This window comes from Cyprinus carpio, chromosome B19 (genome assembly GCF_018340385.1).
Source record: "Cyprinus carpio isolate SPL01 chromosome B19, ASM1834038v1, whole genome shotgun sequence".
Classification (NCBI taxonomy): Eukaryota; Metazoa; Chordata; class Actinopteri; order Cypriniformes; family Cyprinidae; genus Cyprinus; species Cyprinus carpio.
The window spans coordinates 14,937,717-15,207,840 of NC_056615.1; the positions used below are offsets into that span (position 1 = coordinate 14,937,717).

The 270,124-nt window shown below is 37.4% G+C and overlaps 10 protein-coding genes and 1 long non-coding RNA gene across 25 annotated transcripts; 7 read left to right on the plus strand and 4 right to left on the minus strand.

Moving 5' to 3' along the window:
* Positions 1-7,969: 7,969 nt before the first annotated feature.
* LOC109107765 (tubulointerstitial nephritis antigen-like) lies at positions 7,970-30,103 on the plus strand. Its single transcript, XM_042745968.1, has 12 exons — positions 7,970-8,120; positions 12,311-12,627; positions 15,376-15,442; positions 19,252-19,344; positions 19,449-19,563; positions 22,052-22,175; positions 22,304-22,454; positions 22,564-22,750; positions 23,417-23,462; positions 24,448-24,571; positions 27,863-27,908; positions 27,994-30,103. Exons 2-12 carry the CDS (start codon positions 12,318-12,320, stop codon positions 28,147-28,149), a joined length of 1,419 nt encoding a protein of 472 aa, XP_042601902.1. The 5' UTR covers positions 7,970-8,120; positions 12,311-12,317; the 3' UTR covers positions 28,150-30,103.
* A 647-nt stretch (positions 30,104-30,750) lies between these two features.
* On the minus strand, positions 30,751-126,171 carry trioa (trio Rho guanine nucleotide exchange factor a). Of its 9 annotated transcripts, none has more exons than XM_042745962.1 (59): positions 125,805-126,171; positions 103,464-103,517; positions 82,737-82,811; positions 80,516-80,630; positions 78,643-78,835; positions 72,051-72,593; positions 71,504-71,626; positions 69,989-70,180; positions 68,498-68,629; positions 68,012-68,242; positions 66,397-66,519; positions 65,123-65,314; positions 64,538-64,707; positions 61,001-61,175; positions 60,337-60,532; positions 58,642-58,808; positions 58,427-58,546; positions 56,648-56,839; positions 56,313-56,462; positions 54,526-54,640; positions 52,731-52,846; positions 52,165-52,287; positions 51,880-52,074; positions 51,125-51,240; positions 50,927-50,993; positions 50,663-50,772; positions 50,443-50,512; positions 50,263-50,352; positions 50,057-50,149; positions 49,862-49,973; positions 49,593-49,783; positions 49,406-49,507; positions 48,407-48,436; positions 48,135-48,286; positions 47,921-48,020; positions 46,795-47,038; positions 46,415-46,710; positions 46,137-46,307; positions 42,778-42,873; positions 42,541-42,689; positions 42,388-42,454; positions 42,194-42,297; positions 42,041-42,110; positions 41,861-41,950; positions 41,574-41,666; positions 41,419-41,469; positions 40,945-41,022; positions 40,662-40,853; positions 40,367-40,547; positions 39,336-40,087; positions 36,480-36,727; positions 36,206-36,332; positions 36,066-36,093; positions 35,805-35,967; positions 35,406-35,527; positions 35,251-35,329; positions 34,955-35,155; positions 34,697-34,835; positions 30,751-33,272 (listed from the first exon to the last, which is right to left on the minus strand). In XM_042745962.1, exons 1-59 carry the CDS (start codon positions 125,872-125,874, stop codon positions 32,727-32,729), a joined length of 9,282 nt encoding a protein of 3,093 aa, XP_042601896.1. In that variant the 5' UTR covers positions 125,875-126,171; the 3' UTR covers positions 30,751-32,726. The 9 variants fall into 9 exon arrangements, with proteins under 9 accessions (XP_042601896.1, XP_042601894.1, XP_042601895.1 ...); XM_042745960.1 differs by having other exon boundaries at positions 36,194-36,332; XM_042745961.1 differs by having other exon boundaries at positions 36,206-36,335.
* A 1,384-nt stretch (positions 126,172-127,555) lies between these two features.
* On the plus strand, positions 127,556-136,459 carry si:ch211-13c6.2 (uncharacterized protein LOC100000125 homolog). Of its 3 annotated transcripts, none has more exons than XM_019123938.2 (14): positions 127,556-127,791; positions 127,951-128,019; positions 128,148-128,216; positions 130,244-130,268; positions 132,424-132,510; positions 132,697-132,845; positions 132,932-133,048; positions 133,157-133,199; positions 133,299-134,019; positions 134,151-134,214; positions 134,772-134,849; positions 134,938-135,039; positions 135,125-135,692; positions 135,848-136,459. In XM_019123938.2, the coding sequence occupies exons 2-14, from the start codon at positions 127,960-127,962 to the stop codon at positions 136,072-136,074; spliced, it is 2,310 nt and encodes a 769-aa protein (XP_018979483.1). In that variant the 5' UTR covers positions 127,556-127,791; positions 127,951-127,959; the 3' UTR covers positions 136,075-136,459. The 3 variants fall into 3 exon arrangements, with proteins under 3 accessions (XP_018979483.1, XP_042600981.1, XP_042600982.1); XM_042745047.1 differs by having other exon boundaries at positions 133,302-134,019; XM_042745048.1 differs by lacking the exons at positions 127,556-127,791; positions 130,244-130,268 and having other exon boundaries at positions 127,950-128,019.
* A 305-nt stretch (positions 136,460-136,764) lies between these two features.
* On the plus strand, positions 136,765-164,571 carry nfyc (nuclear transcription factor Y, gamma). Of its 5 annotated transcripts, none has more exons than XM_042745049.1 (11): positions 136,765-136,911; positions 145,854-145,963; positions 146,171-146,239; positions 152,430-152,543; positions 155,252-155,347; positions 156,728-156,904; positions 160,591-160,662; positions 162,094-162,255; positions 162,441-162,548; positions 162,749-162,808; positions 163,548-164,571. In XM_042745049.1, exons 2-11 carry the CDS (start codon positions 145,865-145,867, stop codon positions 163,668-163,670), a joined length of 1,080 nt encoding a protein of 359 aa, XP_042600983.1. In that variant the 5' UTR covers positions 136,765-136,911; positions 145,854-145,864; the 3' UTR covers positions 163,671-164,571. The 5 variants fall into 5 exon arrangements, with proteins under 5 accessions (XP_042600983.1, XP_042600986.1, XP_042600987.1 ...); XM_042745052.1 differs by having other exon boundaries at positions 145,857-145,963; XM_042745051.1 differs by lacking the exon at positions 136,765-136,911 and adding an exon at positions 139,785-139,959.
* Positions 164,572-172,428: 7,857 nt separating this feature from the next.
* On the plus strand, positions 172,429-213,984 carry LOC109111207 (potassium voltage-gated channel subfamily KQT member 4). The gene is made up of 14 exons (XM_042745375.1): positions 172,429-174,182; positions 196,731-196,821; positions 199,068-199,194; positions 199,958-200,133; positions 200,325-200,450; positions 201,276-201,386; positions 201,475-201,570; positions 201,695-201,783; positions 202,807-202,932; positions 207,369-207,595; positions 207,741-207,840; positions 211,530-211,661; positions 211,788-211,926; positions 212,743-213,984. Exons 1-14 carry the CDS (start codon positions 173,881-173,883, stop codon positions 212,944-212,946), a joined length of 2,046 nt encoding a protein of 681 aa, XP_042601309.1. The 5' UTR covers positions 172,429-173,880; the 3' UTR covers positions 212,947-213,984.
* Positions 213,985-217,463: 3,479 nt separating this feature from the next.
* Positions 217,464-223,204, plus strand: jtb (jumping translocation breakpoint). The gene is made up of 6 exons (XM_042745500.1): positions 217,464-217,696; positions 218,444-218,633; positions 218,765-218,805; positions 218,889-218,980; positions 221,162-221,167; positions 221,581-223,204. The coding sequence occupies exons 2-6, from the start codon at positions 218,530-218,532 to the stop codon at positions 221,740-221,742; spliced, it is 405 nt and encodes a 134-aa protein (XP_042601434.1). The 5' UTR covers positions 217,464-217,696; positions 218,444-218,529; the 3' UTR covers positions 221,743-223,204.
* Positions 223,003-224,617, minus strand: si:ch211-191i18.4 (uncharacterized protein LOC799350 homolog). Its single transcript, XM_042745202.1, has 3 exons — positions 224,301-224,617; positions 224,097-224,219; positions 223,003-223,387 (listed from the first exon to the last, which is right to left on the minus strand). The coding sequence occupies exons 1-3, from the start codon at positions 224,430-224,432 to the stop codon at positions 223,280-223,282; spliced, it is 363 nt and encodes a 120-aa protein (XP_042601136.1). The 5' UTR covers positions 224,433-224,617; the 3' UTR covers positions 223,003-223,279.
* Positions 224,618-225,558: 941 nt separating this feature from the next.
* Positions 225,559-226,694, minus strand: cart4 (cocaine- and amphetamine-regulated transcript 4). Its single transcript, XM_042745236.1, has 3 exons — positions 226,413-226,694; positions 226,053-226,133; positions 225,559-225,950 (listed from the first exon to the last, which is right to left on the minus strand). The coding sequence occupies exons 1-3, from the start codon at positions 226,536-226,538 to the stop codon at positions 225,843-225,845; spliced, it is 315 nt and encodes a 104-aa protein (XP_042601170.1). The 5' UTR covers positions 226,539-226,694; the 3' UTR covers positions 225,559-225,842.
* A 9,520-nt stretch (positions 226,695-236,214) lies between these two features.
* Positions 236,215-245,193, minus strand: si:ch211-191i18.2 (uncharacterized protein LOC564095 homolog). The gene is made up of 5 exons (XM_042745352.1): positions 245,034-245,193; positions 239,793-239,882; positions 238,909-239,045; positions 237,255-237,374; positions 236,215-236,307 (listed from the first exon to the last, which is right to left on the minus strand). The coding sequence occupies exons 1-4, from the start codon at positions 245,110-245,112 to the stop codon at positions 237,300-237,302; spliced, it is 381 nt and encodes a 126-aa protein (XP_042601286.1). The 5' UTR covers positions 245,113-245,193; the 3' UTR covers positions 236,215-236,307; positions 237,255-237,299.
* On the plus strand, positions 238,129-238,911 carry LOC122140701. The gene is made up of 3 exons (XR_006157291.1): positions 238,129-238,199; positions 238,546-238,559; positions 238,652-238,911. It is a non-coding gene; the product is annotated as an uncharacterized LOC122140701 (long non-coding RNA).
* A 10,116-nt stretch (positions 245,194-255,309) lies between the features above and the next one.
* On the plus strand, positions 255,310-260,953 carry anp32e (acidic (leucine-rich) nuclear phosphoprotein 32 family, member E). The gene is made up of 7 exons (XM_042744696.1): positions 255,310-255,490; positions 257,802-257,951; positions 258,226-258,348; positions 258,503-258,665; positions 258,848-258,972; positions 259,060-259,114; positions 259,199-260,953. The coding sequence occupies exons 1-7, from the start codon at positions 255,437-255,439 to the stop codon at positions 259,279-259,281; spliced, it is 753 nt and encodes a 250-aa protein (XP_042600630.1). The 5' UTR covers positions 255,310-255,436; the 3' UTR covers positions 259,282-260,953.
* Positions 260,954-270,124: the final 9,171 nt, after the last annotated feature.

The following is a 270,124-nucleotide window of genomic DNA, read 5'->3' on the forward strand; positions in this document are numbered from 1 at the left end:
GTTGTCCTGCATCCTCAATAAACAAGCTACAGGTAGTCCAAAATTCAGCGGCTAGAGTCCTCACCAGGTCAAGAAAATATGATCATATTACTCCAATTTTACAGTCTCTGCACTGGCTACCTAAGTTCCGTATCAGTTACAAAATATTATATTAGCCTTCCTGATAACGTTTGGGGTTCAGACACACTCTTTCTGTTTAAATCTAGATTAAAAACACATCTCTTTGGCCATGCATTCAAATAATGCATCTCATAATCTTGTACTGCAGTTATATCTGATCAAATGCGCATTATTATTCTTTAGCTTGTGTTGAACAAATAATTTTTGCTTGGTTGGAACAGCAGCTACGCTAATTATGTCTCTATTTGTTTCTCTGTTTCTGCCACAGGATTGACATTCCGTGGTAACTAGGAATTACACAAGCTTGAGTCTGGATCCAGCCCTTACCAGGACCTGAGATGACCGAACACCTGAGAAGAGATGATGCCAACCCTGAAACAACATAAACTACTAAACCTTGCTACAAATTTTAATTGCAACATATAATCATTTTTCATCGTCTGTTTGAATATGTCATTAACTGAATTTTACCGTACATTTCTGCCATATGTACATCAATTTGACATAGTCACCACTGATAAGCTACTACTAAACATTTTGTAGAAACAAAATTTTCTGTAAAGCTGCTTTGCAATGATTTGTATCATGAAAAGTGCTATACAAATAAACTTGAATTGAATTGAAATGATAGCTCACTTTTACCATCTGAGTCTGAGAAAGTCTTTTTCAGCAATGAAAACAAGAAAACGCTCTTTTTCCCTTTCCAGGGTGGTAAAACACCAACATAGCAACATATACCCATGAAATATTTTTAATTTGGGTCTGTACAGTTGCCGTGAAATAAAAGAAAAAAGTGGGTCAAATTGACCCGCGAACATCAAATCATCAGAAAAATATTTGTGTGCACTTCAAAACACATCAGTGTATCCTCACTTTGCATGCATGTTCATGGCCCTAAATGAGAAAAAGTCACAAAATATCAAGAATAAAATCACAGATTAACTGGTATTTCCGACAGCTCGAAAATCGTAATGGGTCAAATTGACCCGGAACATAATACAAGGCTTAAATTTGTTATAATGTTGCCACAGCAAAGTCCTATATTCAGGACTGGCTTTATAATTTAACATCTGCTTTCATTTTTTCCAGGATTATTCAAAGGCTCTTTTGTGTGGTGAAGCTCTCAGGAGGTATCCAGGATTTATCAAAGTAAGTTGTTGCCTCCCACCTTGCAACTCTGACATTGTTGTGTCTTTGTCTTGGCTCTCTTCTCTCTATTGTTTTCCCCCATTGCTTTATTTTTCATTGAGCATGGTGATAACACTTCTGAGGAATTCTGAAGGTTTGGGCTGGGAAGGTCATGTCAAAACTTGTCTTGGTGGGTCTGCTGCTGTGGAAGGAGAATACTGATCATTGGTCATACTGACTAAATTTAAACTCATTTCAATGTATTATTTCAGAATTTATTTATGATTCGCAGAAGCTGCATCCCAAATATACATTATATGGTGTGTAAATGTATATAATACGCAGTAGATGCAGCAATAAAGCAGCAAGAACATGTCTAAGCTGCAATAGTACTGAAGTAAAGGGTCAGAGGTTAGAAGTGAAGGGTTATGGTCATTGTAGAATGGACTGTCATCAGCAGAGAAGAAACCATTTCTGAGTGTACTGTTTATATACTCTTACACTTTCAGCATATAAGGGAAGAAATGGTATTTGACGTGGATTTGATGCCTGATGATTTAAAGAGCTTCATGTCAGCGGAAATTCTGACTTCCTGCTGGAGTGGAGCTGTCATGCAGTAGGTCAAGATTAAACTGACCAGACGCTCCATTTACTTTTTTTTTTTTTTCTTGAGATGGACTAGTATTTGAGACTCTTTTACGTGTTCCTACTTATTTGTACTTTATAACAGTACTCATTCTTTTTTTATTGTAGGTATTTAGATAATTACAGTTATTTCAAGCACATTTTCATCTGTCAGGTATAAAACACACGCAGTCATTCTTCACTCTTTTCTCTTGACATTAATCTGCTCAGTGAAATTACATAATCGCACAAGTTAGAAAATTAAGTTTCTCTTCAAAATGTATAGAGTTATCCTAAGTATTTGATGTAGTATATCATCTCATTTATGTTATAGAACTGCTTTACAAATCTATATGCCTACTCTTTACCCTAAATAGTGTCATTGAGTTCATGTCTGAAGACTTAAAAACCACTGTTTATAAATTAGGCCTTATTAAAAACACATACTTTTTAATTTATGTAGTTTATTAATATTTAACAAAATCAGTAAAAATATAAATAGTATATATTATTAAATTATATTATATATAATGTGATAAAATGTATGTAAACTATCCTTCAAAAGGTGAGTAAGATTAATAAGTCTCTTATTTTTACCAAGACTGCTGTTATTTGATACAGTAATAGTGTGAAATATTATTACAATTTAAAATAGTGGCTTTTATATGTATTTTAAATGTAATTAATTCTTGCGATGGCAAAGCTGAATTTTCTGCAGCCATTATTCCAGTCTTCAGTGTTATATGATTCAGAAATCATTCTAACTTTTTGATTACAGTAGGTGCTCAAGACACATTTCGTATTATTACTGTTGATAACAGCTGTGCAGCTTAATATTTTTTCTCAGGATTCTTTGATGAATAGAAAGTTCAAAAGAACAGCATTTACCTGAAATAAAATGTACTTGGAAATAAAAATAGTTGAAATACCTGAAATAAAAACAGTTTGTAACTTTATAAATGTCTTTACTCAGACTTTTAATCAGGAATCAGGAATTGGATTTATAAAAACAAACAAACAAAAAATCCTTTCTTGACTTGGCGGAGGTTAATTTAGTTGGTGTGATTCTGTAACTTGTTCCTACTAAATAGGAAGTTTCTCTCTGGAACTTTTCATTCCATCTCCACAGTGACTGTAAACAGGGAACATTGATGCTGTTTATTCCACAGGAGAATGCAGTCCCAGATATAACTAGGCCTAACTGACAATTCCCTCTCTGTGATGGATCTGGCTCTGAGACAAAAACTGAATGAGCCGCCCACCAAGTCCAGAACACAGGGGTCTTTGCATCACTTCCTGTCATTCACCAATATCAAAGTATTCCCTGCTGTGTACAGACACAAACACAACAAAACAGCAAAAAGAACACATACATAAATGTGCTGATATGAGGCCAGAGAGATCATAGCTTTATAGAACTGTGCTTGTGATGCAACCTTTATCTCCTCTTTCTTTTCAGTGTCTGTAAACTGCTGTTGATATATATAGAATGATTCCTTATAGTCACCATCCCCTATAACAAGAGGGGTTAACGTTTAAGAAGTGAGGACTGTTCCATCTGTCCCCACAGGTTTTCTTCTTGGCCTTGTAAAAGTGCTTTGTTTTTGTTATTTTGATTCCTCTTGGTATTCTCACTACTAAAACATTTCACTGAATGTCCAAAAGCAGTTTTAGAAAATATAGAAAAACCATATGAACAAAAAGCATGACTTAACTGGAAATTTCAACAAAACAAGCAATTCGTTCAGCTTAATGGAATATTAGATGTAAGAAAATATTAAAATCTATTAAAGATATTAAAAATGTACTCACCCTCAAATTTTCTTCACCTTACGGTTTTTGATTTTTGTTTGTAAAGAAAACTAAGGACTAGGTAATGTTATTTTTTGTGAACACTGCAGCACAAATGCTGTCAGTTGAGCTTATCTTGAATTAAACCTGGAATATTTCTTCAGCAAAGTCCTCTAGGCCAGCATACTTTCTCTGATATTGTCTCATTTATCTAGTGTTTGCACTTCTGAGCACATGAATTAGTCATCAGGTACAGTAAGACCGTCTGAACAATTTATATGGCTGAGGGAAGGGTGGTGTGCTGAGGTGACAGACATTGATCACACACTGATGGACAGCAGGAGATGGGACAGTCCCTGTGGGTCCGTCTGACCACCTGAGACCCCAACTCTCCAAACTTGCTAATATGACTGAATTGTAAAAGCAGCAGCATTGAGGGAGATGTGGGATTTGTTTGGGGGGGCCTGCGCTTTGCTTGCTTTGGCAGAAAAGTGGAGGATTTGTTTTTGTGGTCAATAAGATTCTGCTTTTGTCTCCTCAGGAGACATTTGGCCCTCTGAGAAAGATCTGCGTTTCAGATTTCATCCAGATTCCAGTTGACTCTAAGGGACCTACAGAACATTCAAGTTTTGAGATTTGTATTTGGACCAGCTGCAGTGAGAGAATGTTCACAATTAGATTTCCCATCATGAGGATGTCTGGTGGTTTTCTATAGTTTTTTATAAAACAACCTGTTTAAACCAGCCTAAGCTACTTAGTTGATCCTAGCTGGTCTCCTAACCTAAGCTGAGCTGGTATTAAGTTGGTTTAGATGAGCATTTGACTGCTGATCAGCTGAAAACCGCCAAAACTCCCTTTAAAACTAACCAGTTTACCGACTAAGAGACTAACTAAGACCAGCAAACCAGCTTTGGCTGTTTTAAGATGTCTTTTTTTATTCACAAATTGGGTGAGTAAACAAGGACAGAATTCTTAACTATCACTTTAAATGAGAATGAGAAATAGAGGATGTTAACTTGGTAGAACTAACAAGAACGAGCAAGAGTTCCCACACATTACGGTCAACATTAGAAATGGCAGCATGTCTCGGCATGTGTTAATTACAGTCACCATTATACTTTGATCATCAACCTTGTTGAAGGATTGCAGAAAAATGAAAACAACTTGTTTTCATGTTGTGAAACACAAGATGCTTAAGGTATGCTTGAATGTTCAGTAATCATCAACAAAGATGAAGAATGAGTTTAGGTAAAGCTCAAGAGTGCAGAGCCACTGCAAACTGAAGAAACTGAAGAAAACAAGGGGTGTGAGAGCAGATCCAGGCCTGTTGAAAGTGTCAAGAAATAATCATACAGTTAAACTCAAAGTGAAACCATAGAAGTCCAGTTGAGAGAAAGAGCTTAAGTTTAACTAAGTCGGACAATTATGGAAAGAGTTCGCAGACCAACCTGCTGAAAGATGGGCTAAAATTAAATTACACAGAATATGTCATGCAATGCTTTTTTCCACTGAAATAATACAGATATTCCTGTAAATCATCTGCACTTTGTCAGCTCTTCAATAAAAAGATTTCTTAATCACGTTTGAATCATAGAATACTCGTTTGTGGAGTTCAAGCCTAAATTCACATTGTATATAAAAGGAATGTTAAAGGAACATCTTTCATTAATTGGAACCATTCCAAATGGGATCAAACAAGATAACTCAATAATAACTAAAAAATATTCATTCATTCATCAAATTATTCAATACAATTTTATTAGATTATAAAATGGTCCTTGTATGATCCCATTACTATCAGTTTCAAATAATTTTTAATATTGGGTATATTTTTGGAGGGATTTTTTAAACATCTTTTACGGTGTTCAGGACCCGGTTGTATAAATGTCAAAAACCTTGAATAGTAGTTAGGCAAAGGGAAACTGAGAGTCAAACGTAATCTCTTATCTCAGCCTTGACTCTGAAGTAATAAAAGCCTCACATCATGACTAGGCCACAAATGTGATGTCTTTCTGAACAAAGGACGCTCTGAGATAGGTGTGCACTTTGTGGAGAATAGCTGTTTTTCTGTGGGGAAAAAAGCAGTCATAGCTGTGACAGCAACACTTGATATAATGCATATTCTGATCATTTTGTTATAATTAAAAGAGAAGTCTTTAACATTTGTGTCGCCAAACAGAATTGGCATTAATGACTGTTTTCATACAGGTTTCCCCAATAAGTGGACAGGCAAATGGATAGTCTGCCTCTAGACTTATGTCTTTGGTTGAGCCAATGTTGTAATTTTGTGTTTTTTCGGGATGACAAACAGAGAGATGTTTTGATAGTGTTTACACTTTCCAAAAGAAAGCAAACTATAAATGGTTTGCTTTTATTTATTTTTTAAAAATGTATTTCAACTTAGAACAACAGCATATTTTGTTTTCTCTGTTCTATTTAAATTTAGAACATGAAGATCTACAAATTATGGGGGTGGTATTCCTGGGGATACATGAACTGAAGCCAAATTCTTTGGGATATTTCCATTAGAAAGGTTCAGGACACATTGTCCTTTTGACTAGCACATCTGAATTTGTCGTTAAAACTGCTCCATTCTGGCTCATTTGCAGCTCTCATAGGCTACTGAACACTTAAACATGCCAACAAACTTGTACACGAGCAGTTGTTAAAGGGGAGTATTGAGAGCCTGTTGTCATGCTGACACGTTGCATCTGTTCTGAGGGTCTTTTGTGGGTTTCTACTGCTCAAGGAGACAGAGCCAGATTGTTCCAGAATGACTTTACGATGGACCACATGTCAGACCTATTACCAGCTTTTTTTGACACATGCACTATCAGCATTGTTTTTGGGAACTGATTTTTCATTCTTGATGGAACAATGGACATTAATATTGTGAATCTGCTCATTTCTGACTCACGTGTCTTGTATAGCCACACTCCCTTGTGAAATCTTTATCATGTGCGTAATGTGAATCATTGTGCGTAGTCTCTGATTCATACATGCGTGTACAGTAACTCATAGCAAAGGCTAATGAATAAGGTTGAGTAGGGTAGGGACTCTCAGGGTTATCTCAGCCCATTTGTTGCATACTCCTATGCTCACATCTGTGGCTAAACGTAAATATGTGGTGGGCTCCCAATCTGACTCATTCACTCAAGCAGCTTTAATGTAATGTTACTGATATATGTAGGAGGTTACTGTACATGACTCACATGAACAATTCAAACCAATGTAGGTGAATGCGAGTAGTCACAAGAGGAAGCATGCATGCAAATCTGTGGTTAGGAGGCTTTTCTTTTCAACACCATATGGCACTTTCAATCAATAGGGTTAACAGTTTTTTTCTGCCATGTTCAGTAAAAGGGGGTGCTTAACCTTTAGAAAAATTTGGTTGTCAACCTCTAAATCTGTTTTTATTTTCAATTCATATTCTGATATTCCCTACACCTAAACCTAACCTTAAACATGAGTAATCCCTAAAATCAGAGGAAATGACAGATAAATGACACTGATGTATAAGCACCAAACACTGATTGTAAGCCTACATTTCACAAAAACTATGGTTCTTCAAATCTGATTGGTTATACACAAAGATGTTGATCCAGGAACATGTTGCACTTGGTAAAATCAGGTTCTACAAACACATTGTGAGAACAGTCAGCTGGAAAAAAAGTTATCTGAAAGCAGAACAGCTGATTATAAAGCAAAACCAGCACTATAAAGTATTCTATGTGTCAAAGCTTGTAAAGGGCATGTCAGCTCGTGTTGTAAAATGAATTGCAACATATGCAGAAATGAGTGTCCAATTGTGTAATTAAGATCAGTTTCTGGATATTTCTGCATGTATGCACCTCAATGCAGAGAGCATTACAAACACCAATTTATTTATTTTTTCACTTTATTTTTCTTTATTTCTTCTGGAAACTTCATTGGTGGTAATTCAACAGTTAATGTGATGTCACATGAAGTGTAAATGTAGTTGTCCGGCTGACCAGCAGGTGGTGAGGGAAGAACCTACCTCTGAAATGATCTTTGTGTACACAAAAACAAGAACGAGAAGCACAGTGGTGTGAGACAGATAACATAATGATCCATAATGAATTAACCAACAGGAAAAGTGTGGCATGGAAAGATAAAGTGCCCCAAAACTGATACAAGCAGTCAAAACCCTCAAGGAAAGAGGTTTAACCTAAAGTAGCTCCTGTCTGTGTGTAAATGAGTGGTGTCAGGATGTGTGGGAGGGAGAAAGTAAAGAGAAGGAGGGCAAAACAGGAGGGGTGGGTCGGAGGGCTTGTCCTGACTCTATATAAAGAGGGAAAATCCAAGTGTGACTAGAGGCCAGACAGGAGGCTGAAGACAGTACTCTGTTCAGTACTTTGACCTGTAGCTGAAACAGACCAGCTCACGTTTTGTTCACTGGATATAACCAGAGGAAGAATTTGATTTCACGAAACAAGGTGGGGGATTTTTTTTTTTTCTCGAGCTATTTAAATCCTGTGCTTCCTGTGTAACCTCCTCCCTCCCTCCCTATTTCAATGCAAGTGTGTCAAACAGGTGCGTAGTTAAGAGCAGCAGACCAGCAGCACTACAGCCTACAACAAACATTATCCTCTTTACATGTATCAAGAATGGCATTTCATGAAGTAAAAGTAGTTTAAGTTATGAAATTTAAAGCATTATTACTTCAGCTGTCATTGAATCTAGAATATTCTATACCAGTCTTCAACCTTTTTTAAGTGTTGCATCTAATGCCAGGCCTATAAATACCATTTTATTCTTTAGTCTTTGTTGTGTTTAGTACCATATTAATGAAATTATATGCTAATTATCATTATTTGTGTACAAGGCCGTACACTTGTGTGGCCTTAGCTGAACTTTGCGTTAGGTTGGATTAATTTGATGTTGTATTTTTAATGCATAATTTGTTTGAAATCAAATATTAATTGGAGTTTGCTGCTTTACATTTAGTTTGAATTTTAGTTAGTGTTTGTTTAGTAATATGATGAAAGTTATAGTTATTTGTCAGAAAAGTGTACTTCATTAAATCTATTACATAACTGAAAGATACCACATTCAGATCAATTACATATAAAATGAATATGAAATATATAATAATACAGGGTTAGTGGATGTAAATGCAGATGTGTCCTACATGAAGAGTTAAAGACTCATCTAAGTAATTGAAGGAAAATTATGTGATATCAAATATCACTCAGGTCATCACTTTCAATATTACAATACATGTAAATGAGAAATAGGTGGTGTCTGCGCTATACTCCTTTGACAGCTCAAGAAGCTGTGTCATAACTGATACGCATGGAATCTGCTAGAAAGTCTCCTCAGTCCGCTATCTGTCTGTTATTTGATACTGATATACAGTAGAAGCTTCTAGACCTGCTCTCAAAGTCCATGAAGTGTCATTCTACAATCACAAAGGTATATGTTAAACATCAACCTTAAAGGTAGCATTTTTTCAGAGACTTGTTCAAATGAACCTTAATATTTGTTAGTGAAATTAAAATACTAATGGTGAAGTTAAAGTATGAATATCCAGAAGACAAGACCTCCTGTATTTTTTAGCCTGTTATGATTGTGGCGTTTGTGTCAGTATGTTGTGTTGAACCACCTGTACACATGTAACTAAGATTGGAGATATGACTATAATACTGTATTTTCTTTATCAGCTCATTAGTTAAGTTTTGTGTGATCAAAAGCGCTGATGTAAGTCTTGATGAAAGCGAGTGCTGTATCATTTGTCAGACAGCAGATTATAAATCAGTGATATGTGCAGGAGCAGCAGTTTTACTGTCTGCTGCACATCAAGCATCATACGGGAAGTTTGTGATGTAAAAGTCAACACGTCTCTACATGCTACAGTCCCGTCGAGAGCAAACAGACGAGCCTTCAAAAGCTAAAATATCCACATTACTGTAGTGACATCATTACTGATGTTTACCGGAGTGATCGTCATGATAACGGGGTCAAACGAGCATCTCTTTTACTGATGTGACACTGCTGCCATATGTTTCAGTGTATGTCAGGCTGAGCTCTGGTCAACTAAAGGCACAGTCATGCAGAAAATTGCACAGCAATGGACTTTGTTTCCGGGCGGTTCTTTTGTCTGTATGGGGGACATTGAGCCTGGTGGGCTGATTGGGTAATTAGTGATGCTATTTCTGTAATTTGCTCGCCGGCCTCTTGTCTTTGTCAAGTCTCTTTTCTTTTTAACCCGAGACCACAACAGGCAGCATGAGTGCAATTATGTGTGATCTTAAGACATTGTTCTCAGGGAGGAGGATCACATTTACATTTACATTTATGCATTTAGCAGACACATTTATCCAAAGCGACTTACAGTGCATTCAGATTATATATATAATTTATTTTTTTATCAGTATGTGTGTTCCCTGGGAATTGAACCCACAACCTTTTGCACTGCTGACGCAATGCTCTACCACTGAGCCACAGGAACATAAAAGTGGATCCGTGAAAGTGAGGAGCAGTAATTTGATCAATTAAATGAGGAGAAAGTGGAGGAAGGCTGCCCCAAACAGTGACCTTTAAAAGGCTATTTAACTTTAAAGCCATATGTTATTTCAGAAGACAACAAATATATATAAATCTTAAATAAAAAAAAATATAGAAATGAGTTTAATATGTAATTGTATAATGTTAAAAAATATTTTTATTTAAAATAAATGCTGTTCAGTAACTTTCTATTCATCAAATAATCCTGAAAAATCCCATTGTATTGTATTAAAAAAAGTTAATACAATTAACTTATTTTGTAATAAGAAATTTTGTATAACAGTATACACTACTGTTGAAAAGTAGATGTTTTCTTTCTTTCTTTCTTTCTTTCTTTTAAGAAATTAATACTTTTATTCATGAAGGATGTGTAAAATGGATAAAAAGTGATGGTAAATTTCTATTTTGAATAAATGCTGTTCTTATTAACTGTTTATTCATCAAAGGATCAAAGAAAAAAGTATCAGGTATCAGGTTCCAAAAAATAATAAGCAGCACAACAGTTTCAACACTGAAAATAAATCAGCATGTTCAAATTTTTTCTGAAAGATCATGCGACACTGCAGACTGGAGTAATGGCTGATGAAAATTCAGTGCTGCATCACAGAAATAAATATTAATTCAAAATATATTAAAACAGGAAACCAATATTAGAAATTGCAATATGATTTCACAATATTACTGTTTTTCTGTATTTTTGATCAAATAAATACAGCCTTGATGAGCATAAGAGACTCCATTAAAAACATGCCAAACTTTTGAACGGCTGTGTACATATACAATCTAAAAATAATGATTTATATTTAACATATATAATGCTAGTGAAGCCCATTTTGTGTATAAACCTATATGAAAATGTGTTATTTTGTTATCAAAGATGGACAGTCTTTATAAGACAGTCTTACATTGTTTGTGCGCCTGCCTTGTTTTTAACTGCAGGAAGTAGCTGTTTCCGTAACAATGATAAGTTTCGGCTCCATTAGTTTGATACTGACATTATTTCCACCATGTCATCTACTGTGTCCTTTCTTGGAATATGAAGATAAACAGGTCCATTTTCCCATTTAAACCAAACATTTTAAAGGGGCATTCATCTTATCTTGACATTTTACATACAAACACAATTTTTAAGTGAACAAGAAATCAAAAAAATAGTATTTACCATTGAGTTTTATAGTTTAAATTCTCCAAAATGATTCCAAGAGAGCCAGGTAACTAAATGCATTAGCAGCACAAATGCAAAACATGAATTATCCTTGCACAATAATTAAGCAATTACATACAGCACATTTCTTGAATTCTGTGTAAATGTAAACACCCCATGTGGATTATGTAATGTTTTACTTAGTTTATGGGTTTAAGTTTCCACAGAAATTTTTTCTGTATTGCTCTGGTATGTGATCCATGATGGTGCCAAGTATGTTGACATGATAACTGTACTGCGAATATCTGTTTGCTCATAGCTCAAATATTATAAATGAGACACAATGTCTCAAGAGAGATCAAATATAGACATTGCAGTCAGTGGGCAATGGCCGTCTATTATGACCTTTGTGCTTTCTCTTAAAAGGAAGAGCCTAGTGTTGTAAGAGAATGTTTACATAGACGTAGTCACTGCTGTGAGTCTTTCCTGGAAGTTTAGCAAGTACATAAAAGTGGTGGACGTCTACAGTAACTTGAGGCATGAGTCACATGACCCCACCTTTTCTATACGACACACCTCAATGTATGGACCGTCCCACAGAAACCCAAGCACACTGATAATAGTAGTTTCCATCATGGACAAAAGTCAAGAGAAAACTGTGCTTTGTGCTGTTATTGTGTTTGCAGGATGAGTGCATTATTAAAATAAGAACAAGTTGAACGTCTGTTTATCAGTGATGTTTATATTGCAGATTGTTGGCTCATAGCCTCGAGCTCAGTCTGCTTCAGGAAAGTGCAAAATAAACCATCAGCCTTTGGAATTGCATTGCTCTGCCTAACACTCCAAGTTCTGTTTCTGTTTCTGTTTTCGCTCAAATGTTAAAATGTTATTACTGCTGTATGCATTAGATTCAATTCTGATTTGAAAGTTTACCCTGATGGCTGATGTTTTGCTATAATTGTTTCTTTATGACAGATAAGCAATGTTGAAGCTCTTGATGCTGGCCGCCATCACAGCGCTCCTCCTGCTGGCGGAAGGGGGAATGTCGGCGAGGACTCAGTCCCGCACTAAGAGAGAACTGGCCAGCCCGCTGCACCTCAGGGGGATCCGGGACGCCTATGGCTCCTACTGTCAGAGGAGAGGAGGCTGCTGTCCCGGGCGAAATGACCAGTGCACTGTACCTTACCTGGACACCATCTGTTACTGCGACCTGTTCTGCAACCGCACTGTGTCCGACTGTTGTCCTGACTTCTGGAGCCACTGCCTGGGAACAACTCCTCCATATCCTCCCAGTAAGTTGAATGACAAAGTGAATTCTGAAGACATGCTGAGTCTGTGAGTGCTGGTCACTCTTTTCCATGCATTTGCCTGCACAATGAATAGGGACTTAGACTTTCAAACTTCAAAAATGATCCACAAAAGCACTGTAAATTTAACATAAAAATGATCCATATGACTAGGGCACTATATTATGAGTCTTCTGAAGCCAAACAACAGCTTCATCTGATTAACAGACCAAAGTTTAAGTCATTATTCACTGATAATCTAATTGCTGGACTGACCTGAAATAAATGCTTTTTAATGCTATTTCAGCATAAGAAACAGCATTTATGAGACAGTTTAACTATGTCAGATTTTAAAGGGATAGTTCACTTACAATCATTTACACTCATGTCTTTCCAAACCTGTATGAGTTTCTTTCTTATGCTGAACATAAAAGAAGATATTTTGAAGAATGCTGGTAATCAAAGAGTTGATGGTCCTCATTGACCCTACTATGGAAGTCAATGGGGACCAACAACTGTTTGGTTCTTCAGAATTCTTCAAAATGTCTTTGTGTATAACATAAGAAAGAAACTGGTTTTGGAATGGCATGAGGGTGAGTAAATTATATTTATTTTTGGGGTGAATTATCCCTTTAATACCCATTTGAAATATGTTAATTTTGAGTTTGGCCAGCAGTTTGTGAGATTTAAGTATTTTCTCTCTCAAACAGATAGGAGTTGGTCTTGCATGCCCAAAATAGCTGTTGGCATTGCAAATATGGCCAAAAATAGGGAACTTGAGAATCTATAATTTGTGAGCAAAACATTCAGAACACTTTTGTGAATCAATTGATAAATCAATTGTTTAAAAAGATTTGACCTTAAAATAATACATTTTTCTCAAATCAGACTTTGCTAGTCCTCTCATGAGCATATCTACGGCTAATATCAATATTTTGATGCAACAACATAATTTTCAGTAAAACAGAACTATTGTATGACTTCAGAAAACTTCAGATATGGTGCATTAGTCATATGGACTACTTCTATGATAATTTCTAGTGTTTTTTTTAATAATTTTTTAGGGTGTTTTTTGTTTTTTTGTCTGGATCCCCAGATGGCAGAGGTTCAGGTTTAGTCCTGTTTTAGCTTCCTTCATGACAAGAAACATAAAATCTTGTTCTCATATAGAAAAGATCTATAGTTTGGGATTAGTCATTTTTAATCAAGATGGGAAGCCAATCATTGGTATGCTTAGGGAACAGTTTTGGCCCACAGCCAATGTTTGAAGTCTACACCATTACATAATGGAAAACCAAGTCCAAATTCATCCCTGTTAATGTTTTCCTGCCATTCTTGCTTCATGGACCTCACTGTGGTTGTGTAGTGCCATTCTCAAGAAAAGAGCAGAACAGAGCAGCAATGAATGGAGGTCAGCTGAAAGAATGCCTGTAATGCACAAGGAGGGAAGGGGGTGGAAAGTGTGACTGTGGGCAGGAAGGGATCACAACAGGTATGTGCGCAATGTGTGTTTGCTAAAGGAGGGACAATTATGTCTATAGGGCAGGTATGCCTTCAAGGATCACAGCTCAGCATTACTCAGACTAAATCTCAGTAAATGTTTTCTATGGAAAACTTTTTGATGTTTAAACTTGAAACTTGCCTATAAAAAAATTTAGTTTAATAAAAAGATGAACAAAATAAATTCAAGTAAAATTTTACTACTGAACAATGAAGTGTGCAAAAGGCAACACAAGTCAGGCAAAAATTTAGCAAAAATTATAAAAAAAAAAAAATTGAACATGCTACAAACACAGACGCAAATTCTTCCATAGTGTCTTTCCCAAACTTTTCCTGAATGTAAAAGGCTGCAAACAGGAGAAAATGTCATGTCACACTTTTGAGAACCCTTCAAAAAAAAAAAAAAAAAAAAAAAAAAAAAACTGGCCACTGTTAAAACATCTGCTACAATATAATATATGATTCTTTATTCGTATGTCACTTGAAAAAATTAAATACATAAATAAAACACAAATTAAGAGTTTGTTCCCATGATTTATTTAATTAGGGTGGTGTTTTAATCATTTGTTCACTCATTTTAATTTAATTGTGACCACATATGAAACACTGCATGCGAGAGAAAAAAAAATAGATATCATGGCCACAAATTAAGAATATCTTTTAATTTGTCAGTAATGGAGAAAACCCCATTTTGGTCCCAGATGGTGAAGTTACAACATCTACCAGCAGCGGCCAACTGAATCATGCTAACCAGCCAAACAGTGACCCCTGTTTCAAAACAAGTTTGAAACATTCCTCTTCTCCCATTTTCCAGCATTCGGTCGAGCCAGTGTTGTTATGTAATTCTATTCGGTGCCACTAATGGTGCACACATTATGCACTTTGACTTTAAAATGATTTTTATTTACATGATTTTATGTATATGTCTGTTATAGTGTCTTACGTAGACATCCTACATATGCATCCACTTCTTTTAAGTTTATTCTTACTGTAGTTTGTACTTAGTATATTAGGAGGAGAGGAAAGATGGCCTGCCCATTTCCAGCCAGGCAATGTGGCAATCTCTGATTAAGCTCGTCAAGGCATGACGACAGCAGAGTCTCTGGGAAAGCAATGGAAAGCCAAGAAAACATTCCACTGCGGGCACCACAGACTACATCAGACAAACTTCTAATCCAAGTGTTTAGTATGTGTGTGTGGTTCTTACTCAAATCTCCTGCAGATTAATTCATAATTGTTGTTTGCTGATTTCAGGTTCTTGTGAAAGGAACGGCCAGAGGTTTCACTCAGGAGCAACATACAAAGAGAACTGTAATTTATGGTGAGTGTGAAATCTAGTCAAAGCTATATAGAAATCCTCCTCCTTCGTTCCATTTCGTTTCCCAATCTTTGAATCCAAGGCCATTGTTTGGCTACATCAACACTCATGTCGGCAGGATTTATCGGCAGACCGAGAGTCTTAACTGGGCTGCTTCAGTGGGCAGGACAGTGGGACCCCTCGCACATTCCTGAGTTCCCATACATATGCTTCACCTTCAGCGCCCTTGTGATCCTGACAACGTGAACAGTACAAACACACTGCAGGATAATGTACAGCACATATACATCCATAATATTTACCGCATGTCTCTCTCCCTCTACACAAAACCCCTTGCTAATAGGATTAGCTCTCCTCATAGAATCTAATCCGTTGCACCAGCCATGGTTGAAGCACATTCCCTTTCACTGTTTGAGGAGTCAGTGGACACATAAACCTCCTTAGTTAATGACCACCACATGAGAATATATCATTTTTTATGCTGAAACTGAATTTACGGTGGTGTATAGAATATAAATCAGTAAATAACTGCTTTGGCTGTAAAATGACCCTTCTGTTTATTGGTGATGGATTGTTGTATTTTTGTTTTGCATGAAGAGGTAGTTATTTGCACTAGCTGACTGAGCACTTCATGTGCGCTACATGACCTCCAGCTGAGATTTGCTGTGAAAATTGTGGGTAATTGGTGAAAGATTCCACACATCTCTCCAGTTTAAGTCACTCAACAAACTTTCAATTTAAATTTGCTTTAAAAATGTACATTTGCTGTCGCCACCAATAACCTCAAGATTACTGTGCTGACATAAAGCGCACAGCCACCAGAATTCGATCCCGGTCTAAAGGTCCTTTGCTGATCCCACTTCCCTCTTTTCACCCAATGCCTGTTCTCTACTATCCTGACTCAATAAAGGCATAAAAAGGCCCATAAAATGCCTTAACAAAATAAAATAAAATAAAATAAAATAAAATAAAATAAAATAAAATAAAATAAAATAAAATAAATAAATTAAATTAAATTAAATTAAATTAAATTAAATTTGAAGGCATATTGTGACTAAAAGTTGCAATAATAAAAAAATAAAATTAAAATTTTAAGAAATGAAATCTAAAAATGCGGAGTTTAATACAACCCAGCGCTGGGTAAAATATGGACAAACTCAGCGATTGGGATGCTTTGACCCAGCGGCTGGGTTACTGCCCAGAAGGCTGGGTTAAACATTTAGCCCAACTGTTGATTAAAAACAAACCCAATCGCTGGGTTTCTCCATATTTTACTCAGTGCTGGGTTGTATTTAACTCAGCATTTTGTAGAGTGTGATTCTGAGATTTTATTTTCCATTTTTTGTTGGCTTACATACTGTCTTGTCATCCAATTTGGATGGTATAATGTTTGTTGGTGTAAAAGCATCTGATAGTGCTTTCTCACTGTATTTGTATCTCACTGTAACAAAGGTTTTTTACACAGCAGTGATATGGGTATTGTCTCTGGGAATACAGTGTGGTGTCGTCTCCAGTATTGTTTGTTTTTGGTGTAGTGTGTGCACATGGTCACATTTATGACAGTGTGAATTTTACTTGTTTTTGAACACATTAAGACATACAGTACGTAAATATGAGAGCCGTCAATACTTGCAATGCCCTAGTGCTGGTTTTGAGAGTCTCATAAGGAGATAAGCAGTTCTACAAGCTAGTACAAATGATCAGGATGATAAAACATAATCTCTGTGAATTTAGATATATTTGACTTGAAAACTTAATCTTTGAAGGCATTTCAATCATGTAAAAGTAGCCAGAAATGCTCATGTTGTATGTTTCGTCTGCAGATGTGTTTTTGTTTGTATGTCTGACTCATTCTGTTGTTGATGTGATATGATTTTATCTGTTAGTTAGGCATGATGGCGTTTCTGTGATACACTAACCACAAGATTGGCACCTCCTGGAATTGCCCTGTTATCTCCCCTCTCTTTAGTTCTCGTTTTATCAGGATCTGTTTTTTTTTTTTTTTTACGTTCTGCATATAGTGATCTGCTTCCTGTGGTGGCAGAGATTGATGAAATACTGGCTGCTGTCCAAGTAGAGTTGTTGTTTCCTCTGGTTCATATTCACCTCTGTAATCCTGAGATTTCCTGAGTTCAAGCCTCATGTAGCAGCCGCAGACCCACCGGTTTCTGCAGGATCTGATCATCAGTCAGTGATGTAATGAGCGCTACTGGTGTCTCAATATAACTATATCTTTCTTACTCTTTCTCTTTTACATACACTTGGCTATAATGTCAGAAATTATTACAGTCTTTGTGCTAGAGTTATGAGAAGAATGTAAAATCTTCAAAACAAAACACAATACTGATAAAGGAAATGACATTTCGGAGACAGTTTTATCAATCTAAATCTATTTTGGCCATTGCATTTCTATAGGCCCTTCACAGGCTCTATATGAATCCCTGCCGGAGCCCATGCATTCAACCCGATGTAATCTTTTTGAGATTACTATGAAATGTAAATACAGAGAAAGCACATAAATATGTCTGCTCTGAATCAGGGGGCATGTCAAAGGCTTGTATCAGGATGCTGATTTGAGCATTACAGTGAAGCGTGACAATGAGAAACTCAGCTTCCTGCTGACAAAAGGTCACTTGACACCTTTGCACTCTAAAGGCCTTTTGTAACATTCAACCAGCAAGTGTGCGCTGGTGTGTGAATTTATGTCTCAGTCTGAACTACTGTGTGAAGGTTGAACACTAGGACTTTGAATGTGTGTCATCTGACAGAAAGAAGAGGTGACAAGATCTGCTATGTGCAACTAGATTTTTACAGAGAAAAATGTGAGTGCAAAACCCATAGCTACGTTGGTTTCCAGGTTGTAGCATACTGGTCCAAATAAAAAACAACAGCACACAAAATAATACCCAACCTCTCCTTGCCATGCCATTTGAGGCATCATTCATGTGCGTAGTACAAATGGGCTGGATAGGTAACATGCTGTTTAATTCTTCTCTTTGTGAATCATCTCGCTGCTCTCTAGTAATGTCTCAGCAGCAGTGCACCTCTGCTCTTCCTCTTTTAATCCACGTTCCTCTCAAACGTCAGGCCTGAACCTCCTCCCTCAGCACAGACTGACTAAAAATGGATATTTCTTCAAGAGCTGCAGCCTTAAAAGGCTCATAGGCCTCTCTCTCTATTTTGGGTTCTCTTTCTTGCTTGTTTTGTGTCTCAAATGTATAATATGTCTGAAATGCACGATTGTTTTTCTCTATGGCTTGGTCTGAAGTCTATCTACATTTTCTTTCTCTGTTTTAAAACACTTATATAAACACACTGTTGTTTATCATTCTAAAAGTTAATCTTCAGTTTACTTCAGTCCTCAGAAAGAACAACAAGGGGTTTTAAAGTCACTTTGCTTTCTACAAATCCAGTCCCATGACTTCCCTAACATAAAATTAACCATGATTAAATGTTTTAAATCATTTTAAAGGCACAAAAATGTTTTTCCCCCCACACTTAAAATGGTAACCTCTTAAGAGGTCTTGACCTACTTGACTGTAATTAACTGATAAACCCCTACATTTTACTATAATCTTTCGTATTAAGTGCACACATCAGGGCAAAAACAGCAGACCTCATATCAAATGACCAGAAAATTTATATAATATTTACCTTTTTATCCTGAGGTCGACAAGCAATATTTGTGAAGATGGCTTCCTTACACTGACTATTTTTTCATGTATTTGTTCAGGCCTTATTTTGTACTTTATTTGTATAGATTGTAAATTTTCTGGATGTGTTCAATAACAGTTTTTATTTGTCTCCCGCAGCACATGTGGTCAAAATGGGCGCTGGGAATGTGAGCATTATGCCTGTCTGATAGAGGACGACATGATCCATGAAATCAACAGGAGAGGTTATGGGTAAGCATCAGAAATCTCATCTAGTTTGCTGTTACTAGTATTAAATACATATAAACAAGTGCACAAATAAAAGTGTATTCCTCTTTCTCTTTTTACCCATACAGTTGGAGGGCCTCAAACTACAGTCAGTTCTGGGGTATGACGCTGGACGAGGGTCTGCGGTATCGTCTGGGCACACAACGCCCCTCACGGACCATTATGAACATGAATGAGATCCAGGTAAGAGTCTTCTGCAGCTAGTCAGATGTTATTAATGCAGGACCCAGATGCAAAGCAGAACATCACATTATCCTCAAAGGGTTTACTTGGTCTTGTTTTTCACTAAAAATATACAATCATCACTTTTCACGTGGGTTTACTTCTGTATACATACTGACATTTTGTGATTAGTTTTGTTATCCAATGATGTTAGTCTCTATAGCTCTATTTATTTGATCAAAAATACAGTAAAATACAGAATATGAGTTTTATAAGTACGAATAAACAGCCAATATGTTAATAATAGGCATGCTAATAAGCAACTAGTTAATAGTGAGAACTAGTCCACAATGGGATCTCTGTAATCAAGTCTTCTTATTTTATACAAAAAGGAAATTTGCCATTTTTTAAGGATACCTAGATATTTTTACTGGAAAGCAAGATTTAAAAAAGTACTGATTAAGAAAACAATTTGCTGTGTTTAATGTCTGTTTATTTCACAGACATTTACTAAATAAATAAATGAACATACAACATTGATTTGACTTGAATGTAAGAATAAAGAGATCATGTGCTAGAGACATAAATCTTTCCCAGAATGCCACGACTGACCAGTCAGAATCAAGTTATTCATCTCATTTTTATGCCCATTGACGGCTCTTTGATTATCTGCTGTCACGCTCTGTGCAATGCAGTATGCCGTTAGAAATCATCAAAGCAAGAATAAAAGGCCAGATTCGGAAATCAGACAGTTGTTTGATCTTTGCTATTCATCAGCTGGTTGCAGTGCTGTGCAATGAATGCATCCTAGATGTGTCTGTCTGGAGGTGTGCTATTTGATGTGGCTCACTGAGGCATTCAGTGTCTCTCTGCAAAAAGCTGCCCGTGATCCACACCAACACATTACATAAGAGCTGATTCGGCAATTTGAGAAGGCTGGAAATGGTTTGATGTTGTTGATTGGTGCAATTCATTTATAGTTTCAAAAAGTACCCTCACTAGATAGGAACCCATACCCGTATCTTGCTCCTCTTCCTCTTTTCTCCTTCCTCTCCAACCCACATCCTCCAACACGTCTCCACCTGTCTCTGGAGTCGTTTATGAAGCCTCTATCTGTCTAAAACCTACTCAGCACACACTCTCACACACTCTTTACTTTCTCATTGGAGTGTTCTCTTTGCTCAGCGTGAGTGCTCACTTTCCCTGTTGGGTCAAGTGTTGCTGCGAGCCATGGCCCTTCAGGGGCCCTTTAACCACCACAATTCACCACTGCAGTGCCAGACGCTTGACAAGCACCTCCATTCCACAGGATCATATCTGGTAGTTGTCAGGGAGAATCATGACAATATCACAGACCGGAATGTAGGAGGATGACAACCAGCAGCTGTGCATTACCAAAGAGGGAGAGGCACACAGGAGCCTTTATGAGAGAAAGTGCTAAAACATTCCTTATTCAGGACTTATGAAACTTTGGGGTGTGAAATATGACTGAAAGTGGTCTGAGGAGAGTTATAGATTTGGGAGGTGTAGACCATGCATGAATGTGACCCTGTTAAGGTTAGGTTTAAGGTTATATGTTCATACCTGGTATTAACATCAATTTTGGATATTCCAATCATGAGTGGAAGGCTAATTACGGGTGTAAACAGGACCCTCAATTCAATGAAATATGATCATAAGTAGTCATCGGGATCATAACTGGTCAAAAGTTTGGGTTCAGTAAGTTCTTTTTAATGAATGGATATTTTTATACACTAAGGATGCATTAAATAGATCAAAAGTTAACAGTAAAGATAGTGTTACAAAAAATGTCTGTTTAACTACAAATAAATTCTGTTTAGATACAAAAAGGTTGCTGTTATTATTAACATTCTATTCATCAAAGAATAAAAAAATTACAGTTTCCACAAAAATATTATACACTATTATCAACTATTAACACTGATAATAATAATAAATGTGTTATTGCGCACAAAATCTTCATATTAGAATTATTTCTCAATGATCATGTGACACTAAAGACTGGAGATGAAAAAAAAAAGAAATATTAATACCAGATGTAAAGTGGACCATTGAACTGATAAATGCCATTATTTTGATGTTTGGATTTTACTTCGACTTTTTTTTTTTTTTTTTTTTTTTGTAATATTGATGGAACAGGTAAAAGGTTGGAAACTCAAGATTTCTGGATTTTCCCCTGGAATACATCTGAAAACCCACAAGATTAACAAATCACCATTATATAACCACACTAAGGCTTTATACAGTGTTTTGGACTTTGAAGACCTAAACTGAATCTCATTCATCCACTGGTCCTGTGAAAAATAATACGCATGGAAATGATTATATTATGCCACCAAAATCACTCATAATCACACCATGGATGCATTTATGGAAATCTTTATTCTGTGTTATTCATGTCTTCAATGCCAAACACCACCATTAAGCCATAAAAGTCACTTCCTTTGAAGAAAAAAAACCCCATTCAATCTTGCTTTATGTTCTGCAGATGAATATGAATGGAAACGATCATCTGCCAAGTTACTTTAACGCAGCAGACAAATGGCCAGGGAAAATCCACGAGCCCTTGGACCAGGGGAACTGCAATGCATCCTGGGCTTTCTCAACTGCAGGTGAGTCAGAAAAGACACAACACAGACCACAGCAGAAGAACACTGCAGAATACAGCACTCTCTGTATGTTATATAATGCAGATCCTCTGTCCTGTCGCTCAAATGTGAACCCTGTGACTCACTTCTAGCTGTTGCATCAGACCGGATCTCTATTCAGTCAATGGGTCACATGACCCCTCAGCTCTCACCTCAGAATCTGATTTCCTGTGACACACGCAATCAGGCTGGCTGCTCCGGTGGGCGTATTGATGGGGCCTGGTGGTACCTAAGAAGAAGAGGGTAATTCACTTATGTTTTACACACAACATCAAAGATGTGAAGATCTTTAAATGGTACACATCTGATAAAAAATACAGTCTTTTTATTTAAATATGTCTTTTTCTCTCAGGGTCGTGACAGAGGAGTGTTACCCTTTCTTTCCGCCCCAGCAAAGTCCTGCTGAAGTGGCTCGCTGTATGATGCAAAGTCGAGCGGTGGGCCGGGGAAAGAGGCAGGCCACAGCGCACTGTCCCAACAGCCACAGCTACCACAATGATATCTACCAGTCAACCCCACCATACAGATTGTCAACCAATGTAAGTCAGCTGACCCCTCGAATCAAGCAGAATATCAGTTTCTTTTAGGAATTGACAAGAAGTCTTATTACCTTACATTAAGTAACTTTATCTCGTTTAAAAGGTGTTTTAGTGGAAAGCAAGATTCATGTATAATCAGGCTTCCTGTATGTTCTGACACGTTAGAATTACATTCACTGTAAAACATGCAGACCTCTGCCTGCATAATACCAATGATTAAAGGGTCAAAACCCTTCAACTCAAAGCCAAAGGGAGGAATAACTCTCAACTGCCTGGAGAGGCATTACATTAGTAGTCATGTCATGGTTGAACGTATTTCCTCCCTGAGCCATATCTTACCACCCATTTGTATTGTTTAATGTATAGTCTAGGTCATATATATGTCTCTAGGCATGTTTTAGATCATATATCATTCACAGATGTGAATAAGGATGAACAATTAAACAATTCAGTGTAGGAATACTGTAAGACTGTTTATTACGTGTACAAAAATGTGTTTACCCATGCAGCTTAAGACTGCTCATACTGTATATAAAACAATTATTACTTCAGTAATTTCATTCTAAATGCTTTTTTTCATGCTGTAATAAATATTTGCAATGTAAAAATAGCATTAGGCTGGAGTATGCTGTTAACTGAACTCACTTGTTGCTTTTCCACTCACAGGAGAATGAGATTATGAAAGAGATTATGGATAATGGCCCCGTGCAAGGTATGGATTTCTCCAGTTGGTGTGTGTGTGTGTGTGTTTGCACAATACTGTGAGCCAGAGGATAAGAATAGTAAAAAGCACTTGCCAAATGACTGTTAATGCAGTCAGCAACGATCAGTCTATGTCGTATTAGTCACCACGGAGGTTGTAGATGCCCATACGGCATTTAGTTCGGACAAAAAGCCTAAAGTCATCATATATGCACAGTGAATTCTTGAGAAAAGTCCCCTGCAGTAATATGATGAGGGTGTGTGTTTGTGCGTGGTTCAGAGCAGCTCCGTGATCCTGTGCCAGTGTTCTGTTGTATTGTTCCAGACAGGAGGGAGCACTGGATTTACGCCAGATTTCACTTCTAATCTTTGCAAAAATTCTGCCTAACCTCTGGCTTATACTGAGAAACAGGAGATGAAAAGTAATGTTCATGTGCAGGAGTGTGTGTGTTCATTAGACTCTGTTTACTGCTTAGGATCTTCTAGTAATGTCTGGAAAAACCCAAAGTGTGTGAGAGGGTGCAGGTAATTCCTTTAATGCAGTGTTTACCAGAATGTTGAACCCGACTGACTTTTCTTCACATGCTACCATGGCTGTCCTCGGGAGGGTTGCTGCGGGAACCCACCCACAAAAGTTTTGTCCTGTGAATTTAAGCAATGGGTCTTTATGCAATGTTGATTTGAGATAAAATTAGTAGCGGTCACTTTGATCTCACTTTAATTTGCAAGGGAACAAGATGTTTGTGGGATATTACGTAATTTGGCTTTTAAAGCAGCCATAGTATTTCCTTTAGTATGACTGTGAGTGATAAGAATGTAGGATCAGCTTTTAATTCAATGATGTCTGAAGGTCAAAGATCAACTTGATTAAATCATGGAGATCACGTATTTTCAGACTTCTATATTAAATTGCTGTACTACTGTAATTTGTATTATATTTAAAATGGTGTACTTAAAAATACATAATGAATGTTATATTTGTTTTTCCCTTTTAGCCATCATAGAGGTCCATGAGGATTTCTTTGTGTACAAGAGTGGAATTTACCGGCATACAGATGTCAATTACCACAAACCGTCACAGTATCGCAAACATGCAACGCACTCTGTCAGGATAACAGGGTAAGCTCTAGCGTTGCGTAACCTTTTATATCCAATGGTGGAAGCAAGAGGAAATGAGTAATTGGCAGTGTTTCAGAGAAAGTTCTTAAACAACAAAAGATCTCTTTTTCTTTTTACCATTTGTCATTTTTGATACTGATGTATCCTATAGATAGATAGATAGATAGATAGATAGATAGATAGATAGATAGATAGATAGATAGATAGATAGATAGATATTTTGTAAAATATTCAATTATTTTTAGACAGTTTATTTAGAATTTTCTTAGACTATTTTTATTAATTTACCTCACTAAATATACTAAATGAGATACATGGGTCAAAAGAATGGGCCAAAATCACACCTGGTTCTCCATACAGGAGGCGTCTTGAAGCTGTCGTTAACAACAAAGGCTTTTATACAAAGTAATAAATGAATTTCAGTAAGCGTGTTCAATACTTTTTCCCTGGGTCATTCAATTTTATTACACAGAACTTCATTTCTAAATTCATTTGTTTTGTTTTCTTTGTATGTATGGATTACTTGGGTTGTTATCGACCTCTGGTGAAAATTGCATGTCAACAGCACCTTTAGAAATATACACTCTTAACAATAAAGGTGCTTCACGATGCCATAGAAGAACCTTTTTGTCTAACTGGTTCCATAAAGAACCTTTAACATCTGAAGAACCTTTCTATATCAAAAAAGGAAAGAAATGGCGAAAGAAGGTTCTTCAGATCATAACAATGTAAGAAAGGGATTCTTTAAAGAACCTTTGACTGAATGGTTCTTTATGGAACCAAAAATGGTTCTACTATGGCATCGATTGAAGTACATTTTGAAGCACCTTTTTTTTTTTAAGAGTGTATTTAAAAATGGTGACGTGTTCAATACTTATCTTACCAGCTGTAAAACAATTTACTATATGGCCAAGAAAAATACATTTTATAAACAAATTGTACAATAATATATAAAAAGTTAAAATATAGTTTTTACTCGTAAATTAATCCTGTTTTAAGTATGTTCTTTTTAAGGATGTGACTTTCTTCTGGTCTAAGTGAAGATCTGAAGATTTGAAATGTAATACAGACAAAGAATTTGAGTGATTTAGGTCTTTCCCATTTAAGCAGATAGGAGCTGTGTTTGCATGACTGGGGCCGTCACCATGATGGCTGAGAAGTGAACTAACTTGCCTTGAAGGGAATTAATAAAATAAGACATAAGACAAACTCCTTAATGGCCCCACTTGTCTGCTGTGCAGACATGTTTTTGTTGTTGCTAGCAGACAAAACACCTGGATGACTGGCCTTCTATTCCCACCCCCAGACACACACCCCTCAAAGCCTTTGTCTGGTTTAGCTATACTCACTCAAACATAACACACCTTAATAGCACTGCATCACTACGTGACACTACATAGTAAGGATTAACTTTACTTTGTCATAAAAAAATATAACTCAGACCACTATTTTATTTTATTTTTAAAACAGTCTCTCCAAAAATGGAGCTTTTTTTTTTAACAAATGTGCCTCAGAGATTCCTGCTGTGCATAAATGTGGATCTTGAGCTGCACAGAAGCACTATAGCACTACAATGATTGTTTAGTGAGACATTCAGAGGCATGGTCGGGTCAGGTCACGTTCCCCAGGTATGTCTCCGGTAACCTTGCCTGACCTGCCGCTAGTGTCTGTGAGTGTGACATGCTTCAGTGGTGACGGTGATATGAGCGCGAGTCTGTCTGAACCCCGGCTTTTCTCCTGGCCTCCTGTCACTCGCTGACGCTGCGCTTCTCGCGCTGCTCTAGACGTTCAGAGGACACTGTATAGCCCAATGAAGTTGGCATATGGGGTGGGGGGCAGTGGCAGTGTTTTTACAAGGAAAATCCCACCGTGGTGCATTGGGCTAAGCCCAGGGCCTGGGAAAGTTTGTGAAAAGCTCATTGATGTCCAGTGTAATGGAAATGGCATTGTTCAGAGCAGACAGAGAGGCCTAAACCCAGCGCAGGTCAGGGGATGGTTGGATGTGGTGGTATGTCTATCATTGTCCTAAAGCCAAGGACAGAAAACATGGTGAGATAAGAGCATAGCAGAACTCTGAGCTGCACAGCCACCGGTTTTGACCCTCCAACTCTCCCATGTATTTTATATGGAGGCGCATTGCTTTTTTAGGTGAATTTGTTTGTTATTTTTCTGAGTGTACTGAATACCAACTTCCCCCCCTGTGGGGATGGAAGGAAGATTAGTATTATTTGGGAACAGAATGATATGATCCCGAGTCTGATGGAAAACTTTCCTAAGAATAGACGTGGACTAAACTATATTTATTTCCAGACATATATAAATAAATAGGCCCTTGACGCATGTAGTGATTGACAAGCTGAATGTTCTGAACTCAGATAAAAAGACATTGGAGGTCAATGGCTTCCTCTTATTACTCAAATAACCAGGACGGGTGGAGAAGCATAAGGAAGTTCTTGGCATGGTAAAGGTTCCACCCATCGGTTTGTTGTTGACTTGAGGAGATGTAAGGGGGCGGGTGTGTGCTGCTTCCTAATGATCACGTCCTTCCTCTGCACCATTTCAAATTTTTACTCAGATTTGTTCTTAGTTTTGAGTTCAAGCTCTCAGGTGTAAATATTCCTCAGTTTTTTTTTTGTCTTTTTTCCCCCAATAACAACATAAAATAAAAATAAATAAATGCACATAAAGTTTATATTATATTATATTATATTATATTATATTATATTATATTATATTATTTAAAAAAAAGACCAAAATGTGTAATTAAATTAGACTTTTTGACTGAAAGTGTGAATATTCCTCACTGTTTAATGAATAAATTAACCTTGTCTAGAAGTAAAATATAAAGATATTATATTACAGTATATTACATTATATTATTTTTCTTAATGTAACTAAGCATAAATCTAAATGAACCAAAAAAATTACAACTATTTTCAATAAATAAATAAATATATTATATTATATAAATAAACAAAGATTATATTATATTATATTGTATTGTATTGTATTGTATTGTATTGTATTATATTATATTGTATTGTATTTTATTGTATTGTATTAAATATTTTTTTTAAATGTCCTGCATCTATAGGCCTACTCAACTTGAGTTGGATGTGTACACCTGTTCTTTTCCAATATTTAAATAAATTTTTCATTTTTTTTTTTTTTTTTACCTAAAATCTGATCAATGATGGCATTGATTTTAAAGCCTATTCTTAGAGAGCTTCTTTGAATACTAATGTCTGGTGAATGCACAATAGCATATTGATTTTTGTTGCACTTTTCCAGATGGGGAGAGGAAAGAGATTACAATGGCAGAACACACAAATACTGGGTGAGAAATGATATCCAAATGATGAAATGATTCTCTTCAACAGGAGCTTTTACACATTTTAAACAATCTCTCCTCCACTCCACAGATTGCAGCTAACTCATGGGGGAAGAACTGGGGTGAGGATGGTTACTTCCGAATTGCTCGTGGTGTAAATGAGTGCGAGATCGAGGCGTTTGTGATCGCCGTGTGGGGCAGAGTCACCATGGAAGACATGCACAACCATCACGGACACCACAAGTAGAGATCTGGAGTGTACGCCTCACTGTATGATTTAAAAGTCAATCAGTTCTTTTGCAGGTTTGTGAGAGTCTGATTTCCACCAAACCCCAGTGCCTTCTGAATATCTCTTCACGCCATATGAATAAAAAGTGGTGTCCACTGCCCCCCTCTGTCCAAATACACGTCTCCACTGGAGTTTTGGTTTGGACGAATGTAAAACTCCAGTTTGTGTATACGGCCTATATCGTCTTATTGGTGGAAACCAGCTTGTTACACTCTCTGACTGGACCTCAAATAACAGCCACAGCCACAGGACTCAGACGCACTCAGGACTCAGTACTCCAAAGACACACTTCACAGGCACACATGCGCTCAGCATCACAACGTAATTGTCTCAAATGTCTAATATAGTGACATATTAGGATGTGTCTTTTGTTTTGTATTTTTTCCTGTTTGAGAATCGTTGCACACCAAGGCAGACAGTCAGACAGCACTCCATACGTTCTGCTAAAAGGATTGAGGGATTGAGGAACACCAGGATGGCGGAAGAAGGTTTTAGGACCAATAATTTATTCCAAAAATAGCCTAGATTAGATTTATGACAGTTCTGCATTCCATTGAGGTTAAGGTTGTGTATAATTGCTTTAAAGCACTTTAACCCACTCCAGTCATTGTTTTAAAGTCGGATTCAGTTAGGTTGGCTGTTAAACAAATTTAAAGGATGACTGTACAGATACAGACACTGCTATTCCCTCTCATTTTAGAATATAACAGGAATCAACCCAAAATGTTTTTCATGCTATGAGACCAAAAAAATGGACATCAGTTACTGCAATTTTAAATAACCCTTTAAAATCTGTAAGAATTTAAAGGTTGGAAGTGGTTTGGTCAACCTGGAGCTTAAATAATGACCTTAAGGGCTATACAGAGGCAAAGACAACTGTTTATCATCAGAACCTTTGGTTGAAACTGTTGTAATGTGTTGGGTATATTGCGCTGGAGTATATACATATAAACACCACAGATTCCACGTAAGAACAAAATCTGCTCAAGTCTTAAGCTATTGTACTCTGTGAACTAATAAGATTGTGATTGTAAAAAATTGATTACTATTACCATTAGTATTTAAAAAAAAATTGTTTGTTATTCATTTGCATAAAAAATAAAAAAAATCTTAATGTGAGATTTTGGAAGTGGGGCAAAAGTGCACATGGGTTTGGGTTCTGTGCTGAATTAGTACTGTCTTGCTATATAAATCATGCAAAACCTCAATATTACAAGACACCATAGGGCATGTTTGCTTCTCAAATATCCATCTACACATATATGGAGATTATTGTGCGTTAATAAGCATGAGACAGCTATTGCTGCATGGGCATAAAACATCGCAAACTATAATATTGTGCATGCACCAGAGCTCCAAGCAATCCCATCTGCTGACTTTGATAATGATAATGTCCTTATTATGGTGACATGACCAATTCATTTTTTTTTTTTTTTTTGATTCAGCAATACACACTCACAGACAGGAAGACATGGGGTCTTTCAGTATAAATTCAGCAACAGATGCTATATTCTGCTCACCAGTCCATTAGCATTCAGTGAAATGTCTTCTCTATTAGTCATGCAAGAAGTTTCTATTGAGATAAAGCAGTTACTGTATATGCAGCCAGATGAGTCTAGCATATGGGCTTATGTCATGAATATTCAGTGTCTTAATATTGCTAGATTTTACATTACGGTTCATGTTATACACTGATTTGAGCCCAAGCTGGATCGTTCTCATTTAGACATTCTTCAGTTCTGTCTTCCAGTTATTAATTAATACTGTTATTTAAGAACAAAGTCTGTTTGTAAATCACTGGTTACTACTGTGCAATGTTACCATGTTGTTCCTTGTATTGTCTGTACACAATGCAAACCACTGTAGTGTTCACCTGTGTGATGCAATAAAAGTCCTACAGCCCACTTCTTTATACTCGCAGTCGCACCTGGTTTTTTCCACTGCACATTAATGTTTTGTATTATAAAAGCTTTCACCTCGACTTTAAATCCGCTTTCACCTTCAGTGAAACACAAGTCTCTGGTTTCATTTTCTGCATAATAGCATAAATTGTTCTTACAAGTTAGACATGGCATCATGTGAAGAGATTTCAATTTCTCAATGATTCAGGCTTTATAAGCAATTCTTTTGGAGAAAGAGTTATTTGGGGGAAAAATACACTTTCACAGCTCTCAGCAATATTACAAATGATCATGCATAAAATTTAAAACTATTTTTTACAAAATGTGTGTTTATACAGGTTGTTGTGACTGATTTCTAGTATTTTATATTCACTAAAAATAACTGGAAGAGTCATCTGTTCGAGCATCAGATGACAGTATCATGAGAAATCGGACTCTCCCTCAAAATCTGGTCTGCATTCACTTTAAGAAACAATAATGGAACGGAAAGTTCCAGTAATTATTTTTTATTTTTTTTGATGAAAGCAATAATAAATGAAAACAGTTCTTGGTGCCCAACCCAAATCTTCAAAAAGTGTTAACAAATCTGCATTGTTTTCAATCAGCAAGTCCCTCACATCTTACAATTTGAAACCGAATAAAGCACTGAAGCCATGAGAATGTTCCATTATGTTTAATTTCAAAATAACTGATGACAAAACTGAAAATATTTACAGCACATATCGCGTAAACACTTATGGTTTCTGTACAAAGAAATATACACATGCAAAAAGTATAAAATAATTCAAATAAAACAAGTCTAAAATGATAATACATACATTAAAATACAATGAGATCAGAACTAAAATTAGACATTCAATGAAACACTTTAAAAAAGTATCCAGTCCAAGTTCCCACGCTGTAAAGGCATCTGTACAACTTTACAATGACAAATAAATTAGAGGAAATGATATGGGTCTATACAGATGAATTAACAATGTTCCTTCCTACCGGGAAAGAGTCACTGTCCACCACGCTTCAAAATCTCAAATACAACAGTTGACTGATGTATGACGCGAAGATCACTGGAAATCAACATACTGAGAGCAACAGGCCAACGCAAACCATTCCTTCCAGTGACAATTTAAACTGTTGAGAGCTTCTTATACTAAACTGTCACCAAAAACTATCTGAGGCCTTAAAACTTAAAGGACCTACATTTGCATTAAAACTATCTATATGAGAAGATAAATATCATAATTTAAAGGCTTCACATTTTTTTGTCCATGATATCTTGCTATGACGAAATTATTCTCATGTCAAGGACTGCCTTGTCTAAATGGGATGTGCGTTTCAGAAATACTCCAATAATGCACAAAAAAATAAAACGTTTTATCTGTGAAATGTCTATAACATGGACACCGAGGAAAATAAACAAAGAAAAACAAATCTTCCCAAATGTAAAGCTATGAATAACTCATGTAAACAACCAGTCATAGCTATCTAAGGTGTAAAATGTTTGTCATGGAAAAAAAAGAAAAACGAATTCTCATAAAGTATGGAGAGCTTTGGCATACCAATACGTATATCAACAGAAAAGTGACTAGCGTAAGTGCCATGTAGACAACAACCCTGTAGAATGACAGCGCTTTAATACTTAACGATAAAGACCGGATTAAATAAACAACAGCAGAACTGCAGTACCGAGTACGTGCTATTCTACGTTTTTATTAAAGGTATAACGGATGTCTTCATAAATAGTTGCATAAACCATTGAAGCTGCAACATTGCACGTGATAAGAACTGGAAACAACGTGAGTGCATTAACAGTATTCAGTCATTCTTCAAAGCTGATGAGCTCAGACGTCTGGTCTCCCACTGGAGAGCTGCTCTCCACCCTTGTGACATTGCATTTTAAAAAGAAAGAAACGGCAGACACATAGTATAGAATAAGGCGTATACATCTGTAGATTGCACAACACAATTTGTTCTAGTCGTAGTAAATTAAAAAAGACTTGCAGCCGTTAAAAATTCCGCAGCTAAATGTGGCGTAATCAGCAACTAATTACACTAGGAGACCAAAACAAGCTTTCACTTAAAACGCTTCAACTACTCATTTGCTCACGATTTGTGTTGCGTTCATTCAGACTTGAGTTGATGTAACTGATTTTATTGAAAGATGTACCTGAAAATGTCATTGTTATTATGCGCTGTTCATTTTTCTCTAAAGGTTCATTAAGAAACGCTGTAAAAGCACAAAAACAGCCGCTTGCTCTCTGACTCAGGCAAAACAGAAAGGGAAAAAAACGTTCTCCTCGCTAAATTGCATTTGCCTCTGCCACGTTTGTGCAGGTATATTTTGTTCTACACAAAATATTCGTCCATTTATGTAGATTTGTTGATCATTCAGCAAATCAGAGAAATATTATATATATATTTATATTTATATTCCATTGTTTTAATCTCTGCGTAAAAGTCTTCATGAAATTGGAAACAAGGCAGCAGCAAACTGGGAAAGGACTAACGATCTAAAATCTCGTCTGCCGATGAAGGCTCTGATTGGCAGATATGGTTGTCAGCACACATTTTGATAGGCTCAGGACTGAAGTCTTGTTAATTGGCATCAGAAAGAGGATGAGATTATGTTTCTCGGGGTCAGATCCTGGGCTGTAGCCTGCTTTGCAGGAAGGGTCTTATGCCTCCGAGAGGCCGCAGGTCGTTCTGGTGTTTGCGCCGATCTATGAAAGAGATGAGTCTAGAGGTATCGATGCATTCGGCTGAGCGACGGCCACCTCTGGGTCTCAGCCAGGGATCCTGCAGGCAGGTGGCAGCTGGGGGCCGCTTGGAAGGTTCGGTCCTGAGAAGCAGGCACACGAAATCCCGTGCCGCCTGGCTCACACCCTGGAAGTAGTCGTCAGGGAAACTGAAGTCTAGGCGGCAGATGTTGAGGCACGTCTCCTCCACGCTCTCATCTAAGAACGGAGATGCCCCGCTCAGCATCACGTACGTCACCACACCTAGACTCCATAAGTCAGAGGAGAGAGAGACAGGATCCCCAAGAACCAGCTCGGGGGCCGCAAACTCTGGGCTGCCCAGCAGAAGGTGAACGTAGGGAGTCGAGTTCAGCTGCACTGCATCACCGAAGTCCGTCAGTTTCACCATCGGCTGGGAGGGGCTCTGCTCCACCACAAGGTTTTCAGGCTGATCAGAAAGTGGGAAATTAGCATCACTTTGTAAGTAGGATTGTGCAAATGAAAGTTTTTTTCAGATAAACTCGTCTGTAGGTTGTCTGAATGACCAGTTCTATAACTCTTGTAGAGAAGCCTTGAATGAATACGCTGATTTTCGGTCCACCGGATCTCGCATGTTTCTTAAAGGGTTAGTTCACCCAAAAACAATTTTGTCATTAATTGCTCACCCTCATGTTGTTCCTTTTTTCATCTTCGGAACACAAATTAAGATATTTTTGATGAAATCTGAGAGCTCCCTGACCCTGCATAGACAGCAATTCAACTGCAATGTTCCTAGTGCCAGAAACATAGCAAGGACATCGATAAAACAGTCCATGTGACATCAGTCGCTCAACTTCAATTTTGCAAAGCCACAAGAATACTTTTTGTGTGCAAAGAAAACAAAAATAACAATTTATTCAACCATTCTTCTCCCTGAGTTACTATCTTCCACCATTTTGGAGAGTAGACGCATGTGCTTGCTTTCCCCAGAACATAATCAACTTAATCAGCGGTGTGTACATTCAGCATGCACGCATTTTCACCTTAACGTAAACAGCGCTGATTATGTTGCACATATGCATCATGGTACTCCCCAAAAAACTGGAAGACGGTAACTTAGGGAGAAGAATTATTAAATAAATTATGTTATTTTCATTTTCTTACCGCACAAAAAGTATTCTGGTAGCCTCGCAAAATTGGAGTTGAGCATCTGATGTCACATGGACTGTTTTATTGATGTACTTGCTACGTTTCCGGAACTGGGAGCAGTTGTGTTGTGGTCTATGCAGGATTAGAGAGCTCTCAGATACTAAAAATATCTTAATTTGTGTTCCGAAATTGAACAAAGGTCTTACAGGTTTGGAACGAAGGTGAGTGGTTAATGACAATTTTCATTTTGGGGTGAACTATCCCTTTAAGAAGTGCCCAAACAGAATGACATCCTTTTGTTCAAAAACATCTATCTAAAGGTATATTGCTGCAGCAGTGCTTTAAAAATGAATTAAAATAAACAAAATCTAAAACATAAAACACAATTTAATTTATTTGTTTATTTGAGGCAAGGCAAGTTTATTTATATAGCAAATTCAATAGACAATGATAATTCAAAGTGCTTTACATAAAAATAAAAAATATAGTAATCATGCAAGCGTTCAAAAGAAAAAAGAAAACAGCATTCAATTTATTATAAAAATGTTTTATTAGCTTACATTTATTGTTTAATTATAGTTATTAATGTTTTATATTTTATTTATTAATTATTTATTATTTGATTACATGTATTTATTGATACTTTATATTTTATATATTAATACATTCAAAGGGACAATTTTATAAGTATTTTTTATAAAGTGATACATAATATTTGGTATATATTAGGTATGTAACACTGACCTTTAAATCCAGATGAACTATTCTGCAGTTGTGCAGGTATTGCAAAGCTTCTAAAATGTCCCGGAGGTAAAAAGCCACTTTTTCCTCAGTGAGGTTCCCCCAGCTCACAATGTAGTCCAGTAGACGGCCCTGATCAGACCTGAGCAATCACACAGTACACATGGTCACAAACATATCTGAGTGTGACACAGTCCATACTGATATTAAAGTGTGTGTGTGTGTGTGTGTGTGTGTGTGTGTGTGTTTCTGAGCTCTCACATCTCAAGGACCAGTGCATAGCTGCTGGAGGTCTCAAAGGTGTCCAGTAGTCTGACTAGGTGAGGGTGCTGGAGTTTCTGTAGGACGCTGAACTCGTGGGTGACCTGGTCTCGCTTCATGAGCTTCTTATTCACAAACTTGACCGCTACTGTGCGCTTTGATCCCCTCTGGTCACAGCGTTTTACTACAGAGAACCTTCCCCTAAGAAAGAGCAAAACAACATTAACACAATTGCAATGTTGCCCTGGTTTTTATAGAGGAATCCATATGAGTGTATAAATTCCCATGTGTCTCACCTGCCCAGCTCTGCTACCTCAGTGTAGAAGGACTCAAAGTTGTCTTTCCACATCACCCGGATTCCATCGCTAGTAGTTTCTGTGAAAGGCAGTCCGGTTAAGTTCATAGCCTTGCACAAATACATTTTTAAAACACCAGGTGGACACATTCTTACCCAACACTCTGAGACTGGCTGATGATGTCACACTGCCTATGTCATTCGTTGCGATGCAGGTGTACATGCCATCATCCTCTGAGGTCACACCTACGATACGCAGAGTGGCCTCGCCAGTCTCACTGTGATGCAGCGGAAAGTAATAAGGATTTATGCAGAAAACAAAACCATTATATTAGCAAAAAATTAGTTTAATAACTATAGAAAGATAAATCTTAATCAGTATTTTGTTCGTGCGTGCAGAATAAAAATCTAATATTTAATCAAAGAACTAGGTATCTTATTACATAAATTAACAAAAACATACTGAGGTCCTTAAAATAAAGCAGTTAATAAATGTGTGTTAACAAAATAATAACATTATATACTGTACGGATATACATTTCTTTTTTCTCTCACCTGTAGGCTATGCTATAGTGGCCATTGTTGGCGAGTGTTTTCTGATCGGGTCCCTTCCATGTGACTGTGGCTTTGGGGCGGCCACACACTTTCCACCTCAGAGTGACACACTCCCCTTTATCACAGGTCACATCACTCAGCGGGACGAGGATCTCCGGGGGAACTGGAGGAAAAAGATCTACGTCAACCCCTTATTAGGTTTATGACTTTTTTTTATAATTCTAAACAAATAGAATGATGCACTTAATATTTTGAACTTACCATCATAGATATAACCGGGATTTAGAAGCTGCAAAATGGAAAAAGTTTTGAGCATACATACTTCCCTGAGGTATTCTTCTAGAAAACAACATTAGAGAAAGATTTGTTTGTGTTTTCATTAGTGTTACCTTTACAGAGACCTTGTTGGTTAGTCCCTCTCTGGATTTCCTGTATCCATTTTCAAGCTTGGGCTCCTTTTTATTTTCCTTCTCTCTTTTCTCTGACTTTTTACGGATACGGAGGGATGTATGCCATGATGATGACTTCCTGCTGGAAAGTAACCCATTATGTTATAAATAATGATTACAACATGTTAAATATCCGACAGATGATAACCACTAAAGGCCTGTAGCAAAAAAAGGTTTGATTTTATTGCAGAATGTGTTATGTAAATGATTAGAGGTGAGCTCTTACTTAATGGTCCCCTCTGGTACATCAGGGATAATGGCGGAAGTGTGGCCCAGCACGTATCCAGGGATCCAGCCCTCGGCGGCTGGACAATGGTCGGTAGCGGCGCGAAACACCAAGAACATGTTCTGCTGATTGGAGGCCAAGATCTGCACCACCTCCCCTTGACCTACATTTATCTCATCCTCTTTCAAAGCCACATAGTCCTGAGTCACCAACATGGTGGAGATATTACTGCTGCTGCTGCTTTCACTCTGTGGACAAACAGACACACAGACAGGTCTTACAGACACCTTATACCTTTAACACAAATACCTGTAGTGTGCAACACTGTAGGTTTTCTGGGGGGTTTACTTATTAACCCTTATGTTCCGTGTTTTAAAAAAGTTAGAAAATTGCTTCTTTTGCTTCTTAAAAGTTCTTGTAATATGTTTCGGTGACCTACCTAAACCCAGTATATTTAAGTGTTATTGATGTAAGTATTATTATTATTATTTTTTTAAATAAACGTCTTTTTTTTTTTTTGGTAACAATGTTGTTTCTGTTTAAGGTTCATTTGACCATAAAAAAATAATAATTTACTGTAAAAGTAAACAATCAGAAAATGATTATGTGGAAATTCTTATTTGTATCTTTAAGTAATTGTTTAATAAATGTTTATATGTTTTTGGGTCTCTCCCATAGAAATATTGCAATATTTGTTATGGAGGACATTTGAAGTATTTTATCAAGTTGAAATCAGTCTTCATTATATTAGGAAACATTTGAGCTTGATGTTTCAGTTGAGGTCTCTCAGACCCCAAACAGAACATGAGGGTTAGTATATTCATAATAAATGTGTGTTCTGGATTTAATTTTTGGTATTAGATGACAAAACATTCCATAATAACTCCCATGCTCAATAATATTTACAACAGCTTTTGATTAACCCCGCAAGTGCACTGCATTGAAAACATGCATTATTAACAAGAATAGTCAAAGAAAAGATAAGAATCAGAAAAGAAAGTGAGACAAGAACCCATGTTAGTCACAGTAGCCTGTTAAAAAGATCTAAAATTCGGAAGCAAGTCACATGATAGGCAGAATCAAAACATCCACAGATGTTTCCTGCATTAGGTTTGTAAGGTTTGTAATGTTAAGATGCAGTCACATTAGCAAAATTTTGTGGACAAAAAAAAAAGCCAGTGTCTATTGTCAATAGTGTAGTGTAGCTTTCTGTGGTCAATGTAGCAAATCCAAGTGACTAATCTGAACCATTAAAGGGATAGTTGAAAATTCTTTAATTAATTGCTCACCCTCATGTCTTTCCAAACCCGCAAGACCTTCGTTCATCTTCAGAACACATATTAAGATATTTATGATGAAATCCGAGAGCTTTCTGACCCTCCATTGTTTAAGGCCCAGAAAGGTAGAAAGGACATTGTTAAAATAGTCCATGTGACATCAATGGGCTATTAACCTTAATTTTATGACGCTAAGAGAATACTATTTGTGCACAAAGAAACAAACAAAAAATAGCCAGAGAACAAAAAATAGTGACTTCATTCAACAAATTCTTCTCTTCCAAGTCAGTCTTCGACATGCGTTCTGACGTAGAACCCCAGATGTGCTGCGCATGTGTCGTGGTACTCTTATGAATGTGCATCAAAAAAGAGAAGAGAAGAATTGTTGAATAACATAATTATTTTTGTTTACTTTGCACACAGAAGTATTCTCGTAGCTTCATAAAATTACAGTTGAAGCACTGATGTCACAGACTATTTTAACGATGTCCTTACTACCTTTCTGAGCCTTGAATGTGGTAGTTGCATTGCTGTCTATGGAGGGTCAGAAAACTCGGATTTCATCAAATATCTTAATTCAGCGGTTCTCAATTCCAGTCCTGGCCCCCCCCTGCTCTGCACATTTTGCATGTCTCTCTTTGTTAACACACCTGATTCAGATAATCAGCTCGTTAGAAGTGAACTCCGTGCAAGAACTGTGTTCCCATTGACATGGTCCCTACACAGTGTTTATTGCTCCTTACTCCCTGAGCAGGGGAAATCTGTTGAAGTTTACTTCATTTTGGAACATTCATTTACGGTTTTGTGCTGTGCACACATACAAGTGTGACATCATATACCTCTGTAAATAAATACAATTTAAATTCACGTCTCGCACACTTCAATGCACTTTGAATGGAAAATATAGGTTTGCTTTGAACTGGAATCATGGCGGAATATTCTGTGATGTACACTTCGCAGGGCACTTACGTTCGAATAGAACAAACGTCTGAACCCATAAGAGAAACACACAAAATGTGCAGAGCAGGAGGGGGCGCAAGGACTGGAATTGAGAACCACTGGCTTAATTTGTGTTCCGAAGATGAACAAAGGTCTTACAGGTTTGGAACGACATGATGGTGAGTACTATTCCTTTAAGCAATCTGTGATCAGAAATCTTTCACCCTGATGCAAGATTCCCACTCGTGGTGATTCCTATTGAAATTATTGTATTTCACCCACAACTATTCAGAAAACAACAGTAAACGTGACCATAATTTTAGTCTTTAGGAAAAGCTGATTGTCTTGTACACACCACAAAGAAAGCTTGAAGTTAAGAGCTTCTTTTTAAGGAAGGGAAAACCTGGTTCTTGTTTTACAACTCCATAAACAGTTAGTATCTGGCCAGAAGCAGAACTGTGTTAGAATTCTGAGATGCAGAGCAAAAGATCTGTTGGAAGTCCACAGAGTAGAAACCAGGTTAAGAGAGGCAGAAATCAGACAGAATCCAGGTGGGTTAGAGAGTCATTCATGAGGGAAGACAAGGAGCAGAGTTGAGCTGAAGCGCTGCGGTCGACCGGGGCAGGAGTGTGTCTCTTACCCCGTTGCTCTGAGTGGACTGGACAGATTGCTCACTGGCAGAAGAGCAGGTACTCATTCGGTCTGCGTCCTTACTGTGGGTGGAATGCCGGTGACTTTGGTTCTGGTTTTGCCGTCCCAGTGTGTCACATGCTTCCCCGGGGAAAGTAAAGGAACCAGGCCTGCTGGCTGGGGAGGCTGGAACGGAGCTCCAGAACGAGGTGGAGCTGCCACCTGTCTTTGGCCCAGGACTGCAGGGTGGGATGGAGTCTTTGAAAGCAGGTGTGGCTAATGGGGAGGCCATGGGCGAGACCGTTCCAGGTCTGGGTTTGACCAGTGCTAGCGGGGCCACAGTGGCCCGAGGGATCTGGGCTGTGCCGACTCCATCCCTGCTCTCTTTGGAAGCGCTTTCTGTAGAGTCCGTCTGTTTGGGGTGAGGGCTCGCAGGAACCTTCACCTTTGGATCAGGCTCTGTGGTGCAAGAGGGTGAGGGACCCCTGGAGAGAGGTCTCGGGGACATACCTGATATTTTGTCGGGGCCGTCAGGCTCATGGGCTCCGGGCCCCATGGCAGGAGAGTGATGACGGAGTGGCTGAGGCAAGCGTGAGGGCTGGGGGATACGGGAGGGGCGGGAGCGGGAACCCGACCCAGCCGGGGCCCCTCCGCCTCCTCCAGGGACCATGACCTGACCCCCGCTACCTCCAGCCTGTATGCTGCCTGAGACACCAGGCCCCTCGACATGGTTCCTCTGGTAGTCTATAGGAGATGTAAGCGCTACAGGAGGAAAGACATCTAGTGAGGACAATGAATTTGCACATAAGCATGACAGCTCTGTTTTTAGGAGGGTGTAACAGGCAAGAAAAGCTTTGCAAAACCAACCTAAAGATATTCTAAGCGAAAACTTTACAATGAGGATCAATTCATTAGCATTAGCTAATGCATTAGACTTCATGAACTTGACATGTACATAACACTTTATTATTTTAATTTCAAGATGATTTCTAGATGATTTAAAGACTTTTATACACTTAAAAGAATTGATGGTTGCTGTACCATTGAGGAAATTGCGTTGGCTCTCCAGGATTTGGCTGATCTGCAGCATCCAGACTTGTCGGACTCCAGGGTGGCTTGAGTGCAGAATAAAGGCCTCTTTGCTGCCATTGGACGTTCTGGAGGTCAGTGCGAATTTACATGGGTCTCCATCCACACTATCCTCAAGCCCCAGACAGCTCACCTACACACATACAAACAGAATGTTTTGATCTTCTTTATACAATTTTATATTTATTACCGAAACTGGCAGAATAAAATTAGAAACCAAGAAACTGTTAGACGAGGATGCCTGTACCTTGATGCTGTATTTGTACAAGTAACCAGGCATCAAGAAGCCCCTCTTTTTATCTAAAGGTTCACTGAAGATGACAATCTGCTCAAAGAGGAAGACTCTTCTCTCCTTCATTCTGTTCAGCAGGCCACCATCCGGTTCAGCCACCATGAAGGTGTCCTGCAGGAGGAGACGCCCCTGAGCAATGATCTTTCCCTGTGAAGGACAAAGAGACCGATTCACATGTAAAACACTACAATTATTCTTGACAATAATCTACTGATGAAAAAGGTCACAGCAGTCTTACATCAAATCCCTGGAGTCGACCAACATTCATCATGTCGTTGCATCTTTTTGGTACAATGCACATGACCTCAAGCGCTCTCTACAACACATCAATACAAATACATACGACAACCAATCAATATATAAATATACATATATATATATTGCTTATACATATATAAACACACAATTTGGGTCAATAAGTTGTTTTTTATATTTGACAAGGACACATTAACGATCTAAAGTGACAGTAAAGATATGTGATATGTTACAAAAGAAAGATTTCTACTTTTAAACTTTCTATTCATCAAAGAAAAAAAACATGAAGCTGTTATTAAAACTACTACAACTGTGTTCAACATTGATAATAAGATATATTTCTTGAGCTTTCTATTTCTTGAGCTTTTTTGAGCAAATTGCAATAGGACAAAACATTTAAAACACCTTATTGATCCCAAACTTTTGAATTGTAGTATATAGCATAAAAAAACCTAACCTCCAATTCTACTGAATCAGCTCCAACTTTTTTGGAAAATTTGAGGAAATCCTGGAAAGAAATAAACCAAAACAGAAACATCAGAATCATGATTAGACTAACAACTCTGTCAATAGGGCTAAAACAATGAGATGCACTGGACCAGATGGACAAACCTTAAGCAGCAGCTGGTACTTCATGATTCTCTGCACGGGTTTAATGAGCAGATCAGTGATCTGAAGCCTGTGACCCAGACGCTGCTTCAGATCCTGCAAGAAAGGGTCAAAAACAGATCTTGATGCTTCTATATAATGAATTTATTCAATATCACATTATAAATCTTTCATTACGTTCTATGTGATTTCTATCTGGTGGTATACTGACATAAATGCAAAATATATTTCATAAGGAAATGCAAGCTCTATAATGGGCAGAAATTATTTCAAAGACTTCAGTTACGCACCTCAAAATAGGTGTCAATATACTCCGAGACAATGTGCTCAGATTTAGGTTTGTTCTGGCAGTAAACAATGTACATGTGCAGTCTCCGCTCCTGAAAGGCATGATGAGTTCATGAGTATGTACACTATCATATTACAGAAAAAAGTCTGTTTGGTTGCCTAAAAAAGTAAAAAAATTGTACATGTTTGACGAAGAGAGGGCCCAGCCGGTCAGGATCCTCAAGGCACTTCTCAAGCTCTCCCAGGAAGAAACTGGAACATCAAGGATTAAAAAAAATCTCTTCAAAATCTGTAATAAATTTGAAAATATAATACTTCACAGACTAGATACTTACTCTTTGTGCCAGTCGTATATCTGCTGAATGTTTCCAAAAACTATTTTGTCTTTTCCTTTCATATCATCTGGAACTCCATCCTCCCTCATCCTGGTCATGTAGCCCTACCAGACACACAACACAAGTGTGCACTTCAGATCTAGTCACATGATCACTCCCTGTATCTCAGCATCCCGTTAACAGTATTCAATTACCTCCACGACCAAACTGAGATCTCTCACATAGTCCCTCTCGGTCTCGATGAGTTCCAGCAGTACAAAACTAAAAAGAGGAAAGGGGACACCTGTTATAGACTCTGACAATGAATGAGGACAATAACAGAGAGAGAGAAGAATGTGATGACATACTGCCGTCTCTTGAGGAAGCCAGTCTTGCGTTCCTCAATCTCATCGATCGGAGAGGAGGAAGAGAGGAGGGAATTATCAGATGGGTTGAAAGAGGGGCTGCTGCTGTCCCCTTGCTCTACAGACAAAGAGCTGGGTCTGTCCTCCAGAGCCTGTGTGGACATGAGAAATCAGTCCAGCCAAATAATATGACAGGTATATTGTAGCATTATATTATATATCTATCTGTGCACTTCTTACCATTTTGCTTTTGACCAGCTCCTCAATGGCACTGACTAACTCTGCAGCGCTGGGGGTCTCAGAACTGGAGGGTCGGACGGAGTGACGGGAAGAGGTCTGCAGAAATAAAGAGAGTGAAAGAGGGAAGAAAGCCAGACTGAATGACAGAGGAAATACGAACCATGTGGAGCTAAACTGTAATCGGGATTCATTCAGGCATGGATTTAGGATCTAGTTTATTGTCTTTGCCCTGAAGGATATTTATGCCATTTTTTGTTTGTTAAAGAAGTTACAATAGCTTATCAGCCTTATGTTGAAAGCATCTGTAACTAACGGTAATATTATGATCATGATGATGTGTCTGGAATCACACCATTGTGAACATAAAAAATCTGCATTTGCAAACAGGAGATATTTTGATTTCAACCAAAGCTGTACCAATTATTCATAAAAGCCCCCCTGAAATCAAAATGGCTTTTAAATGGCAAAAAAAATTCTCTTTACCTTGATTACCTTGAAAAATTGTCTTTATCTTGCAACCAAACAGACCAAAATAGGAAAGAAACCTGCTGCATTTCATGGGGTCTTAAATTCATATGGATGATCACACTTGATGTTAAACAATTAAATGACAGACTTTAGGTTCACAAAAGCTTGATGCTCGACACCTGAGATAAGCAGTGGCTTTCTTTACTTTAGGTCCGTAAACTGGCAATCAAAAACATTCATCAAATAGAAATAGAGGGAAATCCAGCAGAAAGTCTCACCCTTGCTGTGCCTTCCAGACTTTCCAATTTGTGTCTGGGTGTGGCCTCAGGTCTGCTTAGCTTACAGGCCAATCAGACAGCAAAGTGAATAATGAGGGGATAACCACAGAAGGAAGGGGGGAGGGGTGTGAATGGGCGGTGTTTGGAGGGTTGGTTAAAGGGGTAAAGAGTGAGGGTGGTCTCTGAGATTCAGAGACATTGTAAGGCACATGACCCTCTTTCTACAGAATCGCAGCCCCGTGATGTTCACATTTGCATAGACCTGAACACGTACTTCTAACACAACATGTGCCCTTATACTCTGCATTAGAAAGTGTTTGAGGAACCCAGTCATAAACCAGCTCGTTAGAAGGACAATCAATTAAAGGTGGGACTAAATCATATATTATATATATATATATATATATATATATATATATATATATATATATATATATATATATATATATATATATATATATATACACAACAACATAAAATAAGTTAAAAAAAAATAGAAGATAGAAAAAATGAAAAGGATGAATAAGGGCATTTTGAGGTTCTAAGTTTAAATCAGAAAGATTTAAACTACAGAAAGAGTCTTGTCTAGATGAAAGTGCAATAATGGAATCAAACCAAAATGAGGAATCCGCTTCTAAAAGAACACTACTTCAAAGTGGAATTCTCAGAAAGTGGTCTGCTTCTAAATCTCTAGCAAAAAAACAAGAAACAAAAAAGACAGCAAATAAAAGTAGAAATAAGGGGGTTCTTGGATCTTTTGATAAGCCGGGGGTTATGGGAAAAGAAAGCAATGCAAAGTGATATGAAAGGAGGGAGGCCAGAAAGGGAGGAGTCAGATGGAGAGGTATGGGAACTGAGATAAAACAAAGACAGGACACAAATCAACATAATGCTATGGCAAACAATACAGCCCAAACAAAACAAAAGAGAAAAACAAATTAGTGTCACAAGCTGTTCTTGAGCAGCAATGAGACCAGCTATAGCTCGAGCATTTCATCCTACTGTAGCCATTTTAAAAGAGATTATGGGATGAAGATTTCAAAGGAAAAAAAAACTCTCTCTCTATCTCTAAGTCTGGCATTAACATGCATTTCATGTTCGGATTGTATGTAGACCAGTGGTTTTCAACCTTGTTGACTCGAAGGCCTCGCAATTTATTATTGCGATTTTTTATTATTTAAATAAAAAAAAAATAGTAGTGTTGACATATTACACTAGCGAACCACAATTCATTGTATTTTGTTGATCTTCATTTTAATTTAGTGTTAGATTATTTCAATATATTAATAACAATTTATTAATTTCAATACTTTTAAGGCCCCAACCACCAGATCGCGACCCACTACCGGGCCGTGGAAGAATTGATACTGGGCAGCAAGAACGTTCTGGGAAAAATGTATATAGATATGACACTCTTATTTATTGTGTGTTAATGATTGTTCGTATTATTCAGTATTTTCATTGTATGTGAATAATATGGAGTAGCAATTTGATGATTTCATGTTAATAAGTAAATGAAAGATTGTTCTGATCCGTCACATAGTAGGGGTTAAACGGATCACAGTTGATCCGTGATACGTACAGACGAGACCCTATAGGCCTACTGTTCAGCACTCACGTGATTCGCAGATTCATTTGCCAATTTACACATTCAAACAGTTTTAAACCACAAGAATAAGAAACGTAAGAGAGCTCAATTCGATATTCACACGTTGTTCTCGCACACAATCAAAGTGCGCACAAGCATACAGAGATGCGTTTCAGACATTGCGGAAATACAGAGTTGCGTATATGTACACATTGTGCTTTAAATATTTTTTTCTTGCTTATCCAAAACCACAATATAATGCGTTGACCCAAAAAAAAAAAAAAAAAAATACATAAATAAATAAATAAATAAATATAAATAAATAAATATATATATATATATATATATATATATATATATATATATATATATATATATATATATATATATATATATATATATAGCTATAGATAGATAGATAGATATATATATATATATATATATATATATATATATATATATATATATATATATATATATATTACTTTCAACCACGATTCAATTGCAGTTTCTTTAACTGCAAACCCCTCAGTAATGTTGAGGAAAAAACAAAAAAAAAAAAACTTACTTTGGGAGAGAAATGAGAAAAACAAGAATCATTCAATAAAAAATATGAAATTGTTGATTGATTGCGAAGAAACACATTTCCAGCTTAATGTGACGCATGTTAATGCCAGGTGTGATGGGGGTCAATATGACACAAAATTCCCATTTTCTGTTTTATATATGATTCTAAATTATTAGAAAAACAGTTTTACAATGCTTGCATTGTAGTCACACATGATTTGGAACTGAGCTAGAACTGAAAAACTGAAACTGAAAGTAAAAACTGAATATCTCAGGAGGAGATATTATTTAAAGCGGGGGCACACAGAACTGATTTGAGGATCTCTAACAGGATTGAGGTTTAACGGTTGGCAGGGTAAAAAAAAAAAAGAAGGAAATAAAGAAGAAAAAAAGAAATAAATCTAAACTAGTGGCTCTCTCTCATACCAACCCGCCTCCTCTGTCATGTGCTGGCTCACCTTGTCATCCTGTGCGTCTGGCTGGAGGAGGCTGTGCTGCTGGATGGCCATGGGTGGAGGAAGTGGCACAGTATCAGCTCCTTCCTCTCCCTCTTCCTCTCCACAGCTCTGCATTCCTGACGACGATGATTTGGAGAGAGTCCCACTGCTCAGACCCTCGTTCCGCACCCTCTGTGGAGGTTCAGGGACAAAACCATATATTAGAATATATATTCAGAAAGCCAGTTATACCAGCTTTGAAAAAAGTATGAATAATAGTATATGAACAATATTCAAACCTCTTCCAGAGTCTCATCCTGTGGTGTGGCTGCGCTGTCGTCAGAGTCTTTCTGCGAGCCTGCGTCTGCGCTCTTCCTGACGTCACGGCTCTTCTTGTGTTTGTGTGCCAGCTTCTTCACGTGGCCGTCGGCTTTACCACTGCTGAGTCTCCTTACAGGGCTGGTCAGCCATTTCCTTAATGTGTTGCCAGTGCGTTTGGGCCCAGGGGAACTCTGGGAGCCCATCACATGACCTGGCTGCAGGGTGGCAGAGGAGCCTGGCAGGATGGCATCGTTGCTGCACACAGATAGCGCGTCTGGAAAAATACAGAAAAGCTTGTGATTATTATCTGACACAGGTCTGTGTGGATTATTAGGAAGCGTTTTGGACATTTGCCTACCTTTGTGGTTAAAGATGCCCTCCATCTCAATGCTGCTGCGGGAGTGGGCGATACAGAGCATGGCACAGGGAACCAGGCCTTCCAGGGCAGGGGAACGGTCAGTGGTCCGCACCAAGCACCAGTCTGGCTTATCGTGGAGCCTCTCTAGTACCTCTACTGTCTGTCCCCTTCGCACTGTCAGTTCATTACTGTTACCGGCCATGAAGTCATGGATGACCACTGTGAGCTCACAACCACCTGACAACTGAAGAAAGAAATAAAAGAGGCAAGCAAACAGCCATGTTTTTAGTTATAGTTATTGTCTTAAGACCAAAATGTCCTTTAAATTTTGTGAATTTTTTGCCATGTCATATTCATTAATTTTAGTCGATTTTACTATGCCTGAAATGTCATACAATATCAGAAAAAAAATAATAATAATTGTAATATGAAAAGCATTTTTTTTTAAAAAGTGCCAAAATGCTCCAGATCAAACCATTTTAAAAAATTTATAAACATTCATTTAAATGTATAAACCTGCCTAGAACAGGAGTAATAGATTAAGTAAGCTTAGTTGTTTAGAACTTACTGTGTTGTGGAAATTGAATTATCAACACAATGTGTCTTTGTCTTGTCCTTGATATTGTTAAAAAAATTTTTTGGTCAACATTTTTTTGGTGTTACTGTTAACTAAAATGACTAAAAATTGTTACTATTAATTGAAAAAGCTTAAAAAAAATTATATATATTAAAAGTTAATTTTTTTCCAAACTTATTTTATTTCATCAAGTTGCCATGGCAACATTTCAACATTTCATTTCATGAATAAATGAAGGCTGAATTAATGATGAGCAAATTTTTATTTATGGGTGATCTATTGTTTTAAGCTGAAGTACTAAAATGATAACTATAACTATAATTATTAAAAATAGAAATATTAAATAAAAACTAATTAAATGACAAAGCACATAAAATTAAAATAAAAACTAAACTAAAATTAAAATAAAAACTTAAAACAAACAATTTCAAAATAATATAAATACTGTAACAGTATGTACATAATGCTAAAATAACGCTGCAAACAGGTCAGCATTAGAAGCTCTGAAAGGTTTAAGTGTCATTCCCACAGACAGAAGGTGTATCTCACCTTATCGCTGTCTAGTGTGTTCTGTGAGGTCCTGGAGGCCAGTGAGATGGTGTCTGGCTGACTGCTGCCGTCACCCTGACTGTCCAGATCCTCTCCATCCCTGCACACATAAACACACAGGAAATTAACTCCTAGTCCTAGTATGGTTCCACATACTAAGAAAACTAAAATATTCTTTCTAATATTTAAGTAAGGAAAGAGATGTTTCACTCGCCTGGGGGTGTACCTGCGACCCTTGTGTTTGGCTGTGGAAGGTTTGGGGATGTGGATGGGCTCCTTCAGCGCCCCCTTCAGATGCACAGTGCGCTCCTGAATCACTTCACGGATGTGCTTGATCCAGTCCTGTTTGTTCTCAATATTGGACGCCTGTGTTTATGTGTGTGGAGAAAGAAAACACAGAGAAATACAAAAAGTTGAGTAAGAGTACACAATGATTTTCTGTTCTATGGTGAACTAAGGGTGAGTTATCTGTGTGGCTGTACTCACCATGGATCCATGTTTGCATCCCTGACTTAGCTTCATTCGAAATATAGAAATATACAAGATTTTACTGCTTTATAAAATGCCATATATCATACTGCATGAGACAGTGGCTGGTAAGACATAGGGACAACATTAATAAACATATTTTGTGATAATTTAGAGCCAATTTTGCCAACGTGTTTTGATATATGGTTTATACATTAGTCACTGCCATTTGAAAATGTAAATAGTGATTAATAAGTAGAATTTTAAACTATTTGTCCAACAAAAAGAATATAAGCTACTGCCTTTATATACATTCATATTATATAGTTTAATATATTTTCTTTTCTTTTTGTGAAAAAAGGTATAATAGATATAAGCGATAAGATATGCGATAAGATATTTATATTTTTTATATGAAATACATGACACTGAATGATTTAAGCAGAGAATTTTTCTTCAGCTTACATGATGTAAACCACATATAAATGGATAGTAAATAACTGCAATTTTGTCACATATCACTAAAGAAAGTTTTGAGCACAGTAGCCTTAGTTTTAAAGCAGCATGCGGGCAGTTAACAGTTACTCTGAGACAGAAGCCACCTGCAATGCACATAAGCCACCACCACTAGAGCCTATTCTTGGTTTTTGTTTCCTTGCACTTTATTAACATTCAGTCAGAACCAAATATGCAAGTGCTCAGATCTTCCCATATCACCACTGTCATAGTTTGATACAAATTCTCTTTAGGTGTTCTGGTTTTAAGTAATATTTCATGTCAAATCATATCAAGAGCACCTGAGGCATGCTGTCAATTACTACAGAAAATAATTGACATTCCCTTCCCCAGTTAGTAAAAACAAGTCTTCATGCTGAATATTAGGATTTTACAACTATTCAACCTTTTACTTGTTAAAGTGCAAAAGAGACAAGCAATACAGAGATGCGACATAGAAAGCTGAATCAAAACAGTGCCATGCTTGTCAACAGAGCAAGAGAAAGTCAAAAAATGGGTTACCTTGAGGACAATCTTGTTGTCTGAAGTTGGGGTCCGTCCGACCCATAGGGCAAATTTACACGGATCTCCTTCTACATGCTCAGTAACACCCAGTTCAGAGGTCTGCAGCCAAAACAAAGCATTTCAAACAATCAGATCCTCCACATAAAAACATGGTTCAGTGCTTTCATCTTGATGTGAAACTTACAAAAAGCTTGCTCTTGTAGATGTACTTGCTCCTGCCATTGGAGTCTTTAACCTCCTTGCTGAAAATCAGTGACATTTCGAAGAGGAACAGGTGACGTTCCCGCCCCTTACGGATCAGGGTCTTGGGATCCCACACCTGGAAGGCCTCCTGCAGGATCAGTTCTCCCTGGGACTCAATGTTCTCGTCAAACCCTGGAGACATTCACTCCCATCAGAAACCGTTTGATCTGCCCCAGATGTGTCTTTGTGTGTCTGTGTGCGTCCGCTCACCTTCCAGCATGCTCAAGTGCATGGCGTCATTGGCTCTCTTGGGAACACTGAGCATAACCTCCAGGCCATCTTTGATTTCACCTTTGCCTTCCTCGCAACACGTCAGCAGCTCCTACAAACGCAAACCCAATTACAAATAAGTGATTGCAAGCAAACCATTCCCTAAGTTTGGGGATGAATTCAAGATGTTTTTACCTTGAGGAGCAGCTGGTACTTGGTTATTCTCTGAACAGGTTTGATGAGGTATGATGAGATGGAGTTGGCTAGGCGATGCCTCTGTTGGATTTCCTGTAACAAGAATTATAATACACTGACTTTCACAATTGGCCACCGACAGGAAGAAATGATGAATAGTCAAAATTAATAAAATTCATTAATCATAACAGAAACATTTAACTCACATCGAAATAACCTCCAGCATGCTCAAGAATAAGTTGAGTGGAGTCTGGTTTGTTCTTGCAGTAGTTCACGTACATCTGGAACTTATCGGCCTGATGAAAGATGAAAGAGGCATTTCAATTACCTTAATCTGAAAGAAGCAGATACAATATTAGCATTCAAACACAATTAACTCTACTCACCCAAGTCACAAAACAGTGGCCCACATCTTCAGGAAGCTGCTCGTACTTTTCCAGCTCTTTGAGGAATATACTGGCGACAAAAAGAAGAAGAAGATAAAAAAGAGTGATATATAAGAGCCACTTACAGAGGACGGGAAACTAATTCATTGGATTTTGGACGGGAGAATGAATGTTATTCTTAAAGAAATGCTTAAAGCATTTGCATTATAAATGAACTCACTTGTGATGGAACTCGTAGAGGTCCTGCATGTTACCAAAAATGATATGCTCTTTATTAACGATCCCTGGTGGGATCTCCTCCACGCCACTGGTCATCTCCCACAGATATGTCTGGATGAGAGGAAAAGGTTAAAATTGACAGATTTATTTACATCATAGTCTGAAATAAGGATTTTTTTTAATCGGGATTTGCTTCATCGATTTTCCATCATTCAGGACAAAAGATCCAAATAAAATTTTTAATAATATACAATAAAATACTCACATCCATACACTCTCTTAAGTCTCGCACATAAGCCTTTTCTGTCTGAATGAGCTCAGCCATGATGAAGCTATTCAAATGGACAAAAGAAACATAATCATTACATCAAATAAATTACATCTTTCTCAATCTAAAGTACAAGAATTAATTTGAATATTTCAGTGACCTTTCGGTCAATGAATAACAGGAAATAAGACATACTCCTTCCTGCGGGCAGACTTGCGCTTCTCTTCGTTAAGCTCGTGGGCAGCATCTCTGAGTTTGACCTCTGACCCTGGAGCACTGGCTGGGATGATGTCCAACTGCAGGTCTTTACTCTGGAAATGAAAAACAACTTGTTTTAGTTCCACTCTCTTCTGACTGCATATCTTTTTCAGGACTATTCCCACTGATTATGTTTACATGCACAAAAATACTCTGATAAATATTAGATGTGAACCTTAAACTGAAATAAAAGAAGTTGAAGTACTAAAATGACAGACAATCTAAAACTAGCACATAAAATTACTAATACTTAAACTTAAATTTAAACAGTAAATATAAAAACAAACCCTAATTCAAACCATGAATAAATACTTTAACAGTATGCAATTTATTGCATTTTTATGGACATGAGTGTGAATTGTTTATTAATTTATTGTGTACAGCTACAATTAAAACAAGTGTTTCTAGAAAAGAATATCAGGAAATATAAGATTCAATGTATTCTGAATGTTTATTAATGTAAATCTTGTATAAAAAATTTGAAAAGACGACCAGAATACAGATCTTAAGAAGATGACGTACATGAAAAATGATGAGTATGTAAAATGATTGATGAAAATACAGCCTGATGGTAAAAACACAAACCAGATTATGGCCCCAAACCATGCGAACTCACTCAAATGCTAGCATGTGATATGTCAAGACTCATAACAATCAGATATCACACTACTCTGAGAAAAAAAAACACATACTGCTTTGTTTGAGTCTGATGATATGCCGAGGGCTTTCTCTAGAGACGTGCGATACTTGTCCATGCGAAGGGAGAAGTCTCGATAACGCTTGTCCACGGCTGTGACCCATTTCTTTATCTCAGCAGCGTGGGAGTGACCCTTATCACAGAAACCATCAGCTAACTGTATCAGCAGCTTGACCCGCTCTTTGGTTTGCTGGGAACACAGGAAGAGAATAAGCTTTAGCTAACTGCGGAGTTAAAAGGTGCAGCCCAGGTGTTTGTCATCGCTGTGGTGCAGTCGTACCTTGGCTGTGATGTGGAAGTCTTCATGCTCCTTCAGAAGCTCCTGTGTGTGGTGGATGCTGGAGCCTGTGGAGGTGTGTGTGGACAGATAGAACTCACCGGTGTCATGGATCCACTCCAGAGCCTGGACAGCGAGAAAGAAACTTTAAAATAGTGATTCATAGCAAGACAGTGAGATAAAGCAATGCTAAATGCAAAAACAAAACACAAATAAACATAAATATGCATGGCTACAAATAGGTCTTTTCCATGTATTTATTATTACTGGCATTCCTCAAGCAAAAGCTATGGCCCTAATCTGGGTTCAAGTTCATTTTCATGACTAAACCAGGAATGAACTGAGAAGACGTGCTATGGCATATGCATACACGCACATCCCAATACACACACATACAAACAGAGGATGAAAAAGGTAGATGTCTTAATTATAATGTCTCTGTGCAGTTTAATCAGAGCCATGGCAGTGAGTCATGAGTCTGTCAGTCTCAGCCTTGGGCCAAGAAAAAGTGAATAATCAGACTGATCAGACATCAAAGGAACAGATGGAGGAAGAGGGAGACATCAAACCTGTTTGGCACTGCGTTCAAACACCACATACTGCTGACACTGGTCCAGCCTTCTCTTCCTCATGGTCCAGAAGTGCAGGACCCGATTCTCCCTTTGCAGTAACTCATTCAGGATATCTACAAAATCACACATAATCATTCTTAACCATGATATATAATGCAGTTCTGAAGCACAACACTTTGAACACCAGCACAGATCTTTAACTGCCAGGGCAAGCCACTGAAATCATGCTAATCATTATATTCAATACATGTATTTTAACTAGTGCTCTTAATCAATAGAAATTAGTAGATACAAGATGTACAGATTATTTAATCAAATTAATCTTTTTCTGAGAACGCCCTCACATTAAGATAATTTGAGATAATAAGTAAATCACTGAACAGACACTACAAAGAGTTGCTTAAGAAGTTAACATTTTGTTTATTTCTTGAATTTTTTTGTTTATTGCTTGAAATGCACTGATGGTAGGAAAATAATAAAACTATTGTTATTTATTTTTATTATGCTTGTTATTATTATTGTTAGCCAACCAGCAGTGCCTTTCAAGCATATTGACTTTTTATTATTATAAAAAAGAAAAAATTTAATTATTATATTAAATTAAATTTGAGCCATTATTAATTATTATTATTTTATTTTTTACATAAAACCATTTAGTTATAAAATTTAAAGTTAAATGGGTAATTAAATCTTGAATGGTTATTGCTTTAACTGATGTAGGAAAATTACAACAATAATAATAAATGTATCTATTATGTATAGTAATGTATCTATTACTATTATTTGATAAAATTAATGCATAACTAAAACATTTTAAATTAATTCATTTTATTAATTAACTATTGTAAATTAAAGGGGTAATGTTTGAATTTCTCTAATATAGGAAAATCAATTATTATTATTAATTATTTTTAAACACCTTTTTAATATTTGATCAAAACACATTTACATAATTAAACAATTTATTTGACTAATTAAATTTTAAACTGAGAGCATTAAAGACAACATTGCTACACAAGCAGATGCACTTTACAATGTTGTGTGTGTGTGTGAAGCATGAATGTAAAGTGACTATCCCCAGTGGAGTAATGCTGTCACCATTCTGCAGGAAGCTGCCCTATCTGTGCGGCGGAGGCCTGACCCATTTACAGTCATTGTAAGCACACTCTGAACAGAACAGGGCCGCATTCACAATGCACACATTCTTAACTGGGCTAAAGTGGGCCAAAGTGGGCCAGCTGCTAAAAACTCAAGTGAGGGGTCAGCGCACTGCTCGGCCACTAGATGGCACACCACAGCTATTTTAGAACGTAAAATCAACATGTACTGGATCTAAACCCCTAAGGGAAAGGCAGACTGTGTTTTGTCATATCTCCAGAGAGGCAGCAGAGGGAAGACTGGTAAATAAGAGGAAAACATGCAGAGAGGCAGCATCTGTAGCCTTGTGGTTTGAAGAGTGGAACAGGATTTGAAATAGGACAGGGACATAAGAGGGGCTCCATGTGTTTATTATACGTCTCTCTGGAATGCTTGATTGGTCAGTTGTGGTACTCTACAGTTTATATATTTTTGCATAAAGTCCGCTAAACTGTATGATTGAATGCTAACCCAGTCATGTCCAAAGCCTCCTACTTCTCACAAAACCAGCTCGTTAACACTAAAATTTATATTTCCTGTCCATTTCTTAATATATTTATTACATAGCTGTTTCATTAGCAGCATAATACACAGTCTGTATATCATCCTTTAACAATCAGGACCGTTTTGACGTCAAGCTGTGGCCAGAACTCACTTTTGACCTGCTGCTCTGGTGCTTTGACGTGACTCAGCATCCCCGGCATGCTGACACTGTTTCTGTGCATGTATTTCAGAAACACGTCAGCATTCCGTCTGGCCAACGTGCATGCCTGCAACAGAGATAGCAACGAAGAAATTACACAAACACTGTCAAAATGGTTGTTGCAAAATCAACGCCAAAAATTCAGTAAATGCTAATGTTAAAAATTCAAGTTTTATTTCTGCTAGAGTATGTCTGCTATTTGTGTAACTATTACACACTTATGTAAGACTTGAGATTCTTTAGACCAAACTAGCAGAAACAACAACAGTACAAGTCTTACACATTTTAAACATGATTTTAAACAAAATAACAGTTGAATGTCCATCTACTGCTAGGGATGTAACAATGCACCGTGAGCCGTTTGATACAAATACGTGACGATTAAAATCGGCTGACATGCTAAACAAATCACAATACAATCGGGAGTAGGAGTTTATGTGAATGTATCTCTGAGGGGAACTGACTGTCTTTTGAAAAGTTTAGATGCTATTTTCTTTTCATCTTGCCTCTGTATGATGCATATTGAAGTAGTGTTCATAAGAGCAGCGCTGCTTTGTTTACAGCAGTAACCAAGGAAAGGCTATATTACTGCTGTTCCATAAGCGCCACCTGCTGGCAGAGAGTGAAGTTGTGTTTTCCTTCAGAACATCTGCTGTTTTTGTTTCATGCAGATGTGTTGTATATATAGTTTCACAAAGCTCAAGCTCAAGTTATTTGACATATGTGACCCTGGACCTCAAAACCAGTCTTAAGTCACTGGGGTATATTTGTAGCAATAGCCAAAAATACACTGTATGGGTCAAAATTATAAATTTTTCTTTAATGCCAAAAATAATTAGGATATTATGTAAAGATCATGTTCCATGAAGATATTTTGCAAATGTCCTACCATAATTATATCAAAACTTAATTTTTGATTAGTAATATGCATTGCTAAGAACTTCATTTTGACAACTATAAAGGCGATTTTCTCAATATTTAGATTTTTTTTGCACCCTCAGATTCCAGATTTTTTAAATAGTTGTATCTCAGCCAAATATTGTCCTATCCTAACAAACCATAGCTTATTTATTCAGCTTTCAGATGATGTATAAATCTCAATAAAAAAAAAATTACCCTTATGACTGGTTTTGTGGTCCATAGTCACATATTTAATTTCACAAAGAAACATGCAGCATTTTATCCAAGCTATTGCTATTATTATTTATTATAAAAGGACACCTTTTCATTTATACTTTGTCTTAAATCTCATTTTGTAAAAAGAAAAAAAATGTGAGAAAATCTAAACTAAAAATCAACATACCTAATTCTATCACAACTTGACCAGATTGAATCGTTACATCCCTATCTTCCGCATGTTCATCTTGTCTCTGTATAATGCGTATTAAAGTAGTGTTCATAAGCACAGTGCTGCTTTGTTTACAGTGGTAACCAAGGAAAGGCTATATTGCCGCTATTCTATGCCGCTTACATAGAAAAACACATGAAGAAACATTTTTTGTCTGTATGGCTGCTTATTCAAATGACACAGTTGTAGGTGAATCTTCTCAAAGTTACCTCTCAAAAAGTAGATTTCTGTTTGCAGGTGAATATTTACTTCAACTAACGCTGTTTGTACTCTGTGTTAAGTATCTAGATACCACCTGATTGTTTTACTCACTGCCTGACTTGATGATTCCGTAAGAGATCGATTCAGACGGTTCTGAAACATCAAAGCCCTCTGGCTTTGGACACGTTACCTTAAGGAAGGCCTCTTTCTGCTCCAGATGCTTGCTGATCATGGGGGTGACGTGGTCGGTTTCACAGTTGGGCCCGAGTTTGTCCGCTCCTCCACACCAGTCCTCCTCCCGCTTGTACTCCTGCTCTAGACTCTCCAACACACTGCACACCTACAGCATGGACAGGAAGATGAGCCTTCAACTGCCTGTTGGCCTTTTAATCTTATTACAGTATGAATTAAAAAGACCTGGATGTGAGTGGTCAATGAATATTGTTCAAGCTACGCTTAAATGCATGGCTATGACGTGACAACAACTTGTGACACAACATCAGTCACACAAACCCTACTACAGACCTGTTCGGAGGTCTTATAGAAGGCCACAGATGCGTTGACCAGCTTGAGCCGGTCTTCCATCTTCAGCATGAGCTGTTGCCAGTGGGAAGCCACGTTCTCAGCACAGTCTCGGATCATGTCCATGTCGTAGTGATTAGCCTGCAGCAGGACCTCTGCTTTCTGCTGGACCTGTAGGGCACTTTGATGGGTTTTCTATTGAGAGGAAGAGAAAACGTGTCAGATAAGACACACAAAGACAAGGAATAAAACAGTAGGCCTGAATGGACAATGATTAAAAAAAGATAGAGGGACAGGAGTCAGATGGCTGAAGACAACAGAGGATGAGATACGACTGATAGTTCATTATTCGTCCACAAAGTGTGGTTTACAGATTCTATCTTGAAAAACAGAGCATCCCTCAGTATTCAGTACAGAAACGGCAAGAACAGGAGTCTGAAGGTAGGAGGAAATGAGAAGGCTCTTTTGAGAGGCTGTCTTTGTGCGTTCAGGTTCCCAATTGTGATACAGTGACAGCGGATCTGATGTTATCCTGGTTCTTCATTAAAGGAGGGGAAGCGGAGAGCAAACAGACTGTCTAAGCAGGAGCACATAAGACAGAGGCCTTGTCAGGATCATCTATGAGCTACAGCTGCAGATAAATGGCCAACTAAAGCATCAATCAATATGTTCAGACATTATAAGGTTTAATATTGCTGTTTGCATGTTTCTTCAACGACATGTTTAGGTTTAAGTGGTTGATTTTTTATTAAATAAGATTTTAACTTGTATATTAAGGTCACATTAAAACTTACACCATGCCTTCAGTTATTTTTGATATTTTTCAAATACACTTTACTGCATATAAAAATATGGGGTCTCACCAAGGCACTTATTTGATCAAAAATACAGTAATTTAAGGTAATTTAATTCTGTGATGGCAAAAGTGACTTTTCCAGTCTTCAGTGTCACACGTTCATTCAGAAATCATTCTAATATGCTGATTTGATGCTCAAGAAACATTTCTTTTTATTAACATTGTTATGCTGCTTAATATAGAAACTATGATTTATATATATTTATTTCAGGATTCTTTAATAAATAGGAAGTTCAAAAGAACAGCTTTTATTTGAAACAGAAATCCTTTGTAATATTATAAAGGTATTTACAGTCACTTGAGATCATTTTAGTGTGCACTGTTGAATGGTATAGATTTTAATTTACTATTATTACTTGTTCCAGAACAACAGTGTGAGTGAGCTTGAGAAATATGAAATATGGGATTTAAAAAAAAAAAAAAAACAAAGAAAAGGGGTCACTTTAAATATCACAGAATCTCCTTATGTGTCATTTCCAAACAAGCCATTAATTGTTAAAAAAAAAAAAAAAGATTTAATAAGTTCTAGGTATAAAATAATACTTAGCAAGACAAAGGAGACAGCTCTTTTATTTCAGACATGTATCAAATATTATTTGCACCAAAGAATGTTGGTACATAAATTGACATGGTGGAAATTATATTGTTGGTTCAGAAAAAAAGGCAAAAAGACTTCACTGTTGGTCATTATTAGTGTGCAAATTAAAAAGTAATTAGAGTGAAAACTGAGTTTATGTTTGCAGCCCACAGGTAAAATTGCCCTTATTTGAAAAAACATCTATGTGCATATGTGGGGGTACGCTAGCGCTAATACATGTTGACAATAATTATGGTTTGAGCTATTATAATTACAGTAATGAGTCTATTGTGAGAAAAAGGCAAGGAAATGTTGAAAAGATCTGAACCAAAATATGAGGAGCACTGACCTCGATAGCATGCTGGAACTGCTCATGCTCTCTCTGCAGCTGCTCAGCTTCTTGAAGTGAACTGGCCGTAATCAGACCTGCATTCAGCATTGACTCGCCATTACGGATCCAACCCAGAACCTGCATCAAGTGAAGAGATTAACAAACACAAATTGCTATTTACCGTGAATAAAGTATATATAGAGCAGTATGTAGTAATGTAGCCTGTGCATTACTTGTTTGACTTCAGCCTGTAGGTGGCGCAGTTGCACACACTGCTCCAGGTGTCTGCGGTGCTGCTCTGCGGCCACGTCCAGCTCTTGTTGCTTCTCATGGAGAAACTCCAGCAGATCCTGTACACGGGTGGCCATATCCACGTCACGGTCACACAGCAACTCGACACCTGGAAAACATGAAGAAATGCCAAATTCTCAGCTCTCATGTTATTCACAAACAACAATCGTGAAACTGCTGGACTGCAAAATCTTGTTTCAGGACTGAAGTGCTACAGATGATGTCGTCATTTCCTATGACAGTGAGAGCAAGATAACAATCCAACATCTACATCTCCAATCTGCCCCAGAGACCACCCCAAACACCCACTCAGTCCTCATGTCTGTGGAGAGACCGAATTCAGTGAACAAGCTCAGTCGGAAATATAATCTAACATAACCTAATATATATGCATACTGCACTAAAGCTCTGTGAACTATAGCATCATTTATGTGAGATGTCTCCTTTATGCCAGTCTGAGCTCCAAGATCTGAGCACTAGCTGAGGATGTAGGTGTACTGGTCTAAACTGTAAGACTTCTATATAAATATATATGTGAACCGGGAACACAAAACCAGTCTTAAGTCACTGGGGTACATTTGTAGCAATAGCCAACAATACATTGTATGGGTCAAAATTATCAAATTTTCTTTTATGCCAAAAATCATTCGGATGTTCCGTAAAGATCATGTTCCATGAAGATATTTTGTAAATTTCCTACTGTAAATATATCAAAACTTAATTTTTGATTAGTGATATGCATTGCTAAGGACTTCATTTGGACAACTTTAAAAGTGATTTTCATAATATTTAGATTTTTTTGCCCCCTCAGATTCCAGATTTTCATATAGTTGTATCTCAGCCAAATATTGTTCTATCCTAACAAACCATACATCAACGGAAAGCTTATTTATTGAGCTCTCATGATGTATAAATCTCAATTTATCTTAAATTATGGTTTTGTGGTCCAGGGTCACATATTTATTATTTTGGTACATATTAGTTCAGTTTTCTCTATTTGTACCTCAACACAATGCTTTGATTTGGACTTCTCAATACTTATCTGCTTCATAGACTGAGAGTAGGTTCAAAACGATGAACAAAAACAACACTGTTAATTGAGAATGTAAGCTGTTCACCAAGTCTGGATTTATCAGATGAAAATAAACAGTAAAAAAAAAAAGAAATATTGCAAAATAAGATTACAAAATAAAAGAACAGATTTTAATGTTAAAATATTTTAAAAATTATTCATGTGACGGTAAAGCTGATTTTTTAGCAGTAATTACTCCAGTCCTCAGTGTCACATGATCCTTCAGAAATCATTCTATTATGCAGATTTGGTGCACAAGTAACATTTCTTAGTAAGATCAATGTTAAAAACAGTTGTGCTGCTTAATATTTTGAGGGAAAACATGATTTTTTTTTCCAGGATTCTTTATTGAATATAAAGTGTGAAAGAACAGCATTTATATGAAATGAAAATATTTTGTAACATTACAAATGTCACTTTCAATAAATGTTATCCATCCTTGTTGAATTAAAGTATTAATTTCATACCAAAAAAAATAAATAAATAAATACTAACCCCAAACTCGAAGTGAAAGTAGCTATTATGAATATATAATCAAAAGCCCATATTGGCACATTTGACTCACCAGACGCCTGCACCTCGTTGACGTACTGCAGCAGTTCCTGGCCCTGGTGGATGACGTGGAAGGCGAGGTTGTTCATGGTCAGGGCTTTATCAGCGTGGTGCTGCAGTCTCTGCTCGGCCAGCGTCAGGTCCTCTGTGTCGAAGTCATTCATCTGCTGTGACAGCTCCTCATTCCACGAGTCCAGATCTGAGATAATCTGAAAAATATGAGAGAACACATGAGCGCAGTCTGAGAGTCACCGATGCCATTACTAATGCGAGATCACCCCGGACAAGAAACAAAGCGCCCTGCCCTGACTTGCTCTTATATGTTTAGGGCAATGTGTGTGTAACTTCCTCCATCACTTTATAAACTCTCTCTGAGTGTGTGCTTCTGTAAAGCGTGCAAACTGGAGAAAGAGAGTAATTACTTTTGGGTGCAGATCATCCTTGAAGACTGCTGCTTATTAATTGCTAGTAAATCATATTTGACATCAGGGAGACGTAAACTGTGTGCTGATGGGAATATTGCCCTAGTTTAAGGAACAGCCCACTCAAAATGAAGATTCTGTCATTATTTACTCTCGTTATTTCCAAACCTGTAAGACGACGACTTCTGTGGAACAGAAAAGAACAGGCCGCTATTTCCCCCCACAGACACTTGATCAAGCATACAGTGAACTCACATCAATGGCATCCCTCTCAAAGATCCTGAGCTGAAGGAAAAGCTCCAGTTTGATCTTCCTCTCCTGGAAGAGCTCCTCCATCTGAGCCTGAGCCTCATCCAGCTGCTGCAGGACGCTCTCGATGTGGTTGATGGAGCTGTTGTGAGGGGTCTTATTGCTGGAGATGGCCGAGTCTCTGCAGGAAGACGTTACAACAAATGTACATTTGTTTGGTGTGTGCAAGGGATACAGGAAGAAACACATTTACTTCTTACAATAATGTCCTTTGGGAAAGTCAAAGCTGTAATAAATGTTAGGAATGTTAGGAATTTTCAAAAATAAAGTGCAGCAGAACACTTCTGCATTGCTGGTGGAAAAGGGACTAATGGGCTCTAATCTCCGTGGGATATAAGTAAATGATCAGCAGAATATTGAACCTAAAACTAACGAAAACTGGCAAATATTAAGGCGCGAAAGAGGATGTGACTTCGGGCTTGAAATTTAAATGTAATAAAACAAAAAGCCAGCACTAATGAGATTAAAAATTCATTCAAAAATTGAAATTATACGGTCCTAAAAGCGTTATCTGCGAATGGGAGAGAGGATTACAAGCCCATTGGAAAGATAATATGTAAAATATGCAACATTATCCTCTTTTCATTAAAAAGGTTAATTATCAGGGACAGCTTTAGTAATATTTGTACAAGAGGGTTGGGTGGGGGGGGGTACAAGGAAGCAACAGTTTCAAATTAGTCTGTAAGGGATAGAAAAAGACGGAAGAGTTCTTTCATCCCGTCTGAAAGGATACAAGTGGATTAAAAACAAATGGCGTAATAAAGTAAAATCAGTTTCCGGGGTAATAAAGGCCCTCGCTTTACTTGATGCTTCAATGCTGGATCGCTGCGGAAAGTCTGTTCCCATGGTGATGTGCTTTTATCATACTGCAAGGCTTGCGTGACTGAGTGGACTTCATACGGAATAACAGAATAATTAACACTTTCATAACAGATTCACAACGGCAACACAAGCAGGGGTTTGAGATCAGATTAGACACAAATACTATGATGACAGTCTTACGTCTGTAATGTGAGTAACCGAGTGTGATGCTGAGATCCGGATATCTCTTGTGTGTGAGTTGGAGAGCTTGTGTAAGTGTGTAATGTCTCTGCGGTGAAGGCATTCTGTGTGTTGGTGTGTGCTGGGGACCTTTCTGTTTGTACCTCTGGGCTCTTGGGGTTTAAGTATTACCTCTGCATACTTAACTGGGCGGTTATGAAAGCAGGATTATGTAAGACACTAGAGGAAGAGAGAATAGCAGAGCGAGAGAGAGACAGTGCACATGGAGGGATAGCCATCCTCAAAATCACATGTATAGAGAGAGCAATTTGCAAGCGGAGGAGGAGGAGAATTAAGCCACATGTCTTCATCTGCTTTACTTTATAAAAAAAAAACTTAAACTACAAGAAATGCAGTGTGACTGTTAAACTAACAAGTCAAACTGCATTAGTTATTATACAAAAAGAAGTTGAAAAGTTGAATATATGAAATAAATGTTATAATATAATTTCATATATAAAACAAAAAACAAACATTATATACAATTAATTTCAATTAGCCAGTTAATCAACATTTACAGGTTTATATTAAATGTTAAACATCATATTTTATATATATTCCTACATTATTTTCTACATAACGTTAAATGTATAATTCATGTAAACTATGATTATTACTAAATATTATATTACATATAATAAAAAAAACATAATATGTATTAATATAATTAAGTATAATTAATAATAAATAAATAAATAAATTATATTTTTTTAAATGCTAAATTAATAACAGGTGCATGTGGCTCAACTAATGAAACTAAATCTAATTAAGCGATATGCTGATAAGTTGAATGAATTTCAATTAATCATTCATACAAATATCTAAAACTAAACTGTTAATTTATCAGCATATGACTTAACTATATTTAATTTCTTTACGATTAATTGGACAAGTTAAAATAAAATTTACTATTTCATATAATTTCTTATATAACAAAACAGAATATTTAATCAAATGTATATTTTATTTAATACTATATATATAATAAAATCCATCTTTAATGTCAATTTTTTCTTTTCTTTTCTTTTAGGCAGAAATATCTTTCCTCTTTTGTGTTTTGTGGTTAAACCACTCTTTTCTGGCTCATGTCAATCAAACTCCAAATATACTGCATATTCAAAACATGCAAATATGTTTCCTCAAAACTCTAAACCCATTATCATAAAATTACATTATGTAATGAAAATAAGTCATTTGAGACGCATGAAACCATTCCTCGAGCCCTGAATATCTTGTTATTTTGCAGTATTGTGCAGCCCACTGCAGTAGTGCTGGTAGTCAGGGATTCAGAGTTGTACTGATGAAATGTGGCAGAGCTGAACACGTGAGGGCGGCTGGAAGCAGAGCAGTGAGTTTGCCCTGAGGGGGCTGAGAGACTCCACTCCAAACAGCCTCTGGTGCTCTCTCCTTCTCCTGCTTAACTTTCTGTTGAAGCATCCAGCTTTACTGAATCTCAGCCTTCACGTTCCTCTTCTGCTGCAGCCCTTCCCACATGCAGATTATACTCGTGACTGACCGCCAGCGCTAGCACTGGGCATCAAGTCTCAGCCAAATGATGCAACTTTACAGCTGTAAAGTCACTCACCAAGTTACAGAGAAGTAAAGAGAGCACAGTATACCAAATGCAAAGTGGATGATGGCAGATGGGGCCAAATAAGAGCTTGAACCATCCAAAGGTTTGGTCAAGTGAGGTTGACTAATGGTTTGCTCAAGTACAAACACAATGCTGAACAGAATTTCGATTCCACTTGAGGATTCCATTAAAGGGGACATCAGATACAAAATTCACTTTTACATGGTGTTTAAACAAATGTGTTGGCAGTGTGTGTACACAACCACCCTACAACGATAATCCACCCAGTGCTTTTTTTAAAGTCCTCATCAAGCCGTTCGTCCAGGACTGTAGAAGAGAGGGGTGGGGTGAGTAGAGCTCATTAGCATGCACTGAAACGGGTCACTGTGAACAGGGCTGTTTTAGACAAAGTAAAAAGGGTGTTGTTTTACACTACCACTGAGAAATTTTAAACAAAGTATGTTACAGACTTTTGATTAAGACCCCTCACAGAGAAGAATTACTTTGAACAATGCAATAAATGAGTTGTTAGACTGAAACGAACATGCGCTCAGCATATATCTAAGCATCTTGGACTGATTCACTAAAAAGAATTAGTTCATAAGAGTTATTTGTTAGTAAGAAGCACTACACTGGTTCTGTTGTTTGTAAGGAACCGCTGAAGATAAGTCTGTGTATTATTTGGTGGAAGGACTAGGCTTCAGACTGCAAACTTAAAACCCCCTAATTGGCTCCTTGGTGTGTGTAAGATTTCAAAAGATGGCTTTTACACTATTGTAACAAACCACACTTCAATGGACTCAAACTTGAGGTACACACCAAAACATTAAAGGATTTGTTGCAGGAGGAGACATGAAAGGGAAGGACACCTGAGTTGTTGAATGAGATCTTCTCCCTCTTTGATGACATTAACAGTGAATTGCAGTGTGGTCTGCTGCTGCTGCCCGAAACGCTTGATCAGGTCCTGAACGGCCTCCACCGACTCGGCATACACATCATCCAACAATTCCTTCTGCAACTCCTCCAGCCACGTCCACAGCTATGCACACAAGACACATGCATTAATCATTTTTTACTTTGCTCAGAGAGCTCTATTTTATTACTTCAATTGCACATTAATTTAGCATATTTTGCACATTCATCTCATATTTAATTTAGTTTCTAATTTCTTTAATGTATCTGGTTCTGGTGCAAATGTGTAATAACTACATGCTTTCATAACTGGGTTGAATGACTAAAACTAAATTTTTTTTTTACTTGACATTCTCATGGTCAAGATAATAAATAAATAAACAAGCATGCTAAATATCTACATCATTTTGAGGCACAAAAATCACAGTAGTTGCAAAAAAACCCTCCACATTATGCATAAAACCAGGAACATTGCTCAGTTACTTGCTCAGTTACTATTTTGTAAATTTAGATGAAACTGCTCAACCATTCCTAGTTCTTACCTCCTTAACATGGGTGTGGAAAGCCACTGACATGTCCAGCAAGACTTTTCGCTGCTCCACACGCCTGACAAAGTCCTGGATCCGGTCCTCCAGCTGATGGGCGGCCTGATAGATCTCCTCCGGGTCACACTCGCCTGTCTGGGCCAGCTGCTCCGCAGCTTCAAGCAGCTTATCAGCATTTGTGTATGTATTCTGATAAAGAGAAGACATATGTGGACTATGATTATGATGCTCATGCCAACCGGTAAGAATATTTTGCTTCAATGCATTTTGGCCCTGATTAGTCCAGTATCTCTGTCACTAGTCGACATGACTGTGTAGAACAAATAAAATCATTTACATAAAGTAAAAAAAAAACCCATGGACTAGTCTACTAGCAGTGATCAGTTATAACTAACTTCATGTTAAATGAATTACATAAAGGGATAGTTTACCCAAAAATAAACATTTTATCATTAACTACTCATCTACCCTCATGTCATTCCAAACCTGTATGATTTTCTTTTTTCTGTTGGACATAAAAGAAGATATTTTGAAGAATGCTGGTAATCAAACAGTTGTTGGTCCCCATTGACTTCTACAGTATTTCTTTCCCTTCTATAGAAGTCAATGAGGACCAACAACTGTTTGGTTCTTTCAAAATATCTTCTTTTGTGTTCAACATAAGAAAGAAACTTACTGGAAGTTTATATTTTAATCATTTATTTTCCCAGTTCTCTGATGTTGGTTAATGGTCACACTGACATGCAGGTACACAAACAAAAGTAGTTTAGTTTAGTGTTCAAATATTGTTTTTTATATTGAAAGGACTTAGTTTTTTTATGATGCACTTTTTATAATTTAACTGAACTATTTTCAACTATTCACAAAACCCTGCAGTTCCTTCACAAACCCCATGTTTAATGCACTCTATGTTGCACTTGCACTCTACTATTTTCCTTCTCTTTGTATTTTTGTAATCAATAAAATATTCCTATTCAAAACTGTGATAAACGAGTAATAAAACAGTAATCTAAGTAGTCAGAATGCATTACCTAAAATGAGTCATCTAATAGATTACATGACTAACTAAAATTTTCATCATGTAATTTGTAATCAATAACATGCTATAATTTGTAAGTAATCTACCCAGCACTGTTAAAAATGGATAGTTGGGAAAGACCTTGTTATGCATGTTATTTTATGTTTAGTGACTCATTATTAGCTGTGCTTTTGACTTAATTGAAAGACTAAAGAGAATCTTGAAGGGAAGGGGAGATTTTAGAGTGGCGAACCTGAGCAACTTCCTCAAAGTCTTCATGGCGCTTCTGCAGGGCTCGAGCGCGATGTAGAGATTTCCCCACTCCTGTGTGTTTGCTGAGAAACGCCTCACCGTGGTTCTCAATCCAGTCAAGAACCTACTCACACACAATGCACACAAGAGGAAAAAAATGAAATTAATATGCGAGACAGCAGCAGAGCTTTCCAGTCCTTCTCTAGGTGAGAATGTGTCCTGTCAGATAATGGGAGTCAAATCAAGGTACCATGACAGGTGATACTGCAGGTTCCAAGACAGAAAAAATTATGCATATAGGTGTCGTTCACAGTGTAGCTCCCCCTCTCTGCAGTTCATCGCATCCCCAGCACCCGAATAGTGGTTTCCATGGCAACACTTTCCCTCAGCCACATAATCAGCCATTCTGCATTCTCTCGGTCGAACACCTCGCTGCAGAAAACCACAATCTCTGCACCAATAAACTGGCCCTGAACCTCTGAACACAGTGTACAATAGAGAGATGCCTAGTATAACGCTATGACAGAGGCTTATCCTTGACTTTAAATTATGTGTGACTATTTCTGTTTGTGTGTAAACAAATATAATCCCAGAAAAGTTAAGCCAAGATGTTGCGGTGGTGTTTTCTCTCCTGTATTAAAGAGGCAGTGGTAACAGTAATTACATGCTGAACTAAAGCCTGCCCAGAAGTATGAATGTGAAAATCTCCAAAAAAGAAAACAAAAAAATGTCTGCACTTTTCAGTACACTGAGAGGTTTAAAAAGTACTGGTACTTTAGTACCAAGTCTACGCTGAAATAAAAAGTAACTATACCAGTCTTCCTTTACTATCAATAGTTAACACTTTACAAAGGACACAAATTGTCAAATTATGTGCCATTTTACATCATTAATATTAATCAAACAGAAAAAAAAAAAAATAATAATAATAATATTTATATATATATATATATATATATATATATATATATATATATATAAAATATTTAAAATATTATTATTTAGAATTTTTAAATCAATTATATTATAATTATAATCATAATTTCTTTATATTATTATATTAGTAAAAAAAATATATAAACATTTTTATATTATTTTATATTGAATTTTTTTTTATTATTATTATTTGTGATTTTAATTAATATTCAAATTCATTAAATAATGGAACATGGAAAATCTTAATTTTTTTAATTTGAAAGCTATGTGCAATAGTATATCTTTTTTTTTAATAAAATAATAAAAATACTTTGACAAAAAAAAAAAATTGTGTGTGTGTGTGTGTGTATCAAAATTAGTATAGAAAATCAGGATATCTCACTGATACTGACAACTAAAATTTTATGTAAGGGACAACAAAAATTATAACAGTTACTTTGGTAACTCGGCTCAGTTGCCTATGGAGTCCTTTCAGCTATTTATGTAGACTCTACTTCCTTTCCTTTGTATGTCCCTCTCACATCCTTCCATCCCATTGTATCATCTTGATGCTTTTTAAATCATCCCCCAAGGGTATTATGAAATGCCAGGTGTAGTTCTCAGTACCACACTTGGACCCACGTGGATCTAGTGGGGTATTTTCAGGTGAATTAATATGTGTGTGTGTGTGTGTGTTTTACCTGCTGAACGTCTTGCTGGAATACACACAGCTGCAGACGTTGGTGCAGCCGGACCTTACGGTGCTGCCAGATGTTCTCCAGCTGCCTCTGGTGATGCAGAACCTCATGGATAATGTCCAAAACATGGTGCACCGCTTTGGAGTAATTGGCAGAAGCCGTCAGTGAATCAGCGCTGCCAGGGGTCAAGGGGCGCTGAAGTTTGTCCAATAAGGCTTTTCCATCTTGGCTCACCTGGGAAAGAGTGGGACAATGATGAGAAAACAATTGCACAACCCTAATAGACTAAATGAAGTTGTATTGTCACATGCATTGTAACTCTTCACAGCACTGAGTTTTATAATAAATATAATTAGCTACAATTGCCACTTTAGATGTGCCTGTAATTGCTATAATGTGCAAGTACCATTTACTTTGGGATCAGTACCCTTAAATGGTTTTTCAAACGTGCCTGGCAATTTAGTGATTTCGAGACACACGGCTCAGTACCTCAGAGTAGGCAGCGGTGATCTGCTCATACAGGCCTTGGTGATGGTGGATGGCATCTTCTAGGTCCTGTAGCTCAGAGGGCAGATCCACCTCCCCGCATGCTTTACACCAAGAGTCCACATTGCTCATGTACTGCAGAGAGACACAAATACACACACACTTACAACAACACAATAACAATAATATCAAGCCCCTTATAATAAAAGAAACAGTAATGAACAGCAATAAGGTAATGGACTAGATCTGTTAGTGCCAAGAACTAGATCAAACCAACTTATTTGGTTTAATCTTCAAAGCTTTGCAATGTAACCATTCTACACTAACTTTGAAGAAGTTCTGAACAGTTTGTTTTTCCATCTAAAGTGCACTTAGACATACAAAGTGATTTCAGAACATGATTTTATCCAAGATCTTCATTAAAATTCATTCAAAGACCTTAAAACAGAATGTACTTTAAAAATTCACTTTAAAATAAAAGCAAGTTCTAAATTGAACATCTCATAACTCTCATCACAATGTTGCACATTAGGTGCATATATGATTGTATATTCCAGTAAATTATGTCCATACAGACCTCTGACATCAAAAGAAATCGAATGAAATAAAACTAATAAGGGCAAATGCAGGAGACATGGTTCATATGCCGCACTCCGAATATCAATTCAAATCAAATCGTCTTTCATCTCATCTCACGCTTCCTCAGAGATGAAGAGCAGGACAGGGCTGAGAGTCTGGTTCAGCTCAAACAGAATCTCATGCATGAGGACAGCCGAAACCAGACAGCCTTGTGATTGGCAGCTGTGGTGATGCCTTTTTCACACTTTTTTCACTTTTTTTTAAAGAAAAAGAAAAAGAAATCTCTGGAAGGGAGCTTGTTGTCGATAAAGCCCCTCTATGAAAACACTGCATGTGTGAGAGGAATATTTTATTAGGAAAAGCAAGCTTACCGGTCCTTTCTACAGCAGTCTCTCAAATATGCTTTTCCCACATTTTGAAATGAGTGTTCACTTTCAGAAAGGACTAGTGAATATTGACAATCCAGATAAAGGGCTTAGTAAAGAAATAAACTTGATTATTAAAAAAAAAAACTATAAAACTGCTCAGAATAATTGTTTTTCACTCAATATTTGTGCATTTTAAGCTTATATGAGTATTGTGATGTTAGCTTAGCAACATGCTGCCATCAAACTCCTATAAAATCAGTTGTAAGTTTGCGTATCAAGCTGTCATCTATTAAAAGCCTTATGAGAGGTTTCAAGACCTTAGAAGGCAGCTGCCTATGTAGGTGGTAGGCAGTTCACGAGGTCTTAAGACCGATCTTGCATTCTCTTTTCTGAAATGATCTTGTCTTTGGATTTCTTGCTGATGATTCATTGGTTATTCTAAATGAATCAAAGCCTAGGTCTGATTATCACTCACTTTTAACAGCATGTGGAATCCATTGAAATCCACTCTCACACATACAAAGATGTTGCAAGCGTTCTCTCTAACCTGGTCGCATTTCTGGTGGAAAGTGGCAGACATCTCCAGCAGGGCGCTCCTCTCGTCCAGCGCAGCAGCAAAGGCTTTCCACTCCTGCTCCAGCTGACCTGAGATCTGTTTGATCTGCTGGGACGCATAGTGGCCCGCCTCCAGCAGACGGTTGCCCACCGACATGATGCGGTTTATGTTTACGTAAACATTCTGCGGGAGACAGAAAAACATTTATTGTTTATTGGCTATAACATAAAACTTCATAGTATCAACCAGAGTTTTATCATCAGTGCAACACTGATTCAAACTGATGTTCTTTCACAATATCACATTTTGAAAACTGAATGGATTGTTCACAAACCACAACACTACACATCCCAGCAGATTCTTGTCTGTTTAATATGCAAGTCAACCATCAGGAGAAGATCAGTAGTGTGCAAGTCTAAATACTTCCTGATCAATAACAAAGCACAACGTAAGTCTGAACATGAATATCAAAATTCAAAAACTACTTATTGAAAATGAACTTGCCTTTGTTTCCTTGTCTCTGTTTTCTCTTAAGTAACCCTTATTATCAATAAAGTGACACTGGGACGTTACAGATAACTCTACCAGTTAAAAGTTTGATTTTTTTAAATAAAGTTTTACTTCAATTCAGCCATTGACAGTAAAGGCAAAAGTGGCATAAACATGACGGTTTCCACCAAAAAACTAAGCAGCACAACTGTTTTCAACATTGATAATAATAAGAAATGTTTCTTGAGCATCAAATCAGCATATTAGAGTGATTTCTGAAGGATCATGTGACACTGAAGAGTGGACTGTAGAAATTTCAGCTTTATTATTACAGGAATAAACTGCATTTTAAAAACAGGTGTTTAAAATTGTAATAATATTTCACAATATTATAATTTAACTGTTCTTTTAATAAAATAAATGCAACCTTGGAGAGCATTAGAGGCTCCTTTTAAAGAAACAAATATCCTACAGACCTCAAACTTTTGAAAGGTACTGATATGAGGAGGAAAAAAAAAATCAGTGATGAAACATTAACCAAAAGGTTCTTATCATACCTTATAATGGCTTATAAGATAAAAAGTAAATTAATGCTATCATTAAACTTTCAAATCAACATCTGAAGACTTGTCAGAGCTCAATATGCCTACATCCTCTTTCTGCCTCTTTAAACAGGAAGTGATCAATACTTCTCTCTACAGTAATGGGGCTTTTTAAAGGATGCCCCTAACAGGGCCCACAGCTGGTGGGCAGCCATCCAAACAGGAAGCACTTAGGTGGATCATGCTCTATGCTCCATCTCTGATTATACGATGATTTACCATCATTGAATAAAGAATTGGTGCTTACATTGTACAAACTAAAACCAGTATGCCATTACACAGCTTAAATGAGAGAAAAATCCAAGTTTGGTCGGTTAGTAAAAGAAATGCTGTGGGGGCATTACAGGATACAGGATGCATGTAGTGATGCAGTGACATTTCTGATCTTTTGTGAAAATTCTAGTTGAAATCTTACCATGCAGTTCATGGCGAAGTGGTTGTGCTGGGTCTGCAGCTCCATGGCGTGAGGATGGTTGTTGCCGATCTCAGTGTATCCAGCCAGAAACAGCCCTTTGTTGTGCATGATCCAGTCAAACATCTGCAGAGACACAGCAATCACACACACATCCGGCACACGTTTGACTGGAAGCAGGTTAAGTGTATGTATGTGTGTAATGCAAGATATCCCGCTGGGTGAATGTTTTAGCACGTGCACCGTTGTGTTCATACAGCTGAAATTAGTAAAAATAGAAAATCATAAAAATGACCCGTTTCTCAGGAGCAGAGAATAGCTGCTGGTTTCCTAGCAACATGCAAATCTTCCACCCACTATGAGAAACATTGAGACGAATTAGTGAGAACTTGTAAATATGTGCGCAGATCCAGACAGAATGAGAAAACAGGGTTTGCTTCAATTTAGAGCAAAGGTTCTCAACCAGGGGGCCGGGGCCTCAACAAACTTAAAATGTAAAAAGGATAACTCAAGTTTTGTGTCTATACAGGTATGCATGTGTGGATCTCACCTTTTCAGCATCCTGCTCGAAAAGCCTGAGTTGGAAGCACTGGTCCAACTGCAGCTTGCGGACGTGCCAGGCCTGATGCAGGTTCTGTCTGGTGCTGTGGAGTTTTTCCAGTAGGGATGAAATACGGGGCACCAGGCCCTGGGTGTCTGCGTTGGGTTGTCCCTGCCCTTCCCTCTGCCCTGGCGGGACTGGCAGAGTTCGGTTAGCGTAGCTCTCGCTGCTTTGAATCCTTTGCAGCAGCCTCTGGCCCTCACTGTCCACCTCCTCCACAGGAGCCTTCATCACCCTCTTCTTCAGGGCTGCATGCTCCTCTATCATGCGCCGGGCTCCCTCTAAGTCCTGCGGGAAGTCTTTTCGTGTGACCGTTTCTTGCATCTCCTCCAAACGGGCGAGCAGGTGCCGAGCGTTGCCTGTGAAGTCTTCGAAGGCAACACGGATCTCAATCCACTCTTCGTGGTTGTAGTCCAGGCTGCCCTCGAAGTCGGGCGTCAACTGGGATGGGTCCACCACCTTAGATAAGCCCTCCAGGGAAACCATGGTGGTCTGTGGGTGTGATGGAGGAATGGAAGGAACCAGAACAGGACAGGTTAGAGAGAAAGGATGTGGGTGGAATATGAAAATTAATCAATATGCACAGTACTAGAATGCACAATATGACTCTGAATGCCCTAAATCCTATGTCAATTCCAGGCTCAGTTAATGACCAGCAAGGTGGGACTGCTATTTTTAACTGGGGGCATAAATCTAATTTCATACAGGCACTCAGGGACCGCCTGAGGTCCAAACTACCTAGAGACAGACAGACTCCCAGCATGAAGCCTGAGGGCGTCAGAAAGGGCGATATCATCACCACCAGCACCACAGTAACACATACCAGCTCTGAACTACCTGAAGCAGGAAAGAGCCTCGGGTAATCTGTATACAACTGTAAATGTATGCATACCAAATTGGTAAAATCGTTAAAATAATCAACTCTGGCTTTCGCTATGCTCCAAGCATGCGTCAAGTGTATAGCGACAAATTCATGCTAAAAGTGAAACTTACAGTATTAGCATTGATTAATGAAAAATATTTTATAATATGACTGCCCTGTTTACATTTTTACACATTTAAACAACTATTACACATTTTAGTATCTTTGTTTCTTTTAAAACAGCAGTTTATCAAGTGCCTCAAGTCTATAAATGACAGTTTCATTACTACATTCAGTTGTGTGATAGATATTAGTTAATTATTTTAGCTTTTTGATATATAGGCCTACGTTAAAAGAGACATTTTTCATGAAAATAGATGCATGGATTTGATCATTAGACAGAAATTACACAGAATGAGTTAAACCATAACATTTACTCCCATGATGTTCATTCGTGGCTCACGACTGGTTAGTAAAAAAACTGGAATAAACATGGAAGAGGTAGCTTTTATGGCATGTCACTTTTTCACTTCATACCTGGTTGGGAAAACTGGCACAGAAATAGGCTTGAGAAACTTAGTGAATGTTATTTTTGTATTTTGTAAAGCTATCATTTATTAATATTTTAGCTTTTACGGTTTTAATTTTAGTTTAAGTTCGAGTCATTTTCCATGTGCTTTTGTCATTTTATTTGTTTTTTCTTTATTTTAGTAATATTAGTACTTCAATTTAAACATTCTATTTTGGCAATATTTTCAGATCCGATTTGATTGAAACTTTAGTTAACAATACTGATATGAGCAGTAATTGAAAAAAAAAAACTGAAATGAGCTTTAAGTGCGTTTCTTTAAGTGTGTTTCAAAATGTCCACTCTTCCATTCATTTCTTTCTTGATCACATTTTGTTTGTGTGCTCCAAGAGAACTAAAAAATAGTGTGTTGTTCTTTCTACAAATGAATAGATGGGAGGACAGAAAAAAGAAAACAAATGTGCACGAGTGGGCTTCATCAAAGCCGTGAAAGAGGAGAGAGTGGAGGTGTGCGCCTCTTTTGTGAATTCAAGGTAAATGCAGTCTAAACCTATTAATCGATTCAAGTCCCGCTGTCATACAGGCATCTGCAGCCTTTCACAGACACACATCAACATGAGCACGCTGCCCATTAGTCCATTAACTGCAATGAGAAGAATGTGATTTATGGACTGCATTTGCTTTTTTTGCCTTCTGCTCATATTTTGTTGTTCAGTAATTATGAGAAATGTGGCATGTCATGAGCAGTGGGCGAGATGAGAGCTTGCAGCCGTTCCTATGACAAATTCCTTGACCCTGCCCACCAGAAACATTTCATCATGTGTTGTGCTCAACACTTGTTTGGACTTAAATGGACCACCAGATGGTAGGGAGTGCTTCTGATCCTCCCATTGCAATTCATGCACAATATCACAGTATTGTGAGGGAAGAAAAGTGGCCAAATAGGGCAAACTGAAGAATACAGTATACAGTATGTGACTGACAAGAGCATGCTGACCTGTGATTGGCCAAAGTAAATCTCACTTCCTCTGAGCCTTTCTGATACAATGTTATTTAACCCCTTAACTGTCACCGTCCCACCTGTGGGACGCTTGGCACTCTTTTTTTTGTTGTCCTTTTTCTCTATAAAATCTTTTAGTAATCATCATAAATTATATATCATTCGAAAGCTTAGAAGCCCAAGATTCATCCTGTGAAAAACCATTTTGAAATCGGACATTGCCTTACCATGGAAATGGTACTTTAAAATCTTATGGCGGTCTCCTCCCCCTTAGTGGGCAGTGTCTAGTGTCATATTACAAAATGCATTACGGTCTTTTAGAATCAAAACTTTTTATAATCTTGGCAACAAACATATCATTGGAAAGGTCTGAGTCTCAGGATTCCATATTTGGTGGTTATTTTGAGCATTGAAGTAAAATTGACAGAGAAATCTAGGGAAAAAATCATTAAACAAAATTCAAAGGAGTTTTGATGGCTCCCAGTGGCTATTTGTGGTATGACGCCCTAAATAAAATCTCACAGGAACCTCAATTTTTTTCATATCAGCTTCAAATTTGGAACATAACTTATTTAGACACAAGGCATTAATTTTATACCAATTTTAGAGTAAAACCTGTTATGTAAAATATTTATAATAAATAAAATAAAATAAAATTAATATAGCGCTTTTTATTTACAGTACATTTAAACTTCTATAACTTTTTGATACTTTCATTTTTTGAAAAAATTCCACTTTTGCCAAAATCTGCTAATTTTCTTCTTTAAAAAGAGATACATAGGTCTATATTCCAAAGTGTTCATAAAATACAACAATTTAAGTTTGGATAGTGCACTTTAATGCCTATTTTAAAAAAAGGGGGGTGACAGTTAAGGGGTTAATATTATCGATTATATTAATTATTAAATTATATTAATTTATACTATAGTATTTATTAATATGTTTAATAAATTAAGATTTTAAGTTTACACTTCCGTTTTGTTAAATGATGTCTTGTCAATTAATCTTAAGCTTATTTTATTTCGGTTCGTTGCAGAGGCAACATGATATATTGCATCTTATATTTATATATTTAACTTAATGATTTTAATAGGTTTAGCTTTAGTTAATTACAACAACACTTTACTAAACTTTTATTATTTAAGGCATTTTAGACTGAAGTCTGAAAATTTCCACTGACTTTACAAGGAGTTCACACAGGCAGTGATAAAGTACCTGGAAATTATTCATTTTCAATGAGAGTTAATGATTTTTATGGACAACAATCGCTATTGATGCTGGTGAGTCACTTACTCAACAACTCAACAAAGCTGAGAAACGCTGACCTTTATGCAAATGAGCAATAAAGTGATGCGGCAACTACCAATAGGAGGCAAAATATTTTAACCTTATATAACTAGAAAAAGTGAGGGCATTTTTTTTCGGAAACTCTCTTATGCTCACCAAGGCTACATTAATTTATTAAAAATACATTAAACTGTAATATTGTGAAATATTGTCAATTTAAATGATCTATTTGAATGTTTAAACATATAGGCTACTGAATTCCTGTGATCAAAGGAAATCTAACGGCAGGTGCAGAGACATGATGACTTTACCGATTAGTGATTGGCTCTTTCATTCAGAAGGCGGGGCTTCCTGTGATTGAGCGTTGCATTTTTTCCCATTCAAAACTATATGAGTGACATGTCTTGGGTATTCTATAGTCATTTTACTATAGGTGGTAATCAAATTACAGTTACATCCGAAAAGTATTTTAGATTGTCAAAGTGATTACTCTGAATTTTAATGGAATCATTCAGGAAATAAACGTTTATAAAGTCAAACGATAGCTTTGTGTGCTTAACAGATGAACTTGAAGTCTTTATTCATTCGAAATGTTCAAGAATAGATTATCTTTGGTGCGGTAATGTAAGTTCATGATCCGATTCGTGAACAGATGATTCTTTTGATTAAATTACATTGAACTATAACGACATTAAGTTACTTGCGTCCGCAGTCCCTTTGGAAACGAGCCACATCAATTTAGAATCAACGATTCTTTTGTGCCGATCGCTCCTCCATAGAGAGGATTATCAGCGAAGTAATCACTTAAAGTTTGGTCCATTCATTAAACAAATCTATTGATAACTTGGAGAACTGTGCCAGTTGTTTTGGCTACTTTTATGATATGTTTGGTGTGTTACTAAACCTAAGTAATCTAACGAAATACATTGCTGATTACTTTTTAAAGCTTGTATTTGTAATCTGTAGTGAAATACATTTTAAAAGGAACCTTCCCAGCCCTGCTGTTGACTGTACACCAGGGGTACGCAAATTGGGTCCTGGAGTGCTGCTGTCCTGCAGAGTTTAGCTCTAACCCTAATCAAACACACCTGAACAAGCTAATCAAGGTCTTCAGGATTACTAAGTCTACAGACAAGTGAGGTTTTTTTTTTTCAGGGTTGGAGCTAAACTCTGCAGGCCACAGCACTACAGGACCGACGTTGCCTACCCCTGCTGTACACTATCCCTCAGTTTGTGAACCACTGAAGTAGGTGATTTGTGCTCTATTAATTTGGTCTGTTACGATGCTCTGTGTGTTTGATTACTAATGCCTGTGTTGTACACCATTGCACACAGAAGACAAAAACATTCAGCTTCGACTCTGTATCATAATGAGTGTTAAAATTTGCAAAGCATACCAAATTGAACAAAACTATAAAAATGCAAAATTTAAATTCATGAATATATAACGGTATCCACAGTATAGCAAAATCTATATCACTAAACAACATAATTCCGGTAGTCACTTTCATTCCGGTATAGCGCCCACCCCTAGCAGCCAATTAATACCAACAGGCGATCTAGCAACATGAACTGGAATAAATCATTGTCAGAGTGAATCATTTTTTTTAAATTCATATTACATAAAAAAAAAATCTAATTCCTTGTACTGGAAAGCTTCGATTTTTCCCATTTGACTCTCGTGTTGTCCTAAATGGCAGCAGCTTCATTAGTTAAAGGTAGTTTCTTTGTTTCTTCATATTTCTGTTTTATATACTGTTACAAACACTATTACCTGGTGCCCTTTTTTTCTTCTTCAATATTTCACATGAGAAAATAGAGCAGAACTGATGTAGTGAAGAATTTACTGTCATTTACATCACAGCCGCACATTGATCTTTTTGGTGCTATGAACATTGCCATAGAAACAAGTCCGAGGATGTGACGTGAAGCTCCGAGCAGAATCTCAGAGGTTTTTTTTTTTTTTTTTAATTACGGTGATTCCGACATGACGCGTAACTGTCAGTGACGATGTCACTGTAACATACCAGTTCCCGATTGGTCTTTATCACATATTTGCGTAATCATGTTTTATTCATAGTGGCTAGAGAAACTAATTATCATTTGATCTAAAACATTATTCTCCTCCACTGGAAATTTCTGCAGCTGTGACATGAGCGACATTTTTTTTTTCCACATGTGCTCTTTCACTGTCAAATTGAATGCATGCACACACAAAAGCCTCTCCTCCAATAAAAACAAACACCGCTGCACTCAAATAAAAACAAGCATGATAAAAAAAAAAGCTTTCCACTCACTCACAAAAAAAGTTGCACCAACACCTTGCAATCGGGACAGCTCAATATATAACAAATGCAGAAAATATACCGAAAAAGCATTTCTACTGCATCCACATTTACATTCATCTAGTCAACCCACACACACACACACAGACAGAACATCAACACCCACACACTCCCACACAACCAGAGCTGCCTTCACATGCTCACACCAACACAGATCAGATGTCACAGACAAACCCGCAGATTATTAATTAATAAGACGAAAAAATGCAGCAGAGAAAGCATTTCACATGACATTTCTGAGGATTGCAGGAATAATCTAAAATATTAGTAATCTACAAACACTGAAATGCCTTTAATTATTTCCAAATTAATATCATAATGACAACCAAAAGCATTTATTTTAACACTGCTAAAACTCATCAACCGGGTTAACAGAACTATCTAATTATAGCATGCAATAATCAAAACATTAAGAAAAAAAAGTGAATATGCAGTGATGGACAGAAAAGCTCTAACGACGTCAACATCTGCCTCCAGCAACACAACCCTACAAGTAAGAGATTGAAAGGTGACCGTACCTCAAACTCAAACTTGGAGCTGCCGAAGTTGGTCCTCTGTTTTTGCCAGAAGTTGTCTGGTTTGATGATGAGGGCGACGTGGATGCAGCAGGGAAACGATTCCTGCAGGATCTTCAGCAGAGGCTTGATGGAATCCCATTTGGAGCCACGCATGTCCACGATGACCGTGAAGCCATGTTTGCACACATCCTCGCTGGATGACAGAAAAAAAAAGAGAGAGAGATAGAGCACAAAATATGAGCTTTAACCCTTTTTGCATTACATAATCTATGGAGCATCCTCCTAGCTAAGAAACAAAAGCAACCGCTGCACGAATGCAACTGGAGGAACTAAAAATAAAGGGGAAAAAATTATTTCCCTTATCAAAAAAGAAAAAAAAAATCAATGCACATACAGCAGAGAGCAAAGGGAGAGATGCATGGCAGAGCTTACCCATTGAGAACAGCTGCAAATTTCTATCAAATGAACTGCTTTCAGAGAGCTGAAGGCCTTCAATATCCAATCTGTCAGCGTTCTACCTGTCTTAAAAGACATAAGCTGCGCTGCTGACCGACTGCATCAGTCCGTTACTCTGAAATCCAGAGCGCGTCTCACACAGCTGTCAGTCAAACATCTGCCTGTCCGATTTTACCTCAGAAAGTGTCTGATCGAGGAGCTGTCGGTAATGACGAGCTGTAGACGAACTCACAGCCTTGTGCGACTGCGACACCGTTTTCATTTTCCTCTCTCTCTCTCTCTCTCTCTTTCTGTCTTGCTCACTGGTTCACTCGCCCTCCCATTTTTTTCCTGCACACTCTCCTGCTCTCCATCTCTAAAGATGACTGCTCCTGCTCTCCCTCTCTTTATCATGATACATCTCTTCCCATCTTTCTGTGTGTTTCTCTTTTTTTATCTCTAGGGGATTTGCTTTGTAACAGTAGATCTCTCTCTTTCTCTGGTGTGACTGTGTGGGTGCAGGGGACAGAGTTTATGAGTGAGGATGATGAGGAGGAGGAAGAGCTGTTGGCAGTGGCTGAACTGTGGCAGGTTCTTGATCGTGCCCACGCTGCCTTTCCCACCAACCACTCTTCCCATCGCGCCCCCTTTTGTGTTTCTCTCATATCTAAATCTCTCGCTTTCTATTCCCCTCCCTCCTGTTAAAAGTATAAAGGAATATGTTTTATTAAATATGACAAATATGATGATAAACCATCCAGTCATGCTGCTCTCAGATATAAAATCCATTCTGAGAAGAGAAAGGGGTAAAACGGAAGCAAAATGCTATATGGGTGTTTCCTTAACAACTTTATTATCTGCCTGCTAATATCACATGCTTGTCATTTTTGTTAATCGTTATGTCACTTTCATCATTCGTTTTGTGGTGGAAATTACATTTTGAACATTTTTGGATTCTTATATCTTGCCATGTATAATTTCATAGCTAGCATTTTATTCTAAAGGCTCCGTAAACAAACATGTTTATAGAGCACGACTGCTCTGCAGAGCTGTTAAGAGGAATAGAGCTGAAGTGCAGGCTTGGCTTGCCTCATTCGATTTTTATAAGCACAACTAAAGATCACATATGAAGAGACACAGTATCCCTAGTTCACAGGTCAATTACAGATCAATGCGCCCAACTATGAGGAAAAGAAAACAACACTGCGGTAAGCAGCAGGACAGTTGGCATCCATCATCCACTGCTCAATTTGCCAGATTCAATCCAGTTGCTTTGTTCTTTTTAAAGGAATGAGTCTGAACAGATAGTGAAAGAAAAGCAGTCAACAATGCCCAGCAGGTGCATCCTGGGTTGTTTTTTAAAACATACTGAAGGAGTTCATGTGCTCCTGGTGGGCAGAGCTCGTTCTAGCTGAGAAGCGAGTGAGTGTGTCAGTACCTAGGGATGCCGGCGAGGTAGGCGATGAGTCTGCGGAGATCCTCGTGTCGTATTCGGTCATGGTTGGTTCGTGATGGGAATGTTAAAACTGGACCGCCGCGCTTGTCCCTGCCCCCTGGAGAAATAACAATGCAGGAGTGATGAAGAGGGTCAACAGAAAGGGAAAGATATTTAATCAGCTAATAAAAACTGAAATAGGCTTTAAAATGCCTCTTATATCCCATAATCCCAACTTCAAATACTGTGTATTTTGGTGCACATTTACCTGTCACTTGGGTAATTTGGTATTTAATGTCTTTATCAGGCTATACTCAGAGTTGGCGGCATACAAAACAGCATATGGCACAAACTAATCGAAAAGGGCAGGATGTACAGTCCATTCAATATGTTGTCCAGCCTTGTTTTCATGCCAAATTACTTCTACTCTGACTAAAGCCTATAGTCTACAAAAAAACAACAAAAAAAGGATTATGAATGAAAAACACTGGAGCTCTAAAAAGCAGCACATTGCTGGACTGAAGAGTCTGATTCAAAACCTGTTGTTGACGGTATCAGGCAGTCAGTCATTATTGAAATAATCTTGTTACCGTTAAATCGAGTCAATGTTTTTCAGCGCAGTGTCTTTCTTTAGAGAATACTGAATGACAGCACAGACTGCACAGTAACTGTGAGATAATTCAAGATGAGACCCTGTTACATGATTTGATATCATGACTGTAAATCTCTCTGAATGACTCAGCTGCTGTTCACTTTTCAAGTGGTTAGACACTTGAAATAAGTGTCTCTGAAAGAACTTTTTAGTGTCAGGGGAAAACGGTCAGTTTATAAGTGCGCTAAGGAAAATGGACTGAATAAATCTAAATTTAAGTTTAGAAATCTGTACATTTATGTACAATTTAGTTTTATCCAAACGAGTCAAGATCAGTTGGGCAGGGTGGTCAAGTAGTCACCCAACAACCAACTAGCTGACTAGCTTCCCTAGATTTGTTTTTCTAATAAATTTAATTTCTATTAAATACTGTCATCATTTAACTCATGCTCGCATCATTTATTTTTTTTCTTCTGTGAAAATAGTTTTTGACCATATAATGAAAGTCAATGAGTTCCAAAACAACATTGGACTTTCGATCACATGGAAATTATTATTTCACCCCAAATTTAAATTTTTAGGTGAAATATGTCTTTAAAAATACAACAACTGTGGACCAACAGTGAAGATAATGTAGACCTGCACAAATACATCACAATTCAACTTGAACCAATAGCAATTTCTTTAATCAGCTAGGTCATAGTCATAAACCAAAGCCCAGTTCATTAGCATTGAGAAATAAGTAATCAATGTGTTGCTCCCACTGATCCTCCCCTCAAGGCTCCAGTTCATACAGGTTGTGTTACTAAGCCCAAAGGCCTCAACTCCAGCACAACAAACTCACTGAGCAGCTGGGATATCCATGAGGATTTTCTCCAGCGAATGTGCTGAATCTCACTAATAGAGTGTATTTGTAATAGGATAATCCATCTTATCCTCTGACGTTAAGAAATATAAATAAATAAAAAGCATATAATTGCATGCTTATGCAGAAATCGCTGGGTGTTCACATTTGGGTCTGCAGATTCAGTTCCTCTGCCCGGTTCTTTATATTTTAAGCACACTCTCATGCCTGTTGATTGTGCTTGTTGTTGTATCACGGGGCATGTGTGTGACAGTTACTCATCCCTATGGAGACGTAGCCTTTGTTTCTGAGTCATTTTAGTGCTAGTCTATTAGTCGTACGACTAAAAGAGCCAAACAGAAGCTCAGATGGCAAGAGAGAAGGAGAGCTTTTTACAGTCTAAATCAAATTATGGCCTCTGTCAGGCCACAATGACACACCAACTAAAAATATTTAGGGAAGTTACAGTAATATTCAGTAAAAGTTATTTTGGGTCAAAAACACACGTGGTCCTGTGATTGTGATCAAGGGTTGTTATAACTGACATAAACCTGCAACAACTAAAAACTTAAATATAATTTAGAAATGTTGTTTTGGCAATTAACTGAAATAAAATAAGTATTTAAATTTAAGCACTAAAACTGCTAAAACTAAAATAGTTATAAATCGAAGCATAGAAATATTTAAAACAAAAACTAATACAAATGACAAAAGCACATAACAAAATATGACCACTAGACACATAAAAGACATAGTTTTAGCAACAATAGCATTAAAAATCAACACACCTGACAAGAAGGCCACTTTTTCCTTTAGAATGGGCAAAACTTCCATTGCCTTCATTTCTTCATTCCTACGAAATCCTGAAAAACAAAACGACAGAACAGAATTTAGAATCCATGCAAGCATATCATCATTAGAGCCTTGGTCTAGCGGTTAGCATACTGTGCTATAGTGCTCAAATGGGAAATTTGAGTTTGCATCTGGTGCATTTAAGGCCCATGAATATCAATTTCACATTCTCAATCCAGAAACATCATCGTTTGTTCTTCTTTGTGAGCAGATACTGCCTCGAGCGCTGGATCTCGTTCAAGCACTTTGCATGAGATCAGCAGCAACCTGGATGAAGCATCACTTCTGTTCATTTGTTTTTATGATTCACAGGTTTGAGTTGACTAGGTTTTGCGAGTTTGTGCCAAAGTTGAGTTAGTCATGCATAGCCAGCAGACTGACTTTGGTCTCTCATAGCGCCTAGACTCATAATCACGAAAACATAACCTTGCTCGGATTACATAATTTACCTTTTTCCTCTCATTTCTTGCCTGCATTAGCTGAAAGAAATCATGTAAATAACTTAAGAAATAATACAGTATTAGTTCATAATCGACAAGTATCTATTTCAGAGCAGGACAAATGCTGGAAGAATCATGTATGGCACAATATTGATAGTAAAGCATTACAGACATTAGGGTTGGGCCGATGGACGCTGACAGACATCACGATGTTACGCTCAGGATCGGCAAATCATTCGCCATCATCCTATCAGACATTTCTCCATACTCTGTGTATGTGGTAAGTGAACTTTCATGTACTGTAATGCAACAGGCTACCGCTAGCAAGCAACCAACTTTTAGTGGCTCTTTAGAACGCGTTATTTGTTTCACGCTTCAAGCACACCCCTAACTCTAATCTATCATATGGCTTCAAAAGTAATAAAACACAAAGCATGAGTCATGTGGACCACTTTAGTGATGCATTTAAGTCCCTAGTCCCAATAAACTTTCATTGTATGGAATACAGCAGCTCAGACGCTCTGCTAAACCTCTTCATTTGCACTCTGCGAGAGTCATACAGGATTATATATAGTTATAGTTGTAATATTATATATTACAATATAACATGATATTAAATTATTTTCTATAAAAACATTAAGTAATTTATTATTTATAATTTACATATAAATAAGTTAACATATGTATCAATACATAACATAGAAAATAACAATTGTTTAAATAATGTTTAAGACAGGACAAGGCAATTTTAAGCTGTGTTCTCCAGGAGTGAACAGTTAGGATAAACTGAACAGAATTGTCAGTTATAGTTCAACGTGGAGGCTGGGAGAATTACACACAGTGCTGTCGGACAGAAGGGTAACAGTACGGTTTTCTCTAAACCCTGCTGAGCACCTGAGAAGGCCAGGGTTTAGGTTCTCTTCCGTATCTCGGTATCTGTTTGCATGCATGAGTGTGTGAGGAAGAGAGCCCACACTCTTCCCTCAGGGTCTGAGAGTCGGTAGGGCAAATGAGGTTCTCACTTCTGCAGCTGGATGATGTAATGGCGTGTGTGTGTGTGTGTGTGTGTGTGTGTGTGTGTGTGTGTGTGTGTGTGTGTGTGTGTGTGTGTGTGTGTGTGTGTGTGTCTAAGTGAGCTCCACTGCAGTCGAACAGGAGAGGGTGAAGCGCATTTAATAACGGTTCACAATATGACTCCAGTGACTGGAGCAACAGTCATCTGAACGCAGATGCGCTTCTCTTGTATTCCATAGAAACAAAAATACACACACACACACACAAGCTAAACAAAAACATTTTATACTTGTATCATATATTCATATTATAACCCACATTCTAAAATCCTAAAATCTTTTGTACCAAAGAATAAATTGAATATGAAATTTAATAATAGTAACAATAATAATAATAATAATAATAATACATTAATTAATATTATTTTAAGGATAAAAATAATTTTGAACTATAATAATAATAATAATAATAATAATAATAAAATATTATTATAATAAGCTTATTTTAGTGAATTAAATTATTACTGTTTTTTTTTTTTTTTTTTAAAATGAAAACACTCCTGAATGTCTGTCAGATTTAAACAGCTTCTAGATTCAACTACAGCTAACACACACAAGGTTACAACCTGTGTAAAACTAATCAATCTAGGTTTTAATTGGGGTTTCCATAGGGCTAACAATTTCATTTATCGTATAGATTTGACATTAATTACTCATCTCCTCACCAATGACAGAAGACAAAGAAATGACTGAAGTGCCTCATGCAGGAGATGACCGTTCCCAACATATTATCTCACCAAAATGAATCCCATTTCACAGCTGTGCCGCTGTCCTTCAAGCTATACATGCAGGGTAACTGGATATTTCACTAACGTCTTAAATCCATCATTTCAGCATCCAAACCACAGAAATATAACAAACCACTTCAACAAATAGAGACATTACGCTTGGAGAAAATCAGACAGCTATTCTTTTCCCAGAGCTGGAAGAGCGCTAAATGTGGTTGGGAATTCACAGTCTGTGGAAAAAGAACTAAGGAATCTGGGGAAAAAATAACATGAGTAGTTTTTCAGAAGAGAAACTTCAAAAGGACACTGTGGTACCAACAAACTCTTCTTTAGTGACAGGAAGGTGAATCGTGGGTGAGTTTTAAGGTCACTCAAAACAAATGACTTAAAAAGAAGGAAGACTGCACACAGCCATGGAATCAATCTGTATCAGGTCATCAGTAGGTTCCTCCAAACCCAACCTTTCTCTCTCTCACAGATGATTAGGGCTTATCATGGCTTATTAGGTATCAGAAGGGAAAAGACAACAAAACACATCTGAAAATATAGCCTCACTATTTCCAGGAAATTGGTTCCTGATCTTCCAAATATTGAAGTAGTAATGACCCGAGATAACAATAGTTACTTCAGACAATATGAAACCGGCATCGCTTCACGTACACCGGCAACAGTCTTCTCTACATCTAAACAGCAGAGCACAGGATTTTGGGTAGATGGCAGCAGAGTGGCCACACGGATCTACACTACAGTGACGAGATGATGCAGAGAAGAAGTGAACAAGAGAGACAATGAGCACGTTTACATAACTCACAAATATCAGCTTATTAAAATAACCAGGTTTCCCCATTTACATGCACATCAGTAACCTGACAATGCAAGTAAGCTGCGTTTACATGACTATTAATAAATAAGGTTATTTCCCTTTAGTGACGTCAAAATGTAATAATTTGCATATCTGACTCAGATTATTCCATTTGTTTGTCAGTTGTGATGTTTAATAAAGCTTGCAACATGTTGAACTTGCAGCTCATAATATCCTCTCATGCAGTTATAAATACAGCGTTTTGACTGAAACACTTCAGCTGCACGAGATTAAATAAATTTCTGAGTCATGAAAGAGTCTGCTTTTAGAATATATTTCCTTCTTTCTTTACTGCAAAATGGTTGCTCTGTCTAGACACACTTAAATCTGCACTAACGATGGGTTCCAGTCACGTATCACACATGCGCACTTCAATTAGCCGACAGAAAGTGGGTTATTGCGTTTACATGCCGCACGAAATCGTTGTCAACCGGTTTATGCTTATGCCACTTATGACCTTACTCTGATAAAAGAAAACGGGTTCCCGCTTTTACATGACCACTTGTGTAATCATCTTATGAACATGCATGTAAACGTGCTCACTGTAATGGATGTAAATAGCAGACAGGAAACAGAGTTATTAAATAGGAAGAGATTTTTGAACAAGAGAGAGAAAGAAAGAAAGATCAGGGCTCCAGACTGCGACCATTTTTTCTGCTGGCACGACCACTGCATTGTCCAACTCATAAGCTCTGCCATTCCTGTTGCATATGAGAAACGTCTAATGGCAAACGAAACTGAAAGCATAATGAAACCGCGCTACTAGTTTGAACTGCCAGCGCTAAAAGTGTAGAGCCTGGTTTATACTCGCTGTGTCAGCACGAGCGCAAAGGTGCACGTAGGAAAAATGACGCAAATTATGCCGAGAACCGTTCATCCAATCGAATTCACGCATGGCGGGTGTGTTGCTGCGGACCCAAGGGAGTACAGATCAGTATGGGCGGGGCTTATATGCTCCGAGAACGGACACTGTGACTGCACTAGTAATACAAAACACACAGGTCTGTTAAGAGCAATACTTTTAATATAGACAAATTATTATTATGCTGGGCTACTTTACGTTTTTTTATGGCTGCCATATTCGCTAGTATTTTCCAAGCAAATTAACTGCACGTTTTTATCATGAGTAAAATGACTGATTAACATGGCGGATAAAAGCAGATCTTTTTTTTTTTAACACCATCAATATACTAAAGGCATACTACTTATAGAAATGAGGTGATTTTTCAAACTTGATGTGCTGTTGTGGTAGGCCAGTTTCAAATCGCATATTTTGCACACTGCCTTTGTCTTGTCCTCACTCAATTTAAAGTGCTCCCACACAGCTGAGGTCTTTGGCATGTTTGTCTTCTCTTCCAGATTAAATGAATCATGACGTTCATGAAGTTCACACATGGGCGATTAATATTCAAGCGAATAAGAAACATTGCACGCGGGATGCCAGGGGTTCGAGAAAAAAAGAAAAGAAAATTCAAATCTCAGAATTGAAAATCGAATGCCAACCCGCTGAATTAATATTCAAATAATCGAATATTCTGGTCCATCCCGACAGTTTTTATTGAATTTTTGACCAAAAACATAAAATTGACCCCAAAGAGTAAAGCATGAATTTATATACAATAATTATAAACTAATGATAATCTTCTAATGTTTATTATGACAATTTGTGTCAAATATGCCTGATTGCATAAAAATGTCAAAATGCTAAATTACCCAAATAATAGCTTTATTTTAAAACGCAATTTCTTACAACTCTTACAATTACTTATTTTAACTCTGGAGTGAAATGTGGACATGTTTGTGAAATTCACACAAATATCGGTTAAATATGACGTCAAGATTTATATGCATTACTCATTAACAATACACACAAATGTGCTATTGTACATTCATAAACATAAATTAAATTATGAACAAATACATGAATAAATCCAAGCATACGAGGCTGCAGATTGCCCTTTAATTTCCCCTCCCCCATCACACTTTCTCACTGTGGGTCAGAACCAAAGCAAACAAGGGTCAAAGGTTCAACGAGTATGTGCCTGTGTGTGTAGCAGCCGCTAATAGCATCACTCGTTCTGCCGGCCACATTACGGAGCACATTAATGAACCCCCGTCCCACACCAGCCTCACACGACTACTCACACGTCCACTCATTGGTTCATTTCTGACAGGTCCTGCTGAATGAACAGAAGACAAATGAATCCTGAACAATTCAGCGGCTGTAATGGACTGAGTTGACATTAAACGGCCTGCTACAGATTCAATTCCTATTTTGCTTCTGTTCATTGGGGAATAATACATTTGAGCCTGTTGCAGTGCATAACATCCATCACAGAACAAATTTTAAGAATCAATACTGGATTAAAATGAGATTGCTTTTAAATCATTAAATAGTCTAGCTTGATGCTAACCTTAAACCACAAACTATATGAACTGTACTCATGTTTAAAGCAGACAGATATAGGCACCCAAGATCGTTTTAAATTTCCACCCTGTAGCTTGTAATCTCACAGTCGGGTCAGATCAAATCACTTCAGCGCAGTCGACCTGGCTTCTTATTGGGGTGTAGCTCGAGTCTGAATCTCAGCAATTAGCCTATTAACCTGAGATGCTCCAGAGGATTGAGATATCAAGAAGACAACCCATGTGACCTGACCCATCACCCTGTGAACAGCAGCAGAACCGGGTTAACACTTGAGCTGGTGAACATGTAACCTACAGGCCACTGGTGGAGTACTGGGAATGTAAGGGATTCAAGAAGAAGAAGGCCAACGGACACTTGCATTGACTACCGTGGAGCTTTACACCATGTCTTAACTAGCTAAATAGTTAAAAGTAAAATAAAGTAAAAATTTAATTAAATTAAATCTTTTTTTAATGTTTAGTTTATGTCTCGGTCAGAAACCATGATATACTTTTATTAGAGAGCATGTGATTTGACAATATTTTTGGACGATCAATTTTAATGTATACCTGCTAACACATTGTGTCAACTTCTAGGAGCACAAGATTATGCAGGTGGCTTTTAAGCTAATAATAAAAAAACAACAACTAAAAGCCACAAAACTCCAATTTTGATTTTATACGATCTTATACTGTATGTATCTCAAATGTACATGCATTTTGTTTTCATGTACAGCAGAGCTCACAGAGCTCAAGCTCTTCTCATTGGCCCAGTCATGTTGACACTGTTAACCTCATGAAGGTACCATGTTACCAAACAGGGTAAAATAAACTGCACAGGACTGAAGTGTACTTACAGTTGACAAACTGAATGAAAAGGTCACTTCAGCTTGCTGCATTACAGTCAACGCTGTGCGTGAAGCGTGAAGGGAGAGTCTGTTAGTGTGAACACAAAGCCTGTTTTTCCTATACTGTAATGCGATCGAGGGTGAGGAGCACTTCCAGCCTCTGTTCCCCAGGACAGTGAAGCACAGCAGACTGGTAAAAGGGAAAATGCCATGTCGCAGTATGTGGAGCACAGGACCAGCTCAAAGTTCACAACACTGACTGAGACACACGCGTTTACTCAGACTGAACTGTAGAGCATAATGACACTTGAGTACAAAAAAGGCACAAAAGTTCTTTTAGAATTTTTTTATATTTTAAAATATTAAGCCCAAAAGTATACTTAAGCTTAAGCCCAAAGTATACTTCATTCTTGTACCCTTACAAATTCAACGTGCATGTGCAACCTGCACATACAAAATTGTATCGAGTACTACAAATACTATTCTTAAGATGAAATTTGCGTCAGGCATATATATATATATATATATATATATATAAATGCACACTATACACATACAAAAAAACACACACACACATATATATATAAATTTCTTAAATTTCTAAATATGTGGTGCAAAAAAAATGTGCATGTTAACGCAGGCGAGTTAAAAACTTGGCGAAAATATGATGCGTGTCAGATCCGCGTCACATTCAGCAGTTAGCTCTTAAAGAAATAGCAGCCAAAACAACCTAATAACCAGCTGCTGTGATGTCTATTAATCAAAGAACAAAGAAAAAGAAAAAAAAGAAGAAAAAATAGAACTTTTATAGATTTAATGACTCATCTAACTCATCATTTAATTTAGAATTTAGTGTTTGATTACTTCAATTTCTGCATATTTCTGCTGAAGGGCACAGGTAAATATGATATTTATTATAATGGTTTTATGTGAAGATTGTTTTAAGTTCACTTAAATTAGAAGTTATTTTTTTTAAAGTCTAATAAATGTTAAAATTGATAGCTCTCAATTATACTGTAATGTTGAATGGCTATAGTCAATGGTTAAATATTGGAGGGGGGTAATTGGTATCTTTGATAGTGGCCTTCAGTCATAAAAAAAAGATGCCATTAAACAAATATAAAAAAATATGCTGTCTTTATGTTGTTTGCACATTAATTTGAAGACTGAATGTGAAATTATCGCAATGTAAAAGTATATTTAAAAACTTTAATGTTAAGTGGGATTAATCATGATAATTTCAGAAAAATGTGCGATTAATTAGTTCAATTTTTTTTTAATCGATCGACAGCACAAATATATATATATACACACATATATACAGTACAGACCAAAAGTTTGGAAACATTACTATTTTTAATGTTTTTGAAAGAAGTTTCTTCTGCTCATCAAGCCTGCATTTATTTGATGAAAAATACAGAAAAAAATGTAATATTGTGATATATTATTACAATTTAAAATAATTGTTTTTAAATTTATTATACTTTAAATTTTCATTTATATCTGTGATGCAAAGCTGAATTTTTAGGATCATTATCACATGATCCTTTAGAAATCATTCTAATATGATGATTCATTATCAAAGTTGGAAACAGTTCTGCTGCTTAATATTTTTTCAGAACATGTGATACTTATTTAGGATACTTTGATGAATAAAAAGTAAAAAAAAAATAAAAAAAATAAAAAAAAGAAGCTATGTTTTTAAAATATAAATATTTAGTAATAACAATATACACTACTGGTCAGTAATTTGGGGTCAGTAAATTTTTTTTCTTTCTCTTTTTTAAATAAAATCAATACTTTTATTCAGCAAGGATGTGTTAAATTGATAAAAAGTGATAGTAAAGAAAATATAATATATATTATAAGAATTTTTTTTATTATTTTTTTATTTTGAATAAATGCAGTTCTTTTTAACCTTTTATTCATCAAATATATTAGACAGCAGAACTGTTTCCAACACTCATAATAAATCAGAATATTAGAATGATTTCTAAATGATCATGTGATAGACTGGATGTTACATGTGACACTGAAGGCTGGAGTAATGATGCTGAAAATTTAGCTTTGCATCACAGGAATAAATTTTTTTTTGTAAAGTATATTCAAATAGAAAACTATTATTTTAAGTTGTAATAATATTTCACAATATTACTGTTTTTTCTGTATTTTTGATCAAATAAATGCAGGCTTGATGAGCAGAAGAAACTTTTTTCAAAAACATTAAAAATAATAATGTTTCCAAACTTTTGGTCTGTACTGTATATATACACACACACTATATGGAATATATATATATATATATATATATATGGTATATATATGGAATATATATATATATATATATAGATATATATATATATATATATATATATATATATATATATATTATATATATATATATATATATATATATATATATATATATATATACATATTCCAAACCTTTGACCACTTTAGCATTATAATTGATTGTTTCTATGTTGTCTGCTTTTGGTCTGCCTAAATTTAGTTAGGACCCCCATAGAGGTCCAATGTGGTGCCCTGCTCTCTCCACTTCAACAAAGAAACAGAAACAGAGGGGAGTCACACCCTCAAGACACAGCCTTTCTATTTCTGACCTCCCTCTCCATCAGTCTGTCTGTCTTTTCTCTCCTCTCCTTTTCCATAGACAGTCTGCACATCACACACCTTTTCAATCTCTATTTTTTCTTCTTGTGATGTATGAAGTTTCTGTTCTCTATATACAGCAAGCTGAGAATAAAAGGCAAACATTGTGTTATTTCTGCACGGTCTGTGCTATGGACATAAATAAGACCTCAAAACATAGAGCTTCCTGATTATTTTTCTGAGAAAAAACAAAAAAAAAAAAAAAAAATTATTTTTTTGATCTGATCACTGAAACCACACGCAAAGGTCATCGGAAATGCAAGTGTAGAAACACCCAAACCAGCTTCCTCCTGTCAGGAGCACAACCACAAACACTGACACATATGTGCACATCTAGGAAAAAAACATCAGACACCACTTCATTGATCCAGATAAATGTGTCTGATCAGGGACACAACCAAAATGTGGCCATGAACAGGACTGGGAACCAACGGACTAGTTGGTTGCTGGATGACTAGTTGAAAAAGGAGATGACAGCTTCTATCGCACCATACTGAGGCCAGAACAACGAAAGGGGATATTTAGATGAGAGAGAGAAAAATGAGGATAAAAATAAAGAGCCCAGCAGTTAAAATCACAGCGGGACTACAGACAATTATACTGTACAGACACATCAGGAGAGCAACCTCAATGTGGAGGAAAAAGATGCTATTATTCTTCATCAATCAGTCATTTGTCCCTAAATGCTCCCTATATAGTTTATATAATTACAAGCAAAGAGTTTCACTTTTTTTTTTCATATACCCAGCACAACAAGTCACAACCAATCTACAACTCAACAAAAACAGCTAGTCATTCTGCTAGGCTAAAACATTAGCAGTTTCAACCAAGTCACACCCCTTATTTAACCAATGAAGGGTGTTATCCACCGATGGTTGTTTGGTATCAGATGTGTCCATGAGCGTCAAAGCTTTACCTGGCAGCTGAATCAGCGTGTTGGCCGTCTGTGCGTACTGCCACCTGTGGTTGTCCAAAAGTGATGCCACATTCCCGTTCCACCAGCTGGACAGTGAATCCGTATCCTCAACAACACCGCAGTGCAGGTACATGACTAACTTCTGCCACTTCCAACTCTAAAAACTCACTGGTGTTCCTGAACGGGTCGTGTAGAAACGTTCACCTCCACGTTCCTCAAGATGTAGTTAGCGATAGTTTCGCTCTGCGTGAAGAGCTAGTGTATGTAAGCTCCGGCTAACAGTCGTCTCTCTTGGATTTAGAGGAGAATAGGCTTTGTCCAGGACTGTTGCTATTCTTAATACTCAACAAAGTGAGTTTGAACTCAGAGGGGTGGACCGTCACATTCCAATAAGATCATTTAGCATTTTTCAACCACAGCTGGCTTTCCTCCAGACTAAAAACACAAAGCATTGCTGTCTGATTCACAAACTACTCATCGCTTACAATAAAAAAAACAAGAAGAGGAAACCAAGTAAGGTCAAAACAATTCCGAAATTTATCGAGAAACGAATGAAGAAATCACAGAATCTGTTGATGGAGCAGAAACGACTGCCCACACTGGAGGATTACACAGAAGCTGCTTAGAAAGTGATTAGCTCGAGTCTCGCCTCAGGCCTCCTCCCTCAAGCCTGCCCACAATGGACAACAGAAGGCCATTAGAAATAAAGAGACCCACACTATTGGACAGTGAAAAAAGTTACAGGATTCAGGGTTAAAACAGCAACACAAATATTCTAGCCAATAACGATAATCCTGATATGGACAAGAACCGGGAAATATTAATATTATATATTCAAATGTTGTTAAAATATTTCATAATATTTACATTAAAAATGTTGTCTTAATAAATGAAAACAAAAATATGTTTTAAATGGTACAAGAGAATTCAGGCATCACAATATACTGTTAAAAAAAGGCATGACGAATGAATCATCATGTTGATACTGAATTGTAAGGGTGTTGTCTAGCTCTGAAATTAAATACAGGAAGTAGAGAAAGCAAGTCTGCGAATTCAAGAACAGCCTGTTCCTCTTTCAATATAAATGCAGAAAAAAATAAACACACAACACACACACACCTGACCAAATCTGCTAAACCAAATATTCTCAAGGTGTCTACTACAAAAAGAGTCCCAATTCTTTAAAGCCATTTAAATAAAGGAAGGAGGGAAGAAAGAAAGAAAGAAAGAAAGAAAGAAAGAAATACAATGTATGTTTGCATGACATTTTATAGGACTTGTGTTAGGAAGCTCATTGAGCCCTGCTGCTGAGCATAATAAGGCACCTGAACAGAATCATCCAGTGTGAAGTAACAAAACAGAGGAACAATACATGACTTGTATTCCATTCATGTTTCTTCTTGTTAAACAAACATATCAGGTTTTCCATGTCTACTTCTATTTAATTAAAACACCCAACAGGCTCTCGCAACACAATTAAATCTTCCAGACTTGAACGTAAAGAGCTGAGATGAATTTAGTTGGACCTCCAGAAGGGTGTGTGCCCTAGTGGTCACTGCTTTAGAACATGCTTCATCCTGACATTAGCAGTGAATTTGAGAGCACACTGCTAGCTTTAGAAGACTAAGTCCTCTTCTGCTTCACGAGATGGCCTGGAGCCGTTCAGCGCTCGCACACGTGCTGGACGTTAAAAGTAAATTAAGAGGTCAAACATCGCCTGGTGTGTGGCTGTGTTTGATCTCGGTGAAATCACTCATCCAGACCCAACACCAGCTGAACGTTTCAGAGTCACAACAACATGAGCTGCTTATATCTGCCAAATGCATCATGTTTGCACAGTGACCTATATCTATGTCCTGCCTGAGAGAAAAAATTAACTTGGACGAAAAAGGATGAGGGATAAGGGAATCTGTTTGGGAAGGAATGTATGTCAAAGCACTAATTGGACAGGATTTGTTTTCAAAACAATTAAGATGTTTAGTATTTAATTAATACAGTATTCAAGAAAGGTAAAATAAAACAGAAGTGCTGTGTTTACATTCCATAAAATGACGCAAAACCACATGCAAAGAGATAATGTACAAAGAAATGGGACGTATTTGTTGGGACATGTAAAACTGCATCTGTAAACACATATCATCACCTCGTAAAACACCTTCAGCTGTATTCTCTTCCTGTGTTTAACGCTTGCGAATAAAATAAAAGACTCCCCCATATGCTCACATGCTGTATTGCCGGCCATCCTGACCACACACACTCAAATCACTTCTGTTGCCATGGTGACAGGGCTGTACTCTACATTCCTGGGATATTTCAGGAAAAGGAAGTGTGAGAATTCTTCAGATATTCTGTGATGAATCACTTGCTCAAGGAAGGCGTTCATCCATTCACTGGGCCTACAAAATACCCTTAAGCTTAAGTTAAAGATTACGAAATCTATTGTAACCTTGTTTTTAGACTGAAATAACAGTAACTCCATCATAAAGTAACATGGGACCTCTTATAAAATAAAAATGCAATTTTTATTCATTTTATTGTTAATTTATAATTTTAATAATATTATAACCTTAAAACAACTGTTTGAATTTAATATTTTTAAAAAGTTGATGACACATGATCCTTCAGAAATCATTCTAATATGCTGATTTGTTGCTCAAGAAACATACCTTATGATCAATGCTGAAAATAGCTGTGCTACTTAATATTTTTGGTGGAAACTGATACATTTTTTAGGAGTCTTTGAATGGTTCAATTCTATACTGTAATAACTTGCTGGTTTATAACGGCCACTTTTCAAGTCCCATCCTACATTTTACATTAGACCTTGTTTCTACATTAGACCTTGTTTCAAAGGACAATTAAGGTTCAAATGAAGTTGAATGGCACTGTAGAATGGACAGGAAGAGCAAGAAAGAAACATCGGCCAGTGTGTGAACATGCATATGGACGTGTAGATCTGATGACAGTGAGTTGACAGTGATGCATGCAGTTGTCACTGCTGTCCCGTCACATTCATGACACTGAGAGACCTTCAGGCCCTGGAAACTACCTGAAATCCTTCACTCTCACTCAAATGTGTCTGTTCTTTCTCACTTCAGTGCTCTGTTTACTATTTGCTTGTCATACCTGCTTCTTCTAAATGATGAGCACTTCCCCACACGTCTCGTATATCTTGCTTTTCTCAAATTCCCTCACTCGATATGTTTGTTGTTGTTCTCTCATTTTCTCATGCTAAAGATCCTCCTTTAAATCACAAACACATTCCAACTAAATTGAAGTTGTCATTTATCCACCATTAAAGGGGTCATGACATGTTTTTTTTTTATTTTATTATTATGGTCCCCTAGGTGCAATTATAGTATTACTATAGTTAAAAAAAAAAAAAAAAAAAAAAACTTTTAAAATTTAGTGAATTATGACATTTTCCCTCCCTGTTTCTCATCCTTTGATTCAAACACAGTCTGTTTTTCGGTTGTTTCCCCTTTAAGAGTTCAGTGTTAACGCCCACTGTTATGATTGGCTAACGACAGTGCCTATGGATTAATTATTAACGCCCCCAGCCAGAACATTTGTGGATTGAGCGTAACTGTTTAGTAGCGGGTGATGCATTCGAAGCGATGGCTCTTGCAATGATAAAACCTTATATGTTTGAGCACATCCGCGTGGCATTGTAATTTTCCTGTACACAGACCCACTCGCTGTCCCTCGACTGAACACTTGTGAGGCGCGAGGCGCGACAACGATACGAAATAAGCGTAGTTGTCTTGTGCTGGAGGCGGTCATATGCAAATGGTTGTAATGTCACTTCGCACCGTGACGTCACTTCTTACCATGGATCCAGAACGAGCTGTATTTAGAGCTTGATTAAATAAATGGCTCGTTTATAATGGGGAGGACGTCTTGAGCTATGAAACTTGCAGGACGTTTTAATGGTACAAAGACCTCTTATATTCAAAAAGATCAAGGCAAATTTGGTTTCTCATTTCATGACCCCTTTAATTGGTCATTCACCAAATTTTAAAAACATTTAAGGGATAGTTCACCCAAAAATGAAAATTCTGTCATTAATTAGGCCTACTCAACCCTTAGGTAGTTCCAAACCCGTAAGACCTTTGTTTATCTTCAGAACACAAATTAAGATGTTTCTGATGAAATCCAAGAGCTTTCTGACCCTCCATAGACAGCAATGCAACTGAAACGTTCAAGGCCCAGAAAGGCAGTAAGGGCATCATTAAAATAGTCCATGTGACATCAGTGGTTCAACCATAATTTTATGAAGCTATGAAAAAAAAAACTTTATGTGCAAAGAAAACAAAAATTCAACAATTCAACAAGGACAATCTATTTTAACAATGTCCTTACTACCTTTCTGGGCCTTGACCATGGTAGTTGCATTGGTGTCAATGCAGGGTCAGAAAGCTTGCGGATTTCATCAAAAATATCTTAAATACAAAGGTCTTACAGGTTTGGAACTACATGAGGGTGGAGTAATTAATGACAGAATTTTCATTTTTGGGTGAACTATCCCTTTAACATTTTGATGGGAAAAACTATTTTGTCTATTTCTTTTTGCAACTTCAGAAACATTTCTACTTTTAAAGGAAAATAATCTGGATTAGAAGTCAAGAAAAGAGGAGAAAATTAAGTTTTAAAGCACCCCCGCAAAAACAGACAGAGAGACGTGACTGAGGATTTGGGGAGAGAAATGAGAGATTCCAATCAGTCCACCGGAATAATTCATTGGATAATGTTTATTAAATTGAGTCACCAGATTACTAAACATCTACATTGCCTTTTTCACACTGCGAGAACAGAATAAAAGATAAAGATATTTCACTGACGGATAAAATTAGAGCACGAATGAGAATTTGTAGGACAACCTTTGCTTGAGACATACAAGTGCAAAGATGTGCACGTTAATATCTGTGCATTTCAGAGGGCAAACATCTTTACATTTCATATCTATCTTTTTTCCATGTGCATTCACCCTGCCAGAGAACATTTGATGTTGCTCTCTCATCTGGCTGCTCCCCGCCAGCTTTTCTGAGGTCAGGCCCCCTAATAACAGGGTCGAGAAAAACAGAAGCTCATGCAACACACAGAAGATCTTCTGAAAGAGAGACTGAAAAAGCACAAAAACAGACTGGAAATATACAGTCATAATTAAAAACAAATGTATCTAATAATGACACTGCATGTGGGTGGGGGGAAAATAATATTAGACATCTCTTCCTCAACATCTTATGCAGCAGACATCCCTGACTGACTGACAGGTATCTGGAGATTATGCAATGGATGACTATATTCAGGGGTGCACATACATTTTTCAGCCTGGTTCTCATATGATTTAATTTTGGTCGCACATGCGGACCAGTTATGTGCACCCCTGACTATATTAGATCTTTAAAGTGATAGTTCACCCAAAAAGTAAAAGTCTGTCACAATTTACTCACCCTCAAGTTGACAGTATCCAATGTCTTCCATAGTATTTTTTTCCATACTGTGGAAGTCAATGGCTATTATCAACTGCTTGGTTACCAATGTTCTCCAAAATAGAAGAAAGAAACAAGTGCAGGGTGAGCAAGTGATGACAGAATTTTCATTTTTGGGTAAACTATCAATTTAAGATGGATTTGATTGATCATACCTTCAGGCAACCCACAGACTAATTGCTTTTTAAAACTGTGTAGTTTTATTTTGCACATCTCTAACCAACAGAACAGAAAAATATATATTATCAATTACATTAATATCAATATCAGTTATATTTATTGAAAAAGGGGATTCTTTAATTTCTAAACTTTCTTTACCCACCATAGCCACAATTTGTTAGTCATTTTTCTGGCCATCAGAGCAGCACTTTTTATTTCAGAAACTCATCAATCTCAATCAACCATTTCCCCACCTGAGCAATCTGAGGTCCTGACCTACAACACAAGCTGATCAGGGCAGCTCTTCTTCTCTAGACCACCCATTTCACACCAGCCTCTCATACTGCTCTACCACTCTGTCTTCTGAGTCACATATTCCTCCTCAAATCCTCTTTTAATTCATGTCTTCTGGCCACCTCATCGCCATACTCTACATAATAAATGCCTGTCCCTCACTCCTTCCTTCTCCCACCCAAATTCTATCTGTATCCTACTATAATCACACCCATGTGCTGTCCGACACCAAAATAACTGGAAATCATTAAAGGGATACCCACCCCAAAATCAAAATTTTGTCATTAATCATTTAACCCCATTTCGTTCCAAACCCGTAAAAGCTTTGTTCGTCTTCGGAACACAATTTAAGATATTTTGGAAGAAAACCAGGAGGCTTGAGACTGTCCCAGAGACTGCCAAGTAAAATACACTGTCAAGGTCCAGAAAAGTATGAAAAGCATCGTCAGAATAGTCCATCTGCCATCAGTGGTTCAACCGTAACGTTATGAAGCAATGAGAATACTTTTTGTATGCCTCGAGCCTCCTGGTTTTCATCCAAAATATCTTAAATTGTGTTCCGAAGACGAACAAAGCTTTTACGGGTTTGGAACGAAATGGGGTTAAATGATTAATGACAAAATTTTGATTTTGGGGTGAAGTATCCCTTTAAGCCTTACAGATCATCTTGTCTCTGTGACAATTTGAGGTCCATATAGGGCTATGAGAAGGCAATAAGAACCCAACCCCCTTTGGTTTGAAATAAAAATTTAGAAAGGGAGCATAATGAGCTAAAATGGCTGGAGCTTGGCAAACTTTTTCCAAACTAATCATAAAAATGAGTGACTTAGCATCAGACTCAGACTGACTGAGTTTTCCGTTATTGAAATTCCTGAGTCTCCGTTATGACCGTTACAACTCCAAAAAAAGAGGAGGAGACTAAACACAGTTTAAAAAGTCCAACATAAGTGCCTACACTAAACCCTAATCCACAACAGCACATACTGTAATCCAGTGAGCCAAAACACTTTTAAGTACCTTATGTTGTACTATCCCACTTCTTTTTCCCCTCTCTTTTCTTAATTTAAAAGACAGGCAACACACAACAACTTCAAATCTTATAAACTAACACAACCTTTCACTTTAAGTGTGCGTTATTATCCAATGTGTTCATTTTCATTTGAACAAACCGTCTTTGCCCAAATGTTATAAAAATTGAGGTTGTGGACATCAATATTACCTCAAATAATCCAGTTTGTGACAGGTGCACTAATACTTTTCTAAGCATCTAGATTTAGTTTTTTGTGTCTGGCAGATAATAAAGGGATTATAAAGTAAAATGTAAAATAATGTATTCTTAAAAAATATAAAATAAAGATAAAAAATAAAATAAAATACAGTATAAGAAATAAAATAAATAAAAATAAAAAAGGGACACAAGCCGCATTTAGATAGCAGAATGTCATAATGATTTAGGACAGTTAGGAATGCACTTGAAAGCTATAACACCCATGTAATCATGGTTTGGCTGGTTAGCATGATCCAGTTATCTTCTACTGGTATATCTTGCAAAAAAACATCTCTCAATTTAAAATTAGCAATGTTATATACACATATAGATTTTTTGTGCAAGCAACATTCAAATACATTCTATTTCACTGTATTACAGGAGATGTTTTCCACTTAAAAAAACAATAATAAAATAAAACAAAATAAAATATAATATAATAATTTTAATAAAAATCTTAAAAGTGATCAGCCTATTTGGTGCCTTGCATGTCACAAATCACGATAAATCACAAACTAGATTTGAAAGGGTGTTAAAATGCTAAAAACTAGCTTAATTTGTTGAATGCTGTGGAGATTTAGGTCTATATTCAGACTCACTACAGCACTGTAACGCTTCGATCCAGGCCTATCTTGTTTGGACAGTGATCTCCTGTGACTGTGATGTCAGAACAGCCTATGAGCACATGTTTGTGTATCCGTTGGTCATGTGCTGGATCATGTCATGGGTACTGAAAGGGGCAAAGAGTCTTTGATGGGGTGGGTCATGGCGTCTATTTATAGAAAGCACAGCTGCGGAACCCAAGCAACTTTTCTGTGTCAGGATGTTTGCGAGAGAATGTGTAGCCTATATTATGCGATGCCTGAACTTAAATGAGTTTGTCTAAAGTTGTATTTTGTACTATGGTAAAAGGGCTGCAAGCGGTTCAGTCTCTCAATGGAAGCCATTTTGCATTAAATATTTAGGGACAGTAGTTATTCTGTGGCACAGAGTCATTAATGCTTCCTCCTGGGGGCTCATGTTCATAAACTGGTTGACAGAGAGAGGTGAGAATGTGAGAAATTACAGCAGCTGAGTCATGCTCTTTTACCCAATAATCAAACAGACAGGTGCTCCATTAGCCTATCAGCAGCCAGCAAAGATCAACAGCAGCCAACAACAAACATGGAACCTTCAGATCATTTAAAACAAGGCTATTGATGGTCTACGGTTTGTAAGCACACGACTACAAACGACTCGCACAACAAAACACACAATTAAAACCAAACTGTAATATTAACATTTCTTCAGTAAGTGCAGCATGCCAATTTTCTGTTTCCAAGTGCAAATAACTATACCTTTGAGACAACAACTGGAAATCACTTCCAGAATGAAAAACGGAGGGTCATGTGACAACAATGTAGCATATTGACATTTTTGCCATTGCATACTGCTTCACATAACCTAGTATTCAATTCCAAACATAGCCAAAGGCAAAAACACAGCTGTTTTTCAGGAGCTATTTGCATGTTTGAGCTGAGAAACTATACACAGAGCAAATTCACATCAGACTCTTGGCTTTGTTGTTACAGCATTATCAAGATGTCACTTCAACAGTCAATATAAAAGAAACAGTTAAAAAACAATTCATTTATTTGAGCCCTTGTTATAGAGAAATATTGAGTTAAACACTGCTGTTAATCACAGAAAAAGAGTGTGTTTCTAGTTTCATTAAGTGTAAAATTAAATTTTTGCTGTTGTTAAACCAAATCAAAATCCCTCCCCCTACTACTAGAAAATGCTGTCATTCTAACCAAGATCCTCATTGTGCCATTATTAATACTTTATTTCATCTGATCTTCATATATTTAAAAAGATAAATAACTACTTTATCAAATGAGTAGCTTGACCATCTAAGCTACTTTTAAAATATGAGCAGCTTGGCAAGCTACAGTTTCACTTCCCCAACGCTGGATACTATTACTTTTATAGTAGTATGGACTGGTTATTTGAAGAAGCATACTTTAGGGTAGTAAAACCTTCCGTACAGCAAGCACAGGCCATAAAAGTGTTCATGACAGAACTGCTGGATGTCTCGCTCTGAAAACACTGGCAGATTCCTCCCTAGTGCGCACATGTGGTTCATTTTAACCCCACAAGTGTGAACTGTCAACATTTCTGCGGCTCTGGGAGCAGCGGTTTCCTGACTCAAAGTCATGTCAGAGATGTAAAGAATGTGTATCATACACAACATATGCTCCCGATCATGGCCAACGAGTCATGTCCACACTATGGACAAAGAAAAAAAGTTTATACTAATGAACGAATGCCTGATCAGAGTCAGGGTTCAAGTTGCGGATAAAATTCATTTGTTGTCTGTGTATACGCAACGTCACATACTTTCTGTTGTTTAATGTTTATCCAGCAGACATGATTATTTGCTGTGCTTTTTTTGCAAAATTAGACATCCAGTCAAAACATCAAACAGAGACAAGAACCCTGAAACACGTCTTTCCTTTCATGCTAATATACAGACAAAACAAACAAAGCCAAAACCTGCCAAGCAGAAAAACACAGGTGAAAGTAAATAGCAAAATTTGATGTTGTTTTAGGTTGTGATGAAGCTTGAGGTTTACTGGAAAAACACCCAAAACCCTCTCACACGAGATTAAAAAATACAAAATCAGACACCCCCGTCATTACTTCTTTCACAGGTGACCGTTATTTAGAGTGTACCGCCTTATTGTTTCCATGGCGACGCGTCATGCTTGTCATGTGACACACCAAAGCCAAAATAGATCTGTATGACACATGGATCGCTTTTATTTCGTTTTCCCTGTTGTTATTCAAAATATTCCACAAACATGCTCACTATATTATTGTATATCTGATATTCCGATCCTGAAATATGAGCAAGCAAATATATTTGGAATTTTAAACACTTTTATATCAACCGTGTTAGTTGATCTATACCGGGTGATGGGCGCCGCCATGTTAGTTCGCGCTGAATCCGAGCTGTGGGATTTACAGCACGCAAATTCATCCTTTCCTCCCGAAACACGTTAAAGTAGGTCTCTGCTAAACTGGGAGAAGGGCAGAGTAAACTTTATAGTTACCTACACAATCTCTATATGATATCAATAAAAACGTAGTCAGATTATATTTGTACGGGTCATTTTCCATAGACATCAGCGTGTATTTTACAAACTGCAAATGTATTTTTTTGCTAGTACTTATGTGTTTTTAAATATCTGAAACCTAAAATAAGCATTATATGGTTGAAAACACTGAATATTTGTGATAATATGTCCAGCGCTCAGCGCGTCTGATCTGGCTCTGCGCCAGCCAAAGCACGAAAGTGGATTTAAATTCAGCAGTTGATGACGTGACGCACTGAAAGTTCTAATCACACCGGTGTGATCGTACGCTTCAGGGACCAGCCAAGACTGATCACACCGGTGTGATCGTACGCGCTAAAGGGTTAAGAACACAGCATGAACTAACTATCAACAGTTTTGAAGTTCTTTACCTGTTATTTGATTGGAGACATCGGCTTTGGGCTCACATTTTGAAAGCGAACAATCTATGAAGAAAAAACAAAAAAAGACAAGTTAGACAAACTAAAGATAGTCTGTAAAATACCAGCTTCTTTATAGTTGATAGTTATGATTTTTAGTGTGTATTATTATAAGAATTTTTTTTATTAATAATAATAAAGAAATAAAATGAAAAATTAAGTAAAATTAATCAGAGTCTGCAAAATAGCAGATTCGTAGATTCAATCATAAATTTCAATGTTATGATTTTTTTTATATATAAATCAAGTTCAAGTTTAAGTTTATTTATAAAGCACATTTTAAAAACAACAACTGTTGTACCAAAGTGCTGTACAATTTATACACATAATTAAACAATATCAAAAGCAACAACAAATTAATAAAAAACTCATAAGATACAAATAAAAGCATACAAGATAAACCATTAACAACTTTATCACCCCAATATTCTCAGGCAACACCATAGGCTAAAGAGAATAAATGAGTTTTCAATCTAGATTTAAAAGTCTCCAACGTGGGAAAGGATCTCATGGCAACTGGAAGTGCATTCCACTGTTTAGCCACAACTGCAAAAGCTTGGTCATCCTTAGTCTTTAAACAGGACCGGGGAACAGAAAGAAGCAACTGGTTACAAGAGCAGAGAGATCTTGACACAGAATATGGTATAAGGAGATCAGGAATATACTGAGGTGCTAGCCCATGCAGAGCTTTATAAACAAGCAGCACAACCTTAAAATCGACTCTGTATTTAACTGGTAAATAATGCAAGGAAGTGAGAACAGGAGTAATGTGACCAACTGCAATTGATGTATAGAGGAATGAGATAAACCCATATATAGTGAATTGCAGTAATCAACCTGGGATGTAATAAGTGCAGGGTTCACTACTTCTAGGTCCTTCTTTGTGAGGAACTGTTTTTATTTCTGTTTTTAGAAACTGTTAACTGTTATACTGTTATAAACTGTTTTAAGATCTTAGTCTATATGCTGTGTTCTGTTAATGCATATTATTTTTGCACTATTGCACTACTGTGCATTTTTACTTAACCTGTTGTCTATATGATTTAACTCCTCCTATAAAATTGCATTTTACTAAAGAAAAACAGACTGGATGTGTGAAAGACATAAGACAACATTTGTAGGATGCATTGAGGAGGAGCCCAAACTACACTCAGTGGCCAAGTGATGCTTATGGTCCGTGATATTGGATTCTGGATTCTGGATTCTCTTTGTGACTGTATATTTCAAGTTGGAAAAGACATTTAGCTCCACTTTAAGTGAACCTTAGCTCCCAGGCCAGGCCATCTACAAGATGGATTAAAATGCTGATAAAGCAAAACATAAATACATGAAAGTATGATTAAAATGTTAAAAGATATATATACATACATATACATACATATACATACATATATATATATATATATACATATATATATACATACATATATATATACATTATATATATATTATATATATACACATATATATATATATATATATATATATATATATATATATATATATATATATATACACACACACACATATATAGTGTTGTGAAAAAGTGTTGGCCCCCTTTCTGATTTCTTATTTTTTTGCTTGTTTGTAACACTTTAATGTTTCAGATCGTCAAACAAATTAAAATATTAGTCAAAGATAACACAAGTAAACACAACATGCAGTTTTTAAATTAAGGTTTTTATTATTAAGGGAAAACAAAATCCAAAACTACATGGCCCTGTGTGAAGAAGTGTTTGTCAGCTGCTGTAATTTCTCACATTCTCTTAAAACTGTTGTTTATCACACCTGAGTTCAATTTCTCTAGCCACACCCAGGCCTGATTACTGCCACACCTGTTCGCAATCAAGAAGACTCTTAAATAGGACCTGCCTGACAAAGTGAAGTAGACCAAAAGATCCTCAAAAGCTAGACATCATGCCGAGATCCAAAGAAATTCAGAAACAAATGAAAAAAGAAAGTAATTGAGATCTATCAGTCTGGAAAAGGTTATAAAGCCATTTCTAAAGCTTTGGGACTCTAGCGAACCACAGTGAGAACCATTATTCACAAATGGCAAAAATATGGAACAGTGGAGAACCTTCCCAGGAGTGGCCGGCCGACCAAAATTACCCCAAGAGCACAGCAACGACTCATTAAAGAGGTCACAAAAGACCCCACAACAACATCCAAAGAACTGCAGGCCTCACTTGCCTCAGTTAAGATGAGTGTTCATGATTCCACCATAAGAAAGAGACTGGGCAAAAATGGTCTGCATGGCAGAGTTCCAAGACGAAAACTGCTGCTAAAGGCTCGTCTCAGTTTTGCCAGAAAACATCTTGATGATCCCCAAGACTTTTGGGAAAATACTCTGTGGACTGAGGAGACAAAAGTTTAACTTTTTGAAAGGTGTGTGTCCCATTACGTCTGGCGTAAAAGTAATACCGCATTTCAGAAAATCCTGAAGGAGAATGTCCGACCATCTATTCGTGACCTCAACCTGAAGCGAACTTGGGTTCTGCAGCAGGACAATGATCCAAAACACACCAGCATGTCCACCTCTCAATGGCTGAAGACAAACAAAATGAAGTCTTTGGAGTGGCCTAGTCAAAGTCCGGATCTGAATCCTATTGTGATGCTGTGGCGTGACCTTAAAAAGGCGGTTCATGCTCGAAAACCCTCCAATGTGGCTGAATTACAACAATTCTGCAAAGAAGAGTGTGTCAAAATTCCTCCACAGCGCTGTAACAGACTCACTGCAAGTTATCGCAAACGCTTGATTGCAGTTGTTGCTGCTAAGGATGGCCCAACCTGTTATTAGGTTTAGGGGGCAAACACTTCTTCACACAGGGCCATGTAGTTTTGGATTTTGTTTTCCCTTAATAATAAAAACCTTCATTTAAAAACTGCATGTTGTTCACTTTTATTATATTTTACTAATATTTAAATTAGTTTGATGATCTGAAACATTAAAGTGTGACAAACATGCAAAAAAATAAGAAATCAGGAAGGGGGCCAACAATTTTTCACACCACTGTGTGTGTGTGTGTGTGTGTGTGTGTATAAATAAAACATAATAAAAAAAATAATTGCCGCCTAAGTTTTTTTCTTATAGGAGCCAATGACTCGATTTGTTTGGTTTGTTTGTTTGGAGACCTGAATGCTGACTAAAGCCTTTTAAGATCTTCAGTGCTTGTGGTGCCTGGGGATGTTTTTTTTTAATTCTCTCACAAACAGATGAAAAGAACATTTGACTAACATCAGTTTTAACTCCATATGCTTCAGTTCTCTTTTACTCCTCTACTGGCGAATTAACTAGAGATGCACTGATTACAATTTTCTTGGCCGTTTCCGATTTTTTGTCAGCGTGATCTGCGGATACCTATTTTTGCCGATTCCGATTTTTGTTCTAAGAACTATAATTGACAGCATATACAAACAAAAATCTACTTTTCAACACAAAGTTTTATTTTCATAAAAAAACAAGTAAAAAGTAAAAAAAAAAAAAAAAATGCAAACAACAGCACAAATAAATGCATTAGAATAAGTTTTTTAGGTTAAGTAAGTTTTTATTCACGTAAGAAATACCACAGAAATTAATCAACTGTAAATTTTTTATCAAATTTAATTTCTGTAGTCTTCATTGTAAAAATTAAATACAAATTAATGCTTACCATTAAAGTTATAAAACGTATTCAGTCAAGATCAAAAAGTGATTTTCTTTGTCTTTTGTTCTTTGATTAACATGACAGACAGCAGCAGGGATATTGGACAGCGGTCCCTTTAAGAGTTTATCCACGGACCCAATATACTGTAACACAACATGCATTCTCTTTCTCAACTATTTAACGTTCCAAAACTGACTGGAGGTGCATCCCAAATCACCGTACTTATGCACTATTCTGTAGTATAAATGGTGTGAGTAGTGCGTTCACACTGAAAATTCCAAAAAGAAAACGTGTACTTTAAACACCCGGATGATGCACTTAAAAAACCGAAAAAACGAAGCGTGGAATGTTGGACACTTCTTGTACTCAACTGTCACAGCTTTAATTACGTAACGAAGGGGGAGGGACTATCAGACTCCGATTATGAATGACAAAATAACCTTATATAATTCATACACTACATGGTTGAGTACATAGTGCATAAGTACATAGTGGATGAGTGTATGGTGTATAATGTGTCATTTCGACGCAGCTTGTGTTTAACTGCATACTCACCAAGATGGCATTTTGACATAATTTTCTATGTATTTGAACGTTTTAGAGCAGTTAGCCACTCATTTTGGTATTTGAGGCTCACAAGCTGTTTGAGACTGAGCGCGGCTTATGCGCTCCACTAATATAGATCAGTTGTTGTACACGCACTTTTGGTGTAAGCACGAAACCTGTGGGAATGACTAAATGTGCAATACAAGCAATATTTAACCAGTGCGAATGAGACGTGTGTGAGAGAGAAAGGGTCGTCGGAGAGAAAAGATCGAGAATGCACGGCTGGTAACAAAATAGATCGGCTCGAAATCGGAAAGAAGTGAGACTGATCGGCCAGTCACCGATCTGGGCCAATCATGAGGAAAACTGGCTCGATTCGATTCCGATCCCTGGCCGATCAATCGGTGCATCTCTAGAATTAACACCACACCCAAGCTTTGGAAACATGAAAACTGCTGACCTGCTCCAGTGACCCTAAAACGTGTTCATGTTGGCATGGAGGTTAAGCTTTGAGTCTGGGCACCAATCACTGGACTAATCCAGCAGAGGTTCTGACCTCTATATCATGCATAAACTGCCTGACAGAGGAGCATCATGGGAGCTTCTGTTTTATAAGGACACAAAAAGCAGTGTTACTGGCACATGTTGCATGTAGTCACATGCTTACGGGCAAAATATGGAGCATGTGAGGGCAGGATGAAAGAGGAGTGTGTGCAAAAAGATTCAAAAGCAAAGGTTGAACTTTCTTCATGCCAGTTTTCTTAGCAAGACCAGCCATTTACTGCATTCACAGCTTAAACGTGAAGCCATGCATCTTGCATACGTCACAAGAACACAGTATCCTTTTCAGAAGATTAATGGCATTTTAATAAAAATTGCCAACTCAAAAGAGTAAATAAATAAAAAATAAATTAATTTATCATTGATAAATCGCTCACAATATGATAATTAAGATGCTTTTAGAAAAAATACTGAATGAAAATCCTTTTCATATTCTATAAACAAACACTATAACTGGTAAAATTAAATGCTTTTGTAGTTAGTTCACAAGCTAACCGATTAGCCCAATGGCTTTGCATACCACTAGCTGATTTGCCTGCTAGCTTAACTACCACTGCTACAAATGATAACTAAACTCAGTTTTGATTATCTAGATTGTTATAATGTGATAGATTTTGGAAAAGGCATTACTAATGGCCACCTGACAAAGAAGCAGCTACTTTAAGAGATGCAAACAGGTAAGGGGTAAAAAAGGTGAGAACATTGTGCAGATCGGGGGCATGCTCCGCACAGAATTTCTTTTAAAGACATTTGCTTTACATGCTCATTGTAGTTACTTTAAGTTTTTTTTTAATAGCTTATTACCTTGTTTGTCAAAAACTGTAATCTGTAACTGTAAATCTTGTTGCAACATTTTACATAAATCAAGATTTAATACATTTGGTCAAAATCTAATGTTTTAAAAGATGAAGTGCTATGCAGGTTATTTTTAAGGCAATATTGGCTGATTAGAAGGCAACGCTGACCTAAAATGCAAAATGTTTGCCCTCTCTCTCTTCACCGTTCCCACATCTCAGACCTCAAATACATAAAATATTACCCTTTTAGACATAGATTTTGAATTAAAGAGTAAAGAAAATACAAATCTTTTGAAAAATTGAAACAACCAGTTCATTTACCCCTGTAAGACCCCCACACCCCCCACCCCCAATCCTTGTATCATTTTAATATTTGATACTGCTGTTAGATGTCTGAAAAATAAATTTCCTTTGTGGTTCAAATACAACACCACACTCAAAGAGGGGAAGCAATCACACGACTGCAGTCAGGCCATGTCACGTGACAAGAACGACATACCATAATTTAACGCTGGCTGCAATTACATGCAACGTTAGACAGAGGACATATAACTTCCCACTACATTTCTCAACAGGTATGTTAACAACGCTCTTCCTGGAAGAGTCTTTGTGTGTTGTGTGTTGGTCTGTGCTGTAGGTGTGGTGTGTTGGGCGGTCTGGCAGGTGGGGGAGGGAAAAGCAAGAGACTTGCTGACAGAAAAGGGTCTCTCTAATCAGACACAGGATCTGAGGCGCAGTACACCCCCTCACTCTTCCTCTCAGATCCTCTTTCTATCAGACATACGCCACCACAACATCCCATCTGCATCTCTCTAGCCCCTTTCACACTGCACGTTAGTCCCGGAAAATTGCCGGATTGCCTTCTGTGTGAACGCAAACACATCCCGGGATTGATTCCAAGATCGATCCGGTGTTGGGGACCTAGTAACATTGCCGGGTTCAGTCCCGGAACGAGCTCTGTGTGAACAAAAGCCAGAACCAATGCCGTAAAGTGTGTATCGTAGTGATGATGCACGTTATGGTGTGACTCTTTTACCGGGTGTTTTGAAGGCAGATCAGCGTTCGCGATGAAAAAAATATGTGCAAACTGTAATGAAGCAGAGATCAGGTAGTTCCTCACTATCCGCACTGAAGCTGAGATCATTCACCAGCTTAAGTGAATGTTAATGTGCCTAGCGTTTTCGACTCGTGCATTACACGTCACATCCTGATATCAGGTGTCAATACGGGAACTTTATGGTGTGTTTCTCTTTGGAGTGTTACAAGCTCTTGATGCATGAAGAAGATCTGTAAAGTTGCAAAAACTAAAGTCTCAAATCCAAAAAGATATTCTTTATCAAAGTTAAGACTCTGCCACGCCCCCTAAAATGGCTCGTTCTAACACGCCCCCATATATCTACATTACTATGTGGGAATATTTGCGTAATGCCGCCTAAATGTTCACGCAAAGAAAGAAGGCGTGGTTTCAGTAACCGCCGTTAGTGTTGAAGCAGCAATGTCAGGGAGATGCTGTGTGTATCTACGTGAAAGCAAAATCACTTTATTTGGCCTTCCGAAAGTAGATGCATTTAGGAAGCTTTAAGATTACTTACAACAGAACAGCAACGCATCGTGGACAACCATTTCGTGAACCTATGTGAGGAGGTAATTCTGACTTTGCTACGACAATCTGGTGCTTCTGAATCAGCTACTGCAAGTATGTTTTGTTATTAAAGTATTTGCTATTGACTAGAGCCCGACCGATATGGATTTTTGGGGGCCGATGCCGATGCCGATATTAACTCGAAAAGAGCCGATTTATAAGCCGATATTTTGATTTTGAAAATAAACTGGATATTAGACCCATTTCCTATAAACTACACTTACACAAAATTCAATAGTAAAATATCTGCCTGTTCTATGTATGTGGGCTGTATAAACCATTTTCCAGAAGGGATTATGTTAAAAAAAGCCTTAGATTACAGTCTCAATGACTAAACAATTGCACATCAAAAGTATATATTTTTTAATGATCAAAAGAACACTGCATTAGAGGAATCTTTGCAGAAGTAGTCCCACACTTTGCTGCTACAGCGTTCACCTTTTTCAGCCATCTGTAGGGCAGAAAGAGAGACAGAGAAAGAATAAGCATGTGTATTAATAATATCACCAAGTATCATTACTCATGTCATCATTAGAATTATAATAATAATAAACAGGGATCTCCTACATAGGCAAAAATGAGAAATATAGAGAAATATATATATATATATATTTTTTATTTGTCAAGCAATAGGTATTACCTATTACCTACTTATATTTAACTATATTATTACAACATTTTCCTGTTATGTCTGTAAAGCTGCTTTGAAACAATCTGTAAAAAAAGAAGAAAAAAAAGCGCTTGTTCAGCTCACATTTATTTACATGTCCCCTCTGGTTTAATCATTTCTGACGCACCTACTGTAGTTACTGTAACTACACTATATTTGCTCTCACAGACACATTCACAACGGACCCGTATATCTTCTCCTCTCTTCTCTTCGTGCAGTCTGAATCAAAACATCGTCATGCGCTGGCGAACGTAAAGTTAGCCTACTGTTACCGGAAGATTACGGAATCAATTCGAAGTTGAATGGTTAACGTTAGTGTCATGAACACACCGCTGTCAATTTTGAGAAGAACCACCTTCAAACAAGTTAATAGCAAGATTTAAGGGGCCTGCTAAAAAGGAAACTATGTTAGTTGTTGTTTTTTCGAGGCACGCTGTACATAACTTCTAGTCATTGACTACACGCGCCCCCCTGCCACAGTTACGCGGTCATTATGTGGGAAACACTGCAGATATATTTAGAATAAGTTAAACGCTAACGTTATAGTTTGACCTCTTATTAACGTTCACGCTCTTCCACTGATAAACATGGTATTAGCTTTGTGGCTAATCTAATATAGCAATGCATTAGCGGCTGTAAGTGATGTTACAGAATATTTAGAAGTGATAATGATAGGACCGTTAGCTAGAACTACCACACTGTTTTTATATACAGTGTATGAACTAAATCTACATGACATTTCACATGACGAACAACAGACTCACCGTCAAAAGAGTACATCTCAGTGGCTCGGCTGATAGCTTTCTTCTGTAGTGGATTTCTGGCGCTGTTGTCAACTGGGGAGCTGCAGAGCTCCCTCTGGTGGGCAAACTATGCAACACTCATAACATGAGTGAAGCATGAGACTCTGTTTTTTTTATGTTTCATCGGCCCGTTATAAACGCAGATGCCGATTTAAATGCAATTAGCTCATATCGGCTGATAATATCGGCCGGCCGATATATCGGTCGGGCTCTACTATTGACTGTTCAAATGCAGAGTTTTATGCATCGTGTGCACGCATGTGTGTGTGTGTGTGTGTGTGTGTGTGTGTGTGTGTGTGTGAGTGAGAGAGAGAGAGAGAGAGAGATGGTCACATTACAGTGGTGTCAGCTGTCTTAACCGTCAGTGGCTTGTGTACTGCAAACATATACGAGCTTCATCACTGTGTCTGTCACGCCAGTCTGTTCCCCTTTCAGGCTTGAACTGATGGTAAAACTAAGGACATTATTAACTGTCTTTAAATTTATTTTGAAAGATGAAGCTCACGATTATGGAAAGGGGCATTACATTTCCAACGAGTGCTTGCAGTGTTTGGCCAATCACAATGCACCGGGTCAACTGGCCAATCAGAGCAGACTGCGCTTGTCAGAAGGAGGGACTTTGTAGAAAACGACGCGTTTGAAAGAGGCGGGGCATAGAGGACCTACAATAATGTACAATATTTGAAAAATAATGTGTTTTTTGAACATTAAAGCATGTCAACATATTCTGTTAGACCAAATACACAAAATAATGGTCTTTTAAAAAGCATCATATGACCCCTTTAAATAAGGTTTTTATTATATCAAAATTTTTGATACCATAGAAATGTCATAATTCTTGTCAGGCACCAGTGTCAATATCACAAAAAAACTAATACTATCATTAAAAAAAAAAAAAAAAAAAAAAAAACTCACTGAACACAAGTAAACAGTAAGTGATTAAACAAGAATAAGAAACTGATTACAAGTAATAGGACAAAAAAACTACAGTAGAACAAACAAATAAGACATGCTACATAAATTGTATGAAGTAATAAAATTTATAAAACCTCTGAATTTTCTTCACTGTGTAAATTAAAGGGGTCATATGATGCGATTTCAAATAAAATCATAATCCGTGAAATATTAATAACTTGAAATAACTGTTTTCTATTTAAATATATTTTAAAATGTAATTTATTCCTGTGAAGACAAAGCTAAATTTCAGGAGCCATTATTTCAGTCTTCAGTGCAGGTGCAAAAAAGACTTCTAAAGAAAACACTAGCCAATTAAGGTACTTTCTGGTGCTTTTGTTCGCAAAAGATCATAACTCCATTTTCTACAAATTCCATTTGCTATGTTTTCCTTCTGTAGGGTGGAACATCAAAGTGAGGTTGAATAGAGACCGGAGACCAAATATAAACACGTGGGACATACTTGCAACGCCAAGCGCATGCCTGACACGGTTACTCACAACTGGGACACTTAACGTGCACCGCGCTAACACATGTACTCAGACCCCACAACATAGCCTCCAGTAAATCAAAAACGCTTCTCAAAAATGTCCGTTTACGCCCCAGACATTTAACGTAAAGCAGACTAGATGAATGGGTGATTTATCATGAGGTGGTAAAGATGAATCGTTCGTTTCATTAATCCACTCACATCCGAAAACACAAAAACTTGCCAAAAATCACACAAACATGCACAGCCCAGTGCTCAAAAGCAAACCGTTGAAGGCAACCGATTACAAGATCAAGCATACTATTCCAGTCCAAATAAGGAAACACAAGCTAAGCGGACAGTGGAAAAGGCCTGGTTCAAATCCACTCCTGTAGAGAAAAATAATTTTTCCGCTTTCATTCCAAATCCCCAGCAAAGAGCCATTTACTCGCAGGAAGCAACCACAAACTATTCAGTAGCTCACAGAAGACAAAAGAGCCATTGCATGTTGCTGAGAATGATTTTAAGACTTGAATTTCAAACAACTGCATAACATATGCCAGCAAAAAAAAAAAACAATACACACAACAGGGTTGTTGTGAGGTCACTTATTTCCTTTTGGTGTGACCAGACAGGAAATGAGCTAGTGACGTAAAGTGAGGCTCACAATACAAAGATACGCACACACAAGGTCAGATGCGTGTTTGTTACATGTCTACAACTTTAACCAGACCCAAAAGCCCCTCCACTCAAAGCCAAACAAGAACAAAAGCAGAGGGTTGCTGTGATTCAAGCCCACATGTCTACAGCCCTGCCACTTTCTTACCACACAAGCCCAGTGATTGTGATTGGACCCTCCTTTTGTAGAGCAGCAGGCGGATAGTCATTGATCAGACTCATACGTGAATCATGTGTTTGAGGTAAAGGGGCCTCTTATTGCCACATGCTTGCTATCTGGCTCATTCAGGCCTAATCGGGTCTCTGCAACGAACAAATAACAAAGCTGCAGCAGAAGTCCTAAGCATGCCCCCGTTTCAGAGCTTTTACTACCCTGAGCTGTCCGGGAAGCAGTTCAGAGCCAATGCCAATCCAAGAGAGATCATTCTGATCCCTATCACACACCAAAAGACGTATTCCCCCATGGTGCAATTAGATTAAGCTCAACCGCCAAATCAAGGCTCTTTCATGTGTGGATGTCTGATATTTTGAAGGTTAGGCAGCTAGGCCTATGTTGGTTCCTTTGTTGGTGCTCAGGAGGACTGGGCGATATTGCAGAAAACAAAGTCTTGATTTTTATTTTATTTTTTTAGAAAATTTGATGCATTCAAATTGCGTTTTTGCTTTTTGTAACGTGTGAATTTAGCTGTACATATACACTAAAGGTCCCGAAATACTTCAAATGAAACCGAAGAACGAATTGATGACATAATTTCGAACAAAATCAGGCTGAAACGAAGTTCATTTTGAGTTTGTTTCGGCAGTTCGAAACAGCTGACCAAAGCGAACTTTCTGGGGGAGTTCGTTTTGGCTCCTAAACACCTTTGAGTTTCCATTGGTTCGTGGCGGTTACGCAATCGGTGGGTGTGTTCTCGGACTCCACCTTCTTTGACGTGCAATTTTTTTTCCCGGGTCGTTTCTCATTCAACGGAAGGCAGGCGTCAAGAGAACAATGTCTCCAAGTAGCAACATAAATACACTGTTTCGAATAGCTGAGCTGCAACAGATATATCCGCACCTGTACGATCACTCGTGGACAGACTTTGAAGATTCAGAGAAACCATTTAATTCATGGAAAAAAATTGCAATGAAGCTTGGTACCGACGACCGAGTTATGCAAAAAGCGACTTAGAGAAACATCAGATGCAAGTTTTCCAAAGCCATGAAAAGAATGAAAGGAGGAGTAAAGATAACAGATAGCAAGTACCAAATACATGTTTCAAATACTGCTGCTGTTGTTCTTTCAATAAGCAAATTTAAAAGTTATTCAACAAATTAAATGCCAAAGGAACACACAATAATAAACCTTTGTTTTTATCAAATCACGACATCACATAAAATATAAAAAGGTGTAATAATCTATCCAGTTTAATAAAATAAATGAATACTAATAAAATAAAGTAACAAACTGACTCCAATATTTTTTTCCACATCATGCTAAAGTTTTCAGACTATGAGCCATTCACACATAAAGGACTGATTGTGAAAATGAAAAGGTTCTTTTGTATTGCAAACTTGACTCTGAACTGCTGCTAATCATTATTCTTTTGTCTATAATCTGACCATTGGTACCCGTCTCACTCGACTAGTCAACTAAACGGTACAGCACCTACTAGTCAACACTGAAAACAATAATCGATTACACACAAAAAAAAAAAAAAAAAAAAAAAAACATGATTATTAAAAATTACCATCATTTTATATAACTATCAAATTCCCATTGTTACATTTAAAATTTTTTAAATAAGTTATAATATAACATTTGAAATATAATAAATTATTTTTAAAAGTGTTTCGGGACGTAAACTACATTTTTATCTCATGCCTCGCATGAGTTTTCTTCATGTAAGTTGTGGCGAGCTCAAAAGTGACCACGCGAAAGATGAGCAAGGTGTGGGGGTTTATTTTGAATTAGAAGAAAACTAAAAAGTGTTGTGTGAACTGTGTAATGTAAAATTGGCTTACAATAACTCTACTGGAGTGATGCATAATCATATTTATTACAGGCACGTAGCCGTCTAGCTTAGAGACAAGCCAAAGCCAACTAATGTCATTCACTACAGCCCACCGCCACTGCGATCCCGTCCGTGCCGTCTATTCCTCGAAGACCCACTTCGGTGGTGCTGCGTGATGTCCAGGCGCTTTCCGAAATTCTGTTGGCTTTCTTTTCATTCTGTCGACGTTTTTTTCAAGTGCAGGAATATGTTTCCATCACCCTGTTTTAATGCGCATTTTGAAGTATCGAATGAGAAACGAGTGATGGAAACACCAAATTTCGGATAAAAATTCTTTAATTCGCAAAAAAAATTTTATGCTCGCTTGAGGTGGTTTTTGACTTGTGCGAAAAAGGATTAATGCGAATAATGGGAGATGGAAATGCATTTTGCAAATAAATTCCTCTAAGCGCATTTAAAAAAAATTTGACTTTGCGCTATGAAGCGGAATACCTTGACTAGCAGCGGACTGCGTGATCTCGTTCCACAGCATCTGAAATGTTGTTATTGTCGTTCTGAAATGCCTGAGCAAAGTCTGTCATCTAAGTATTTCTGTATAATGTCTTACACGACTGCGTTCCCAAACAGCAGCATGCATCCGCCTCCGAAAGCAATAACATCATTTATTGTGTTTCGTCTGCTCGCTCTGAGGAGCAAGTAATTTTTTTCGAGTTCTTCGATTTCATAATCGTACGATTATATCTTCTGCGATTTTTTTGCGTAGCTTGTCAATGAACTACAGCTCTGTGTAGTAAATGCTGCTCCAACTAAAAGAAGGTGATAGAGATTTACTACTGATCACAGAACCGGCTTTACTGACATGATGTGCATGATGATCGCGTTCGATTAATCGTGTAGCCATAGTTTAGTATGCATCAAATGCGCCAGAAATGCTAATCAAGAATTGTGTGTCTTTTGTATTCGTATGTCTTGCATTCTTATACTCAGGAGCACAAGTAACAGCAATAGTTCAAATTATAACTTCTACTCAGCAATAATTTACCAAAATGGATTCAAAAAGCAAGTTAATATACAAACAAGAAGGAATTTGACCTGTCACTAGAGATCAACTCAGAGTTTTATAAACAGGATGCTTTAGTTCAGTCAGGTTAGTATGCTTTAGTTCAGTCAGGTTAGTATGCTTTAGTTCAGTCAGGTTAGTATGGCAAACAACATCACACATTCAGCTGTTGATGACTGTTGAATATTATGCACTGTATGTAACTATGTAGACCATGAAATAGATGTGAAATGTTATGTCTGGACTATCTAAACAAACAGAAGCTATTAAAAAAAAAAAATAATAATTCACAAAAATAATCAAATCAACAAGCTGTACAAAAGCTGCTCAGGTTCCCTTGAATAAGTTGTTCGTCATAGGCCTAATTCTGGGGGTCTCCATGGAGCAAGCACCCAGAAGTCTGGAGAGCTGCAGTAAATATGCTCTGCTAGGAGACAGACGGCATGACGCATTCTGACGTTCACCATCATTGTGTGCTAGTGAAAATACGAAGGCCACGAAGAGTTAAACTGCTTAAAGCTGCAGTGTGTCATTTCTGTACTACTACCAGAACCAAATGGGACTGCAAAAATATTGATAAACTAATTTTCTAAACAGGTTTCCACACCCGTTTTTCACTGTTCAGCCATACAGATAGTCCCACCCCAAACACACACCCATTGGTTAAGCCAACGTTGCGATGCGAATCTGCTCAAACAAACAGAGCTTTCATGTTGAAAGAAGTGTTTACATTTCTCAGGAAATCAACCAATGACTTACTTGTAGTTGTCTATGTACATTAACATTAATCTATATATATATATATATATATATATATATATATATATATATATATATATATATATAAATGCAAATTATCAGTAAAATGAATTCCTCAAGTGCAAAAAGTTTCTTCATTTCTTAAAATAATTATAAAAAGTGTCCCTTAAACTTCAGTTCATATTTTATTACCATATTTGATTATTGCTGTATAAATATTAAATCCAGAGGTATGAATGATATGAAAGCAACTGTAAAACAGTTTAAAGAAAAATACAACGCATACATCCGCGATCAGAAAAATAGCTCAAAAGCTGGACAACTACTGTAGTAAACAGGCCTCTGCAAAGCAGTTAAATAATACAGAAGCATTATTCTGAGCCACATCCACGTTAGACAAGTGTGAGCTGATGTGAAGTACGCTTGTGTGAGAAGAAAAAAGAGACAACAAATAAGCAGCAAAGGCCGAGCTGTTTAAAGACCAAAAACACATAGGAATCAATCAAACAAAACCAGGACACAGACAGAGAGAGCAAGAAAGAGAGTGAGTGAGAGAGAGAGAGAGAGAGAGAGATCTCCCCATTCCCCTGCTCTCATTCCCTGATCTATTTTGACAGTCTCCATTTCTTCCCTTCTCTCTCACTATTCTTCATCCTCCTGTCGTATCTATTCCTTGACCTTAACAGCAATGAAGAAGGTGATGCTTCATGACATCCGAAAAACAAACCCCTATAAAGACTGGCTCAGAAGACTTCACAAAAACCCAGATCAGAAACAGATCAGTACCTATGATAACACAAATACTCTAAAGGTGTTATGAACAACCCAGAAATCAAAAATGCACATATTTATAGTGGCCAGTGGGGCTATTAATCATTGAGACATCCCAGTGCCAAGTCATTTATGAAAATACGTAGCTTTGCACTTTCCTACTTTAAACATGAGTGTAACTGAACATACGAAAGCGCACTGCATTTAATGGCATTAGACTTCATGCTCTTAAAGACAGGAACCTCATGCCTCATGTTTAAATGATGAGTCTATGGATTTTATGAAGGCCTTCCACATGATTCATTCATGCCTCCAATCAAGCACTCACAAACGTCCCCCAAATGAGAGTTGAGCTTTGAGATCAAGTGTCTGCTGTTATATTAGAGCTCATTATAGCATCGTTTTAAAACAAGCCCCAGGAGAACAGTACCGAAAGAAGAGGGAAAACTCAATGGCATTATTATGCAGGTCAACACGTAGTCAGTCCCAACAATCTTTCCTTTTTTAGATTACAATTTATTACCATGTTTAGCTGAAGAAAAAAGGTCTAAATTCATTTTTTTTACTACAGTTCATCTATAAATAACTCACAGCTTCTCAACATGTATACACTCTTAAAAATAAAAGGTTCTTTATTGGCATCAACGGTTCTATGAAGAACGTTGAACATCCATATGGAACCTTTCAAATGCAGAAAAGGTTATTTATGGTCAAAAAAGTTTATTTTAAGAACTGTTCACTTAAAGGTTTTGGGGGGAAACAAATATGGTTCTTCTATGGCATCACAGATCCTTTACTTTTATTTTTACATTTATAATGTTACAAAATACTTCTATGTGAAATAAATACTGTTCTTTTGATCTTTTATTCAAAGAACCCTGAAAAAATCATTACGATTTCCACAAAAATATTAAGAAGCAAAATAATTTTTTCAACACTGATACCGTTACTGATCATTGTTAATAATAATAATAATCAAATTAGCCATTTATAATGTTTTTTTTATAACTGAAGACTAGCGTAATGGCTGCTGAAAACTCAGCTTTGCCATTAAATGAGTAAATTGCATTTTAAAATTAGCTATATATATTATTATTATATTATTATTACTTCAGTGAGTATAAAATGATTCTTTCAAAAGCAATTGTAAAAAATCTGAATTATCCAAACTTTGGGTCAATTTTGGCCATTTAAGTTTTTCGGCTGAAAATCCCATAAAGAAGATAGCCGATAAAGAGAAAAAAGAAGATAACCGATAAAGAATTATCGGTATCGGCCAAAATGTTAATATCGGTGCATCCCTAAGAAGAAAATGAGAGAGGTGCAGATCGTTCTGTGAAACGATACGCCAACCTAGCTGCAACAAGTGAATCTGCAGGCTGTATGGAGTAAACTGAAAACAGAGCATGGGCAGAGATGGGATGAGAGAACAACTGACCCCAAGCACTGAATCCTCAGGGTCTTGTGCTGGAGCTGATGGCTGACTGAGGAACTAGGCCAACGTGATGAAAGCAAAAGCTCATAGCAGTCTTACACAGGACTCAAAGTGATGCAGCTGTGCCTTCTCAAGTCCTCCAAGTTTTGAAGAAACACCACAATTTCCAACAAACCTACGACAATTAACATTTAGGCTGTCCTGGAATAAAAGAGGAAGAGCTAAGGCAGTTTGCGAAACAAGGATAGGATATGAATGCATGTTCTGTAAAAATCTATTTGAGGATGGATGGCATCGCCCTCCAAACATTTGATGTCTTTGATGGTTCAGGCAATGCCCCTACGTATTGCAATGAAAGAACTGGGCCACGTGTCAGGGGGCTTTTTAAACAGAAATAGGATTCAGGTGCGCCTTTTAAGGGACCCTTTAATACAAAAACATTTCTTCACCACGGTTGTTTTCAAAAAGGGAAGTTGGACTTCTGCACTATTGTATTCAAACAACAATGCTATCCTTTTGTGAATGATTCCTGATGATTACCAGGAATGATACTGTTGTATGTTTGTCAAAGGCCAAAGTGCTGTAATCAAGAGCTTAATATCACCTCATATAACCTAGTCGCATTGCTCATGTGGCTAGTAGGTTGAAGCAGATGTGTATTTTTATGGTAAAATTAACTGTTCAGGGATAATATACAATCAGCAGGTCATAAAGGCAAAATAGAGTGATCAAGACTGCGACGTAAAATACTTTTAAAGTATAAATGGACGTGAATAGAGCTTTGATCACCAGCTACCTCTGGCTATAGTTTCAGAGTTTATGCTTATTTGACTAGCTTCTTCATTAAATGAACTCTAGAATTAGAACATAAATGAACAATTGATGCAGCATCATAAAAAAATATTGATAATGCTGTATTGCCACAGCATTTGGCAATTTTGTAGACATTAAAATAATAAATTAATCAATACAAAACAATATTTAAAATAATAAATTAATCACCACCACGGACTCATACAAGAGACATGAAAGCAGCATAGCAATGTGAAAAAATATTTCCTGGAAAAATTCTAAAGTTTAGTAGGTCATTAAAAACAAAACAAAAAACATGAAACCAGAAAACCATGATTGACCATCAGAATCTATTACAGGAAAAAGAAAAAAAAAAGTCAAAGTTAACATCATACATTAAACATATTCGATTAATATCTTTTTATTCTTATTGATCACAATTATTAACTGACAGTAAATATTTTCCAGACAACTTTATTTATTTTTTAATTCAATGAGAGTACAACTTTTTTTTAATAATAATAATTTTCTCCACACAGTATTAATGGATCTTCATAAATAGTTTTATATTTAAACAGCATTATATTTTAAGACAAATCATATTTACAGGAACTTGGCAAAAAATTTGAAAACACCTGTAATAAAAGCAATTAATATTATCAGCGCTGAAGACCAAATATGCTGTCAGTACAGGTTCGGCACATAACTGTGAACGTTTTTAGAGAAATTAAAACAGGTCGCACTACAACAACTATATGCACTCTCACAAATGCTCTCAAATATACTTTGAGGTCAAACAGATACAGATTAAATTATGGGACCATATGCAACCAAAATGGTCCCAATTTTGAGCCTTGGTTCTCATCATACTGACAAGCTTCCACCAAACAGAATTAATGCCAATAACTGACTCTGTCATCAATAACACATGTTCCTGCACACACAGTTTCTCTGAGAGATGTTTTACCTCTCAACCTCATTTCAGGCCTTATTCTGTCTCTTCTGATTCTCATCTGCCCCCTCCCTCTAACTATGTCCCTCATTTTCTCTCAGGATGATCCAGCATTGGCCTCTGTGATTTACTGTCGGAAGCCGTCTTGGCGTGTCTCTCTCTGCAGTTGAATAAGTAGGATCTTCTTCTGCTGTGCCAGGAGACAGAGGGGGCAGCGAGTGCACCATTCCTAACCCAGCGAATGTAGGTCAATACGACCTTTCCCTACCACACATGGAGACAGAGAGAAGAGCCGAACCAGAAACTGGGAGAGAGAAACAAAATGACAGGGAGAAGGAGAGATAGAGAAGCCGGATAAATCAAGAGGCAATGACAAAACAGAGACATAGAAGGAGAAAAGGAGAAAGAGAGAAAGAGCCTGGGGTGAACGGGCTGAATGCAGGGACAATCCAGCTGGGGTGGTAACAGTCAACGACAGAAAATGTAACTCCTCAGTGCGAACCACATGACGTCTGAGTGTCAGAAAAATTCATCTAACGCTGCAGAGAGAAAAACGGAGCCACTGCCAGGCCTCCAAAAACTACCAGGGGGCCTATTAGCCAAGGACAAAGGCACCATCAAAATCAACAGAAGAACAATTAAGCACACAATGCAAAGTTCAAAAAGAGTTATACAGGAACGAGAATGAACATACAACTACGATTTTAATATTAAGAGTAAGTACTCAAAAAGAAATGAAAAAAAAAATTCAGATATATCCAAGGACATTTATAGTGACGTGTAATAAAGTTAAAAAACCTTCTTCAGTCCTATTTTATTATGTTGATAGTAGCACTATATAAATCATTGGGTTTCGTTCACAAAATGTGTGTGAAATCTGCGTAGCTTTGAAAGCTGCATTAAAGCGTTATTGAGCTGCAAGGTTTCTCTCTAAAACAACACAGATATATAGCTGACTAGCGAAAGATCAGTTATCTGGGTCTGTATAAAGGTGTCTATAGTGTTTGAACTGGTTTTCAGGTTGGCACATTTGTCATTGCTTGAGGTTCTGTCTTTAGAGAGTGTCATATTTGCTAAAAGTGATGAAAGGCTGTAAAAGAAAGGTTGTGTGGAGATGATTTGAGTGTGTTTAACTTCGAGCACATGCTCTCTCTTTTAGAATACTCCAAATTCATAAACATTAGAATGAGATTTAAAGCAAATTCATGTGCAACAATACGCGCTGTGAACACAATTATTTAGTGTATGGCTCAACCAATGGCACATGTTTGGGGATGGGGCGATCTGTTTTGGGCAGCTGGAAAGTGTTTGGGAAACATGTTTGAAAACTGTCATTTTTTTCCATTTCCATTTGGTGGTGCAAAAATTACACACATAGCCTTTAAAGACAGTTTTTAAAATTTCATGTCCATATTTCTTCATGACTTAAACTAGTCTAGATTGTGCTTTATGTACTCAATAAACAAGTCACAGATTAGTCCCTACACGTAAACTCCCAAGAGCTTTAAAAAGTTACTGATGAAGCCAATCAAAAGAGTAGCAGAACATTTTCAAAGTGTTAGAATTTACTACAGCTGTGAACGAATGAACTTTGAAAGAATTGTCAAGAATTGACCAGACTCACAGAATGAAGACTCACACGATCCTACAGAAATCATTAAGATTTTGTGCTCAAGAAACATTTATTATTATCAATGTTGAGAATATTGTGCTGCTTATTATTTTTGTGAAAACTGTCCCATTTGATCAACATAGTGTACCATTGCTGAATACAATAATGAAATTATTTCCAAAAATAAATAAATAAATCAAACCCACCCAAACTTTTGAACAGTAGTGTATATCATCATTGATGTATTAGACAGCAGACAAGAAGATTCATTTCTATGGCATGTAGACGGATGATAAACTCAGGGTCAAGGTGTTTAGTGAGTACAGGGGTGAGGAGGTGGGGACATGAGACAGAGACATGGTCTGTAAGCTGCTGCGTGTTCAAACATGACGGTACACCAATATGAGCAAAAACTGAATAAGACCGAACTTACTCATACAAGCAGACAGGACAAATCACACAAACATCAAGAGGCTGTCAAATGGGTAATAATATTAAACAGTAACTTAGCAGCTTTGCTGAATAAAAGCAAGATGCTTAAAACCATAAACCTCTTAAGGGTTCTGGAACAACCAAAGATTTCCGGTGTGAAAACAGAGAGATGCAGAACTTCCAATTGTGGTTTCACTACCTAAACCAAAACAAAACCACTTCGCTCGTATCTCAAGAGGGTACTGCCTTGTTTACTTTCGAGAAGGTTACCCAACAAAAAACAAGCTGTTATAACCCGATTTGCTATTTAAGGTGGTCTCCCAGCCTGGCCAAGCTGGTGTTCAGCAAGATGGTCCTCCAGAATGACAAACTGAAAGTCCCAGAATCCACGTGAAACCGGCCTGACCAGGCTGGGACATCAACAGTCCAGCTTAGGCTGGTTTAAGATGTTGTTTTCTTCAGGATAGGACTTTGTGACCTAGTCTTGGACTAAATATTTCCTTAATGCATTCTGCAGAGCATTAAAATGTGTCTGGTGAATGATTAACCAGTGCTGGTACATCCTGCTATCAGAAAACTGTAAGATGTGTGTCATTCTCTATATATATGTGTTATACAAGCCTGTATACATCATCATCATCATCAGATAGCTCTCGGTTATTTTCCTGCATATACCTCATTACATCTTCACTAACATAAAAGCAATCTAATATTTGATTAAAATGAATATAATATTCCATATGCTACTTCAAGACAAGGTAATTGTGTCATCAATCTTTCTGGAATAGCTTCGCTAACTTAGCAACCAAATGCTACACGAGTCAATCAGGCTGCAGATTAAATCTGTTTCGAAGCTAAATTAACCGAAATAACCACAATCGTGTCTGCCGATATATTTTACACGAATAATGGCCTTATAACGTTACGTGCTGTGGTATTAAATAGTCTTTCAGCACATCACACCATGCTAGCTAGTTAGCAGGGAGTCAGAGAGAGCCACGCCAGGTCATTGTTTACATTGCGGACTACCTTTGATTCTCAGAGCCGGCTGATATTTCATATAATATTGTCTGTCTGGCTGACTGATAGCCTTGTGTTTGAAAATAGCAGCATGTCATTTACCTTCGATAGGTAACAGTTGATTTTAAAGTGGCATAAAGGGGACTGAATTTACTTTATTTTTATGGCTGCCTCTAAATCAAGATACTATAGTATAGTACTAAAGATGATAATAGACTATATTCATAGGGGGGTTCTGGAAAAAAAAACTGTTTATCTGTTCGTTTTAATTTTTTTATGCATAAGGTGGCCTGCACAACCCTCCAGCTAACCTTATTTCTAGCTACAAGCTCTTTTATCAATAAGTTGCACGATTGACCCAAATATACTTAGCATAATGATCCCTATTATCCCTTACTGACTAAGCTGATCAAATCTATAAGAAGTGAAAATGATTTCTGTAAATATCTAACCAGCTTTAACCAGCGAGCACCAATGGCTCGCACGAGCTAGCGACACAACCAGCTGAAATTTCTCCAGCGAGGCTGTTATAAACCACATCTTCAACCTAATGCAAGTTGTCAGACCAGCGTAGTGGTGATTTTTGCACTTAATGCATTATATGGTACAAACTCGACTGCAAATGTGCAGGGCGACCCCGCTTCCCCACCCACCCTACAGGAGCCAGTGCACGAACAATGTCCCACAGCCCTCGCTTACCAGATTTGAAGAACGTAGCTATATCGGCCGCGTCCTTAGCCGCCTCCTCGGCCCCTTCCCCCGAGCTCATGGCTGTGGCGGAAAACACACAAAAAAACCTAATATCCAAATCCTAAAGTTGTTCTTTATTCCCCCCACGGGCAGAAGGATTTAGAAAAGATGTCCGCCCCAGTGTCTGAAGAATGATCTGACACGGACGGAAAAAGGATCACTTCTGAGGGCTGGGGAACATCACAAAACCTCCTCCATCTTGGAGAACACACATTAACAGCGCCGGCCGGCGGCTCTCCCAAGCGTAGCCGAGACCGGAGTCGGGAAAGACTGCAGGGGGCGGGAGTTCGCTTCCGAAAAAGCCTCTTTCCAAGCCTTTTCCCTTTCCCGTGACCTTAACTGGGTCCTCATGGGCCCCATAATGATTTTTTAGGTACAATATGATGGATTTTGAAACATTCTCTTAACACTTCAGAGCCTCTTTATGATCTATATTTATTATAAAGTACAAATTGATGTACCAAAGATGTCTTATTGGAATTGATTATCTCTCTCAAACCTAAGATAAAAGTTTTTATTGTAAACCCATTCCTGCTAAACATAATAATGAGGTGACTCAAGCCACAATATTTTGTTAAAATGACTGAACACTCAAATGTTACTCTCATATTTTCTTCAAGTCATTTCTGCCCCAATTTTAATAAAACATTCTTGTAGTTTTCTCTTAAAACACTACATGGCAACAATAAACACTACACTTCCTAAACACCTGTAGCAACTCAACTATATATATATATATATATATATATATATATATATATATATATATATATATATATATATATATATATATATATATATATTGGGTTAATGGATTTTCACAATTTTGAAGTACACAGTTTGTTTAATTGCAAGTGAATGAATTAATACATTGTTATAAAACATGAGATATTATGAAATGCTAAAGTTAACTGAAATTATCCAGGAAAGGGTTGTTTTTCTTTGCCTTTTTTTAAATCTTGATATACATTAAGACCTATTAAATATAGGTTATATATATAATTTCTTTAGGAATCTTTAGACCTGTATCCAATTTTTTTTGGCTTTAAATGCAGGTCAAATTTAACTAAAAAAATCTGTTTCTTAGAACAAAACAAGTTTGCTGTTATGCACACATGCTTTAAAATTCCTCTTGTCGTTTTTATTTTATAATTTTATCAATCTTTTTGAAATTAAACTGTAAAAGAGAGGTAGAGCCTAAGGTGTTTGTCTTTCTCAGTGGAATTAATGTATTGTATTTTTCTGGGAAATGTCACTTATTGCATCACACCGACATCTGGTGGGGAAAACTGTCTGTGCACCAATTGTGTAGCGTTCAGATAATCAATGTGTGCTGCATTTGAACAGAATAATGTTTCTAGCTCATCTATATAAAAATCTGTCAAAATATGAAAAATCTGTGATCTGTTTTGTCCCAAACCTGTATGAATGTCTTTAGCGGACCACAAAAGAATGAGTCTCGGTCACCATTCACTTTCAGTATATGCTTTTTATTGTGAATGGTGACTGAGGCTGTACGTCGCTTTAATTGTACATATATTTAATTTTATGTTCCAAAAAAAAAAAAAAAAGAAAAAAAAGAAAAGAAAGAAAGAAAGTCACATAGGTTGGGAACAACACAATTTGGATTTTTTGATGAGCTATTTGTTAACCATCCACTAGGTGGTACGAAGGTTTTTTTTTTTTTTTTGCAGCAAAGAGAATTGCACCACAGAAGAAGTCGAGGACTGAGGAAGTGGCCTAACGGGGGGAATTTGCGTTAGACCATTTTTGTTTCATTTACGTCGTTGTTGTTTTTTTTTTTACATTTTCAAGAAGAAACTGGAAAGAAGAATAAATACTTTTAAGAAAATAGTTTCGTGTTGAGTGCATTAAAAGCGCAGATCACTAATTCGCTAATCTTGTGCTAATTTTTGCGAGCGAGGCTTTATAACAGGTGCGTCGCAAATATGATTTATTACGTAGATGTATTTAATATGCCAAGTGTAATACGTTTACTTGATTCATATATTCTCTACTGCATTTATTTTGCATGGTTTGACCAAGATCTTACTGTAGGAATAGCACTCAATAACACAACACTGTCTTGTTTTAGTTTGGAAAGATGGCGGATTTACTGACTGTGTACGACGACGACCAGGCCAACAGCTTCATTGACTGCACGGTAAATCTGTCTTATTTTGACCCGAGGTCACTAAACAGTTATTAAAGTTTTTCCTGTTTATTAAAACCTCATGTAAATGCATTGACCTAACTCTGCGGGACTTAATATCGATAAATGTTGTTCCTCAGATCTGCGATAAAAGAATACGGGGAGACACGCATTTCAAAATCCACGTGACCACTTTACAGCATTTGAAGGTAAGGAGAGAAAATTCAGTGTTGTGACTGAAGGAATGCAAATAATAATTTATAATAACTAACCATCAAATCAGCATATTCAAATGATTTTTTTAAGAATCGTGGGACAGGCTGCTGCTAATTCAGCTCGGCCGTCACAGGAATACATTTCAATTTAAATAGAATCGATTTTTTTTTTTTTTCTTTTTTTTTTTAATTGTAGTATTTTTTTCCCCAGTGTTTTATTGTATTTATGATCAAATAAATGAACCTTGTTGAGTATATTTTTAACAACATTGAATATATTTTATTTTTCTAAACTTTTGATTGATAGTACATGCATAATTTAGTATTTTTGTGTTTTGATATTTAAGTGGTTTCAGAGTATAATACTTCAGTGTGCTGTTTTACTCACTTTTCTGCTTCATTTAACTTTAGGATTTCTAAGGAATAGACATCAACCAGTGAACAACATTTTGCCTGTTCATTTCTTGTCTTAAGACACTGTGTACACAGGTTACAACCTTGTATACAGGTTATCTCTGCATTTCTTTACCGGTCTAAAAAACTACTCTTTTTTTTTTTCTGCTTTTAAAGCTAATTAGGAGGAGTTGTGTGGACACTGGAGTGTTTTGGACTGTTTGATTACAGTTTGTTTTGTCTTTGTCTTTACCGTAAGACAGTGAGATACCAGTCCAATTACATTTCATCTTGAGGACCAAATGCACTTTATCATTTTAGAGGTTTATCTTTTTGCTTTAACAAGGGTTTCTACCCCAAAACCCTTGTTTGGATCTGTCATGGAACCCTTGTCATGGATCTTCAATCTCCAGAAGAGATGGAGCTGCTTGAAACAACATGTATACTCTTGTACACTTCCGTCTATTTGAGAAGATTCAAGAGCACTGTAACATATTCCATTGTTTGTTTGTTTTTTTTAGTCTGAGGGCATCCTCACACTACTCAAATAGTTGTCATCTGCACTAAAATGTGCTGTAGTTTGACAGCCTATAGCCAGTTTGGCTGTTGTTGGTGCAGCAAGATGATGTTCTTCTTCACAAGACTGCTAAAGGATGATTGGATGCTGCGTGCTAAAATACCAGGAGTTGTCAAAATCTACCAGTTCCAGTCTGATTGGCTGGCCACAATATTTCCAGGAGTCAGACTGCACAGTTTTTCTTTTAAAGTTTCTCAGCTGTTCCTTGTTGCTTTGGTTTTCCAAAGCTTGTGAGATTCTCCTTGAGTGACACTCCTCAAGCACAATCATATATTCAGCTTGATTTCAGATTTGTGCATTGGAAATAGTTTATACTTATGTTTGGTCAAACGGGAATTCTGACCATACAGATCTTCCCATGTTATTTCTGTTTTGTGTATTCTTTGTGGAGACTGCTGTGCCTTTAGAGCTACGGTCTGCAAAGGGCTGGACAGTAAATAATCCATATTTATTTCTATTATATCACTTAGAAACTTGGTTGTTTTATAAAATGGCACAGGATACGAAGTCCTGCTTAAATCCAGGAACACTTTTTTATCTTTGTTATTTTGAATGACTTCTATCAAGTATGCTCTGATTGGACTCTGAACTTTCTCATTCAGATTTTTTTTAGCTTTTACAGTTCCATCATGGCATGTTACTTTTGTGAAATGCCTCATCATTCATCTTAGTTCCTCTCATGAACAAGTGAAACCCAACCTTGTAGTTTTTTTTCTGGAAAATGTGGGATTCATTTTCCCATACACAATGCTTCCTTCATCATAACTGTACTTGCAGTTCTTCAAACTTGCACTTTTTGTCCAGAATGATGCACTCTATGGTTTCCACAGAGCGCCTGGGGAAAAGTGCCTTAATCAAGAGGCCAATGATAAAAGAAGGTCTCTCCTATTGGGGTTTGGACCATCTACCATCACAACACTCTTTGTTGCTTGTGTGTTATTAACCTCTGTTTACTTTATTTCAGCATTGCAAGTAGGTCCTATGAAGTGCACATAAGTAAAATGTATAATCACCTGTGACTGTTTTTCCTCCACTGTTTATCTCTTCAAAGAAAGAGGACACCCTAGCTTCACAAGGTAAGTAGTAAAAGTCACAACTTTATCCAGAATTACTTTTAATGTCTAGGCATCTCACGGCCCCTGATTCTGTTGGATTTCTTAAAATAAATGAGTTTATAGTGTTCCTGTGATTAGTCCTTATTGCGTTAAAATAAAGTGAAAATAAGTCAGATCAAATTTTGTTCAGACAGAGTTATCATCAATGTAATAAGATTATATGAAATGTCCCGGAATCAAATTAATTTATTTTTGAGAATATATTGAAATTTAATGTGCTATTTAAAAGCACATATAATGAATCATATCAGGAAATTCAACCGAAATCTCAAGGAGTTTGTAAGTATCCAGATTGTCAGGTGTTCAGAAGGGTTTCCTTAGAGAAAAATGTCCTTCTCTCATTAAAATGTTTGGACATTACATCTATAAAGCTCACAGGATTCACCACCGATGATAGGAATCATCACAAGAACTGAAGACCTAGAAGCTAGAAGACTTTTTTTTTTTTTGGTCTGTCATGGATTTGAAGACAAAGAAGAAACATAATCATGTTGGAATCACACAGACCTGGATTATTTTTATCCATTAAGTGGATTTTTCTAGTTGCAGTGAAGATTGCAGTGGAAGATTTAAAAAACTGGAATAACATTTTTTGTTATTCAAAGAATAAAACCTGTATCTGTTTCAGGATTTTAGGGAGAACATGGGTGAGTTTTTCAACTTTGTGTGTAAGGTTGGCATGCGATGGAAAATGCAACCTTCTTTTCTTTCCTATCATGCCGTGTATCTGAGTGAAACAGCTTCTTGAATGAGAAAAAAATGGGACTTGAGTTTGTTTATCAGGATTTGATTGGCCCCGCTGCGATCGTTTCATGTAGGTGACTGGTTGTGGTGGGGAAGTAATGAAACTCGTTCAGCTATTGGACAACTTTATCGTCCCGCCTTCACTTCTCTGATGTGTACATTGATGCAATCATGTCTTTGATTTAAAGATTATAAGGACATGTTTTAAAAAAAAAAATAGTAATGATGATGTGCACATATAAATCTTTATAGATCTGTAAAATTTGAACTTTCAGGACCTTATGGTTCAATTCATTGTTCGTGCCCTCCAGTATGTTTTTTTTTTTGTTCAGTGTGATGTATGATGTTCCCCAAAAACATCATACATGCTGTAAATAGCACAAAGCTTTCAGTGTGCTCAGCAGATTTATTTTATTTTTCAACTTCAAAGTGTCCCTGTATAAATTGGTGATTACTAAAGCAGCCATTGAGGACAACACAAGGAAGCATGCCATACACATTATGTGTATGGACAGTATCATAGCTGGATAAGTATAAATTTCTATAGCATCTGGTTTGGTCACAATCTTGGGGATACAGTTTTGCCATAGGAATTTGTAAATGCTAGTACAGTCGGTGTACCAGCTCATCACCTGGGCAAAACCTGTTTCTTGCACTGTGAAAGATCACTTTGCTTGATGCTGGAGGATTTTCCCAAAGCTTCTTAGATTCTAGAGATCTAAGATGCCCATATGGATTGGACAGTTTGGTCTTGTTTCAGCATTATTCCACAATTCGAGACCAGATTTTCTTTCATCAAGTGACGTCTTTCATGATGGCTAAAAATTGGAGGGACTCTCTGGATTCTGATGGAAATGTGAGGTCTCAGCACAGATATGGTGGAAATAGCCATTATATAACAGTACAAAGGATGACTCAAGAACTGCTTTGCCTGCCAAAAAGCCTCAGATCTAGATCAACACCTTTAAGCAGAAACAATGTTTGTGGAAATGAATTTTGCCTTGTCTGTTTGAAAGTAGGTCAAATAGAAGCAAACACCAACATTTTGTTTTAACACCGAAATGAATCTTCTTCAGCTAATTTGTGGAAATGTTTCTCAAAGGTTAATACACTGTGTTTAATTTGTACCAAAAAAAAACAACAACCATTACTGTGATCTGACCTGTGTGAACAGGTAGATACAGCTCATAATAACGTAATGCATGACCTTGCACCTTTTGCAACTGTGTCGGTTTATATTTTCATACATATTTCGCAGATTCTGCAACTGTAGATTTAATATAGGATTTTCAGACATAAAGAATATATGTATTTTGTATATTTGTAAACTTCTGAAATGATCATGTTTTATGAGCTGATTCTGTCCTTGTAGGAGAGATTCTGAGACCCCCTCCACTGCCGGAATGGACAGACATAATAGAATATTTGGAATACCTGAAACTTGATGAGCCCATCATTGGTAAGATGACTTCATAACCAAAACCATTCAGAGTAACATACTCTGAAAGGCAGTGGGATCCAAAATAACATTGGAATTTGAACCCCATTGACTTTTATTGTATAGCTGAGAAAAGTACTGAGACATTTTCAAAATATCTTTTTCACTTGAAATACACCACTCACTCTTCCTTCTTTTTTTTTTTAGGTCTCAACTCCCTGATACAGATTCCAGATCATGTCACTGACGATGGCAAAACTGTGTTGAAGTACAAGTGCCGAATGTGTGTCGTGGAGATGGACCTTTACAGCATGGTGGCCCATATCGTTGGACGTAAACACAGACAAAAATACTTGGTATGGTGACTTTGTTCCTCCTTATACTTTTAATCTTCTACTGTTCGGAGTGAAATAAATAGTTTACATTTGATCTGTTTTGGCAGGAGCTGAAAAGACCAGACTTGGTGACATGGCAAGACAACAACCAGAAACAGCCAGGTCTCGTTGCCAGAGCCAAAGCTGCAGTAGTCGAAAAGCAGGAGGGATGGGGAAAGCCAGTGGTATTATATTCTAAGTGGATGTGTTGCTTGTAAAATGGATTATTTTGAAGAACTTTGGATAGAACGCATAGAAATTTGAATTAATATGCATCTGTAATTTCATTTTAGGCACTCAAAAGACCTCAGGAGAAATTCAGAAATGTTTTTCAAGGTGAATATTTGACCTTTCAATCACCAGCTGGGTTTTCATAGATAAGAACTTTTTTTGTGTGTGTGAAATTTACCCTTTTTTCTCTCTCTTTGTAACAAGCAGGAAGTGATTTACGGGCTAGTGTTCATGAACAACCCTACTATGGACAAGACTCCCTTAGGAAGCCGCCTTTTCCTGAACAGGTTCAAAAACAGACATACTTAGATGAAGAACGACACGGAAGACCCTATTATACAGGAGATGAGTATGACCAGTACAGTAGACCTAATAATCCAAGTCACGCAATCCGCCAACAATACTATCCAGAAGAAGACCGACATCAGAAACCTCACGATGATGCCGACATTCGAGGAAGATACTCACAAGGTGATGATTATCCTGAAAGAGAAATGCATACTAGGCCCTATGCAGACGAAGGTGGACGGAGACTTCAAGAAGACTATGAAGGAGAACGTTTTGGCGGAGGACAGTTCTCAGGAGGCAAAATAAACCGATTCAATGACAAAGACCTCCGAATCCGCCCGGGAGCATCAGAATATCAGAAAGAGCAAATGGAAGGTAGGCAGTATGCAGCTTATGAAGAGAGAAATCCTGCCATGAATCCCATGTCAATGCATGGAAGAAATGAGGAGAAAAGGGGGACCGTCAGAGAAATGCACAGTAGGCCTTGGGACAAAGCTAATGAGGTACAAGGTTACCCCCCTATGTTTGAACCCAGAGATCCAAGAACATATTCACAAGAAGCGGTTCCAGCTAAAAAGAAAAAGAAGAGCAGATTCTCTGATGCTACCGCAGAGGAAATAGCACTCGCACATACAAGGTCATTTCATAATCATAGTTGTTGCTCAATATTATGAAATTTGATGAGTGTTTTACATAGAAATTACATAAGGCTGGTGTCTTTAATGTTTCCTCTTTTTTAAATTTTTTATTACTAAATTCTCTTTTCAGACATTCATATAAATCCACCCTAAAAGAGAAACCAAGAGGAGCACCGTTTAGAGCAAATCCTCCGGTAAAACTGCAAAGACCCTTATTTACACTCAAATCAATTGTGCATAAAATGTTCTACTTTAAGATAACATGTTTTTTTTTTTAAATATGGTGTATAGATATTCCTGTGATATACTTTGTCATGAACTGCAATTAGATGCAGTTATCATTTAAACGCTTTAGTCCATTTTTGTGAAGTCAGGCTAATAGTGCAGTAATATTGCAGACAGATTCTGGTAATTTTAGTAGGAATACAGTAGGAATTCTCTAATTCTAACCTTAACGTAAGCAGATAGTGTGATTGTAGATGTTCTTTGTTTCTAGCATGGATTGTATTCACATTAATCAAACTACAGTTGGCTTCATTGTTCACATACAAAACAGAGTGATGTGCCACATGTACTCAATGTTTCAAATGTTTAATCACACACATTGTGTCATATATACTTCAACAGTCAGATGAAGACTGTGGCTGGACTATGCATTAACCCACTGTAGCTCCATTATATTGGTGTGATACAAATGAACTTATGGTGTTTGTTTGGAATACTTATTGTTTTTTGTTGTTGTTTTTTACAGTCGTTTAATAACCAATTTGTGGATTCTGGGAGTACATCCCATCTTAATCCAAAACATGAAAATGTTCTGGACATACTTGTGAGTGCAGAACATTTGACAAACATGAAAAAGACTACTGGATAAACTGGAGTTTTCATTTGAACTGTTTATTCGGTTTAAATTACAGAATGACATCAAGATTGATAACATGGACGATGCCAGATTCCTTAAAGAAAAGCTGTGCACAGTTTTGAAAGAGTTTCAAGAAAACAAATCCAGAAGTACTGGGGTAAGCGCAGTGCTATCTGCTAAGAATGATTTTCATTTAATTCAGTCTAAATGATTGTTCTCTATTTGTCGTCCTTCATCTAAAGGGCCATACTTCACAACCTGTCAGTGATCATAGAGGGGTAAAGCAGACAAGGGATGATCCAGATGGCATGCATTTAGAAAAGAGAGGTTTCCAAGAGGCCAGACGATACGATGATGGTCCCAGAGGTTTCCAAGAATCCAGACAATATGGAGATGATCCTAGAATGTTTCGAGAGGTCCGACAAATTGGGGATGACCCCAGAAGTCTTAGAGAGACCAGACGTTATGAAGATGATTACAAAGAGTCAAAACGATATGATAGTTATCCAAGTGGTCTCCAAGAAGCAAGGCCGTACGCCAATGATCCCAGAGGATTTCAAAAGACGATGTTACAAGAGACCCCACGAGATCTTCCCCATGAGAGGAGACGTTATGATGAAGATCCTAGACAAAAGGAACAGCATTTTGAAGAATATTCAAGAACAGAAGCTCCAAGGAGTACTCAAGAGACGAGATATTATGAAGATGATTACATTGGCTTTGGAAATTTGGATCCGGAAAGAAATTGGGGACGTTCATTAGAGCGTTTTGAGAACAGAGGCCCGGCAGATGTTGAGAGGGGTTTTCAAGGTAGTCATACATCCAATTTTTTCAAATGCTTGTATGGCAAACTAGTCTTCCTGAGGACAGATGACGAGGAATAACCTTGTGATTACAGTGTTTTGGAATATAACATCTGCTATATAAACTCCCTGATTGATTCTTAATGGTTGTCTTGCTTTCAGAGAGCTTTGGCAAGCATCCTGTTCACTTCCAACCAACCTCTCTACAAGAAGAAGCAAGGATGTATGCTGGGAGAGCGCAGCAGAGGTCTCATCAGAGTGACCGTCAACCAGGCGACGAACCCTACGACCCGTTCCACCCATCATCCTCGCCACCTCCAGAAGCGTCCAGCTCCACCAGTCTTGACAAGATTGCATCAACTCTTCTTGAGCTTGTGGCTCGTAGATAAAGTTAGGCTTATCAGTCAGAAAGTTCATTGTATAAGATGGTTATAGCTTAACAATAGTCTACAGTGATTTATCGTCTTTATGTAAATTCTTACAAAATCATCCAGTAAATGGAATACCGTTTTCATCCATACATACTGCTTATCCTCTGCAGGGTCACAGAGGGCTGGTGCTTATCCCAGCATCTTGGGGCTCCCACGTGCGCACACACACACACACTTGCTCATTCATACTGTTTTCAGTTACTACCTTAATTCTCACTGCTTTTAGTTTAAGATTTGTAGCCTGCTTGCTATTGTGTTTTCAGTTTGGTTTGTGTACTATGAAACTAGTGGGTTTTGTTCAAATGTTTTAAGAAATATGATTGAAAATAAACAGTTCAACCCATTTCAGCTGTCCTTTTTGTATATATTTTGTTCTTTAATAAATTTACATCGGTTTTGATGTGTGGCATATATACAATAAATTTAAAAAATTTAAGTTTGGTTGTGTTTTTATTATTATTATTTCAAACACCTAGTGCCCAACCCTTGTAAATAAAGAAAATTGTGATGAATTACCTAGGTGAATCTTTTTATTTTTATTCAACACAGACAATAAGACGATAATAACAGTTACATTCACTGCAAATGCATGCGATGCGCTGAACAGCTCGAACTCTTTCTGAACTGAAGAACGACCGCATTCAATGGCGCTAATGGCGAATACGTCACAACGAAACGCTTCTTCCGGTTTAAAAAAAAAGTTGTCAAATCATCGGCCATCTTGGTTCCTGTACCAGCCTGAAATAAATTTAATATTGCGACGAGCCGGACTACACTACTATTTCAGCACGTAAAGTGAGTATAAAAATTATATACTTTGCTGTTTTACTGTTCGGTTGCTATCTACAGCTTGGCTTGGATGAAGCGGGTGTCGGTTTGAGCTCGTGGTCCAATAAAAGTTTTCATCCAATGGACGATTGTTTTGGAGGATGAACATAGGCGCCATTTCCCTCCTCGCTCTCTGAAGCGCTTATTGGTGGCTAGTGGAAAGGAATGGAGGCGGTCAGGAAACTGTTGGACCTAGTTCGCCATTTTGGCTCTCTGGCGTAAAGGACTTCTATTGGCTCATTGGTTCATTTTGAGCCTAAATGGTTGCAGTTTCTTAACTACCAGAACCCTTAGAAACCTTGATTGGTGGAATCTAGTCCGAGGTTTGATTGGTCTGAAGGACAGATCCAAACGTAGTCTTTATTGGTTAGACTGTCTTTACACCGCTTTACAAATATTTTAGGAAATCTCGCTTAAAGCCTTCCAAAACCATCATTTCACTTCTCCCATTTTTACGGGATTCACAGTCAATGCGGCCTGCTAACGTAGCGAGCACTGTCTCTACCTTTATGTCGCTCTTTTTATAGTCCTTATCTGTCCATACAATCTTACCGACTGACGTTTTGGGATGTAAATCATTCTCACAATAAAAAATAAATCGGACACTGGGTTTGATCTATAACAGTGTTACATAAACACACACACACATAGTGAATGTTTGCATGGTTTCGGTTAGCATGTCCCCCGGTAGCCTGCAAATGCGCTGTCGTGCATCTGTAATTTGTATCAATATATGTTTATTACGATTTATCGGAGGTTTAAGAAAAACCTGTCCGTGTGTATAATTTATTCGCGATGGAATTTATTCCCTGTATTTTCATTTTGCAAAATGTGCCGTTGTGGTGTCACCGTTTTCATTGCATAAACAAATACGCTTCTAATTCGTCACCTATGAATGAAAATCGAAAACATAATACTAACGTCATAATTATTCTATTTAGTAAAAGCTGTAATTTAAGACGTAATTAACATGGTTTTAATGTACCAGGTCAATTCGTAGCACACGGACTCACTATTGCATTTACCCACGATTCATCAGTGAGAGTTTTAAAGCAAAATCATTGCTTATTGACCTTGATTTTACAAAAATAATGATGGCATTCATAGCAACTGTTGCCATAAACTTTCAGCACTGTTGCTGTAAATAATTGACCTGCTTTCCAGATGTATTTTATCAACAACAAAGTGCAGGAAGCATTGTGCTGCAGTTGTCGTTTTGGTTTTTATCTATACTGTGTGAAGCTTAGCCCTTATTTTGATGTTCATCTCTCACATAAGCGAAAAAGTCAAGTGTCTGACCTCACTGGATGTCTCAACAAAGAGTTGGCTCTTATAAAAAAAAAATGAATTCTTAAATCTGCTGTGCATTGACTAGTTTTGGGTGGAAGGTGCGTAGGCCGGTTTGCATGTAGTGACATGAAGTTTCTGGAAATAAAGAGACTAATAAAGAATCAAGTGATGATGTATGATTCAACAGATCCACAAGTAAAGGTGTGATTGCATTAGCAAAATTTTGTGGGCAAAAAAGTCTACTGATGATAGTATGTCGATAGATTCATCTTAAGCAGAAGTGACTTCAATCAAAATAAAAGATTGCATCGATTCTTATTTGAAATTATTGGATTTCTGGTGAAAATTAAATGCGAATTAGCTTAACAGTGGTAAATGTGGCTGTACCATTTGTATGATTGTTGTATGATTAATAATAATTGAATTAAAAGTTAAAAGCATAATTTTCAGACACATGACATTGTGCTGTATGGTAACACTTATTAGAAGCTAAACCATTTAACAAGACCCTTCAGGTCAACTTTATATTCATTTAGGACACAACTAACGTTGAGCTCAAGTTTCATGTGCTGCACTGCTTGCATGTTCTTGCACTCAAATGAGACTGCAAGTCTGACCTGAGTGACTTTCCACTTTAAATCATGCGGCTACAGCATGCGGCACCCTCTATGAGACCACCCTAAGCCAATCACTTTTCATGGGCTCATTTGCATCACTGCACGGCCGGCCACTCCGCTCCTCCGAGGGGCGGGCTTAAGAGACATTTAGTTTGACATTGTAAATAAGCAAGGGACAGTTGTTTGAGAAGTCAGTTGTTCAGTCCAGCTCCTTCCAGCCACAGTAGAGAAGACGGTCTGCAGGGGACAGATTTTCAGAGGCTTGCAAACCGAGACGATCCTCCACCCTCCCTGCATCCTCTGTGCAACTTTCTGCTGCTTTTGTCTGGTTGTTTTTTTTCTCTCTCATTCTTTTCATTCCCTGACCCCTATCTTGATGCTCAAGGTAACTTAAAACAGGAAGTTGAGTGTCTGTGAAGGGGGCGGAGTAGAAAGGGTAAGCAGGGAGGAGGGGGGTGACACGTCCTAGAGACGGCTGGCTAGGCCAATAGCAGCAGAGACCGACTCGGGCTCATTTGAAGAATCCAGCGAGGGGGTGGGATCTCGGAGATAGGCGGGCCGAGAGTATCGTTTAGCAAGCTAGATTGATTACAGTCGAGTGTTAAAGGGAGAGCAGTCAGGAGATTTTTGTCCCGACTTGTTCTACTGCTCTGCATTGCTCTCACACTTTTATTTCTTTTCATCCTTCCCTTTTTCTCCACCTCTCCCTCACTTTTCTCGCCTGTTTTTCCGGTCACTCGTGCCGAGGCAGGGGTCAGCTGAAAGACAAACAGTAGGGTTGCCAGGCAGAGGCCAACTCCAGGCTCCAGGCGGCTTCAGGGGACTCAGACAGGGGAGTAATGGGAGGGGGTTGTGTGTTTAGGAAAGGGGGGAAGGGGGGTAGCTCAAGAAGATGGGCTAGTGGAAGGGGGAGGGGTTGGATCAGGGGGGCGGTAGGTGATCGGGCTCCCCTCGGCTCGGGGCTTTGAACGCAGAAGCAGATCGTCTGTCCCACACAGCCTTTTGTCTCCTCCTGGGACAGAGCCTGTGGACTAAAGACAGTTAAGGAGACTTTCGAGATGTCCTCCTGTTCTCCACCGTCCACAGCGCGGCATATGAAGGGCACGGGGTAAGTGTGACTTACAACTGCAATCAGATGGAAAAGCTCTCTCTCTCTCTCACGCTGCCGTAATGGGATGCTTCCTCTGTCCTCCGCTGCGCTTTTCTCCTCCTCCTTTCGTCCTCTACTTTTCCCCTTGCTTGAAATCTAAGTGTACTTCTTTGTGTTTCCTGTCCTGTTCATTTTGAAGTCCTTAACCCGACTACCAATGTTTGACATGATGTAAACATTAACTAGCTGGAAATTTCTCTAGTTTTGCATACGGCATTTTAACTTTCCATTGTTGATCTGCATGGCATACTCTTTGATCGCAGTTGACCTCTAAGTTCAGTTCATTGAGTTTGACTTTGGACCTCTCGATGGTCCCGTGCTGTTGTGTATCTCTGGTACATCTGTGATGCTTAACAGAGACAGATAGAGATGATGACCCTGGCTGCATAGGACCGCTTGTCTCGGTTCACCTTTCAGGGCCCAGTTTCATGGCTTGTTTACACTCTCGTGACAGTGAGGCAGAGCATAGGACAGTTTGGATGTGGGCTCTACGTGACCATCGTGGATTGAGGTTTATATGGGGACTCTTAGCCCCCTAGTTCATCATGTACAGACGGCTGTCCTCACACGATGCCTCGTCACGGAATCCAGTCAGATTAAAGTCTCTTTTTCGCTCGTGTACTAGAAAGTTTCCATTAGTGATGGTATTAAGGTCCTTTTGGGGAAAGGAGTTACTAAAAATAACTCTAGGTAGAGCCTTGACTGCTGCGTCTCAGCTTGATGTTTTCGGTTAAGATTTTAATATAATTTTAGCTCCTTACTGCACCAGTTTGCAAAGATGTATGTCCAAGGGTAAAATGTCACACCTGACTAAGGATTTTGCACATTCCCTCTTGTTCCCGGGGTTTTGCGCTTAAGGTTCTTTTGAAATGTCAGCGCAGAACCTTTAAAGTTTGGCGTTAGCTTTCTGGTGCTGGCGTTGACATGTCGTCGCACCTTGCCGTTGCTAACGGGCCCATCAGTGGATGAAGGTCACAGGAATGTGAGAGCGGCTCCTGCATTCGATCCGTCAGTAGGGAGAGTGTGAGACCAAGAGGACAGTGCATCCCTCAGGGGCGCACAGACAAGAGGGGGCCATTCACCATCATGCTTCTCTAGGGACGGCATCATTACACTCAGTAGGGTCGCCAAGTTGCTGCAGTGAAAGTTGAAAAACCTGTCTCCGTTTTCTTTCTTGTTGTGCTATAGTATATCCCTCGCTCTCATTCTCTCCCTCCCCCTAAACAGTTTTTTTCTCCCTTTCTGCTTACTACCAAATGACCTTGAGAGTTCAGGGATGGCTTCCTGGAGTTGACGCGAGGCCGAACCAAGGGCAACTTTGGAATGAACTGATCCATGAGATAAGACACAGATCAGAGTGGCGGTATTGTCCGGCCCCTATTATTATTTTTTTTTGCTCCGAACATTAGAGCAAAACAAGCACGGCTATTTGTCGGTTAATTTGTAATTGCACTATGCCGGGTGCCTGGGTCATTGATTAACCAGCAACCGCAGCAGGCTTTGTTAATTTTTTTTCTTTTTCTTTTACCAGCTGGCCTTTCTGTGTGAATGTTTGGGTAGTTAATAAGTCCAGAATGTAGAAATGTGGCCTTTCTGTATGACAGAATGATCACAGAAAACATCTTGTGTTGTCTGTGTTCTGTACTTTTAATTATTTGGGCTGGTTTTGGTTCAGGGTCTTAAGTAGCATGTTATAAAGAGTTTTATGTATGTTGTATAATAAAAAGAGTAAGTATTCTTACATTGCACAGTTATACACAGGTTTTTGCATAGTTATATATATGACATAGTTTTTGCATATTACTATATGTGAAAGTGCATAATATGCATTAAAAAGAGTTGTCAGTGTTATAAGCAGGTTGTACATGACACAATGTGTGAATGATCATTTGAAGATTTAAATTCTTATCACATAAATTGTAGTACAGTTAATGTGTATATACACAGCCTCATTACCTGAGTCTGTATGACTTTGCAAAACCCTGACTGGTTTGATTTCAGTCTGAGCAATGTGTTTAGATGACTTTTTAAGAATACACGTTGTTTTAGTCTGACTAAAATCAAACTATAAAGATTAACTAAATATATTTAAAAGTTCTGAAAGTGTCTTTCCCCTTCCATTATTTTCTTAACCTGTTCTTGAACATTTTTTTTTCTCTCTGAATGCTCTGGTGTCAGATAAAATTGAATTACCTCTATGTGCATTCATCGTTTGGTATGCATCGTTTAGTATTCCTAAACTATGTCAGAGAGGTATGCTGGAAATGAGGGGTGTGAGCAAAATGGAGATGTATGACAGGATGTAGCGATAAGTATTAAATTTTAACAGTATCTCCAGTTGAAAGCTGTTTCTTCTCAAATGGCAAGCAGTTCTGGGGTTAAGTTCAATATAGGCCTGTCAAACTAAAAAGCAGACTTTGAAATAAAGTTGATTGTTTTGTAGCTTTTTAATTCCTGGCTGTTAAAATTGGGCTCATTCTAGAGGAGGGCTTCATGTTTGAGAAGTAGCTTGGATCTCAAGTCAACAAAACAGCTGACATCCACAACCCTAGTTTTGTCTTATCAGCACAGCTGATTTGAATCTCTCCAGCATGAGGAAGAATTGTCCTAAATTTATATCTGCAGCTTAGGAAACAGCCCAAACCTTAAAATAAAAGGCAATTGTTTTACCAGTAGTTACTGTTTGTGCAGTTCTTCTGTTGTGTTTGTGTCACAGCACTTCCTCCACTTATGATGACTCCTCCTTGGAGGCCTCAGGCCACACTTTCTCTAACCATTCAGGGCCTGAATTTCATTTTGGAAAATGGGGGGGAGGGAATTCCCCCTTTAGGTGGCTCTTATGGGGGGATATTTTTAATTTGAGGGAGGGAGTTACGGTATTATTATTTTTATTTATTTTTTTACATATTTTTAAACCACAATCATCCAAACTAAATGTTTCGTCACCCAGTGTATGTGTGTTTTACAATTTATAATGTTGTTGATTCATATTTATATTGTGAGAAAAAACTTTCAAACTCTGAATTGAAGATTTAATGACAAGCAATGGCACAGACAAATACAATAACAAGATACAACTGAAATTAACTGTGCTTTAAGTTTTTCAGGTAGGTTTAACGGTAATATTCAGGTACAGAAATACCACAGAAACAGAATAATCTATTTAACTTTAAAATAACACTGGTTAGTCTTTGATGTATAAATAAACATTAATGACAGACAGCAGCAGGTTTATTTAGGTTTTTGTCTCTAAGACCTCATGCACGGATCAAACTGTTACACAAGTTTTTTTCTCAAATGTTTATATTAACTTAATAGCCTGTATACCGACTATGTTTAGTATAAATCGACTGTTTACATGAATACTCAAGACAAGCACTTTGACATATTTTTGTATGTATTTGGCCGTTTACGCGCAAAGGCGCGCGCTCTCAGATGCGTCTCTACGCGCGCTTTGGGTGTGAGGCAGCTCACACAAAAGGTCTCACAGTCACAGAGCGCGGAAGTACTGAATTGAGCACTTGGATGTTTAAAACTGTAAGACTCGAAAGCAAATGATACATTCCTTCATCTGTCGCAAGCGGCTTTCGCGTTTAAGTATTTGCGGGAATTTCCCGCGTTACAAGCGCAGAAACTGCGGGAATCAGTAGAATTATGCGCAGTCCCGCGCAGAAATTCAAGCCCTGTCATTAAATATCTGCTGCACGAACATCTTAACTCATCTCTTGTCAAGGGGGTAATTTGCGATATCTCAAGTGTTTGAGAGCTGCTCGTCCCCGATCACATTGAAACATTTGAGCGCTCCTTTGCTGCAGTCCTCCTGCACGGCGAAAGCCAGGCTGTCAGTGGTGTTCTTGCTGATTAAGCCTCTGCTAGCAGCATTGACTTTCTGAGACACAGAGCACCAGCGGTCATTGCCAGTCAAGGCAACTGAACAGGTCAGGAGAAATCCTACACCACCGTTGCGTTCTGACTTGCTGAAGGACGATCGTAACTGAGAGTTGAAGCACGTGCATGAGCATCACTTACCTTTTTGTGTCCGCCCTTAAGTCAGTGTGAATTATATTGTGATGTAGTTCCATTATGGTTGCAGTTGGGTCAATAATGACATGACACTTTTAATAATATCTACTTATTTACTGTAAATTAATATAATTAAAATTGCTTAAAATGGAATTAATTTGAATACACATCTTCTATGATGAACATGTTTTTTACTTCTGAATTAAAATATTGTGATATTTTTGGATACATAGTCAAAAATGTCAAGAAATTAGGGGGGAAAAAACGGCTAAATGCTGTATTTTGATGCAAATCATGGGCAAAAATTATGTTTTAACAGTTGCTTCACTGTATCTAGCTTGTTAATATTTGAAAGTAGCCCGTGTTAATTATTATTTTGCTTTAACACAACACAAAACATAACCTCAAAAGAACAAGGATTCTACCCACAATGCTAAACCAGAGGCCTCGCTTTTCCCATCACAGGTCGTGGGTCTCAATCTGGTTAAAGCAGTCAAAAATAGCTCCCACTCAAGCAGCTGTTCTAAGCAAGCTTTGATTTAACCTATTTATGTCTCCTTTAATGGCGTGTTATCTCATTTAATTTGCCTCACAATTTCCCAGGTCCATGACAGTAATTGCCGCTGTTATCGCCTGCTAATTATCCAGCTGGTTTTCTTAATGGTCTTACTTGAGACGTTAAATGATCATTTCTTATCAGGCCGGAGCTGGCACATTCACACTCACAGATGTACGGCAGTAGACCGTCATAAGATCTACACCTGATGCTGTTGCTTCACAGCAGCAGAGCAGCCGCCAATGACCTCCAGCGTTTTTCTTATTATAAGGCATGCGCATAATGAATTTGACTGACAGTTGACTGTTTCACTCAAGCCTGAAATGATTTAGAGCTTATCGACAGCGGAGTCACATGACCCATTGATTTGTATTGTGCTTGTCTAATGCTACTGATCATCATTATTTTGGAGGCAAATAAAGAATGTGACAGTAAACATGATTTTTACTGTCACAGGGTGTTTGTAACCATCCTAATCCTTCGATATACAGAAGAGGAGACAGAGATGAAAGCAGGTCACCGCTTTTTGCCAGTAATCACGCACGTTTCACTGTGTTGCTCCTGCGATTGACCCACATAGTGAGGCTGCTCGGCAGTCTGACTGCTCCCCCTCCATTAAGCCCTTGGCACTTTGTCTTGTTATTGGATTATGGCTGAACTGCACGAGTCCGAGTCCTTTTTTACTGCCTTCCTCCTGCTCCGGTGGCACCCCACCCTGCTATTTCTGGTCCTGTGTTTTCTTCCAGAGAAAGGTGCTTTGTAGAGTCCGTGGCGGCGCAAGCTCAGGCAGGCTGCCTGCAGAATTCCTCACATGCCATAGTAACCTGCCAGCTTTGCTCCTATTGCATTTTAGGTTTGCGTTAGTTTGTGTTTGGTTTGTCTCCATTGCGTCAGTGCCGAGCCATACTGTCAGAACAGCACATTTGGTTCTGTTCCAAATCTATTTGGGTATCCAGATGTGCACTCCAGGCTTCAGGTCACTGGCACGAAGGAGGACTTTGTTCTTCGGGTTTTTCACATATGGATTCCTGGGGTAGTTTACACATGGCTGAGTTGACCAATCGCACCATCGACAGTTGCACCAGACATTTACTGTAGTAACACACAGCTATCACACACAATTATTCAGACTTTTTCATCCCAAACTAAACAGTGTATAATGTGGTTTATTGTAGTTTATAATCTCATAGCTCAAGAAGTTTGTCAATTATGAGGCTTGTATGTGAACATTAACCCTGACTTGTCGTGTTTTCTCTCCCTCTTTATCTCCTAGCAGATCTGGAGATGTCTGCAGACTCATTTGGAGCAGGCGGCAGCGATGCCCAGCAGAACTTACAGTCCTTTTGGCCCAGAGTGATGGAAGAAATTAGGAATCTTACCGTGGTACGGGTTTCTTCTAGCTTTTTATCTGCTTTCTCACTTGAATACAGTATAAACACTGCCTTTTTCAAAACAAAACCAAAAAAGTCTTTAATAGAAAATTGTAGTCAACAATGTAGTATCTCAACAAGAGTCTACCACTGTTTATTAATGGGAATTCTTAATGTTTTTATGAGTTCTCCTCTAATGCACTCTCGCACTGTTTCAGAAGATTTCCGTGTGCAAGAGCTTCCTCTTGCTCGCATCAAGAAAATTATGAAACTGGATGAGGATGTGAAGGTAAGAGCAGCTGTGCTGAATCAACACAGTCTCTCTAAGCTTATGGCAGCGCACTTCCTCTCTTTGATTCTTGAAAAAGCAGCAACCCAGCGGTTGACGGCTGTACATCATGTGGCCAGTTGTGTCAATAATTAGTGAGGTTTGCTGTGGCAAGCTTCACTATTACTATTACTCCTACTTAAAGGGTTTTTTTTTTTTTTTTTTTTTTTTTTCAAATCCTTACCCATAAGTATTGAAGTTATGTATGTTCTACACCGTTTGTTCTATAGACATCAATCAAATCATGGCTTGAGGATAAGTATGATGCATCTTAAGTGATCTTACTCACCTGCCAAAATAAGGCAGCCAAAAAATCCCATAGATTTTGATGTAGGGCGCAGAGCCATTTCTAGGGACCATATGGGGTGGTGATTTATCAGAATTTCCACAACTAAAAGTAACAAAAATAATGTTATTGTTAGTTTCATCCAGAACAGTGAGCACATCTCTGATGATGCATTTTGAGTGTAGCTGCTTTTCCATTACCTTTCAAATTGTGCAAATTGAAATTGCAAATTGAAAATACTCCCAGTGGAAATGCATGAATTTTTCAAAAACTCCCATATATCACAAAAAAGGTTTTACGATCACATGAGCATTTACAGGTCACCTGGCATACGTACAAATCCCAAGATACTATAACTTCTAAGAAATAGCTCATACGTAGCTGCTCTCAAGTATAAGAAGTTTTCCTTGCCATTAATGCTCTCAGCGCTGCTTCGCTAAAGATACACTCCTACAGCTCCACATCCATCACCGTGACTTATCACAAGAGGAAAAAATTAAGTGTTAATAGAAATGCTGTCATTTTACAATTTGTTGTTGTTGTTGTTGTTTTGCGACATTTATAAAATATCGCAAAAGTTTTGCTGTAATCTTTAATGGAAATTCAGTTTGTGTCTGTCACGGTGTCTGTTCTGTGTCTCCCTGGGTGGCCACTAGAGGTCTCACTTCCCCTTATCGTCACCCCACTTTAGAACTGCATTTCCCATAGTCTTGTCTGTTTCATCACTGCTCATTGCACTCAGCTGTCCGTGGTTATCAATCATTGCACTCAGCCAATTCCCCGTTAGCATTGTCATTTCCCTGTGTATAAATACCCCGGTTGTTCTGTCATTGTCACGGAGTCCTTGTTGAATGTCACCCTGTGTTTTCCTGGTTCCCTGGTTTCTCGTGTTTCTGGATGTTGTCTATGTTTCTTGTTTTGGACGGATTACCTGGATTTTGACCTTTGCCTGGATGTTTTCTGATTTTGGATCACCCCAATAAACACACTGCTTTTGGATCTACCTGTCTGTGTGCGTGTCGTGACAGAAGGACTCCGTCATGCCTAGATCCAGCGGTATGTTTTTTGGGGTTTCTCTCCCCCAGCCATCGAGCGGGAGAGAAGGATGGAGTTTGAGGGAACCCGCCTGGTCATTTTTCGTGGGACCCGGGGAGGTCGCAGAGGAGTGAGTGGTCGTGAGGAGGCTCAGCATCGCTCTCAACCATGGCCCCCCTTCGATCCGGGGCTCGTGTGGGATGGATCAGAGCCACTGTCTCACCATGGCGGACGGAGAGGGGAGAAGAAGCGCAGGTCCGCCATGGTGGCGCCACTGCCCATGATGCCACTGCCAGGGCCAGCGCCACGAGGCAAGATGGACGCCAGCTCAGCGCCACAGCACAAGGTGGTCACCAGTCCCACGCCACGAGGCCAGACGGCCGCCAGCCCAGCGCCACTGTCCAAGATGGCCACGGAGACATTTTTGAATTACTTCTCCAGGTTGAACAAGATCCCAGAGGTTCCCAGGAGTGTTCACGTCACGTCTGCTGAGCCAGCGCCACAGCACAAGATGGCCGCCAGCCCAGCGCCACAGCACAAGATGGCCGCCAGCCCAGCGCCACAGCACAAGATGGCCGCCAGCCCAGCGCCACAGCACAAGATGGCCGCCAGCCCAGCGCCACAGCACAAGATGGCCGCCAGCCCAGCGCCACAGCACAGGATGGTTGACTCAACGCCTGAGTCTTCCGTCAAGGAGCCACCGGCTCGCCATCATAGAGGGCGGAGGAGGAGGAGACAGGCGTCAGCCGTTCCTCAAAGCCCGGAGGGGGGTCTCGAGCAGGCCGCTGCCGTCCAGGAGGACGTTCCAGAGCGGGCCGCTGCCGTCCAGGAGGACGTTCCCGAGCAGGCCGCTGTCGTCCAGGTGGACGTGCCCGAGGTTCCCGAGGCGGTGCCTGATGCCGATGCGGTGGCCGAGGCGGTGCCCGATGCCGAGGCGGTGCCTGATGCGGTGGCCGAGGCGGTTCCCGATGCAATGTCCGATGCCGAGGCGGTGCCCGAGGCCGAGGCGGTGCCCGTTGCCGAGGCGGTGCCCGAGGCGGTTCCCGATGCGGTTCCCGAGGCGGTCTCCGATGCAATGACCGAGGCGGTGCCCGATGCCGAGGCAGTGCCCGATGCCGAGGCGGTGCCCGATGCCGAGGCGGTGCCCGATGCCGAGGCGGTGGCCGAGGCGGTGCCTGATGCGGTGGTCGAGGCGGTTCCCGATGCAACGTCCGATGCCGAGGCGGTGCCCGATGCCGAGGCGGTGCCCGATGCCGAGGCGGTGCCCGATGCCGAGGCGGTGGCCGAGGCGGTTCCCGACGCAATGTCCGATGCCGAGGCGGTGCCCGATGCCGAGGCGGTGCCCGAGGCCGAGGCGGTGCCCGATGCGGTTCCCGAGGCGGTCCCCGATGCAATGACCGAGGCGGTGCCCAAGAAGGTGGTCGAGGCGGTTCCCGAGGCGGTGCCCGAGGCCGAGGCGGTGAGGCGGTGCCCGATGCCGTGCCAGAGACGGTGCCAGAGACGGTTCCCGATGTAATGCCCGAGACCGAGGCTGTTCCGGAGGTCGAGGCGGTGCCCGATGTTGTTCCCGATGCCGAGGCGGTGACCGATGCCGTTCCTGAGACCGTTCCCGAGGCGGTGCCCGATGCCGAGGTCGTTCCCGAGGCGGTGTCCTTGTCCGATGCCGTTCCTGAGGCGGTGCCCGATGCCGAGCCCGAGGCGGAGCCCGAGGTCGTGCCCGAGGGCGTTCCCGAGGCGGTGTCCTTGTCCAATGCCGTTCCCGAGGCCATTCCTGAGGCCGTTCCTGAGACCGTTCCCAAGGCGGTGCCCGATGCCGAGGTCGTTCCCGAGGCGGTGTCCTTGTCCGATGCCGTTCCCGAGGCCATTCCCGAGGCGGTGCCCGATGCCGAGGTCGTTCCCGAGGCGGTGTCCTTGTCCGATGCCGTTCCTGAGGCCATTCCCGAGGCGGTGCCCGATGCCGAGGTCGTTCCCGAGGCGGGGTCCTTGTCCGATGCCGTTCCTGAGACCGTTCCCGAGGCGGTGCCCGATGCCGAGGTCGTTCCCGAGGCGGTGTCCTTGTCCGATGCCATTCCCGAGGCCGTTCCTGAGACCGTTCCCGAGGCGGTGCCCGATGCCGAGGTCGTTCCCGAGGCGGTGTCCTGGTCCGATGCCGTTCCTGAGGCCATTCCCGAGGCGGTGCCCGATGCCGAGGTCATTCCCGAGGCGGTGTCCTTGTCCGATGCCGTTCCCGAGGCCATTCCCGAGGCGGTGCCCGATGCCGAGGTCGTTCCCGAGGCGGGGTCCTTGTCCAATGCCGTTCCTGAGGCCATTCCTGAGGCCGTTCCTGAGACCGTTCCCGAGGCGGTGCCCGATGCCGAGGTCGTTCCCGAGGCAGTGTCCTTGTCCGATGCCATTCCCAAGGCGGTGCCCGAGATGGTTCCGGAGGCGATACCCGTGTCCAAGGCCGTTCCCGAGGCGGTGCCCTTGTCTGAGGCCGTTCCCGATGCCGTTCCCAATGCCGTGACCGGGCCATCGCCACAGCCCGCTCCTTACTGGCTCCCCGATTGGCAGGTTCCGTTCGGGTCACTCAAATGGCGAATTCCTCCCTGGCCGTCTGCACAACGAGAATGGACTGATCCACCGTGGCCACCTGAACTGCCTGGCCCCTCGTGGTCCCCTGAACTTTCGGGTCCACCGTGGCCACCTGAACTGCCTGGTCCCTCGTGGTCCCCTGAACTTTCGGGCCCACCATGGCCACCTGATCTGACCGAGCCACCTGGGCTACCAGGGGAGCCATCGCTGCCGGTCCCAGTTCCCCTACACGGGCCTGGCCCGCCATCCCTCCCCCTGTTCTGCATCCACCAGTCCACCTCCCTCCTGGTCTCTTTGTTTTTTTTTTTGGTTATTTTTGTTCTGAGGAGCATCTGGAAGCTGCTCCTTAGAGGGGGGGTAGTGTCACGGTGTCTGTTCTGTGTCTCCCTGGGTGGCCACTAGAGGTCTCACTTCCCCTTATCGTCACCCCACTTTAGAACTGCATTTCCCATAGTCTTGTCTGTTTCATCACTGCTCATTGCACTCAGCTGTCCGTGGTTATCAATCATTGCACTCAGCCAATTCCCCGTTAGCATTGTCATTTCCCTGTGTATAAATACCCCGGTTGTTCTGTCATTGTCACGGAGTCCTTGTTGAATGTCACCCTGTGTTTTCCTGGTTCCCTGGTTTCTCGTGTTTCTGGATGTTGTCTATGTTTCTTGTTTTGGACGGATTACCTGGATTTTGACCTTTGCCTGGATGTTTTCTGATTTTGGATCACCCCAATAAACACACTGCTTTTGGATCTACCTGTCTGTGTGCGTGTCGTGACAGTGTCAGCAACGATTTTGTGCACACAAAGTTGATAAGCTACAACAGGTAAACATGTCAGCAGTCTAGACATACATCACCATGACCAAAAATTATTCTAGAGTAGCGATATGAAAAATATGAAATATTTATAGGTGACCAAAGAACTTTTTACTATGACTAATGTTAGTTTATGACCTCTGTCGTGAGGACATGACACTTTGAACAGCATACCAAGTTCAGTTGCTTTTTTACCTGAATTTAGTTACCAAAGCTTTATTTTTGGTTTTGGTTTTTGGCTAAATAAAATCTATAATTTTGGCTTCAGTGAAAAAAAAATATATATATTTTTGTGCGTCACTACTTTGGAATCCTTTTGCTTTATACCTAGAATGACCCAGAAGTCTCCTAGAAACCATCAGAGCACGCTAGCAACCATATATCGACATGCTCACAACCTTCCACTACACCCAAGCAAAGATATTTTCTTCAGCACTTACAAATTAAATAATCCAAATATGATTCACAAACTGCCATTAATGACAGCATGATTATAAAGTTTGGGTTTTCTAGTGGATTTTTAAGGCTTCAAATCAAAATTGAATGTTTTGTGGTCTTCTCCAAATGAAAAGCTAATATTTTCAGTGGCTTCAGCTGCAGTGTGGTTTGATTTTTGAACCACTACAAAAACAGTTTCTGGAACATTTTCTGAGCATTGTGAATTGAGAAACTATTAGATCCAACTGAGTCATCTGGCCATTTTCAGTGAAACAGCCTGATACTGGGTAGTGTGTAAACATTGAATAGACATTTTCCGAGAACTAAAAAGAACTTCTCTCATAACAACCTCAGTTCAGTGTATTACCAATATTTACTCTATTTGCTAGATCCTTTAACAAAGCAACATGCATATAAACAGACTTTCAAGTATAAATGAGAAAATGGCATCAGCACTGCCGAAAGAGCTAGAGGTCATTTCAAGCGTGCTGTGAGCCAAGTATTAAGTGGCAGTAACACACACTAATGCCCTTGTAGTGCAGTTTCATAGAGTGAGAGAAATAAAACGACTAGACATAAGGTTTGGTGTATTTGCTTGATGGTTTAACCCTTTATAATGAGCTGGATTAACCCTAAAGCAGACCGATATCTCCTCCTTTCTTTCGTGCTACAAAGATATTGATATGTTGTAGATGCCACAGGGCATGGTCTTCCCACACAGCCTTAGCCGCGTGGGAAGCAGGCATCAGGTCAGGGTGTTGTCCAGATGCTTAAAATAGCCTACAGCTTAGAGTGGGAAGAGAGAAAAGCCAAGGCAATTAAGAGCTCAGGAGCAGCGGCATGGGTAAGAACCTGGGTCAGGTCTTGACGTAGCCTCTTAGGCCACTCATATTATTTCCATCTGACGGCAGGCCAAAACATGATGGGCATGGGCGTAGTGAGTGTCCGGATATGATTGTATGTTGTTCTTTTATTTCCCCTGTATTCACTTGCTTTGGTAATCCTCTGTAGATGATCAGTGCCGAGGCACCGGTGCTGTTTGCCAAAGCGGCACAGATCTTCATCACAGAGCTCACTCTCAGAGCCTGGATTCACACTGAGGACAACAAGCGGCGCACACTACAGGTCAGTCATGTTCATTCCCAACTTCCCTTTGACCCCTCGCCCTAGCCAGCTGAGATGAACCAGTCTCCTCTGTGACAAAATCATCTTTTTTGTGTTTGTTCCTATTTTTTTGGACAGAGATGGTAAAGGAGACCGGAAACAATAGAGAGAAGATGGTGGGTGGGATCAGGAAATGACCCTGAGCTGGTTTTAAATAGGGGTCACCTCCACAAAAGTGCCACCCTGTATTTCAGACCACTACCCGCTAAACCATGTGTCCAGTGATCTTCATATGTATAGTAGCTCAGTCTCAATTTAATATGAGCTTTGGTTTATTTCCTTATTTCACCCACCACATGTTTCTTGACTCCACCATCTCTGTCCAAAAATAATAATTTTGCCTTATTTTCAGTGAATTTGATGGTAGAGTTACATTTGTAGATCACTTGTCAATGTTTAGTACTTTCAAACATATTTGGAGTATAATGTTAAGGTGCAGTCACATTTACTGTTGTTTGGCGAAGTTTCATAGGCGAAATCATCCCAACCAAATGTGTTTTTAGAGTTTTTAGTGAAAGTTAATTGTAAAAACCTGATATAATTTAGCTATACATTTTTCTCACCATGAGAATAGCCACAGAAGCTAGCATGGCATTAAACACAAACCAACAAATAAACGAAATAGGCAAGATCCCTTTATTTCAATAGTAATAACTACAAACTGGATTTTTACTTCGTCAACAATATTCCCATGCACTCATGTTCAAGTTGGTCATGTGAACCCACTGCGTTCACCAACAGAAATCTGCTCGATTTGAAAATCACTTCTGTGTGAGCCGTGCTTTATACATCGCTACACTATTGAAAATGGTCATTTTTTGCCTGTAAAATTTTGCTAAAATTTTGCTAACTGCAACTTTAGCCATTGTTCCTATTACCTTCTGGAGCCAGTTGCATAAACTCAACCTATGTGTTAAGACAGTTAACTAGCAATTAACCAATAAAAAGAAATCAGTCTCATTTTTGGATTTAACTTAGACTAATCTATGTTTTTTTACACTCTATGCTTTTGCTTTTTTTTTTTTTTTAAGTAACTGAATTGAAGAAAAAGAAAAAAATATGACCTTTCTTAAAGAAAAAAATAGATGACTAACTTGTAAGACCAGTCTAAACCTTTGTGGCCCCTGTTCTCCATATGAATATGTCCAACCCCAAATCATTATGCCAAAGAAGATAAAACAAAAATGGTCTCTCCTAATACTACATGTGCTGGAGTCATGACACAGCTTGTCTGTTTATGAGAAGAACCCAGCCCCCCCCCCCAGGGCTTATCTCTGTTACTGTAGCGTAGAGTCTAAAAGTACATCTCCCATGACCCACTTACTTTTTTTCCATGATTTTGCCTCTCTGGGCTGTAAAACACTGTTCTGAACCCTGAATGATACTCAAAAAGTGGTCCCTTAATGCTTGGATTGAAAATTAATAATAATGATAACAGTGTCAAGGTCCCGGAAAGTATGAAAAGCATCGTCAGAATACTCCATCTGCCATCAGTGATTCAACCGTAATGTTATGAAACGACAAGAATACTTTTTGTACACAAAGAAAACAAAAATAACGACTTTATTCAACAATTCCTCTCCTCTATGTCTCTCCAAATCCACGTTGCAACATTTTGACAAATCTGAGCAGTACGCAGACGGCTAACGCTCTTCTTCTTGATTTGGAGAGACACAGAGGAGAGGAATTATTGAATAAAGTCATTATTTTTGTTTTCTTCGTGTACAAAAAGTATTCTCATCGCTTCATAACATTACGGTTGAATAACTGATGGCAGATGGACTATTCTGACAATGCTTTTCATACTTTCCTGGACCTTGACACTGTTATTTACTTGGCAGTCTGTGGCACAGTCTCAAGCCTCCCTGTTTTCATCCAAAATATCTTTAATTGTGTTCCGAAGACGAACAAAGCTTTTACAGGTTTGGAACGACATGGGGGTAAATGATTAATAACAAAATTTTCATTTTGCAGTGGAGTAAACCTTTAAAAACATTTTTTAAATAATTAAATCTATAAATATGTAAAATATATGAACAGCTTGTATTATATATATAGCTTATGATCATATCATATCATAAAAACCTATTATATAAAAACAGTTCATTAGTCAATGTAGCAGCCCATGTCAGCATAGCCTTTTACCAACATAGTGTTCAGCAACAGGTTTGTCACTGAACAAAGCTGAAATGACTGTTAGTTTGTCTCTTTAATATGTAGATTGTATTAGCGCTCAGCGTGTGAGCTTGCAGCTGGCCCACAGTTCCATTGTGAAGGCATCACGCCAATCGGTGTCGCCACGACAACATTCGTCAATGGAACAACTGCATGGATGTGACCCTTTACCACCAGATATTAATCATGCTGCTAAAAATAGCTGCTGATCTGGAGGGGGACAATGGGTGGTCTTTGAGGCCAATATCCTGTGGAAAATACCACTAGTAGATGGTCTGTGGGGTGAGATCGTGTCACTGTACACTAAGAACATTTGATGTAGTGAGTGGGAAATATTATCATATTGTATTATCAAATATTGCTGCACAATTTTATTTTGAGCATCATCCTTTTTTGGGTTCTGTATGTCAACGCTATTCCTGTGACTATGTGTTACATGTGATGTTTTAGTCTGATTTGTTTTTGACTGTCTGGTCTTATTTTCTGTTTTCCAGAGAAATGACATCGCCATGGCCATCACTAAGTTTGATCAGTTTGACTTCCTCATTGACATCGTCCCCCGCGATGACCTCAAGCCTCCAAAACGACAGGTGCGGAAAAGAGAGGAGCTTCAAGCTGTCAAAATTGATCATCGTCATACAGTTGTTGTTGTTTTTTTTTCTTCAGCATGTGTGAAAAAGAGATGGTGCTGTGTTGTCTTTGGCGGCCTGGGGGCGCTGTAAACATCCTTGACTGGAAGCTGGGTGTTGGGTTTGTGAAGGCTTTCAGTCGGATGTTTGCAGCACCCTGCTTCCCCTATCTCTGCACAACCAGACATCATATTTAATCATGTCTATTTTACGAACGCTGCCGTAGCACCAAGTGCCTGACTCCAAAAACAACCATGTGTGGTTATGTGTCACAGCAATGGCAGCAGAACTGTGATTGATGGGCTAAAAGAAGAATTTCTAACCCTGCCAATCACAGATTATACCAGCCACTCAGATGCTTTACCAGCCATTTTTATTCTTTCAGTTGATATAAGAGACACACTACATGAAATTAATGAAATAAATGAAATGTCACACCCTCGGATGCTTTTGTAGAGCGCATTAGCAACATAAAGAGTCTGTTCTTCGAGATATAAATATATGTATTTATACTTTTGATAATTTTTCTAGTTTATGTGTTTTAATGGTTTTACCTAGATAGAGCGAGTAGAAAGTATATACATATCCAAAATTTCCTAAAAGCTTTGGAAATCAATACAACAAAACAAACATTCCTTAAACTGAACTTTAATTCTTTCAGGAATGCCAGAGACTTAAAAAACAAAACCAAAGCAACTTGAAATGCCACAGTGTGAATAGTCAGCACATGTAGAAAGAAGGAATTTACCCAGTATATCCAATGATCCGAGCCCTTCTAGCTCAGCTAAACCACCCTCTTTGTTCGACCCAATGGCTTTATGGTCCTGTGGCGTTTTTGTGTGTGTGTGTGACCAGGTGTGTAAACATCCTACACTCTCAGCTGTGACATCACCAAGCTGGGAGAGGGATGTTTACTCTCTTTGTCACAAATAAATCTTCAGGAATGGATGGAGGCGAAATCTAAAGATGCACTTCTGGGTACAAACGTTTGGGTATCCCTGCTGTCAGAATAGCACAGCTGATTGCCTGCCATTACGCTGCGGTTGCGTGTGGGAGTTCAGGCCACAGACTGCAGCTTAAGGTCTCGTTTCTGTCCAGCTAAAAGATTGCATTACTCGCTCTTGTTTTGCCTAGAAGTAATTTATCCTCATCCTGCCGCTAGTGTTTCAGAGCGAAAATAATTTATGGAGATGTAACCAGCAGATAGGCCTTATGAACTCTTGATTTCATCTGTGTGTGTTTATGGGATTGTTGGATGCTCTCTTGCATTTATGAATATCCTGTTGAAGTGTACTGCAATATAAAGTATACCTTTCGCTATAATTGTGCCTGTCTGTGTAGGAGGAAGTGCGTCAGGCCGTCGCCCCGTCTGAGCCGGTCCAGTATTACTTCACTCTGGCGCAGCAGCCCAGCACGGTGCAGGTCCAAGGTCAACAGCAAGGCCAGCAGGTGGCTGCTCCCACCGCCACCACACTACAGCCCGGACAGATTATCATCGCTCAGCCCCAACAGGGCCAGGTAATCATCACACACTCAACACAAACCCAAGAACGTATATATGGAGTCTAGCTTTGAGACTCAATCCGAAATTGCATAATTTGCTTCCATATAGTAGGTGGAAAACAGTATGTGAACAGAGTAGTGTGTCCGATTTCACTGTATTCATAAAACATTAGGCGAAATGTTGACCGAAGTACACATCTGATGGACACTGATAGGTCACATGACAATGACATCATGCCGAATATAGTATGTCGAGTGCATTCATACAACACAACATTCATACTATATATTTTTTAGCAGTCGCAAAGTACCTGCCTTTTCAGAGAGCATGTGATTTTGGACCCAGCTAACATTAACATTTAATAAGCACACAAATTTACCCAGGAAAAACAGCACATATATGATACCATGCAAATCATGATATAATGGCTATAATGTAGCTAAAGCCTAGTGACTTTTTAAAAGAAACTGGCTACTTTTTTGATTGTCCCACCCAAACTTCCTGTTTTAATAGGAAATATGTCAATACAGGAAAGAAAACTGGCATCTGGAGGACACTGTTTGCCCTTTTAATAACCCTAGTGTATATTATACTACGGTCTGACGGACAAAAGGCTGAAACTTTATCATACCTACTCACTCACACAACACTTGAGCCCGGATTACTTTGATCAGCCCATTACAGGATCATTTGAAACATGATTGGTGAAGGTTGAAAGCCCAGAGGTGTCATTCACACGTTGCTATCAGGTGAATGGTAGAGAGTCCAGTCACTCTCTCGTGTGATATATGTCCAGAGTCTTAGCATTAACACAACTGTCCTCTCCATGCCTCTCTTTTTTGTTTTTGTATAATTTAACTTTTGATTTTATTAGGTTATACTGGTTTAATTCCACCAGTGTGAGGATCTTTTTCACTTTCTCACTCTTCTTCTCTGTGGTGAACCTCGTTCTCTCTCTAAAGATCAGTGCTGCTTCAGCAAGCTGCAGTTTGCTGACCTGTCAGACTTGGGCAAAACTGTGCTGCAATCACCTTAGAGAGCACTTGGGACAAATATAAGGGCCTTTCACACCGCTTTAGGTCCAGAACTAAATATACCGTACTAAAGTACTGGGACAATCTCCAACGACAACTAGCAGTGCAACATTTAGCTACAAGTGCCTGCACTTCAGTGTCCATTCATCTATTGCTGTTCTCCATACTTACAAAATAAGTTGACACAATGTTTACAGTATGTTTTCATGCTGTTTTAAATCATGGCGGGTGAGGGCGTTTTCGTACGCGTTTGGCCAGGCAATGTCTACTTGCATCACGGGTAGTACCAGTTGTGCTGGTTAGACCCTGCTCCGGAGTAAGAGCTAATTTGGTTCTTGAAAAAGGCAGTCCGGTACTAAAATCACATCCAGTTCCTGCGGTGCAAAAACGTCAAAAAGTGGGTAGTTCCACAATTAGTTCTGGTATTATGAAAAGGTTGCGGTGGTGCGAAAGGCCCTATATACAGTGGGGTTTAAAAATGTCAGGCCAAAATGAAATGAGATTCAAAATCTAATTTCAACCTGAAAATAAAGTTTTAAAATGTTGAAAAATGTAAAACCAAAACATTTTGATTGTAAAATCAAGAAAAATATTCATGTTTATGGACAATTTCTTGGTCACTAATCTATTAAGCAAATTTGGATTATGTGAACTCCACTGTGCAACAGATTAGTTTTTTTTTTCATCTTTTTCACTTTATGCTGATTTGTAGTTTTTTTTTTTTAAAGGGATCATATGATGCGATTTCACGTTTTTCTTTCTCTTTGGAGTGTTACAAGCTGTTCATGAATAGATAAGATCCTTAAAGTTGCAAAGACTAAAGTTTCAAACCCAAAGAGGTATTCTATATAAAATTTAAGACTTGTCCACGCCCTCCTAAAACGCCTTGTTTAAACACGCCCCCTACATGTCTACATCACAATGTGGGAAGATTTGCATAACGCCGCCCAGATGTTCATGCAAAGAAAGAAGGCGTAACTTTGATTCTTGCTGTTCCCGCCATTGCCATGTTGTGGAGACGCTGTTTCAATGTGAAAGCGAGAATACTTGGTTTGGCCTTCCAAAAGAGGACACAACTAGAAATCAGTGGTTAAGTTGTATTTACAACACTGTTCCAGAACGGTTGAACCCAAATATTTAGATGTGTGCAGCACATTTTATGGATGACTGTTTCCTGATCCTGAGTCACATCACAGTATGACAAGGGTGTAACATTTCCATCACAAGCTTGAGGCATTCAGCCAATCACAAAGCACTGGATAGCTGGCCATTCAGAGCACACCTCGCTTTTCAGACCGATGACCTTTGTAAAAAAATGACGTGTTTCAGAAGGCGGGGCATAGAGGAGAAACAATAATGTATGGTATGTGGAAAATAATGTGTTTTTTGAACCTTAAACCGCATAAACACATTTCATTACACCAAATACACAAAATAATGTTCTTTTTAGCAACGTCATATGAACCCTTTAATGAATAATACTGTCATTCGGCAAGGATTCAAATTTAAATAAAAAAAATTAAATTAATCGAAGGTTACAGTACAGATTTTTGTAATGTTGGATTTCTATTACAAAGAAGTACTGTTTTTCTATTAATCAAAGAATCCTGAAAAAAAATCTATATTAATATAGTATTTTTTTTATCTTAAGTATTTTAGTGCAAACATGATTTCTGAAGAATCATGAGATTAAAGATTCAGTTTTGCCATCACAGGAATAAATTACATTTTAAAATATATTCAAATAGATTTTTTTTTTAATTGTAATACTGCTTAACAATATTACAATGTTGCTGAATGTTTTATAAAATAAATGCATCCTTGGGGAGCGTAAGAGACCTCTTTCAAAAACACTAAAAGATTCTTACAGACCTCAGACATTTGAACAGTAGTGATGTAGGAAAGGTGAGAGAAAAATAGTGGTGCAGAAAATGTATGCACAGGAAAAAGCAACCACATGTTTACTGAACAATTCTGACAACACATTTTTCAGATTGTGACCTGTTCCTTCAAGGGCTCTGCTCAAGCTCGCTTCTGTTTACTCTTTAAGTAAAAATGTATTGTTAGTGGGGTTTTATCTTCATACCTGAGGACAGAGAGTCGGTTTAGCTTCCTCTCCCTGTCTGCTCACTGCTGTTTGTGCCACTATATGCAGTCATTTTCCCAAATGCAGATCTTCCATAAACTGCCATTATTTTACTCAACTGTTGTAACGGATGCTTTATCTCCACTGCTGATTCAAACTCTGCTTCAATTAATGCCTGTTCACACCAAATCTGAAACTACAGAGTGACACAAAGTATCCAATATTCACACAATTATTCACACTCAATCCAATGCAGAATTTTTCCCTCGTTAATATTATATGTTATTTGTAAATTATAAATTGTAAATATATTATTGCAGTGTGATATTTCAGGCTTGGTGTGAACTCAAGAGTTGTTCATTTATTTTTAAAAGCTTTATGCATGTTTTATGTCATTGCAAAATTGTGGATATGGTGTCTGTTCATACTACATGTGACACATCATGCTTTCATTCCTTTACACTATTTCTGGCTTTTTTTGTTGCTTTTTATATGACATTGATGAATGTGCTTTGCATGTGCTTGCTTGTGTTGTCAAGTTCACTCTCTCTTTCTCGCATTATTTCCTCCTCTTCCTCAGGTATTGCAAGGAACCACCATGCAGCAGCTGCAGCAGGTGCAGGTTGCTCAATCACAGGCGACCCCTATCACGGTAAACACCTCCAACCCCTCAAAATGGCCCCTATTTTTCCACCAAAAGTCCTTCTTTGAAACACAAAGGAGCTTTTTCATGGCTTTCTTTCAAGACAGTTAAAGAAGGACTGCCTTTCAAAGCACAATACATCAGCAAAAATATCCCTGTATCATATAGGCCTACTATACATTAAACAATGCAGCAAAAATGTGCGTTAAGGTCAGTCCTATTATTGGCTGTATGAATTGTACTAATATGTGTGTTATATATATATATATATATATATATATATATATATATATATATATATATATATATATATATATATATATATATATATATATATATATATAATATTATTATTATTATTATTATTATTATTAAGTTGCTGGTAGCAGGGTTTTGAATTGTCTTTGACATTCATATGAGGTCATAAAAATTTAATAAAGTTGTTTAACAGTACAGCATGTCTCTCTGCTGGACTGATCAAGTCAACTATCTATATTCAAATAGAAAAAAGTACTGTTGTTTTATAGTTTAGTCCGTTTAGATCTTGTAATATGGTCTTAGCAGTAGTCAATAGGAATTTTTCTCTATTGTGCAATGTGACCACAGACCTTGTGTTTATTGATTTGAGCTTCAATCTTGTGGTTACTGAAAGTGAGACTTCAAAAGGAACCTTATAACATTTTGGAACGAGAAAACTTATTATATATGAAAACAGCTTTTTGCAGAAGTTTATATCAATATTATGGACATTCAGCTTCGCCATCACAAGAATAAATATCATTTTTAAATATATTTAAATAGAAAAGTTGTTTTAAATTGGAAGAACATTTCATAATGTTTTCACTGTATTTTTAATCAACTAAATGCTGTCTTATTGAGAAAGAAAACCTCAAAAACATTAAAAATCACAGTGAACACAGTTGAACGGTATTGTGTCTGATATGTTAGATTAGCTAAGTGGTTAACTGAATGCAGAAGTCACCATTTTCTCCTACCAAAAACCAAAAAGAGGAGCAGATATTATTCACACAGGGCAAAATCTGTAATTCCTATGCCCTCTACTTGATGCTACATGAGGTCACTGCAGGTCTCGGGCCAGATAAAGTTGTGCTGCTTAATAAATTGCTGTCGCCTATCGGGTGTCAGTTCCTGAAGAGGAGAGATCATCTGTCACACCTCTGCAGTCAGCGCCTAGGTTTCACCGTTCAACACGAGAGGCCCAGGGTGACAGTCTTGCATCTCTCCCCTTTCCTCAAAACGTCTTCAGTTTCACTTTCTTTTGGAGGCCTTCCCAGTGAGCTGTAATGCTAATGCTACTTGGTCTATTCCAGCATTCGTGCTGAAAGAGACTTGAAAGGCACACACCAGATTGACACGCAACTTGTGTGTCAATTTGAATCCGCAGTCCCACCCTCATGACTTTTATCCTTCCTCTTTCAGAGCGCTCCGGTGACCATGCAGGTGGGCGAAGGCCAGCAGGTGCAGATCGTGCAGGCCGCTGCACAGGGGCAGGCTCAGGCGCAGGCAGCACAGTCGGCTGGACAGACCATGCAGGTTATGCAGCAGATCATCACCAACACGGGAGAGATCCAGCAGATTCCGGTAAGAACCTAGGAGAGAAGATGTAACTCCTTTTTTTTTTTTTTTGTCATTTGGACTTTCAAAAGGATTATAAATGGGTAACAGGGAAGGCAGAACACCTGCGCTATATGAAGATCAGGCAAACGTGCTTGTAAGTTGGAGGTAATGATGTGTGCTCCTCATTGCCCCCTTGTGGTGTCCTGCAGGTGCAGCTCAACACCGGCCAGCTGCAGTATATTCGCTTGGCTCAGCCTGTCTCAGGAACACAGGTTGTTCAAGGACAAATACAGACGCTTGCAGCAAACACTCAGCAGGTAAATCATCATCTTACATGGTTAACAATATTAGCTCAATTAATGGGCACAACTTAGGGATACTTTAAAAAAAAAAAACTTTTTTTTTTGGTGACTAATGGTGGAGATGTTTTTTTTTATTTCACATAAAATACATTTCCTTCATTTGATGAAATGAATTAAATTGATGGGTATCATTTTGTTGAATTGTTCTTTCACAGATTTCACAGACGGAAGTACAACAGGGTCAGCAACAGTTTAGCCAGTTTACTGATGGGCAGGTAATTACATTTTTTTCTCTTTTTTCTTTCTTTTTTTTTTTGGCTTTTAAGGCTTTTATATACGCAAACACACACACACACACACACACATGCAAACACACACACACACACACACACACTACTGTTCAAAAGTTTGGGGTCAGTAAGAGAAAAATATCTTATGTTCATGGCTGCATTAATTTGATGAAATATAGAGTAAAACAGTAAAATTGTATTACAATTAAATGTTAATATTATTATATTAACCTATTGTCTCAAATAATAATGTTTGTGAATATGTGAATATTCAGCTTCATTACTCCGGACTTCAGTGTCACATGATCCCTCAGAAATAATTCTACTGAGATATGTTTTTTTTTTTTTTTTTTTCAGGATTCTGTGATGAATAGCAAGTTAAAAAGAACAGCATATATTTGAAATAGAAATTGTTCTTTACGCTCACTTTTGATCAATTGAATGCATAATTGCTGAATAAAAGTATGAATTTATTTCAGCAAAAGTTACTGACCCCAAACTTTTGCATTTAGCATCAAAATTTTAAAATACATGTTGTATTAAAATATTATATTCTATTATAGAAGACAGTGTTTTATAATACTATTCTGTGTTGTAATGACATGCTCTTCTGTCTTAACCCACCAAACTTTCTGTTAGCCTTATTACCACAGCTACAGTTTCAATGCAGATATTTATCACTTCATTAACACATGTCCCTCCCTTTCTTCCTGTGACTCTACAGCAGTTGTATCAGATCCAGCAGGTGACGATGCCGGCAGGACAGGAACTGACCCAGCCCATGTTCATTCAGTCCACCAACCAGACGGCTGACGGGCAGGTCACCACGCAGGTCAGTGCGGACTGAGGCTGTCCGTCCACGGAGCTCCCGACACCACCATCCACAATGAAGGAGATGAGCCGCCACACACCAACACCTAGTCCTTCCACTTCCCTTCATCTCATGCCATACTTTGATCAAGTTCTCCGACTGGTTTAATTCAGCAATCAAATAATAAACTTCAGATTTAAGCTTCATAATTTACCGTCCAAAATATATGTATTGCTGTTTTGTTAACAGAGTTTGGGTCTCTTTACTACAGTGCTGGAAGGATCAATGTGTAGTGGCAGAGATTTGATTTCTGCCATATTGATTTCAACTGTATGTCTTCTGCAATATGGCTATGACCCCACTGTCTTCCTAACAGTATAGGTAGAATATGTCCTTGTTTCATAGTTTAATATGGATATGGGTAGAGATTATGCTTTCAGATCTGTTCAGTGATAGTGACATTAGGGTGAGGCTTGTGAAACCTGAGCTGGAGGGCACTTCTTTCGTGAAAAAAAAAAAAAAAAAAAAAATCAAACTTTTTTTTCTTTTTTTTTTTTTAAGCCCTCAGCCATTTTGACAGATTATGCCATCTCATGATGTGTAGAGTTCTAAACATGATAAAAGCCATAATCTACACATTCTGCATCTCTGTAGTTTAACTCTGTAATTCTATAGTAATTGTATTAGTTCAGTTGTGGTATCTTGTATAGTTTTGAAATTTGATAATATTGTATTTGTTAAAGGGCTTCTTATTGTTGGGTTTTCTACATGCAGAATGGTCCTCTTTGTGTGAATGTGTAATTGACGTGCTTTCCTTGCGTGTCTTTCTGGACCAGTTTTAAAGAGACTTCCTTTGCCCCTTGAAAGTGAACTGCTCCACTGTTACCTACTTGTAAAAACAACACATTAATTAAATAAAAACCCTTTTATATAAACATTTTTAATACTAGTTGTAACCTTCTTTTATTGTTGTAACCCCCCCCCCCCCCCCCCATTATAATTGTTGGTCATGTTATTTTGCATGTAGTTATGACTGCCAGCATGATATGCAATATCTACATACAAATTTTATTTTATTTTTTTTTATTTTTTTTAAACAGACCTTGGTTTATGAGAAAATTAAAACTCCCAAAAAGGCTGGAAGTTTTGTTTTTTTATATCACAGTACATTGTAAATAAAGTCTTGAGTGGATGTGCTTCCTGTTGGTTTGAGATGAAGGTTTTAACTCATCTTGTGTCATGTCCTTGTCTCATACTACCAAATCAAGGCCATTTAGAAAAGGTTTCATTAGGTTATTAACTTGGAGTACATTTATTCTACCAAATGAAGGCTATTTAGAAATGTTTTCATTAGGTTATTAACGTTGAGTACATTAGATTTGCCTCTAGGTTTGACGTCACAGTTGAACGTTCTGTTCCTGTACTGATGGAGAGTGGCGATGTTTATTTTTAACACACGGTGGCGCCATTTCAACTTGGCTGGCGCTCAATCACTGTAGGCACATTTGTGATTAGTAGAACTCAGACTCATTTCTGCCAATCAAATCTAGTTTTCAAAGAACCACTTCTAAATACATATTAAGCAGTTGTTTTATTAATAAAGGGTTTATTGTAATTGTGACTCAGTCCGTTAATTTTTGACATGACTCAAAAATATGTAAATTAGAACTTAATTATACTTTGCATTTACATCAGAGGCTACATCTTTCTAGTGCATTTACTTACAACAGTTATGTTATTCGGGTTTAAAAGATCGTTTTCATATTCTCAGATGCTCTACCACAACAACAGCCGAATTCCCCGAACAAGTTCACCTGCGCAATCTTCATCATATTCCAATTTATGAATTCATCAAATGCAGCCAAAGATAATTTATGAGGAGCATAATTACCTTCCGAGGACTTCGTTCATTAGTCACGTGACAGACTGATCGTTTACGAATCGGACATGCCAAAAAAATTAAACGGCTGAGTCACGGGTTTGTGAATGAGAATGAGCGCCAAACATTCCTTATCCGGCCTAAATCTTGAAAGGAAGGCTTAGAAGGGAACAGAGAAAGTAGTAGAAAGACTCAGATGTGTAGTCAGAGCAATGGCTAGAAACTCATCCTAAACGGTCAGCTTTTGAGAATACAAGTGGTTTACTAAGAACTATTTTTGTCTTTTTTTTTTTTTTTAACACAGCCTTCATAGAGTATAAGACTACACTATCTGTAAGTGGTGCGAGGCCAGAACTTCACTTGTGGACATGCCTCATCTTATGCAGTGAACAATTACTGCATTAATGGCTGACATTTTACAAACAAAAGAGAAGTGTAGGAGTTTCACTATAGTCTCCATACGGGTGTTCTCCGTCTTTTTCCTGACAGTTCGCGAGAGAGGGAGCGGTGTTTTGCATGATGTCAACCTGCGATGCAGACATGGTGAGATGGTCCTCACTGCAGAACACAAGATCCAGGGGGCGTGGTTGGATTCAGATCCAACTCCTCCCACCTTACATATACCTAAGCCTACCCGTCTCCACCCCCTGATCCCTAAACCCACCCATCTCCACACCTAAACCTACCCATCTCCACCCCCTAGATGTGTATTTAACCACACCCCCAAATCTTGTGTTCTGCAGTGAGGGGCTACTGGGACACGATGGCTGGATTGCGTTTACATTACTCTGAGATCAGATCACAATGCGTCCTCGACTTACCTCTGGACCAAGACACACTGATCGGATAACATTCCGATCAGAAGTGCGTTTACATTTGTCTTTTCAATGTGTATGTGGACAACATCTGGATACAGGTCGCATGTTAATGCCAAGTGTACACGCAGCCATAGAGTAAGGGTTGGATCTTAATATTTGAGATATGGGGCCTGGTGAATATCTGTACCTAATCCTGGCATGACTTGGATTTATTAACTCTGTTTGTCTTGGCTGCTGAGTTTCTTCAGTGGCCTGTAGCACGAAGCAAGATGAACAAATTTAAAGTTGCAGAGTAAGTTTTGAGTTGACAAAACCCGATAAAGCCAACCAGGGGCCTGTACCATGAAGTCGGATTAACTGGCTAGCCAGGTAAATTTCAGTTTAGTTTGCACCAATCCTGGGTTTTAGGTACCATGAAAGTGGCTTGGCTTTTAGCGGCGCTCATTGCCATGGTAACTTGCACTCCACGGCTAACCTGCTCCGGGGGAGGTAATGTTCTGGGTAAGAGATCTCAAACTGAAACTGAACCAATCAGATGTGAGCAAAGTGACACATATCTGACACAAAAAGTCACTCCCCCAGTTTCTCTTGCTCCAAATAAAAGGTCACTAATATAAAAAAAAAAAACACAAAAAATGTTTGGCCTTAATGATAATTACTTAGCGTTATTTTATATGATTTATATAATTAGTATATGATTCATATTATTATTATTAATCCATTACACACAAGCAATTTTAGTTTAACAGTTATTATAAATCATTTATTTTAAATGAATATTAATGTATATAGATCATGTATGTAAATGAGCTGTTGTATCAATAGATAACACTTTTAAAAATGACGACGTGACCTTATATGTTCGAATCTCTATCGCTATATATTTTCAAATGTATAAACTAACTTAACAAGTTTCACTTGTGACTGCACTGATCATTTCTTTTATTTGTCCTCTTTCATGTTTCATATGACGTTTAAATTGGTAATTTTCTTCAATCTCTTAACCTTTATCAAAACCTTTAACATTTAAAATGCCCGAAAACTCAGAGCTTGCTCAAACTAAACCTGAACTTACCTGGGTAAAAACTAAAACCAGCTTCGTGCTTCAGGCCACTGGTCAAGGAATCATCCAAAATATTAGCTGAAACCAGTCATGAGAGACCGTAAGAGATTTGTTAATTTAATACCACCACCAAAATCATGTAGCCTACAATAAATTATCTGATGTAAGACATTGCAATGAGCATTAAAATGTTTTTTTTTTTGTTTTTTTTTTGTAGCCTGTCACCTTGTGCCAGCCTATTGTTGTCATTGAAGCACTTCTAGCTATTTGCTTGGCACAGCCATTGTGTTGATAGTTTAGACACCTCATCATATCAAAGGGGAAACCCAGCGGATCAGGCTTCAGCTTTGGATGTGGTTCTAAATTCCATTACATGATCCGTTACTGATCACTCATACTGATTTAGTACTGCTTGGCCTACCTTTAAAGGTTTAAAACAGTCTTTATTCAATTCATTTTCAGTATACTTTATTTGTATGACAGCTTTACAGCAAAAATAATAATAATAATAAAAATGTGTACTGGCATTTTAAAGCCATATTTATATGCATACAGTACATATGCAAACAATATTAGAGCAGATGTCACTAGAGAGACAACAGTAGTATTTAATATAACTAAGGCGTTTTTGTTGATTTTACAAAGTATAACCCATAAATGACTGATTCTCTACAATTTTGTCTGTATTAATATTAAAAAATAATAACAAAATAATTTTTTTATCTTCTACAAGTGAATTTAATAATCAAAACATTATAATTTTCAGAAAAAGTGGATATTAAATTTGAGATTTGCTAAACATTTAAAAAAATGTGTTTTTAAAAATTAAATTTAAGTGAACATTAAATAATTGCAAAATAAGGTATGTAAGCATGCATGATTAAATATCTAATAATATAAACCTTATACTGATAAATAAATTAAAAATCTTGAATTTTAGTGTATAAGTATAATACTGATATATCATTTTTTCAACATGCTGGATTATGTGCAAAACATTGGATTGTAAAGGGAGAGGTATTGGTCTAAGAGCTTTGTGCATTTATTTTCAGTAAACTAAAGTAAATAACTGTTGGATTAAACAGTTGGACTCTGAACTGGAATCTTAGTAGTGCTGTGTTACATTGAGGATAATCCATGTTTTCCTTGTGCTCCGTTCAGTTTTGGAGTCTGTAAATGACTGACCCATTTGTTTTGAGACAAAGCTTTAGGAATTTGGCTTCTTAGGATTTGCACCAATGTCTGTACCAGTAATCTCAGAGAGAGTCTGGAGCTACAAAACCCTTGTCCAGACTCTTGTGGACATGCCCGAATCCTGAGCTGTTCAGGTGCCTTAGTGTTTGGGGGACTGAGGTGACAAAAGTGGGCAAGAACTGGAAAGCAAACTCCTTCTATTGTGACGTTCTGTATTGCACATGCAGTCTATGTTTTAAACATGAGGTGGGTGATATAAGGACGTTTTAAACTTAGCTTGTGTGTCCACTAAAACATTTTAAGCCAGCTGAAAATGCCAGGTACTTTTTTGACAATGCCCAACTGTGAGTGCTTGAGAGCTCTTATGTGTAATGAAATGTTCCTCCAAGCATTATTCATGTTAATATTGTTGTAGTCCGGAAATGCACATTTAAAATATATGCTAGCCTATTTGGTGGACATTGCCTTACAGATGTGCTCTATGCTAGGTCAAGGAGTTTAGATACAAAAAGGCCTTGTATTTGGGTGGGAGAAAGGTGTCTCAGCCCTCACAGGTCCTTCAAAAGGTCTCTTTCATTCAAGGTACTGGAACCACACCAGCTCGTCCTGCTCAGCAGAAGATACAACCGTGCTTCTGTTCCAGCCTCTGGGCTGCACATGAGTCATGACATCATTTTGGAAAAGGAAGTAATGGATTTGGAAGTTAGTTTAAGAGAGGCAGGTTCTAGTCAAGCCACAGACTGCACAAACTGTGTTTGTTTTGTGCTTGTCTAACACACAGAGTATAATTTGATGTAAAAATTATTTCTGTAAAAAGTAATTGTCTAGTCACAGTCCGAATGACCTTAAGTTCCATATACTTGGTTGCTGTTCATCAGTCCTGTTTAGTCTTTGCCTAGATGTGTCTTTTGAGCTTGTTTCCCATATGCTTGTTCTCATGTCTTGTCTTTGGTCTAGTGTTGTTTTAAAACAGCTTGGTTCTTTTGTGAGTTGAATTTGTTTTGGGCTGTTTTTGCATTATGTCATGTTTTTTTAATATTATTATTTAATTATTAATGGTTCTGAACTGTTCTTGAACTTCTTGTGATTATGTTTGGGTTCCTGTTTCATTGCAAAGCAGCTAATGAAGTGCATTGGGGTTCACTAGTGGTAGGAGAAAGGAGGCTTTTAAACAACTTCTAATCAATATAAGCAATTGTTTTGTAAAATGATATCAAAGCTCTCGAAATGCCGCAAAATGAGCACATCTGCTTGTTAAAGATGCAGTTGAGTCGACATTTGGAAAAACAACTATTTTACAAGGTGCATATTTCACATTAATTCTTGTGATGTAATTCGTATGGGAATGGGTGATTTAAAAAAAAAAATAGTATAAAGTATGTAATAGTAAAGTGTATGTAAAGGTGTCTAAGTCCCTAAGCATCAGTGGGGCATAAGCAGATCACACAAATGCAATTGTATAAACTTATATGAGTGCAGTTCACCTTACCTGACATCTACAAGACCAGTTGTAGAACATCTGTTGTTTTATGTTGACTGTAAAAAAGGAGGTATTGATGAAGTCAATGAAGAAGAAACAATTTAATAAGCCAAACAATATTTTTGGTGTGGGAAACATTGCTGAGCACCCGTGTTCTACAGAGCACAGCGGAAGTGAGGGCCTGAGGTCTTACCAGTCCTGCTGATGTGTGTGTATTTTTAAATTCTCTTAATGTCCCTCTGTGGGTGTTCAGTTTTGGATAACACAGTGCTTTCTGGGACGTGAGTGAATGTGTCCTGTGAGTGTGAGTATTTATGTGTAAAGAGCTCGTAAGTTTTCCCATATTGCCTCATCACATTTGTTGTCTATTTGCACCCATATGCCAAAGGAAAGCGAGAAGGTGTTTATGTCTTTCAGTAGATTTGTCTCAGCAGTGACATTTGGCCCTCAAAAGAAATGGGTGCATTTCTCCCGTGTCCACTGACCTTGCCCAGCTGCCGTATGTCATCAGAATTCTGGGATCGAGGTTTGGGACTTGTACCAGTTGGTTTTCGTGTTAATTGCTGGCATTAGGAGGGGACTCCATTCATTTATGAGTAGGTGGACCATGATTGATTCTCTCTTGTGATACGTTTGAAGTTAATCCTATGAGGTTACTATGGGTCACCTACACTTACATAAGGACTAAACAAATTAGAATTTAAGAAATGATATGCGATTAAGTAAAACCGAGCTCGGTCTTGTCATGTCACATGCAGATGTCCTTAGTGGTTTCTTCAAGAACCAGTCTTATTCAAGAGATGCATATAGAAACTTCATGTTTAATGTTTACCCATATTACATGAAAATAATTAACCAATCATATCTGCACTGCTATTGATTACATTTTAATTGCTATTATTGTTTATTTACTTATTATTTAAAGGTTTCAGGATATAATTACTTTCACATTTATGCATTTGACAAATTACATTGCATTTAAGGTCTACACATTATCGGTTCAATCATTCCTTTGGAGTCGAACCCATGACTTTGGCATTGCTAGTGCCATATTCTACTGTTTGAGCTGCAGGAATGCTATGGATAAGTCTGTCCAGACTAGCTTTTCCCCTTTTGAAAATTTCCCCTGATGTGGAAAGCAACCCATAACATTTTTAGAAATGTCTGAGCCACAAGTATCATTGTAAACTTTTACACTTTTTTAAAAATTCTTTCCTGACTAAATGGATGGATGCATTTAAAAGTTAAACAAATTAATAGCGTTTCATTTTTTCACCCTCGCTCATTTGCACACAACGTTTCATTCCAAAGCTAAGTGGTTAATGAATGTGCACTGAAATGTCATTAAGTTTAAAAACAAAAACAAGGGGTTCGCTATGAAAGAATGTTGCAAACTTGCACAAGAGTACATGCAGGGAATAAAGCATAGGGCTTAAGAGGCAAAAGACTAATGCATTCCACAATTGCTCTAAAGCAGCAGCAGCCGAAGCCATTAGGACGGTCTGCATAAAATCACATAAACTAAATGCAAGGTATTGATTGTTGATGTCCCTTTTCTTCGCTCCATCATCAGCCATCAACACCACATAACTTAGGCATTAATTCTCTAACTTTTATAACCATAGTTTACTGCAATATAACAGAGTGATGAGAGACTATTACTATTCTTATTTTACTATTGTCCTTATGGTTAGGTGACGCATGCAGACAATATTGGCATTTACTGAAGCACATGTCCAGAGCTTAGAATACTGTACAGCACATCCCCAGCACCTGTTCAAAAGGGTTAATCTTGGCCTTGACATCAACAAGATGGCCTTTTGATTGATTCTCTTGATATGACCCAGTGCATGTTTACACAGAAATACATTGATCCAGCATGCAGTTGTATAAATCTTTGATGTTTGCACAGTTTGTGAATTACAGCTGCTACAACAAGGGGGGTTATATTTTTATTTTGTATTATACGTTCTTGTAATTTTAAGTGTGCAAAATTGTTGAGGTTAGCAGAAATCTATCACAAGTTAAAGTAGGCTAAATAATTTGAAATTTTAAACAAACGCCTCTTAGTTTTTGTAAGAAATTAATTTCATATATCTATAATATCGTAGGAAAAGTAGAAAGTAGTTTATCAATTTATTTATGAAGTCATATATATAAATATCAACCGACTCGTTACCTCCTCAGCTTTACGTGCCATGACTGACGTTTTGGTACAGTAAGTTTTATTTCAAATGTTTTTTAAACTCTTTTAGAAGGTTCGAGTCCTTTTTAGAGAAGCCAGACCTCCCCATACCCACACAACACGCACGCTGTGTAAAGCAACTCTGTTTTGACAGTTGACTCACTGAGGGAGCGTTTGCACGAGGGTCATGCGCTTTATTGTTGTTAAAGCATGTCTCTGAGCCAAACCCCGGCGTAGCATCTACATTCGTCGTGCCGTACACCTCAGTGGAAATCTCGGAAAAGATATGACTTGGTCCTGAGGGAAAACAGAAAACATAATCCGTTCATCTAAATTTGGTGGCCATCCCTCCCTCTCCTCGCGTCTATCCTGCTCTCACTTTCATCAACAGCGCGGTGCGCGCAGCACGTGCCCGTTACGCACTCTCTCCGTCTACATCGCTCAGCTTCTTGGACTCTATAATACGTCACGGACATTTGGGACAGTCTTGAAATGACCGAACTACGGGCACGACTTTGAATTCATCTCTCACGGACCGGCTCCGCTCCTCCCCAAAGAACCGGAATGAGCATCGCGCTCCGGAGCTGGAAAACCGGGCATGTCGTTTACTTCTAAACATTTCTGCTGTGTGCTTAGACAAGAAAACTTGAGTTATGGGATGCTTTGGGCTTTTTTGTGTGCCGCTGGATGTATTCCAAAACTTTTAAATAATTAATTCGCACGTTAGCGTCTCACCATGAAGTGCTCATTGTCCAGTTACGATTTAAGATGAAAACTGAGTTTAAATATTCATATCAATGTGGAGTCAGGGCTTTAATGAACGTGTCTTTGTTATTAGTGTAGTGACCTTAAATTAACAGTAATAATATGTAGACGTGCTCTATGAGGCTTTTCAACTATTTCACCTGAGTAAGCCACGTTTAGCCTATTCACTTGCAGGTTGTTAGAATGAGCATGTTGTCTTTTTAAAGGGATTAAATGTATTTAAGTTTAATTAGTAATTGACTTAAATGTCCTAATACGTTATTTTCTTATTTTGCTGATTACAACAATAATTTTTTGTTTGGAAGTGATTGATAGAGTGCGTTTTATTGTAAAGGCTATTAGAGATCGGTTTTTTAACCAGTGTTCACACTTTTCTACTTAATCGGTTATCGGTTGTTTAACATCGAGTCCACAGATAAATTCCAGTAGGTCTCTAAAAATAGCGTTCATTTTTATGGTTATTTGCATAAATTATTCAGCTTTGTATGTAACAGATATTAATTCTTAATTGAAGTGTTCATATATTTTGTTTGTCAAGATTAAGTTTGAATTTTAATTTAAATGGTGATCTTTGCAACTAAACTTAAGGAAGCATATTATTGTTAATAATAATACAAAATCACAGTATGAATTATTATTAATTACATTATTATTTAAAATAATGTATTTTATTGTAGTATGATAATTATTTAGCTATCGTTGTGTTAGAAATTTGAAATATAATTAAAAACCAGTTCTGCAAATCAGCTGTAGGACACTTAAACAAATACAAATAATAATTTTCAGTCACTGGGGAAAAAAACAATATATCGGTTAATCTCTGCTGTAAATGGTGCACTAGTTTGCTTGTGTCAACACAATAATGTTGGGTAGCCCTTCAAATAACGGAGGCATTAGGATGCTGGCCCCCCCTGCACCCAATGATGACAGGCGGGTTGAGTTTGTGGCTCTAACGGCTGTTCACACTGAAAGAAGCGAGCCGTCGACCCCAGAGCGCGGACACCCGTCTCACCGCACCGGCTTACTGGGCACACCGCTGCCGGTGCCACCGGGCCCGAGGGCGACCCCTTCTGCCTCAAGCAAACGCTACAGAAAGTTACAGAACTGCCTGTACAACGTGCTGGAGAGACCCAGAGGATGGGCGTTCATCTATCATGCCTTCATGTAAGTAACCCACAGTTTTGGGATGCACTTTTTTTGTTTCGCATTCAGTTTTTGTTTTACAAAGTCTTAAGCTAAGCAAGAAGCATGCTGATAAATTACCTCATAGAAACAGTTTATGACTGCAATGTAATTTGCTCACACAAATGGCCCACCTGCCATGTGCTCACCTAGAGGTAGTGGCAGTCTCTAATTCTGAACAAGCTGATTCGAGATATTTTCCTATTAGGTGACCCTTCCAATAGACCATATCATTTCAGCATCAGCCAAGATTGATTTTCATCTCTCACAATTGGATTAAATTCCCATGCTGCATTCTTTCAACAAATCAAGTTTGCTTGAATGGGAGAGTGCCCGTTTGACATTTACAGATGCGTTGTATATGGCTTTAACTTGGTTGAAATCATAAAATGCCTCGGGATGCTCTAATACAGCACATTATTAAATCTTTTATTCATTGTTGCTCATTGTGTTGCCAACTTAAAGGGCCGAGTATTTAGTAAGAGATGTAGAGCAAGTGCTCCACCATGCTAACTTTGACATTTGTTTATTCAAAGTTAGTTATTAGCCCACTTCTCTTTGGTTGAGAGTCCTGAATGGTCCCTATTCTAAAATAATCCACTATATCATTGTATTTGACTGGTCAGAAGTTGTTCCATGCAGGCAGGCACGTCAGAGGTCATTTATGGATGTCTATGAATATGACTGTAGTTTTAGCCCTGTGCAAAGGAGGCAGGTGTTTGATGTATTAAAGTGTTGAACATTCCAATGTATTTCTTTCTTGTAATCTGATTTTTCTTAAGAAGGCCCTTTTTGACGGTTTTTATCCTCTGAATGAAGGTTATAGCCATAGTGAGCCATTAAAGTGGAGATAGGCATCACTTCCATTCTCTTACAGTTTGAGAGCAGAAGGGAGCTTATCAGAGTCTGTCATACCCAACAAAACAACACATATACATAAATCAAAACCACAACACAGAGTTAATTCACAGATCTCCTAGTGAGTGTTTTTTGTTTTCAGGCCCAATCTAACTGAAAATTCCAAAATAACTTGTAATCGCACAGCTTCAGGTTGAACAATTCAAGTTTGATTTAAAAATATGTATATCTTAATTATTTGAACAAGTAATGGGGAGCAAATTACATTATTCATCTTTTTGCACTTTAAAGTCAACATGATTTGCTGCTTTTTTTTTTCACTTTTACTACTGTAACGTGACATACTTCCAAATGAAACAGGATATTCAATGAGAAAAAATGTAGGGTGGGACTTGATTTTATCCACCATGATTAGCACGTGGACAGTGGGTGTTGGATATCAGAATGGAGCCAGACAGAATCTGATTTTCCTAAAACAAGAATAGGGGCCGGGTTCACAAAAAAAAAAAATAATAATAATAATAATTTATAACATAAATTGTGAGAAGTATCTGAGAACATCTGTATTTTTTTTAGAATAAAGTTATAGATTTGATCTTGTCTGTTTGTATATTATACTTATGAGGTTGACTTCAATACAGTAAAAACAAAAATTTACATTGGTAAAAATTTACAAACATTTTACCATCTATTTACCCTTTTTTGAAGTAGGACACACCTGACGGCTGTTTTTAAATGTAAAGTATGTGAAGTGTGAGTCAGGAAGTCACTAAAGTTTCAATACTAAATCTAGGCTCAGCAACTGTTTCTGTAAGTATAAGTGTTATGTGAAGTACCTTTATTAAATGGAAAATCACTTTTGGTCACCCTGCTAAAAGAGCCTTCCCTTTGTCCATGAAGAGAAGATGTCTGGTCTGGCGTGTTTCACCCCAGTGTAGTTTAAACAAGTATAGCGGTTTCTAAGCCACTGCCACTATTTGTTTACACCATCTATGTTGAGCACTCGCTCCCTCTTCCTCCTCTCTCTCTTTCACTCTTTCCCTCTCTCACCCGCACACTCATACTTACTAAATGCACATAGAGCTCATATATATATATATATATATATATATCATATATATTTAAGTTCATTTTAATATATATAGTAAATATAGTAAATTTTTAGCCGATCGAGATCGTTGTCTGAAATCATGGGATCATAACAATTATTTTATTAAACTGGGTTTATACATCAAACACTACTCAATACAGTGGATATTTGTTCGCTATACCTAATCGAAAGTAAATATTTTCCAGAATTATATTTTACTCATTAGTAATATTTTTCACTGTATAAAAGGATCTATATACATGAAAATATATATTGATCTTTATATTTTGGGAGGATCATAACTGGGGATCCATATACTTTTAACTGTTCTCTTGACACAGGTTTGGCACAGCTATGCTTTGATAAAGAGAAAACTGAGAAATACATACAAAAACTTTTTTCTTATTTTCGGTACTGGCATAGTTACTTCATTTGCATTTATGGCAGATTAATTGACAAATTTCAAGGTTCAGGAAAATATTTTGGCACTCACAGATCATCTGCATAAGATCTCTCGAAACTGAACACTTTGGAGCAACACGGTAAAAATGTAGATGAGGATTCTTATAATAATACATTAGCTCTCTGTCTAATGAATGAAACACAGTGAGGAGTTATTAACAGTACCTGACATGTCAAGGTTATGGCTCTCAAGTTTCAGACACCCAGTGTCTAATTCTCTGTTTCTATTAACGCCTGGCCATGTGGCATGTGGGTGATGTAAATTCTGTCAACGTATGGCATTGGTTTCTGAATATGCCATCTGAGAACAACTATCATGACATGGGCATCAATGTAAGTAGATGTCTGATTAATTATTTAGTGTCTATACACTTCCCTGACAAATTCCAGTTAATTGCTATAGTGTACTTCAGCCAGAGTCTCTTAAATGTCTGAATTAGCCTGCAAATATATCCCTGTGATAATGGGAACTTTAACTGTAGATTAGAACCATACTGCATGGCTCAGGGAAATGAAGTAGCACATTGATCATTATATTGAGACTGCGATTAAGCAAGGGGTGTAATGCCTTGATCGCTTAATTAGCTCTGCCCTGTGAGGCTGCTGGAGGTAATGTGTTTCTCTCATGGTATCTTGTTTTTGGCACAACTGTCGTGAAGAGCTTCTCAAACACGCTTTTCATTCTGATCTCATGCTAAACACTCTTAATCTAAAACCCAGCAGCTGAATGATTTTTTCACACAGATTTTAAACATGCCTTCAAAATTATTATGTGACATGGTCAATATTTTGACTCAGAAGTGGAAATGCTGTAAAGGACTATTTGGATGGAGTTATCTTTGTAACCAACAATTGGCTTACACTTATTAACAGAGGAGATATATATATATGTGAAAATGGAGCATTACATGCAAATCAGACCAAAAGGACACCTGCTGCAGATACTGACACAAATTCCTTCGGTTGTGACACTGAGTCATTGCTAGGACACGAGAGGAACCTTTGACATTGTTAGAAGTTCTACACAAATGGCTGGTAGCCTGTAAAATGTTTATGCATGGGACAGGATTCTTTTTTCTATCACCCTTGCACTCACCCCATAGATTAAGATGTCTTGTCGGAGGCTAAACTTACAAGCTATCAGAGTGTTGACATGATGTTTGTAAGAGGTGGGGGTCAAAGGTGAACATATGTAATGTACATGAGCGGATGCCTAGGATGCAGCTGGAGTTTTAGTAGGCCGAAGCTGACCTTTAGTTGCATCAGTTTTCCACAGCACCACATATAGAAAATCGCATGCTGTTTTTAACAGGCCCTGAGCAAACACAAGGGCTTTCAGAGCTTCACAAAGGTTCTTGGACTGCAAATGGGGGCAACGGTGCCAGGAGTTGTTAAACAGTCTCAAACGGAAGAGGTGAACAGCAGTGATGACTGTGGAAAACATCTTCATCTCTCGAACAGCCCCCGAGTCACGCTTCAACCTCACCCTACAAATCAAGCAATAAATGAGGTCTCATTTGGTTAAATTACTTCCCTATTTATGAATTACTTTATTTCTTTCCTTTGTTTTTTTTTTTTCTTTTGGATTAATGGAAACAGCATTGCAGCTTAATATAATAAAAATGCATTGCCATTGGCTGCTTTAGCACAAAAGAGATGGACGTAGTGAAACGAGAAGTAAAAGAGGGAACTAGAGAACTAGAGGGAAAAGTAAACAGGCCTGCATTTTTATCTCCTTTAGGATTCAGTATATTTTGCAGTTTTTCCCATTCTTTAACTTTAAGTAGTCAACCAGAAATAACAGCTTGTCCAGAACTGGTGCTCAGTCCCTCAAAGTGCTGTACACTTGAGTTTGAGTAAATAAATATATAATAAAAATTGCACTCCCTTGGCACAAACATGTAGACTTGCACGATGGAATTGCGTGTGTAAGAAATGCTTTTGTGCTCATAGTGCTGTTATGCTGTTCAATAATGCATTTTTGTGCTTTTAAAGAAATTATGCAGCGATCAATCCAACGGGGATAGGACCCTCCTCTCCCGGGTAGGTCATTGATTTTTCTTCTGTGGTGGCCGTGACCTTGTCAAGTCTAGCTGCTGACCAGAGGGGCCACCAGGAGTTTTAGGATATGCAGCATTAAGGACGCCAGATTTGCACAGTAGATTTGTAGGCCCCAGACAAACCACAGATATTTGGTTCTGTCCACCTCCGGATGACAAGGCAATGATTTAATACACAAGCTTTAGTAGGCTTTAAAACATAATGATGGCAGACACTTTTCCAGTAAGCAGTGTGTTGAATGATACCTTGAATTGTGTTTACAGCTTTGAGTTGCCTTTTTTAGTATTGTTTAGTGAGATGTTTCAGTTAGATTTTGGTTTGATTTTTCTTTTTTTTTCTTTTTTTTGGCTGTATATATTAATTTTTTATTTTATTTAGTTTTTTGTTTTTGTTTAAATTTGTTTCTGTTTAGTTTTAGTTTTATTTAGCTGACTGTATATATACATACTCTGAGTATATTTAAACAGAGTATTTTCTGTTTTTGCTCAGTTTTTCCAACAAAAATATTACTTATAAAGTGAAAGCAGAATCGTTGTGCGTCTCCGAGCAAAACAGCAGTGTTTAGTTTCAATATTTTGAGCGAATTGTGTGAACCAGTGATTTAGTAGCCCATTCACAGAGAGAGCTGTTCACTTCATTCCTGAATGAATCAGCCATTTGAATCGAATTAATGAATGAATAACGTTCATGTGTTCATGATTCAACAATAAGAAAGAGACTGGGCGAAAACGACGTCCATGGGAGAGTTTCAAGGCAAAGCCAGTGCTGACCAAAAAGAACACAAAGGCTCGTCTCACATCTGCCAAAAAAATCTTGATTATCCCCAAGACTTTTGGGCAAATATTCTTTGGACTGATGAGACAAAAGCTGAACTTTTTGGAAGGTGTGTGTCCCATTACATCTGTCGTAAAATCAACACAGTATTTCATAAAAAGAGACATGTCAAACATGGTGGTGGTAGTGTGAGGGTCTGGGGCTGCTTTGCAGCTTAAGGAGCTGGACGTCTTGCCATAATTGATGGAACCATGAATTCTGCACTCTATCAGAAAATCCTGAAGGAGATTGTCCGGCCGTCAGTTTGTGACCTCAACCTCAAGCACACTTGGGTTCTGCAGCAGGACAATGATCCCAAACACACCAGCACCTCCACCTCTGAATGGCTCAAAAAAAAACAAAATCAAGGTTTTGGAGTGGCCAAGTCACTGTCCGGACTTAAATCTGATTGAGATGCTGTGGCATGACCTTAAACAGTCCATTCATGCTGAATTAAAACAATTCTGCAAAGAAGAGTGGGCCCAGATTCCTCCACAGTGATGTGAAAGACTCATTGCCAGTTATCGCAAATGCTTGATTGCAGTTGAATATTCAAACACATACACAACCAGTTATTAGCTTTAGGGGGCATTTACTTTTTCACGTAGTGCCAGGTAGGTTTGGACAGCTTTTTTTGCTTAATAAATGAAATTGTTATTTAAAAACTGCATTTTGTATTTACTCGGGTTATCTTTGTGTAATATTAAAATTTGTTTGATGATCTGAATCTTTTAAGTCTGACAAATATTCAAAACAAAAACTTTTTCACAACACTGTATACATATTCCAGTAAATAAATATTGATCATATTTAGGATTTTTACAGCATGGGCTAAGACAATATGTTTAAATCCTCATTGTTTATAGATTAAGGATTGAGATGGATGCAACTTTCATAGTACAGTTCCTTTACACAAATGAAATGAAATGAATTAAAATTTGCATGAAAATGGAAGCTAGTTATGCTATTTAAATGAATTTGAATGCTTGCTTCAGTACCCGTATTTTTATATTGAAAATTATGTGGTGATCCATCAGAGTACCAAAATTGTTTATTGAATATAACTTTCTGCTCAGCATTTTCATTTATTCTGCTCTTGACTGCAGTGTTGCATGTTTCCCATTAGCCTGTTTTTATTGGTTAGCGTCAGTGGAGTGTGTAAATTCTGCCCCATTAAAACACCCAGTATTTATTTAGCTATCACTCTCCATTCCATTATATGCTTCAGGAGTGTATTATCTCTTTTTCTCACACCACCTTTAATTTCCGCTCAAGCTACAGCTCTCCCTCTCATGCCCATACTACTCCACTGCAGTGGCTATCCACTCATTAGACTAGTGGTAATACGGTGAATCAGGTGGAAGAAGAGGAAATGCCTTTTGAGCCTTTCTGCTAAGTGCTAGATGAGGGCACATTTAGAATGGATTGTTAAGTACTTATGAGTGGACTGTGGCCTCAGGTCTTTGGCTTCACTTAAGTATCAATATGATAGTCCAGTCCTTCCAGGATGAAGCATATACAGTAGACACATCGGTTTTGTTTTTAAATAAATTTGTTAGTTTTGTGTTTTTATACAATTAGCTTTTTCTAAGGTGATTCATAATGACTTGTTTGTTTGTTTTGGTAGTCGTTTTGTTTGTTGATTTTTTTGTTTGTTTGTTTAGATTTTTTCCCCATTTAACTGTTTGTTTATGTTTCTTTCAGTTAGTTTTGTTTTATTTTATTTATTTTATCTATTTATTTATTTATTGGACTTGTTTCATGTAGTTTTTTATTTTATTTTTGTTTGTTTTAATAAGTTGGATTTATTTTTGTCATGTTTTTTGTTTGATTTTTTTTTAAGTTTGTTTTCGTTCTGTGCTATGTTTTTACAAAATATTTAACTTCAAAACTTTCACAAGGTGGTGCCCTGTTTTACGGTGGTGCCGTTATTTTCTCAGTCAAGGACTGAAGGCTGTTGCTCAGCAGATTGAGTTAAATGAAGTGTGTGGGGTAATGCTCTCTTTATCTGCATTAGTTCACATTGTTTATTAAGGCTTTGAGTGACTTCATTATGTCTCATTCTCAGAGGAAATACTTACAGAGTAGGCTGAAAGTTACCGGTCCTATGAAATATGTGCTTACTTATTTCTCCTTTTTTTCTAGAAAAAAAAACAAACAAACAAAAAAAATCAATAATAAAGGCAAAAATTAGATTAGCATCAAGCTAATTAGATTTTGTTAGAATGGTGATTATGCAGCAATCACTCTCAAAGCCTTTAAATGTTTGGGTGGTGGGTCACTGTAATCCAATATACGTTCAGGAAATGCGAGAGAAAGTTTGCCATTTCCAGTCAAGACCAAACACGCATGGAGAGTTTTGTTCTTCCAGCCCCCTTCAATGAATGTTGCATCCCTAGATTTCATGCAGTCACTCATCACATCTGTGGCAGTGCCTGCTGACACTAAACTGATGTCTCATTCAATACCCTGTCACATTCTGTACATGGCGAATCGTCCAGCTGGCACTACCGGCTTTACTCAGGTTCCTGATAAATTTATACCAAGGAAGGTTATTCAGTCCTAATGTTAAGTACGTGTGTGGAGAGAGAGAGAGGTGTTTTTTTTTTATTTTGTGTATCCATGCAATGGCAGCTGCCAACATGCCATCCTTTTTTAAAGGTGATTGACAAACAGACTAAAATAAGATTTTTCTGTTTTGTAACACTTATGGTAAGATTGTATAGTTAAATATGTAATATTAACACAGTAGTTAACAGGAAATAATGATAAACTATTTTTATTTTTCATAATTTTGTTTAATAATTTTAATAAAAACATTATATTAATTTATGCATACATTACTATTCAAAAGTTTGGGTCTTTAATGTTTTTAATGTTTGATTAAAAAAAGTTACAAAATTAAAAAAAGAAAAAAAAAATTTTGTTAAATAATAGAATTTGAAATAAATGTTGTCTATTAAAGCAAAGCTGAAATTTCAGCAGCCATTACTCCAGTCTTCAGTGTCACATGATCTTTAAATTTTTTTTTTTTTTATCAAACACAAGAGTTCATTCTGCTCTTGTCCATACAATCAAAGTATGGGGAAAACACAATTTTTTAAAAAAACACCAAGTTTTTATTCACTTTCGGTTGCAGTTCTCAAATCTCATTCATGTTTATGCATATCCAAATATATGACCTCATGCTGACAACCATCATTGGTTCTTATGTGCCTTGTAGCCAATTGTGATACACCATATGTTAATATGTACATTTTCAAATTATGTAAAAGATGAAAAATTATTTAATTATTCAGAGAGCCGTTGCAGTAAGAGGTAGCATGGTGCGGTGGATCGTCCTTGTGACAGAGCGCTAGAGAAGAAGTCCTGATGCGGTGTATTCATTTCTCCTTTCAGGGCAGAAATGTTTCCCGCGGGACGACCTGTCTCTCCCAGGATGAGGCACAGCGCGTTTTAAGTTTCCAGGATAATGACGAACAGGAGCTTGGACTGTTCTCCAGCTGATAGTCTAGTGTTCGCACTGTAATTTACAAACGCTGACTCAGGGTTAAGATTTTGTGTATTCTGCGCTTTGTTAGTGTTATTTTTTTTCCAATGAATCACAGTGATTAATTGCCATGTTAATCTTGCAAGTGCACAACTGCCAGTCAAATCACTGCTTTCACAAAGTCGGCCATGCTTAACAGATTTCCTAGAGCAGGTAAATAGTAAAGCAACCATGTGTGATCACAAATCTGTATTTGTGCAACTTTTGTCTGCAGGAATGCAGGAGTACTCTTGATTTATTGATGTTATTTGGTATCCATTTGAATCTGTGAATAACAACACCCCCTCCCGTGGAGATCAGACGGCGACCTGCCTTTGAAAGCACAGAGAGAGACGGAAAGACCAAAGGCCCAAAAGTGCACAACTGTCATAGCATGTAACGTGATCCAGACCCGTGTTGATACCCCTTTAATCTGCTGTAATCTCTGTTTATGTAATGTTATTTTTGCCAGGCTAGACTCAGATTCTGGTGCAAGCCTTTGACCGAGACTTATTTTAAGTGGATGTAACCATCTTATTGCACTCAGGTGGTTTTTACAACCCCAGACATCAAAGTTCATCACCAGAGATTTAGGCATGTTAGGGATGCTTCAAATACTTCTGCCTTTAGAACATTGTTTTAGTAGCTGAGGGACATTTCTAGCATTTGATCCTGCTTTCATAAACACCTTAACAATGAATGTCAGTTGTTTGATGTTTTGATTGTTGAGGGGTTTATGCTATGGTCCTGAATTTATTTTGGGGTTAGAATGTGGTTAGCCACTCCCGTTTGCAGTGGCATCATGAATTATTCATATTAGTGTTTGCCATCCAAACTAAAAGTTAATAACACTCTGCAAACTAAGAGGGTTCATCACAGGGGGGTTATATGTGTATTATTAATGGTTAAAACACCATTAACTTTATCAACTTTATCACTGTTTTATCAAGTGCTGTCTTATCAAGTGCACGTGACCTACATGCTGTTTTAACCTTGTATCTGTATATAGGTGCATGTTTGTGTAATGGTGTGCACGTGTATGTACACAGACAATAACCACTCACACTATTTATTTAAAAGTGACCTGAAACTTATAATAGATAGTAGATAGTTCAGACAAAAAAAATTAAAATTCTGTCATCAATTACACAGCTATCATGCAAACCCATAAAGCTTTGGTTAATCTTTGGGATTACAAATTAAGAGATCTTGAAACCTGAGAGGCTCCCTCCATATAAAGTCCAGGTAACCAATAATTACTAGCTGGAGTGGTCGTGAGCTCTGCTAGAGGGCACTCCACCCCATGCCCTTGCCACTCCACTCCAGACTCCATTTCCTAGATACCCTCTGCCTAAGAACCAGTTATCTGTTGTCACCTGTTTCAAGTCAGGAGGTCTATAAAAGATGCCCTCACAGACACCCTGCCTGTGTTTTGACCCTGCACTGTTTCCTTGTTTCTGATTGTTTGCTGCCTGCCCTGACCATTGCCTTTTAGTGGATTACTCTTTTGCCTTGCCTTGGATATCGTTTTCATGTCTGACTACGTTCTTAATAAAGCCTTGCATTTGGATCTTCAACTCCATTGTCACGTCCCCACATCACAACTAAAATGTAAAAAATCTCATAAGGTCATTAAGGCATTGTAAAAGGAATCCATATAAATCGAGTGGTTTATCCCAAAATACTTGTTTTGGTGTAAATAAAAGTCCAAATTAAATCTGTTCATCATATAAAATGATTGTATCTCTTCACAAGATTGGACCGCTTGATATATGGGTTCATTTTATGGTGCCTTTATGGTCTTTCCTGGACTTTCAATATAGGGATAAAAAATATCTTTCATTAAAATATCTTAAATATTTTGAAGTTTCATTAAAACTATCTTATTTATGTTTTGAAAATTAACCAAAATCTTTTGGGTTTGTAACGACATAAGGGTAGGTAAGTTTCCTTCTTGGATGAACTATCCCTGTAATGTATAATATGAATCGTAAATTACAACATAAGCAGTCAAGGTATTTTCAGAGCATTCATAGAAATGGCACTTTTACTTAAAATATAAGTATTATTAATGAGTATACTTATTAATATAGGTAAGAACAATGGAATGTAGTGATTGAAAACATAGTGATTAATCTTCTACTTTTGCAGACTAAAATGGTTTAAAATGTTAAAATGGCTCAAAACTTGTCGCACTACTCTAGTGATTATTTTTCAGTACTTTATTTCTTTACATTCATTTTCACAATAGACACAATGCCTTAAAGTTTTGACTACAAAAACATTATTGTGCATGAAAAAGAAACTATGCATTGACTTTGGTGACAACGTGCCCCAGTTGTTGGTGGAGAAAACATACTTCTGTACTTTTGTAGTTGGACATTGGACATTATGACATATGAATCTTAAAATTCTGATTCTTAATTAATTGCTGAATTCTGAGGTGTTCCTACATCATGGACTGTTATACTGTGTATGTAATTTGCATAGAATGATTAGAAATGGAGATTTTAGTAAATAAGGAACCCATGTGAATGACTTTACTGAAAAATGGACAGAGCTAACCTCCTACTCCCACCTCCCTGCTGGTTGCCGTTCGGCAGCTGATGTCTTGTGTAAGTCCCCTTAAGTGTTGTTAAGGCCCTTTAATTTATAATGGCAGGTTCTATAAACATGTCGGGAAACCTCACCATAGCAACAGCACTAAAACAAATTCATAATATAGAAAGGTATTTATAAGGGCTAGCATCCTGACGACTCTCACAAAGTGGTTTGGTGCTTGTGTATCTGATGTGAGTGAACACATTAGTGAACTAATAACCACAAACTTTGTTCCTAGTACCAATATCCGTTTAAAAAAAAACGTAAAAATGCTATTAGTGGAAAAAAAAGTTTTTATTTTTACTTCTACTTTTTGGTCATATTGACTATCTTTGCACTCATGCACTTTTTTCTATCAGTTGCAGTTAAGGTCTATAATATCATTATCTACTATAAATCAATTTATTCATTGCAAATCTTAATAATTAATAGTTTTTTTTTCTTTCTGTGATCATAGATTTTAGTTTTTAATTTCCATGAAAGAATAGTTTTTATTTTGGAATATTTTTAATGTGTTTTCCCTGTGTTGTTAGTTATGGATACAGCTGCACTGAGTATGTACTTGGATATGTAACAATGAGGTAACGTTTTTGCAAGTTATTTATTAGGCCTGACAGATCCAAGTAGGTGTGTATACAGTATACGTGTGTGTGTTTATCTGTGTATGTGTGATACTGTGCATGTTTTTCTTTGTGAAACTACAAAAGCTTCCTAGCATCTGCTGGCCTGGATGGTCTTATCTTGGCTCTGTTTCCCACAAGATGTCATATGATGAATGAGAAGAATTCACAGATGATCTCAGTGTTTCTTGTTGTGTCTCTCTTATATTGCTCAGTAGTTCTACTAAGATAACAAGACAGCCAGAAAAAAAAAACAGATCATTCAGATCAGCATTAGGCCTATCTCTTCAGCCTCACCATTTCTCCACAACATTGCTTCCTCTTTATATATCTTTTTATACAAACAATATAGAATAGTATTTTTATAAATTTATTTTTTTAATGTATTTTAGGCTATTAAAACATAGTTATATATTTAGCTAATGTAGGCAATTACAGATTTTTTTTTCCTAACAAATTATCAATTAACAACTTTAATTTGTAAATGTTTATTTTTATTTTTATTTCATTATTTATTTATTTAGTAAAGATGAATTTTCAGCAGCCATTACATCAGTCATGCTTATTTTTTATTTTTTTCCTAATATCAGTGTTGAAAACAGTTATGCTGCTTGATATTTTTGTGAAAACCATGATAATTTCTTGTAGGATGCTTATTATATGCCATAAAAATGTCTTTTATTTGAAATGAAAATCTTTTGTAACAATGATCTTTTGATTTACAAGTAGTGCATCCTTGCTGATAAATGTTCTAAAAAAAGAAATCTTACTTTTCTACTTTGTTGAGATATCTCTGTTAGGTTAGATGGGAGAATATTATATATCTTATGTGTTTGCTGCATCAACTGTAACTGTATCAGTAACTCCAGGTTAAACCTCAGTAGTGATGAGACAGCAGTAGTGGAGTCTCTGTACTGTGTTTTGTGTCAGTTCCAGCAGTGTTGACAAGGTGCTGCACCCTTGATTACACTCTTGCGTGCCATTGCAGTCGTTTAGATGAACCAGAAGGTCCATGTTTGAAGTCTTGGTCAAAGATGGTAGCCTGCTGATCTTGTAAATAGTACTACGAATGATAAGCGTAATGGTGAGATAGCATTTGGCGTGCTCTATAAACGTCTCTTCTTTGCTGCCAGATGCTCCCATCACTTGTCTGTTAATAAGGCTGTCTTCAAAAGAACGTTCCCACCTGAGGGTCAGAGGGACGATTCTGTGGCAACTCAGCCGAACAGAGATACTGACACTCCATGATCAAACTTGTGTAACTTTGATTGGCTAAATCTTTTAATTTTATCATAATTCAGGGGGCGCTTATTTCTAGGAATTGTTTTAGGTTTTTTTTACACCCACAGTGTTATGCACATTTTAGGATACTGCATAAGTGTGTGTGTGTGTGTGTGTGTGTGTGTGTGTACATATTTATAATACTCACAAAAGATGTATACATTCTTGAGGTAGATGCATTTTTTTTTATTTGACAAGAAGAAATGTACATAAACTACTATGGAAACATATTTAACAAATAAATGTATATATGTGCATTCAAAAAGTATTGTTCTAACCTATACTGTATATTATATTGTAAGTTTAAGCCTCTAAAACAGATCCTTAAAAGCTATTTTAACTATTCAGGGTTGTGATGTTACATCCAAAACACTTGTCGGTGACCTTTGACCCTATATGAACAGCATTTATTTGAAATAGAAATAGTTTGCAACATTATATGTCTTTATAGTCACTTTTGATCAGTTTAATGCATCTTTGCTGACTAAAAGTATTAATTTCTTTCAGAAAATAAAATCTTACTGACCCCAAACCTTTGAACAGGTAGTGTAGCCTACTTTCACTTTCATTTAACACTTAGAAAGTAATAGCCTACACCAAGTGGAATATTTACTGTCTTCTGCTGCGCTATATTCTTGTTTTGAAGTAAAGAGAAATATTCAATTTTTTTTACATTTTAATTTAGTACATTTATGCATCATAGTAGGGTTGTGCCGATAGACGATAGTATTATGTATTGACAATAGTCAGAGATATCACCTCTCCTTTGACGTTAGCAAGATGATTATTATTGTTGTTGTTATTATTATCAGGCTAGTGATACTATGTAAGTACTATTAGTGCTTATTTGTTATTTTTTGCGTTTTTACAGTGTTGCGTATTATGACCAATCACACATGATTATGTTGAGCTTATGAATGCAATGGCCAATCAGAGGTGTTCAGATGAGTTATCGCTGAAACAGAGTTTTGTTGTTCATTGCGCGCCTCGCTGCCTGAATACGGCTCTCTCGTGAATTCTCTCATCATAAACAACAAAGTGCAGATATACGTGCAATGTAAGTATTACATTTCTCACAAATGTTAAAGCCACTTCTTTCTTTTGTTGTTGTTCAGTCCACTGGCCAGTTCCTGCTAATCTCATAATCCACTAAAGGAAATTCCCACTAAATGAACAGAAGTTCTGTCTATTTCTGACAATTTAATTACAGTTTCACTTCTCTAACCGAATAAAGACCTCAGCTTGACCGTTCACCTACAATTATCCATGCTCCATGCCAAACGTGTTACTCTTGATCAAAAGAAAGATTGGTAGCTCTTATCCATACAAAGTGGATTGGAGTAATGAAAAATTATCAGAAATAAGTAGAAATAATTGGTTGTCCCTTAAATCTAATTTTTTTTATATTTATAAATAATACAAAATGCAATTTTTTTTGAGTGAGCATGCATGGTATATCCAATATGATCAAATAATAGTAACTTAGAGTAGATTTTAAACATATCAATCATTGTTTGAATCAGAAAGCATGCCGTTTGGAGTGGAGTGAATTTAGGAAGGAAATATACTGTGTGAGAGCTATTTATTTTGATCAGTGGGGCTGTTTTAGATTCATCGTTGCACAATCATGTAACCTGTCCTGAGATCTGAGATCGGTATGGCTTGATGCATTATATTTATATGAAGTTTGGATCAGAAAATTACAATCTGATCAATAACTACAGAACATAAAAGTGTGCAGGTAAGTGGATGCTGCTGAAATATTGCCATTCAGCTGACCCAGCGCTGCAGTATAATGACAGGGAGAAAAAAGCATACATTTAGAAACAAGTCTGCATTAAATCAAAGCTTCTTTGACAGAGCTGTGAGCCACATGCACCAGCTTCTCTTCACCTCATGTGTAAATAAAGGCAATACATTTTGCAAGGGTTTGGGCTTTTAGGAGTGACGTTCGCAGTCCATTGAGCGGTGAAATGTCAGCACATAAATACTGGAAATCTGGGCAATGAGCTGTGCGTGTGAAAGTGTGCAAGTGTGCAAGGTGTGTGTGTGTGTGTGTGTGTGTGTGTGTGTGTGTGTGTGTGTGTGTGTGTTTTGAAAGCACTGCTTCAAATCCTTTGCAACTGTGCAGGTTTGTGTATATTTGTGTGATATTGGATGTGGTGTTGGGCACATTTCAGTAAAAATGTGATATTTTCACAAAATACATATTAAAATGGTTGAAAAGCTTAGGATTTAAAGTATTTCCTAATTAAATATGAAATTGATCATTAATATCTGATTGATATTTTATTAAGATTCTCTATGAATTGTAATATTTTATTAAACTGATAACGATAACAAAAATAGTGAAATTTTCCACTATAAAAAATATGGCCTAAATGTGTGTATAAAGAAAATAAAATCTTTATGTTCTACATCTGATATTTACCATTAACATGCAGTAGCTTGTTTTTCAGTGTAAAATTGCAGATGTGGTAACATGGAAGGTTAGAATTTTTTGCGTGTGACATCCTGTTTGTTCAGGATATGGAGAGGATTCTCTAATTGTCAGCTCATGGTAACAGTATTGTCTGTAAATGTCAAGCTTCTCGTCATCCTTCTGCCTTCCAATTAACATCTCTCACTGCACTTCTGCTTTTCCTCTCAGCAAGCTCAGCATATATCCCGCTCATAATAATGTGACTCAGTGGCCTGTGATTGTGCCCTTTCAAACTATAGCGTGAATGAGAGTTTCCAGATAGCTGAGTGTGTTCAGAAGGCCACAGGGTGTGTGTGTTGGTGAACGGATGTGACATGAATGACTAGTGGAGACACACTGATAGATGCCATTTGCAGTTGGCACAACAGTATATCAGTGATCTGATTAAAATGAAGTAATTTATGATCTTCCGCTTACATAAAGACTGCAAAAGAGATGGTATTCTCACAGCTGAATTTGCACTAAAAAACACTAAATACAGCATAAAAGTGTCATAATAGTAGTCTGGATGCGATCCTCAGCAAAGGTGAATAACCGCTTTTTTATGGTTTGCTCCTCACACAAAGGAAATCTGCTTCTGCCTCAGAATACAATAAAAAAAAAAACAGGTCATTGCAACTTTTATCTCACAATAATGACTTTTCTTCCTTTTAAAAGTTTATATCTTTAGTCAGAATTGTGAGAAATAAACTCAGAATTAATTTTTTATTCCATGGCGGAAACAAGCTTTTGATACGAAGCTGTTATATACTATTTAGTTCTTTCTTTTGTTCTTTGTCCGTTTTGGACTTGACATCCCATGTTTACTATAATCTTAGATTATGTGGTAATGATTCAAAAAAATGTTGCTTTCGTGCTCCTCTGATAAAATGATACAGTTTTGGAACAACTTGAGGGTGAGTAAATAATGACAGTAAATTCATTTTGGTTGAACTATTGGTTTAAATAAAGCAAAACATAAAATTGAACCAAACTACTTTAAGGCCTTGAGCAATAACTAGTGTTTACTTTCCAGATGTGTTTGTGCTTTTAAAAAATATTTAAATGACAATATAATAACCTCATTCCACATGCAGGGCAGTTTTTCATGATTCAGTAGCTGGAGCCTGTGCTTTCTTCTGGTAAGTGTCTGTGTTCATTTTCACTGATAGTATTTCTGTATGTATGATAGGTATCAGTGTTAACCCTTTTTCGCTGACATTAAGGATTTATGCTTTCCAGACTGGTTGCAGCTTTACTTCCCACTCTTGTGTTGTCTGCTCCTACTTCTTCTTTTTGACATCTTTCACAACTGTGTACGGTGTATTAAACACTGACTTCCAATTCCACTTTACAATTAAATGAATTATTATGAACTTAGCAGGCAGCTCTGTAGACTGTGGATAACAGATTTGTGTTATGGATGGATTGTTTGGTTTTACACAGTGTTTCCCAGCAGAGCTTGTGTTGCCAAACCTGTGTCTTGTTTTATTTATGCTTCAGCAATATGTTTCCCCTCATTAGAACAGTTTTTTTTTTAATTCTTGGAATGTGAAGACGGCTGTAAAACCCATCATACTTTTGCAGTAATACCATTATTTTGCTGTATTTGTTCATTTAAAAAAAAATGAAGCCAACAGTTGCCATGGCTTTAAGTTTAATCATAAAAAAATTCAACTTATAAAATTTTAAAATTTGCATGCTTGAACTTTAATCTTTTACAGTGCCTTAACATGTGTTTGCCTTCTAGTGTTGAGTAAGTTACTCTAAAAAAGTAATTCATTACTAGTTACTAATTACATCTTCAACAGTGTAATTAGGTTACTGTACAAATTTCTCTCTCCAAAAAGTATTTAATAACTTATTACTAATTACTTTCTAAATCCTATATCAACCTCGACAAGTTAACTATACAAAGATTGACATGAAATGTTTATTTTTTTAATTCTTCAAATAAATTATAGATAACTGACTAAATTGTTCTGGTCGCAGTTTAAATTAAAGTTCCAGTTCTCACTATTTACTAACTATTGACTATGACTTTTGCCTCAATATACTCCTAATTACTGCTTATTAATACTTAGTAAAGTTAAGTTTAAGAATTGGGTAGGATTAAGGACTTAGAATAAGGTCTTGCAGAATAAGACATTAATATGTGTTTTTCTAAAAAGTAATAATAAACAGCCAACATCCCAGTAATGTTCATGCTAATAACCAACTAGTTAATAGTGAGAATTGGACACTGAAGTGTTACCAATATTTTTAAAGTGAGAAGAGTACATAAAAAGCATGCATTTTAAGTTAGACTTATAAAATTTAATTTGTATTGTATATAAATGCTCTACAATCTATACATAGTATTAAGTTCAATTACATAAGAAGTGGATGTAATTAAATTAAGAAAAAAATAACTTAGTAACTAATTACACCCAACACTGTTGCCTTCATTGTAAAACTTTAACATTATTACGTTAACTTTAATCATTTTAAGTAAATTAGTGTTGGTATGCCATTCAAAGTGTTATGCAGACAAATGACAAAATCATCAATAACAATGTAAATAAAATGGAAAATGGTGAGACATCCATTTATCCATCCATTCTCCAAATCACTTTTCCTATATAGGGTTGCTGAAAATGCTCAAACAATGCAACTGTATTAATTATTCATGCACCAGTGTATGCTGGGATGATTTGAATGGTATTGAACCTCAAAATCAGTTTTTCCTAGTAGTCCTATTTGAAAAATCCATTTAAAATCACAGTACATTGTTATAGAAAATCTGCATTAAGATGCATTTTTTAGATTCCTGAAAGCTGTATATTGTTAGGATATATATATATATATATATATATATATATATATATATATATATAAAGAAAAAGTTGGTATTTTATCAATATTTGCTTGAGGTAATCATTTTTAACAGTGACTTGGACAGATGTTTAGATGTTCTTTCTTTTGTTCGGGTTACCATACACACGTAATTGCACTATATAAAGCCTTGTACAGTATCAAGGCATTCATCTTTTTTTGCGTCTTCAGCCTTTCTTTCCTTTTCTTATATTCCCCACAGACACTTCGCAGCATTAACAATGTGGTTGTGTGTACTGGACAAATTTGCAGGCTGTCACAATTCAAGGCACGTGGATATTTATAGAGCTTTCCACTGCTGCCACCTTTGTCCTCTGCTTAGAGGTACAATCTTTTGCTCTTCTTTCTCTGATTTGCTGTACTATTTGTTTTCTAGCTTTTTAACCCATCTACATATTATTCCGTGTGCGTGTTGGGATTAAGAAATCATTGGTAAATCACGACACCCTCTACTTTGTCCATTTCCAAACATTTATCCTTCTTCCACTCTCAACGTAGCTTGATGTTTATCTCTCTCGTTGTGTAACTGATACCTGGTCCATCAGCCTGCCGTGATTGAATTAGGGTCAGAGACTCTGCCGTTATGCGCAGATGTTTTGTGGCGTACAGTGTACAGAGTCCAGCTCAGCAATGTGTAAAGCCCTCACTATTCATCATCCCCTCTGTTTACCCACATGGCCCATATCTATGTCCTCATGCTTTCATCTCGCTGTGGCTTTTATGGCATATTAACAGTCCAAGTGATGAATTTAGCCTAAGATTTAGTCTAATGAGGACCACAGCAGGGTCCACTACAGCATACTTCATCTTAATGTATCGCAGAGAATGAGAAGAGAGAAATGGGTTATGCTGCGTTATTGCGATGATTATTTCATAACCCACATTCAGTTTTATAAAACTAGAAAAGATTCTTAGGTTTACCTATGATTTCTGTTTTCTTTGTGCCAGACCTGGATGGATGGATTGTTTGGATTCTGTCAAGTCAAGTCACCTTTATTTATATAGCGCTTTAAACAAAACAGATTGTGTCAAAGCAACTGAACAACATTAATAAGGAGAACAGTGTGTCAATAATGCAAAATGACAGTTCATCATTGAATTCAGTGATGTCATCATGCAGTTCAGCTCAGCTTAAATAGTATCTGTGCAATCATTTTTTTCTTGCATTTACAAGGTCAATTTGATGTCTGTGAAATTGATTTCACATGGGTTAGCTTCTGAAAACTGTTTTTCCTACACTGTCAATTTTTCTTGATTAAACTTTTTTTTAACACTATAAATTTTGTATTATTATTTTTCAAAGTTGTAAATAAAACAAAGATTGATGTAGTACATTTTGAAAGAAAGTATTTTTAGTCTTTCTGTACTTCAGAGTTTCATGTTTAGTTCAATGTGTATTTGCCGTTTCTTTGTAATACTTTGTGAAATTGAATAGATTGGAAAATACATTGAAAAAAATTTCGCTACCCTTTTTTCAGTGTTAAATTCAACCTGGACCAACTGTCAGCACAGGCACACCATCAGAGAATGGTATGGACATGATTTACAGCCAAATCATGTGCTTACCAGGAAATTCAAACACACGTTGCACTGCATTGTTTTCACCTCATGAGACTATCATTTCTGCTGATTTGAGGATTTGATTTCTGCTTTTGGCAGATTGACTTTGGGCTTGGAGGTTGGGTTCAAAACTTGCTTCTCAGCTGAAATGCTAGCTGCACATGGTCTTCACATGCTCTAATGTATCTATTTTTTACTGTGTTCATCGATTTTTGATGGAAACCTTTTGGGGGTAGCTAAGCAGTTTCTGGGCATTTTCTTCCTCTGTCCATCCAGTCAGATTGTTGATGATTCAGGACTGGGAAACTGGGCCTTAGCTTTCAGTGCTCTTGCCCTTTTTTTCAGTCTGTTGTTTTATGAGGGATCGTTTTACCTACAGTACATTAGTTTGGCAGTAATGAGTCACACTCAGCAGAAACGGTTCAGGGAAGAAGTGACCTTTCAGTCTTCTGAGGTTTTCCAAAAAATTATTTATGCATAATGTTTGAGGAACATGTTTAAAACCTTAGATCAATGCCCTAATAGTTCCAATAATCTTTTATATATCTTAATTAGACCTATCATTCTCTCAATCTACATATATACTAAGAAAGATACTATCTAAAAAATGTTGTTTTTTTATTGTTTATCTTAAAGTCATAATTCTTTTCTTGCACTCTGAACTGCAAACAAATACTGCAAAGGGGGGAAATTTCAACCTTTCAGAAACTGTTTAAACGTAAAACTTTGGAAAATGCCTCCAGAAACCAAGTCCATTAAATACGTTTGAAAAGTGTTTGTGCATGTTAAATTAGCACTAAAATCCATGTATTATTAATCTTGTTTGTTTATTTTAAATAACAGGTGTTTCCACTCACCCATGATTTGCAGAATAGATTTGTTTTCTGCTGCTTTTCCATCCAACACACGAAGGCATGGATTACAGATTTATCTGTAAGGTTGTTTTTTTTACACATTCTTTGGTAAACACTGTAAACTTTGGAAAGTGTACTATTATCCTTGGCCTTTTTTAAGTGTTTATAGGCTCTTCTGATGTCAGCGGATTATCAGTACTGTATTTGGAGGATGATGTTAACTGGCTGTTTGCCTATCTTTGTCTTCTTCTTCTTTTCTGAGTGAATCAGTGTACAGCTACTCATTAAGATCTGTCAGTCTCATAATGCTCTTCTCTCCTTAGAGTTTGTGCTATTAGCAACCTACTGTTTCTATCAATAATTGATTGTGAAAAAAGCCCCAAGAGTTGAATTTCAAATGTCCTTATGGGCCTCCTTAAGACAGCAACTACCACGTTCAAGGCCTAGTAAGGTAGTAAGGACATAGTTTACAAAACTAAGGTTAACCACTGATGTCACATGGACATGCAAGGTCAGAAAGCTCTCGGATTTCATCAAAAAATATCTTGATTTGTGTTCCGAAGATGAACAAAGGTCTTACGGGTTTGAGATGCCATGAGGTTGAATAATTAATGACAGAATTTTTATTTTTGGGTGAACTATCCCTTTAAGCAATAAAGTTCCTTTGTTGTTACTATTTGAATCATCTTACGTTTCCTCATAACCAAGATGCTGTTACTCCAAACCGTCGCATTACACCCAAAAACACAGCTGAAATTTTTCATTCTGTCCTCGTACAGTTAGATTGCAGAGCTGAAAAGTATGAGTGAGCGGGCCAGATGTGTCCGGTTTGGCATCATCCCCAGCAGCAGCTGCTTGCGCAGAGCCAGTCGGACTCCAAGAGCTGCTCTGAGAATCGCGGGGCGAATCCAGCTTTTATTTTACAAAGCTTCAGCTGGGAGCACCTGGAGCCATCCGGGAACCCCAGTTCTTGCGAAAGGGCCCCTTTTCGGGGTCAGTGACAACACTGATGAGAAATGGCAGGAAGTGGGGCTGTAATCTCTGCTTTTATCCACTCCATTCTGAGTGGGCATGCTGGGCTTTCCAAGCGGGGTCTGTGACAGCAGTGATTAAGAGCATCTGTGTGTATGAGCTGAATGCCAGCATGGATTATGGGGTGTCATGGCGAGTTTCTCTGTCCACCAGAGGCCAATAGTCATCAGTACGTGTAGAACACATGTTTGTTTTTGGGTTTTTGTTCAGTCTTTGCTGTGATATTTGTGCTTTTGTTTGTTGATTTGTTTATCTTTATTTTTGCTGGTGTTTCCTGAAGTGTTTTGAAAAAATCTAAATCAAATAATAAATCTGCATTAATTTAACTGTGTTTTACATGATAAAGTATTACTTAAAAATTAAAGCACAATACTCATCCCAGTTTTGGATTGTATTTTGACCTGTTAGTTTGTGTGTGTTTGTTTGTGTTTCAGTTTTCTCCTAGTGTTCAGCTGTCTGGTGCTTTCTGTTTTCTCCACCATCCCAGACCATCAAACATTTGCCAACGAGGCGCTCTTCATCCTGGTAAGGGGTTAAAATGACACAAACTATACCTTAAACAGTAACAATACTAATCACTTTAGAGGGAAATTATATCATTAGATTGCTGATTGGTTCATGACACCACAAGAACACAGTCCCAATCCTTTCACTAGCAGTTTTCCTTAGCATGAACATCAAAGGCAGCAGACAGGGAAAAAAGTTAAGCCTGTGCTAAAACATCTACTATAATCAAATATTAGCAAATTAATTTGTTTTTCAGAATGACCAGACTTTTTTTTTTACCTAGATGGTTATAATTCCAACATCTACCAGCAGGGCTAGAAGCAGCCACCTTGCATGTTTATTTCTTAATTTTTTTGGCTGGCTAATTTCATATAGCTATCAGCTACCAATTAAAGTGTAGTGCTCTCAGATCCATTTAACCCATTTTACTATATTTAAATACTGAAATACACTGAAAAGTGCATAGTTCACCCGAAAATTACATTTCTGTCTTTATTGACCTCAGGTCCTTTCAAATCGGTCTCTTGTATGATGAATTTCTTTTATTTTTTTAAGAAGATATTTAGAAGAATTTGGGGAGCCAAACAGTTGACTTTAGTAATTTACTTCTATTGTATGGAAAAAAAATACTGTGTAAACTCAATGGCTACATGAGGGTGAGTAAATGATGACAGCATTTTCATTTTTGGGTGAACTAATCCTTTACCAATGCAAGTGTAACAAATAATTTTGAATAAATGGAATAATCACAAAAGTAGGCATGGAAAATTGTTTCTTTTTTCTTAATTATTTAATGCATTTACCTCTTTCCTCATCTCCAGACAGGTTTAAGTCTGACACAGTATAAATTGTTTCATATCTATTGAATTGCATTCAAATGAATCCACTGACTCTCTCTTACCTGTAGAGCAAATGGTTTGACTTCCTTCCTGTGTTTTATATCCAAAATTGTAGTTTAAAGAAAATTCAGAAGTTGTCAAGCGTGGACTGTCTGATCTGTCTAAGTACCTTCACTAAACAGCATTCACATTGTCTGCGCGTCTCTAAATACTTTCATAATAGCACATCGTCTGAATAATTAATCTCACAGGGCTTTCTCTGTGGCTGTTAGTCCATCCAATGGCAGTCTGTATATCTTTTTTGAGGTGTGTCTTCAAAAAAGGTGAATTGGGTCTTTTTTTCTGTTCGCCAGCATTATGGATCAAATGTGCCGTGTATGCAAGCCTGTTTTGCTGTCTATTGTGTTACTAAGAAGTTTATTTTATTAGTCCAGCCGGTATTGTTCTGAAATCCTTCGTAAGCATAAACACGTACATATGTAGTAGAAAGTTTCGTAGCTGCAAATTATTATTAATTCATTATAAGACTTTTTGCTAAAGCATGTTCTTTGTGCCATCCATCTTGAGGGATTACAAACTTTATTTAGTATGATAAACTGTTATCAGTGTTCTGTATACTGCTCCATTATAACACATGAGGGGAGCGTTTGCTCACTTTACAACTGCAAGGAAACACATTTTGAAAATTATTAGGCCTTATTTTCATTACCGTTTTAGCAGCATCTCAGGCCGTATTCATTTCTCATCTGATTGGCACACGGTAAGCATTCTTGTACTGTCTCATGTCTCCCTGTGGCTGCGTTAAGTGTGCATTTTGTTTTCCGCTGGGATCTTTGCTCTGGGAAATGGCAGTGTAAGCACACGGCAGGATTCAGGTGTTGTCGAGTATGCAAGAAGTAGCCGGCTCCATCCAATAATCTTAGCTGCAATACTATAATCACTCATTCAGTATGAAGTGATTTCCCTCTCACACCGACTTTCTCTCCCAATTTTTTTTCCATTTAATGGTCTCCTGCAGGAAAGGACTATGTTGTCTATCATGCAAGTTCTGCTATTGACTGTACATTCAGTCTGTAATGTGTTTGTTCACATTGAGAGCGCGGGTGCCACTACAGGATCTGTAATCAATACAAGCATTTAGTACGGGCCTCTGTGAATCCAAGCCGTCTGTGGCATCTCCAACAGGAAGAGAGTTAGAGTAAATGATAACTCCCATAATAATTTCTAATTTTTAATGAATTAGAGGTATTTGACCAGTCTAGTACTTTAGTCTTCTTTACTGCCAGGTAGTTTATTTTTATATTTATAGATTACTGGCAGAACATCAGTCATCAATCAGTGTTTTTATTGCTATTTTGATGTATTTATTACCATATTCAAAGTACAAGACAGACATTATTAAGAGGAATGTCGTTTGACTTGCAGGAGTTTGTGATGATCGTGGTTTTTGGGCTGGAGTACTTTGTAAGGATCTGGGCGGCCGGATGCTGCTGTCGGTACAGAGGATGGCAGGGTCGGCTACGGTTCGCCAGAAAGCCCTTCTGCGTCATAGGTAAAGACCTGGAGCCTGAGATCAGAAACATGTCTATTTAAAGTGAGGGGGGACAAAAAGTGTTTGTCTAAAGATCTATGGCAGAAAAAAAACATTCACGTGTCTAAGTTTAGTCAGTCCAATCAGGTTTCCCCTCAATATTCTGTCATCATCTACCCACAGTCAACTTTATCGAGACATATATGAGTTTTTTTGGTTTTTTTTTTACTCTGGAACACAAAAGGAATTATTATTAAAAGGTCAACACCTTTTTATATTCAACAAATGTACACTACTGTAGATTTATTCTACTGGTAAGATTGTTTTCATATATGATGAAAAGTACTCTCATGCTCACCAAAGCTGCATTTATTTGATCAAAAATACAGTTAAACTTAAAAAATATTTAAATGCTTTATAATGTAATTTATTAATGTGATGGCAAAGCTGAATTTTCAGCATAATTGAGTCTTTAGTGTCACATGATCCTTCAGAAATCATTCTAATATGCTGATCTGGTGCTCAAGCTATATTTATTTTCAATGTTAACAACAGCTGAGCTGCTTCATGTATTTGTGGAAACTGTAATAAAACAAATTTCAGGACACTTTGATACTTCAAAAAACGTTCACAACAGCATTTTTGTAAAGCAGAAGTTTTGGTCAAACTTTATTGTAAGGTCCAGTTCTCGCTATTAACAAACCGTTAACTACGACTTTTTGCCTTATTAATAGTTAGTAAGGTAGTTGACGTTCTTGTCATCTATGGTTTTTCATTTTTGTAGACTTCATTGTCTTTGTGGCGTCGCTGGCAGTGATAGCAGCGGGCACACAAGGAAACATCTTCGCCACATCTGCTCTGCGCAGCATGCGTTTTCTGCAGATCTTGCGCATGGTGCGCATGGACCGCCGGGGAGGAACCTGGAAGCTACTGGGCTCTGTGGTGTACGCTCACAGCAAGGTCCATCACAGAATGATTCAATATAATGTCACTGTGACATTTGTTTAAACCATGTTTTAAGTTATAAAACATATACATAATCCAATACAATACAAAGTTCTCCAATGAATTGTTATAAAATCTTCTGAAATACTCTTTTTATAGCTTTTCATTGTCCACTTTTTGTTTTTTAACTTTCCTCTCTGTTTCAGGAGCTGATCACAGCCTGGTACATTGGCTTCCTGATACTGATCTTTGCCTCATTCTTGGTCTATTTGGCTGAGAAGGAGGATAACCAAGAGTTTTCCACTTATGCTGACTCCCTCTGGTGGGGAACAGTAAGTACTGCCCTCGACTGATCTAATGACCCGTGTCCATGCTGTCAGATGTGTTCTCTCAGTCAGTTCCCCGGCTCAGAATAGCTTTGTGGGAATTGATGTTGCAGCTATTTTGTTTGCTTTCTACTGGGATTATAATTCTGCCTCTAATAGACTGATTGTTGAATAATACCCTGAATCTGCTGAGTTAGAAACGATTTTAGAAGCATCACGCCTACATGCACACAGTGGGCCTCAAGTCAGGGGTATTATAGTTTTAATGTTTTTTTATTCCTATTTAAATTTTCATATCTTTCAGAAATGTAAATTTAATATTTTGTTTTGTGTTTTTTGCATTTAAGTTAATGCGTTAAATGTTTTCATGGTTCTTGGTCAAAGTTCTAATGTTATTCCTGTCTAGTAGAATTTTCATGTTCAATGCAGGTAGGTTGTAAAGGTTTTATAATCTATTAAAAATTTATAAAAAGCTGTTGTTTTATTATATTTGAGTTAGATTTGGAGTCATTCATTTTTAAATGTACTTTTTTATTTATTTTTATTCATATTAGTTTTATTTCATTTGAAAAAAAAATATTTTGTATTTTAGTTTTTTGTTACTGCCACTGCCTTAAGCTTTTCTTTTCAGCAAATAACCGTTCATTTTTACATAGATTTTGCTAATTGTGTTTTACTCGTTGATTTTCCTGACCTTGCAATGCACTTCACACTGATTATTAATTATTATTATTAATCACTGATTAACCATTGACATGGTTTGTGATTTAGAAATATATTTTTTTGGATTATATGTTATTTATACTACCACTGCACTCCTCCATTTCCCAGATCACCCTCACTACGATTGGCTACGGTGACAAGACACCACACACCTGGCAAGGTCGGCTTTTAGCGGCTTGTTTTGCCCTGCTGGGGGTGTCCTTCTTTGCCCTGCCAGCTGTAAGTACTGCCGCCGATTTTTAGGCCGGTGACATTTCTTTTCCCACCGATCCCAAACCATCTAATGGTCCCCTGTCCTTTCTGTTAGGGCATCCTGGGTTCAGGTTTTGCTCTGAAAGTGCAGGAGCAGCACCGGCAGAAACACTTTGAGAAGAGGAGGACTCCCGCTGCCAACCTCATACAGGTAACTGCTCAGTCAGCAACACACCTGCCGCGAATACAATCATGATTTCTATGTTGTGTGTGTTGTGTACATGTACGTCTGTGTGTGTCATCTTGTGCCGTGCTGTATCGTGTTGTCTCCCCAGGCTGCATGGCGTCTCTACTCTACAGATGCTCAGCACTCATATCTCACAGCCACCTGGTATTTCTATGACAGTATGCTGCCGTCCTTCAGGTAAGTATGACCTGTAACGGAGCCCTCTACGGAGATGCTTATCTGTGGCGTGCAAATTGAACTGGCCTTGTGTGTAACTGATATGACTGACAGGGGGCTTTGCCGTTTCGAGGTCATGATTTCAAAATGAAGGGGTTCAAAATATCCCAAATAGCATTAGTGAAAATGATTTATAATCAAGTTTCTGAGAAAACAATACTTATTCATGAAAAACACACAGTCAATGAATCCTTCCTGCACACACACACAGTGTTATTATGAAATCCCTTTCAGTTTAATTAAAAGTGGTACTTTGACCCAGAAATCATGATTTCATTGATAGTTTTGCAGTTCCTTTTATCATTTTGCTTTATTCATCAGCAACATTAATTTTTGCATGTACTGAAAGCAAAGATTATGACATGAGTTTTCATAAGTTACGTGAGATTTCATTTTGGTCCCAGTTAATGTGGGATGAAAAATGTGGAGAAATAGAAATTGTAACCAGCATTTTATACTTTCTCTGAAAACAAGTCTTATATCTTAATTTGTTTTAGAGATTTATACATATTTGTGGACATAACATTAATTAAACAGTAAGTAATTTTACAGTGCATAAAGATCCTATGTCAAATTCTTTTTTTTTCACAATTTTACAATGTTTTGGTTCAATAATTGGTATTCAATATATGATTTAATTCCTTTTATAAAGCTTCTCAGTGTTCCACTTTTTGGATTGTTCATAATGTATTTCTATTTTTCCCTTAATAATATTTATCCCACATGCATTCTTATTTGTATGAATTAATCTGACTAATTATCATTCATTTAAAATGACAGGGAAGTTTATATCTGTTTAACATTGCTTAGATGTAAAATCGAAATGTTTTTTAAACTGAATTGCCCCTGTCTTTTTAAAGTGTTTTGATGGTTAATTTGCCATTTTGTTTTTAGTCTTCTGTTTGTTTGGCTTCTCTTTTCTTTTTTGTTTTGTTTTGTTTCTTTATCATGTTTTATTATTTTTATTTTTTGCTTGTGGGTCAGAGAACTGACATTACTGTTCAGTCACCTCCAACGGCAGCGTAGCACCAAGAAGGTTCTTCACAACTCCTACCACACCTTGCTGTCGGGGCTCCGGCCGTATAGCTCCCCCTACCTGTCCGGGGACAGGTACGACACTGTCCAGTTTAACTCTCTTCCTAGAGGACACTAACTCTTCCCTGCAATTTACAGTAATACAGTTAAATTCACATACTAAGATACCATAGTGTAGTCTCAGGTCATTACTTAAAGCATTCGTCAATATGTAAGTTGTTTACAGGAAGGTCAACACCTGACATTCCAATATGCTGCAGTTAATGCGGCTGACTTGTTGTGTTTTCTGTGTGCTTTTCTGTGTTTGCTTGTCTTGTTTTTTGTGCTGATACTAATACACATCTATATTGGGACATTGAAAGATTTATCAGATATGTGATGAAGTTGTACAATTTGATTTATGGTAGATCGTTTTGAATTTTGAGGGTAAAAAGTTAAATAGTATTTAAATATAACTGAAAATCTCCATGGTTGATTACATATCTGATGCTGGTCTTTAGTACAATGGCCTTTGTGTGTGTGTATGTGTGTGTGTTAATGCCTTCACACATTTGTGTGTGAGCATTATCTCTTTACCCTTTGACCTTTCAGTGTGTCTCACAACCCACCTTCATACCCCTTCGTTCAACTTCTCCATTCTCCTCCTCTCCTCCTCATCTCTCTGCCATCACTCCATCCATTCATGTTTTCAGGAGGACAGACGTTCCATGCAGGTTTGTGGTAGGCTTTTGAGAGGACTGTATTTCGCCCAATGGGAAGTGTCGTTGGCCGTGCTGTGTTTACAGTTTGAGGTGCTTTTTGTTGATGATGATACAAATTAACTGGGTCTAAGATGCAACGATGGTCCGGCTGCATTCAGATGCATTGAAATCTAATCCAGTAACCTCACATGTCAGTATCTGCATGCCACCCCATCCCTGCCTGCCTCGACTTTCTCCTTCTACTTTTCCTGAATTACCTTTCACCCCTATAAGTTGCACATGTTGTAGCCCTTTCAACTGATCCTGGGGCAGTTTTTCATTTCTGTGCAAAAAAAAAAAAGAGATGTGCTGAAAGGCTGCAAGTGCTGATCCTGAATCCTGAATGTGTGTGTGAGCTCACCGACCCTTTCTCAAGAAACACTTATTTCTCCACTTATTACTGAGTTACACTTTGTTTTGAAGTGCACGTTATTGTCCACAACTAATTGTGAGCTTGATGTTGCTCCAAACCTGTGTTATTTTCATTCATCTGTGGAATACAGAAAGAGATATTAAGCAATATTTACAATAAGAGTAAACTTGGGCTGGAGCTGTCAAGAAAACTAAATGAAAGCACTATAACAGTGGTTCATACAACTTATGTGCTATATTCCAAGTCTTCTGAAGCTGAACAATATATTTTAAAAATAGACTAAAATGTAAGTCATTATGAGATTGGAATACATAGATGAAAATAAATATTTAAGTAGTTAGCGGCCTAAATTTTGGGCTGTTCCTCACACAAAGCTGTATATTATGGTTTGAAATATAGCATATTAGGCTACTTTTATGCTATGTTTTGTCATTTTTAGTGCTTGACTGCCCAGCCCTGTTGAAAAAACCAGCATATGCTGGTTAGGTATGTTTTGAACCATGGGTGCTGGTTTAAGCTGGTCATGTGCTGGCCCTAAGCTGGTCCTGAGCAGGAGCTAGTTGCTTAGGACCAGCTTAGGAGAAGCACATGACCAGCTTAAACAAGCTCAAACCAGCAGCCATGGTTCAAACTATACCTAACCAGCATAGGAAAAAAGCAGCAAGGAAATTTTTCAAAACATCTCCTTTTGTGTTCCACAGAAGAAAGAAAGTCATACTCTATTTGAAATTAAGAGGAATGAATTTGCATTTTTGGATGAACTATTCATTTCAATTTAAAATCTGAATTTGAGTTTTTATGTTAAGCTAAACTAACAGAGAGAGATTAATCCATTTCCACTTACAAGAACATCACTTGGGTTGTATTACATACTTGCATATGAAATTTAAACATTTGCCCGCAATCTCTTGCAAATGCACAGTAAAAACAAATGTAACACGTGAGTCCTGGCACAGCCAACTAACCCTCACAACCCCTCACAAATCCCTCCCTCTGCCTTGTGTGTCTCTTCAGTCAGCTCATATCTAAAAAGAGGGGTTTCTTCCGGATTCATACTGGCAGTAAACAGAGGTATCCATGTGTGATGTGCCTGTGCACACTGGGCACGATCCGTCTCACTCCTGATGCCTGAAACTCTCTGAGCACTTACTGATCCAGTGCAGCTCGACCCATTCTGGGAGATTCATAATGCCTTGTGTGATGAGAAATTCATAGTCATCGTGACTGGATTACATTCCTCGTAAACTGTGAAAGACAAAGGCTGCACTAGCTCAATAATCTCAGTAATGTGCCCTTTAATCTGTGAGAGGCTGACCAGAGAACAGAGTACTGTATATCTCTGCTGAATGCACACAGATGAGGCCTGCATGAGCTCACAGGGCAAAGATAAACCATGCGACCGGGTGTAATTAAAAACCTGAATAACTTTTCTTCATGGTTTATTTCGATATGCATGTCACTTTTACTTAACGAGGCTTAATTACTAATGGCATGTTGTTGCATTTGGATGCAGGAATATCAAAAATTCTTGAGACAGAGCTGTTAAACATTTTGTAGGAGAGGTCTGCATGTACGAGTCATGCTTAGACTGAGATCTTTATATATTTTAATGTGTTTAAGCATGTGTTTGTATGCTAAAAGTAATTTTATGTAGATTTTTGGATTGCTAAATTCTGGTCTTGACAAAAGAAGTACAGTGTGCATGAGGTGTGTGACCTCTATGTGCATGAGACTGAAACTATATTTTAATTCTATGAAATGATTTTGAAATGATATTTTAATTTAGGCTTTTCACACTTGAAATAATTACCCCTGGGTCATTCTAAACCCATGGTTATGTTGCTTCACGTTTCACAATGCTCATAATTTACCCGGGGTTAACAATTAATCATGGGTATTTATAAAATGAGGGTTAACACTGTACATTCCTCAACCCTGAGATAACGTTCTTATTTGCTGTGTCTGTGTCATTTATTAAACGAACAACGCAGCATGTGACCTGTTTAAGTAAATGCTCTAGAATTGCGCATCCTCATTCAATAGGCAGATTACAATCAATTTTTATTCCGAATGCACCTTTCGGGCTATAAAGGTAAGAATAGAATAGTCTCTTGTTCACTCCAATTCACATGTTTTCCGTCATCATTCAATATTTTCCCCTCAAATTCACACGTTTTCCATCACCATGTAATATTTTCCCCTTAAATTTACACGTTTTCCATCTGGACGACTTTTTATACAACGCACAATATTTTCATGACTGTTGAAAGCACATGAAAATGAGGCACTTGATTGGCTGTCATAACATTCAAACACCAAACCGCACTCTGTATATTTGCTAAACCTTCTCCAGAGCAGGGGATCATACGGGTAAAAGTGGTGCTGACACCACTTCTAAATTTCAAGTGTGAAATATTAAAAGTGGATTTAGAATGACAATATGCGGGGGTTAAGCGACTTGTGAAAAGCTGAAATAATGAGTTGGACTGTAGAAAATCTTACTTTCTAGCATGTTTTCATCAATTATTAGATTTTCTTTTTAAATGTCATTATTTTAAATAAAGTTATGGGCTTAGTTTGGTTAACAAAATGTTTCAGCTAGAAATACCTACTTCAGCATGCTTGTGCTTGGTTCCATGGATTCAAAGAGTGCTCTTGTATTTCTACTGTTGCTCCTTTTGATGGCATGCTACAGGTTAATACACCATCACCCCTCATTCAACTCAAGACATTAAGCTCAATATCTGCTATGCTTTCTTAACCTTTTAAATAATAATTAAAAAAAACATTTTCATGTGTTCTAAAAGTTTGTTCAGTTGAGGAACTGACAAGCTAGTGTGATACTAGATCCTTTTATTGAAAGTGATGCACCGCAAAAAAATCATTAATTTTGTATTGAAAATATGCTTGAAACCAGAGAAAACTAAATGGAGTAAGAAAAATATCTTGGAGATCTTGAAAATCTTGTTTTGAAGATGATTATTTTTTAGTGGAAAAAAAAGACAATATTTAGAAGAAATATTTTTTTAGTTTTTTCCTGTTAGCACAAGCTGTCCTGATAATATTTCAGTGTTAGGATATTGTCTAAAATGTAGGTAAATCTGGACTTCTTTTTCTTGTAAACCATGAAATTATGTGACGCTCACACAGGGCAACATATCTTCGATTAGCCATTTTCCTTCTAAGTGGTGTCAACATTACCATGGAAATTAAATAATCACCTGTTGATAGATCTGTCTGTTTTCTAACCCTTTTGTTTGTTTGTCTTTGTTGAAATTTATTCTTACATAAGCAAAAATAGGCTCTGAAAAAAAAATGTTTTACATCATGGAACATGTTTCAAAAAAGATTAATTTCCTTGTTTGTCACCAAAATCATTCCTCTAATTTTCTTGCCAGTGGGAAGATGGGCTTCCGTGACCGCATTAGGATGAATAATTCACGGTCCTCTCAGGCTATCCGGAGCAAGGCTTCTCCTTTACCCCCAGGTAATGTTCGGCAGTCCCCCAGCACGGAGAACTATCCTGAAGCCACCAGCCCCGGCAAGGTCCAGAAGAGTTGGAGCTTCAATGATCGGACTCGATTCCGTACCTCTCTCCGCCTAAAACCACGCCCCGCTGCAGATGGTAGCGATCTCTGTCCACATGTTTAACTTTATACACATACATATTTACATACATACATAAATTTCTTTAAAAAAAAATACTGACCCCAAACTTTTGAACTGTAGTGTACGTTTTGCTCTTCTCATTACGGACTGATCTCTCATAGTGGAGGGAGTAGGAGAGGAGCACACAGAGGACAAATCTTACTGTGATGTTGCCATGGAGGAAGTGATACCAGCAGTAAAGACCCTAATTCGTGCTGTTAGGTGAGTCAGGGGTTGAAAACACCACCACATAGCTCTACAGAGTCCTATAGTTCACTTAAAGACCAAGTATTCTTAGATAATGTCACCATGCATGCCATTCAGTTTGAATGAACAGTTGGTCTTTTGCGAAAGGGACCTTAGTATAGAATCTGCTCCGTCAGCCATGACCTTTTCACGGTGCAATTACATCAGTTGACCGTTATGGAGACAAAGCGGGGTTAGACTCATAGAGGTCATGGCAACCTTCAGTTGGGGTTCCTACTTCTTGCTTAAACAAGCAGAAAGTAATAGAAGATGTTCTAAAAATATTGTCAAGTTCTTACTGAGAAGCGAGTGGCCTCTCTATGATTGGTCAGTGCAGCTTCTAGTTCAGTGAGTACAGGATGTTATGGGAACATCAAAAAGACTGCAGTACGCACTTTACCATCTACACCACTAGAGTTGATGTTTAATAGCTTTTGTAGTCTTGTAGACACTGTTATATTTACCTTCAGTTTTTTTATTAACATGTTTATTAGCATGAAAAGGAAGTTGCAATAATTTTTCACCCCTATTGTGTCGTTTTATCCGAGGGAAATAACATCTTGAATGAGAAAAGCAACATTCCATCCTGCAAAGCATTTTTAAATATGTCAAAATTAGAGAATTTCTACTTTGTACTCTAGCCTAATAATAATTTGTCCTACAGATTCCTGTAGCTCAAATGTGAGTTACTTTGGATGAAATCATAAATGTAAATGTCAAAAGCAAATGTGAAAAATGTCATTACATATCATCAGCATCACAAGTATAGTAACATATTACGCCAAAATTGATAGTGCACTGTGACAGGGCTTGATAGTGCACTGTGACACCCATATGTAGAAATGCATAAATCTCATATTTTCATCTTACTTCACCATACTGCACCTGTGAATGTCACACTTTCTGAGAACAATCTCATCTTCTAGCCTTTCGTCCTGACCAGTATATCATGGGTGATTAGGTTGAGGACCCAAACAGATTCTCAAAGCAGAGCTCCAGGTGTGTACATACTCACAGGTGCATCATTTCCTGTTATCTGGGCAAGAAGATTCTGTGTTTTGCATAAGAGCCCTCGATAAGATTGATGTCCTTAAGGAACGGGCAAATTTTAGCTTCACCACAGTGCTGAGGTTTCACTTTTGTGGAAGGCCCACAGTTTATCAGTGTTCTGCTGCATGAATGTGTACAGCGTACTATTCAGACTTGGGGCAGAAGAACGTAGAATGCTCTAAAACCGGATTTCCCTCAAATAAACTTTGAGTTACTTTCTGCACAGTTTATAGTGCAATAATTATTTAAAATGGAATATTTTATTTTATGTAATTTGTTTTCCTGGTTTGGGGTAAGCACATCTCAAAAAGTTTTCAAATGATTGCTGTGAATTAGATCTGCTTGATCACAAAAAAGATTTTCTAGTCTCAAAATATTTCATTTAAAGATTCCTGTGTGTTTGAATGTTATTTTGCATTTATCCCCACCTCTGATAAATTATGAAGGCTGATATTTGTTCATGCAGCTATTCTTAGAGATTCCATCTCAAATGCTTCTGTGGACTGGGGTATTCTAAAGCTGACCATATAATGATACACTCATACAGTGCGTTGCCATCAAGTAAGCAAGTCAGCATTTTAAGGAAACCCTTGGAGGATGGAAATAAATGGGATTTCTTTTTTCCATTCCCTCTCTCCTTCTCTTTTTCCTTACCCTCTCTTTTATCCACACCTGAGACCCGCCCTGGCAAAATATGCAGCTACCTGCAAAATTAAAAGACGAAAAAAAATACATATACAGACAGCAAAAAGCCTAAACTCTAGAGTCATCAAGAAACTTGTTTGTTCTGTGGGGGAGGTTGACGTGTGCTGTGGAGCAGCTGTGCACTTCTTCTGAGATCCGACTGAAACTGCACCATCACCCGGGCAGAGATGCACAGCTCAACATTTGCTGTTGCACACGCAAGCTGTTCCTGCGAAACAATGGCTCTTTATAAAAAACAGTCCTCCTCAGTACTACAGTATGTAGAATTAACCAGCACTAGAAGAATACTTTCCAAGCTCGGTTTCCCCCCCTGCTGGTTGCTAATGAATCTGGAGGATGAGGAAGAACGGGTTTCCTGCATGTGTTCTGAGAACAGATACTCTCCATAACTGAAGTTTATCCCAGCATAAAATGTCTCTATACTAAAGACAGGATATCCTCTTTGCTTTGATGGATAACCACAGTGAGTGAGATTAGAAAATCACTGGAGTATGACAGTTTGAGTGGATCTATTTCTCAACATGGATCTCATGTTCTGTTTTCTGTTGAGCCAGCAGGGCTTGATAGTGCACTGTGACAATAATGAGGAAGATCAGTGCTGATTTAGAGAGGGCTAACCTGTCTCTGACTAACAACTGGGAGAAGAAAAACACTTTAGGAGAAAAATGAAGCACTGTGGCGGTCAAGGGCATTTCTGCTCATACTCGGATGCAAACAATGATGTTTAGTACATTTTCAGCTGCTTACAAACAGAAATTTACTGAATTATCATAAGGGTGCATATATTTTTTATGTTTTGTTATTGAATCTATGACACCACAGATGCCATTGTCCTGATGAATTGTAAAGAGAAATCTTGGGTCATGATAATTTAATCTCCTCAGATCACAAAAAAAAAAAACCCTAAAAAGAAATAAATAGAATATTAACCGTCGGCCTATTATATTGGAAATATTTGGAATTTGTGTTTGATTGCTGTTTAAAGCTATTTATTTTAGGAATATTTTGGTGACTTTTCAAAGAGTGTCTTTTACCAAAAAAAATAAAAATGTATACATGTCCACTGCAGGGGACATCACAACTATTGTGCATGGGTTCTGATGTTTAAGTGAGACACTACAACATATGAGAATATTTAAAAAACATTCAGTTTTGTATTACATGTTGCCTACTAATTGGACAGTATGTTTTAGATAGGAAACATCCATTTTAAAATTGTATAATAAAACAGAAAATAAATTATGAAATAGGAAAATAAGTGTTTGTACAAAACAGTTTGTTTTATTTTAAACCTGACATTTTTAGGATATCAGAGTTTTAGGGGAGACAGTGAAAATTTTAATTAGCTTAAATTGATTTGTGAAAAAGCATAATTTGAAAATAATAAATAATAATAATAATAAATAACTTTTTTTAAATAATTGTCTTTTTTCTTCATTTTCTAAATAATTGTCTTGATTGACTTGTCCTGTAGAGAGTACACACAACGAGGCGTGTTTTTTTTATTTATTTTTATTTTTATGCTTCAAACACTACAGTACAGTGATGTGGAAGAAATTCCCATTTTTCCCCTGGGTTCCTAGGTGGTTACATTACACAATACACACGCACACGCTTTCCCTCTGTATAAAGAGGGTGTCATCGTCAGAATAATTACCAGCCGTGAAGTGGGGGATGTATTCTCTCTCTCTCTGTGCTGACTGTTTATGAGTCACTCATGTAATTGATAAGGCCTCTTTCTGTAATTAATCTTGTTTCACTTATTAATCTTGTGACTTGTTTCACAGCGGTTTGCTTTTGTTTGCAGTATTCCTGTTTTATCTTTTCCTGTAATGCCATGGAGGCTTCTACGTCATTCTGCCTAGATTCCGGGTCATTCTAATGTACTATTGTGTCTCACGTGAATGTAGGATTCTTAAATTCCTGGTGGCCAAGAGGAAGTTCAAAGAAACCCTGCGGCCATACGATGTGAAAGATGTGATTGAGCAATATTCAGCTGGACACCTCGATATGCTGGGCAGAATCAAAAGCCTGCAGACAAGGTTTGATCAGTAGAAATAAAATTCAGACAAGTCATCATTCCTACCATCAGCTTTTACTCCTAACACAAAAGCATTTCCTAATAAGTCTCATTTTATTTCTTTATTTTTATTTCTTTATTTTTAAAGGGTGGATCAAATCATAGGCCGAGGTACTATTCCATCAGATAAAAAAGTGAGGTCTGAAAAAGGGGAGAAAACTCCTCCTGAACTGGAACAGATGGACGAATTAAGCATGATGGGTCGCGTGGTGAAAGTGGAGAAGCAGGTAAGCTATGAATATTAATATCTGTCTGTCTGTCTGTCTAATATATTGCAAATAATTGTAATTTATTCCTGTGATGCAAAACTGAATTTTCAGCATCATTACTCCAGTCTTCAGTGCCACATGATCCTTCAGAAATCATTCTAATATTATGATTTGCTGCTCAAGAAACATTTCTTTTATTATCAATGTTGTAAACTGTTGTGCTCTGTGATGTATTATATCTCTGATGTATTGTATTTATATTTTTTAATTTATTTTGTACACCATGATACTTTAAAATCATTTAAATAGCTAATTTAAAAACAGTTTTAATAGAAACCTTCTGTTTATTATGACTTTTTTTTATCAATTCTTAAATAATAAAAGTATTAAAAAAATAATAAAGTATTAATAAAAATCCTTAAATAATAAAAGTATTAATTAAAAAAGCATACTGACTCCAGACTTTTAAATGGTAGTGTATTTAAATAAATACAGGTAAATGAATTTCAGTTCATTTGAATTTAAATTTATCTTGAATTTAAATCTTGTTTTCCATCTAATCCAAGAAGTTTTTTAGAGGTTATTTATTATTAATTTTATAAGGTATCTTTAATATTTCAGTGTAAGTGTGCTTAGTTTTCACATGTTATGGCAGTAATTCATCACCTGGTTATATTGCAGCCTATTGTGTTTCACATAATAGAGTTGTGGTTTTGAAAACTGCTGATATTTAATAATATCCCAAACTAATTTTCCTGAACATTATCGGATCATCATAAAATAGCACTAGATCTTGTTGTACCTTGACTACAATCTCTTTTTTCCCCTTCTCAGGTGCAGTCAATCGAAAACAAGCTGGACCTGATCCTAAACTTCTACTCCCAGTGCCTGAAAAAGGGCTCGTCCCACTTCACCCTGTCATCCCTGCTGGAACCCGACTTGACCTCTGACTACCACAGTCCCACCGATCAACGTGACATGTTCCCCTCCGCAAACACCCTTAATATCTCCCACTCAGACAGTGGCAACATGGAATGACCCCAGAGACACCCGGCAGCAGTCCCGCTCTGACTGTCGCATCAGGGCAACTCTCCAAAGGCTAAATACCTCCCTAAATTAACCTAGCACAGTTCCTCTAAACAACTGCTGTATCCTTGCATGGGTTCATCCTTTGCACAGAGGATGGTGGCTTCTGGCCAACCTTTCTAGACTTTGCCTTGCAAACTATGCCCTGATATTTCGCAATGTCCAGTTTTTATTTGTAACAGTCTTTCTTCTTTTTACTTTATTTCAGCTGATTCAGGAAAGTTTTAGAGAAATATTCTTACATGGATGAAGATATTATTGAGGTTTTGTTGAACATTTGGACTTCTTCCAGTAGATGGCTGGAAGTTTTATCTGAAGTGGTCTTTAACCGTCACTTTTTATCAGTCTTCCAAAACATGTGGGGATGAATCTCTTGACTGCATACAAAACTGTCCCCTTTACATTTCATTGATGCTATTTCTTTCTGGAAGTCTCTGTGCCAATATCGTTTGTTGGTTTTGTTGAGTTTTTGATAACCAATAGGCCTGCAGAGCAATTCTATTTTTCTGTCTGTCTTTTTTTCTATGAAATCAGGGCATTTTGAACTGAATTTGAATTTTGGACTCTCCTTCTCGGCCTTGGCCTTACACTTTGGCCTGATGCAATAGACTCCTTGTGCCACCAGAAGTCGCTGAGCTTCTAATGAATGTACTGCATCCAGTACTTTTCCTTTATTTATCACTTACATGTCCTTTGAGAAAACGGCATCACCGATTGCTATAAAGAGCAGCATGATAGACTGATGGACAGTATTTCCACCAAAGCATCTTCTGTCATTTTGTTCTTGCATAGTTTCTCTTGCCACTTCAGGAAGGAAGGAACTTCAAAATGTGAGACCCTCAGGTTTCCTTCTCACATCTCTTTGGCTTATTGGGTCCCTCTCTTCTGCGATAGCACCCTGCCACTGCATCATCTCTCAGAAGCCCACCGTGCAAAAAATAAGAAAATCAAATAAATAAATAAACATATTCTTTGATGAAATAGCCAGCATTAAAGTGCATGTTAATAGTTTGAATAGTTCAGGCAAGATTGTTTTAATTTAGTGGGGTTAGTTATAGAGGCTATTCATATGCTCTTCTCTCTGATCCTCAGCCTCTTTGCCTTGCAGCCCATCTCTTCATTCAGCATGTGCATCAGTTTAACTGCAAACAAACAAGAGGGTCAAAAGTAGTCTATATCTTCTCCCCAAATGAGACTCTCAATTAGTTGAGATTTAAAGGCATATTTCACTCAAAAATGGTAATTTATGTCCTTCCAAACCTGTATGATGGACATTTTTCACATTTATACACTGTTAAAGCAATCAGTAAAAATATGGCACAATATACTGTATTAATACTGTACTGTACTATATTAGGAATTTTTATTTTATACAGATGTTTTACCCATAGTTTTAATTTTGCACTACATTGCATTATGTTTTAGAGTTAATGGAAATGTCTGTAAAATTACTCGACAGTTACCAAAACATTTTCCTTTTCTTTTTTTTATACAGTGTAGGGTTCTCCAAAAGCAGAAGTTTTTCCAAAACAGAAAAAAAAAAAAAAAAAAAAAAAAATAATATATATATATATATATATATATATATATATATATATATATATATATATATATATATATATATATATATATATATATATACATATTAAGAAATTGATAATGTTGATTGATTAGCTGTGGTCCATTTTTTTCATCTGTGGAACAAAAAAGATATTTTAGAAAATGTCTCTGTGGCCCATACAATGTCAATGGGGTCCAAAGCAGCATATCTGACCCTATAGGCCTTAATCAGGTTAGATGCCATATTAAAGGATAGTTGACCCAAAAATGAAAATGACCCCATGATATACTCAACCTCAAGCTATCCTAGGTATATATGACTTTCTTTTTTCAGACGAATACAATCAGAGTTATATTAAAAAATGTCATGGCTCTTCTAAGCTCTGGTCGAGCTTTTGCAGGCCAAAAAAGTGCATCCATCCATCAAAAAAACTGCTCCACACAGCTCCGGGGGTTAATAAAGCACAGAGGAGAGTGCAAAACACGGTCACAAATTATAAGTACAAAACAAAGATTTCTATAGAAAAATTATGGATTTTGATATAAGCCAAGAGAAGACTGGTTTTCCTTTGCTGTAAACAAAACTTCTCACAAGACTAGCATATTCTCACTGGAGCTTACACTACACCTATGTTATCCACAGGAACACAACTCTTTCATGAACGCGCAGCAGAAGCTACAAATTATTGCCATTATAAAGCATGGAAGAGCCAGGACATTTTAATATAATTCTGATTATGTTTGTCTTAAAGAAAAAAGCCATATATATCAGAAAATCAACTCCTACAATGACTTGTTGGTGAGTAAATCATGGGGTAATTTTCATTTTTGGGTGAGCTATCTCTTTAAATTTAAAACAGTTGATAAGGAGACTTTGAGGACCAGACTTGCAGTCTTCACAATGGTCCTAGATCATGTCATTTTCACAACTCGCAACTTTCAAAACTTTTTTATGTTTTATTTTCTCTTTTAAAGTTTTTTTTTCTTTTTTTTCAGAAAGACATTTCATCAGCTGAACAATCGGTATATTGTCAAACAACAGTACAATCCATTGAATGAACACACTGTACTTCTATCCCTCAAGACTCGTTTTCATTCCTGTCAAAAATGAAATACAGTGCTACGCTGGCTAAAAACTATAAAGCCGTACACATTTGAAACAGCATGAGTAAATGATGACCGAATTGTCATTTTTGGGTGAACTATCCCTTTAATTCTACGACGTTTCACCAGGTTATGACCTCACAGTGAATGTCTTGTTTTGCTACATTCATCATCCCTTAAAGATCAATAGGTCAGAGATCAATCCGGCATGAAGAAATACTTATCAAACATTATTTTTCTTGTCCGATTATTCAGGAACATAAAAGATTCTCCTAGTGTCTCACACGTGACCTTAACCTCAGCCATGTACAGACTCACCACTATTTTTAAAGAATTAAGTAAACTAGGAGCACTGAGACTAATCCGAGTCATTGAGATGATCATTGATGCATGATCTCAACATTAATATCTATGCATGCACTTATGGGACTGGTTCCAGCTTTATATGACATGCAGTTCAGGTAACAGACAGCATGGAGGGGTTTGTAGGGAATACAGCACTCCTCTGCCTTACTGACATAGCAAGAGCACACTGACCATGTGTTTACGGTACAATGGTGGACCTAAGAGATCGTTTAGGCCACTTATCATGGCATTCATTCATTATTCTAATGGACAGAACTGGAGTACACGATTCAAGAAGAGTTTTCTATATTTACTTTTCTCTTGCACCTTCACAGATTCCAATACATGCGTTTTAAAAAACTCATTCTTCTTTCACCACATTTATTTCTACTGGACTGTATTTGAAAACAAACACTTGTTTTCAGAAGTTCTTGTTTCCTGAACACACGCTCTCTTACTTTTCTGTTCCTTTAAACAGAACTCTGAACCTTCAGGCATTACGTAATACTTTTTCCCTCATTGACATTATTGGTAACTGCTAATGTGAGAGGTAACTTGATCTATAATATGTATGTTTAACTCTGACATGATTGTAAAAAATGAATAAATCCAGATTTTGTTTATGAAATTCAGGTGTAACGGATCTCTGAAAGTAATTTACAGTAATTTAATGCTTTGTATACATTTTTAGTTGGTGAGAGTAAAAATAATACAGTTAAACTACTGCTAAACATATAACTAAACTGTAAATACACTTTTCATAGATTAGTGTAAATTCATAGAATTTTCAATCCATTTAAACATTTTAATCAGTTTAGTGCATCATGAATAAATGAATAAAAGTGATTTATTTCAAAACAAAACAAAAAAAAATCTTACTGACCCCAAACTTTTTCATTTTAGTTAGAACAATCACAAAATGAAGACCAATATATTATATTCTTTGTGCACAATTCAAATTTATAGAATGCGCTTAAATTGTATGGTAGCCTATAAGATAAAATATAACAATCATAAAAATAAATGGAATTAAATACAATGTCTTAAATGTAATTAAATCTAATTAACAATAAAATGTAATGTTTTCCTGCAGAAAACAAATCCTGCAGAAGTCTAGATGTGTCATTTAAAACACAGAAGTTTTCATCTAAACAGGATTTGAAGAAAAGTTCAACTGTACTAAATCTAACAAAGATGAATAAAAGAGGTGAGTGGCTCTTCACCAAAAATATATAGGCTATCCTATTTTGTTTGGATAACAGTAGCTGGTTCTCCAACCATATACATTTATGCAAATTTTAAATATTGAGTTGTTTTGTTTTGTCTACATGTTCTAAACCCACGGGTAATTTATTACATTTAATAAAAGAGTTACTGTGGCTTTCCCAATAGCTACAACGATCCATACATACATATCCAAATACATTTGGAGAGGATATACGGACGTGACTGTGGAGGGCCGATCCACTGGAGGGCGATACACTTCAAATCTGATTCGAAAGCCACGTTCTCCTGTGACGTAATCCTCTCCGTGTCAGTATGGCAGACAGGCCCTTATCTAGAGGTCTCTGTGAATAAAGACATTTCTACCGTGTATTCAGATCTAACAGTCGTGTTTATATGTGGTGATCGCTGGCCGTTAAGTGTTTCGGAGATCCTCTCGTGGGAGTGTCCTCGGGTGATATGATTTGGGGTGAGTACTGCGTGTTCGTGTTGAGTTGGAGCTTATCACACTTTTCTCTGTTTACGAAACTCGTGAGCTCATCAGCGGTCCTACTTCTGTATATGTGTCCACAATCGACGGTGAGCGAAGTCGAGTCATTTTTTTTATGCGGCGGAAGTTGTTGTTTCTTCCTTTTTGTATCAAACACTACATTAATCTTGATTTAACGGTAGGTGTTTTTCAGTAACGTTGAACTGTTCTCAAAACCCCGTGAGATGTAAACACTGCTTTGATTTAATCAGTTAATCCAGTTGTTTATTATGTAAATGACATTACGTTTTAAGTAGCTTTAACGTAGTTTGCTAGTTTTTGTCAGTAACTTCATGTGTGGCTTCATTGTAACGTTAGTTTAATCGCTCAGAGCTTCCTCGGGGTTTTTAGCGGCTCTGCTAACGTAGGGTCCACTGTAGTAGAAAAGTGATACTTTTTTTATTAACGTACTCTGTTTTATATATTTTACATTTTATAGGTGTCTTGATTTATCACGTAAATGGCAAAGATAATAAGATGATGTCCGTTTGATCAGAATTGCCTTCAAATAGTCTGTCAGGCTGATACACGGAGCACTTTACCATTTTGAGGATGGGTAACAAATTTCTATCTGGATATTTTAGATCGGTCGTGAGCCCTGTGTCTGGTTGCCCGTTGACAGATTTGTGTTTAGTGTTTATATGACGGTCGGTGTATTCATTTTATGTTTCACTTGTGTCTTTGTAGGTACTTTGTATGTTTTACTGCTCTGAGGAATGAATCTTTACACTATGAACCGGCAGTAAACGTCAGTTGTGTTGCTACATAAACGCATGTGCACCAGAGTGATGGAGAGTGACTGTAGGATCCCTATGGCGTGTCTGAGACCCCGGATCCTGGCCCTGCATGCTTTATTCTGGGGCTTAGTGTCTCTTAGGTGAGAAAAAAAATAAAAAATTATACAGATTGCCATAAGTGATTTTCTTCTAATGCAGAGTAATTTGAAACTAAGTTTTGATCATGCTCACTTATTCCAAGTTTAAACTTTTTTTTTTTTCTTTTTTCTAGAGTGTTTGGAGCAGCTCTTCTTAGCGATGAGAAGGCAGCAGGTACTTACGAAAATCAGGATTTCATTAAAGAATGTTCTTGTAGTGTACCAGGTTGTAATTGTCCTTATGTTTTTATTTTGTAGTTGCGGTGACAAAGGCAGTGACAGCACCGTGTTGGCAGCTGGAGGAGTTTGTGGTGGCTAAAGAGTGCAGTGCATGCGAAGGTTTGCAATCGGTGAGGGTATATACACACACACACTCAAAACTGTTCAAAAGCAGGGCTCCAGACTGAGACCAAATGGTCGCATTTTGCAATAAATTTTTTCTGCCTGTGTGACTAAATTTTGTGTGTGGTTGCCCTGGCACGACCACCACATCGTTCAATTCATAAGCTCTGCCATTTCTGTTGCATGGTGTGCGCAGCAAAAATAAAGCGAATATTGAGGAAACGATTGTATAGTTTTCAAGCTAAAGTAAAAGCGGGGGTGGGGGGCATGCAAGCCCTGTCACCAACAGCAAGTTTAGTTTTACCGGTACTTTTCTTTTTGTTTTCATTTTGAAAAGCTTGTTATCTTTGCTGTTTACCTCATGTTATGCTATGGAAGCTCTTTTTTATTTTTTTATTTTTTATTTGATTCCTCAGTGTTTGCTAAACGTTGTGTAATTTGGTCGGTATGTAATACAGCATGTGGTGTATGCCTCATCTTATTCGGGTTTTTTAAATAAACGTTTCTTAAGCTTTTGTTTTAGTCTTAAAAAGTGAAATATGTACAGGGTTGGGAAGGTTACTTTTAAAATGTTTAAAGATTACTTAGATTACTTAGATTAGATTACTTAATTTTAGTAACTTTAAAAATTTCCTAAAAATTTTAATCTAAATACTTTGGAATACTGAAGGTAAGGAGCATATTAACTTTAATGTCTTATTTTTATGTTAACCACCTCTAAATAAAAATGAGTGGCATGAATGCATTTAAAACAATTATAAATGCATAAATAATGATATGAGATTAATGTTTTAAATATAACATTTTGAACAGAGAAATAAAAAATGATGGGAAGAAAATGTTTTTAAATATGAAACTAAAACCGCCAGTAGGGGGTGGCTAATCACTGTGTTAATGAAAGAGTCATGGAATCATTTGATTCATTCAAAGGGACTGATTCATTCATGAATCAAGCAAGTCCCTGCTTCATCATGTGCATACTATCCATCCTATCTGCCCTAAATAGTACTGAAAATTACGAATATCACATAGAATTTAGGATGAATAGTATGCATAGGCAGTGATTTTATGAATGTAATTGAATCATTCTCTCAGCTGATTCGTTCAAAACGCGGCTTCATTCAGGAACCAAATGTTGCTCGCATACGCACAACTCTTCTGATGTGGATTTATTTTGTAGGCAGTGGTTTTTGCATTAAGTGAAAACAGCCATAAGTTCTATTTACACCATGTAGGAAAAAAGTAGTATTTTCTTTGCAACAAGTGATAGTAATTAGATGCTATTAAGTTTGGCATACGGCGGATTCAAACTCGGGTCAATTGCATCAAATCTTATCACCCCGTGTCGCAAATAGGTGTCTTTTTAATGGTCAATCCCAACCAGATTTGCTCTTAGTGTAAATAGACTCCCCATCCCTGAATATGTATAGATTATGTAAGCAAATCAGACAATTATCTTTTCTAGTAAAACGTGACAACAAGATGGCGAGTTCAAAGGTGAAAGCATCCGAAGACCTGCTTATAACAGCAAGAGAAACTCCCGTTCACAAAATTCAAATCACAAATAGCCTACTGAAGAAAAAGAACAGGTTGAATGTTAACCACTTTCATTTCCATATAACTATAAACTATGATAAAAGTTCATCAGCATGCACTGATTAATCCCATGTTGTAGCAAAAAAAAAAAACAAGCGACCAAATCATGTGCTGAGAAAGTTAGTCACAAAAGAGCAACTAGTGGGAAGAATGAGTCTGGAGCCCTGAAAAGTTTTTTTTTTTTTTTTAATGTTTTAAAGGTATTTTATACTAACCGAGGCAACATTGAGTTATTTACAATATTACAATTTAAAATAGCTGTTTTCCATTTTAATATATTTTAAAATGTCATTTATTCCTGTGATGCAAAGCAGAATTTTCAGCAGCCATTACTTCAGTCTTCAGTGTCACATGATCCTTCAGAAATCATTCTAATGATCTGGGACTCAAGAAACATTTCTTAATATTATTGGTGTTGAGAACAGTTGTGCTGCTTAAGAACATTTTGTAACATTTGTAACTTAAGAATTTTGTAACATTCTAGAACTCTATAATGCATGAATTGTGTACACACACAGCAGAGCATTTCATTTTTGTGAATTAATTTAAAAGTTTCCTCTGCTTACCTTGTAAACCCGCTGTCATTTTTACAGAAAACTATATCAGAACACAACCAATAGAAAAGATCAACTGCACTAAATCTAACAGAAACTAACACAAAAGAATACAAGATCTCAACCAAAAACAAACAAAAATATATATTTCTAATAACATTAGCAAAACAGTAGCCAGTTCTCCAATCATATACATTTATATGCATATTGAGTTGTTTTGTTTTGTCTGCATGTTCCAAACCCACGGGTAATTTATTACATTTAATAAAAGAGTCACAGTAATTTTGTTCTCTGTGGTGGAGACACTGCTTCATTTTCGCAACATTCCACTTCTTTCCATGCAAATTAAGTTCACAGTTTGGAAGGCAAAATAGCAAATGTTAATCTGGTTTACAATATTATTAATCCAGCCAACTAAAAAGTCAAACTAATTTACTTCACTCTTTCTCTGTTTTTGATTCAGCTGTCGCTCTACCAAAATGGAGGAGCATCTCTTTTGGAAATTTGAGGGCACAGTGCTGGCTCTCACTGTTGTCTTTGCAATACTGGTGGTCACTAGACAACGCTCGCTTGACCGCCAAGCCTCAGACAAAGTTCGGCGACAGATAGAGTCTATTTAGTAGACCGGACTGCACTAAATGTTAATGGGCCTGTGGCCTGGTGTTATAAACTCTCAGTAAAGGGCATAACCCTACATTTCATGGAGGCTTCCAGACTTTATCACTGGTTTTATCTTACTGGATGCAGAAAGACAAAGCTCTGAACAGGCACAATGTGCTTTTACTCCCAGACTGACATTAGTTGTGGATGCTGCTTCTGTGCAGGATTTAACTAACAAGATGTAAATCTCAAGATCATCCCATCAAATCAGCAAACAATATGCAAGACAGGAGTCTAGTCCCTATTTTGTAACAGAAGATGTACAGATCTGCGTACACCTGTTCTTTTAAAAGCTGTGAAGGTGATGTGTGTAGAACAAAATATGGGTGTGTTGCATGTTTTCAATAATCCAAAAGCACATCAAGTATTTTCTCAAGCTGAGAATGAACTATATGGTCAAAGTCTTGAAAGAATATACGATTTTGTGTGTCATCACAATGGGTTTATGTTAGTCAAGCTGAGTTTTAGTGAATATCAAAGTTTTGGGGTTTGTTCATTTGGCTTCATATATTTTGGAACACGCTACCATTCATGAAATCACGGATGTCTTTTTCCTGACTTTCTCCAAACTGACACACTCGTCCATCCATTAACATCGACATGTTTCTTCCAGTAACATTAACAGTAATTTAATGAATCTTATATGTGCAGTTGCTGTTTGTTAAATCCTTATTTTCAGTATATACTTTTATAGTGTTTTTGACACATTCTTTAGAGACTTGTAGGTGCTCTTTATTAAAGGTTTAGGTTTTTTTTTTTTCTTTTTTTTTCATTTATGACGTTTACTTTCAGTCTTTGCCCTCCTGAGTAAAAAAAAATGTTTTATATAAAATTATGTGAACAAACGTCTTGGTTCATAATGTCAGTCTCAAAAATACCAGCTCTGTACTCATTTCTGACTGATATATGCAAGACTGCATTGTAGTGTATGTTAAAGCTGCTTGACTTGAAATGAAGAGGATGAGATGTATTGAAATCAACCCACCTTTTTGTTTTATTATTAGTTTTTTTTTTTTCTTTATTTTGCAACCACTTCACAGCAAAATTCAATATTGGATCTGCATCTCATTTGTTGAAGGTGATATTTTGTGCCATCATCTTCAGAAAGACTTTACTCTGCTGGTTTTGGGTACAGAAGTACATTTCTAACTTTTCCCCATAAGTTTATTTACATTATGATTGGTTTGATAAGATAATGCCTTTGTATTAAGGCTGATTGGTGTTTTTTTTTTTTTTTTTTTTACTCCACAAGTTAAAAAGGAAGCCATGTGAATTTGATTGAACTTTGTCCCATAACTGATTTGAATGATCTATTTAAAATGTAAAAGGTGTATTTTTATGAAAGATGAGTGACGTTTCCTGTCCTCTATTGAAAATGAACTGAGGAATAAATGGGCAAAAGGAATTGTCTGCCCTTGTTTGCCTGGTGTTGCGTGATTCTGTCATAATGGAAAATTATGTATTGTGTGATGTAAGTAAAAAAAAAAAAAAAAAAAGTCACAAACTCCATAAAAAGAAATGAGTGCACTTTGATCGTTTTGGACAGGAGCAGATGTGGCCATGCCGAGAACGTGTCATCGCAGAACAGAACTTTGCTGTATTACACTGTGGAGACGAACAAAAAGACAAATGGTAAGAAATATTTCTCGACTGCAAGTTTTTGCTCAAGTGCACACACTGACTTGAACCCAGAGTTTCCTACCCTGAGTTTAAAAAACCCAAGGGACTTGGAATTTTATAATTCCCATTAAAATAATGACCATTAAATTGTGTCACAATAACAAGAAAAAAAAATATTAGTCTGCCTCTCAGAAACTAAGTGTTCATCTGCCAAAAAAATAAATAAATAAAAATTCTGGGACTACTATTTTTTTTTCATGTGGTCTTCGTTCTTAAACGGATAGTTGACCTAAAAATAAAAAAATGTTTTGTATTTATTCACCCTTAAGTTGTTCCAAACGTGTATGAATTCATTTCTTCTGTTGAATAGCCTCAAAAGATTATATTTTGAATAATGTTTCTAACTCAACAGGTAGCCATTGACATCCATAGTATTTTTTCCATACTATGGAAGTCTGTGGCTATCAGCAATGTTTGTGTCTACAAACATCGTTCAGAATATATTTTTCTGTTGAGCAGAACAAAGAACCTCATACATGCATGAAAAAACTTACCACTAACACACGTTATTGTTTAATTGAACTATCCCTTTAAATCCAAAATCTTGCATGAGTTATATTACTTTCATGCAGAACATGCACAACAGTCGTGTTTGTCAATCTATACAGACTTCTAATAAGCAAAAGTGAAGTACCAGAATGGTTATCCTCCTCCTCTTGAGACGTCTGCATACGCCTGGAAGACGGTTGAACTTTCTCTTCAAAATGGGCACGAGCTGTCTTTGAAGATTTTCGTTATATTCTGCCACAGCTCTTGTCTGAAATAAACAGTAAGTTTTCCGATTATCCAAACGACCTGCGGTGCAATTTGCCTGCGCGCAGTATTTGCCCTCACTCACCGCTTCTGTCGCGTCGTCACTGAACGGTTCGGTCGGTTCGAGGTCTGGCGGTCTTGAATCCACGCCGCTGATTTCAGAATAAATGTATACAGCACAGTGAAGCGCAACGAGAAGAACTGATACATTTGACATTGTGTTTTTATTATAGTCACGTAGGAGTGCTTCTAGTCGCGAGGTTTCCGGCGTGAGTTTTCACGCAAAGTCTTGTGGGATTTAAAAGGTCTTACCTGTTTCTACGTCACATTGACCCCCCTGCTGAAAGAGCGGGATGATGAGATAGTCGAGGGTTTATCACGGCCATTATATGTAGATTTCTCTTCCCTCTAAGTCATTTTCTTCAATTCATATAATAGTGATTGGTGACCACATCATTTCCTGTGGACAGATCTCACAGCAGCCTAATCCTATTTGTTTCAAAGAGGATTTAAGAAACAGAATGAGTCTAGATCTACCACCAGGCTTTTCAACAGACTCTCAGAAATAAAGGTACAAAAGCTGTCACTGGGGTAGTACCTTTTCAAAAGGTACATATTTGTTCCTAAAGGGTTTATTTTGGTACCTTAAAGGTACATATTAGTACTTAAAGTGTGTATATTAGAACCTAATAGGTACAAACATGTACCTTTTGAAAAGGTACCGCCCCAGTGACAACTTTTGTACCTTTATTTCTGACTGTTTGCATTGTGTAATGTAGGCTTGTTATTCTTACTTATTGTTATTGTAAAGTGTTTCTGAGAAAATGTATAGCTTTGTTTAAAAATATATAAAGTAGGCTATTAATTATTTTTATAAATATGTTTCAGCAGGGTTTTCAAGCAATGTTTCAGTAACCACAAAAGTTATCTTACAAGTTTTGCGCTAAAAAGACTCTTACTAAGTCTTGTTTGCCTGAGAAGATAAGGCAGCCTTAGCAGAGGTACGATCTCTAGCGATTTCCGATGAGTATCGGAGTGTCACTGCATTAGATATAGACTAATATATCACAAATATAATTACAAACCGCTGACGCTTTTAAAGCTTTAAGATGAGCGCTAACTGCGCTAAAGGCGCCAGAAGACAACTTTGGTAGATTGCGCACCGAAAATCGCTGACATCATTTCCATCAAACACTTAATTTAATCTCAGCCTTTTGTTATTATAAGATTCACTAGAAACCAATGATTAATGATTATTCAAGCTGTTGATCATGCCACTTGTTAATCGTCATTGATCGCACCCATTAGCTACCTGCAATGACTCACTTCAGACCTTATTCTAGCAGTTTTTACAGTTTTATTAAACAGTTACATTAAAAACTCACAGAGAATGTATACATACTTCCATTTAGAGTAGACAGTGTTCAGAAAGAATTAGCATAAAGACGTTTTATTCACTTAAAATAAACGTTTAGGCTACACATAGACAAGTTTACGAACAAAACAACAGTATCAATACATCACCCATGTCATTTCACGCGTTATAAATAGATGAGGTGTCCCAAGCATTGCTGTCACGAGTTTCTTAACACAGTGCCTGAGAGAGAGGAGAGCTGCGCGAGCTCCATCAGTAGCAGCGCAAGAAGAAAGTATTGCAGGCTGTTCCTCGCATGCAGTCACACAGTCGCCCGATGCGCGGTCCGTGCTTCATGGCGCAGCGCTCCCCCACATCACACTAAGAAACACGGTGCATCGCATTAGATACCTGTATAGTCAATCTCTTCTACTTGATGATGAACGCTATTTCTAAGAAAACATTAAAAATTAACGAGTTTACCCTTGGAATGACACTGGCTTTTTTCTCCACAGATATCCGATTGTCCTGATCTCCATCCAAAAGTTCATCGAGCGCCTCAGCCTAAACACAATAAACGGGGAGAAAGCATGCATTTCGAAGACAGATGGATTAGAAACGAGAATTTAAATATTAATCTAAGTGAATTTCATGCTTTCATAGTGATGAACATAGTTTCCCTTGAAATTTATGAACCCATTCAAAGTAGAGAACTCAATCCTGATTGTTTACGCTGCTCACATACTGTTTTTCAGACGTAGCGGAAACTTTTTTTTTTGCGTCAAAAGGTTGAAAATGTACTTGTGGAGTTATGCCATATGACACTCTCGTTGATTCTCTTACCAGGTCTCTTTTGATGAGCTGCTCCTCTTGCGCGCTCAGTCGGTTGTCCAGTGACACCTGACCCCTGCAGACGCAGAGCAGCGAGAGGAACACGCTCAGGTACACCGCCGCGCGGACGCTGTCCATGGTGCTGAATGCTTTGGCGTCAGTAAGGTAAAACTGAGAATTTAAAATACAAAATCCTTTTTATACCTATTTTCTGTTTTAGCAATAACAGCGTTGAAAGTTTTTCTCGGCGCTTGTGCTCTTGTTGCCGCTTTCTATTGCTTCACTGGGTTGCTGGGAAACTTTCTCTATTTATACGATGTTCCTGCCACCTGATGTATTCACGTAACGTCACTGCATCCGTTTTCAGTAGGCTGTTTTTTAAGAACCAGCTGGGAGTCGGTTTGAATCAGAGATGATATCGCTTTTGATATCCGTGCAGGTTAAATCCGCTGTTTGTCCGCTAAGAGAATGTATTTATTGGTATGCGATTGTTTGAAATGACTGTGGTTGTAATAGTGCACCTTGTCCTCTTTACTTAATGAAAAGAACACTGTTTCATTTAAGTACATAATCTTAAAAAAAAAAAAAAAGGTTCCAGTGGTCTTTATTCAAGGGATGAAAGGTTTCATGTAAGATTCTTCATCAATCTAAATGCCAATTAGGACCTTTTTAAAGATCATTTTCAAGACTGTAAAGTGAATTAGGTAAATTTAGCAACCTTGTGGCATTAAGATGCCCAAAAAGGGTTACAAATTACTTGTAAGATCATAAAGTACAATATGTCTTTGTATTATTTCCTCTCTCTTTAAAACTGCATAACTCCATAAGTGTGTTGTTCATGTATTAAAAAGTCAGTCTTGGCATTTTCTCTGTTTGTTGTTGTATCAAAAGTTCTATGAACCTTTAGCAACAGTGAGCACAATAGTTAAAGAGTCGACAACAGTAAATGCATGCTGTAAAAACATGAGCATCAATGGCAGTTCACCAATATATTCACCATATAATTATCTATAAGAATATAAAAGTGCTTGCCCATATATATTCACACATAGAATAGTATATATGTCCAGGTGTAACATTGGTTTGTGAACATATTTCATCATATATCATTTTCCTATAAACATCTGACCTAAATCTCATCTGTCAATGCTCTGTCAATTTTCATCCAACACCACGTGTTCTGACCTTTGTATGCCAAGATTTACTTGAAACGTGTGAAATGTTTGACAACATTGTTTTTTTTTTTTTGAATTGGGGTGCAGTATGTGAGTATTTGGCATCTTAGATGAATGGACAGATTGTTTCTGCAAAAAGTGCTGTGATGTAATGACAGCATAGTTATCCAACATCACAAGTTTAGATATTTAAATGTGATGTCAAAATAAAAACATTTTACAGACTACATCTCAAATGTTATAGTTTCTCTGAATCTTTTATCTCTTAAATTGACTACGTAATTCTTTTTTTAAAAGTAGTCTTGCCTTTTGTCAGTTTTTTTATTTTATTTTAAATCTCTTTTAAAACAATTACCTGGCAAATATGAACTGAAGGATCAAGCATTGCTAATAATTACATTTAAAAATATATATATATATATCTCAGTTCATTTCTAAGAATACTCTTAGTTCTTACTCATTATTTCACTCTGGGTTTTTTCCCCATATTGTCCTGAGCAGACCATGACAGGATGAAGACAGATCTTCGACAATGTCATACATTCTGATTAGGTGCGGTTAGATGTCTGACATTTTCAACACCTCAACGTGTCTCATTTCTCTCCTCTGGGGGAGTCACTCATCTTCTCAGCAGCTCGTAATTAAAGCTCCGCTCATCTCATGCCAAAGCTCACATTCTTGTAAAAAAAAAATGGAAGAGTGGGAGCCATTAAAGGATTAGTTCACTTTCAAATTAAAATTTTCTGATAATTTACTCATCCCCATGTTTATGTCTTTCTTTCTTCAGTCGAAAAGAAATTATGGTTTTTGATGAAAACATTCCAGGATTATTCTCCTTGTAGAGGACTTCAACAGCTACCAAATGGTTAAAGTTCAAAATTACTGTTTCAGTGCAGCTTCAAAGGGCTCTACACGATACCAGACGAGGAATAATGGTCTTATCTAGCGAAACGATCAGTTATTTTCTAAAAAAAACAAAACAAATTGTATATGCTTTATAAACACAAATGCTCAACCTTGCACTGCTCTGCGATGTGCGTACATGACTTCATGTAATGGACCCTTTTCACAAGACTGTGATGATGCATTTAACAGTCATCAGCATCATAAATTCTCGAAATGTATGTACATTTATAACACTATTCTTTGTATTATATTACCTTTGTATCAAAGTACAAAAACCTAGTTTATGCTAATGCGAGGGTGTTTCTAATGCAGCGTCTATGGGAGGGACGGTAAATTTGACATGGTTCTCTCTTCTGACTGCCGTTTATCAGTCTCTCTCAGTTTTTGCCCTTTTATTGATGTCAGGAAAGCACTATCATGGAGTTTTTCTATTGCTATTTGAGCAAATTGAAATGCAAAAAATATATTTGTGGTACTCTCCCATTCACTGCTCTTCAAGTTAACCCAACTATGATGACTTCCGCTGCTGAGAAACCCGGAAATGTGAAAAAGGTCCATACATAATCACGTTGAAAAGTGCACGCATGACGTAGGCAGAAGTACCGATTCATTGTTTACAAGTCGAACATGCATTTTTTTTAGCAAAGGTGTTTGACTTAGTCTTTGCACAGTGACTTGAAGAAACTCATCCACATCTTGGATGTCCTTAGGGTGAGTAATTTTTAAGCAAATGTTTCATTTTGGGTGAACTGGTCGTTTAACAAAGCTAGGACTGCTTTCATTTTTAACCTCCCCCAAAAATGTATGTATGTATGTAATGCACTGAAATCCATTCACTTGCTCTCCATGTGATGTGATTTCAGAAAGGTGAAAAAAATGTATTATTAATATTCAACAGTATCATCAGTTTAAAAACAGTCCAAGTATCAACATCAGAGTAAAACTGATATTTACTGTAATTAACACAAATTACAGCTGATATTTTAAATATCTGATACTGAGTGGTCCTTCTTTGAGAGATGTATAAATGTGTGTGTGTGTGTGCGGGCGTGTGTGTTAATGTGTGTGCGCTGATTGTTTGCTCCTTGCATTATTCAGCAGCGCTGGATCTGCCACAGATCCACATCTCTGGATTGTCAGACCATTATTCAACCCTTCACCTGGTTAGCACAGTAACCTTGTGGAGTACACGAAGGAGCCAGGTTTATACAAAATGTATGACCTGGTGCATCTAGAATCAAATGGAAGACCTTACCAAGAAGCACATATGCTCCAACGTCCCAAATCAGTCCATGAATGTGAATGCAACTATTGCACACAAGCATGTGCCATCTACGTGTGTCCCATTTGCCATTCAGATACAACCATAGATAGTGTCAAGGATCCTAAATGCTCATTCTTGGGGTTGTGTGTTGATATTTTGTCAGCAACAGCTCTTATCCTGCCGTTTTATTTGAATGTGCGAGACATCCGGTTTTTTTTAGCCAATGTTGGGAAATAGCAAGAAGAATAACAAAGTGCAGTAAATCAACGGGAAAACTGCACTACAAACCAGTGTTTTCATAATTAAGATAAAACGTTCAAATAACATGGTAAGACAAGCCAGTTTGCAAAATCAAGCAGCTAAATAAGCTTTTTGTACAGTGAAAAAATAACTGGAAGCGAATGACACCGGAAGCCAGTCCCATAAAATTTAAGTGCATAGCGGCCTCAAAGGGGGCACTCACGAGCACCCTTCTGAAAGCTAAAATGACGAATGGGACACCCTATGGTCTCGTAGACTAAACGGACTACTGTACACCTTGTCACATAGCAGCTTTTAGGAATTTCTCTGTTTTTTTGTTATAAGTCAGAAGTGACAAGGAGGCAGCTTCCCGCAATAGAAAGAGCAGTATGATTGTTTTCCTCCCCGGTGTGGGCGTGGTCTAAATGCGCTCTGTCTCTATATGTAAGGTGGGAGGAGTTAGATCTGGATCCAACCACGCCCGCTGAATCTTGTGTTCTGCAGTGAGGACCATCTCTCACAGCTCGCTGTTTCGTTTATGAATGAATCTGCATTTTTTAACAAATCTAGTGATTTAATGATTCAATGACCCATTTGCTTCGTTCCTAAATGAATCAGCCGTTTGAACGAATCAAGACAGTGACTTGACTTTCTGAAGACAGTGACTTGATGCCACCTACCGGCGGTTTCAGTTTTATTTTTAAAGTATAAATTGAGTAATTTAAAACATTTAATATTTCTATTTTCAAAACTTTATATTTAAAACATTAATTTCATAACATTATTATGAAATGCTTGTTAAATGAATTGTTGATGCTGATTTCATTTGACTAGTAACTTATTCTTCCTGATTGTATCTTATTATTTTAAATGAATGTATTGTTTAATTAAAATTATGTTAAAAGTTTATAAATCTACATTTTTTGGCACAAAAGATGACACATTTAATAAAGTTAGAGGCATCACAAAGGTTAAAAAAAATTAAGGAGTCAAATATCGCCTTGGGAAGACCTAAAAGGTTTAGAGAAAATATGAAATAAGTTTAATGTTATTATAGATAATAAAGGGTTTTATAATTAAATATTTCCAAAAGGTCATCTAAAATTACACGTTCTTTTATGTTCCACAGAAAAAGCTACATGAATTAATGATGATAAACTTTTCGTTTTTGGGTGAACTGTCTGTTTAAGTTTAGGTAAGCTGCTGTAATGCTAAAAGTATAATTTTAGTACATTTTCAATTTTAAAAAAAGAACCTTCAGAACAGAGCTTCAGATGAACTTAGAATAAACCTGTCAAGACCACACTTAATGTGAAGCAAACATTTCTGACACAGATGATCTGATAATTGAATATGACATGCCAAGAAAATGTCCAGAGAGAAGTCACATAATTAATTTGCCAGCAAATGATATGAATCACAATGTAAACATCACAGAATCCATTAAATAGATTCAACAAACAGAACTCGACAGTTTTTAAAGGCAGAATGTGAAGAATGCATTGTGACATCATCAGCTGAAGTGATACTTTGTGGCCAAGTCCTACCAGATTTTTGTTTGCATTGCATCTCGTTTCTGATTCTGCTGGCTCCTGATGGCTTGGTCTGTTTAGAACAGAACTGAAAGTGGTCTGACTGTGCAGGGTGAGAGATGAAGAATAACTCGCTTCATCTCTCCTTTTCCTCGCCGTCCTCAACTGGTCTTTACCTTATAATTGTCAAAACTGATATGAAAGTGTTGATATGGAAACACAATAGGGCAGGAAAACAAAGAACATGACTGAAATGAATCATTACTGGAGCATGACCATGAGTGCGAATGATCAGTTATACTGAATGAAACATCAGACTGGCTGTATAAACCCACTGATTCATAAATGAAATTCAAAAAAGTAACATTGACAGATATATATATATATATATATATATATATATATATATATATATATATATAAGATATATATATATATATATATCCATAATGTAAATATTTATATTCATATATATATATATATATATATATATATACAGGTCCTTCTCAAAAAATTAGCATATTGTGATAAAAGTTCATTATTTTCCATAATGTAATGATAAAAATTAAACTTTCATATATTTTAGATTCATTGCACACCAACTGAAATATTTCAGGTCTTTTATTGTTTTAATACTGATGATTTTGGCATACAGCTCATGAAGACCCAAAATTCCTATCTCAAAAAATTAGCATATTACATCCTACCAATAAAAGAAAAGTGTTTTTAATACAAAAAAAGTCAACCTTCAAATAATTATGTTCAGTTATGCACTCAATACTTGGTCGGGAATCCTTTTGCAGAAATGACTGCTTCAATGCGGCGTGGCATGGAGGCAATCAGCCTGTGGCACTGCTGAGGTGTTATGGAGGACCAGGATGCTTCGATAGCGGCCTTAAGCTCATCCAGAGTGTTGGGTCTTGTGTCTCTCAACTTTCTCTTCACAATATCCCACAGATTCTCTATGGGGTTCAGGTCAGGAGAGTTGGCAGGCCAATTGAGCACAGTAATACCATGGTCAGTAAACCATTTACCAGTGGTTTTGGCACTGTGAGCAGGTGCCAGGTCGTGCTGAAAAACGAAATGCAAAATTTGCTTTCATCCGAAAAAAGTACTTTGGACCACTGAGCAACAGTCCAGTGCTGCTTCTCTGTAGCCCAGGTCAGGCGCTTCTGCCGCTGTTTCTGGTTCAAAAGCACACGCCTGTGCACGGTGGCTCTGGATGTTTCTACTCCAGACTCCAGACTCAACCCAAGGTCTGGAATCGGTCCTTCTCCACAATCTTCCTCAGGGTCCGGTCACCTCTTCTCGTTGTGCAGCGTTTTTTGCCACACTTTTTCCTTCCCACAGACTTCCCACTGAGGTGCCTTGATACAGCACTCTGGGAACAGCCTATTCGTTCAGAAATTTCTTTCTGTGTCTTACCCTCTCGCTTGAGGGTGTCAATGATGGCCTTCTGGACAGCAGTCAGGTCGACAGTCTTACCCATGATTGCGGTTTTGAGTAATGAACCAGGCTGGGAGTTTTTAAAAGCCTCAGGAATCTTTTGCAGGTGTTTAGAGTTAATTAGTTGATTCAGATGATTAGGTTAATAGCTCGTTTAGAGAACCTTTTCATGATATGCTAATTTTTTGAGATAGGAATTTTGGGTTTTCATGAGCTGTATGCCAAAATCATCAGTATTAAAACAATAAAAGACCTGAAATATTTCAGTTGGTGTGCAATGAATCTAAAATATATGAAAGTTTAATTTTTATCATTACATTATGGAAAATAATGAACTTTTATCACAATATGCTAATTTTTTGAGAAGGACCTGTATATATACTGTATGTATATATATATATATATATATATATATATATATTTATATATATATATGTATATATAAGACTTTATTAGAGCTTTGTAGATAACTTTGTTTAAATACAGGTTTCTATTAAATGACAGTGAGACTCACAGAACCTGTTTTCTCAGTTTGAAACGAACCTCACTACACTGTGATTTAATGATTAAGTGATTTAATATAAAAGAATCAAACTTTCTACATTAGGTTACACCAACAAAAGTCATTTTTAGAGACAAGTCAGGCATAAATAGCTCCTTAAAAGTAGCTTTTGTTTATCTGGTTCTTATTCATCCCAGTAACACCAGTGGTTTTTAACTCTTTACTGACACTGATTGGCCTGGATGCATGAATTTGGTTTACTAACTGATTCACTGATTCGACTCAAAGTTGTTGAGGTTTATTTCATCACAACATCAGGTACTGCTTGTTTAGGTATTTTATTACTCACTCATTTGTTTTGAACTGAATAGCTCACATGTACATCACAATACTGTTGTGTCTGTGATATGATTTGTTGTTAAGCTGTTTGGTTTGATTTTTACATTTAGATGCACCTTTACATTTATGCTGTTGATGCACTTAAGCCACTGATTCAAAATGTTGTATGAAGTTTTTGTTTTGCTGTTATTATTAAAAGTTAGTCAATTGCATGATGCTACTGATCATGTGATCTCAACATTAGGGGATGATTTCTGTATCTAGACTACCCTATCTGGAGTTTTTTCATCTTATGTGATTATTTTAAGCATATTTCAACGAGTAACTCTTTTGCAATTATAATTTTGTGCACATGCCCTGAAAAGTTATGTTTGGTGAGCAAGTCTGAGAACTCTGCTGGAAATATAATTAGTAATGGTTTTAATGGTTAAAATAGTAATTGTATTGGTTTTAATGGAAGCTTTAATGGTCTCTTTGGGTCTCTACTGGTAATGTGTTGCCTTCTACATGTTAAAACCACTAAATAAAGTGGAATATGGTCCAAAACACTACAGGTAATGGTTTTAATGGTTAACAGTTGATGGTAATGTTTTGTATATGGTATTTGTAGTGAAAAGCCATTAGAACTTATGGTGGTTTATATTGTTTTAAGCAGAGAAAAGACTGCAGTTTATCTGAACAATTGTAGTCTGGTACCCTGTCTGGAAGTCAGTCTGATCTATTTCTCATTCCTTATCCTTTAAGAGCCAGTCTTTGAAAAGAGAACATATCAGCAGACTAAAACGTCAGATTCAGCCGGTGAGATTTTCCGGAGCAGAACTGGCTCCCTTTATCGGAAGCACATCTCAGAGAGCTGCTTTAAAATGAGCAGTACAGAACATAAACTGTCTGAAGAGTTCTGATAAGAATCCATTTTAGATATCGCCTGTCGTCATCAGCGCTGAGCCACATTACAACGTTTCTGACCTTACTCTGTTTGTTTATAAACCCCTAGACGCCTCTGTCTGTGTTTTCTCCCACTGACCTATTGACTCAGGCTTCTCTATTGTAGCAGAATAACAACTAAAAATCATGAATATCTTATGGATTGATGCTGAAATCGGCTGACGCGTGTACAGGCTGCATGATATTTTTTCTCCTGTTTTAATGATCTGATTGACACCCACTGTCAGCAGTTAAATGAATAAGTGCAGAAAAGAGGCCAGAAGTTAATGTGAGCTGTTGATACAGAAAGGCTATTCCTGACACATTTGTGGCATGTTTTCAAGCGCTTTTAATTGGATAATGCTGACTAACCACTGACTATCTCTTAGAATGTGACCCAGAATAGTGTTTGCTCCTTATTGATGAAGGAGTATGGCTTTGAATACAGAACAATGTGACTGCATTTGAAAATTGATCAGGTTTAACAGGCATAATATTCTGAATAATGAATAATGCATTTTTTCAGCATGTTTTGTATTATCTGTGTGATCTCATTCATTAGAGAAATGAAGACAATAGTGTATTACTTGAAAAAATATTTATTCAGTATTGGTAACAACACATAAAAAAAAGCCCAACTGGCTCACAAATTCATGTGCATTTTGGTGTAAATCACCATCCTTATTTGTAAAAAAAAAAAAAAAAAAAAAATGAATTATAATAATAAATCCATTACAAAATGTAAGAAATGTGCTTGTATCGAGGATTACTGAAGAAATAGTGAGGCTTAGAAGTGCAGTGGTGAAGGAAAGTGCCTACATGTAATATCTGCAAGAGGTCATGATGCTTAAAATGACTAGAAAATCTCAGTCTAACTGTAAAACGTCAGTGTGTTTCTACAGTTTGCCAAACATAACATGAATCCAAGTTAATTTGTGTAAAGTTTTGCTTTAAGATAGAATTGGCGTACTAAAATTGTACATTATGTTACGCAGATGTCTGATTTTCTTGTTTCTCAATTACATCTTTGACACATTTATTTTTGCCATGGCAATCAAAGGATGTGCAGATTATAGATAAAAAAATGCTTAGACAAAGTCTTATAAAAGAGACAAATGTATTAAAATTCATTTGATTATTGCTTAAAATTGCATTGTTTTACAAAACAGTGGACATCCTGCACATCTGTATGTTAAAAAAGAGAAAGATCTTGTTTTTCTCAGTTTCTTTGTTATTCAGGCTCCTCAAATCACCTCCCCTGAGTCACAACCTGAACAAATACCCACAAAAGAACCTGTCATTTAATTTAGCCCTATTTCACATTCATATTCCATTCCGTTGAGCCAGCCTATGAGACCTCTGACCTCTGTGTGCCTGTTTTGCTGTGACAAAGAATAGCGAACAATGTGTCTTTTCATTTACAGCTTGCAAGCGGTGTGTTGTCATGGTTTGTCATGGATCCAATGTTGTTTTTGCTTGAGCTCTGTGAGTGCATGAGCATGTGTGTCTGTCTGTACTGGATGTCCACATGTCTTACGTTCAGGTTATCTGTCCATCTCCTCTTCTTCTTCCTGGACTTCTAGAATAATTGGAGAAACAGAAAGCTACTGAGTCTAAAATATTAAAAGATGTTATCGCTTGCTTATTGGCTTGATATATATCTCATGATGAGAGCAGTTGTATTGGGTGGAGGACAGAGAGTACATAAAGCAATGTACTGCAACTTAACGCGTGTCAAGAAGTCTAATCATTTAAATCATTTCAAATCACAGTGCATCGCTCCTGCACTGTTGCTCCTGTTACACCACCAATGTTTGAGTGCCCTCTGCAGGCTGCAAAGATAATCACACAACTGTTCACCACTGTTTCAGCAGCCCTTTAAAATAAATTCATTCACGCACATGCTATTCTATCTCACCCATTTTTACACTTAACATTAATTTTTATATCATACGTTTAATTTTAGGGATGCACAATACACTTTTTAATATTAAAAAAAAAAAACTAACTTTAAAAAAAAAACTAACTTTAAGGGATAACTATATGTCATATTGCAAAGAAACCCTTAAGTGCACTAGTCTATATATTCATACTTTTATGTGCCCATGTCGGAGTGATAACAAAATAGCAGTAAGTGTTACTTCAACACGCAGCAAACACCGTTTCAGACAACACACATAACCTCGTATACATAATACCCAAAAATCATTCAATTCCTTTGATTATAATTATAATATAATTATATAATTATAATCAAATTTCAGAATTTTAAATGGGAATATGTATTGTAGCCTTCATCATGTTGTGATACATTTTAGCATACAAATCTTTTTAGCTTGTAGGGTTGGCCTAATTCTTTTACTGTAGATACATAGGCTAATATCAGTCATTTATCACTATGGGCCAGAATTTCAGTATGAGTGCATCCCTGATTAATTTATTCTATAAATTATTTTACTGAATTTCCCACGTGGAAATGAACACTGTATTGTGACTTTTATTAGATTCAGGTTTAATTTGACTTACCTGTTCAGATTGTGTAACAGGGTCCTGTAATGTGCAGTGTGTCTGCTATAGTAGTCTGAGCAGCGGATGAACCATCAGAACCAAAGTAAGAAGGGAACATAGAGGCGTTGACTGAGATGCCTAAAATAATAATAATTAAAAAAGGTATTGCGTCAATATACTGCTGCTGAACAAGCTTGAGATTTTGTAGATGCTTGTGGATGAAGCTTGTGAAAGATTCAAGTATAAAAAAGATTCTGTTTAATGTATTAAAGGGATAGTCTACACAGAAATAAGAGAATATTTGGAAGAATGTTGGTGAAAATCAGTAACCGTTGGGTTACCAACATTCTATAAAATGTCTTTTTTTTTCACAGAAGAAAAAAATTCATACACGGCTGGAACAACATGAGGGTGAGTAAATTAATTTTCATTTTTGAGTGGACTTTCCTTTTAATGTATAATATTTGAGTGTGAGTTGTGAGCTGGATAACACTTTTGTAAAGCTTCCTGTTTGGAAGTGTACTTCTCATCTTCTTATATGACTTTAACAACATTTTGATTTTTGCTTCTCTTTTGTACTTCCAACAGTCTAGTTTGTACATTTGATACTAGTTGACGCATTCATTATTCAAGTGGATCATGTGCATTTGTGTTTTATAGTTCTCTCCACTGTGTGGAGCAGTGTGACAAAGTGTTTTGTTTTTTCCATTGTGTGTTTGAAGCAGATGTTGCAAATGAAATGCATTTGCATTCTCACAGGAATTCAGATGACTTTGTATAATTAGTAGCTTGTTTAATTAAATGTGCATGCTTAAATAGGTTGAGTGTGGCACCTCTGGGACTGTCTTTCTCTCCGCATTTCCTCTATTTGTAAATGCCTTCCTTTTATGCAGTGCAGAGCCATTGTTTAACTTCCCAACACATGAGGATAAGAAGCAGATGGAGCTTTCAAAAGGATTCACGGTTTTCTTCTTTTTTTAATAAAAGGGACACCTGTTTACATTCATGTTCACTCCCAGTTTGCCACGTCAGCAGGTCTGTAATGTCTCATCAGACACACCACGGCTAATCTAATAAAAAATGACATTTCACCTAGCAGAGTTTATTGCACTCATTAGACATGAATATTAGCTCCTCCACCAATATTTTCACAGCATACAGTGCTGGAATTAAATATAGAGATGGGTATTTCATTTCTAATCACCACATAGCATAAATGTGTTTTATGCAAACAATCTGCTCTTGAAATCATCCAGATATGTTAAAAGTTCAGCAACTCAGGATTTCACAATGTTTGTTTCTTTTCCAGGGGTGTAAGAAGAGGTCAGTGACATATCTCTCTAATTTTTCAGAGAAGATAACCCTTCTCTATTATTGAGCAGATTTATCATTTGTTTGTCATTTTGTGAATACAGGGTTTAAGATGCTGAACATCTGACCTCAGCTTTTCAAAGTCCTGTGTGGAGGAGTTCTGTCCACCCACAAAAATGGTAAAGTAAGCCAGCCCCCAATCTCATCTCAAAGACACAAGGCCTTTGTTTCTCAGGAAAGACAAACCACATTGCTCAGGACTGTATTGGCTGTGACACATGTGAGTGGTTTTTGTATTCAACATATTGTAATGCATCAAGATGTACATAATGTAATGCAACAGAAGTTGTTCAAGAAATACCTGATCCGTATCAAAGATTGTGGGCTCAGTGGGCTTTTCTTCATGCCCACCACCAACTGTTTCTTTTTCTCCTTTTGTTTCTGTCTCTGTTTCTCTTCCCATTAAAAATTTCTCTAGGTCTTCACTGCTGGCATTGACTAGTGACACAAATACAGTGGGTCATAAAAAAACAGTAATGGTGAAGCTTCATGCAAATAAATATACACCTACATTACTGTACTGTTCAAAGGTTTGAGGTTAGTGTGAATTATTTTTAATGTATTTGTAATAAGTTCATCATGGCATTTATTTGATCAATACAGTAAAAAAGTACTCTATTTTAATATATTTTAAAACGTAATCGATTGTATCCTTGCCGAATAAATGTATGACTTTATCATAAAGATTCATAAAATGTACAAAGTATGAAATCTATCTACAAAAGACATCATATTTATAATATATGTTGATTATCACTGAAGATATTCAGTATATTGATATGATCTTTTAATTCATTCCTATGGTTATATATTGAGACTTTTCTTGTCCCATTAGACTGAATTTGCTAGATAATTTTACATCTTTTTAGAATTTTATAAATAATTTTTATAACATTTTCGAAAACAGTTCAAATCAAAAACCCCTGTCTTTTGGACATTTCTCATACTTTTCCCCAGAAATGTTTGCATAATTAGTGTATGACTAAGATTTATTTTAAATCATTATACCTAGGGGGTCTGTGACTAGAACAACGGGGGTCTCTGGCCCACTTGCCATTAGCTGATATACTTTCTAATCTGATCAAGTCTGAGGAACATAATGGTCAAATTTAAACAAACCTAATGTAAATGTGAAAAATTTTAAAATGTGTAATGATATTAAAAATGTGTAAATTGAAAACCTACTGAAGAACGAGAACTCGATTGTTGAATTGTAGTCATACTCCGGGGTTCCAGTAGACTCGTAGTCAAGATTATATTGGTCATCCTCGACACCTGCGAAGACAAAGCAGATTAGATTTAGCTATTATTTATGAAAAACGTCAAATTTGACATGGAAAGCAATGCGGAGGTCAGTTTCTGGACAGATCACTCAACTTGTCTGTCCTTCTGATGATCTTACATTCACACCAGTCAGACAGTGACTGTCACAGCATGTTAGCCATCAATTATGACTTGTCTTCATTTCACAAATACAATTAATGCTTTGAACATTATCTGGCCATCTTTACTGCATCACAGCTCAGTCACCTCACTGAACCATAGAGGACATTGTTTCCCATTGAAAAGAAGCAGTGTCAGTAACTTGAGATCTTTGTATTGCTTCTCACATACTATTGCCATTTGTCAGTTATGTGAGACTATTCACCATGACATTTCTTTTTTTCCCAAGCATCCTGCCTTTTCGTGACATATGTGATACTGTGAGATTACTAGAGCCTGAGATGTTAATGAATGAAGAGTCGGCAGTAACATCTGTGAAGCTGGTTCTGTCAGGCTCAAGAGGTCAGGAAGACATTTGGTTAACAGATATTTTTCTGCAACATTTTCTCAGAATTTATTTAGATTTGATAACTTACTACTAGTGTGACTTACCATTTAAAGTTTGGGGCTCTGTAAGATTCTTTACAAGACGTTTTTCTTAGTCTCTCATTCTTACAAAGGCTGTATTTTTGATGAAAAATATCAAAACAATAATATTGTGAAATATTATTAAAATTAAAAAAGTATATATTTTGTATAAATTTCCAGCAGTTATTATGATCCTTCAGAAATCTGGTGCTCAAGAAACATTTCTCATTATTATCAATGTTGAAATAAGTTGTGCTGCTTAATATTTTTGTGGAAATTGTAATACATTTTTTTCAGGATTTTATAAATAGAAAGCTCAAAAGAACAGCATGTTGTAAAATTTTATTTTCGTTTTTTTTTTTTTTTTTTTTTTGGTAAATTATAAAGGTCTTTACTGTCACTTCAAAGGAATGCATCCTTGCTGAGTGCAAGTATTAATTTCTTCAAATTTCTAAAAAGAAAGAAAAACAAAAAAACATACTGATCCAACTTCTTTGAACAGTGTATATCATATAACATCTTTTCAAAGTGAAATTAGTAAGATCCAAAATATGATTTAATCTTGGAATGCTTGAAAGAGGAAACTGTTCTTTCTCAATTCAGTAACAGACAGACATGGAGCATCCGTTTCAGGATCAAGGCTGGCAGTGGCACTATAAAAACATCAGTCTCTTGATGATTATTCCTAAGGATCATATGGAAATCTTCTAAACCTTTGGGTCACTGTCTATTTATGGGACTTAAGGCCCCTGGACACACAGGAGTCCCTTAAGTGCTGACCCTCCACAGATCTCAGTTTTAAAGTACAGAGGATGGGAACTGACCCGAAAATCTACTTCCTTAGGCTGAAAAAATAATTTTCCTTTACATGTTATTCATTTATACAGCTGTTTAGAAAAGACCAAGGTGATCAGTGTCAGTATTTTTTCTTCATGGAATGTGAATGATATCCAGACTACTCCTGGGAGTTGAGCCCAAGAAGCCCACCTCATATGCCTTAGGCTTATCTGGATTTGTCTGACTCCATTTACTTTGAACTTTTTAGGGAGAAAGGTAAATATCAGATATCAGAGCAGAAAAACCTAACACATTTCCAGTTGTGGAAGCTCTTTTCCATTGTCATTTACACCTAGATACAGTGTATAAAGCAGTAACCTTCAATGTTTTCCCTAAGGAACTATTTCTGTCTGATCTAATCCTTAAATGTTGTATTCAGTGAGGTGAATACTCTGTTGACTCATCGTTACACAACACTAGATATCTGTTTACGCAAAAGGATAACTGAAGCCACCACTACTTCCGCTAGTTTCATACAAAGCGCCATATCAGAAATCTATGGTAGTCCAAAAATCATGCTTTGGTAAATTATAATTATGACATTAAAAATTGAAATTATGAGATAAAAAGTCAATTATGACATTATAATTTCAGATATTTATGTTGTAATTTTGATTTCTTATCTCATTGGTATGACTTGTATCTTAGAATGAATGAATTAGTTTATTTATGTATTCATTTATTTAAAGTGGAAAAACCTGCTATAGGTGTTTTCTTTTCTGTTGCATTATAATGTATGACTAACATTTTATCAGTTTCGTAATCATGGAGGTTATTTTAGATACAAAACACATTACGTTATTTATTAGTGTAGAGGAGTGTGTTTGATTGACGGCAACATGGAGCATAGTATAAACCTAAATGTTTTGCCACACATGACCAAGAAATGGCACTTGGCTTTTGGGTTATGGATGTTTGCCAGTACCATTAGGACTCTAAAACTTTTCCCAGACTTGCCTTGTTTTATCATTACAATCATCCCTGAAGGAACAAGCAATAAGAAGAAAGCTCTGAGTAGTTCTTTCTTACACTGCATCATCCTCCATAAGTTCTTCATGACCTTTTCAAACAAATCATGATCAAACTTGCAGTCATACTTCTTTTGAGACTGTCGTCTATAGGATAGTAATTATCAGTAAGCATAATCTTATTACTTTCTCTTGAGATTCGTGGGAAACAAGGCCGAGTTAATACCTGGATCAACACCAATAAACATGTGGTACCATAAACAGCATGAGGCTAAACGCTTCTAGCTATCAGTGAGCGGGATGTCTGGCCAGGTCTGTGTTGAGTATGCAATGTGCTGTTTATTTAAATGTCATCATCCCTAGAGTAAAGCAGTCACTGTCTATTAAGTTCCATCTGAATACTGCAAATGGAGTCCCATGCAAGTTCACAACTCACAATATGGGTTCTTATCCAAACATTATTGTGCCCCTTAATCAGATAGCTTTGCCAAATAAAGAAACAAAAATAACAGTGTTGTGTTTTGTCTACAGATTGACATGGTGGATTTTAGGGTGAAGGCATTCACATGCCCCACTAAATTAGTTTTTCTTTCAAGTTCTCCTTTAGTGAGGAAAGTTAATGAAGCTGAGCTGTAAACCTACGGCTCAAACACATGTTTTCACAAGTTTTACCACATTATATGAGTCTTTATCCCTTCCACTTATTATCCTTGTGTCGTTGCCACTGAGATATGAGCAAAATTCCAGAGTTTAGACGTTCAACGTACTGTCTGGCTTTTATCCAACTTCATGTTCTTAGTATAGACTATAAACCCCAACCTGGTCACACCAATCAAACTGAGCAAACAAGCTGGAACATGAACACTAAAACATAGACGACAGCAGTGAAAGCTGGGAACAAACCTCAGAAACATTATTTAAACTAAGAATATAGTGCTTTAAAGCTGAGATTGACATTTCGTAGCAGTCACTGACAAACATAATTTCTTGTGAGGCATTGGGAAATTTAGTCAGGCGGAACTTGACCCTTCAACTCCCACCAACCACCATCAGTCATTCAGAGCCCCCAAACTTGTGATTTCAAGATGTTATCCCAAAGAAATGTCAAAACAAGCATGAACCTAAAGTTTAAAAAATATCCTTAAGGTAAAACTTCACTCCCGTAATGATTTTGACCAACCCTTATCGCTTTACTCAAACCCCAGGAGGTGGTGGGTTCGGTCCAACAGTAAAACCAAAAGCATGCATGTTACTCATCTCAGGACATCTGCTTAATTAATTCTCAGATTATCTTCTGTTTTCCAGTAATTCATTCATAAAATCACAAGACTCTTGGCATATTTGTTCACATCTCCCATGCAGCACAGGCTGCCAAGTGCTCTGTCTTAACAACACATTTCAACGTAAATTTTCTGTGCACTGAAAGCAGACAACACATTAGTCCATTCCTCTGGTGTTTACCAGGAATAATGTGGCTGTTTATAAAGTTTGACACCTTGTGTATAGTAGTTTGGGGGTAAATCTTTACTGTGAAGGTTTAATTCTTGCTAAGGATATCATTCAGTCTTCTACTCCTAATTATCACTTATTGTAGTCATGGATGTTCTGTCACTTCCTCAACACAAAAGAACAAATTCCTGCTTGTTTCTGTTGGTAGTCAATGAACAAAAAAAGAGAAGGAAGTCAGAGCTGTGAGTGTGCGTCGACAGAAAACAGCTGTGCAAGGAACACGGTGGGATTACTTTGCCCTCGTGATTGTTATGACCCCCTGGGGCCGTCTGTCATGCCAAAGAGTTTGCATACAACTCTATAAAGATGCACTGAATTTGTCACTGAGCATTTTCCAAACTAAGTTATCTCCAACTGAGCTTCAAGAGCTAACTTTAGAGATGAGCAGTATTACACTGATTTCACAAATTCCATGGTGACTGTTTCTTCTTTTGTTCCTATGCTTTTTTCAGACAAAATGCAAAACATGTTTTGTGGGCAAGTTGTTTTCCTCTTCTGTCTTTTAAATCACAATTTAACATTTAGATGTTACCACATGATTGTCAATTTTCAGTGTACCTGCTGCAGTTCACTAACCAAGACTGAAAATGTAGAAGACACAAATTCTGAGAACGTAGAAGACACAAATCAAAACCAGATTCTCAACATTAACTTTTCCTGTCAGTGGATCTCTGCATGTTCAGATATTTGTTTGTGTCTCAGTGACAAAATGGGTAAGCTACTTAACCTTTATCAAGCAAAATGCATTTGGTTACACCAACAAAAATGAATAAACTTTCTTTCTTTCTTTCTTTGGAACATAAAACATAAGTTCTGAAAAATGTCTCAGTTAGTTTTTGTCTACACAGTGAAAGTCAGTGGGGCCCAATGTTCATTTGGACCCCATTGACTTTCATTATATTAACAATTCAAACAGTTTAGACATTGTTTGTATTATCTTCTTTTGTGTTCCACAGAGGAAATAAAGTCATACAGGTTTGGAACAACACAAAGGTGAGTAAATTATCATTTTTGAGTGAAATATCCCCAAAACAACTGCAAGCTCCCACTTTGTACAGTGTTCTCAGCCTCAAATACAATAACACATGCAAACATCTTTTCAAAAGCAAATATTTTTTTATATAATGTCCCCTAGGAGCATTTTTGGAACTTTATCTCACACTAGGTCTGTGCCTCATTCCAAACATTCACACATAGCAAGTTCCCCCATTAAAGGCATAATCAATCTCAGGCTCACTCTCTCTCACACACACACACTCACCCAAGCAGAGCGGCAGCAGTAGGAGAGCTCCTGCCAGACACACTGATATCATCACACAGCGGTGAGGTAGTCTTGCCATGTCGCTCTAAACGTGTTGATGTGTGTATGTGCAGCCTCCACGCTGTGCCTCTGAATGACTGCAGCATGTGAGTGAGTGTGAGGAGAGGAAACCGCCAGGAGAAGGGGTGGGAGGAAGGAGTAGGAGGGGGTGGGAACTCAAAAAGTTTTAGATGCCTCATTCATCTGTTAACTAGAGCACCGCCTTTAAACAATACTACAGTGATTGTCTCAACCCTGAAAGTGGATTTGCACCATAGCTATCATAATTCTCATTCATTTAAGCAGATTATTTGTAGTAATATGAATTTTATGACAGGCAGTGAGATGAAAAGACACACCCGGGGTTGGGATGTGGGTCACAGAGCCCACGGAAAGGTCAGTGAAGTTGTTGGTAGGTCAGCAGATCTAAAATGTCATCCAGGCAGCTGTGTGACTCTGGTGTTGTATCTGCTGTTTGTCAACTGATCTTGAATAGTGATAAACTTGGATGCCTGCTGTGCAGTTAATGGTTTGGAAAGGATGTTGCAAGATCAGTTAACAAAGGCTTTTAATGCAAGAAACTTAAGAATATTCTTACAAAACATTGCATGTTAGTTATTATCATAGTTTTCTAGACATGATTTCAAGATAATATGATCATGTGTACCATGGTAGTACCACAGTAGTATTTTAAGTACTTTACAGCAAGGTTTTCAAACCTTTTAATCCCAAAGATCCCTAAATATGACATAGCGCCAAACCAGCCTTTGTGAACAAGCTAAAGAAAAACATCTAAGGAAAAAGAGATTATAATAATCCTTATTATAATATATTTTTTTAATATTTAAATATGTTTGTTTATTTATAATAGTTTAATGTATTAAATATGTATTTTTTAATGAAACTTTAATTAAACATTTTAATTTCTTTTTTACCATTTTCAGTAAATTTATAACGTTCATTTTTTTTAATATTACATTTTTTTGTAAAAATTACAAACTATGTGCATGTTCTCCTATTATTTCTTACTGTTCAAATACATTTTGTACAGTACATTACATTTTTCTTTTCTCTTAAATTTTCCTCCTGCACCCACTTCTTTCCTAAAGTACAGCAAAAATATTATGGTATACAATTATGGTAATCATTCAGCAACAAGTTCTAAATCAAAGAAACATGGTATTACCATCTGATACTGTTGCTGCATCAGTGTGAGGGTTTTAAAGAGTAGAAATACTCAGTCAAGGACACAGAGACGTTTAAACTCACACACAGTTGTTTTCGTTTTACTTCAAGAACTTCTAGTGTCAAATATCTTAAAAAAAAAAAAAAAAGCCTGAATATAAGCATGTGGGTCGCACTGTATTAAAAACCCGCTGCTATGCCAAATATCAGATGTTTTAAGTTCTGCATTGAGGAGGCAGGGGGGTTTGACCTGCCCATCCTTTCTACTCAGCAGGGGCCTGAGGAGAGGCTCAAGGTACATAAGAGTGGACTTCAGTAGCAGGAAAGAGCAGAGCGCAGGGGGTGATTGTTAGTGATGTACGTAAATGAGCGAATATTCTTGGCCTTTCAGTCTTTCTTTCCTGTCTTGCAGCTCTGATGTGGCCTGTTCCCCAGTCATCGCTATGAGTCAGCCAGACTTGGCTGTCTTCAAACCCTCTTCACAACCCCCAGCTGTGTGAATTGGACCGTGGGACAGTGTGGGTGAGCTGCGCATACGTGAGACAACACAAGAGCCTCCTTCTAACAGTTAAGATCTACTTTCCTGCTTTAAAAAACCTAGTCCTCTTATTTCAATGTAAGTCTGTGCCTGTGGGCTGCAGACACACCCTGGGCTTTTGCTGAAATCTGAGAAGCCTCCCATTGAAATGAGAGCAAAAACCTCAGATTGACTGCAAGGAGACTGTCAGTGCCCACATGGGTCATATAGTGGGAAATGGTCACGTTGTTAGTAGGAAAAGTTATTGCCCTTCAGCTGAGATTGTTGTTAATGCTATATTAGGTGCCTATTCATTTTGTGTTATGCTTTTAAATACTTTTAGATTTAGATTTTTTGCAAATTTATGCAATACATTTTTCTAACTTCATCCAAATGAAGGTTTGTTAAGGTATGTTAAAATTAGGTCAAATTGAAATACAGTGCAAACATATAAGACTATTTTGTATAGTATTTGTACATCAAGAGGTCCTTGGCCTGAAAACGGTTGAAGACTTTCAGTTTTTGAAACCAAGTGCATTTTAGAGGGATTTGCAGTTGAAATGATCGACTAGAAGGCTGAATAACTGTCATGTAATTCATAACTAAAAACATTTTGTGCCAGTTTCTCAGTACTATTATTCTCCTCTGAAATGGAGTCAAAAGGAAGCCACCCTTGGCTGGCCTTTGACAGAAGAATTGGAACTGGATGTATGTGTCACATTTGGCTGATACCAGACACACATCTGATGCTGACAGAGTGGTAAAAACCAAAAACAGTTTTAATCCGTTAACTAATTCTTTCGTATCCTGAATTCAGCAAAAACAAATAGTCACTTGCTAATGCTAGCAAAGCATACTTAAGCTTTTTCTCTGAAACATTTTATGTAATGACTTTTTTAGTTAGTTTTATAAGAAATTGAAATGAAGCTAAGCTGATAAGATTTGCCACCATCGTGAAGCACACTGGAAAAATAGGATAGGATTTCTCTGGTGAGGGATAAGTGGGGGAAAAGAAGGGATTAGAGATTCATATCTTCACTCCCTACCCCTATAGAGCGATCCGGCTTCATCTAATGCATTATGCTTTCTTTTGTAAACATTTTTTGAGCTGTACTGCAGTCATGATTAAGTGTTTTGGGGGATACATAAAATACCACTTTTGGATCCTGAATTTTACAGAGATTGAGCCATTATAGGAGTGTTTAGAAAGACTTGGTTGCACAGGCTGTGTGAACATTACCCAATGGGGTAAATTTCTTGGGTTCTTCCTTGATTTACATGTGAGCGGGATGTTAGCCACACTCCCACTGATATCTCAGCGTGGGCACGGCTGACCAGCGCATCAAATGGGATGTGTGTACGTGAGAACAGAGAGAAGATGAGTCTCGGGGGTCACTGAGGACCCCCTGCGGGAGCGGGGATGGATCTGCCGCTCTGGCTGCGAGGTCCCACAATGGACAAGCCAGTGGGAGAAAACATTTGGGAGTGTTTAGAAGAGAACATTTGCATGGAATCTGGGCTCTGATCCAGAAGCTGTTTTCCATGCACACTGTAAGAACAGACCTGTGAGGAATTCTCCATCATGCACCACTTACACATACATTCACTCTCTACTGCGTGAATTTCTCTTGATGATTAGACATTAAAGCAGTATTCTGGGTTCCGTTCAAGTTAAACTCAACTGAAAACATTCATGGTGTTATGTTGCTTACTGCAAAAATTCATTTACACTTCTGGGAAAAATTAAAAAAATTCTGGGTAACAAGGAGAAATTTACAATGAAATTTGGGGTCGGTCTGTGAATCAGCTCCAACCCGATCTCATGAAAGTGTGTATAAATAGTATAAAACAAAAACTTGTGGTATTGATATTTAAAAATTAACTTTGGTGTGTATATGCTACGCAGTGGGTAGGATTGGGGTTCTGGGGTGTATCGTTAGTACACAAAAACTGCATATTATATGCAGGCCAAACACATGCGTATCATATGCACATCAAATTAAATTTTGCGTATTTTTTTTTTTTTTTGTACTATTTATATGCATTTTCTTGAGACCTGGCTCGTGAATCAACTACAACTAACTGTTTCAAAAGTATAGCCACAAGATGTGAACAATTTTCTTGTTAGTTTGATGAAGTGTGGGGAAAAAATCAGTTGCTAAACTTTTTCAGTATAAAGTTGTATCTACTTTTACAATATTTCACTTTTACAATTTAATGGACCAAAATTCTGTAAGTGCATTAATAACCTTATAAGATTCACATTTCTGCATTTAAATCCTCTGAAACTGACCCTAATTTACTTCTGCAACCTAGATTTTTTTAAAAGAAAGAAAGAAAGAAAGAGAAAAAGAAAAGAAAGAAAAAGAAAGCAATAGAGAGAGAGAGAGAGAGAGAGAGAGAGAGAGAGAGAGAGAGAGAGAGAGAGAGAGAGAGAGAGAGAGAGAGAGACACGTTAAAATTATTGTGTTTGGTAATTAACATTAAGCCACTATTGGTGTTTTATGAGTTTCACTTTTATTGAACCAAGAAACGCTGCATCAAGTCATGACAGGTTTATTGTATTTACATTATGGTTGGTGGTATTTAAAATGCCATGCCGTAACACACATTCTATGGTAGTAAATTAAAAATAACCAACCATACCACAGAAAAAAAGACGTTGACTCAAACACTTTCCATGATGTTAAACACAAGCTCCAACATATGAAACCAGATAAACATAGCCATATTATTTGGTCCAACATCTAATATTTTTAATGCACTACTTGCTGAAAGCCAAGAATAAAGCCTGAGAGCAGCAGACTGTTTACACTTATCCCCCCATCTGCAGATCATTCATTTAATGCTGGCACAGAGAGATGCTCTCGAGTGATAAGAATAGTCTTTTTGTTACGCAGCAGGGACTCAGGACAACCACAAGACAACATATGTTTAATTGAGAGGATGCAGTTGACACAGCTGGGAGAAACTAAACCCCCTCTGCCATGAAGCATATAGCCTTGTGCCCCATAAACCAGTTATATAATACTTGGATGAATCATTGCATGGAGTTTAAGACACTACAATCTACCCACTATTGTATTTGTTACAGTCTCAGGAAAGATGCCAAAACTGCATTAAGTAGAATATCTTAACTTTTCTGGACAATATATATTGTCACCATTTGATTGTTTGGAGTCTTAGTAGTCCCCTTTAGACTCTTGATGCATTTACAGGTAAAGCTGTTTCAAATGGATAAATTTTGAGTATTTAGGGTTTATAGGTTTTCTCTCTCTCTCTCTCTCTCTCTCTCTCTCTCTCTCTCTCTCTCTCTAAACCCACCCACAGAGCAGAGTCCGTGGAGAGGAGTAGTAAAAAAGACATTTGGGATAGAGGCCAAAGTTTGGTGTACCTGCTAAATCTCTGGTTCTCATTGTTCCCCAAACTGGAAGCATGTGCAGGAAATGAGCTCACTAAAAAAAATTGTCTGTGGCTACAGCATAATCAAAAATGATTGACAGTTAGCTGTTAAAACCACACGGCTACACAACATCCACATGTGTAGGATAAACCAAGCAGAGCTGTTAATAGCAATGATTTGAAAACAAGAGGGTGGAATGAGAATAACAGAAATGAACAGACATCGATATAACTATTTTACAAAGAATATAATTATTAAATAACATGTTTCTTCAACTGTTTTCCCAATCTTACGTTTCTTTTGCTCTTACTAGGGATTAAGAATGCACTGACTGAAATGTTATAGGTTCTCATGTATTTCAGGAATGGTTAAAAGCTTAGTCCCAAGTCAGCATTCTTCTTGTCCCCACAGGAGGAGTTGAGGACCTCTGTCCTTAACCTTGTACATTGTTCAGGTTCATGTTCTTTTTCCTTTGTAAATCAGCCGTGGATTAGAGTCAGAATGGCCATCATGAGAAGCCTAAAAAAACAGAGCCTGGTATTCCCTTGGATTGATTTGTACATGACCTTAACATCACATTCCCAGAGTAAAGGAGCTCCAGCTAAATTAGGTCGATTGTGTGTCCACTGATGATGTCTTAATTTTTTCCTATTCCTTTTGCTCATGGTGGGAAGTTTTTAGGAGGTGTTTGTGGACTTGGAGAGCAGTAAATTACGGAAAAGAAACAGGAAAGGGGGAGGGGAGAATGAATGGGTGTAAACTGGGCTTATTCATTTTGAAGTCAATTTATCTTCTTTACGCATATCTCAGTTCATCTCTTGAGTTCTTTATGTTTAACTGGACGGTCAATGATAAAAGCCTGTATCTGTTCACTGCTGCTCTGTCTCATGATTTCTGTGCTGGGGGCTTCAAGGCAATTATAGCAAATGAAAGATGACTTATTAAACAGGATTGGGAATTTTCTGGAAGATGATTGCATCATCTGATTTGACTCATCTATATGACCATAGGGCATTCAAACGTCTTTGAATAAGACAAAGATGCAAGTGTGGACAGATTTTTCATGGAGACCAGTGTGAAGGAAGCCACTTTGAAACTTGTCATGCAATCAAAAATGATTAAACAAATGTCAAGATACTCTATAGTTTGCCACACTACACGCTATAACAAAAAGTAACTAACAAAAGTTTTTTTCAAATAACTAATATTTTATTATAGAACTAGTATACTGGCACAAATCAATGTAGTTTTTTAATTTTTTTATGAATAAATGAATGAACAAAACATCTCAGATAAGCTAAAGTGATAATTTTTCACTAAATACAATGAACACACACCAAAAAAACACTTCTTCATAACTGCATCATAAGCATAGTGATGGAGTAAATATTCTGTCATATGAACGGACCAATTCACAAATTAATCTGCCTTTCCAACACTTCATGTGAGAGAGGATACTGTTTAAGATGAATACTTTATTAAAACGAATCAGACTTTCAAATGCAGCATACAGTATAACAGCAAGTGAGCCAAGAGTGTTTGAATACCATAACTTGCTCAGCATTTTGTACATAAAAAGCAATGTTTTTGTTTGCTCTGCACCGCGCATCATTGGAAAATCTTGATTACAGAAAATCTACTCTGTTTCAAAAAAATCTGAGATACTGAAAATACAGTTTAGTCATTTAATTAGTTAGTTACTTAGTCCCCAACACTTTTCTATTTAAAAATGTCACAAATAGTAAAAAATAAACAAACCATAGTGATCTTTCAAGTGACAAAGGGGGTTCATTCTTTCCTACAAAGTTCTTTAAATTTAGCTCTCAGGAACAAAAAAACAGACCGAGTATCAGGCATTTTGCTATACACCCTTTTTGGCATAATTCAAGCTATATTGGAAACCTCCCTTGACATGTGGAGCATGCTCCCTGCCACACTCACAAACACACCCTTTACATGTTATACTGCAGGGTGTGATGTACTGAGACATATGCACATCTAAACCCTTTGTTAACACAGTGTTTTAGAAACAGGCTCTAGTACAGATGCTGCTTATGTGTGACCCCAGTCCCTCTCTTTATAAGTCCCTCTCAATCACAAAGCATAAAAAACTAGCACAGCCACATGAAATAAGTCTTCCTCTTCAGCTGTAGCATATGATGAATGAACAGTGTTGAATCCAGCAGCTTACAAAAAAATATACAGGCTTGCTTTTCATGTCTAAAAATAACGTGATAATGTCATCTTGTTTACCAAAACAACCCATTGCCTTAGACATTACTCAAGCTTTTATTGCTTCTTACGAAATCTAGGCTATCCAATGCTCTCAAAGTGCATTTTTGCAGTTCATCTATGCACTTTATTAGCCGTCCTAACAGCACTTTCCAGTTTCTGTTTTCATTATAACTGCAACTTTTGTCACTTTTTTCATCTGTGCTTGTGATTTACACAGGGTTGTCCTAAATAAGGCAGCATTTTCCCAGGATTTGCTATCCATATCCAAAACAGCTACAGCCAACAAATCCCACAAACCCACGCACACTTGACCTTGTTCATGTGGGCTGGCAGCTACACCTGGATCCAATTAAATGTCTCTCACATCCGCTTTGTTATTTTTAACCAAGTCCAGAACTTCATTATTGTTTTGCTAGCTTTGTTACGGCAACTCTGTTTGAGTGACTTGTTTATACAAGTTCAAGTAACGCTGATTCTAATAATACAGCTTAATACACTGTTTACTCTAATCTGCATATTATAATTCATAAGACATTCACGAGACAGGATTTAGAGCAGAATGTAATGTTCTCTATTTTAATGACTGACTAATTGCTCTTAATACTCCCCACACTTGTAGTCTAAATCGTCTGTCTTGAGCCTCTTGGGTCTGTCTTTTGTGCTTGGTGGTGTATTTCTCTCAATCACTCCAGTATTTAACACTTGTTAGGGATTCCCAGGGCTGCCTGATGGCCACTGGCCCATTGTGTTCTTTGCATAAGAATACACTTGTGTGTGTCTCCCATTATTCTTGCCTGAACGTGAAACCCTCTCCCCCATCTCAGCAGGCCACCATGCAGTCGGAGGACAAAAGGTTGCAGGAAACATTGAGAAGATGTGACAATGGCCCTCAATAAGGTCAAGCAAGCGAAGTTGCAGGGTTCAAGCACAATGAATTTTACCCGTCATTAGTTAACTTGGTCCAACACAAATCAAGTCTTGCAGCTGTACAACTTCTCAAAGAGGTTGAAGTGCTTGTGTAAAAACGATGTATCAACATGTTACAATGTAAAGTACGATTTGAAGTGTTGCATATGTAGTACATTTAAACATATATGTCTGTGCAAAGCTCTAGTGCGCCATCTAGCGGCAGCTTCCAATAAAGCCACAAGGTACGCAAGCAGCCCTAACCAGTCTAAACTGGTTCTTGCCGTGTCCTTGCACTGTGTGCCATCTAGTGGATTTTTATGGCATTGTTTTGCAGCATTTATCCTGTCAGAGTTCTCATGCATGATAAAACCTTTAATTGTCAAGTTCTGTTTATAATAATATAAATATTAGTATGATCAAAACCGTGTACGCGTTACACGTAAACTAAAATATACTTTTAATAAACAAATATGATTGAAATGGAAATCAAGTGTTGATTTGTGTCATTCTGAGCAGACTTTTTGCTGCATTTTATCCGTTTCCACTTTGCTAGAGCATTTCCTGTTTCCTGTCTGCCTACATGTGCTTCAACCCAGCATCTAAATGTCGGGCTTGCTATGAGCTGTCTATTGTTTGCATACAGAAACAACAACAAGAAAGGGATATCTTAATCACATGCTGTCATATATGTGATATTACGTGCTATAGAGCTCATCTATCGACGTGATACATAAAGGTTTTTTTGTAATCTGCTTTGTGAAAGAGTATTTGGTGGCAGAATGACATATTGACCAGGGCTCGGGGGAAAAAAATTAATAAAAAATGCTCTCAGGTGTTTAAATTTAAATGCAAAAATGAATATTTCATATATAATCAAAATGCAGTTTTACATATTTTTAAAAAAAAGTATCTCCTCACAAAGGTAAAAATGCCCCTAAAATTCTAATTTCCTTAGAAAATAACCGTAATTAAAAAATAAATAATAATAATTTCTGATAGCCTACTGTTTGAGATACACTTATTACTCGTGACTAATAAACAAACAATCATGTAGTCTATCCTAATGACTGTTTTATGCAAAAGATTATTCACTTCTTCTCTGGCAGCCTGATAAATCAGCTTAGGAGATCTGTTGTGGTGGTGTCCATTCCATTTCAGGGTCAGTGTGCCACGAAGCCCTAGTGGTCACCTTGGTGTACTGCACTAATGCACATTGCTGAAAGCATTCCTTTTACATCAGGGCTTATTTCCGTTTAAGGTGGAGACCAATCGTTTTAAAGCTCTTTTAAAATGAATGTAGACATTGTTGAAGAAAATTTGGATCACGAATTTTATTAGTTTATAATAACAATGGCCTGCTGGTACTGTACCACCACATGGGCCTGTGTGAGTTCTGTGAGAAGCGATCAGCAGCACATTACACGGGACAGATGGCGTGGAGAGCGCGCGGCCTTTAAGCCACCAGGACTGTCTGGGTTTATGGTCAGCCATTTTGCAGAATTATTGTATACTCAGTGTTGGAGTATTATTAGATCACTTGTATAAAACAATGCAAAACGTTTTATGTGTTTGCAAGGAAAATGAATGCATATAACAAGATAAAATATTTGTAATTATTATTATTTTATTTTTCTCATATGTTAGTGTTCACTTTAGACTCTTTAAAATTCAGTTTTAACCTGGTCTCCAAATTGATTTCGGTTTACTGGAGTATTAAAGGACACGGACATCGCTTCCAGGCGCCAATGAGGTCAAAGAATGGGCGGATTTACAGTTTGAAAGCTTCATACTGACGTTCTGACCGACCCGTCTAAAATCTACTGCGCGCGTATTTCCAGCCAATCACGTCTGTCTGCAAAGACCGATTATGTTGATAAGCGTGATCCTTTTGAGCGACAGGCCGACCCACCAATGACGCTTTGAAAAATAACAACGAGCCAATGAGGGCGCGGTGGGGGCGGGACCTCGGGAAGGGGGTTGGGTGCGAGGTATCATGGAGGATCAGTTAGAGAACGGCAGCCATTGAAGAAAGCCGAGCTGTCGGTCCGTGCTCCGGAGTTTCTGAATTTTTTTTCTTTATAATCGGTCTAAACCAGCGCAACAATCACCAACAAAATGGAGATGAAGAAGAGGATCAGTTTAGAGCTGAGGAACAAAACTCCAGCGGAGGTGAGAGCTTTAATTATTTATTTTTTTGTTACGGAAACGCGATATTATGTTAGTTCGCAACCTGTCTATCCTGCGCGTTAGGAACAGACTCCGCTGAATGGCAGCAGCACATGGGCGCTTATAAGGATGCGAATACGAGTTTTAGTCATGAATGACTGCATATATAGATCTATACGAGATTATTTTAAAACAAGTAGTCAATATAATCGTTATGTGAGCGCGCAAAACTCTTAGTGAATCTTTTGTGAACTCGTTACATGGTCTCCTTCGCCATTTATGAGGACTTGTCGTTGTGGGCGTCCCAACTAGAACCTCAAAATAATCTACTTCAATTTTTAAGACCAATTTTTATTTTGATGGTTCAGAAACAATTTTTATTACTCAACAAGTGACGTTCAATTCGGTTACGACGTTATTATAGTCCCCCCGATACGACAATATTCGCGCTTCCAAAGAGACATAGTCGAAATTAAAATAAAACGGCAGTACTGTTATACGATTTTATAGTCCTACCGTCCATATATACAAAATACCGAGCGAAAACATCACGCGAATTAATGTCTCATCTCCTCATATAAAAAGTTTATTGTAGGCAAGCTTCACCGATGCGTAAGTTATCTCACTTCGGCTTCTGTAACCGAGTAAAACCTGCAGTTTCTTCCAAAGGCGGACATCTTACTCCTCAACATCAGACATTCAGGGACACTTGCCTTTGGTCTTCCTCCCCAGACCCCCAAAGCCATTTGAGTTCAGGGTTTGAGAGCACAAGCACATATCGAGCGAATGTCGGGTCAAACAGTATAATTCAGCTTCTGCAGCGCCTCGCGGTGTGTGTGGCGAGGACGGTCGCTGTGTGTGTGCAAGCTGCTCAAATCTCCGCGTTGACGCGCGCGGAGTGGAAGTCATTTTGTTGCATCAATAGTTGAAGCGCAAATGACGGTGTTTCGTGGCTTTTACAGTATTTTTATTCACCGGATTTGAGCGATTTCAGAGTCAGGGTGCTTACGTGCTGTGTAGAACAAAATAATTGGCGCGTAGAGCCAGAAATAGTCGCTGGACGGATGCGGTTGTGCGAACCGATTTAAAAACAAGTTGCCATTTCCCTCCGTGGTTACGGTAATGGCGTAATTATGTAAGCTTCTGTAACAATATTTATCACTGACGTTAAACAATATGCATTCGGCTTTGTGAAGCACATCCGTCACTGCTGTATTAATTGAAGGAATGTGGCAGATGGTGAAGGGGCGAGCCCCCCTTCCTCCCCTCCGATTTCAGTAGATTATCGTTGGCTTGTCTGAACCGAAGTAGAGAAGCACGCTTCTTTTGAATGGGGGTTCTTGATGGATGGGATCTTTTACACGAGCTTAAGTTAATACTCCGACGGAGCGGGCCTGAATAAAGGATACGTGGCTTTTAACTCGGGTGTATCTCCAGAACAAAACACAACAGAATATTACAGGCGCGCGCCTGATCGCGAACACTCAGAAAATCTTCCTATGAAACGCTGGCAGTAAATTCATCGCAAATCCTAAGAGATAAAAGAGGAGGAGGCATTACCAAGGCTACATCACCTGCTGAAAAATGTCGTATCTTTCCACAAGGGCAACAAGTTATTGAATATTTAAATTTTAGGGCTGCAATGCAATACTGTGTGCGCGTGTGCGTTATAAGAAAACCAACACGTTACTTAAAGCCCACAAACAGTTTTTATTTATTTTATATATATATATATATATATATATATATATATATATATATATATATATATATATATATATATATATATATAAAAGTTTATAAACTTTTTAATTAACTTTTATTTAATTATTTCACTCTTTTAGACTGATAAACAATAGGCCTACACTTAAAGATACATTTGAATTTTTTTTTTTGTCTTTTCCTATTTAATATTATTCATAAAATGTAAAGACATTTATTATGCTTTCCTCGAAAACTGTGAATACAGTGGAACTTCTAAGCCTTAGGTCTTGTTTGTTTTAACAGCCCAACCTAACAAAGAGGCGGGGCTATGTTTTCCCGACCAATAGTAAGGGGGAGGGGGTGGGGTTGAGAAACCTATTTGAAAACGCTCATTGTTTTTGCAGTACCGTTTGGTGCCACTAGTAGCGCCTCTCAAAATTACAGAAATTGGGGAAAAAAAGACACTTATAATTTGATGGGCTACTAGACAGACTGCTACTATCAGTTGCATCAGCTGTTGTCAGATGTTGCAAATTTAGCATTGTGGTAAATTATACCAATAGTATGATTCTTTGTTTACCAGTGTCCTAACTGTTTATTTCTCTTGCAGGTAGCAGAGCTGGTGGTAGATAATTGCCGCTCAAGTGACGGTGAGATTGAAGGCCTGACAGATGAGTTTAAGGAGCTGGAGTTCCTCAGCATGGTCAACGTGGGTCTCACCTCGCTGGCCAAACTACCCACACTGCCAAAATTGAGGAAGGTCAGTCAAGAGATCAACCATTCAGTTCAGTACACCCTAGGCAAAGCGCTCTTAACAAGAAGGTCTGTCGTGTATTATGTTTAATGTTCTAACCATGCAGAAAACGGATAACTTTGTGTAAAAATTGTGTAATTCGATTAGTATTACTCAGTAGTAGTACTTGTGTAAGTATTTTCTGAGTACATTCATTGCTTTAATTGTCTTGTTAATATTTGTTTTAACCTTTTAAGTATATATTAAGTTTGTTTTAAGAGCAATTCTCTCTCTATTATAGTTGGAGCTGAGTGATAATAACATTTTAGGGTCACTGGAGACACTTGCAGAGAAATGCGCCAACCTGACTTACCTTAATTTGAGCGGCAACAAGATCAAAGAACTCAGCACACTGGAAGCCCTGGTAAAAACACTGATACAGTTACACTGACACCACAACGTATTTCTGCATGTTTTTTTCTTAAGAGAAGGTAAAGTTAATGCAAAGTCAGATGGTCTTTTCCTAAGTGTCATTTTTTTTTCAACCTTTATTGATGTATGATATGCTCTTCCCTCAGCAAAACCTAAAGAACCTGAAAAGTTTGGATCTGTTCAACTGTGAGATCACTACGTTGGAGGATTACAGGGAAAGCATCTTTGAGCTGCTGCCTCAGGTCACATACCTGGACGGCTTTGATGCAGAAGACAATGAAGCTCCAGACTCTGAGGCTGATGATGATGGTAAGAACCATGAATTAAGATTTAGTTTAATTATGCCGGGAAGTTCTTTTTTGGTGCACATAGTTCTGATCCTCGTCTAATGGATACATAGATAATTGTAAAAAAAAAAAACACATGCGGTGCAAAGTAAAGGACATAAAAGTATGTTACATCAAGTCGTTATTTCTACTACTTTCATGCAGATGATGATGAGGATGGCGAGGAAGGAGCAGGGCAGCTGGGAGATTATGAGGAAGAGGAGGAGGATGAGGAAGGCTCAGAGGGTGGAGAAGTTGGACTGTCCTACCTAATGAAAGAGGACATTCAGGTGATGTATCTTCCACCTGTTTTTAACATTCACAACCAGTTTTCCAAAACGTTACAGCTCGATAACGACAGGTTCCTTCTGTAACAGGATGAAGAAGATGATGGCGACTATGTAGAAGAGGAAGAGGAGGAGGAAGGAGAGGGTAAGCATTAATCATTCAACCGGACATTGTTACAAACTTGTCACTTATGTTAACCTGTTTTTATAATGACTGTACTTTGTGTAGAAGAGGAGGCCGAAGTTAAAGGAGAGAAGCGAAAGAGGGATGCAGAAGATGAGGGCGAAGATGACGATGAGGACGACGACTAACCCTTTGTTCGACTTCTTGGAAACGATGTTCAAGGTGTAGATCAACCCTGAAAAAGACCGTGATCTTGCAGATTGTTTTTTCTCTTTGTAAAACCATAGATAAATCACTGTAGAGGCTAAGTGTTTTATTTTATAAATACATTATATATTACACTATATAAAAAGGGGTTTATTGATAATTCATTTATAGCCATTCCAAGTTTATTCCCAACGCGTAAATCAGTGTCATCAGGGCGTGGGCGTGGGGAGGTTGGCATGGGCGTGAGATTTGAGATTTCCTGATTGTAAATAAGCTGTTGAACAGCCCATTCGAGACAGCGCTAGGATTTCACCACTGAGAGGAGACGGCAGCGTACGTTTGTCCAAATCCACAAACTCCTGCTCCCCAAGACCTCTGTGAGGAGGCAGAGCGTTTCCTGCTCCTCATCTACCTCTCCAGGTCTCATTCTCAGCCCAAACACGGAGCAGCAAGCCAGTCATCTCCAACCGTCAACCCCTTTGTTCCTGGATCAACCAATCGCTGCCAAGGATCTTGTCACACTCTTTATATGGGATGGTCTCCACTTGATTCAGCTTTTCTTGTAGATCGGGCTCACGTAGGCAGACCAGATGGTGTGTGATCTCGTGAATTTTAAAGCGTAATGTATGTAAATGTGATGTAAATTGAGCAAAGATGGCGGGTCAAGCTGATTAAATTTCAGTTTTAATCTCAAAGTAGTTTTTTAATAAAGAGATCAATCATGTGTAACCTATGAGCAGTTCGCCCTTCCAAGTCACTTATTTCTGACAAGATGTCATCTTAAGACGTTAAAATCGAGATTTGTTCAGTTTTAAGAGAAATGCCATTGCTGCAAATTTCTCATGATGTTCAGGTTTAACAGCTTTGTTGGATTAAACAGTACCCTTGAGTACCTTTCTACCTTTTGTCTTGCTGTGGAAACAGGTTAGTTTCTACCTTCTGTTGAGGTATTTTACAGAGTAATACCTTTAATCTAATGTTCGTATGGCAATATGTATATAGTATCTGTTTCAGCAGGTTGTTTTATTTTCCCTTTCTTTTTTAACTAATCTGTTTGGTCAGTTGTTTTAATATAAGGCACATGTTAAAGGACTTACATACACACAGGTCTCCTGTTTAAATTTCAAGTACTTGGTTGTTGTGCGAGTGTTGTATTTGGGGTTTTATGTGCTGTAAACCTCTCTTTAAAAGGATTTTAGTTTTGTTGGATTTTGATGTTTTGTTTTAATAGGTTGTTTAGGTTTTTTTTCTGTCAGATTTTTTAAGTTTGTAAGCTCCTTTGTCTAATTATGAGCTCCATTTAAATTAGTGGTAATGAATGAGTGAATTGTCCTTTTGATTATTAAAATGACATGGGATGTTGTTCAAAGATGGACCCTTGTCTACTAAAGAGTTCTGTAATTTGATTACACAATTTGGGATTTTCTCAAACCGAGACCCATGAACTGTCTGGAAGCCTCAAACTTGGGTGAAGAAGCACTGTCTCTTTAATGTCTCCAGAGTTGATGATAGAAAAATGTGTTCTGATAAAAACTGCAGTGGCGTTTCAATCCTTTTTTTAGATGAATTTGAAAGATTTATAAAAGCCCTTACAATAAATGCAACCTGGTGTAAGTTTGATGTGGAAAATAAAGGAAAAACCTTTCACCATAATGTCCTTGTGGTTTAGATTTGTTTTTGTTTATAAAACTTAGAATTTTGAGTAGTTCAAAAAGGATCATCAATGTAGAATATTAAGTGGAAGGACTTTTAATATAATTTTAAAAATCCCAGCTCAAGTTTATCTAGTTGGCTTTTTCTTGAGCATGAGCTCCATAGGCCTGCAAACTTTAATTTTATACTACACTGCCATCTGCAAAGCCTCCTACTTCGATTATTTATTTTTGAGTTACACAAACTTTTAAGCAGCAGAGCATAGTGGAAAGGGGTGTGGCATGTGATCAACAGACAGAGTTACCAAAAGTATCATTAATTAATCAGGAGTAAAGCAATCACCACCCAGCCAATAGAAATACAGCTGCAACAGTGGAAGGGTGGAGTCACTGTGATGCATATTAATTATTCATAGGTTTGATAAGTGAGAGTTTCACTAGGTGATTATTAGTAGTAAGAAATGTTAAAACTAAAAATTGAACAATACTTACTGTACTTTGACAGGAATATCACAGCTTATTTATAAATAACATGCAAATTAATTTCTGGGGAAGTCGTGGTCTAGTGGGTAGAGAGTTTGTCTCCTAACCCTAAGGTTATGGGTTTTTAGTCTCGGGCCGGCAATACTACGACTGAGGTGCCCTTGAGCAAGGCACCGAACCCCCAACTGCTCCCTGGGCACCGCAACATAAATGGCTGCCTACTGCTCCGGGTGTGTGTTCACTGCTGTGTGTGTGCACTTTGGATGGGTTAAATGCAGAGCACGAATTCTGAGTATGGGTCACCATACTTAGCTGTCACATCACTTTCACTTTCACTTTCTATGTTAATTTAAATCCATATAACCAATGGCAGTAAATGCAAAGATCTTTTATCTCACTGACTACAGAGAAAATAAAATACTATTTAATCTGAGACCAGAATGTAACACTTTTAAACTTTTAAAGCTGTCAGCATGGACACCACATCAAGGTTGAGGCCTTTATGTATGTCTTCCCCAATCAGAACTTGGGCAAAGGCATCATTAATCTTTTGTTTATTTATTTGTGCATTTAAAGAGATCTGAGACATGCTGTATGTTGAGAAGTTTGAAGATTGGCTTGGGCAAATGTGTTTATAGGTTGTGGTTAAGACTGTCATTTAGCCTATTAAAATAAAAAGTAGACGTAATAAATGAGCAAATAGATCAAATGCATTACTTTACAATAAATTTTAGCTCTTGAAATATATTTCTTCATACGTCTCCTTTATTGCTTTCATTTCCTCTTTTTGGAAAAATAAGTGTCAGCAGCCTTTGTATATTGGCTGGTCTGTGCTCAAAATTTAAAGAGAGAAAATAGACAATATAGACAAGTTTAAAAATAAAGAAAGAAAAATATTGCCCACCCAGCAGCATATATGCCAGCCCACCCTTCTATAGCTGCCAACAACCAGGCCTGTTTCACATCAAACTTTTACAACATTTTATATTACCATCATGAATTCAAATGGAAAAATAGCTTAGTTTAAAACACCCTTGGACCTTCATTTATCATTTAAGAGTTCATACCATTCGCAGAGGAGTGTTTATTTTTCATGTTATTTTCTCATCGGCTTTTATTTGTGCATTCCATAGCAACTTTATCATCTGATCTTTTTGAAAGTCATTCTGCACTTCTCTTGAGAAAGACTTGCAAGATCCATGCAAACATTCAGTTTACACCTAAAAAAGTATTTTTTTTATAAATATAAGTTTTTGGCCAAGCAACCACACACTTTAAATGTTACACATAATAAAATTATTTGTTTCGATTTTGGTTGAAACTTATCCCATATACTATAACACGCCACACTAAGTGTCAAGGTGTTCACAGAACTATCTTTATTATTCCTGGACTGGCATCTGTCACTGTAACATGGTCTTCAGACCACTGGAGGGAGCTAATTTACAAGTAATGCATGTTTTGTCTTGGGCACATAATCATCCCCACATTATCATCATATACCAATAACTCAGGAGGCTTTAAGAAGCTTGAATCATGTTAATATATCCCTGTCAACATAGTGTTTGACTATGTGTGAAGATAAAGGTCACAGTCAGTTTGCAGCATCTTTGAATATTCTTTTGCACCGAGGACAGTGATGTTTTATGCCTGAAATGCAAAGTCTGTGATGTATAGTGTATTACAGACACCACACCAAAAGTACTTCAACACAGAATGTTTCAGCAGTGCTCATGTACATTACAGTTTAGATGAATCTGCACACACACACACACACACACACACACACACACACACACACAGAGCCTACAGCTCATCCATGTGCAGACTGCCTCAACCCCCACAGCAGCTGATGAGCTGGAGCATCCAATCAGGAAGCCCGAGCCTCTCTAAGCCTTAAAAGGAGTCAATGCAGTGAATGGCCAAGATCTGATGAGCAGTTATGATGAGTAGCCATTTAGCTTTTGTTATATGACACAACAGCTTCATCGCTTCCAGGGGAAACTTTTATATTAATAATGCTTTTATGTGCCTTACATCAGATATTTAATAAAACCCACAAAATCCCCAAGAGGCCCGAGGTGAGTGAATAAAAGACAAGTGGCGTGCAGATACACTATACACACAACAAACTGAAATTTGAACCACTCTAATCTTACTTAGAGAAGTACATTGAGGCAGTAATCTGAGGCAGACTTTGATGTGAAAAACTAGTTTTTGCATACATAGAGAGAAGTCCATTATTTTCAGAGAAAAATCTAATTATGGTTAGATTAATTAATGGTTAAAAATTAAAATTAAGGTCAAAAACATTTTTTTTAAATTGAACATAAAAATGAATGAATCATTCATAATAAGATATAAAAGATGTTTTTAGAAAATTAATAGGGTGATTTTTCATTTTATTTTTCTCCTCCTTTTTACATTTGTAGCACTGAAAATGCTGATTCATTCTAGTGAATCTGTACATCCTAAAATGTCCTCTCTCTCTCTTATATTTAGCATTGGAAAGACCGATTTATTATCATTCGAACAGTTTATAAATGAACATAAAAAATTCGATTCAAGTCCCTGTTCAATGCTTTTGACTCGGTCAGTTGAGGTGTTTTGTTGTATTTAGTATAAATGTAATTGATAGTGACACACTTATTCAAAATCTCTCTTTTTTTAATGTAAATAATAAATGCAGATGTTATTTTAGTTTTGCATATTTTATGTAAATTTTGTATAGAGAAATCTGAATTACTCTGAGGTGATATGTACTTTGATAAGTAAATTTATTGCATATTTTGAGTGAAACCTGCTGCATAATCTGTAATCTGAAGCAGATTTTGTTACATTTTTGATCTGATATTTTTAAATCTTTTTACTGCATGCAGCTGTTCGTCTGTGCAGCAGCCTCCAGCAATAAATGTGAATTCAAATCTGGATGTTTAGCCAGCTGACTCAGAAATCATTTTGATGAGCATTTTTATATACCTAAATGTGACTAAAATTGATTTTGTAATGAAATACTGCTTTGGCCCAGATCTTCCAGAAGAATGCGGGTGACAATAAACAGCTGTTACCCATCAAACCCCACAGGGCATTTGTAGACTTCACTTAACGCCATGTAGTTTGCTTAACCTTAGAGCGATCAATCATTATTTCATCAAAATCATGGGGCTAAAGTCATTTTCATTGATTTTGCAAACTACCAGCACTACACTGAATGGAGGTCATAGACATCACTGCACTGATAGAAACAGAGCGTACATGGAGATCCTAATCTAGGGTCTTTATTCATTTTACAAAGCTATAATCATACTTACAGTGTGCTTCATGAATTAAACATGAAAGGGCATACAGCACCAGCTGTTATTAGCCCAGGGTTCAAGTGATCGGGACAGAAGCACAACCTGCAATTATGGCTGAATCCCCTTTACTTTTTATCTGGCAAAAAAGATTGAAGGAAGTGTTCAAGAGGAAATGATTTATTAAAGACGATGTACAGCACAAAAGTACAGATAGGGCTGGTTGTTCATTAATGCAAAAAACTAGAAACTGAAAATTTAAAATGCATGTTAAACAAACTATTTTATATCGATGCTGCTCTACATAAACCAGTAGTATCGTGAGAAGAGTACATTTTGCGTTAACCCTTTAGAGTTGATTGTTCAAGTGTTTACATGTGGCGTGGCTCATCCTTTAAATATGCAAAGCCCAGCATATCTCTCTAAAAGCTCTCTGTTGTCATGTTATTTTTATAAGTGACCATGTGCACTGTGCGCTGGTCCGAGAGAAATGACACATTAGGTTTAGGCCTTTGCTCTCCCAGAGTGCTATATGGCGTGTTTGTGTTTTATCATGTGGTATTGGTAAAACTGCATGTATTTTTAGGTCTGTTGCTAGCATCCGCACAACACTAACACGGAGGAAAATCCTCTCTCAAAAGGAGGAAGCAATGTTATTGTTGAAAGGTGGAAACAGAGATGTAATTTGGAACTGGAAATAAAACCAGTGACCGAGACGTGTATTTTTAGCCGAATGGTAATCTGCAAGGAGTTACTGGCACATGCCTGTGCTTGTGACATTAGTCATAGTTTTTAAATTGCTTTGTGTTGGGCAGTAAGTAACTAAAAGCAGCAACTCTTTTAGTAGCTTAACATAAGTTCAGTTGTATTCAAAGAAGTGCAACTGTTGCAATAAGCTATACTTTCCAACAAGTCACAGTGTAACACAGTATTAATAGTTGCAATAAAAAAGATATAGCGACAGATGGTTTTAGGGCGGGGACTTGGTTCTATCCATCAGCTGTTGATTTGATTTTGAGATGAAACACACTTCTTGACCAAAAGGGGTGGGGTTTAAGTGGACTAAATACTGAAGTCCTGCATACTTCACCAGAGAGAAGTCGTTTTCACTGGAGGATCCAGTCATGATTTTTGATTCAGTTATGCAATTTGATATAACTATGACATTTAAAGGGCACATATTATGCCCCTTTTTACAAGATGTAATTTTGGTCTCGGGTGTCCCGAGAATGTGTCTGTGAAGTTTTATCCCCAAATACCCAACAGATCATTTATTATAACAGCTGGAAAATGTCATTTTTGTGGTGTGTGTAAAGAAAAAGAGCTGATTTGGAGTGTATTGCTTTAAATTCAAATGAGTTGCATATTCCCGCCCGTATCCAGAAGAGGGCGTAGCGTATATGTCTCTCTGCACTCCATATCTACAGCCATAAACATAACTGAGAGCGAGAGAACCGTACATATGGGAAGCCAAATGCACTGAAAGTGGAACGAAACAGTTGTTACAATGTTACAGAGCTCACATCGCACTGACCTGTCATCGGCGCTGATCAATTGTTGTGCCTTCTGCTTACGTTGTGCCTTCCACTATGACTAAGTCATACGCTCGAACGCCTTGTCGTGAACGCACCTGCTTGAGCGACCGGAAGCTGGAGATTACAGTTTATACAATTTTAAAAAACAATATTTGTCTTACACTAACGCATTGTTTCACTTCAGAAGGCCTTTATTAACACCCCGGAGCCGTGTGGAGTAGTTTTATGATGGATGGATGCACTTTTTTCGGCTTCAAAAACAGTGGCCCCATTCACTGCCATTATACAGTTTAGAAGAGCCAGGACAATTTTTAATATAACTCCAATTTGGATTCGTCTGAAAGAGGAATGTCAGATACGCCTAAGATGCCCTGAGGGTGAGTAAACCATGGGTTAATTTTCATTTTTGGGTGAACTATCCCTTTAATAGTCACATGACACACCAGTAAATAAATAAACTATTTAATATTTTATTAAGTGTTTTGTTTTTGCAGTTAAACCTTCAATTGGACCGAAACCAATTAAAAAAACGTTTATAAATTACAATTGTACTGTAAAATAAACCATGAACATTTGATCATTAGAATCAAATCAAATCTGATGATATTTTAATTATTTTCCAAATCTCCAAAAATTTTGATTACAATTTTATCCCAAAGCTTGTAAAGCTGTAAACATTTGTCAACAAAATGTTGGGAATTATGCAAATTAAATGTGTAAATAAAGAAACCTAGCACACTCTGTATTCCTTAATGCATGTTAAACTTACCCCATAAGAAGAGATGGAGTTTACTGCATTTACAGTGAATCAGATAGCAATTAACGTGTAGCCCCATTTATTTATTTTCATTTGATTTGAGAGAAATTATAATTAGCTTTTCATCAACTCACAAACCCACTGTACTTTCCTCATGAACCCAAGTTTGGGAAACCCTCTAATGCTAATGCTCTAATGTATTGTTATCTGGAAAAAATATATATATTAATACCTAAATATGTAAATGAACCAGAATTCATCAATGCCATCTTACTGAAGTAAACTGGTTTTATTTGATTAATTGAGCATACATCATACTTATTAAAAAAATGCACAAGGCACATGAATCCCACGCAGTGTTGCCGCTGTGTCTGATCTATTTGTGAATATAGGTCACATTCAACAGCCAATCTTTCTAAGCCTTTCTCCTATGCAGAAATACAATTTTAGGGTGAGTAAGGCAATACCATTTAGCTTCAGGCTTTAAACCAAATAATGACATCTCTGGGATGTCTCTAGTAATCTATTTGAATCAGTAGAAGTGCACCAAAACCAGATGCTGCAAGGCTAATGAGTCACAAAGCAACCCCCCACCCCCTTCTACCCACATTTACATATACGCTCTCATTGGCCCAGATGAATCGGTTGCCTCAGTGTGAATCAGGTGTTGCTGATCATCCGCTCGAGTTCAAGCCCTGCATACAGAATAACCCTTCAGAATGCTTCCTTCTGCAAGAATGTTAACATGAGCCTGATAAAAAATACATGTGAAAGCAAAGCAGTCCTTCAAATGTATACCAGTCCTACATGCCATGTTGGATGCTACACAATCTCTTTTTGATTACAAAACCACACAGCTTTTTTAGTGAGGAACTGTAGTGCTGATACTCACAGGCACCAGAGCTTATTAAAAATTATTAGAAGTGAGAAACAGAGGGGAGTGGGACATAAATCATTTATTGTAGTCATGCAACAGAATCAGTTCATACAAATTAGATCATGTGTTTCAAGTAGTGCTCATCGATTAGTTTTGCCAGTTAATTGTTATGAGGCAAACATTTGTATTGTTTTAAATTATGCAAATTCATATTGTGCATGGTAACACGAAAAAGAAATATAATATTGCAATATGAAATTAAGAATACTAAATGTATTATATAAATGTTTGCAGGTTATTGTGAGTCAGTGAGTAGACCTGGGAGTTATATAAAGCATTAGTTTCCAAATATAACAAGAAAATTTTGCATCCGGCCATACCACAGATTTGAATGATAGGACTTTAAAGCGCCACACAATGAACTGGATTCATCGTGGATTGGAACTGGGCCAAGAGGATGACTCAGTTTTGTATCATACCCTAAAGTGTGTCAGTGATGTTTCACATGAGTACACTATGAATACTAACATGTATAGTGTATACAGGCTGTTACTCTGAATGCATTAAGTGCATCACTGAACAGATGTGCTAATGATGTGCTGCATGCATTTGTTATAATATAATATAATATAATATAATATAATATAATATAATATAATATAATATAATATAATATAATATAATATATTATATTGTATACAATTTGGAAAATGTTTGGAATAATTAAAATATTTGAATGTTTTAAAAAAGGAATTCTGACCTATGCTATATTTATTCAATCCAAAATACAGTAAAAACAGCAATTTAATATTAAAATTTAAAATAACTGTTTTAAAATGTAATTTACTCCTGTGGTGGCAAAGTTGAATTTTCAGCAGCCATTACTCCAGTCTTCAGTATCATGATTATTCAGAAATCATTCTAATATGCTGATTTGGTGCTCAATTATTATTAAGTATTATTTGGGCTCAGTTATCAATTGTTCTTAGTATCGATGCTGAACTCTATTTTTGCTGCTTTATATTTTTGTGGAATCTGATACATTTTAAATTGAAATTTGTAACATTATAAATGTATTTACTTTCACTTTTGATCAATTTAATCCTTCGTTGCTAAATAAATTATATTTTAAAATATTTAAAAATAAATATAACATCTCTCTCTCTCTCCCTATATATATATAAACACAAAATCAATTTATCTATCTATACGTATAGTTCACAGGAGGGTTTTTTTTTTCTGAGAACTTTTTTTAGTTTTTGTTTAAATGTGTTTTAGTTTTATCACATAATCAGAATCTGTCAGTGTTATAGTAATCATGTTATTTAGGATCAGTAAATGTCTTTAACGTTAAAGAGCACATGAGAAGCGTGTGGTAGAGCAATGAGGTTAAAAGCTGTATGCCACGACCTCGCTTGGCCTTAAACCAGATTTAATTAGCCATACATTTAGTGATGTGAATAAGCTTTTCATGTTAAACCTGGCATGCTGAAGTTGAGCCTGCTTTGGATAGCTGTGGCCTAGATTACGGTCATAATTAATTTAGTGGTCTATGATTTATGCTCATTTTGTCATCTAATATGGCTAAAACTCTGGGCTTTCAGAACAGTCATAATCTAATGGGTACTTGTGTTTCCTAATAAAAACTTTATTCATGTGGAGCAATTACTGTTACAATAATAGACTGTAAGTTCTATTTGATGGCTCAAAACAGTGCACTGACTGAGTACACAGGCATTTGTTGACTCTGTTCACCCACCCACCTGATTTGAGCTCATATCAGTAACTGATGATCAGGCCTGTAATTATGACCTCATAATTACTATTCATCCAGACAGACAAAAGATGTTAATAAGTAGCTTCTTCATATCACAATGTATCCCATTCATAGGTATTCTTTGATGGAATTCAGTACAGTAATTATTCAAAACAACACCAGGCCTCGTTCTAAAACGAAGGGGTCAGCCTGCCTCATGAAAAATGAATCTCAGAGTGATGCAATTCAAGTGTAAGAGTAGTATCCGGCTAGATTTGCCTAGCAAAGCCTGTTTCTGAGGCATATGGATACATTTGTGACTTAAAAAATTAACTGTCTCGACTAATTGTGTCTAATTAATAATCTAATTCTGTTACATTAGTATTGTTAAATAAAAAAATAAAAAAATAATAAAAATAATAATTTACCCTGAGACGTGAATACGAGTATGTTGAAGACTGCGAAATAATG

What these genes read in the sequence shown, in the direction of transcription:
- LOC109107765 (XM_042745968.1), top strand. Translation starts at nt 12,318, where the DNA reads ATGTTGAAGCTCTTGATGCTGGCCGCCATCACAGCGCTCCTCCTGCTG. An exon ending in ATCAACAGGAGAGGTTATGG is followed by an intron (nt 19,345 to 19,448) that starts GTAAGCATCAGA and finishes TTACCCATACAG; the next exon opens with TTGGAGGGCCTCAAACTACA. An exon ending in TGAACATGAATGAGATCCAG is followed by an intron (nt 19,564 to 22,051) that starts GTAAGAGTCTTC and finishes TATGTTCTGCAG; the next exon opens with ATGAATATGAATGGAAACGA.
- trioa (XM_042745958.1), bottom strand. Translation starts at nt 125,874, where the DNA reads ATGAGCTCGGGGGAAGGGGCCGAGGAGGCGGCTAAGGACGCGGCCGAT. An exon ending in ACAACAAGATTGTCCTCAAG is followed by an intron (nt 48,437 to 49,405) that starts GTAACCCATTTT and finishes TTTCGAATGAAG; the next exon opens with CTAAGTCAGGGATGCAAACA. An exon ending in TCCCGGTTATATCTATGATG is followed by an intron (nt 35,968 to 36,065) that starts GTAAGTTCAAAA and finishes TTTTTCCTCCAG; the next exon opens with TTCCCCCGGAGATCCTCGTC.
- si:ch211-13c6.2 (XM_019123938.2), top strand. Translation starts at nt 127,960, where the DNA reads ATGGCGGATTTACTGACTGTGTACGACGACGACCAGGCCAACAGCTTC. An exon ending in ATAGCACTCGCACATACAAG is followed by an intron (nt 134,020 to 134,150) that starts GTCATTTCATAA and finishes TTCTCTTTTCAG; the next exon opens with ACATTCATATAAATCCACCC. An exon ending in ACAAATCCAGAAGTACTGGG is followed by an intron (nt 135,040 to 135,124) that starts GTAAGCGCAGTG and finishes CTTCATCTAAAG; the next exon opens with GGCCATACTTCACAACCTGT.
- nfyc (XM_042745049.1), top strand. Translation starts at nt 145,865, where the DNA reads ATGTCTGCAGACTCATTTGGAGCAGGCGGCAGCGATGCCCAGCAGAAC. An exon ending in AAATTAGGAATCTTACCGTG is followed by an intron (nt 145,964 to 146,170) that starts GTACGGGTTTCT and finishes ACTGTTTCAGAA; the next exon opens with GATTTCCGTGTGCAAGAGCT. An exon ending in CTCAGCCCCAACAGGGCCAG is followed by an intron (nt 156,905 to 160,590) that starts GTAATCATCACA and finishes CCTCTTCCTCAG; the next exon opens with GTATTGCAAGGAACCACCAT.
- LOC109111207 (XM_042745375.1), top strand. Translation starts at nt 173,881, where the DNA reads ATGTTGGGTAGCCCTTCAAATAACGGAGGCATTAGGATGCTGGCCCCC. An exon ending in AAAGCCCTTCTGCGTCATAG is followed by an intron (nt 199,195 to 199,957) that starts GTAAAGACCTGG and finishes TCATTTTTGTAG; the next exon opens with ACTTCATTGTCTTTGTGGCG. An exon ending in TGGTGTACGCTCACAGCAAG is followed by an intron (nt 200,134 to 200,324) that starts GTCCATCACAGA and finishes TCTCTGTTTCAG; the next exon opens with GAGCTGATCACAGCCTGGTA.
- jtb (XM_042745500.1), top strand. Translation starts at nt 218,530, where the DNA reads ATGTGCACCAGAGTGATGGAGAGTGACTGTAGGATCCCTATGGCGTGT. An exon ending in TGGGGCTTAGTGTCTCTTAG is followed by an intron (nt 218,634 to 218,764) that starts GTGAGAAAAAAA and finishes TCTTTTTTCTAG; the next exon opens with AGTGTTTGGAGCAGCTCTTC. An exon ending in TAGCGATGAGAAGGCAGCAG is followed by an intron (nt 218,806 to 218,888) that starts GTACTTACGAAA and finishes TTTATTTTGTAG; the next exon opens with TTGCGGTGACAAAGGCAGTG.
- si:ch211-191i18.4 (XM_042745202.1), bottom strand. Translation starts at nt 224,432, where the DNA reads ATGTCAAATGTATCAGTTCTTCTCGTTGCGCTTCACTGTGCTGTATAC. An exon ending in GTGACGACGCGACAGAAGCG is followed by an intron (nt 224,220 to 224,300) that starts GTGAGTGAGGGC and finishes TGTTTATTTCAG; the next exon opens with ACAAGAGCTGTGGCAGAATA. An exon ending in GGAGGAGGATAACCATTCTG is followed by an intron (nt 223,388 to 224,096) that starts GTACTTCACTTT and finishes TCGTCTCCACAG; the next exon opens with TGTAATACAGCAAAGTTCTG.
- cart4 (XM_042745236.1), bottom strand. Translation starts at nt 226,538, where the DNA reads ATGGACAGCGTCCGCGCGGCGGTGTACCTGAGCGTGTTCCTCTCGCTG. An exon ending in AGCTCATCAAAAGAGACCTG is followed by an intron (nt 226,134 to 226,412) that starts GTAAGAGAATCA and finishes TATTGTGTTTAG; the next exon opens with GCTGAGGCGCTCGATGAACT. An exon ending in AAGCCAGTGTCATTCCAAGG is followed by an intron (nt 225,951 to 226,052) that starts GTAAACTCGTTA and finishes CGTGTTTCTTAG; the next exon opens with TGTGATGTGGGGGAGCGCTG.
- si:ch211-191i18.2 (XM_042745352.1), bottom strand. Translation starts at nt 245,112, where the DNA reads ATGGCAAGACTACCTCACCGCTGTGTGATGATATCAGTGTGTCTGGCA. An exon ending in ACTGCTGCCGCTCTGCTTGG is followed by an intron (nt 239,883 to 245,033) that starts GTGAGTGTGTGT and finishes TTGTCTTCGCAG; the next exon opens with GTGTCGAGGATGACCAATAT. An exon ending in AATCGAGTTCTCGTTCTTCA is followed by an intron (nt 239,046 to 239,792) that starts GTAGGTTTTCAA and finishes TTGTGTCACTAG; the next exon opens with TCAATGCCAGCAGTGAAGAC.
- anp32e (XM_042744696.1), top strand. Translation starts at nt 255,437, where the DNA reads ATGGAGATGAAGAAGAGGATCAGTTTAGAGCTGAGGAACAAAACTCCA. An exon ending in GGAACAAAACTCCAGCGGAG is followed by an intron (nt 255,491 to 257,801) that starts GTGAGAGCTTTA and finishes TTTCTCTTGCAG; the next exon opens with GTAGCAGAGCTGGTGGTAGA. An exon ending in CTCTGAGGCTGATGATGATG is followed by an intron (nt 258,666 to 258,847) that starts GTAAGAACCATG and finishes ACTTTCATGCAG; the next exon opens with ATGATGATGAGGATGGCGAG.